General features: G+C 42.3%; 3 protein-coding genes across 3 annotated transcripts; 1 reads left to right on the top strand and 2 right to left on the bottom strand.

The window, feature by feature from the left end:
- Positions 1 to 123,826: 123,826 nt before the first annotated feature.
- On the bottom strand, positions 123,827 to 145,245 carry CDCA8 (cell division cycle associated 8). Its single transcript, XM_063444498.1, has 11 exons — positions 145,150 to 145,245; positions 141,389 to 141,502; positions 140,123 to 140,251; positions 139,648 to 139,688; positions 135,472 to 135,538; positions 132,438 to 132,517; positions 132,081 to 132,160; positions 131,744 to 131,842; positions 127,268 to 127,394; positions 125,251 to 125,337; positions 123,827 to 124,074 (listed from the first exon to the last, which is right to left on the bottom strand). The coding sequence occupies exons 2-11, from the start codon at positions 141,483 to 141,485 to the stop codon at positions 124,039 to 124,041; spliced, it is 843 nt and encodes a 280-aa protein (XP_063300568.1). The 5' UTR covers positions 141,486 to 141,502; positions 145,150 to 145,245; the 3' UTR covers positions 123,827 to 124,038.
- Positions 145,246 to 145,552: 307 nt separating this feature from the next.
- DNALI1 (dynein axonemal light intermediate chain 1) lies at positions 145,553 to 195,923 on the top strand. Its single transcript, XM_063444497.1, has 6 exons — positions 145,553 to 145,963; positions 152,434 to 152,555; positions 153,314 to 153,483; positions 154,027 to 154,205; positions 182,118 to 182,282; positions 195,582 to 195,923. The coding sequence occupies exons 1-6, from the start codon at positions 145,880 to 145,882 to the stop codon at positions 195,615 to 195,617; spliced, it is 756 nt and encodes a 251-aa protein (XP_063300567.1). The 5' UTR covers positions 145,553 to 145,879; the 3' UTR covers positions 195,618 to 195,923.
- Positions 195,924 to 203,589: 7,666 nt separating this feature from the next.
- GNL2 (G protein nucleolar 2) lies at positions 203,590 to 240,275 on the bottom strand. Its single transcript, XM_063454931.1, has 16 exons — positions 240,091 to 240,275; positions 238,914 to 238,998; positions 237,546 to 237,640; positions 235,526 to 235,665; positions 231,582 to 231,766; positions 227,530 to 227,596; positions 224,749 to 224,907; positions 223,781 to 223,894; positions 222,952 to 223,080; positions 221,201 to 221,305; positions 220,195 to 220,353; positions 219,490 to 219,591; positions 217,308 to 217,738; positions 215,308 to 215,381; positions 206,982 to 207,064; positions 203,590 to 203,769 (listed from the first exon to the last, which is right to left on the bottom strand). Exons 1-16 carry the CDS (start codon positions 240,152 to 240,154, stop codon positions 203,623 to 203,625), a joined length of 2,139 nt encoding a protein of 712 aa, XP_063311001.1. The 5' UTR covers positions 240,155 to 240,275; the 3' UTR covers positions 203,590 to 203,622.
- Between the last annotated feature and the right edge of the window lie 48,083 nt (positions 240,276 to 288,358).

Raw genomic sequence — 288,358 nt, 5'->3', positions numbered from 1 at the left:
ATAAGCTTCGTTTTTATAAATTAACAGTACCATCCATTTAGTTTGGGGTATAGCTTCACCCTTATATTTTTAAAAGTCATTTCTATTTTTTTATGCAAATTTCTGAATCCATTTATTACTATCTCATTTTTTATAGTATTAAAGCTTCGTTTTTTGGTCTTACTGGCCTCATATGTTTGGCCTCTTGTAAAGCTTTAGCCTATTATGTCTAAAAATCACTTTTATCATATTTTGTGTTTTATGCTAATTATTGTAATGACGCCATTTTGGCGGGATATTCAAATTTTATTACTGCTATTTGTACCCTATATAAGTTCATGTATGTCAGGTTATGTTCTCTATTATCTACTTGAAGAAGCCTCTTTAGGCGAACCGCGTCTAGATACTATATATTTTATATTTGTAATAAAGGAATTTTCTTGTTTGCCATATTCCTCTCATTTTTATTTATTTACTTATTTTTTACTTTAACCTGACCAAACTTATATTTTAAAACCAACGCAAAAGCACAAAGAATCCATAGGTGGGGATTATACCACCCAAACGCTTACACCGAGCAGTTGAGCCTGCTCTATATACCGTGAGTATATTTCATTCTTTTACCTTTTTTATTTGCTATACAGAGAGCACTATATTTTATTTTCTTTTTAATTATCGGCTGAGCCGGATCATCGCTGGACTCCTTATCTGCACTACCTGCTGACCAGCGTTATCCTATATATCCTTGAGTGGGGATCACTCCACTTCACGCATTCAATATCAGAGCTGGATTTTAGCTCTGAAAATTGTGAGTAATATTCATTATCACCATTTTATTCTTTTTACCTTGCTGACATACTGTACCATTGGGATTTTGCCTTTCTGTTTTTATCTCCACATATCATCACCGAATCACAAGTACTAATGTGTAAAGACTGACATCATCCTCAAGCATCCTCCATACTTTGTGGAACTTACCACTTCGGACTCATTGTAGGACTTTGGACCTTTATGTTTACTTTTTATGTAAGTTAGGCGCACCCTTTCTTTCTGTTTTTGTGTTTATATGTCATTCCTTATCTGTTAACCTTCTGACCTGGTCCAATGACATTTTGGGGCAAGTCATTATATTAATGGCTGTTGATGTCATTTTGATGTATTTTTCTATATCTCCTAAACAGCAGGTGGAGCTGTTGGCTTACGTCAGGAGTATTACCAGCTATTTTCATATAGGGTTAAACTTTGTTCAGGACAATTTAGGAATGTTTAATTTCAAGATGCCTTTAGTCAGCAATTCTTCTTTCTATGTGGACTTTGGTTGTTCAACCAATGTGTTCTTGTACATCTAAGGGTTATGGCAATTGCAGGATATTTAAGCTGTCTAACTTAATTTATCTCTTTGCTAATTAAATTTTTATATGTATAGGGTTTCTATATATATGAATTGCTAACTTATCACACTATATTTCTATCTTTATATATAATTAAACTAAATTTATATACATCATAGCGATATATGTGTGTTTGCTGAACACGTAAATTTAATTAACACGTACATGTCTTATCTTTTATTAGCACATATGTATTTACTCACTGTCTGGCTCTTTTTGCTGACAGGGTCATACTTTGAGAACATCTTGTTTCTTCATTTTAGCACCTCATGTCATATTAGCTAAATTGCGTTTTTGCTATAATGCATGTATTATTTTAATCACACACTATTTCCTTCCTACAAAATATCTATGGCAGGATGCAGTCTGGCTCCACTGGTCTGGTGTTAAAACAGGCTCTCTGGAGGCAGTGCTCACAAAAATAAATGAACAGGAAGCAGCTCCATTTTTGGGGCCCCTTACACAGATCACAGTCTGGGTCCCCAGGCCCTGACCATGAGTATGCCTACAAGGCCCGCCCATAAGCCTTATGCCTACAAAACCACCCATGAGTTCGCTCATAGGGAGTGGAGTGTTGTAGGGGATGGGTTATGTGTTATTGTAGAGGATGTAATGTGTGTGTTCTTATGGAATGTAGTGTATAGGGATACCACTTATTGTAAGGGATGTAGTGTGTGTGTGTGTGTGTGTGTGTGTGTGTGTGTGTGTGTAAGGGATGCAAAGTGTGTTTCTGTGTATGTAATGTAATGCAGTGTGTGTGTCTGTCATGGGTGCATTAAGTGTGTGTAAGAGATGCATTAAGAGAAGTAGTGTGTGCTACTGTGTATGTGTGCAAGGGCTGCATTGTGTGTGTGTGTGTTTGTAAGGTATGCATTGTGTGTGTGTGTAAGGGATACATTGTGTGTGTGTAATAGATGCACGGTGTGTTTCTGTGTGCGTGTAGGATGCATTGTATGTTTTGGTGTGGCTGTATGTGAGAAGGGATGCATTGTATGTTTCTTTGCGTGGGTGTATAGGCATGCATTGTGTGTTTCTGTGTTTGTGTAAGGATGCATTGTGTTTGTGTGTAGTGTCTTAGTGTTGTCCCCTTCCTTCCTGTCCCTTAGTGCTATCCCCTCCCCTCCTGCCCCTTAGTGCTCTCCCATCCCCTCCTGCCCCTAGGACGTTATTTGCCGCCCGCCGTCGTTTAGGACCGGGGCCCCGAGGACGGCATAGAACGCCCGCCGTCCTTAAGGGGTTAAAAACATGAGACATGCGAAATTACATACATGAGTAGAGGAACTCTGAATCTACAACATGGTAGCATTTAAAATAGTCTCCTCTAATGGCATGCATTTGTGCCACTGTTGAACTCACATGTGAAAGACATTTTGGAAAAAGTGTTTGGGGCACTCCATGGCATCTGAGTCTTTGTGAGTGTCTTTCACTTCACATATATTATTAAAGTGCCATCTCCAAAGACTTTCCTTCCTATGACAGAACAAGTGGAAGTCTGACAATGTAATTGCATCTGTAAGGTGGGTGTGGCATCACTGTTTATCACATTTTTGCAAGAACCTTCAATGTTGTCAAATACATGTGAGATTGTAAATTATAATGGTGAAACTGGATTTAATTCAACTGTTTCTGTGGTCTTTTCTTACAGATGGCTTTTCAAAGTTTCCAGAGTGATGCAATGTAGCTGTCTCTGTTTATTGTTGTCCCATGTTTGAGGAAATCAAGCCAGTCTGTGAGAATCAATGCATCCAACTTATTTCTGTTTTCATGTGTGATGACCTTCTTCTGTGTTTTTTCCTTTTTTAAACTTTTCACCTATCTACGCACATTGTTCACACCAATAGTTTCCTCACTGTACACATTTCTGAGACTCTGGTAAATGCAGGCAGCAGTACATCCTTCTTTGTGCAAAATCCCAATGACAGCTCTTTCTTTGTTTCTGCTTAGCATCCATGCTTGTGATAAACCTGGAATTACATAAAGTATGTCAGTCATGCAAGAGGAGTTCCTCTATCTGTAAAGACATCGCATTTGAGTAAAGGGACACTCCAGGCACCCAAACCACTCCTGCCCATTGGAGTGGTCTGAGTGCCAACTCCCATCACCCTTATCCCTGCAAGTGTAATTATTGCAGTTTTTATAAACTGCTAAATTTACCTTGCAGGGTTAAGTCCTCCCCTAGTGGATGTCTATCAGACAGCCACTAGAGGAACTTCCGGGTTCTTAAATTACTTTTTGATCGCTTAAACGATGCCGGACATCCTCATGCTATGCATGAGGACCTCCAACGTCACCGAAATCCCTATAGGATTCGCATTAGGTCTCCCCCGCTGGCGGACATCAGCGGAGGTGGAGCGTGGGTGGAGCCTGACTAGGGCCGAGGGACATCAGCACTGGAATCAGGTAAGTGTCTGAAGGTGTTTTAAACCCTTCTGCAACATGGGATGGGGGGCAGGAGGGAGGGGAGTACTACAGGATTCTCTAGTGCCAGGAAAATAGCAAACAGACCTGGCTTTAAGAACAACCCTCGTATGTGTGTGTGAAGTTTGCCTTTTTGTATGCAAGGTCCCTTTTTTCATGAGTTTCTATTCTAATGATGATTGTAGTAGTTCAAAGTTGATAGGATTGAAATATACAGGTTGCAGCTTTTCAGGGTAAGACAAAATGTAAAGCTTCCAAGAGTGACAAATATAGACAGTTACAATGGAACTAATAGGTGCTCAATTAAAAACATACGAAATAGAAAGCACAAATATTTTTGCCACTCTTAATAAAAGGTTGACACATGCATTGTTTATTGTAACTTTTTAATTAACTAGCACCATTGTATTTTTTACAGTATACTGTAGTATGCTAGGATTAATTATGTTTTTCATTTTTGATCAGTGGAATATTGTTACACAATTATAAATGCACATGAATGGAGAGTTTATTATTTAGTAGTTCGCTCTTCTTACTCCAGGATATCAAGATATTCCCCCACATGACTACCTCTATATTGCTTTTTATATTAGTATATTCTTAATGCAATTCAGCGTACAATACAGCTCTGATTTGCTCGTCCTAGCTGTGAAAGAAATCCTGTTTCAGAAATCAGAACATCTATGAATAAATTTGATATGCTTATTTGGACTCCAGACCCGATATAAATAATTGTATTGTTAGAGAACGGTTGAAGTGGAAAAGTTCATGCCTGCACCATGCATGTCAGATAACCTTAGTGATTAAAAATTTTAGGAAACAATGTTAAGAGCTTTCAATACACAGGAATTGTGTATGCAGGACAGCAAGGGGATACATAAATAAGCATTTCTTAAACAGGAAAAAGGTAGTTCAGTTCTATAAAACAGGGCATGGGTATAACAAGTTATTCATTATTTAATAATCTGCTGTAACATAAATGCCGCTATAAATAATTAGGTGGAACTGGTTGAACCGAAATATATTCTAAGTATACCTGTAGGTATTCTTAAAGGGACATAGCAGCAATCTTGATTATTTTTGCACACACCCTAAAATTCATGATTAAAAGCATGCCGAGCATTTACAAAATTGTCCATTTTATTTTTGTGAAGGAGAGACCTTACATCCTAGCTCCAACCCTAATATCTCACTTCCAAAACTAAATGAGAAACCTTCACTGATCGTTATCCTTCCCACTTCCTTAAACAGCCATAGGTATCCCTGTGTTGCCATTCGTCAATTTACAATTTCCACACAAAAAAAGTCGAGTGGTTGTTGTCTTACAATATGGATTTAATTAAGATTTTTACCATTTGATTTTTTGCTTAATACTGTGATGGTTTATAATATGTTTATACAGAGGCACAATCAGAAATTATGAGGCCACTAACACAGCTTAACACACAATGTGTGTTTGAATGTGAGCATGTTTTTTTATGGAGTATGTGTCTGAATGTTGGTGTTTGAATGCAGGCGTGCATTTGTATTTAGTGTATACACTACCACACATACACATACAGATATACATATACACATAGACACACACCCTGCCAAATACACAGATACATACATTGACACACTTACATAGTTGCACACACTGATACACAGATACAAACACAGCCACACAGATACAGACACTCAAACTTGTTACACACATAGACACACACAATGACATAGTTACACACACAGATACAAAGACACTCAGATACAGATTGACACAAAATTACACTTGTGTAATGCAATTGTCCTGCTAGAAGCTTGTCCTCCACCCTTGTCAAATTGTATTACAATCCAGACTGTATATACATCCAGATTGTCTTGACCAGCACCTCAGTCTGTGTCAATGAACAACATTCAGATAGCATGATGCTACAAACAGAAATCCATTTGGTATACCACCCATTGATTACAACCCCAGACTTTGCTGCAGAGATGTGTTATTAAAGGCACACTATAGACACAGTTTGTATATAAAGTGTAGCTTTTTTGCACTTCCAGGTGATAGCTGTCTAATCCTCATATTATCTGATCTTAGCTGTAGATCTATTCATCTTTCTCAAAGTAAGCATTGGTCTCATTTTTTCTAGTGTGTTCCTCACTTCAATCACTGAGATTTGGAAAATTCCTTTCAAAAGACATAGATTTGCCATTTTATTGCAACTTTTAATAATATGAGGGAGATTTAGCAAGGCCAAAACAGGTGCTATTTTGAGGGCAAACAGCTAAATAAGGGGCAGTCACCACATAAACCAACATAATGCCTCTCAACATTTAGGATTTGCACCAAAAAGGGTACCTGTTTTGTCTTTATAAATCACCCCCTTATTTAAGTTGTAAAATGTTCGCATATTCATATGTATATATCATCGATCCCCCGTTATCTACTATCTAAGTAGGAGTGCACCAGGCTGCCATACCAAACAATGACAACTGCACCTGCACATAAATTAATGTTAAAACAATAACGGTATGAATAGACCTGAATACCTAATAATATGATTCTGCACCATGTACCCACTTTTACTTATTCAGTTATTCGTTCAGTTTTTACAATAATATTGGGGGGGGGGAGCATTAGAGTTTCTCTGGTAAACCTTACTATTTCAGACCCTGAAATTTTCATATTCTGAAAAATTTGCATATAAGCTAGAATACCATTTTGACATATAGTAGGTGTGATAAAAAATAAATCAATAAAAAGATACACTTTAAAACATTTAGATGTTAAAAATGTCAGCTTAAAAATGTCACCTCATTACAGCAACTCTATAGTATCACCTTTAAAATAATGGTTATTATGCATTGTACAGTTCCTTGGATGACTAAAATCATATCCACTCTCTGATCACCACCTCTTATCATTTGCTCTTGCGTACCCCCTCACCCAACAACCTCAGCCTAACCCCCCTCAACTCAGGAGGGACCTTAATTCTCTGGATCTCCAACAGTTGTCAGCTGACATTGATTCACAACTGCTGTCCATCCCTTCCCTCTCCTGTCCTTCACTGGCCATCTCCATATATAACTCTACTCTTACATCTGCCTTGAACACTGCAGCGCCACTCCAAACAAGCACCTCAAGGAGGACCCGCCCCCAACCATGTCATACTAAATCAACGCGCTACCTGCAAAGATGCTCCCGTTGTGCTGAACGCTCCTGGAGGAAGTCTCGTACCCAATCAGACTTTCTCCATTATAGATTCATATTGTGTTCATACAGTGCAGCCCTTGCCCTTGCCAAACAGTCCTATTTTTCCTCTCTCATTAGTTCATGTTCCCGCAACCCCAGGCGTCTCTTTGACACCTTTAATTCTCTTCTTCGCCCTGCTGTGGCCACCCCCAAAACTAACCTTACTTCTGATAACTTTGCATGTTACTTCACTGACAAGATTGAACAGCTAAGGAAAGAATTCTCCCCTCCTTGCCTTTCTGTTTCTCAATCACACATAGATCATGCATTTCCTACCCTTCAGACATTCTCCCCAGCTACTGACCAAGAGGTGGCTGCTCTTCTTTGCTCCTCTCGCCCCACCACTTGCCCGCTCGATCCTGTCCCATCTCACCTTATCAGATCTCTCTCCACTTGTCTCGTGCCTTCTCTAACACACATCTTCAACTGCTCACTCTCTTCTGGCATCGTCCCTGCTGACCTTAAACATGCCACTGTAGTACCTATACTAAAAAAACCATCCCTCGACTCATCCACCCTCTCTAATTACCGTCCCATATCCCTGCTCCCTTTTTCCTCAAAGCTTCTGGAAAGGCTTGTCTTTACCCGTGTGTCTCATTTCCTCAATTCCAACTCTCTCCTTGACCCCCTTCAATCTGGCTTCCGCCCTCTCCACTCTACAGAGACTGCCCTTATCAAAGTCACTAATGACCTAATCGCAGCTAAATCCAAAGGCCACTACTCCATACTAATTCTTCTTGACCTCTCAGCGGCCTTTGACACCGTTGATCATGCTCTCCTTCTTCAAACTCTTCAATCACTTGGTCTCTGTGACTCTGTCCTCTCGTGGTTTTCCTCTTATCTCTCCCAACGCTCATTCAGTGTCTCCTTTTCTAATGATACCTCCTCCCCTCGCCCTGTCTCGGTTGGAGTTCCCCAAGGCTCCGTCCTTGGTCCACTTCTATTTTCTCTTTATACTGCCTCTCTTGGCAAACTTATTACCTCTTTTGGATTCCACTACCACCTGTATGCTGATGACACCCAGCTATATCTCTCCTCCCCGGACCTCTCCCCTGCCATCCTGCAACGTGTCACTGCTTGCCTTTCTTCCATCTCTGACTGGATGTCCTCCCGCTTTCTGAAACTCAATCTCTCAAAAACTGAGCTCCTTGTCTTTCCTCCTCCTAATACTGATCCTCCTCTTTCACTCTCCCTTCAAGTTTGTGGTACCAACATCAGTCCATCCTTGCAAGCGCGCTGTCTTGGCGTCATACTTGACTCTGGTCTCACCTTTGAGCCTCACATCCAGCATGTTGCCAAATCCTGTAGATTCCATCTTAAAAACATAGCCCGCATCCGCCCCTTTCTTGCACCAGATACTACCAAGGAGCTTGTCCATGCTCTGGTAATCTCCCGCATGGATTACTGTAACCCTCTCCTGATTGGTCTTCCCAAAAGCCGTACTGCACCCCTACAGTCCGTAATGAACGCTGCTGCTAGACTGATTTTCCTCTCTAGTCGTTTCTCTCACACCTCACCCCTCTGCCAGTCCTTACATTGGCTTCCTGTATGCTATAGGAGTCAATTCAAGGTACTAACTCACACCTATAAAGCACTGAACAACTCTAGCCCCTCTTATATCTCCTCACAGATCCATAGGTATGTCCCACTCGGTCTCTCCGTTCTGCCCGTGACCACCTCCTGTCCGTTGTCCGCACTCGTACGGCCAACTCGCGCTTGCAGGACTTCTCGCAGGCGGCTCCCTTCCTATGGAATAGCCTGCCTACCGCCATCAGACTCTCCCCTAGTCTTGCATCTTTTAAGAAGTGCCTTAAAACTCATCTCTTTAGGAAAGCATATGGCCTCCAAGACTAACCCTTACCTCACATACCTGTCTCTTGCCCTCTCCTAAAGGGCAGCCCACCTTATTTGATCGCAAATTCCTGTCCTAATGTGTTTTACACCCCACCTCCTATAGAATGTAAGCTCGATTGAGCAGGGTCCTCTTCAACCTATTGTTCCTGTAAGTTTATTTGTAATTGTCCTATCTATAGTTAAATCCCTTCTCATAATATTGTAAAGCGCTACGGAATCTGTTGGCGCTATATAAATTGCAATAATAATAATAATAATAATAAATAATAGGAGGTAAAGTTCACAGCATCCTGAAGGCAATCTCCCCTTCCAACAAAGTCCCCCATATCAATTCTACAAACACACCTCTAATACTAACATCCTTCAAGCCAACCTTAACCGTATGTTACTTATTAATACATCGTGGGTTTCCCTGTCTGCTTGCACCTAGACGCCAATATTCTGCATTGCATCAGTTCAGATACTGGATGACGTCAATTTACAGATACTTGTTCTTGCGTCATCTGCACACATCTCTTCAGCATTCATGCACGTTGATGTTTTGGAGATGGAGAACTTATGCCTAATTTCTATATAAACCACTAGCATGGTGACCATTCTCATTACACAAGTGATCTGTACATTCCTTCATGGTCTGTGTACATATACTTCAGATCTGACTAGTTTATTGTGTGTCTTTGCTCTGACATATCTCGCTTAGTTTGATTACTCATTCTGGATTTCTCTGTTCTCTCTTGACTACTGGCTTTCTCTTGACCTTCTGTTTTGTTCACCTACCTGGAGTATCTCAGGTTAAGCTCATCCACTATGACGATCGGTGAAACATCTCTGTCTATGTCTCTACTTTGTAGGGATATCTTTGCATGTAGGATCAACCACTTTCTTGACATCCTAACATTTACCCTAACTTCATCATAATCTCTTCCTTTGCATCATCATTCTTAACCTAAAGGGACATTATTGCTTGACAATTTTTTTTTTTAAAACCATAAAGCAAACACTTAAACAAATACACAAACCAAAATAAAGTATGAAAAACTTTGAAAATTACATAGTAAGCATTTATGAACTTACTATAAACGTGGTCAGATTGCATTGTCGGTCACACTTCTCAGTTAGGGAAGTTTCTCTCTACCCTTAGCAGTTACAGACCAGTCGACTAATGAAATAAACTGTATAATTGTGAAGTTTTTGTAGCCTCCCCACCCTTCCCAGTTTTAGACCAGTCAACTAATGAAAGAAACTGTATCATTGTGCAGCAAGAGAGAGAAACCCGACACGGATCAAACTCCCTTTATTCTCTCTCATGTCAAATGTTGCAAGGTAAAGACACTGATTGGTAGACATGTGCAATATGTTTCGTTCCGAATGTACATTCAGACAAATTTTATGAAATTTGGACATTCGGATGCTTACGAATGTCCAAAAATGCCGAAGTGCCAAAGTTCAGTAGTTCCAAAGTTCCGAACCGAATGACATTGGTGCAAATTGCTGAAGTGCTTCGGATTTCTGAAAAGTGGCATAAAGGGAGGGAAAAATATGTGAATGATTACGGGAATCTTGACCAATAAGCTATTTCCTGGCACTGGGAGCCCTATAGATGTGTAAGTGGTTGTGGTGGCAATCCTGGCACTGGGAGCCCTACAGATGTGCAAGTGGTTGTGGTGGCAGTCCTGGCACTGAGAGCCCTATAGATGTGTAAGTGGTTGTGGTGGCAATCTGGGCACTGGGAGCCCTACAGATGGGTAAGTTGTTGTGGTGGCCTCATTCTGAAGCCTCATTCTGTTGAGTGCGACAATTAGCCCAAAGTGATGAATGTCCCTTTAACAAAGTTGTCAATTGTTAGCAGAGGTGTAATAGTGCACCATTCTTATAAAAACATTCCTATGTTAGGGAGGTTGAGTTATTATATTCAGAGGCTTAGTGACATTAACCTCTTAATACCACACTCTCCACTATGTCACATGTTGCAAACAGCCCTTTTCATTAAAATGTCTACTATGACCCCTGATCTGTATGGTTACACAGGCCCTCATATATTTGTCATAGTTTGACATGATATGGTTGATGTGTTTTTTTCCTGCTGAGCAATCACTGTTTCAAATGTGTTATTCTATTATGTCTCTTAACAATCCCTGAAATAACTTTTTTAATCTCACTTATATTAAGATCCAGTGCAACCGCTAGGCAGATGAGGTCGCTACCTAGGGCACCTGCCTGGGGTGGTGCAAAGCCCGGGTAGTCAGGATGAGGGGAGTGCACAGCGGTACCAACATTCAGCCAAGTCAAACAGCAGCATTAATTAAATTATGTTGTCGTCCCCCAAAAAATCTACCTCCCTCTAAATATGTTGGCATTATAAAATAAATAATTTGTATGTGTTCCATTTGTAAGAGTTTTTGTGCATACCTGCATATGTGTGTACCTTCCGAAATCTATATGTAGACATTTATATAATTATTGACATTGAAAAATTGTTTCAAATAGTTCTTTTCTCAGCAAATATTCATGGGTAAACACAGCCAGTAGAAAAAATGATTAAATAAACAACAAACTACTCCGTATTAAATTTCTTAAGCAATGTGTGAGTATCAGCAGAAAAAAAATCTTGCTGGAAATTACAGAAAATGAAGTTGCTACATGTACAGTAGCATCTGGGATAACAGTGTTTAAACATTCATTTGCTTGTCAAGCAATGCATCGCTACTCCCCGGAGAGCTACAAGGGACAGGCTTCGGAGCATCCTCTGGACTCTCTAATCCATCAGATTCCACTGAGTATCTTTATTGATAAGCCTGATTCCCTGCGCTTCACAGATATCATTTCTACAATCTCCACTTATTGAAGGGGGAGATAATGAAGTGTCTTGTTCTGCCTTTCTGCTGGGATATGAAACATTTCCTTCCAAAAGCAAGGGACATCATTTAAGGCTCGGAGATCAAAAGCACAGATGTCTTATATCAATGACATTTACAACCCAGGGACAAAATAAGGACAGATTGGATCTCTTTTATTCTCTTACCTTTCAAGGCACTAACCCCCTGAAGGCCTGAGTGAACCTGAGACAAGCTGTCCTTGTCAGATAGGGATTCAGGTAAACACTTCTGCCTTTGAGAGAGGGGAAGGGGGGGGGGGGTTACAAATATGTCTTCTAGATCTTTCCTATCTAAGAGCGGTATTGTTGTTTTTGTGTACCAAAGAGCTAGTTAATAAGTTCTTGCTCTTTTAATATAGCAGCTCTGGGTCTACTAATATATGATGACAATGGCATATGAAATTAAAAAGAACAATATTGAGAAGGTGTGACCGACCTGCCACTCCACATAGTGTAAAATAAAATCAGTAAAAGTAGCAGTGAAGCAAATAGATGTTTATTGCTAGATGCTACATTATTGCAATGATCACAAGTGTTATCCATTTCGGTACAAAACAAAGAGCAATGCATTGCTTTACAGCAAGCATGTCAAACTCAAAGGCTAACACGGGCCAAATAAACAAGGTTTAAAGGATCACTATAGGGTCAGGAACACAAACATGTATTCCTGACCCTATAGTGTTAAAACCACCATCTAGCCTCCCTGGGCCTCCATAAATATAGCGACATCTCACTGTATTCAAGCCTGAAGCTGTAGAAATGCATGCTGTTTGCCTAAAAAAAAAAAAAACAAGCAGTCTGCTGACATTATCAGAAGTTGTAGCCTGATCCAATCACAGTGCTTCCCCATAGGATTGGCTGAGACTGACAAAGATGCAGATCAGGGGCAGAGCCAGCATGATTCAAACACAGCCCTGGCCAATCAGCATCTCCTCATAGAGATGAATTGAATCAGTGAATCTCTATGAGGAAAGTTCAGTGTCTGCATGCAGAGGAAGGAGATACTGAATGTTTGGATGCATTTTAGGCAGCCATGACCAAGGAAGGATCTCTAACAGCTATCTGAGGAGTGGCCAGTGAAGGTATTACTAGGCTGTAATGTAAACACTGCATTTTCTCTGAAAAGACTGTGTTTACAGAAAAAAGCCTGAAGGTAATGATTCTACTCACCAGAACAAATTCAATAGGCTGTAGTTGTTCTGGTGACTATAGTGTCCCTTTAAGCAAAAAAAAAAAAAGTTCGACCTAGACCAACACAAACTAAAGTTACTTGCAAATGATATGTAATCATGGGTACATATATATGATTTACTCAAAATCTTCACTTACTATGCGCCCCCGCCCACCCCCCACCCCCCACCTTTTTACCGTGTAATACACACAGAGCCTCCCATGGCCCCACACACTAATACACTGCCCCCTCCCCAGGGGCGTACCTAGAGCATTTGGTGGGTCCTAATTTCGGCACCCCCGCCCCCCAACACACACACACACACTTTTTAAATGTATTTAGCACTGAACAGTGTTTGTGTGTTTGAATGTTAGCATGTTTTTGTATGGAATACGTTTGAGTGAATGTAGGGGTGTGTGCTTTTGCATGTAGTGTTGATGTTGAAATGCAGGGGTGTATTTGTGTGTAGTGTTGTTGAGATTCTGAGATGTATGCACATATACACACTGACACACATGCAGATACATATACACATTAAGGCAGATACATAGATACAGAGATACACAGACACACATTGACACACATGCAGACACAGTGGCGACTCAGTGGGTGGGAGGGGGCACATAAGATACCACAGTCAAAACTGGGGGGGCACTAAAACTTTTCACCAGGGGATGGGGTAATATGCTGCCATTTACTGTCTGGGGCAACCAATTTGCATAGAATTCACATTAGCCACCCAGATTTCTTGTTGTGGGCTGGATGACACCTTTTAACTTTGATCTTTGTTTATCAGATAACTGAAAAAAGAATTGTTGCTCTACATAAAGATGGCCTAGGCTATAAGAAGATTGCCAAGACCCTGAAACTGAGCTGCAGCACGGTGGTCAAGACCATACAGCAGTTTCACAGGACATGTTCCACTCAGAACAGGCCTCCCCACGGTCGACCAAAGAAGTTGAGTGCATGTGCTCAGCGTCATATCCAGAGGTTGTCTTTGGAAATGCCAGCATTACTACAGAGGTTGAAGGGGTGGGAGGTCAGTCTGTTAGTGCTCAGACCATACACCACACAGTGCATTAAAATTGGTCTTCATGGCTGTCGTCCCAGAAGGAAGCCTCTTCTCAAGACCATACACCACACACTGCATTAAAATTGGTCTTCATGGCTGTCGTCCCAGAAGGAAGCCTCTTCTCAAGACCATATACCACACACTGCATTAAAATTGGTCTTCATGGCTGTCGTCCCAGAAGGAAGCCTCTTCTTCACGAAAGCCCGCAAACAATTTGTTGAAGACAAGCAGACTAAGGACATGGTTTACTGAAACCATGTCCTGTGGTCCGATGAGACCAAGATAAACTTATTTGGTTCAGATGGTGTCAAGCGTGTGTGGCGGCAACCAGGTGAGGAATACAAAGACAAGTATGTCTTGCCTCCAGTCAAGCATGGTGGTGGGAGTTTCACGGTCTGGGCCTGCGATGCTATATACATCGGAACCAAGAATGCCAACATGTACTGTGACATATTAAAGCAGAGTACGATCCCCTCCCTTTGGAGACTGGCCCACAAGGTAGTATTCCAACATGATAGCGACCCCAAACACACCTCCAAGACGACCACTGCCTTGCTAAAGAAGCTGAAGGTAAAAGTGGTGGATTGGCCAAGCATGTCTCCAGACCTAAACCCTATTGAGCATCTGTGGGGCATCCTCAAACAGAAGGTGGGGGAGCGCAAGGTCTCTAACATCCACCAGCTCCGTGATGTCGTCATGAAGGAGTGGAAGAGGACTCCAGTGGCAACCTGTGAAGCTCTGGTGAACTTCATGCCCATGAGGGTTAAGGTAGGGCTGGAAAATAATGGTGGCCACACAAAAAAATTTACACTTTGGGCCCAATTCGGACATTTACACTTAGGGGTGTACTCACTTTTGTTGCCAACTATTTAGACATTAATGGCTGTGTGTTGAGTTATTTTGAGGGGACAGCAAATTTAAACTGCTATACAGGCTGTACACTTACTACTTTACATTGTAGCAGAGTGTAATTTCATCAGTGTTGTCACATGAAAAGTAATAATAAAATATTTAGAAAAATGTGAGGGGTGTGCTCACTTTTGTGAGATACTGTATACTGTCATATACAGCCACATGCACACAGCCAAACACAGTTACAGACAGACAGTCACACACACACAGATACACTCAGCTACAGGCAGACATTCAAACACACCCAGTTACAGGCAGTAGCATGCACAATTACAGGCAGGCTGTAACACAGTTACAGGCAGCATTACACAGTCACAGGCAGACAGTCACACACACTCAGTGACATGCAGACAGTCACACACAATCACACACACAGTCACAGGTAGACAGTCACACACACAGCCATAGACAGTCACACACAGTCACAGGCAAACAGTCACACATGCAGGCACAGGCAGGCAGTCATACATGCAGTCATAGGCAGACAGTCACAAACACATTCACAGATAGCCACAGGCAGACAGACACACACACAGTCACAGCCAGACATTCACACACACAGTTACAGGCAGACAGTCACACACACCATAACAGGTAGACAGTTACACACACAGTCAATAGCAGTCACACACAGTCACAGGCAGACAGTCATACACGCAGTCACAGGCAGGTAGTCAAACACACTGTCACGGTCACAGGCAGACAGTTACACACACAGTCACAGCAAGACAGTCGCACACACAGTCACAGACACAGTCACAGGCGGACACATACACACACAGTCACAGGCAGACACTCACACACACAGTCACACATACAGTCACAGGCAGACAGTTACACATACAGTCACAAGAAGACAGTCTCACACACACACACACACAGTCACAGGGAGTCACACACACTTTCACACACACACACAATCACAGGCAGACAGACACAATCATAGTTACACACACACACAGCACACTCTCTCACTTACTGGAGGTGGAGTGGAATCACTGAAGTGAAGTCCCTGGTGTGTAGTTGTTGGGGAAGCAGGTAATTCTTCCTGCTTCCCATCTGTGTGCAGCAGAAGCAGCAGTGGGTGGAGACTGCCTTTAGCTCTGCCCCCGCTGCCGATTTGGCCCTGCCCCCAACTCTCAGAGAAGTTCTCCTGCTTTCGACCCCTGCGTGTGTGAGCTGGGGGTCACTACTGCCATGGCGCCCCACAGGTCACACCTCCCCAAGGCCAGGCCTTGTGGCACCCCCTACATTGTGGTACCTGGGGTGGACTGCCCCATTCTGCCTCCCCCCCTTAGTACACCACTGACCCTCGCTCCAATCTAATACACTGCTTCCCCTCCCTCCCCAAATGTAATGCACTGCCCCCACCCACTACACTTCTCCCTCCCTCCACCAATTTAATACACTGCCCTCGCCCTCCCTCTCCCCAAAATAAAACACTGCCCCCCTCCAACCACTCTATTACACTGCCCCATCCTTACCTCAATTTAATACACTGCCCCTCACTCTAATGCACTGCCCCACCCCCTCACCACCAATTTAATACACTGACATCACTGCCCTCAATTTAATACATTGTCCCACTCCTACCACTCTAATACACTGCATCCCCCTCCTTCCTCCTAATTAAATAAACTGCACCCTTTCCTTCCTCCCAATTGAATACACTTCCCCCCCCCCCCCCACACCCCTCCTCAATTTAATACACTACATACTACAGGAAGGTTCCCCCAAGCCCCTCTTCCTCTACCTTACATCGTCTTCCAGTCCAGTCCTGCACGACCTTCTCTGCTCAAGCAGGCCACACGCTCCTCTGGTATGCTCTGCATGCAGCTGCACACAGCCAGCCACTCTTCACACTGTAGTGCCACCACGAAGCCACTGGATATGACTCCATAAGCTGTATGCGCATATCCGGCGACAGGCGTGGAAGAATGTTTTGCGCTCTTGCGGCAGCCGTGCCCATTGCAGAGATACGCAAAGATACTCATTTTGGGCCGCATGTTTGACATGCTTGCTTTACAGTCTGTAGCACACAATTCTTTAGCCAATAGTTCAAAAGAGGATGTTCTCTTCTCCCAATTTCTCAAGATTGTAAATTCATAGGACTTATTGTGTAGAACGTTGCAGGGGGTTGACCCCCACAGACAGAGCTCACATCTCCTTTTGTATTAGTGTGCATAATTATGTATCGCCATTTGTATAATTACTAATGTTATCTCTGTGTAAATTGTAAAGCACTCTTATTAAGAATGCTATATAAGAACTGTTACATAAATAAATTAATATACATAATTTGAGCAGGAGGGATAGGTAGGAATTTATTTAACTCCTTTCCTACCAAGAAATTTTGTTTGTGAACACATCAACATAACACATGAATGTAGATGTTTAAGCATAAATAGGGAATATGAGAACAGGCAAAAGGTCAGAAAACTCAACAGTTTGCCCTTTAGTTCGCGCTCAAGTCTCAACAAAGGTTTTGCCTACTGGTGCCGTTATGAGACTGATCCTGCCCACAAGGGCATTCCAAATCCACAATGCCAGCAAGTTTCCCTGCACTAGAGATACAGCAAGTGGTGCTGATATTCCAGTAGGCACAGTGGGCACAGGGTATCATCAGCGAGGTGTAGCTGATATTCCACTAGGCATAGTGAGCACAGGATCCACATGTGGATTACTTTTTTTTTTTTTTTTTTTTTGTGAATGTGGATTACCCTTTTATCTAATGAGCAAAAAAAAAAATTGAGACCTGAGCGGGAATAAATAAAAGGGCAAGATATTGAGTTTTCTGAGTTTTTCTGCCCATTCTCATAGTTCTCATATTCATTGTTTTTGCTATATATTGCTATTTAGGCAAACATACACATTTTATTTTTCATTTTTTCATTCATCCTTTTTAGAAATGTATTCAGTTCTTTAGACAGTGTACAATATCCCTTATCTTGCAATAGTTTACACACTAAAATATTAGTATAAAAAGAAAACATAACAAATAGATAAATAAAAGTGGGCAAATATCAACCTTGCAAGTATTTGTCAAAACCCTGAAAGAATTGCTGGTAGTACAGTTCACTTAAAATGGCAGTAGAATATAAAAATGGTTATAGCATTTCAGCATAATGCCCACATACTTTAAGCACAGTTAAATCAGCAGTACTGGTGTAACCACAAGGCAGCAGAGGCTGCCACCTTAGGGTGTACGGGCAAGGTTTGTGCAAATCCGGGTTACCAGCACCACCTCCTGCCAGTCTCTCCATGTAGCATGGCTACACAGACTGCAGTAGAGGATCTAATTTATCCTCTACACTGTCTGACAGGAAGCTGTTTGGTGCTGCCAGGGAGCAGCTTCCTGTCAGACTGGGTAGATGATACAGAAGATCGTCTACCATGGTCTGCACAGCCACGCTACATGGAGGTAAGCAAGCACATGAGGGACGAGTGGAGAGAAAAGGCACACAAAATTGGCTGAGTGGTGAAATAGACACACAGGGGGGCCAGGGAATGACAAAAAGAGAAAATGTACTTTGGGGGAAGAGACACAGAAAGGGGCTGGGGAAGCAAAATAGAGACACAGAAAAGGGCTGGTATTGTGGTTGTGGTTTTGGATGTATTAGTTTGCGCAATTCAAAAGGTTTCACAATAACTACTGTGTTAAACTGTCAGGAGCACCAAGATGGCTGCCGATTATGTGCTTCAAAGAGCATCAAAATGGCCACCAGTCATGTATCCTGGTGTAACCTAGTTACACTAACAATAGACATCACCTAGTTGCACTAACAATAGAGTAAATGGAAGCCGACATATATTTGCAAGCATTCAAAATCAACCCTTTTTTTTCATACAGCTATAAATTTAGATTATTAGCTGCTTAAGGTATTTCGGCAGAATTATATCCTAACATATAAAAACCAAATGACAATCACTCAGAGTGCAGCAAAAGATAATGTTTAATACAAATATGTTAAAGAAAATATAACAAATATTAATAAACATGTTCTAGCTAAACACTTGTAATACTAACTAGACAATTATCCTTTGCATTACTAATCATATATTTCCCACGATTGCAGTTTTATACGTAATGTCCCAAAATCTTAGATGCAATGGAGATAAAGGTTTCTGCTGCTCTGGATAGATGAAACTTTATGTCCCAGGATAAAAAAGATGGGCCTAGAGAACATACTTGCAGCCTTTGAAAAAAAATAGTAAAGCTGGCTGTGCCCCTGTACTGCTACATTGCTGCTATCCCCAACGAACTCGATAAACCAACTACTAAACATCCACAAAACAGCTTCACAATAACCATAGTAACATGTACCTTCTTCCAGCCTATTCCCTACTCATCACACTGCCTCCTGACTCTGAACTCGTTAAACTGGTTTGTTAATTAACCTTTTCAGTGCTTAAAATTGGCATTTATGCAGGGAATATCAGTTAAATGTCGAACTAATAACTCCATAACAGCTTGTAAAGGGGTCAAAGAGACAAAGTGCTTGGGTGGGAGAGACATAGAGTGGAGATGGGAAAGGGGAAAAGAGACATATAAAGAGCTACTGGGGAGAAAAAGACACACAAAGGGACTGGGAGAAGAAAGAGCTACACAACGTTGTAATTTTTTGTTTTTTTGGTGGGGCACAAGTAGTTGGTCTTGCATAAGTCATAAAATAATCTTGTGAGTGAACACACGAAGGGGCTTGGAGGAGTAAGACACACAAAGACGCTGTGGGGAGTAAGGCACACACAAAGTGCCTGTAGGAAGAAAGAGGCACACAAATGGACGGGGGGGGGGAAGAAACACAAAGGGGGAGGTAAGAGACACACAGAGGGGTGTAAGACACACAAATGGGAAAAATTAGGTATAAGATACACTAAAGGAGGCTGCACTCCTATTGACGGAAGATGCCTTTGATGTAGAATTATTAAAAATCTTTATTGAACTTGTATTGAATTAATGCACTAACTCCGTTTTAACCTGATACTGTGACAAATCCTCCATTTTGTCCTCATAACCTGACTTCTCCATTTCAAAACTACATTACATGACAGAATTTCCCAGCACAACTAACACAATAGACAAAGACTGTATTTTCCATAAAGACATGACTACCCAGGAACTGCTGAATTTCCCCTAACTCGCAACATAGTATAAAGACAAGGCCATGAGAACACTGTAGTAATGAAATGTTCTATTCATAAGAGACCTTGCACCTGACCACAAGACCTGACATCACTGATCGTGTAAAATGACGCTCAAGCCACCCTTTCCACCGAGTAAACCTCATGCTAAGGGAGATGGCACTTGAGCCCCTTGTCCCCACCCGTGTCCAAAACAATACCACCTCTCGGTGGGTGGACACGAAGCTAACCACTTAGTTTTTGAGCCAATTAATTATACTGATAGGTGGACACTAATCCAGACACTTAACAATTAATCCAATTAATGATGTTTATTCACTGATATCTTGATAATCAATGATGACGAAAAATGCCTCTTAAAAAGGGCCTGCGAGCCCGCTCTTGTTTCACTTGCCAATAAATTTCCTCGAAGTTATTTTAACCTGAACTCCGTGTGTCAGACTGAATTACTTCAGCATATATACGCAATTCAATTTTCTTTAATTTGGACAGGAACAGATAGACATTTAAACATTTTGGTTTACTGAAAAAGTACCATAACAACTTTGGCGCCCAAACAGGGACCCCGGGCAATGTCTGGCCGGTGAGCCGTCCTAAGGAAGACGCAGTTGGACGGAGGAATCCGGGGGGAAGGAAAGGAGATTGATCACCTCCAGGTACACGGTAGAGACTTCTGCAGAGCCACCGGTATGTTCCGGCCCCTTTGATTGACCCGTCCACGTGTCTGTGACTGCTTCCCGGGAGGACATCAAAGACAGGTAATATCTTGCCCGGGGTCTCATTACCCATTTATTTACCTGCATTTAGTCTATCTGTTGCCTGGGTGTGTCTGTATTGGCATGGTCTAGTTTGAGTGCCCGGGCTGAGTGTTTATTTGTCTCCCCCTTTTGGGATAAAAGGGGGGTGGACCCGTGGTAGTTTGCCTGGGGGTTCTGTGTTTGTCTGTTGCCCCTTTTGGGATGAAGGGGGGTGGACCCGGGGGATTTGCCTGGAGTCCTGTTGCCTGTTTCACTCCTTTTAGGAGCCACGTGGCTGTGGCTGTAGGGAAAAAGGGGGGTTGACCTGTGGAAGTTTTCCTGGGGGTCTTCTTTGCCTGTTTACTTCTTTTAGGAGCCTCGTGGCTGTGGCTGTATGGAAAAAGAGGTTTGTTGGAACTGTGGGAACTGTGTAGACCCATAGTTTCCTGTGATCCTTCTTGTGTCACTTTGATAGCCTAGCTAGCTTCACTGTGCGCTTCGGACCCTCCAGCTCTAAGTGTTGAGTTGGGGGCTTCCTGACCCGGACCCTCCAGCTCTAAGTGTTGAGTTGGGGGCTTCCTGACCCGGACCCTCCAGCTCTAAGTGTTGAGTTGGGGGCTTCCTGACCCCGGACCCTCCAGCTTTAAGCGCTGAGTTGGGGGCTTTCCTGATTATTTAATTTGTGGTAGGGGACTCAGTGTCCTGGGGGGATTCAAGTAGGCATTGCTTGTTTTCCGCATCACGTGGTAGTGAGACTTATAAGTGGGTTTTATAGGGGCACTATGGGAGTGAGGATAGAGGTGGCCACACTTTGTGGACTGCTGTAACGAGGGAGGCTAGACAGGATTCGGGTCGGAGATGATTGCTGTTTCCTGTGGCCGCTGGTAGTGAGACTTGAGGAAGTCGTTCTCCGAGCGGGGACACTACGAGGTTGAGGGAGGTGACTTGAGTCACATGAGTAAAAGAAAGGAATTACTGTTGATTTTATTTGAACTGTGATGCATGCACTGTATTTCAACTGTATTGTTGTCTTGTTTGTTTAATTAGGAGTCATTCAAACTCCTGTGTCTGTCTCTAAGGATTTTTCCTTACCTTTTTACCTTTTCTACACTTCCTGTAATATTACACTATCCACTCCCATTCCTCTTACTAGAGAAGTGATTGGTCACACACTTCTCACCTCGCTCCAATCCGTGTCTACCACCCCGGGTAGGCGGATTCAGTGACTAGTCTACGTTTTGGGAAGACGCACTTGAGTAGGACCCACCTTCCTCAAGTGGCAGTCGAGCATTGTAGACGTTCTTGTTCAATTTTCCTTATCTTTCCCTATATCTAGGACGCTGGTGTAGGGGAAGGGGGAATATGGGGCAGGAATTGAGTAAGCCCAGTAAGGGCTGGCTAGCATGTGATTTAGTTGAAGACAGAGAGGGTGAGGAGATGGTTAAAGGTGTTGAAAAGATTGCTAAAGTATGTAAACTTGCTGTGCCGACATGTGGTAGATTGCAGCCAGAAAGTTGGCATAGATTACTGATGGAGAAGAAAGGCAAGCTTGCAAATAATGATTTATTAAAGACAGCTGAAGCATGGTACAGAGTAGCGAAGGCTATTCAGCAAGAAGGTTGGGTTGAGGAAGAAATAATTCACAAGGGTGTGAAATTGTTTGTGTATCATAATAACTGTGTTGCTGGGGCTTTTCCTCAGCCAGCGCCCCAAAATGGCGCCCAGGGGATGTCTATCCCCAAGGTTCAGTCAGCAATAGGTGATAGCCAACTGACTATGTTCCCCACTCCCAATCATCCCAACGCCCATCCCACCACCTCCCCCGTTTGCCCGGTCCTGAATTCTGATGGATCTTTCTTTTCCCCTTCTCCTTCCCTAACACTCCCATCATCCTCATCCATCCCTAAAACACCTTCTGTGTCTATTCCTAACATTTCATCTGCCATTCCTTCCCCGCACTTTCTCTCCGTTGATGATCCTACCCTCCCATCTGCATCTGCCCAGTTAGCTAACCCCTCCTCCCCCGCCACTGTCAATCTTGCTGATCCCACTCCGGCTCCTCCTTCTTCACCCGCCTCTACTGATTCTTCTCCATCCTCTCCCTTGCCCGCCCCTACCACGGCCCAGGTTCCCACCCCCTTTGCTAATCCCTACCCAACTTTCCTGCCCTCTCCAGGTTCCGCCCCAGCCCCCGCCCAGATGGCTTGGCCATACCCCTTCCCTTACCCCATGTCCATGCCCTATCCAAATTATCCATACCCCTTTCCCCAAGCCACTCCCCAAGTTCCGGTCATGCCCAGTCCGGTACAGTCTGCCCCGGATGTGCCCACATCCAACATGGCCGCCGCTTCTTCCCTTAACCCCAATGCAACTTTCTTCCCCGCCTCCAATATGGCGGCGCCCAGTCATTCAGCACCCCTGATGCCGGTGCTTCCCGGTGATTACCGATCCCAAGATTATGACCCAATGGCGACTCCCACCTCCGGGACTCCCTCTCATCCCCCGGCTCTGTCACTTCAGGTGATCCCCTCACGCAGAAGGGCCCAGATCATAGAGTTAGATGAGGAAGAGGATGACAGGCTGTCTCAGGATTCATTGGAGGCTGCGAGAGTCTCGGCCCACCGCTCTATTGAAGATCCCTTCGGCCATAAGGGTCGGGGAGAACGGGCCCCTCCTAAATATGTAGCCTTTAACCCCACACAAGCTAGTGCTTTAATGAAATCTCTCCCTGACCCAGAAAAACAGCCTATGCCTTTTTACCGAGGGATAGTTCAGATTCAAAAGACTTATTCTGCCGCTTGGCGTGACCTACTGAGCATTTGTGCTATTAAAGCAGGGGATGCATATTGGCCCAGCATGGCCCGCCACCTCAGCACAGATCTGCTCACGAGTGATGTTGATTACCCCTCCGGAGTAACTTTTTGCAACCAATTGAAAGACTGGGCTAAAGATAAGCTTGCAGATCAGGCTGCTGGCCTTACTGATGTTGTGCAGGACAAAGGTGAATCTGTAGAAAGATTTCATGCAAGACTGTATCAAATGTTTACAGATTTAGGATTTGATCTTACTGACAAAATTCATTCACAAATGCTGTCAGGTGCGTTTGTCCAAGGTGTTAAAGACTCCATACGCAAGGGAATCATTGCTGCACGCCCTGAATATAAGGTTGTTCCTCTGGATACTTTACTCCTAGTTGCTAGAGGTCTGGAATCTGCCCAGACCCCCAGAAGACCCAATCCAGCTCCCATCATGGTGGCCCGCTCCTCCCCTGCCACCAAGGGTGCTAAACTGGAGGATGTAACTTGTTTTAATTGCAAAGCTACAGGACATTATAGAAGTGATTGCCCAGAACCTAGAAGGGAACCAGGGGAGCCCAGAAAGCCTTCCAAACCTGCCCCGGCCCCTAAGGCCGAGAAAACGGTTCCAATTGTTGAGGAACCAGATGATTAGGAAATTGGCAAACCTGTGTCACTAACCCCTGTCATGGCAGTGTCTACAGGGGATAAAGGGGGGGGCACTTGCCACAGTGACTTTACCCATTGAAGGCCAACCTACCACATTTCTTGTTGACACAGGTGCAGCCCGAAGTGTTCTAAGAGAACAAGACCTGCCAGACCCATCTTTCTTGTCAAATATTGATGTCTCTTGTGTTGGAGTGGATGGCCAGTCAAGACACAGTCCTTTAACAACTCCACTACGAGTTGGCACAAGCCTGCTTGCTCGTTTTGTAGTATCCTCCACATGCCCAATTAACCTGTTAGGCGCTGATGTCCTCTCACGCCTGCAGGCATCTATAACCTTCACTCCAGATGGACAAGTAGAAATGTCTACACCTCTATCTGTTTCAGACACCTCAGCCTTGTGCTCCCTACCTCTGATGCTGCAATTAGAAGAACCCCGTAGGGAAGCAGCAGAACCAAGGTCCAATTTCCCAGATGTGCTGAAAACACAGGTGCCTGCTAAATTATGGTCCTCAGGCCCAGAGGACATAGGTCATCTAAATGTCCCACCTGTGGTGGTAAAGCTTATTCCAGGAGCTAAGTTACCAAGAAAACCACAATATCCTCTAAAACCAGCACAGGCTGCAGCCATTTCTATCCAAATCAAAGCACTCTTGGAGAAGGGTGCTCTAGTGAAATGCAAATCAGAATGTAATACTCCATTGTTTCCTGTGAAGAAGAAAACTCCAAAAGGTGAGCCAGAGAAGTACAGGATGGTTCAGGACCTCCGTGCTGTCAATGAAGCAACTGTTCTGGACACCCCTCTTGTACCAAACCCTCACACTCTGCTCTCAGGAGTCCCTCCATCTGCAAAGTACTTCACAGTCATTGACCTAGCTAATGCCTTTTTCAGTGTTCCACTGGATCCTTCCTGTCAATACTTGTTTGCTTTCACCCATGAAATGCAACAGTATACATGGACTGTCATGCCCCAAGGAGCACAAAATTCTCCAAGCCAATTTGCAAAGGCCATGTGTACCATACTTGACCCATGGCAAGCTGAACACCCAGAAGTTGTTCTGCTCCAGTATGTGGATGATTTACTGCTCTGTGGAGATGATATACCCACTACTGAAAAGTGTTCACTTAGTCTACCTTGCTATTTGGCAGAACAAGGATGCAAAGCTTCACTTCTCAAGCTGCAGTTCTGCCAACCTTCAGTTATTTTCCTTGGACATTGCTTATCTCAAGGTACCAGACATCTCACTCGGGACCGAGTCAGAGCAGTTCTGGACATTCCACCCCCAAGGACTTCAAAATCTCTTCATGCCTTCTTAGGCCTCATTTCCTACTGCAGAGCATGGATCCCAGAAGCCTCTCTGTTTATGCAACCTCTCTATGATGCACTCAAGACAGACCCATTCTGCCTGACCAATGAAGCTCTGGACAATTTCAAATCTCTTAAACGCGCCATTGCTTCTGCTCCTGCCTTGGGCCTACCAGACTATACCAAACCTTTCAAATTATTTGTTTCTGAAAGACAAGGCCATGCTACAGGAGTTCTTACCCAAACTAATGACTTAAGAGGCCGCCAGAGGCCTATTGGTTACTTCTCATGCCAACTGGACATTGTGGCCAGAGGGACCCCTTCCTGCCTTAGGGCCGTTTTTGCTGCAAGAGAACTCATTGAGAGAACTTCAGACCTGGTCCTTGGCCACCCTCTGGTTGTTCTGGCCCCTCATGACATCTCTGCCATTATCAACCAAGTCCAGCTCAAGCACGTGTCTCCTGCTAGACACTTGCGTCTGCAATGTCATCTTCTTCTACCTGACAAAATTTCTATACAAAGATGTCAAGTTCTTAACCCATCCACTCTTCTTCCACTCCCTGAGGGGGGTATCTACTATGGGTTTGTCACGGATGAAACCTACATCTACCTTCTCTGTGGATGTATCAAGAAAATAATGCATCCACATTTAACATTTTATAAAGACAAGACACCTCTCTGTGAAGGCCCGGATTATGCCTTCTGTACCATGTGGTACAAGCCAAACATTACTCCTGAACCTTGCTACGAAGATGAGCTTTACCACTGGATTGAAGTGAAGCTCACTGCTCAAGATTTCTATTGTGACTCTGAAGGCAATAGCATGGTCCTGATCCAACTGCCCCCAGAACTCAATTACCTGTACCGCCATTGGGATACTGCTATTCCACATATCCCTGTTACCAAGTTGAAAACAAAATCATGGAATGATCTTGGGCCTATGGCAAAATTATGGGCCGCCATGGATGAATCACAACTACAAGAAAATGGCGTAGTCAAATACACAACAACTGACCTTCTTGAAGCATGGCCACGCCATTTCCTGGAAAAAGAATTTCAAGACCTGGTCATAGTGAATGACTATGACCCAGAAACTCCTCATGACTGTTTTGAACAGATGAAAATGGAAACAGTGCACTTACCAACTGTGCATGAGAATCCATTACCAAATCCGGATTTTACCCTGTTTGTGGATGGCTCAAGGTATGCTGATGAAGAAGGAAGATACCACACAGGATATGCCGTAACCACAACAGAGGAAGTTCTCAAGTCATCATCTTTACCGCCAGCAATGTCTGCGCAAGAAGCTGAATTACAAGCCCTGACCTCAGCATGCAAAATTGCAGAAGGAAAGCGTGCCAACATCTATACAGATTCAAGATATGCTCTGGGTGTGGCACATGACTTCGGCCTCATTTGGAAGACAAGGGGATTTCTTACCACTGCCGGTACACCAGTCAAACACAGCTCTGCAATCAAGGAACTAATGGATGCCCTCCTACTCCCTGAAGAAGTGGCCGTTTTGAAAGTTAAGGCACATGGGAAGTTGGATACAGATGAAGCAAAGGGCAACCATTTGGCTGACCAGGCTGCTAAGCAAGCGGCCAGAGATTTGCAGGGAGTGGATGAAGAAGTGTCCGGTCAAGAAGAAGAAGTTCCTATCTTTACCTTGCAAACTCTTCCTACTGACCTAAGAACAGCAAGCTGCAATTACCCCTGAAGAAATCCAGAAATGGAAGAAGAAAGGAGCCGTCCTAAAGGACGGAATTTATTACAACAACTCTAAATTTTGCCTTCCAAAGAATTTATATCCAGCAGTTGTCCAATGGGCACATGGACCTGCACATCTGTCAAAAGACCTAATGGCTGCCCTCATTCAAAAGTATTATGAAGCACCTGGAATCACAACATTGATTAACAGCTTCTGTAGGGCCTGTGTCATTTGTGCAAAATGCAATCCAGGAAGACCAATCAAGGTGCCTGCAAAGCACCTAGCAAAACCCATGTACCCATTCCAGAGAATTCAAATTGATCACATCCAAATGCCCAAGAGTGGGCCTCATGAATATGCACTAGTAATAGTGGACATGTTCTCAGGCTGGCCAGAAGCCTACCCTGTGGCCAATATCACTGCAAAAACAACCGCAAGACGCCTACTTACAGACATTGTATGTAGATTCGGACTTCCAGAAGTCATTGAAAGTGATCAGGGTCCAGCCTTTACAGCAACAGTGACTAAAGAAATTTGGACTGCTCTGGGGGTGACCCTAGCCTTTCACACCCCTTACCACCCACAAAGTAGTGGTAAAGTAGAGCGCATGAACGGCACTCTAAAAGCCAGAATGTTAAAAATGTCACAAGAAACAAAGATGCCCTGGCCAGAAAGCCTGCCAATAGCTTTATTCAGCGTTAGGCACACACCTAGAGGGAAGCATTCGTTATCCCCATATGAGATTCTATTTGGGACAGCACCCAGACTAGGTTGTTATTATCCGCAGCATTTACAGCTTCAATCTGATGTTTTAGTAGACTATGTAACTGAACTTGCAAGTGCCTTGAACAAAATACATGCCCAAGTTTTCTCTTCAATTCCAGATCCTGATTTGGACACAGGTACCCACAACCTGCTTCCCGGAGATTGGGTTCTGGTCAAGAAGTTTGTGCGGAAAAACATCCTGGAACCAAGATTTGACGGGCCATTCCAAGTTCTCCTGATTACCGCAACCTCCGTCAAATTGGCCGGCAGGCCACATTGGATCCACGCTTCCCACTGCAAGAAGTCTCCTGCCCCAGAGGAAGCAGATACCGCACAACCATGTACCTCTGGTACATTGTCTCCTTAATTAGTTTAATTAAGGCCCAGCAAGTAGCCATCACTAAAGATGTTAGTGGGTACACCTTCTGGTATAATTCATCATGTACCCGCGTGGCTACCTATACCTTTGATTATTGTGACATCGTAGAATGCCCATTCACTACATCACAAATCCAGAATATCTATAGAGATATCCCTCATGCAAAAGACCCATATGTTTGTGTAGTTGACAGACAATGGGGGCACAATTGTGACCATTGGGGGGCGGTGGGATGGAATGCCGGGCCTTCCTGGGGTTACAAGCCAAAAAGTGCCTTATCTAAAGTAGATGATCATGGTAGGTCCCTCCTTCAAAGAATGACTCTGAGAAAGCCTGGAGGAGGCACACCAATGAAATTAATTCTGAATGTTGAGCATCCAAGTCCAACAGATGCAGACCGATATGTACTGGGAATGTATTGGAAAAAGGGTTCCTACTATAAATTAGGGCATTTCTACCTTAAAGATATGTGTAATTCTTCTGAGTGGCAAGGAGCTACTCATATGGTCACAAACCCATTAAAACCGCACATCCAGTCCTTCAAGGACATGATGGCCATTGCTAACCCCACCTTTGAAGATACTATGGCCGCTGAAACAGGTTTTAATGATGTTAACCTATGGTTAGAATGGATGAAATATAATGCCAACAAACATAACAGAACCGCATGCTATGTGTGTGGTGGTGCCCGGCCCCATCTGGGCACTGTGCCTTTGACCCTACCAGTAGATGTAGAAAATTGTGTTTTGAGTCTTTTTTCCTATCACTACAATTTTAACAGGTCCATATGTCAAGCATGGACAGCAGAGTATCCTCTTCTAGCCAAAGATGTCAAACCCCCTGATGGTATTACCGTATATAAAGGTAATTACACTTGCTATGCCATGTACGATGGGATTGGTAAATTTGTGGGTAACTTTTCCAAAGGTTATTGTGCTACATACAGAACTGTTCCTGTACGCTTGCTGCAACATCACACTAGGTCATTAGGAGACATTTACTGGTTGTGTGGGGATTTACGGCTAAGATCCAGAATGGACACGGAATGGTGGGGGGAGTGTACTTTGACTAAGGCCATTATGCCCATACACATTATCTCTGACACACACCTCAACACCCATGAGTCCAGCCACACTAAGGTTAAGCGTGAAGCCCCAGTAAAAGGAAGTTTTGATCCTCACATTTACATTGATGCCATTGGGGTGCCTAGGGGGGTACCCAATGAGTTTAAAGCAAGAGATGAAGTTGCTGCAGGGTTCGAATCACTTTTTACCATAGTTACCGCAAACAAGAATTTAAATTGGATAAATTACATTTATTACAACCAACAACGTTTTGTTAATTACACCAGAGATGCCCTCCAGGGATTAGCCGAACAGTTGCAGGCCACATCCCAAATGGCCTTCCAGAATAGAATGGCCCTAGATATGATCCTAGCCGAAAAAGGAGGGGTATGTAAAATTTTGCCCGACACCATGACATGTTGTACTTACATCCCAGAAAACACAGGCCCTAATGGTAAAGTTACGTTAGCCATAGCAAAATTAAATGACCTCTCTGAAGAGTTGAAAAGGAATTCTGGGGTAAAAGATCCCTGGGACAGATGGTTTGGTTGGATGACGGGTTGGCAAAAGGCTTTAATGCATATTGGTATGGCAATACTAATTTTTCTTTTTATCTTTGCTCTTCTCTTTTGTTGTGTCTTCCCTTGTCTGAGAAAATCCCTCACGAAGACTGTTGACCAAGCGGCACCTACTTTCACACATCTTGAAGTTGATGACCAAGATTTCCAGGATCTCAACTCACCCTGTTTGCCGCTGCAATCTATCCCTTTTGATGATAAAGTGCGAGAGTTCTAGGAAGGGACCATCTTAGGGACAGCATCTGTCAGTGAATGGTAAAGGCCCCGTGTGGAGAAGTGGTGGGCAAGCCGCCATGGGCCACCCATGGGTGTGAAGTGTTCGAGAGCCATGCTGATGGATGAGTTAGCCTATTAGGGTCAGAATTAGGGACAGACTTGCACTTTGCATTAACACCTAGCTAGCGGCCACGGGGTTTCTGTGCCTTTGGGCTAACACGTCTTCTGGTATTAACAAATAAAGTTTTATCTCTTAGAATCTAACATTTCATAGGGGGGACTGATGTAGAATTATTAAAAATCTTTATTGAACTTGTATTGAATTAATGCACTAACTCCGTTTTAACCTGATACTGTGACAAATCCTCCATTTTGTCCTCATAACCTGACTTCTCCATTTCAAAACTACATTACATGACAGAATTTCCCAGCACAACTAACACAATAGACAAAGACTGTATTTTCCATAAAGACATGACTACCCAGGAACTGCAGAATTTCCCCTAACTCGCAACATAGTATAAAGACAAGGCCATGAGAACACTGTAGTAATGAAATGTTCTATTCATAAGAGACCTTGCACCTGACCACAAGACCTGACAGCACTGATCGTGTAAAATGACGCTCAAGCCCCCCTTTCCACCGAGTAAACCTCATGCTAAGGGAGATGGCGCTTGAGCCCCTTGTCCCCACCCGTGTCCAAAACAATACCACCTCTCGGTGGGTGGACACGAAGCTAACCACTTAGTTTTTGAGCCAATTAATTATACTGATAGGTGGACACTAATCCAGACACTTAACAATTAATCCAATTAATGATGTTTATTCACTGATATCTTGATAATCAATGATGACGAAAAATGCCTCTTAAAAAGGGCCTGCGAGCCCGCTCTTGTTTCACTTGCCAATAAATTTCCTCGAAGTTATTTTAACCTGAACTCCGTGTGTCAGACTGAATTACTTATATACGCAATTCAATTTTCTTTTATTTGGACAGGAACAGATAGACATTTAAACATTTTGGTTTACTGAAAAAGTACCATAACACCTTTAATCTTGTCCAGGGGACGTCAAAGTATCTGAGGATACTTTACTAGACCTTCCCCGGCAACAAATTGTTTGACTCAAGGCTTGCAGCCTACACGAATCTGAGCAGAGGAGAGATGGCTACTCTCATGGCTGGTGGAGTAACTCCTGCTGTGGCAAAAGTAACCTCACCACTGGTTCTTGGAGCGGCCTGTTTGCCATCCTCCTGCCTCAGGACTATGGGCCATACAAAAATGTATGTGATTTATGTACTTTTGTACTCCAGAAAGAGAGACAGACCGTTAGCACTAATTCCCTGGAACTGTTTTGGGCATAGGACCATGTGCACAATCGGTCAAAACTATGAATTCCATGGAAATCCCAAACCCCTGAACCGATCTGGGTAATTTTTGGATATGTTGGTCACCCAGATCAGGACTATCAGGGGATGTAACTGATAACTTTGTGGGGTTTAATGTGTTTTTAGGGTACTTTTGGGGTGTTTGGGAAAAAGTCTACTTGGAGATAATTGGATTAGATTAGTAAAGTTCCTGATTTAATTATCTCCCAGGCCCAGAGGAGGGATTATCAATGTATGTATGGGAGTGTCATGTATAGTAAAACTGTTGTCATTGGTCTGTGACTTTGTAATTCAGTCTTCCATCAGGTTGAGGTGGGAGTACCCCTTGCATGGGGATTGTCATAAAAGGCTAAGTGTGGTCCCATTAAAATCAGTTCACTTCACCCTTAACACGCAGCCTCGTCTAGTGATTGTAGAGAACAGCTATACTTGCTATAACCACTAGCTCTTATAGGAGCTGTACAGCTATACTGGATTCATGGTCTGCTAGGATATCGACTTGGGAATAAGGCAGCGCTACACACACTAGGGGGAAAGGACATCTCTGGTGGTGGACACCCCCTCCTCTCTTGGGGTGACCGACATACCTGCATATCGTTATCCTGTTCCCTTCGGAATGGTTGGGGTCCCCACTGATCAGCTGCACTTACCTTTGCTGACTACCAGCGGCTCTTATTACATGGGATCTGACTACAATGCACTCCTTTAATATGATGGATGCGCCTTCAGATCAAGAGTATCTATCACTGCCACCTGTGAAAGCTACACATAGTGTACTGGAGTCCATTTGGAGGCTTGTGCTGTGTTAGCCCTGACTCAGAGTCAGGAGGTAGATAAGAGAGGAGAAGGGCACGGAGAGTGTTAGCCCCCTTCGGGCACAACTCTCTCACAAGCACTTGTTTACACTACTACTCTGTGCACAATGCAAACAAAGATTGACAAAAGAAAAAGAAAAAGAAACACAAAATGGAGTAATAGATTCAAAATGGAGGTTAAAAGATGCACTGGTAAAGATGCATTTTTTTGGGGGGAGGAAGGAGGCAAAATGCAACTTCACCTGTGTAGCTAAAAACCTTGCACCAGTAACCTTCTGCAAGCTGGTTATCAATCCTGGAGTATAAATAAAAGTAAGTGAGGCTTTTCTAACTAAATTCAAGTTTGCAAAGCAAATAAAAGTAAAAGAAAGTGCATTCATGATTTTGGTAGCAAATGGGTTAATACATAATAATGATTAATAATAATACATTATTATTATTAAATAATTATTCATACCGGCACTTAGGTAATTATATCAGGGACTTATAATATTAGTAGTATTTATTTGACACCAACATGTTTCACAGTACTTTTTAAGTGAAAAAAAGCCTACAATCTATGAGTAATTTTGATAGTGCTTACAGTATTCTTGGGCAAAACACATATTTTGAACCAACGGAGTTTAAGCAACTGTGATTTATACAAGGAAAATAAAATCCAGTTAGATGGAAACCACCACCTCCCACTTTCCGTTTTCTATGTTTTTCATTGTTGTATTGAAAACAGTCAATATTATAGTTTATTGATTTGTTTTAATACTTAATCTTAAGTGGATGTTTAGGTTTTGAAGATCGTTATCACACTAGTAATAACCTGCTAGGTTTTTCTTTTGTGTTGCTCCAATGTAAGAACAGACAATACACCTCTTAGAAAGTGTGAAGCAATGGCAAACAATTTGGTAGATGTGTTTTCACAGACTTCAATAACACAAACCTGTATTAGTGACATTTTAGAATTGCCTAGAGTGGTAAAAATCACTAGCTAAGTAAACTGTAGGGCAGTTCAGAGAGACCTTTAATTGATTTATTTTACTATTTCTAGTGTGGTGTTGAAACCATAGAGGTCAACTGGTATATTTACTATCCGTAAATTGTGATAAAGGAACTATGAAATTCCTACATCTTTTCCATTAACCTTTTAGCTCTATAGCCCCACCTCCTGGTAAATGGTAAACTCACAACGACAATATTACACTGTAATTGCAGCTTGTCTCTTACTGTGTTAAATTGTACACTGCAACTGCATTTACGAGTGCGATAAAAAAAAAAAAATTGATGAAAACCGTATATGTTGCTGATATTTTACAATTGGCTGTTCAGTGAATAGGGGATTGAATGCATATCCAACTTTCATTCAACTGTATACGGAACCTTACAGACTCATAGTTTGTATTATGATCCAGATACTTGCCATTGCTCTCTTTCAATTCTGTTGTTAAGGGACAGATTTTCTTACAGTGATTTAATAATTGACTTATAGCCGCAACAGATCCAGGTTATATGTTCCCCAAGTAGCATGAGCCTTATACGGATAACAAGGGGATTTGGTGAGCCGACCTACAGTAAAGAGTATTGTAGTTGCCTATTTTTTCTCTTCAAAATGCATTATGTTAAGGATCAAGGAAAATGTTATAAGGTTTATATCTTTAATACAGTATTTTAAGTTTTAGATACATTACAATATTGTTAAAATTATATATTTTTCATACTTTTCTTTCAGAGAGCATAGTTGAAAAAGAAAACCGAAGCCTTCATCCCTAGTGAAACGACATTACATAAATGTTAATGTAAATTCCCTATATTAATAGAATTCTGTTCTTTAGTTGCAAGAACTTTTACACGCTGTTGTTGCTTAGCTTGTAAATCGAGTTACACAGTTTCATCTTTCCAGTGATAAATATAGGGCAATCATTTTGCTACAGATATACCATTATTCTACCTTAAAAGAGCTTTCCAAAACACTAAAAACTAGGAACGTAAAATCAGAGAATGCTGAAATAATTTTGTATGTTTCAAGATGTGCTTAATACTAAAATGTTTCTACCTTTTCTCTACCTCTCTGATATGGTTTTATTTTGACAAGAAGGCTCTGGTGAACAAATTAATGGGCACAATTAACTTTGAAAATGTCACCATCGTTAAAGGACCACTATAGGCATGCAGACCACTTCAGCTTAATGAAGTGGTCTGGGTGCCAGGTCCAGCTAGGTTTAACCCTTTTTTGCAGTAAACATAGTAGTTTCAGAGAAACTGCTATGTTTACCTATGGGTTTATCCAGCCTCTAGTAGCTGTCTCATTGACAGCCGCTAGAGGGGCTTCCGCGCTTCTCACTGTGATGTTCACAGTGAGAAGACACCAGTGTCCATAGGAAAGCATTGATGATTTCCTATGAGACTGGATGAATGCGCGCGCGGTTCTTGCCGCGCATGCGCATTCAGCCGATGATGGAAGAAGAGGGAGAAGAGTCCCAGCGCCGAGGGAAAAAAGGTAAGGGATTAACCCCTTCATCCCCCTTCAGGGCCACGGGAGTGGGACCCTGAGGGTGGGGGCATAGTGCTATATTATTGCCACTTTTAAAAGACGGCGGCAATATTTTAGTGATGTTTATAATTACAGATGGCCCTGGGTATACTGTTTTACTCAACTCTATTAAGATGCCTTGTACAGAAGTGTACCCTGTGATAAAGGTTAAGGGGGCTAATGGTTATGGAGTGTTTAGGGCTAAGGATAATTTTGGGTCAGGGATACCAGTCTTCAAGTTTTTGTGGATTTAACTCCTATGATACGAAGCCATCCTAAACTCCAGGCCTCATCAAACTTTACCGGCCTAAAAACTAACCTTACTTAAGTCCACCAAAACGATATTTGCAGACCAAGTACCAAAGCCTGAAATATCACCATTCTGGAAGATAAAGCACCAGACTGAAGACATATAGAAACCAAATGAATCATTTTGTGATCCTGACATATTATTATTTATGATTATTATTATTTATATAGCGCCAACAAATTCTGCTGCGCTTTACAATGGGTGAACTAACACTAACATGTAATTGTAACCAGACAAGTTGGATGCACAGAAACAGAGGGGTTGAGGGCCCTGCTCAATGAGCTTACATGCTAGAGGGAGTGGGGTAAAGTTACACAAAAGTGACGCCACTAACGTGTAGGGATACAGACACGGGAGTAGCAACACTTGAGGGAGGAAAGATCAGAAGTTCTGTTTTGGACAGGTTGAGTTTAACAAAGTGAGCAGTCATCCAGTTAAAAATAGCAGGGAGGCAGAGACACAATCAAGAGGGGCGGGGAGAGATCAGGAGAGGACATATAGATTTCATCTATGTGTCATCCACATAGAAATGATATTGGAAGCGTACCAAGGGATTCAATATAAATCAAGAACAGTAAGGGACCAAGGAGTGAAATTTGGGGAACACCAACAGAGAGGGGTTGGGGAGAAGAGGTAGAGCCAGAGAAAGAAACACTGAAACAGCATTGGGAGAGGTAGGAGGAGCACAAGGAGAGAGCAATATCTTGTAGACCGAGATTACGGAGGATGATCAACAGTGTCAAAAGCAGCGAAAGGTCAAGCAAGATTAGGATCACACATTTAAAACAATATAAATATATATTGTATATGTATATTTGGATTTTTGTCTGAAAAAGGAGAGAAATAAGTTCATATCTGAGAAGGAGAAGCAGGAAGAAAACAAGAGAGGGGAAATTAATTCCCTAAACACATATAAATCACATGTAATAAAAATATAATATTCCATTGCGTTTATTTTACCTTCTTTTCTCTCTATCTGATATAGTTTTCCGTAAAACATAAGACAAAGTAGGGACTTTTTCTTATGTATTTTTCCTATGCTTGACCAGCTCTGATCCACTTCCTGTGGGTCAAAGAAATTTTCCCACAATACTCACCCTTTCCTCCGTGATCTTGCAATGCTTCCTGTCAGTATTCCTGAACATCCTGTCATCCATCATATAGACAGAATGCCAGCGAAACTACCGAATTTCCTTCTTACAGAATGAGAACTATGCCGCGAGTAGGGGCACGTCTACTAAACAGTGAACAGCCTGTGCTCCCCCACCACAATAAATGACCCCATGGTGGATTGGGGGCTATTCAACTAAAGGGGGGACATAGGGCCCCCTCCTGGCCCCCACTCATAAGTGGCAGGTGGGGCCCTAAATGACAATAGGTGAGGCCTATTGTCCCTCAACCTGGCCTCCAGGCCCTAAATGACAATGGGGGATCTATTGTCTTCCCCCCCGACCCCGGTCCCCACCCATGAGTGGTGGGTGGGGCCCTAAATGACAATGGGGGGGCTATTGTCCCTCCCATTGGCCTCCAGGCCCTAATGACAATGGGGGGGACCTATTGTCTTCCCCATGGCCCCCACCCATGAACAGTGGGTGGGGACCCCAAAAGACAATAAGGGGACCTTTTGTCTCATCTTTAACATGATCACCCCTTTGTAGACTTGGCAAATGACTACAACTTTTTCGTCTTCATTATGGGTTGTTGCAAAGTGTGCTGAGACAGTGTGCTGCATGTATTTCCTTGTGATATTGTTCATATGTTCTCAGGTAGATGTGACTTTGTTTATTCCCTTCTTTTTTTCTTTTTATACTTATTCTGCGCACTATGCACCGGTTACATGCATAGAAACCTTTCTTTAAATTTTTTACATTTCCCTTCGATGGTTCCCTGTGACATGATACTAGTTTTCTTCTGATACTGGGTGCTCGTATCCTTACCTTCTCCTCTTGTCTCCTCCTTACTCCCTAAACCACATCCTCTCTTTGCAAATTTTAGCAGTTACTGTCAGCTGTTTGTTAGCCATTGTTGTTTCTTGTAAACTTTCTCTGTTCATTATCATTTCTGCACCTTTTGTTTCGAGGGACTGCTTTGCTAATTTAGATTGTTTTCCTCCTTTATAATATTTATGTGGGCTTTTGTAGTACTATCTTGGTATTAGTGGCTTGAGTATATTTTTCTTTTTCTTTAACTTGTGTGGTTCTGGTGTTATGAATCCACTTATTTACCTAAGCTTGTTGAAATTCTTGCATTTGGGATCCAACATAAATTCACAATTCTTCCTTACCAGAGTAAAATATGGGTTTCCCAATTTGGACTTGTTGGATTTTCTATGCTCAGTCGATTGTATCCCATTTCTGTATAGTGCTCTTTGTTTAGTAAAGGTTCTTACCCTATTGTTTTTATTGCAATCTAGATTTCTTATGATTTTATTTATTTTATTCATTTTCATTTCCACTTCTAAGCCATTTTCATTTTCAAATATTTTTTACATTTTTTTATGAATTTGTTCTTCTAAATAGGGTTTCAGAGTATCTTCTAGTTGATTTATTTCCTTGTCCAGGTTTTCAAAGGGACACTATACAGGGAGTGCAGAATTATTAGGCAAATGAGTATTTTGACCACATCATCCTCTTTATGCATGTTGTCTTACTCCAAGCTGTATAGGCTCGAAAGCCTACTACCAATTAAGCATATTAGGTGATGTGCATCTCTGTAATGAGAAGGGGTGTGGTCTAATGACATCAACACCCTATATCAGGTGTGCATAATTATTAGGCAACTTCCTTTGCTTTGGCAAAATGGGTCAAAAGAAGGACTTGACAGGCTCAGAAAAGTCAAAAATAGTGAGATATCTTGCAGAGGGATGCAGCACTCTTAAAATTGCAAAGCTTCTGAAGCGTGATCATCGAACAATCAAGCGTTTCATTCAAAATAGTCAACAGGGTCGCAAGAAGCGTGTGGAAAAACCAAGGCGCAAAATAACTGCCCATGAACTGAGAAAAGTCAAGCGTGCAGCTGCCAAGATGCCACTTGCCACCAGTTTGGCCATATTTCAGAGCTGCAACATCACTGGAGTGCCCAAAAGCACAAGGTGTGCAATACTCAGAGACATGGCCAAGGTAAGAAAGGCTGAAAGACGACCACCACTGAACAAGACACACAAGCTGAAACGTCAAGACTGGGCCGAGAAATATCTCAAGACTGATTTTTCTAAGGTTTTATGGACTGATGAAATGAGAGTGAGTCTTGATGGGCCAGATGGATGGGCCCGTGGCTGGATTGGTAAAGGGCAGAGAGCTCCAGTCCGACTCAGACGCCAGCAAGGTGGAGGTGGAGTACTGGTTTGGGCTGGTATCATCAAAGATGAGCTTGTGGGGCCTTTTCGGGTTGAGGATGGAGTCAAGCTCAACTCCCAGTCCTACTGCCAGTTTCTGGAAGACACCTTCTTCAAGCAGTGGTACAGGAAGAAGTCTGCATCCTTCAAGAAAAACATGATTTTCATGCAGGACAATGCTCCATCACACGCGTCCAAGTACTCCACAGCATGGCTGGCAAGAAAGGGTATAAAAGAAGAAAATCTAATGACATGGCCTCCTTGTTCACCTGATCTGAACCCCATTGAGAACCTGTGGTCCATCATCAAATGTGAGATTTACAAGGAGAGCCACTAGAGGTGCTTCCTGATTCAGTGCTGCAAAGTGTGCAGCCCTGACGTTCAGTGTCTCCACGCTCTGCATGGAGACTCTAAATTTTCACTATAGAGATCCATTGATTGATTTACCAGGGAGGCATTTGGCTCCTACCCCTCCCTCCCCTCCCCCTCCCCCCTCTGCCCCCCCTGACCTGCCTCCTTGGCTGATATAATCAGAATTGACAATTTCAGCCAATGAAATGCTTTCCTATGAGAAAGTTTTGTGATTGACTGAGATCATCAATTCTGATGTCTGCCAAGGAAGCAAATTGAGGGCAGAGCCAGTGCCGGCTGACCTGCAAAAGCTTTTACTATCTTTATGGGGGACAAGGGGGGCTAAATAGTTAGTTTAACAAGGTTAAGGAATATACGTTTGTGTTCCTGACCCTATAATGTTCCTTTAAGTAATATAGTCATGTATTCTATAATAAGATTCATAAAAGTGAAGGAACCATCCTCCATGGCCTCATTACCATGTGCCCTTTAGTTCTAGGTCATTTATTGGGAAAGAATGATCTTTAAATAACATCAAACCCCTGGGGGGAATGCCATCAAGAATATATTGTTGTAATGTTGCTACTTTCCAGTTCATTTTAATCTCTATTTTTTTCTTCACATATAGATAAATATTGTTATGTTTTGTAGTGTAATTCATCAGAATATCCATGCCGAAACAACTAGCTGCATTGATGGACACCTGAGTTTCTTTATATTCATTGTGATTATTCAGACCCTGAGGAGTCAGGCAAGGCCTAGGCAGAACAGAGACATGAAAGTGTGAGGGGGAGTGTATATAGAGAAATTTAATAAGGAGGTCTGTTCATCGTGGGGGGAGTATCAAGGGGCAAAGGGGTGTGTTAGTATAAATAAGAAGGCAGTTTACTGGATAGTAGCCATCTTAATTATCAGTTGGTAACAGCTTCCCGTCCTCCCCCCCTTTATTTGTTTTCTTTATGTTTGTTTGTCTGTGTTTTCTTGTCACAGCATGGTGGTATATGGCCCTTGTCAACCGTGGGTTGGACTAGTGGCCTGTGGAAATTGGATAGGTAGGGCTGTCCCTCCCCTAACCTCAGATACAGTTATGCTAAAACGTAATCGACTAGTGATTAGCATTACATGGATGGAAGGCCCAGAAAAAGGCCTTGTGCTGGTTGAAATGAGGGGGGAGGACAGCTGCCCCAAGTTATGTTTTGGTTGGCAAGGTGGTACTCAGTGACGGATATTTATTGACTGAGTAAATTATTTATATAGAATGTTTTATGTTATAAAGTTGAATTGTTAAAGATATATATTTAGATTTCAATAAAGCTGCCTGTGGCCTATTTTCTCCAAAAGCAAGTCTGTTGTTATTTCAGGGAATATGTGGTTGGGGTGTTATTGATGGGTTAAGTGTTATGCCTATATACATTTACCCAGGGCCATCTATAATATGAATAGGACCCTGGGCAAAGCATGTTCTTTGGCCCCCTAGGCCCTGCCCCTCCCCCCACCCCAAATTACGCCCAACCCCCAATCACACTGACAGACCTTCTGACACATACACATACAGACAGATATATTAAAACATTTGCAGATACATACTGACACACATACACTGACACACAAATATATACTTATATACATTCAGACATACTGACACACACACATACATACATACAAACACACACAGACACATACACTGACAGATATACTGAAACACACACAGACACATACACTGACAGATGTATTGACACACACAGACATTTTGACACACACACAGAGATACTGACACACACAGACATACTGACACACACAGGCATACTAACATACACACCGAGAGGCATGCTGACAAACACACACACACACACACAGACATACTGACATACACACACACACACACACACACTGACATACACACACACATACATACTGACATACACACACACACACACACACACACACACACTGACACACACAAACACAGACATACTGACACACACACACACTGACATTCACACACACAGACATACTGGCATACACACGCAAACATACTGACACACACACAAACATAATAACACACACACACACAGACATACTGACATACACACACACAGACATACTGACACACACACACAAACACTGACATACACACACAGACATACTGACACACACACAGACATACTGACATACACACACTAACACACTGACACACACACAAACATACTGACATACACACACACACAAACATACTGACACACACAGACATACTACTGACACACACACACTCATTTAGCCACCCTCCAGGTTCTTACCATTTTATGGAGGGTGGTTTCCCTGGGGTCCAGTGGCAGGCTGAGGCAGGTGGGAGTTCTCCTCTGGAACTCCCCTCCTCCTGCCTTTGTCCTCCCGCGCGGCTATTATCTCCGGTGGGAGGAAGTGACGCGCGGCACTCACTTACTCCCAGCCGGTACAGGAAGGGGCCCGGTCGCGCTGTTTAAGCGTCACAGCGCCCGACCGGGCCCCTGCTCACACATGCTTACCGGGTGGCCCTTAGTGCATGGGCAACCCGGGGGGCCTCCTTAGTTGGCGGGCCGGTGCGGCTCTGTGCAGCCGCACCGCCAGGTACATGGGGGCTGCTCAAATCGCGGGGCCCATGGGGCAGCTGCCCCGTTTGCCCCACGCTAAAGACGGCCCTGCATTGACCCTCTACCTACACACGTTTCACTCTCTCTATGGGGTTATCTGTCTTAACATTCATTTTTTTCTTTATTCCTATTTTTCCTATTCCCTCATCCTTATAACTACTTCAACACAACAAGAGGTTTAAAGAAGTTATATAAGTTTCTATAATGTGAGGAGCGCAATTTGGCAGAGAGAAATAAAAGCACACTGTCTAATGGAAAATCCAGCCCTGGCTCCAAGAGCTCCGGAGCCAGCTCTGTTTCTCACATTCATACAATTATAATTTACTGGCCTCGAACTTCATTTACCATGTTACAAAGAGAGCGATGTGCATCTTAACTCAAAATCTCTACAGAGTGCTCTGTATATAAAATATTTACTGAATTTATACCTAGTTAGTGGCTCCCTCCTATCTCCTCAAAAGTTTACCTCACAAGCTAGGGTATAGTGTGGTGACTTGAAAAGCAAACTGCAAAACGTAGGCTCAAATAATTTAGTTGTAAAAAAAAAAAAACAAGTTCTTGAACCAGCATGTCTGGTCTCCAATTCAGTTCTATTTTGGCTATCGTGACCTAGTTTCCACAAATATTTTTCAGCTCATCAAATTACTGTTTAGTTGAAACAACCCAGTAGAGTTGAATTCAATGCTTATGAAAACAGATAGGAATTGTAAGACTCACACCTCAAAATCATCAAATTACAGAGTTTATTGAAAAAAATCTCAGGTGTAGAATTGTAGAATTGTAGAATTGTAGAATTCTTTTTTTTTTTTTTTTAAAGCAAATCTCAATTGTTACATCAAAGATTTTCCTTCAAAGATAAAACAAAAAAAGAGAAGAAAGTCATCACAACAGTACCCCATTGAGCCTAATTATCAATTCCAGCGTACAATGTAACATCTAAACAATTGTTATTCATTTTTTAAATATAATACTAAAAGTGTTCACACAGAAACATACACCAAACAAAACAAAACAAAAATATATATATAATACCCTAGGGTGTCTGCTTTATCAAATTAAAGCCCTTTGTGGGGTTATTTGAACAGTGAAACTGCTATAATACCCCCAAAATTAAACATAGGCCCATCATATCCATCTATGAAAATTCTAACTATGGAAACTGAAATAGCCTTGTCTCTTATATGGCGTTGTAGCTTCACAGAATAGTGCCAAAGGCATACAAAGGAGGTATCGTTATACTCAACAGATGTAGCTGAACACAATATGGGGTAGGAATAGCACACTCCAGCTTTACAAAATACACATTACAAAAACCTTGTTATTTGTGTAAAAGCCAAAATAGAGAAAAAACACAATTTTACTCCAATATTTAGCAGAGATTGGCGATGAAATGGCTACATAAAAAGTGTCAAAATAACCTTAGACAAATAGCCTGTGATATCTATTTTATATAAATATATACTTTTGTGAGGCAATTTTTTTTCTGTGATGGCTACTAAACCTACAAGACAAACACACCAACTTCTAAAATAGTTTCACATTGAAATTTTATTTTAGTCATTTAATTTTGTGATCTGTAACTTTCAAAATAAGCTGAAACCTATACATATTATGGACTCTATAAATCAAGACACATAAATTAATTTATTTTGAATTATTTTTTTCTAAGCTGGACATATTATGCACATGCTATTATTGCCAAAACTGTGAAAAAAAATGTTTTGTTTGTGTTTTTTTTTCTTTTATTATAATTATTGAGAATTTATCTATGTATATGTGACATCAAATTAAAGCCCCTTTTGCCCTCTAAAAAATGGTATATAATATGTGTTGGTGCAATAAATGACAGAGATGCAAATTGCGGTTTGAACACAAACAGCAAAAAATGCAAAAATGGTTTGTGTCCTTATGGGTAAGACAGGCTTTTGAAGCTGTGTGCTTAAGGGGTTAATGTGGTAGCTAGCCAGCAAGTGCTGGCCAGCTGACAACAAATAACCCATACACTTCGGAGGAATTTGAACTATCCGCAAATAGTACTTAAAACTATAATTCACCTGCAAAAAAAAAAGATAATCTGCGAATGTGCATTCTGTTCTGAATTTTATTAACCCAGGCACACCGAATGTATCCATATGATTGTTATAGATTTGCTTGGGCTGACCAAATTCTGACCATATTTGGCATTAGTAAATATAAAAATTGTCATTGCGTCTGGAATATGGTCATTTTCACCAGATTTTGTCTAGTGAATAGTCCTGAATGTTTTTGAATTATACCAGTTTATACCAAGCGAAAAATTAAAATATAAACATAAACTGCACAACACTGCCTTTATTTAACATATTAGTGCAGATTTGTTAATCAATTGATACACAGTTAGTTCATTGCAAATGTAACACAGACTAAATAAAATCTAGCGTTATTGTTACACACACATTTTTCCACGTGCAGTGCATTTTAATCGTGCAATGGCAGGAATCAGGTTTATTTTAATAGTGAATAAACAGTGCGGGTGAGCAAAGCACGCTTTAAGTTTTTGCTAAAAATGCATAGAAACCTTGATGAGAAATATGTACTCTCAGATACATGATCTGCATGCTTGAGAGGGACACTTTTTTTTTTTTTTTTGCTGTGTTTTTTTTTTTTTTATTATATAATGCAGCGATAATGAGAGAAAAAAAAAGAAAGAAGACAGTAGTATCAGTTTGTCAGTATGTAATACTACACCCTTTCCGTGGATCTCGGCATAGCTTGGAATCGTCACTTGACAGCTCCAAAGTGATAGTTCACTTAGCGGGTGCCACCTTCTGCCAGTCCCCTGTGATTCTGGTAGTCGCCGGCTCCGGATCCTTGGCCACTAGTGCCTCTGCTTGAAGAGGAATATTCCACTGAGACATTAGTTTTCTTCCTTCTTCTGGTGAAGTAACAATCTTGTCTGAGCCGTTCTTGTGAATGATGAGACAAGTAGGGAAGCCCCATTTATAAGGGACCTGCGCCTCTCTTAGTGCTTTAGTGATGGTACCAAAGGATCTCCTTTTCGCGAGCGTAGCTGGCGATAGGTCTGTGAAGAGTTGAAGGCCTGCATATTTCCCTGTCAGGCGCGCTGGATCTCTGGCCACTTGCATCAGCCTCTCCTTAGTAGCGAAGAAATGGACTCGGACTATAGCGTCCCTGGGTACCGCCGCCGGTATATTTCGTGGCTTCATGAGCCTATGAGCTCTATCTATCTCCAATTCTTGATGGGAAGCCTCTGGCAGCAGGGTTTGAAATAGCTGTATCAAATACGGCTTTAAATCCTGGGCCCTGATCTCCTCTGGGATACCGCGCATGCGGATATTATTCCTGCGGGCTCTATCTTCCATATCTGTGATCTTAGTGTCCAGTGCATGTAATTTTGCAGAGAAGTTGTCATAGGCATCAGCCAGATTATTGTGAGCCTCTATAATCTCCTCTGTCTTATCTTCTAAATGGGCTGTTCTTTCCCCAATAGCTTGGACATCTTTCCTTATGTCTGCAGCTAATTTCTGGAAATCTGACATGATGGTGGTTTTTAGGTCTTCCAGCAGCTTAGGGATATTTGTTTCCTCAGCTTGCAGTGCCGTGGTCCTCGATATGGAGGTGATATCACTCCAGCCAGACTCACTGCGTTCCGATTCAGAGTGTGGGGAGCGCTCTCTTCTGGCGCCATCTTGGAAGCGCTTATTTGGAGAGAAGGCCGCGATTTGCAGAGAGGGCGTTTTACCCTTAGATTTGCGAGCGATTTTGCTCGCCATGTGGGCTCGAGGGTGCAGACAGTCGGTAAGTGCTTTTTGGTGTTTGTAGCCGTTGCTACCTATGTGGATTCAGGCTGAGTTGCCGTTTGGCCAGCGGAGCTCTGCACTTATGCGTCCGTTTTCATCCCGGTCGTAGCCACGCCCCCGAGAGGGACACTTTTAATAAACAGTGAGGTGTAACAGTCTGAAAACTGACGTGTGCCATATTACTGCATATATATTTTTATGTGACTCTGTTGCCATTTCCATGAAAAGTAGTTTAACATTTTTTATGATTCAAAGTAGTCTCAGAATCATCATATTTACAAAGATTTCCATGAAAAAATTCAGACAGCAGATTCCAATTCTTGGTGTAAGACAATCACACTGTGCCTCGATTTAATAGAAATCCATTTCATAATGGTATGATATAAACGGGGGTCTTCCCAGCACCCAGAAACTGCCCACATTTCAGCTGCATTGATAACGTGGAAAATGTACATTAATAATATGGAAGTGTTAATTCTATATTAGCAATGCGGCTGAAATGGGGAACTCTCCCTGAGCACTGGGAAGATATTCAGTTTATATCATTCCATTAAATCAAGGGACATCTGTAACATAGCGTATTCAGTTTTTTATTATTATTACTTCTGAAATGAATTGTGCCCAAAATAGTATTTTTCAGTTCAGTGCAGTGCTTTAGTAGGAGCAAGTACAGACACTTAAAAACTGCACCTTTAAACAGACCCTGCATACTGCGGTAAACAATGCAATATTCCTACTTTTTTTATTTTACAGGAACATTCCTAATAATAACAGTGTAAGTGCCAAAATACCAATGAAAGGGGCTGAGATAGCTAAACTTGCTAGTGCATCAAAAATTGAAACTGTTCAATCCTCAAAGCTAAAGTTCTGGTCCCCAGTAGCAGCAAAAAAAAGTAAGCTGCAAAAAATGAGGACTAGAAGTGTGTGCTTTAGTTGTTAATTATCTATCCCTGTAGCTTTACTTTATAAAAGTACCAATTTCAACAGAAATTAGCTCATTAATAAATCACCTTAGTAACATCTCTTTTCTAAAGACCCCAGAGGCCTAATCCACGTATCCAGGGTGTCCCCGTGGCATCTCCACATGCTGTTTTTCCAGAGTATACATAGTTCCTTCTGTTCTGCTTAATTGTCCTAATATTATTATTTATTATATGGTGTTATTTGCCTGTTATCATTTCTTTATTGTGTAGTTATGCTACCAATAACTGATTTTGCATCACAACAAACGGTTTTTGGCACTAATTACGATTAGCAACTTCAATCATCCTGGCTCTGCACCATACCAGCTCTAGCCCTCACAATATGTTTGGGAACAGTTTTAAAAACCAAATACAGGGCTTTCCTTGGCACACAGACACTGCTCAATCTTTGGCTACTTTGATAATAATAATTAACGTCTAACACTTTGTGTTTTTCCATTCTCCTGTATCTTGTGTCTTTTTGTCTTTCTGTTACTCTTGTGACATATTTTTGCTTCTTTTGCCTGTCATGTTGACAGTTTTCCACTATGTTTATTTACTGGTAACTTGTGTCATATTTCTCATGTCTTTCCAATGTGTGCCACCTCCTCCCACCTCTTATCTGTTCAGTGACTCTTTTGTCCTATTTTCTTGTCACTTGTGTTGATCTTGTATCAAAATTTTAATTTATGCGCCTAGTCATTCTCCTGTGTTTTATGTACCCTTATTACCCAGCTGCCTCTTCTTTTACATTAAGTTTTCCCTGTTTTGCCCTATTCTTCATCTTCACATCCCATGATATTCTTATGTACCCATCACATCCCTACTGTCTTTCACAAACTAAATTGTCTTTTTTGTAATGTTAAGGTCTACTTTGACCTTTGTGCCTAGGAAGGATGGGGCTGGTATGGGGGTCTACCATGATACTCCTCATGACTCCGATGTCTTTAAAGGGCCAGTAATGGCACCCAAGACCACTTAATGTCAATGAAGTAGTCTGGGTGCATAGACCCTGTAGTTCTAACCCTGCATATTTTATAGTAGCATGGCATTTTGCTGCACATGCGCACACGCCTCCCAATGTATGGGAAAACATTGAATTGTCTGAGATCATTAATTCTGATGATCTCAGCCAAGGAGGCTGTACAACAGGATGGAGACCGCCATAGGGAGGGCAAAAAGGTGAGTTAAACTCCCCTTTCAATCTCTCACAGATAGGGGGATCTAGATAGGTAGCCTTAAGAATACATGTAAATAAATAATTATTTATAATCATACATAATGATTAAATTTAACCTTGTTTCATGTTAGTACTGTAATATTTAGCCTTAAAAAGGAGTTAGCATAAAACATGTATAATTTTTTTTTTTTTTTAAAAACAGTCAAATCGATTTTAAAATGATTTTCAAGCCAATATTGTAATATTTTATTTTTAAAATGCATTGGCTTAATACTCATTAAAGGGGCATTCTAAGCGCCATTATTACCACAAGGTAGTTTACAGGCTATTATTATTGTTATTTATAAAGTGCCAGCAAATTCTGCAACACTGTATAATAAGTGCACTAACAAACAAATATTTGCAACAAGACATGTTCGACATACAGGAACAAAAGATGCTGAGGGCCTTTCTCAAGCTAACTTACATTCAAGGATGCAAAGACTATGTGTGTCCGTCCCTCAATTTTATACCAGCCCCAGCATTACATAGTGGAGCGTGAAGATATCAAGATGGAAAGATAAACGTAAAACTGTTTCTGCAACATGAAGGATTGCATTCACAGGACTTCAAAATTGAAAGTACTTCAGTTTGGTGCATATGCAGAAATTCTGTCCTGAGAGAGAGGGAAGACATAATAGTCATCGACAGTCTTCCTGAAGTACAGCAACCACAACAGAGGACTCTCCTCTGTAGAACAGGGTAAGTAAAAGTTATTTTTAGATTTTAAATCCGGAGTGTTCCTTTAAGAAGAAGTGCAACAGAATAAATCAATATTTCAATATTTTTGCCACATTACTTATCAAATGTCTGGTAATAGGACTCAAACATTGGTTGTATGCATTTCTGCCAAGTGACTATAGCTGAGTTTTAATCAAATATTATATAGATATATATTCATAAATACAATACAATATGTAAAACGAATGATTTTTTTTTAAAATAAAACTTTGTCCTTCACACTGAATTTCCACATACCCTGTTCATACATACATCCACAAACAGACACTCACTAACCCATGTACACGCTGACACATAAAGACCGGCACACATACACTGACACACATACATTCATACATACAGAAACACACTTACCCATAAATATACTGACATGCGTACACTGACACACACACACACACACACACACACACACACACAACAGACACACAATCTGACCCAAAAACACACCAATCACACAATTAAACCCTCGTGTGAATATTGGGAGGTGATGCATACTTGAAGATTTGGTGAGCTGTAATTTTCCTACTCCTAGTGTAAACATGTTTTTGAGATTTTTAATACATTTATAAAGATTGAATATAAGAGAATACACTCAAAAGTAAGTGTACCTGAATAGAAGGTGGACGGTTCTTTGACACTCTCTTTTCTCTATAGTAAATGTAATCCTTTCTTTTATTTAGCTTTCTAGATAGAATTTGTATCTTTATTATGTATCTGGCCTCAAATCTAGCACAAACATCTCTAAATCTCTTTATAGAAAATTAAAAGAAAAAGACTGCTAGTGGCACAGCAGCAAAGATACCCTGAATGCCACAAGTGGTACAACTTGCTGTCTATAGAGTGTGTTGAGCAAATGAGAATGCTTTTAGATATAAAGCTCCATTTCATTACAATGAGTATGCTCCTGCCAGGATAACCGCTGTGACTACTTTATCCACAAATGGTGCCTTTGGTTATTATTACATGCTAGGTCAACAATAACTATTTTCTTGTTAAATTCAGAAGCAAGTTTGATACACAATAAATAGGACTCATTTTAAAGATAATGTTTGCCAACAGCTCCACCTAGAGGGCAGATATAGAAGCCATCTTTAGATTGTCTAACAAAAAGTCCTACTGCACAGGGATTGTGAAGAACGTTTCATTAGCATAGTGTCAAGAGAAAGCGACAAGATATGTGATGACACTGCTTAGCTGTTAGTGAATTTAATTATTAACAATGGGGCTTTTGTTTTAAGGAATGGCTCTTTCTGTGACTGAACAGATAGCTGGTACGCAGCAATAAATCCTTTAATAGCCGAAAGATTCAATTTAAAAATGTTGACTAACGAAATTTAGACTTTAGAAACAGTATAATGTTTCCACATTGAAAAGACCCTAGCATTATTAAGCTACCATTTATAATGCCTGGTGTAATTATAGCATATGGTACACTGGTTAACTTGGTGATATAATCATGCAGGGTAGAGATACAGTATCTAGTGTTATGGTTAGGGAGGGTTAAGTGGTGTATCTAATTCTAGGCATCCATTGACCAACTAATTCTATAGTTAATATAGCCTACCCCTTACATTAACCAATACCCTCCCTCCCCCAGCCCAACAATTACTGTAGCATTAGTGTCGACAGCATCAATGTTAATGTTTCTGCAATGGCATTGCTTGTCATGGACACTATTAATTCAGCATTGCTACAACAATGCTGACATTTAAAACTGTCCATTTAAATTTAAATGTAAAAAGGGTTATACAACCCCTGGTTAATTCCTTGATACCTTAAACGTATCTTTGTTGAAAAATATAGTAATAAAGTTGTGTGTAAGGCATGCCATAAATTGATAGTTAGATTTGGTGATCACAGTCTCAAGTCTTTGCAGAGTTACATGAAGCACAGTGGCAGAATAGCTGTCAATAGCTGTCAACAAACCCCAACATGCAAAGTATAATCCCCCTTGGACAGACAAGGATATGGTAGGATGTATTACAGGTCCTTAGTTAGCTAAACGTTATGTAACATAGAGTAATAAAATAACCATAAACAAGCTAACATCAAGGGAAACCAGAGATCAGACAAGAGAGGAACCAACTGTCAAACGTAAAGACAAATAAATTGATGGGGCCTGAATACACCCAAAGTTATAAAAAGAGCTTAGTGCTGTACTAGCAAAACCATTAACGGATTTATTTAACCAATCAATGTTAACAAGAGTAGTCCCAGAAAACTGGAAACTAGCAAATGTGGTACCCATTCACAAGAAAGGTAGTAGGGAGGAGTCAGGCAACTATAAGCCAGTAAGACCTCCTTCAGTAGTGGGAAACGTGATGGAAACCATGTTAATGGATAGGATTGTTGAGGTTCTAAAATCACATGGATTTCAAGATCAGAGAGACAACATGGGTTTACTTCAGGGAGGTCATGCCAAACTAATCTTATTTTTTTGATTGGGTAACTAAAATTACCTGTCAGGATTACTAGTTGATCCAGCACATAGGATTGTGTCACACAGAGGACTGATAGGTAACGTATTACCGGGCCTTAGAATGGCTGGACTTAACAAACCAAAGAATAGTCAGGATACTTGTCGAAGTCAGGGAACACAGAAGGAGACACAACGATAAGGGAAAGCCAGACGTCAGGGATACCAGAATACAGGGAAGTCAAACAAAGCCAAAGTCAAAAACCAGAAAATAAACGCTCAAGAACACACTCTCGGACAACCACTAGGGAAACCATGACAGAGCAATGAGAGAGTAATTTGGGGCTTAAATAAGTGCTTTACATTTCTGATTGGCCTTTGATCCCAAAACATGCGCACGCATCTCCCGCGTGACATCCCGCGCAACGTCCCGCGCACGCTGACGTCATCACCAATGCAGGCGGACGTGAGTTGGCGTGGATCAGCAGCAGCCGGCGTCCATTAACATGTTGCAAGAGTCATTAGTACAGACGAATGGCCGCTGGGTGCAAATACCGCAAGGTGAGGAGGGATATGTTCCATTACCCCCCACCTGAAGGGCCAGGCTTGAGAGGAAATTTGGCATGAATAGCACAAATTTTGCAACCAGCATGTATGTAAGATGCTGGAGCCCAAGAACGTTCAACAGGTCCTTACCCCTTCCAATCAACCAAATACTGTAAGGTGCCACGAGAAAGCCTGGAATCAATTATTCAGGAGACCTCATACTCCTCCTGTCCAGAAAAAAACAACGGAGGAGGGGGAACACTAGGGACCATATATCTATTGCAAACAAGAGGTTTAAACTAGGAGACATGAAAGGTGTTGGGAATATGCAAAGAGGCAGGAAGTGCCAGAAAATAAGAAACCGGAATAATTTTCCTAATGATACAGAACGGGCCAAGGAATATGGGGGCAAGCTTCATACTAGGAACTTTCAGCTTAACGTTGCGCAATGATAACCACACCCTCTCACGCACTTGGTAAACAGGGTTGGCACCCCGCAGTTTATCAGCTTAATACTTGAAACTATCAGCCGAAGTTTCCATAGCGGAGTGAACCTTGGTACGTGTATTATGGATAGAAGCAAGGTGATCATCCAAAGCAGGTATAGCCGTGTCAGAGAAAACAGCTGGTAGTACAGTAGGATGACGACCGTTATTAATGAAAAAAGGACTATGACCAGAAGAGTCATGATTAGCATTGTTTCTAGCAAACTATGCCCAGGGAAGTAATTGGGATAAGTATAATTCCAGAGTCTGGTTAGCCCTCTCAGCCATACCATTGGTCTGGGGATGGTAAGAGGAAGAAAATGACAATTCAATGCCCAACTGTTTATTGAAGGCCCTCCAAAATCGAGACACAAACTGAAAACCTCTGTCAGAGACAATATTGTGAGGGATGCCATGTAATCGGACAATTTCACGTATGAAAATAAGCACTAGGTCTTGGGAGGAAGGCAATTTTTTGAGTGGGACAAAATTAGCTATCTTGGAAAATCGTTTTCCTGGCACTATAGTGCCCTGATGGTGCCCCCACCCTCAGGGACTCCCTCCCGCCAGGCTGGATGGAGAGGTAGGGGTTAAACTTACCTCTTTTTACAGCGCCGGACGGGGAGCTCTCCTCCTGCTCTCCGCCTCCTCGGCTGAATGCGCATGCGCGGCAGGAGCCGTGCGCGCATTCAGCCGGTCTCATAGGAAAGCATTTACCCTGGCGTCTTCTCACTGGGATTTTCACAGTGAGAAACACGCAAGCGCCTCTAGCGGCTTTCAATGAGACAGCCACTAGAGGCTGGCTTAACCCTAATATAAACATAGCAGTTTCTCTGAAACTGCTATGTTTATATAAAAAGGGTTAAACCTAGCTGGACCAGGCATCCAGACCACTTCATTAAGCCAAAGTGGTCTGGGTGCCTATAGTGGTCCTTTAAATAAGTGCTTTACATTTCTGATTGGCCGAGAACGGCCTTTGACCCCAAAATGTGCGCAGCATCTCCCGCGTGATGTCCCAGAGTGATGTCAAGAGTCATTAGTAGAGACTCAAGGCCGCTGGGCGTAAATACTGCAAGGTGAGGAGAAATATGTTATATTACCTTACCTAGATTTCAGTAAGGCTTTCGACACTGTTGTACATAGAAGGCTTATCAGTAAACTGCAATCTTTAAGTTTGGATTCCAGTATTGTTAAATGGGTTAGGCAGTGGCTGAATGACAGGAAAAAAGAGTTGTAGTCAATGTATATTCGAAGCAAGGTCCTGTTACCAGTGGAGTAATTTAGGGATCTGTACTTGGACCCATTCTCTTTAATATTTTTATTAGTGATGTTCCAGAAGGTCTTGATGAGGTATGTCTTCATCAGGTATGTCTTTGTGCTGATGATACAAATATATGTAACAGGGTTGATGTTCCAGGAGGGATAAGCCAAATGGCAAATGATTTAGGTATACTAGAAAACTGGTCAGAGTTGTAGCAACTGACATTTAATGTGGATACGTGCAAGATAATGCATCTTTGAAATAAAAACCTGAGGGCAGTGTATAGAACATTTGATATCACATTTGAGTCCAAACCTCAACATCTGAGGAAAGGGATTTAGGGGTAGTTATTTCAGATAGGTTAAAGGTAGGCAGAAAGTGTTATAGAGCAGCAGGAAATGCTAGCAGAATGCTTGGTTGTATAGGGAGATGTATTAGCAGTAGAAAGAGGGAAGTGCTCATGCCATTGTGCAGAACACTGGTGAGACCTCACTTGGAGTATTGTACTCAGTACTAGAGACCGTATCTCCAGAAGGATATTGATACCTTCGAGAGTTCAGAGAAGGGCTACTAAACTGGTTAATGGATTACCAGCAAAGGTTAAAAGATCTTAACATGTATAGCTTGGAGGAAAGACGAGACTGGGGGGAAATGATAGAAACATTTAAATACATAAAGGGGATCAACACAGTAAAGGAGTAGACTGTATTTGAAAGAAGAAAAACTACCACAACAAGAGGACAACATTTAAAAAATATCAGGAAGTATTATATTACTTAGAGGGTAGTGGATGCATGGAATAGTCTTCTAGCTGAAGTGGTAGAGGTTAACACAGTCAACATGGACACAACAAGGACCACTGCATCAAAGAAGCATCAGAATGGCTGAAAGAATGATGCACAGCATCAACATTGGTCTAAGAGTGGCACCATAGACAGGTAACCTCACAATATCCTGATCCAGATCCACCCATCAGGCCACAGAAGGTTGGCTGATCAGGACATTTTAAATGTGATTTAATCAATCTTGGAGCATGAACATCCCTAGCATCAACCCAGGAATTTTCCTTGGGTGCATACCCCTTCCAGTGAATCAGATTTTGTAGTGTACACCTGGAAAACTGGTCATTCAGGATAGCCTGGATTTTGTACTGATCCTATCCTTGCACTATGAGAGAAACAGAATGTTTGGTATGCCTGTTACCGGTGATCTTCTCCTGTCCGCTGCCTGCACCCTTACTGCTAAATTATGCTTGCAGGACTTCTTGCGGATGGTACCTACCCCCATCATTTAAGAAGTCCCTCAAAACCGATCTTTTCAGAAATGCTTATGGCCTCCCAAAGTAACTTCTATTTCACAAATCTATCTGTCTGTCTGGCTCTCTCCTAAGAGGCCACACTCCACATTCACCTCAAGTTCTCCTACTTTCCCACATTCATGCCCTTGCTATTCTGTCTTTATACTCCACTCCTCTAGGCTGTGAGCTTGTCTGCACAGGGTCATCATTTACCTTTTGCTCCTGTAGCATTTTATAATTGTCTAATTTATTATTATATGTTCTCCTCTCATAATATTGTAAAGCGCTGCGGAATAAGATGGTGCTATATAAATACCAAATAATAATAGAGAATCCTGGAAAACATTTATGTCCAGGTGTATTTTGTTGCCAGTTTCATAGAGGATTCATTTAATCTGATGTTTTGGATGCTTATCCAAACACAGCTTTCTATGTGATATGTAGGAATGGCCCTTCTGCCCTGTCAGTAAGCACTTTTTGAGGAGATGTTTTTCTGACCAAGATGTGGTCTGACCAGGTTATTTGTAAGTTGATCCAAGACAGGAATTTCCCATGGGGAAAATGCTGTTGGTAAAACAGTAGGGTGGAAGCCATAATTTATGAAAATAGCTATGCTCTGTGCAGTCGTGACTAGTCTTGTTTCGAGCAGACTCAGCCTATGGTAGCAGATCCACTTAAATGTCCTGGGGTTCAGCTATAAAACATCCATGACATTGCATTAGTGCCTGGTTGAACCGTTTAGCCACTCCATTTGTTTGTGAATGATAGGAGGTTAAAAAATTCAGTAGGATACCTAATCAAGAACAGAATTATCTCTAAAACCTGGAGATAAATTAATTACACCTATCTGATACTTTATCTGTTGGAATACAATGAAGGCTAAATACTTCTTTGGCAAAGACACTGACTAGCTCCTGGGTTATGGAAAGCCTTTTTAAGGGAATAAAATGGGACACTTTTGAGAATCTATTTATGGCTATCAGTATTTTTGTGTAGCCATTGGAAGGAGGGAGGTCAATAATAAAATCAATGGAGAGGCTAGGCAATGGCTGCTTGGGTATAGGTAATGGCAGCAGTAGTCCACAAGGCAAGGTTCAATGTGTTTTACTTGAACACAAATGTTACAAGCTTGAACAAAATATTTTATATCTTTCTGATTGAAAGGCAACCAGAATTGTATTCCTGTTAGGTGAATTATCTTAATACCAGGATACCCAGTTATCAGGTTAGTGTGAAAAAAAAAGATATGAACTTCTCTTATTACCGGGGAGGAACAAAAAACCTGTTAGAGGGCATCTGGATATGAGATTGATTTGGGGCCTCTATCATTTCTCGATTGAGATCAGAGAAAATGATAACTATAGTAGATGCTATAATCCTTTTTTGCGGATTATTGGAGTTTGGTTGAGAATAATGAATTCAAGTAATTTATACTGATAGGACAAGACATTAGTTTTGATATTTCTAGTTCCAGGTTTGTGTGTAAGAATGATTTTAAGCAGGAAAAGAACAGCAATCATCTAGCCTGTCTGAAGCCTTTTAGCTTCCCCTATATTTGAAAGGTTTTCATGGTCTGTTAAAATTGTAAACAGTAACACAAACTAAGACAGTAGCAAGTAATTCTCTATGTCCTATTTTATATTTCCTTTTTGTGTCTGACAGTTTTTAAAACCTACACCAATGGAGAGGCTGATGAGGAGCATTTAGTTGGTACAAGATTGTGCCAACACCTGTTTCAGAAGCATGAACCTCTACAAGGAATGGGAGTGAAGGGTCAGGATGGACATGAATGGTTGCTGGTGCAAAAGTAGACTCCAATAACTCCAGAGTCAATTTTTGCAAGTGTTTACCCTTTTTTTGTCATACATGATATTGGTGTTATAAATGTGCATCTCTTCAGTTGAATTCCCAAGTCTAGCTGATAGCAAAATAGTGGTCAGAATGCAAATCAATTGGTCTTCTGTTGCTGGACTTCTCGTGACTAAACCAGTCCTGATGGATAAATTGTTGGAAAGAAAGGAAAGAAAAGAGCTGATGGAGCCTAAAGTTGCATAACCTCCTATTGGGGGGTTAACCCTGGTGTAATTGTACAGACAGAGAAAGAGGAAATGGAGGTTGCAACTGAGAACAGAAAGGAATAAGGAGCTGGACAAATCCAGATGTAAAATCCTGATGTAATATATAAAACGTTTAATCGATAAGATAAAAAAGGTCCCACAATGGACTAAAAGACAAGACTGACTACAAGAACAATGATAAAAGTAAAAAAATGTGTGCAAAAACAAAACAATATTAAAGAAAAAATAAAAATTATATATATATATATATATATATATATATATAATAAACAATACACAAGATCCAGCGCACTCTCCTATCTACTAAACAGCAACTTCAATGTTGACAGATTATTAGTTTGTAAAAGTTTTTTTTAAAAACACCTAATCTAGGCAAAAAAATGGTGATTTAGTTACATTATATGATCATACATTGCATAAGCCTGCCACAACGTCAATGTACCCCATCTTTGGCAGGTCCTACTCTCACAGTCTAATGTCTGCTCTTATGAGATTAACCACTTACTTGGGAAAAAAATTCCATCCGAGGCTCTCTGCAGTACAAGGCTAAATAGGGACCTGAGATGAGGCACCTGTAACAGGGAGGGGTGCAAAACCAAGGAGTTGGCTAGACTCCCAAATATATATAGGAAACATGGGGGGATGGTTGCACTCACCTAAACATGCTTAAATGGGGTGCTGCTGGGGGCCATATTATACAATAAACAATACACAAGATCCAGCGCACTCTCCTATCTACTAAACAGCAACTTCAATGTTGACAGATTATTAGTTTGTAAAAGTTTTTTTAAAAACACCTAATCTAGGCAAAAAAAATGGGGATTTAGTTACATTATATGATCATATATTGCATAAGCCTGCCACAACGTCAATGTACCCCATCTTTGGCAGGTCCTACTCTCACAGTCTAATGTCTGCTCTTATGAGATTAACCACTTACTTGGGGAAAAAATTCCATCCGAGGCTCTCTGCAGTACAAGGTTAAATAGGGACCTGAGATGAGGCACATGTAACAGGGAGGGGTGCAAAACCAAGGAGTTGGCTAGACTCCCAAATATATATAGGAAACATGGGGGGATGGTTGCACTCACCTAAACATGCTTAAATGGCGTTGTGGCAGGCTTATGCAATGTATGATCATATAATGTAACTAAATCCCCATTTTTTTGCCTAGATTAGGTGTTTTTAAAAAAACTTTTACAAACTAATAATCTGTCAACATTGAAGTTGCTGTTTAGTAGATAGGAGAGTGCGCTGGATCTTGTGTATTGTTTATTGTATAATATGGCCCCCAGCAGCACCCCATTTAAGCATGTTTAGGTGAGTGCAACCATCCCCCCCATGTTTCCTATATATATTTGGGAGTCTAGCCAACTCCTTGGTTTTGCACCCCTCCCTGTTACAGGTGCCTCATCTCAGGTCCCTATTTAGCCTTGTACTGCAGAGAGCCTCGGATGGAATTTTTTTCCCAAGTAAGTGGTTAATCTCATAAGAGCAGACATTAGACTGTGAGAGTAGGACCTGCCAAAGATGGGGTACATTGACGTTGTGGCAGGCTTATGCAATGTATGATCATATAATGTAACTAAATCCCCATTTTTTTGCCTAGATTAGGTGTTTTTAAAAAAAACTTTTACAAACTAATAATCTGTCAACATTGAAGTTGCTGTTTAGTAGATAGGAGAGTGCGCTGGATCTTGTGTATTGTTTATTGTATAATATGGCCCCCAGCAGCACCCCATTTAAGCATGTTTAGGTGAGTGCAACCATCCCCCCATGTTTCCTATATATATTTGGGAGTCTAGCCAACTCCTTGGTTTTGCACCCCTCCCTGCCACAGGTGCCTCATCTCAGGTCCCTATTTAGTCTTGTACTGCAGAGAGCCTCAGATGGAATTTTTTTCCCCAAGTAAGTGGGTTAATCTCATAAGAGCAGACATTAGACTGTGCGAGTAGGACCTGCCAAAGATGGGGTACATTGACGTTGTGGCAGGCTTATGCAATGTATGATCATATAATGTAACTAAATCCCCATTATTTTTTGCCTAGATAAGGTGTTTTTAAACAAAACCTTTTTAAAAACTAATAAAATCTGTCAACATTGAAGTTGCTGTTTAGTAGATAGGAGAGTGCGCTGGATCTTGTGTATTGTTTATTGTATAATATGGCCCCCAGCAGCACCCCATTTAAGCATGTTCAGGTGAGAGCAACCACCCCCCATGTCCCATATATATATATATATATATATATATATATATATATATATTGGCTAAAATAGCCTATCAGAAGAGGTGGAAGCTGTCACCTTCATGTGCTATGTAAAGGCACAAAACACCTGGTACCTGGGTGGAGGTGTCAGATATCAGTAATAATTAGATTCCAAAATATATACCAAGTGCACTCTAATACCTAACAAAAATATGGACTACTATTCTAATAGTCCTACAGGGAGTAAGCACAGTGTTTGTGATATCACTGCCCTTATATCTAGACAGGTATACTAAATTCACAGCTGCCGTTATGTCTAGACAGGTATACTGAATTCACAGCTGACGTTCAGTATTAAGGATACCCTCTACTATCACTGACCAATCTACAGCAATGCTGCATTTCATGAGAAATCTCAAGTGAAGTAGCAGTACTTGTGGTAAAGTGGAATAAAGTGTCTATGCAACTTTAGGCTCCATCTGCTATTTTCTTTTCTTTCTTTCCAACAATATATTCACATGTAGGGTTTAAATTCCCACTTTTTTCTTCCTTTGAGCCAATTGACTGTATTCTCCACCGTGAATACTCACATGTCGTCCCTACTAACAGACCTAATTAATCCTATCATAAACCCTGGGGACCTGAATAATGTATTTTCAGCAGAACCACACACCAACCCTGATACTAATGAGAATAACAATCCCAAATTAAAGGTCATTGGGAAATATAAAGTCTGCATCAATACACTGAGAAAAAACTAGTCCCCAGAGGATTAAGACCTGCTATTTCTACACCAGTCAAAGTAGACACTGACGACACATTACAGAAATGGAACACCATTCTATTAGACTGCTCATACAAATGAATGCAGTACTTAATAGAATTGGAACAAGAAGACTTCAATAGAGTTAATCAGAATTTACGAGAGGAGATAAAACAAAGTGAAAACGTTTCACAATAATTCAGATTATCCCCTTATGGAGATTAAGTTACAAAGCACAGATCACGCTTTGGCAGTAGACCAAGTTCAACAATTAGATACACAGATGGGTCTGATCCTAGCTATACCAGCAATATAAGAAGGAGTTCTTGGTCCTCATCATGTTCACAACAAGGCAGTAGAAGCATCCTAAGAGGACAGGATAAATCTGTGTCCTTCCTGGAAGCCCCACTCACCTCCGCCCCTTCCACTTATACTACCCCGTCAGCTTTTTTAGAACAAGAATGGCCGGTCCCACAAAGGGGCAGATTAAGGGACAGGGGAAAGTGGGGATACAAACCAGAATGGATCAACAAAAGGCAATAGTTATTGCCAACGAGAATGATGAGGATAATAAAATAATATATTTATCAGATTTTGTATTTTCTAAAGATCATATTTCCCCTCTGAAGAAAGATCTACCGTTTATCCCCACCCCAGGAGCCAATAGATTCAACTGGCTAAAAGATACCAATCTATTTGGCAGGAAATTGGCACTATGCTCTCTGCATAAACGAAAAGAACATAAAGTATGCAAAGAAATAGGCATCTCCCCCACAGACCATCCCCATTTGCAATCTCTAGTGCAACTATTAGAGGCACAGGTCAACATTCCACCTCTTACAGATCTGAAACCTCCCAGCTGGTACACTCCAAACTTTAAAGAATGTTGATCTCTTCGCACAGATGACTACCAATAAGATTGAAAAATTGAAAATACCTGAGTCACCGAAACACAATCTATCCTTTAATGAAGAAATAGCTCTACGGGAACTAAGTAACAACAATAATCTTATCATCAAGCCATCCGATAAAGGAGGAAACACGGTCCTCCTTAATCGGGATATGTACATCTCTATGTGCCTGGATCACCTTACCGACTCTTCGTGCTATGAGAAACTTCCCAAAGATCCCACCATAAGATATTTGGAAGAACTTAAACAGATTCTAAATCAAGCTTTAGAGGGCAAGGTAATCACCAATGAGGAATTTAAATACATTCTGCCAAGTTACACTCCAACTATTAAAAACTTCTATTGCCTCCCCAAAGTGCACAAAAAACAGACAAAACCCTCCACAGAGACCTATTGTGTCAGGCAATAGTTCTCTAACTGAAAATGCTAGCAGGTTCATTGTCATTAAGTTAGCATCTTATGTTCAAGATACTAAACAGGCACTGTTGATTTTGGAAGATCTTATAGTCCCACCATACACTTTGCTGGCAAGCTTAGATGTGGTGTCCCTCTATAACAACATTCACCATAATATGGGTTTAAAAGCAACATTATACTTCTTAACCCCTTAAGGACCAAACTTCTGGAATAAAAGGGAATCATGACATGTCACACACGTCATGTGTCCATAAGGGGTTAAACAAATCTGATCAACTTGTACCCTCCCATAAGAAATTAATTTTGGAGTTACTTAATTTCAAACTAACACAGAACTATTTTGTGTTCAATGGGACTTATTATCTTCAAAAGAGGGGCAATGCCACGGGCACGGCCTGTGCTCCGATCTATACCAACCTTTATCTGGGGTGCTGGGAGGAGATCATCTTAAATCAGATCATTGCCAGAAATTATGGGGATTTTATCCTCCAATGGCACAGATACATCGATGATGTCCTTCTATTCTGGACAGGCCCTGTTGGCACATTTAAGGAACTGGTACAGATCTTGAACAACAATAGGGCTTCATATAATCGATGATAAAGAACTAGAATTTTTGGACTTACAAATTTCTTTGGGCCTAGATGGCAGAAAAACCACCTCTGAACTACTGTTCAGAAAAACCACCTCTACTAACAATTTACTTCACTGGCAAAGTCACCACCCTACTAATTTCAAAGCTTAGCTCACTACCACCATTTTAGTATATAGGTGTGGACAGATCATATACAGTAGCCACCCTTACACATTAGCTTATTTTTTCTCCCATATATCTTTGTTATCAATTTCTCTTTATTATTCTTTGTTTAGTCTGCACCTATTATTATGCGTCTTGATTGTCTTAGACATAGCTTAGCTATAATTTACAGATTCCATCACAGGAATGAAATGTATAAAGCATTACGGATATCATCCTAAAAATATTATAAATTACATTCAAGCTGTTTGCATTTATTGTATCTTAGCGGCTGCTTTAGTTATCAAGATTTCCAGCACATTTGATCTATCTATTAATAAACTATATCGAAAGATCCCAGCTTATTCACTAAATTTTATGGTGTAACCTACACACCTTTTTTGGTTTTTATCTATCTCCTCCATAGTTTTACGATCACTTTTGAATTTATCATCAAAACCACTCCTCTCAATACACAGCCAGCCAATTGGTGCATTCAAATACACAGGATCCAATGAGATCATTGCATTCCCTTTTTAACACCGGCAATTTCGTATCCCAGTTCCCCTCTGATGAGCTGAATAGGCAAAACGCGTGTCAGGGGCAGGGGCTGTTTCTCTCTAACTAGCAACTCGTTTCTCCACTGACACCAGACAGTCAAATGATAGAGATATTTTCCCTCTGTTTCCTTTAGGGACGGAACTTAGAACAGATATATGTCAGTTTTAGCAATGTTATCTGCAGCACTTATCCAGCATAGGGAATAGTCTTGCATTCCGTGTACACTTACTACTGTGCGTTTATTCTAGATTATTTATGCACTTGGTCTCTTGGTGGGGTATAGTGGGGATTTACCAGAAATACTTGGCCAACATAGGGCTAGTCTTTTCTGGGATAAGGGGTGCCCTGTGAATTCAGTATACCTGTCTAGACATAACGGCAGCTGTGAATTTAGTATACCTGTCTAGATATAAGGGCAGTGATATCACGAACACTGCGCTTACTCCCTGTAGGACTATTAGAATAGTAGTCCATATTTTTGATAATTATTAGAGTGCACTTGGTATATATTTCGACACCTAATTATTACTGAGATCTGAAACCTCCACCCAGGTACCGGGTGTTTTGTGCCTTTACATAGCACATGAAGATGTCAGCTTACATCTCTTCTGATAGGCTATTTTAGCCAATATATATATATATATATATATATATATATATATATATATATATATGTATATCTATTATTTTTATTTTTTCTTTAACATTGTTTTGTCCTTGCACACATTTTTTTTTATTTTTATCATTGTACTTGTAGTCAGTCTTGTCTTTTAGTCCATTTTGGGTCTTTTTTATCTTATTGATTAAACGTTAAGTTTTATATATTACATCAGGATTTTACATCTGGATTTGTCCATGTCCTTATTCCTTTATGTTGGCAGTTGCACCCTCCATTTCCTCTTTCTGTCAGTCCTGATGGATATCACAGCCAAACCCAACATTACATGGATAGCCTTCAGCACCTTTAACAAAGCCCCCTAAGGACAATAGTAGATGAAGCCTGTTATATTAAGGACAACAACCAACTGTGAATCAAAGACTGGTAAATGGATTTTTTGAGAAATAGCCACCACTACAATATGCAAGAGATAATATCTCAACCGGAGCAGAATTTTAGAGATTGACCCAATTGCTGCCCTGAATACCTTGGATCTTTTTAGTTTCTCAAATAGTTCTGTGATCAAGGGGATATAATACACATTATGTATGGTAATTCTAACCAATCACCGGTAGTCAATGCAAGGTATTAGAGAGGTAAGCATCGCCAAGGGAGCCATGATGCTGGAAAAAGGTAAGTTCAACTTTATTTTTCTAAAATGTTTATTATACACAGGGGGACCTACAGTTGTATTCAAAATCATTCAACCCTCATTGAAAATCAGGTTTATTGTCAAAATCTACAGACTTTCATGTGTCTGAAATGAACAAATCACACAAAAGCAATCGAAATAGCTCAATGCAACAAATGTTTTAAGGGGTTTCATCAAATTCAACTGAAAATGCAACTTGTATTGACTTCTCTAGTCTCAAAATTATTCTGAATTTCTAATTTGGGATAGGGCCACTATAGCATTAAGAATATAGGATCAAAACTGAGTATGATTCTCTGTTGGGACAAACAGGAACCACAACAGGGAAAAGCACATGGGATTGACAGGAGAATAAATAGTTAATTGAAGCCCAACATCATTTCTATATGACCAGCATATGTTGCAGGAATGATGCAGGGTGCTTGGCATCATTAAAATGATGCATGACTGGACCCCTATAACATGATGCGCATCATGAACGTCCAGCATCAGAAATAACACTAGTAGTGATGTCGCGAACATAAAATTTTCCATTCGCGAACACGAACTTCCGCAAATGTTCGCGAACGGGCGAACAGCCATAGACTTCAATAGGCAGGCAAATTTTAAAACCCACAGGGACTCTTTCTGGCCACAAAAGTGATGGAAAAGTTGTTTCAAGGGGACTAACACCTGGACTGTGGCATGCCGGAGGGGGATCCATGGCCAAACTCCCATGGAAAATTACATAGTTGATGCAGAGTCTGGTTTTAATCCATAAAGGGCATAAATCACCTAACATTCCTAAATTGTTTGGAATAACGTGCTTTAAAACATCAGGTATGATGTTGTATCGATCAGGTAGTGTAAGGGTTACGCCCGCTTCACAGTGACAGACCAAACTCCCCGTTTAACGCACCGCAAACAACCGCAAACAGTCCATTTGCACAACCGCAAACTCCCCATTTGCACAAGGTTGGATACCAAGCTAGCCATGTCCCGTTCCTTGTCCTCACTGATGTCATTGAAGGTCTCTTCCTTCACCCAGCCACGTACACCACCAAGGGTTCCCGAAAGGTGACAACAAGCCCCCTGTATTTTTTTTTTTTTTTTTAAATGTACACTACTGTTACACCAGAACACTACTCCTAAGATTGGGTTGTATCCATGTCTCGGGTCTTTCATTTAGAATAGGGGCAGCTTCGGTCTCCTTCAACACTGACACTCCAGTGCATATTATTAAAAGATTGGGCACAAGGGGGCGTGGCTAACCGCCGAGCAAGATGGACGTCTGAAAATCTGCTCCGGCACGAGGGCTCCACTGAATTGCAATAATCACTGAGCTGAAACCCATATATCAACTAAAACATAATGGCTACATCTAAGGCAAAGAAAGCTGCAATCAAGGCAGAAAAAATGAACTTTTTCGGCCACAAAACCTCCTCTACGGCAGAGACAACGCGGACGGTGGAGCACGAGCGCGCGGAGGATACCACCCCCAGCCCGGTGCCGACAATGCCAGAGGACTCTCGGCCTATAGACTATTTAACACAGAGCCATTTCGAGCAGGCAATGGAAGCAATGGCAACAAAATTGATCTCCACATGGCAGACAATGGCTGACCAAATAAAGAGGGAGGTGAGGGACCTAACAACTAGAACCTCCGCGGTTGAAAATCAATGTCAAGAACTAGCCTCCACGCAATCCACAGTATCAGAGCATCTACAGGCATTAAGTTGTAAAATGGAAATCATGGAAATGCGCATGGCGGACCACGAGGACAGGGCCCGAAGAAACAATCTACGGCTCCGAGGAGTACCAGAGTCAGTCCTCCAAGACGATCTGCAAGCATACGCACGAGGCCTCATGAGGGCCTACGCCCCGGACATACCTGCGGACATGCTCCTGATAGACAGGATCCACAGGGTAGCGAAACTAAAAAACCTACCTGACTCAATTCCACGCGACATCCTTCGCTCACACCGCAGCAGAGATGGCCCGCACGAAGATTTTCCATCGGTGCGCCTCATGGCGGATATTTCATCGGCCACTCTCCGCCGAAGGAAAGATTACACCCAGATCACCACTACACTCCGCAACAAAGGCATACGCTACAGGTGGGGCTTCCCCACGAAGCTGATTCTATCCAGACAAGGGAAAACAATTGTCATATCATCCCCAGAGGAAGGTCAGCAGTTCCTGGAAAAATGGGGTCTACTGAGGGAGTCTCCCGAGGAAGCTCATTCCACCAACCGTAGCTTTAACCGACCAACGAACATGAACTGACATGTCTCTCTGGAAGTACTAAACGCGCTTACCGCAAGTATCACTGCCTATCCACATGTGTTCCTTTGTAAATAAGTTACTACATAAATGTATATGCATACTGTTTATATGCCACTTATATAGCATGTCTTCCTTACTGATGTCTATTTACCAACACCCTAACGCCCCTGCGGGCATCTGGGACCCATCCGAAGCACTGCCCTAGGTTGGGACTAGTGCTGCAGGGGAGTTGACTGGACAGCATACCAGCGTTAGATTGGGCTGCCCGCTCTAGCTTATTTCCTAGGCCCGATGTAACAGTAATGAATAACACCATTGTACGCGGTGTATGCGGACGCATGTAACAAGGGAAACGCCAAGCCTGGGAACCCCAGGACAGACACATATCTGCCTTTATAAGCACTATGAAATGCACACTCTCATCACCGAGGCACCCAATTTATTAACAACGATAGCAGGAGCCTGGTGATTAGTAATGGAATCCAAAATGGGGGTTATCCATGCACCGCCTACTCCACCTCACTGACATGCATGAACCCCACCCTAAGCTCCTATGCTAGACCCTTGGGTGCTGAAAGTTCAATGTACCCTGAGTTCAATGTACCCTATGCTGATCCGGGGTGCCCGCAGGCCAGCAAGCTAGCACTAGAATTTAGGAATTTGGGAATAGCCACGATACTCAAAGGAGTAAGACATACAAGATTTAAATTGACCTATAACGTTAAAGGACATACTGTTGCTTACTTGCCTCTTTGCAATGATACTTACTGTTCTATTCTAATGTTATGTTGTACTATTATGTTAATTTTACCACTTTACCACATATGGTTTCAGCTCCACATCAAAACACAAATTGGAGCCCGCTAGCCACGTACTTAGAAGCTCTAGCTCCTCAACCCCACGGCGCGACTAGCGTGCCAGACCATACGGTCTTTGTACATAGCACCCGTGCTACTATAACACCCTAACCCCGCTCACACCAACACCACCACTCCCCCGACAACACCGACACACGAAAAAGCCAGTTAACACTGCTAAATTACCAGACAAAACCCTTACACACCGCAGCAAGCACTAACGAACATGATAATCTACTCACATAATACCAAGGGCCTTAACACGCCACATAAACAACGTATGCTACTAGACGATATAAAACGAATCAAAGCAGACGTAGTCTGCGTCCAAGAAACACACTTTGTAACCAATAGGGTCCCTAACTTCGCCCGCAGAGAATATCCAACGCAATACCATGCAACACACACCTCCAAATCTAGAGGAGTCTCTATACTACTCCACAACTCCTTAACGGTAGAAACCTTACGGGTCAAAAAGGACACCCAAGGAAGATACATTATCTTACACTGTAGAATCAATGACCATCCATACATCCTAGCGTGCCTATATAGCCCAAACGACCATCAACGCAACTTCCTACATAAGGTCCTCAATAAACTACCAGACGACACAAACGACCCCAAGATCCTGTGTGGAGACTACAATCACACGATGGATACCCGTATAGACTCGACAACCCCGAGCACTTCAGATAAACATCTCAAATTAGGCCCGAACAATAAGGCATTTGCGAAACTTATCCACGAAAATAGCCTGTATGACGTCTGGAGAACAAAACACCCCTCGGACAGAAACTACACATTCTTCTCACAAGTGCACAAAACATACTCAAGAATAGATCATATATTAACCTCTGGTAACATGCTCCCCCGTGTAGAAGATTGCTCTATAGGCAACATAGTGTGGTCTGATCACGCCCCACTAACAATGACACTAAACACCAATTACTTGCACCGAGGTAAACCACCATGGCGCCTCAACGAATCCCTCCTCCTCGACAAAGCATTCACAGCATCAATGGCGTCCAAATTAGAAAACTTCTTCGAGACGAATGACAATTCGGAGGCCTCAATCTTCTCCATATGGCAAGCCCACAAAACGGTCATAAGGGGTCACCTCATTAGTCGAGCATCATATCTTAAACGCAAACGTAAAAAGGAGCACTTGGACCTCCTACGAAAATTAAGAGACACCACTTCTGCCCACATGTTGAACCCAACTGAGGCTCAAGCAAAAGAAATTGAAGACATCACCAATCAAATTAACACATTGACATTCCAAAAAACATCCCACATCCTAGCAAAACTGAAATTGAGAAAGTATACCCAAGGCCACAGGGCAGGGAAACTTTTGGCCACTCTGCTTAAAAAACAACAGACTAACTCTAAAATCCCACATCTGTTTACAGCTGCAGGTGACAAAATACACAACCCACAAGACATTAATGACAGTATGGCCGATTACTACCACTCCCTCTACAACCTCAACACGTACCCTAACTTGCACCAACCGACCTCTAGGGAAATAGATGACTTTCTCAAAACGGTAGAGCTCCCAACACTTTCCACCACCCAAAGGGATGCCATACAACACCAGATCACTGTACAAGAAATCATAGATACTATCAATTCCCTCCCACCAGGAAAATCCCCTGGCCCAGACGGAATGACCAATGCTTATTACAAGCAATTCGCACCAATCTTAACACCCTACCTGCAAAGGGTATATCACCACGCCATACAAACAGGACAACTACCACAAGAGATGCTGATGGCCCACGTTGCCACTCTTCCCAAACCAGGGAAACCCCCGAATAGGTGCCAAAATCTCCGCCCTATCTCCCTACTAAATACGGACATAAAAATTATAGCAAAAATCTTCTCTAATAGGCTAGCGCAAATAATACCCTCCCTAATTCAGGAGGACCAGGTGGGGTTCGTCGGGGGCAGACAGGGAGCAGACGGCACTAGGAAAACCCTAGACTTGCTTTATGTGATACAGGAGAGCAGAAACCCTAGTGTCCTACTGTCCCTAGACGCTGAAAAAGCCTTCGATAGGCTCCACTGGCCCTTCCTGAGAGCGGTACTTAAAAAATTCGACTTTCCACCACAGTTCCTAGCTATCATTCAAGCGCTATATTCCTCACCGACAGCCAGGGTGGTCAATGGCGGATTTATCTCAAAACCGTTTCACATAACCAATGGATCTAGACAAGGTTGCCCACTCTCCCCACTACTATATATACTGGCACTTGAACCCCTCACACAACTAATACGAAATGACCCGAATATACATGGGATAAAATCCAAAGGCCAAGAATACAAATTGACACTTTTTGCGGATGATATCTTGCTTACATTGGAGCAACCGCACATATCCCTGCCCAACTTTCACAACATCCTATCCCACTTTAGTGCATACTACATACTACAAGCTAAATGTCTCCAAAACCCTAGCCCTAGGCATTCATATCCCGAAACTAGCCTTGACAGCTCTCCAGGGGAACTTTAAGTATGACTGGAGACAGGATGATATCAAATTCCTTGGAATTCACTTTACCCCTTCGACCAACACCCTATTCAAAGCAAACTATACCAAACTACACACAGAAATTAAAGTTCTGCTGCACAGTTGGAAGGGGAAATACATATCATGGACTGGAAGGATAGCCTCAGTGAAAATGGTGATCCTGCCAAAAATCCAATACTTATTCCGCTCACTTCCACTCAAACTTACCAAAACCTACTTAATGGAACTGCAACGTAGTATAAATGGATATATATGGGACTACAAAAAAACAAGAGTAGCTATGACCACGATGTACAAACCCCATGACCAGGGCGGAATGGGACTACCGGAAATAGAGAAATACTACAGAGCAGCCAACATCACTCCAATTATTGCAGCATCACACCGACAGACCCCTTTGACTTGGGTCGAACTGGAGAAGAATCACGCCAAGGGGATCTCCCTTCCAGCGCTAGCATGGCTACCGAATAACCTCCGACCTAAAACATCAGAATTATTGCCTACCACCAAACTAACCCTCTCCGTGTGGGATGACTACTGCCGAAAGAGAGGCATAACAATGCCCTTCTCGCCAGCGACCCCGATGGAAACAATACGACAGCTTATCCCAGACTTTAATTACAAACTCTGGCAGAGACATGGAATATACACACTATCACAAGTACTACAGGGAGACCACCCCAAGTCCCTTACAGATCTCTGCGAAGAATACAAGTTAACCAACACAGCGACCTTCTCCTATATCCAGTTGCAATCATGGATTTATCTCAATAGACCGCAACAAACCACAACACCGCCTGACCCACAATGGTCCAGATTAATACAAATATGCACCAAAGTTAAGCCGGCAACAAAACTCTTCTCACAGATCTATGCCTCTGCAAACTCAGAAGCTCAAGCATCACCACCCTCCTTTCAAACGGCATGGGAACGGGACATAGGACACAAGCTCACACACGACCAATGGCGAACCATATTTCAAGCCAACAAAAAACTCACCCTCTGCACAACACACATGGAACTCTCCCGCAAAATACTATATAGATGGTACCTAGTCCCAACAACACTCAAACACAGTTACCCGAAGGCAACAGATGTATGCTGGCGATGTCAAAGAGACCGAGGTACCTTACTGCATATATGGTGGCAATGCCCGTCATTGCAACAATATTGGATGCAAGTTCTAGAATTAATAACAAGTTGCACCAAACTGTGCATCTCCCTCCTGCCAGAAATATTTCTACTATTACTATTACCTCCAACACAGCACATACACACTAAATATCTGCTATACCACATCTGTATAGCGGCCCTCGCTACTATTAGCAGAAATTAGAAACAATCTAAAGCTCCAACGATCACCCAATGCATCACAGCTGTAGAAACGTCCAAGGTGTATGAAACAATGGCAAGGAAATCCAGCCGGACTAATCCTTATTGGACCGAAGCATGGAATCTCTGGGACCGAAACAAGCCAATTGACCCACACTGAACCAATGACAACAGAAACCCTTTCAAAAGATGAAAGACCTCCACGATAGGAGGCAACCTAGCAATATACATGCTGGCTCACACGCACACACCACACACACGCACCACACACACATAGCACCTACACTACGCCTACACCACATTAACATGATACAACAGTACACCGTAACTATACAGAACTACTCGACCCCACGTACACCACACAATTCAATTCCCCCATAACCCGACCCTATAAATCCCTACATGTCCAACACCGACAATGAGGACTGCATTAAACCCTAAAACCACATTAAGCTCGAACCACTCAGGAAAGACACCACCTACGGAAACACGTGTAGGCTCACTTCTACTGAGAATTAAGATTACAACCAATGGTATCTCCCGAACGAACTCCTAGAAAGTATTAGTATTAACCTGTGCAGAGGTTTCACATTGTTGGAAAATATTGGCTGTGGATATATGCATAACCCCCTTGTCTCCCTCTTGCCTTCTGTACCCCCCTACCCTCGATTGCAGCATTATTGAAAATTTTGCGTATGGATATATACTTAACCCCTTGTCCCCATCTTGCCTTCTGTACCCCTTACCTTTGACTGCAAAATAAAAATTGTCAAACTCAAAAAAAAGATTGGGCACATGGAAATCCTCAGTCTACAACCGATATATTCCTCATCCTGAGAAAGAAATGAGGAAAGCTTTTAAAAGTTTGGCTTTGTAAATTTGATGCAATAAGTGTGTTTTTCTTTAATACCTTTTCACCCTCTTTGCATGAACCCGATTTACATATATTACTAATATGTTTCTGAACATATATATTATATTATTCACTCACTCACTCTCTGGGCCGGCCTAGGACATCATGCTGCCTAGGTCCAACGATAAATGACTATGGGGGATAATGTATAATAAACACAGGTTACTGGCTATGGGGGGGATAATGTATAATAAACACAGGTTACTGGCTATGGGGGGGATAATGTATAATAAACACAGGTTACTGGCTATGGGAGGATAATGTATAATAAACACAGGTTACTGGCTATGGAGGGATAATGTATAATAAACACAGGTTACTGGCTATGGGAGGATAATGTATAATAAACATAGGTTACTGGCTATGGGGGATGGTGTATAATAAACACAGGTTACTGGCTATGGAGGATAATGTATAATAAATACAAACACACAAAAAATAAATAATAAAAAAAAAAAAAGAATGCAGCTTCAGAATTAATCTAAATTGTATGCTGTCTAGGAGGTGTGAGGGTCTGGGAGGGAGGGTCTGCTGCTGATTGGCTGGAATGTGTCTGCTGACTGTGAGGTACAGGGTCAAAGTTTACTCAACGATGACGAATAGGGGGCGGACCGAAAATCGCATATGTTCGCCATCCATGGTGAACGCGAACAAGCTATGTTTGCCAGGAACTTTCGCCAGCGAACCGTTCGGGACATCACTAAACACTAGAGAACGTGCGGCTACAGAATGTGCGCAAGAATAATGCACATTCATCAATATGTTGCAGCCATAGACCTCACAATAGCTATCTTGGAAAATTATCAACCATGAGCCCTTTATTAGCTAGGGGCCCAGACAGTTAAACCATAATTGCCTACATAATTGGATAGTGGTGTCTTCAAAAGTAAACACATGTGACTTCAATGGACAAATAGCTTTTGTACCATATTTATGTATTTCAAATTTAATCTATGGGATTCCTATTCAGTTTAGCTTCTTACCTGTTAAATGCATTCTTGTCATTTACCAGCAGATATCTGTCTGTCCTGTTATTAAACCCAGACTAATGATTCCCTCAGTTTTCCTTTGTTTTGTTTGTATTACTGGTGTCCTAATTTTTTAAAATCAATTATTCATATTAGATTTGAGTTGTTTTAATATTGGAGCCTGGATATTAAACTGTGTGTCCCTGTAGTATTTCTGACATTCTGTTGCATACAACTTGGGGTTCATACCTCAAAGGAGTGAGGTATGAACCCCACCATCGTAAATTTTAAATTAAGGCAATCGTGATTATGGATGCACTTTACTATGTCACTGCATTTTCTGTGTGTGTGTGTGTGTGTGTGTGTGTACGTACCAAGGAATAGATAGCCAGCACTCGATGGCTTGTCTAGTATGAAAAGTTTTATAATATGAAGATCCCATAATCAATCAACATTTCAGTTTATTTCATCGTATTTTATTCAGGACATAGTATCAAAGGAGCTAACTAAACAACTATAAGTAGGAAGAAACAACTTAGCAAACCCCAGTCACCTGTGTGTGAGTGTCAAGCATTCCTCCATGCGCCTGCGTGCCATGTAGAAAATCCCCCCATGATGTCATAACGTGCCGTGCTTGCGGACCTGTTAGCATAGTGATGTACACACAATTACAACGTGATCCACCATAGAACCCACAAGAAAATGATGTTGCTATGAGTACACAACATTCACACCACAGTTACATCCAGAATAGTGAAACTTAAAATGTGAAACACTAATAAGATATCATGCTATGATCGGTGCTAGATCAGTGAGCGATCGCTGTAAAAGTAAATAGACTCTGATTGTCAGTCAGAGATAAAGTGCTGTGTGTGATGGAAATATACTGGATGATACTAATCAACAATTTGATTTAAAGTGCAACAGTGTATGATTTTATTTTTTGTAGTTTTCTATATCCATGTAGCTACAAAATATACATGGATATAAAGTGAAACAAGTGTTAGTGCAAGCCACCACATATAAAAATAAAGTGAAAATGCTAAGCATGCATTGATAATAAATATGTATCAGACAATGGAAAAATTTCATATTTTTCAGTTGCCAAATAACCACAAAGTATGTGGTGCAAAGTGCAGGGACAAAGTGCATATTGTGTATATCAGAATGAATATTGCTACTACAATATGAGGTACATCCCCAATGTAGTTAACTTCATATGCATCATTAAACTAAATTATGATTTGCATATTGAAGGGGGTTAAACGATGGCTAAAAGAAGGAATAAAAATAACAATAATATATATTAAAAAAGTATAAGCTGGGGGCGGAGCCTAGCATCCAGGCTGAGTGGATGTGCTGAGCCTCAGCTCCCGCTTACACATGTACATTTCGGGGTTAATCCCCCTAAAAAACGGCGCACCTACTCGCTGGAGTGGAGCCATGATGAAAGGGACACCGGGAGGATCACTTAGATACCCAGAACGAGCATGTAACCCCCGGGGAACCCCACATCACACCCTGAGGCCTAACGGGAGTCGAGTGATGGGGAGACGGCCGCTCCCCGCGCTAACGGCCCTGAACATGGATTCCTCGGAGCTCTCATCTCCTACCCCCCCCCCCCTATGGACCGATGGGGGTCATCTCGGTCCAACACAAGCTACTGGGGTAACAGATACGAGCAGCACTTACAGCCGGGTGACTGGCAAAGCCAATGCAGCAGAGCACATGGAGCGTCTAAAATGGCGGCTACAGATGCAACAAGCAACGTAAGACTCCTGCCTGAGCTGGAGGGTTCCTGCAACATCCAGCAACGTCTAGAAGCCACTTTTGCCCGATTCTGGCGCAAGCTATGGAGAAGGTTGCAGGTGCCTACGGCAGAACTGCGGACCCTGCCATATCGGGGCAGGCCGACCGGAGAACAAAGTAAGCTAAATGGGACTCCACCGCTAGCACACAAGTCTGGGGCTGCGGTCGGGGGGAAGAGGCACCCTAATCCGGGCAGAACGACAAACCCCAAGCTGACCACACTCACACGTTGCCCGCCCAGGCTGAGGGCCGCACGGAGAGAGCCTCCGAAGCATCCGCCACCCTGCGGGAAGACTGCCCGCCGCTGGCGGCGACGGAACACCGGCAGCATCCGCTACACCCACAAAGGGTCTGCCTCGAACTCACCGAGCTCTCGAGCCAGTGGTAAGAAGATGCCACCCTCTATACAGGCCTGGGGCTGGAGGGGATCCTCACCCCAAGATCGCCGCTCCGACGCCTTGAGCCATCCCGCCCAGGACGTCAACCTGCCACGAACCGGCATGGGCTGACAGAGACTGGTTTGTAGGCCCACAGCCTCCGATCCTCTTAGGTCGTATCGAAACTTCTCACTAAAAGGACTCTGTGCTTCTTAAACTATACTTTAATCGCATAGTCAGCCGAGCTCGTCAGTTATGTTTGACCTATGCCAAAGCTCATAAGTTAATGCATTTCTTTATATTTGAATGGTACCGTTTACCCAATGTATAGTCATTGCAGATGCCATACTGCCGCTACGCTCCTGCAGCAATTTCATATTGCATTGTGTTTTTACGATGACATTATAAGTTTTTCTGTTCCAATTACCAGCCTACCTCCAGCGGAGAACACCTCACATCACTCTGAGGCATTTCCACGATTACTCTCACTGGCAGCATTAAGCCGCCTCACCCACACACTCTCCCCCAGAACACATCACTAGGCACAAACACTTCGCCTATAACCCAGCACGTTAACTGTGATGTAGCCTGTATACACCACAGGTGGGCCTCATATCCTACACCATAAGCACACCCTATATGATAACGATACATAGCTTAAAACACGACGGCAATGCTCTCCAAATATGGTTAGTCTGAGTTATATGTTCTCACTTCACCACAACGTTGGTTGTACTGAGTTTTCATCTCTTCCTAATACTTACCAAGTTGCTTACTCAGTGGATTCCCATTTAAAATAATATAAAGAGCACAGTAAAAAAGAAAATGCAACGCGAGCCCCAGCATAACATGCAGCTTAAACCTGTAGACACAAACTGACGGGTTTATCTTTATCTCGCATACATCGAGTCGTTACATTTAGTGAGCAATGGGCAGTTTCCTCAGGCTATATTGAGTTGTAGATTTACGTCTATGCTAGCTTCTCGAACTGTAGCAGCATGTTAATATTATACCAATAGCTATGGGAGTACCCTATCTAATCTGTAAATAGTTTGTTTTTGCTAATTGATGTGTGATATGTTAACACTAGACGTTTCTGATTCCATTATGCATCTATATATGCAAAAATAAGCACTACTTAAAAGACGCACCCAACCCATAACCCAATATGTGTCACTTCTTATGGACTTCATCTTGTAATAACCTATGACAAATACCATAGCAACTAGAAAATTGTACCTAGCTTGTAGTAACTTTACTAAACCTATCTTTAAGCGTTTGACAAATCATCTACTCACGAAAAAAAAAAAAATGTGCAGATTTAATAATGCTACTTCACTGTATCACCCTGTAACGAATATTGCCTGTTTATGCTGTTGTGGCATACCTGAGCAGCTTGTATTTTATGTATGCTCTACAAAAATAAAGAATTTAAAAAAAAAAAAAAGTATAAGCTAAAGTGACAGAAAGACACTGCATCAACATATAAAAATGTGAAAAAATAGTGTAAATAGCTATATACATATCCATATCAGTAAGTTCAACAGTAACATCACTCAATCTTAAGAGTTGTAGGTAGGTATTGTGAAAAGATATAAATGTAATTTTAAAATAAAAAACATTTTTCTAAAACTAAAAAAAAAATGAAAGACCCAAAGTGTCCAGAATATAGAGCAGCAGAATTTTCTTGAGGAATGGAGACATCTTTCCAACCATATTTCCTTTTACATAAAATGCCAAAAATTAGGGTGTGTCTGCACAAAGAATAATTTGGTCAGCCTGCTGTGAATGCACATCAGGCTGCCTGCCAATCATGCAGGATGACCAACCAAGGGCATACTGTGCAGACAGCGCCCTGAGCTTGGCATAAATGCTACTAATAATGTGCTAGCTCTACACTTTCTAAGGACTGTCCCCCCTTGCTGGTCCACTCCTCTCCTAACCTTTTTACTAGCAGGTAGAAGCTCCTGTTATACAGTCTGGGACGGAGAAAAAGTGGGTGTAGTAAGTGGCTCATTATCTTCAAAGGGAACCGTCTATTAAGCGCTCTCTGGGCGGCTGCCGTTCATATAGTGGAATGCCACGTGAAAGAGAAAATGGCGGCAATCTTGTTTGCACAAAGGAGGCAGCTGGACTTGGTCGTTGAGTGTCTGGAACTAACGCCTGCGTCTTTTTGTTGAGAACAGCCAGGAGAGTGCTGTTCGGTAATTTGGTTCCCACGAACACGGGGATCAATCACTCCTATGAGCCAGGAGGCTCTGTTCGTGGGTTTATTCGTTTATTTGGCTTTTTCAAAATTGACTGACCGCACACACTGAACTCATGGAACTATTTTGGGCAGGAGCCTCGTGTCTATAAACTAAGACTTCCATACTTTTTGAGAACCCCTGAACCGATCTGGGTGAAATTTGAATATGTTGGTCTCCCAGATCGGGGATATCAGGGGACATGTCATGTGTGGGGATATCATGTGTATTAAGGGATGTTCTAAGTTTTGGGGAAATTGTGTGCCCTTTGCCTGGAGATAATTGGGATATTCCTTAACTTATCTCATTATCTCCCAGGCAGAGGAAGGGAGGGTTTTACTGTAAATCTGTACTAATCTGTTGTCACTTTTGTTAACTGTGGGAGGTCCTCTTGCAGGAGGATTTCCATAAAAGCCAGTGTGGCATCAATAAAACATTATTCCTGTTGTACCCTTGATGAAGTCTAGGCTCATGCTTGGGTAACCTTTTAATTGCTGGCAAGATTTGTCTTGGAAGCTGCATTCAACTCTACTATTCTTCTACACCCTAACTGTAGCTATAATCACTTATGCTCAGCTATTGGGAAAGGAATAGAAGAACTCAGTACCATAACCACTGAGGTTCTTAACAGGGAACAGTGTTAGAGAGACTGAACCAGCAAGAGTATTTGCATAGTGCGCATAGTCAGCTTTACCTTAACTAATTTTATTGTCAGCCAGTCCATACCACTTTTGTTTCTATTTATTTTTATTTATTTTTTTACATCATTGGGCCGATTCCATTGGCATGGGCCTGGAACTGCAGCTTTATCAGCCCCTATGTTAAACCAGCCCTGCATAGCAGAAGTGATGGACAGTCTGAAAAGAAATGCAATTCCCAGCCAGGGCCGCCATGAGGGAGTGACAACTTTGACAATTGTGACACCTGATCTGTATTGGCTTACTTGCCACCAGTGCAGCTGCATCCAAGCCTGCATGCTGATGAGGCCCATAGGCTAGTCTCTGCACTTAGGGCCACCTGATAGGCATATGTCTTTAGGCAGGTCTGCCATCACAGGGTGACAACTATGACAGTTTTCACTGGCCCGGCGGTCCTGGAGGCCTGGCCACAAGGTCCCCACATTCCCGATCTGTTGCAGAGGAACTTCCGCAAGTGAAGAAGCACCAAGGCCAGCATGCTGATGGGGCCCATGCACTTAGGCCCATGTCTTCAGGGGCCCAATCAGCACTTTAATAATGCGACTGGGAACCTGTAAAAATGGCAGCCACAGCCAGTGCTGGAAGGATGTGACAACCGGTCACTTCCTTCCAGCTTACTCCATGCAGGATAGAGGAGACAGAGCGGAAGCTGTGATGAGGGCAGAGCCAGCTGTCAGACTGACTCCCAACAGTCCCAGCCACCCTCCTGCAACCAATAGTCAAGAAAGAGGAGACTGGCTAAACCAAGACTTGCATGTGTGTGTGTATCAGTATGTATGTCAGTTGGTATATTTGTCTGTCAGTGTTCATGTCTGTGTGTCAGTACATGTATCTGTGTGTCAGTATGTCTGTATGTATTTGTGTATTAGTGTGTGTGTGTCAGTATATATGTCTGTGTCAGTATGTGTTTATCTGTATCACCATGTGTGTCTGTGTGTGTGTATCTCTGTCAGTATGTATGTTTGTGTGTCAATATGTATGTGTGTATCTGTGTGTCATTGTGTGTGTGTGTGTCTATTTGTCCTTTTGTGTCAATATGTGTGTATCTGAGTGTCTGTGTACATGAGTGTATTTTTATCTGTGTGCATGTCAGTGTTAGTGTGTGTGTGTGTGTGTGTATATGTGTGTGTAATTGTGTATCATTGTGTGTGTCTCTGTGTGTAACATGTGTCAGTGTGGCTTAGTATCTGAGTATCTGTGTGTCCATGTGTATATCTGTGTATCAGTATGTGTGTATGTGTATACATGCACTGCATCCACTACACATGCACTAACAAATGCTGTGTCCACTTTACACACACACTGCATCCTTGTGGGCTGGCTTGGAGGAGGACCCCCAGTGGCCCAGGCCTTGACCTGTGAAGGGTCTGGCAGCCCTGTTCTAAGGCTTCAGTGCTGAAACTTTACAGCCATCTATAATAACAATTCATGTTCTTATCACCGTTACTGTCAATCATGACATAGTACTTCTGCCATGCTGAGTGCGCCATGCTCTGTTTCGTCTAGTTCTTGGGAGGGAAGGATTCTTACTACGCTACCTGGAATATTGTATGCTGTACCTGCCTATGCTGATTATTGCCTGTGTTCCTGTCTACCAACGGAGATCTGTGGATTATACTGCCTCTCCGCTACAATGGTATTCTTTGATTTGGTAACAGAGAGTTTAAGATACATTTGGGAGACAGATGCATATGTTCTGCAGTATATGTTTTAGACAATGAATGGGTCAACATTGATAATTACAGGTGTTGTGACTCCTTTGGGTTTGTCAAGCCCTAGGTTAAAGTAACTGAGAACAATTTACAAAGAGACATTGCTATTTTTCAGTATTAATTGTGCTCCAAACACTAACAGCTTGATGAATAACCACATTAACAACATTTATGTATTTCCACAGCATTCAACCTTGTAATAACATTGTGTTCAAATATGAAACTTGTGTTTTTATTAGTGCAACCTTTTGTCATAATTATTTGAAGCAAAACATTCCATGTAGCTTCTAAAGCAAGTTAACTAAATATCAGTACATTTTTCAACTGTATCAAAAATCTAGTGTTAACCAAGAAATGTAATTAAAATGAAGCCTGATAACTTAATTTATTGGAAAAGGAACACCAAAAAAATACTGGGCACTTAGCCTTTTACAAAGAAAACCACATGTTTTTCTACAAATGTTACACTGGGGAGATTGTAAATATTCTAAATACCAGAGGAACACAGAAATATGTTTGTGTGTGTGTACTGAGTATGAAATAAAGGTATGTGGGGTTTTTTTTTCAGACTTTTAGAATCTTTGAAACAAAAGTATGTGATATATAGCACATAATCTGGCCACATTCTTGTAACATATACAGAGTTGGTCAAAATTCAGAGTAGGGTTTTAAGAGTCAATTACTTTTTTTGTTGTTATTAATAAACCAATTTCAATGATATTACTTACAGTGAATACTTAACTTAAGGAGATTTTTGTGGACTTGGTACAGAAGATGACATCTTTTAAATGAGCTCCATTTGCTGCCTCGCAAAGTTGTTTTCTTTCAATTGCATTGTTCATAAAATTAGTTTGTTTGATGCTCTAGCGCACAAATTTCTGCCTGGATATTCACCTTGAGCTGCTCAAGTGTACGAGGTACGTTTCCTCAAAAGGTTGCATTAGTTTCAGAATCATTGTCACTGAGGGTCCATTTCTTATATTGAAGTTGCGGCTGTAAGCTCTTTGCTTCAAAATAATGGACCTGTCATTTGAAAATAAAATTCCATTATTTTTAGTTGTTGTTCCTTCATGAAATTACACATGATTAATCTTCCAATATGAACCTGCAACAACAAAAATTTAACTACTAACAAATTAGTTATTTACCTCAAATACCTCAAATCAATTCCTACTCTGAATATTGGCCCACCCTGTATAAATATGCAATTCTTTAGAAGAAGAAGAAGAGAAAAACAGGAACAGTTCTAAATGCAGAAGGAACAATATGTGGCTCTAGTTTCTAAAGAGTGTTATCACTGTGAGTATTCAACAACACTATGACTTTATTTTGAAGCCACCACTTTTGTATTCATTTTGTAATTGTGTGTCTGTCAATGAGTGTGTGTGGCTGTCATTGTGTGTGTGGCTGTCAGTGTGTGTCTATGAGTGTGTGTGTATGTCACTGTGTGTCTGTCAGTGAGTGTATGTCAATGTATAGGTATCTGAGAGTGTGTGCCTGTCAATGAAAGCATGTGTTGGTTAAACATTGTGTGTGCCAATTTATTTATTTATAAAACATTTTACCAGGATGGATACATTGAGATTTTTTCTCATTTTCAATTATGTCCTGGGTCTTTGTCCACAAAACATTACATTGTTACAATAGGATACAATTTTACAAAAAATACAATATACAAACTATATATATATATATATATATACATTTAATACATAACAGGTAATAATATTCAACCATGACAGATATATTCTGTGCTGTGGTATATTACCATAGATCTCTTAAAAGATTTTAGATTGAAGATTTGACTGTGTCACTAAGGTTATTCCATAATTGTGGTGCTCTGTAGGAAAAGGAGGATCGAGCCACTTTATTTTTGTATTCTGCTATGCTAAATATCGTGCTAGTACTGGATCGGAGGTTGTAGGAGGTGGAACAGCTGGGAAGAACATTCTACTCTGGTAGGGTGGGAACTTCACAGAAATGCTCTTATGCACAAGGCTGGAAAGATGAACAGTGTGTCGGGATTCTAGCGACAGCCAGTTTAGCTCTTTTAACATGTCACAGTGGTGGGTAAAGTAATTACATTCTAGTACAAAGCGGCAGAACGAATTATATACCGTATTAAGTTTATTAAGGTGGGTTTGCGGTGCGGGTGCATACACTATATCCCCATAATCAATGACCGGCATTTGCATTTGTTTCACTATCTGTACAGGGAACCTAGTTTTCGGTAACGTTTTGAAGAAATGTAAAGGCCAAAAGATAGATTGGTGTCTAGCAACATACCTAGATATTTAACCCCTTAAGGACCAAACTTCTGGAATAAAAGGGAATCATGACATGTCACACATGTCATGTGTCCTTAAGGGGTTAAAAGAGTAGACTGCTGTCAGCTATTTGAATTTGTTCTCATACACAATTGTTGATTTACTAGTTTACGTAGTTTAGATACAGTTCCAAAGATCATTGTAACGGTTTTGTCAATGTTTAGGAAGAGTTTGTTATCCGCTGTGGCGAAAGTAACCTTGCCACTGGTACTTGGAGGGGCCTGCTTGCCAACCTCTTGCCCCAGGATTATGGGCCCTGCAAAAAGACATGTTAAAAACTGACCATGGAAAAAACAAACCACTGAACCGATCTGGGTGATTTCCGGATATGTTGGTCACCCAGATCAGGGCTATCTGAGGATGTGACTCTTGTGGGGTTTCCATGGATCTTGGGGGCACTTTTGGGGTGTTTGTAAATTGTGTGTTTTTCTGTACCTGGAGATAATTATTTATCTCTCAGACACAGAGGAGGAGTATGTTGAATGTATTGCTTGTCTGTGCCTCTCCCCCTCCCCCTTTTTCCTGTCCTATTGTTTCCCCAGCAGGATGATGTCCCAGGGACACTGCCAGGCCAGTTTAAACTGGCTGCTTTGTCCCTTTCTCAATCTCCCATCAGCCCTTGCTATTGTCTGATCCCACCCTTCCTTGTACTATAGTGCTTTATGCAACCTATTGTATGTAAATGAGGCTGTTGGGGGTTTAAATGTATGTATCAATTGTAAGTGCTGGCTTCCACTAAACACACCCGCTTTACCCCTTCATGAAGTCTTAGCTCATGTTTGGGGGATTGGATAGCTACACTCTTGGCGATTGCTATAATCACAATACTCCCCTGAGTATAATCATTCAGCTCTTGTAAGAGCTTGTTCCTGCTACGCTCTCTGGAGTAGGAGAGGTCTGCCCACTGGAAGCTGGATCCTGGTCTTGGGTCCAGGGTGGGTGGAGGACGGCGAGACCCCAGCGCAGCTGCATTACTGGTAGTGGGGTCTGCAGTGCTTATGGTGTCTGGTGGAGTGCTTGGAGCCCTCGGAAAGCACTAGGACAGGGATAGGCAACCTTCGGCTCTCCAGATGTTGTGGACTACTGTAACGGACCGTTTCAGCATAAAAGGGAAAAATCCGTTTAGGCGATAATCCCCTTTTCCATAGACAGGCACAGCTACTGCAGAACACCAAACTCCCGATCTGGATACGAAATAACACTCCGAACTGGAACAGCTGAACAAGAAAAGCATACAATCGGCTTACACTCTTGGCAGTCAGCTTACAATCCAATTCCCCCCAAGAACGAGACGACACTTCATTTTGAGGGTTAAACAGGAACTCTAGACTGGGACACCCAGTCTGGCTTTTATTTCCAACTCACACATACAGGCCACACCCAGGGGGAGGCATAAAAGAACCAATGACATAGATGTTACCTCCCACACATCCCCTCCCCTTAGTGTGACACATAATCCCATTATGCATACAGAGTAAAATATACTTTTACACAACTTTCATAACTTTAAAACCATACATCACATTCACATAAAAATACATATCCACAATCAATCCATTCAGGGGAACAACATATTAAAAAATGGCATGAATCCGACCAGGGGTTTAAAAGTTACTAAAAGTATCTTTTGGGCCCTGGCTTGCAGCATGGCACAATCTGGCTCAAACAGAAGTAAAACATCCCCCACAATGCATCCCGGCTTCCTCCCTTCTGCCCTGGAGATAATTGGAGAAGTAATCCAATTATCTAGGACTAGAGTCAGACTCCATTAACCACATGGTTGCAAAAAGACAGTAAAAGACATAAAATTACATACTGATACATTTAACACATAAAACACACCTTTCTACATATCCCCAGTTTAACTGAACACATAAATACCTACATAATATTTAGCAGGGTTAAAGTACCATGTTCTACAGTCTTAAAGGTACAGTATCACAAAAGTCCCAATAAGTTCACGGAGGACCCTTAAAGGCCCAGTAGCAGTAATATAAATCATTACATGCCCACATATAGTTTTTATAGAGCAATATGTCCAGGGGCCGTAGTCGCAGGGCAGGAGGCTAGCAACCAGGCTTCTCCAGTTCACAGTGGCGAAGTTGGTTTCGCCACAATTCTCCCCTTTACCAATTAGACTAACAGGGTATCTGACCTCCTGCCGGTCAGTGCCCTGGTTAGTCCAGCAACCCACCCACAAAACAGAAATAGTAGAGCAGCCCACCCACAATAAATAGTTACTACACCTGGGTGAGGGAGGATCTTGTCCGGGTTCAGGTGCCTCACCACGGCTGTGTGGGGGGCTGGTAGGCTGCCTTGGTGGGTTGCTGAGGGGGCAGAGACCAGCGGTACTCTGTCCTGTTGCCAGCACTACCACAGGAGTAGTCTGGTGGGAGCCTGGTTGCTGGAGACCGACTGTCTCCCCTTTAGATATATCGCTCTGTGGCTGGGGGACAGGACCGACCGTCCCTACCCCTGATGCTGTAAGTGCAGAGACTACGGTCCCATCTGCACCGATGTGGGGCTTAACATCTCCCCTTGGTGGGTTAGGCTGCCGCTGGAGAGAGGGTGTAACAAGCTCCTCTCTCTGGACGGTAAACTGCCGCTGGGGAGGGGGGTTAGCAGGCTCCTCTCCCTGCCACTCTCTCAGCTGGTGGAAAGGGGGACCAGCTGTCTCCCCTTTCATTCTCTTGTCCGGCTGCTGGGGTGCGAGACGGACTGTCTCTGCTCCCTGCAGGACACACTGCCGCTGGGGAGGATGGACGACACCATCAGCTCCCTGGGGTACACACTGCCGCTGGGGAGGAAGGACGGCACCTTCTGCTCCCTGGGACACACACTGCCGCTGGGGAAGAAGGACGGCACCTTCAGCTCCCTGGGGTACACACTGCCGCTGGGGAGGGAGGACGCTGCTCTCCTCTCCCTTCACTTCACACTGCCTTCTTGGCATATCACTTTGCTGCTGGGGGGCAGGAACAACAACCTCTGCCCCCTGTAACTCAGCCTGCCGCTGTGGAGGAAGGACTGCACCTTCGGCTCCCTGGGACACACACGGCTGCTGGGGAGGATGGACGACACCATCAGCTCCCTGGGGCACACACTGCCGCTGGGGAGGGAGGACGCTGCTCTCCTCTCCCTTCACTTCACACTGCCTTCTTGGCATCTCACTTTGCTGCTGGGGGGCAGGAACAACAACCTCTGCCCCCTGTAACTCAGCCTGCCGCTGGGGAGGAAGGACTGCAACTTCGGCTCCCTGGGACACACACGGCTGCTGGGGAGGATGGACGACACCATCAGCTCCCTGGGGCACACACTGCCGCTGGGGAGGGAGGACGCTGCTCTCCTCTCCCTTCGCTTCACACTGCCTTCTTGGCATATCACTTTGCTGCTGGGGGGCAGGAACAACAACCTCTGCCCCCTGTAACTCAGCCTGCCGCTGGGGAGGAAGGACTGCACCTTCGGCTCCCTGGGACACACACGGCTGCTGGGGAGGATGGACGACACCATCATCTCCCTGGGGTACACCTTTGAGTCCCCGAAACGCACTCTGCCGCCGGATAGGGCGACCGATACCCTTGGCTGGATCTGCCATGAACCGCAGGTACTCATCTACCTGTCTACTCACAAGCTGCACGTATTTCTCCGGGGGGTTGGGTCCGAAGAAAATCAGTCATGATCTCAGCTCTTTGTCAAACTCCTCCTGCGTGTAGCTGGGTGCCATGCTTGCTCTGCTGCAGTTGGTTCCTTGAAGATAGGGGCGCTGTACGGGTACTGGCGTTGCCCTCACTTTGTAATCCAGGAATGGTGTTGTCTGTAGTTTCAGCATAAAAGGGAAAAATCCGTTTAGGCGATAATCCCCTTTTCCATAGACAGGCACAGCTACTGCAGAACACCAAACTCCCGATCTGGATACGAAATAACACTCCGAACTGGAACAGCTGAACAAGAAAAGCATACAATCGGCTTACACTCTTGGCAGTCAGCTTACAATCCAATTCCCCCCAAGAACGAGACGACACTTCATTTTGAGGGTTAAACAGGAACTCTAGACTGGGACACCCAGTCTGGCTTTTATTTCCAACTCACACATACAGGCCACACCCAGGGGGAGGCATAAAAGAACCAATGACATAGATGTTACCTCCCACACATCCCCTCCCCTTAGTGTGACACATAATCCCATTATGCATACAGAGTAAAATATACTTTTACACAACTTTCATAACTTTAAAACCATACATCACATTCACATAAAAATACATATCCACAATCAATCCATTCAGGGGAACAACATATTAAAAAATGGCATGAATCCGACCAGGGGTTTAAAAGTTACTAAAAGTATCTTTTGGGCCCTGGCTTGCAGCATGGCACAATCTGGCTCAAACAGAAGTAAAACATCCCCCACAAGGCATCCCGGCTTCCTCCCTTCTGCCCTGGAGATAATTGGAGAAGTAATCCAATTATCTAGGACTAGAGTCAGACTCCATTAACCACATGGTTGCAAAAAGACAGTAAAAGACATAAAATTACATACTGATACATTTAACACATAAAACACACATTTCTACATATCCCCAGTTTAACTGAACACATAAATACCTACATAATATTTAGCAGGGTTAAAGTACCATGTTCTACAGTCTTAAAGGTACAGTATCACAAAAGTCCCAATAAGTTCACGGAGGACCCTTAAAGGCCCAGTAGCAGTAATATAAATCATTACATGCCCACATATAGTTTTTATAGAGCAATATGTCCAGGGGCCGTAGTCGCAGGGCAGGAGGCTAGCAACCAGGCTTCTCCAGTTCACAGTGGCGAAGTTGGTTTCGCCACAACTACATCCCCCATAATGCTCTTACACACATAATGTTGGCAAAGCATCATGGGAGGTGTAGTCCAAAACATCTGGAGAGCCAAAGGTTCCCCACCCCTGCACTAGGAGCATCGATTGACGGAGGTATCCGATCGGGGTGCCAGGCGGTCCGTCACATCTGCTATCCACTTTTCTACCTCTGGTGTTGGTGCACAGCCTCAAGCTGCGGTAGCTTGGGTTTACTAGCGTAGATTACAGTGTCATCTGCATACATGTGTACAGTTGAGGATTTGTAGATGTTAGGCAGATCATTTATAAATAATGTGAATAGCAGGGGGCCGAGTATGGAGCCTTGAGGAACACCACACGTGACTGGAAGAGAGAGGGAAGCGCTATCAGAAATGGCCACATGTTGCATTCGGTCTCAAACATACGATCGTAAACCAGATTAGCGGACAATCACCAATGCCTGAGTTTTTAAGTTTTTGCTAAAGAATTCCATGGTCTACTGTGTCAAAGGCCTTGGCAAAAACAAGGAAAATAGCTCCAGTTAAGTCTCCATGTTCCATGTCAATTTGGATGTCATTGCAAACTTTTAAGAGGGCAGTCAAAGTTGAATGATTTGGACGAAAGCTTGATTGATCAGATGTCAGATAATTTGAACATGGATAATATTCACATAGTTGCGTGTGGACGCATTTTATCAATATTTTTGACTATACAGGGAGCAATGATATCGGGCGATAGTTATATACCAAATTATTAACACCACTTTTATGGGTAGGTACAACTTTTGAAGTCTTCAAAAGTTTGGGTATGTATCCTGACACCAGGGATTCATTGATAAGGGTAGTGACAGGTTTAGCAATTGCTGGCTCACTGAGCTTCAGCAACATTGCTGGGATTTGATCTGGTCCACACTGGTTTTTAATGTATAAATTATTAAGATGTTTATTAATGACACTAACAGGCACAGGTCTTAAATTTAATTTTTCTAAATGAGGATTTTGTTGATTTGGCAGGGCCTGATGTTTATTTGCGGTCTGAAAATTAGTGTCATTTGTTATCTAAGCAACCAGGGTGGTAGCACATCCAACAAAATAATTATTAAAGGCATTAGCTAAATCAAGGGGGTGTTGCAGTGTTTGGTTGTCGATATTTGACAGTGGAGGGTTGGGAGTGGATTGTGGAGGTTTGTATGCTATTTATGATTTTCCAGAAGTTTCTTGGGTTTGATAGGTTGTTGTTCAAATTTTCAGTGAAATATTGGGCCTTTTCCATTTTTGTTTATTTTGTGCATGCATTTCGCCAATGTCTGTAAGTACAGTGATCGTTCATGGAGCCAGTACGCTTGAACTTTGAGCACAGTGAATCTCTAAACTGGTACATTTGAATGAGGTCAGCTGTAACCCAAGGCAGGTGTGTCCCTTTTAATCGCACTTTTCGCAGAGGGGCATGCAAATTCCAAACAAGCAAGAGCTTGGACTGAAAAGATGCAATTGCAGAGTCTAGATCTGGTGTTATGCCTAATCTGTGCCATGGTATGTTCTTGAGATCATTTAAAAAGGATTCAAGATTAATTTTTTGAAAGACCTGGTGATAATCTTGGGAGGGGATTTAGTGGCCTTTATTTTGCATATGCAGTACACTAGACAGTGGTCACTGAAACTGTTAGGGAGAACGCCCGCCTGATGTATCTGTCAGTGATTGTATGTCAGTGGAAGTATCAGTGAGACATGTGTCTGTCAGCTAAAGTGTGTTGACTTAAACAGGAAGAGGTGTGGCCTTGACAGAAAAGGTTGGGGAAAATTTAGGCTAGGGGGGTACCCGTGTTTAATCATGCTTAGGGCAGCACAAAACCTGTGACGGACACCTCCGCCGACAGATGCTCCTAGCGCCTCTGAAAGACCAGCAGCACTGCACTCGACACCATAGGCACTGCAGACTCCACGAACCGCCATAGCTTGGTTTATCTCGCCGTGCCCTTCCCACCCTGGGACTCCAACCTCTTGATTAACCCCTTAAGGACATATGACATGTCTGACATGTCATGATTCCCTTTTATTCCAGAAGCTTGGTCCTTAAGGGGTTAAGGAGCGTGTGGGCAGGACCTCTCCTCCAGGAGAGTATAGCTGGGGCTCTCCTCCAGGAGAGTATAGCTGGGGCTCTCCTCCAAGAGAGTATAGCTGGGTCTCTCCTCCAAGAGAGTATAGCTGAAGAGAGAGAGAGCTCTCACAAGAGCTATAGATGGTATAGCTGTTCACTACAACAAGAGACAAGGCTACAAGTTGAGGGCAAGAAGATCTCGTTTATTGAGTGCAAGGGGCATTTCTTTTATACAGTTTTCCCCACAAGGTTACCACCCACGTGGACCTTGTTTGGCGCCGAAAACACAAACTCAGCAGCCAATCATTTACAGACACACAGTTAAACACTCCCATTCATTACTGTAATTCCTCCCCTCTGCTTGGGAGATAATTGAGTTAACCCCTTAAGGACCAAACTTCTGGAATAAAAGGGAATCATGACGTGTCACACACGTCATGTGTCCTTAAGGGGTTAATTGCTGTATCAACTCAATTATCTCCAAGCAAAATATATACTTTTTTACACAATTTTTATAACATCAAAATTATACATTCAATTCCAAAAAAAAATAAAAAATTCCAAAAAAATATATACTTTTTTACACAATTTTTATAACATCAAAATTACACATTCAATTACAGTTACATTTTCAGAACCAGCATACTTAAGGGGACAAACATATCCAAATATCATGCATATTGGTCCAGTGGTTCGGGTGATAGCTGGAAGTCACATTTTGACCGACCGCACGCACGCACGCACGCACGCACATTTTCATATTAACATTGCAAATAGCAATGTTAATGTGGTGTTCGTATTGTTGAACACCGTTCGACTCCATTCAAAGTGTTGAAGTTCCAGAGAAGGTAGAAGTTCAGCGGTGTTCGTGCCGTCGCGTATCCGATTTTAGTTCCATGAACTCTACTTTAGTTCCATGAACAAACACCGCTGAACGCGTTCGACTGAATTAAAATGGCAAAAGGCCAGTTCAAAAGTGCAGATCCTTTCCCATAGGAGTTAAATGGCCAAACACAGTGTTTTAGACTTCAATCTGCACAAATTGAGTTTTTAAAAGGCAATACACCCCAGGGGCCATAGTCACAAGGCAAAAGGCTAGCCATTAGCCTTCTCCAAGCACAAGTGGCGAAGAGCACTTTGTCACAAACAAAATATGCCACTGACTTAGAGTGTTCCTTTAAGGAAAAGGGGAGTATTTATATTTAAAATTAATAGAGCTTTCACAGTCTAGAAGCCCTGGTAGGAGATGTGTAGGACTATATACACATCACCTTTACCACTCAGAGAATAAATGCTTGGCTTTGAGATTGGACTTTGTGTCATGGCCTGAGTACTCCAAACAGGTCAAACAAGCCTGAACCATGCTAAAAGACCAAAGAAAGTATAATGTACATATATCTACTAAATTACGTAAAAAAAATATTTTAAAAAAATAAAATAAAAAAACTACACATTTAAAAAAAGACATGTAAACTTTATAATTATCAAGAAAACTTGATGGTATTTCAAATCAAAAAGTCATGATTTTATAACAGACAGACATGGGCGTGCGCAGTCTATTGCATAAGGGTGTGCACCCTAAAGCACAAACACACACGCCGCATGTATGTATGTATGTATATATATATATGTATATATATATATATATATATACACATATATATATATATATATATATATATATACACATGCACACACTGCTGTGTATGGGTGCTGTGTGTGTTTGTCAGGGTGATGTGTGTGGGTGCTGTTAGTGTGTGTGGGTGCTGTTTGTGTGTATTTGTTTGGAGGGACTGTGGGGGTGGGGGGACCATTTAGGAAATAGCCCCCCTCCCGTCTTACCTTTTGTAGGGAGGGGTAGGTCGTGCTGTTGCCATCCCTGGTGGTCCAGTGGTGAGTGAACTCTAGCCTGTGGGGCTAGAGTTCTCCTGCCTCCCTCCCTGCGGGCCGGTGAGGGAGATCTTTGATCTCCCTCACCGGCCCATGGAGGCAGATAGCGCGGGCCGCTGGGATTAGGGTGTGCCCAGGCACACCCAGCACACGCCTATGGAAACAGAATATTGTCCCACCCTTGGGTTATGTTTGGTTTCTTCTGTGATCTACAGTACGATAGGTGCTGTTTTTCATTGGTTTGCTTCATGGCTGTTTTTTCTTTTACACCATGTATTGATTGGTGATTGTATTATGTGTCATTGGTGTTGTATTTATGGTTGGATTGCTGATATGTTGATATTTGTATTGCTGTTCTCACCGTTGGGCTTCTGTTCTTTTGTGTTTTCGCAGTGTGACTCCAGTGTGATTGGACCTGTATTTGTCTTCGTTTGGTGCGTGAATCTTGATTTGAGCATTTCTAAGGTGTCCTGGAAGTTTTGTTTCCTGTTTATCTCCTATTGGTTGGACTTGGTTTCTGTTTGATTAACCTGTACCAAATTATGGTTTATGAAATGTTCCTGTTCTCTGTTTTTTTGGGATCGTGTGTTCTTCAGTTTTGTTTGCATCACCAATGAAAGAGCGTGGTTTTGGGGTGGTGCTTATGGTTATACTGGGATCTGGATAGGGATTTGCTGGGGTCACTGTATGTTCTGGTTTTTTTTTTTTTCTATTTTGTGTATTATTTACGGCTATTGGTGGACGGTATGGGTAAAGCAATACTCCCCTCCATGTCTTTTATAAAACCATGACTTTTCAACATGAAATAGCAAAATCATGTAATTATTTTGATAATTCTGATCTGGACAGTTGGACTTTACTGTGTCACCTAACCAGTTACATTTATTTTTTTATCATATTGTATCCAAAAAGTTGTGTTATAAAGTATGTATTTCATTAATTGCTTATTGCAGCTGGAATTTGCACAATTATTACATAAGTGCTGCAAAGCAAGCATTCATTATTTGAAATGAGTCAGACTTTCATCATACAGTTATGCATTTAAATAATTCAGCAGGTAATATATTTTAAGAACACATGTGTGCTTATATTTCCTGTCTCCTGTTCTATGAAAATAATATATCCCAGAATGCATCTTACCTCACCTTCCTGATTGGCTTCTTATTTTACCATCTCTATAAATCTTTGTAACTGGGCTTTTACTGGTACACAGAAACAGAAAATGTGCCCTTGACTTTATTAGCTCTCATATATAGTTTCAAAACAGGCTGAAATAAATAATACGATGTGAGTATATATTTCACAAGGCTTTAAAGCTCTATTGAGAACATGGAACCTCGAGTCATATTAGTATAGAAGCAGCATGGCTAAAGTGAGATCATTCAAAACATGGGACTCCTCTCTGTCAGTGACAATTTTATAACATGACAGGAGGCTTCGTATTTGCTTAAGTCTCTCTTTACTAGAACTCCACAGCAGCACAGAAAAACAACCAATCAGAAAAAAGTTAGGTACTATAAAACTCCCCTCCCCATGCATCATTTCCTCTTTCTTTGCTGCTCTGCAGACAGTACAGGTCAGAGTACCACTGCCTCCTGCTTCTAGTGGGTGGCTTTGGGATTTATTTTGACTTATTTATGATTTATATTTATATTATTCAGTTATCATATTGTGTATTTATTTTTATATATTTTATATGTATATACTGTATTTAGTTATATATTATTATTTTCCTTTTATATATTTTATGTTTATTTCTGTATTTAGTTATTTATTATTTATTTTTATAATTATTTTCCTTTTATATATTTAAGGTTTTTAGATTTAGTCATATGTTTCTTGTTTATATATGTATATATACTGTATTTTTATATTTATTATGTATATATTTTACAGTTTGTTTTTTAGTGGCTTTGGGCTTCTGCCCGTTTTTTTCCTCATTGCTCCCCCTGTTTTTGGGGATGTTTCCTTTAGGGGGGTTTCCTGGGGATCCTTTTGGTTTTGCCCCTCTTCCCTTCCCCCCCCCCACTCCCTAGCGCCCTCCTATCAGCCCCCGTGGGCTACGGGCGCTCTGCCCGGGGAGGAATGAGACTAGCCGTTTGGCTGCCTTTTCTGTCTCCCCGAGCTCCAGTGTGAGCATGCCGGCGCCCGGGGTTACTTGCGGTCAGATGCGAGTACCCGGCGGCCGGGTCAGCTCACACACGTGGCCGCCTCGCCGCGGCCGGCTTCTTTGGAGCCACGTGCAGCCGACCGGCGAGAGGGGGGTGCACCTACTCACATCCCCCCCTCCAGCCGGACCGCAGTGTTCTCCTCTCTGGCATTCTGGCTCTGTAACATTATGCATACAGAGCCAGTCTGCCAGTGAGCTCAAGGATAAGCAGAATTAGTTTTTCTGCTAACCAGTTGGTTTTTGTTTCTATTACAAATAGGGGATACCTGCTTATTGCCGAGTAACAAGTGTTATTTGGTGAATAGGCTTATAGTCAGTAGATAAGTGCCTATCCATCTCTGGAGTCAGAGAGGAGACTCCTCTAGCATGCTATGCTCTGTACATGGCATATCTACAAAGCTAAGCAGACCTGGCTATGGCTCAAACTGGTATGGGAGACCAGTCTATGCTGACACTGATTCAATTCCATCAGATTCTGTGACTTGTAGAATTGGTCTATTATTTTTGCCCTATTCCTGATGTTATACCATGGGTAATATAACCTTCTGGCAGCATGCTGATGATGCATACTATGGATGTAGAAATCTGACTGGTCTGCATGCCCATGCGCATACCCTATTCCCAGTTACGTATTGCTCACTACGTCACGTTTCTATGGACGCAGTTTTCACTGGAACATTTTCAGTTTATACCTATTACAATTGTGATACCGCTATTGCCTGCTGGGCATTTAGGGACTACTAGTCCCAGTTATATGTTATTAACACAGTATTATGCTGTCTAAAGGGTTGGAGTCTGGGGGCCCTATGTCACAGGATGCTCTGAGGATCTACGATTTGTTGGGAACTCTACCCAACTCAGAGGTCCCCATTACTCATTCAATACCCATTGTAAAGCGCTGCGGAATTGGATTGCGCTATATAAATAACATATTAATAATAATGTCATAATAATAATACACAACCCAGGATTGGCCTGCTATGTCTGTGCCCCATTGATTGGCCTGCTATGTCTGTGCCCTTTAGAACGGCCTGCTATGTCTGTGCCCATTAGAACGGCCTGCTGTGTCTGTGCCCATAAGAACGGCCTGCTATGTCTGTGCCCATAAGAACGGCCTGCTATGTCTGTGCCCATAAGAACGGCCTGCTATGTCTGTGCCCATAAGAACGGCCTGCTATGTCTATGCCCATAAGAACGGCCTGCTGTGTCTGTGCCCATAAGAACGGCCTGCTGTGTCTGTGCCCATAAGAACGGCCTGCTATGTCTGTGCCCATAAGAACGGCCTGCTATGTCTGTGCCCATAAGAACGGCCTGCTATGTCTGTGCCCATAAGAACGGCCTGCTATGTCTGTGCCCATAAGAACGGCCTGCTATGTCTGTGCCCATAAGAACGGCCTGCTATGTCTGTGCCCATAAGAACGGCCTGCTATGTCTGTGCCCATAAGAACGGCCTGCTATGTCTGTGCTCATAAGAACAGCCTGCTATGTCTGTGCCCATAAGAACGGCCTGCTATGTCTGTGCCCATTTAAAGGCCTGCTGTGTCTGTGCCCATTTAAACGGCTTGCTATGTCGGTGCCTATCTGCATGGCCTGCTATGTCGGTGCCTATCTGCATGGCCTGCTATGTCGGTGCCTATCTGCATGGCCTGGTATGTCGGTGCCTATCTGCATGGCCTGCTATGTCGGTGCCTATCCGTATGGCCTGCTATGTCGGTGCCTATCCGTATGGCCTGCTATGTCGGTGCCTATCCGTATGGCCTGCTATGTCGGTGCCTATCCGTATGGCCTGCTATGTCGGTGCCTATCCGTATGGCCTGCTATGTCGGTGCCTATCTGTACGGCCTGCTATGTCGGTGCTTATCTGTATGGCCTGCTATGTCGGTGCCTATCTGTATGGCCTGCTATGTCCGTGCCAATTTGCTTGGCCAACTATCCCGTGTCCATTTGTTTGGCCTGCTGGGCCTGTGCCCTTCTGACGGGCCTACTCTATTGGTGCCGAACCCCTTTTAGGCCGCAGACCTGGGGGAATGTCACTGAGGAAATGCCAGTGCCCACCAGTGACAGGGATATTGGCAGGTGTCCAGACAAGCACCTTCGCCATACTACCCAAGAGGACACCTGTGTACGGCCATCTGAATATGGTGGGTAGGGTGAAGGCCCTAAACCTCATGCCTGAAGGACAGGGTTTCTTATCAGGACCCGGTCATACATCTCCAAGGAGGACTTCGCACAGGCAAGGATCGATGCTCAGACACCTACAGGAGAACGCAGTGTTTTCCTTGTCTTTTACATCTACCTCCGTATCTGCTTCCCGGTATCCTTAGAGGTATCGGTAGTTTTTTCCTGCGTTAGGTTAGCTCCTGGCTCTGTTCAGTGGGGCTTACCTGTCTTACCTTCCGGCCTGCTATTTACCTTCTATCTGAGATAGAATTTACGTATTTTTCTCTTATCTACGTTATTTTTTTCGTTTTTCGGGACTTCTTTTTCCTTTCGCTCGGGTCGTCGAGAGGCCTGACTTGACCTCTTCCGACCTCCCGGGCGCTTGTGGATTGCGGAGAACGTCTCCAGCTTTCCTCAGGCTACCAACGGTCATCCTGGACCCCGCGCGCGCGCACGGGATCCGGGCGGTCAGTTGGTAGTTTTCTTTCTCATTGTTGTTTTTCCCCTAGATTGCCATCAGCCTTATGCTGATATTAGTATTTTGGTGTACCCTACAATTGGTCACCCTGAGTCTCTTGGGACTCTAGTTTGGACCACAGGAGGGTGCGGCCCTCCGTCATCTCGATCCAGGGATACTTTATTTTCAGGTACAGAGAGCGAACCACTCTCAGATACAGGACCGGACACTGATTTGTTATTAGAGGGCGCAGCCCTCCCTCAACCTCGGCCAGATATTGTGCTGGATACAGAGGACATGTTTGGAGGACACATTCTCATAGTGAGAACCGGTCACGGAGGTAGACTGGACCGTTTGGTTATTAATGGGCGCGGCCCGCTCAGGCTATCAGCCGGACGCTATCACGTTAATCGATCACATATGTAGAGAGCGCGGCTCTCTCATACACTCGACACTCTACAGTGCCGACCATTTGCTCATCACACAAGACATCGATGACTACATAGAGGGGCGTCCCTCCTGCATTCAATTAGATCTGACGTAGGTGCTACTGATTTCGTTATGGAGGACGGCCTGGTCATGCAAGATATACATATTTAGACTGGATCCCTCTATTTTATCTCCGGTAATGGATCGACTAGATCCGGACCTCTGTACCACACGCGAGAAATACCCACAGAGGTATACAGGGGGAGACTCCCACTTATTTACACACACTCCTGGAGATGGTATGGCTAATGGATGAGCCTCAGGTAGTACGAGAGTACAGGGTTTGGTATATTCTGTACCACATAAGACTGAGAAGTGCTTTCAGTTTTGGATACCCAGACCATTACGAACAAACTGCGCAGACAGTTTCTCTCATATCAAGATGACAGATACGGACACCTTCATGGAGCAGACGGGCACTGCCTTGCTCAGGTAACAAGACTAGAGAAGGCCTACTACCCGGTCTGAAGGTAAACCGTATGCATGGTTCGCATGGCATGACCGGAAACCCCGGTTGTCTTGAGTTCCCCGGTCATTACGATCTTGGGATAAGATGGCAGTACTGCCCCATCTCCTCGGAGCACATACCTGGTGAACAGGGTTCGCAGATGGTGGGCCTTCCATCTATACTCTATATATTCCTCACGGGAGCCGTCTTGTTTTGGATTCGCACTAACCCACTTTTTCAACTACCGTCAAGGAGACCTACGAGTCTCTATGGAGGTACCTGGTGTGCCCCAACTCCTACACAGACACCAAAGTCGGGTCACGTCCTACCGCTGGAGTACGGCTCAGGATGGTAGCAGACTCAGACAGAGCTGCCGACATTCTCTAACAGGACGACACATGTTTCGGACGGCTGAAGCTGGACCCTTCTTCTTTTTTCACTATATCTGCTCTCTGGAGTCGCCTGTCATGAGCGAAGGGACTTTACGCCTTGCCTGCGCAGTGGAGAACGCGGGAATCCAAGCAAAGAAGGGAGGTACCCCTCTATAGGGAGACTTTGACTTCAATTTCAAACTCACATTCCTTGTCCTAGGGTCTACTCCATCCCTTTGAATATCTCTGGGATTCTCTATTCCCAGAATAGTCGACCACCGTTCATCCACACAAGTTCTGTTCGGAACCCTGAATGGACATTCTTTGGGAGTCTTTTCTCTACCGCAGCCGAGGATTACACAGTCCATTTGGAATATTGGAATCACTTAGGATACGGCTGGTTTGACCACACCCTTGCCTGCATACTAACTTATTCTCGGTTGAAACATCTCACCGGGTAGGTCAGGAGGGAATGAAAGATCCTACTCGGTTCTATTGTGATATTGGTGGTGGACTTAGGCGCATTCCTTGAGATTGGAGATCTACCTGCAAGGCCACATTGCCGGATGACCCTGGCACGATCGGAGGAGCCACCTTACAGATCAAGAGTTGAGACGTGGTGGCAGTTTTGCTTCTTGCGACCCTAAGTCCGCAAATGACCTTTGACTTTTTACAACTACAGGAAAATGGCTGATAGGTCAGATTGCCAGCCCTTGGACCGACTGCTAGGAAACAGGTCGCAACACCACTTACAATGGATCTATCGGCGTAGGGTGTTTTTTTCCGCGTTTGAGATACTTCGTCGGCTGGCATCTTCATTGATCCGTCTTCTGTCGTTTATCGCAGTTGTTAAGTCCAATTGGGATTGCTCTGATATCTCCTGGAATAGGTACCAGCGACACAAACAGCGTTGGATTGGTGAATTGAGCGTTGAAACAGCAAATACGAAGCCTCCTGTCATGTTATAAAATTGTAGATTATGCTAGCTTTAGTGTACCTATAATCTTAATTTTATTAATGACAGGAGGCGAGTATTTCCCACCCATTCTTATCCCTCCCTTGTTCAATGTTAATAGTTTAGATTATCAGGTACGTATGCAACTCTGCTTGTTGTCTCTGCTACCTGTCACTTGTTTCTTATGTCTGTTTTTCATATGTAGGGTTGGGATATCTCATATTAAGGTAAATTTGGTTGTTACACTGGGTGCCTACATGTTTGGTTCGGAGTACATTTCATTGGCTAACCAACCCTTTCGATTCTGTTTTTCTCTCGTTTCAGTTTACAGTCCATCAATACTATCTGGTTTGACAGCTCTTCTCGGATGGCGGACATTGTCATATTCATTGTATCTAGGACTTCGTTTCTTCCCCATTATTTTTTCTGTTTTTTGTTCTGTTTTATCGCAGCTTGAAAGAGGAAATGATGCATGGGGAGGGGAGTTTTATAGTACCTAACTTTTTTCTGATTGGTTGTTTTTCTGTGCTGCTGTGGAGTTCTAGTAAAGAGAGACTTAAGCAAATACTCGCCTCCTGTCATTAATAAAATTAAGATTATAGGTACACTAAAGCTAGCATAATCTACAATTATTATTACTTGCATTTATAAAGTGCCAACAAATTGTGCAGTGCAATGCAATCCAATACAAAAGGTAAAGAGGACTATGCCAGTGAGCGTAAAATTGAATACTGAACAAGTGAAAAATAGACTAACTTGTCTGTGTGTACTGAAATTATGTGCACATTTTTTATTCCTTTCAAGCCATATATGTCATGTTCCAACCATATATGTAGGTGGAGCAAAGGAGAAAAAGACAAAATGATAGATTAATTAATTACAGAAAAACACCAAAAATGCATTGGTACCGAATATAGAGCAGCACTTAAAAGAACATTCCAGGCATCATAACAACTTCATCTCAATTATGTTGTTATGGTGCTAAACAGTTTAAACCTTAACTTTTTAAGATAAGACAGAGCCTAATACCTTCTAGCACTATAACAACTTAATTGAAATTACATTGTTATGGTGTCTGGAGTGTTCCTTTAACCCCTTAAGGACACATGACATGTGTGACATGTCATGATTCCCTTTTATTCCAGAAGTTTGGTCCTTAAGGGGTTAAAGGCCCTACGTCTTAAGGGGTTATTGAAAAATGCAGTGCTACTATCCTATTTCTCTAGAAAAACAAGGTTAACGGAAAAAAAAAAGAATGACAACAAAGTGTTTCTGTGCCAAATAAACAAGACTATTATTAACAATATCATTAGCATGTTCCCTTATACGATCTTGGAAACAAGGAAAACGCTGTTCACATATTACTTTGAGAGATTTTTTGCATGATAACAAATAATGGAAATCGCATTGTAAGTGTTGCAATTAATATAACAAATAACAAGAAAGTTTCTCTTAGTTACTGAGGGAAATAAAGGAATGTGAAAGAGAGTTGTGCTTCAAACGCGTCTATCTTGTCTAGGATGAAATATGTCTTTGGTAGAAATATTTGTCTTTTTTTTGTTTTATGAACATACACAAAAAGCCTCGGTGAAAAAACAAATAAAATAGGACCTATTTGGGGAAAATATTTACAGCTTGTGAGCAATGCAAGCATTCAAGCATTTTCATTTTCTTCATATGTTCACTTATCTTCTTAAAATAAAAGCGGCAGTGCATAACATAATAAACATTTCCTGGTTAATCATGGCAGCATCACTTATGGGCTAGTTCTGCCCCCAACAGGACAGGAAACAATTAACTCATTTTACCACATGACAGGAGGTTTCATATTTTGCATTAACTTTCTAACTCCATAACAGCAAAGAAAAAACAGGTGAAATAAAGAACCAATCAAAACACAGTCAGTGTATATAAGGGAAAGCATATTCGCATCACTTCCTCTTTCTTTGCTGCTCCATCACAAGTCAGGTCAGAGTACTTGTCCTATGCCTCTGTTTTAAAACTGTACTTATTGTATGAGATTACTATTTTGCATTCCTATGGGGGTATCTTTTATCTCCACCTCTCTAGTGGGGCTGTTTTTCTCTGATTGGGGTTCTGTCACCTCTGTCCGCAGGCCCTCTGTTATCTGATGCGGCCATTCCCTGCCCCCACCCCCCGAGGTGGCTACATTCACCACTCTCCTCGTTTTTTTCCCAGCGCCGTTTGCACTGATTTCAGTGCGTTCGGGCTGGGAACTCTATTGATTTGTGCATTTAGGCACGAACGTGCTGTTCGCTCCCTATACTGTGCATGGCATTCGGTGGCTTGCGCACGAACTGGCCGTTCACAGCTGTCTGTTCACGGTGTTTCCCGTTCACATACAGCGTTCTGTAGTTTTACGCGAATGGACCGTTCGCGGAATTCTCTGTTCGCGTCTATTGACATCCCCTTTTCCATTTGTATGTTTTCCTGCGAACAAATTTTGCGGGCTTTTTACACCATTTTAGCCCCAGTTCTCGTGAAACCCACAGCAGCCATCTTGCTGGTGTTGTTAGTTGTGGATTTTACTCCCATCACGAAGAGGCTCTCTGTGTTTTTGAGTTTTGCAGTCCAGCTGTGCTGTGCATACTGTCAGGTTTGGGGTCAGGTTGGTGTAATACCCCTGAGGAGTGGGACTGCCAGTTAGATATACCTTAGTATTCTGGCAAGGGGTGAGCCCCCGTTTGGGTAATACCCAGAGTGCTGCTGAACGGAATCTGTATTTGCAGTTCTGATTTTCCTGGGTGAGCCCCGGTGATCATAACAAGAGTCTGTTTATTACTACACGCCATTAGTCTGTGAGTGAGTGAAGGCTCACGGCCTGTTTACGCCCCTCCCGACCAGTCCCTATAACTCTCATACCTGTGCCTGTTAAAAGCAGTATTCGTATCCATATAAGCCTATCATTGAAGATGCCCAGAACCCCATGGATCTCCAGGCTATGATCAACGTGGCGGTGGCCGCCTCTATGGAAAAACCTTTAGAGGCAACCCCACCAGGGGTGTTTTTTCCAGGGCTGTCGGCAAAGGTGCCACCAGCCAATACTGGCCATCGAGCCCCCGTACAGGACACCCACAACCATTCTACCCAGAAGTGTGTGCACGGCAACAATACCCCCACTACTGGGGAGTGGACAGAGGTTGTGGAGGAAGCAGACGTGCCAGTGCAAGGATTTCCCACAGGTAAGAGACCATCTTTTACATGTGCCTACTTTAACCATAACCACAGGCGTATCTCTTTTTTTCCAGAATTGGGAAAAACTGTCCACAGATGCATGGGTGTTGCAGACCATCAAGGGTTATCACATCAAACTGCAGATGTGCCCTACACAAAACCACCCCCCTCGTCCCCCAAGCCTCTCAGCCACGGATGCTCCTCTCATAGAATTGGAGCTCCGCGAATTGCACACGAAAGGCGCAATCCAGCCCTCATTCGGACGAGAGGGTTTCTTCAGCAACATGTTCCTCGTTTGCAAGAAAACCAGCGAATTCAGACCAGTGATCAATCTAAGGGATCTAAACATACACGTTATATACCGTCACTTTAAGATGGAGGGAATCCATCTCCTCTGGGACCTCCTACAAAAAGGGGACTGGTTTACACGTCTGGACCTCAAAGACGCATACCTGTCAATCCCAAAGATGCATACCTGTCAAACCCTTTGGCACAGGCATCCCGGGAGGCAGTTCACTTGCCTCCCTTTTGATCTCAGCTCTGCACTGTGCTGTTTCACCAAAATGCTAAAACCAGTAGTTGCCCATCTCAGAGCATGAGGGATCTGGTGCATTATATACTTGGACGACATAATCCTGTTCTGCAGGACGAACAACCTCCAATTACAAAATGCCGGATATACGGCACACTTGTTGGAATCTCTCGGATTCATAGTGAACAAGGCCAAGTCTGCACTGATTTCTACTCAGACTATTTAATTCCTGGGCTTCAAAATAAACTCTTGGTACTGCAAGCTTCACCTGCCGTCTTCAAAAGCATTGGCCATTCAGAAGGAGATCTGCAATGTCCTCAAGCGCTACTCCATCCCACTCAGACAACTTGCCTGGATCATTGGCCTTCTATCCAGGCCATATTCCCAGGCCCGCTGCACTATCGGGCCATGCAATGGCTGAAAGCCAGCTTCCTCAGACGAGACCCCACATACAACCAACCGATTCCGCTGACAAACAAAATTCATCAAGAACTCGCATGGTGGCTCAATTGCATGCAAGCATGGAATGGTCGAGCTATCTTTGGCAGCCACCGGACTTCATACTGGAGTCAGACGCTAGCAGGTGGGGATGAGGAGCTACAGAGACATGGACAACCCAGGAGCTCAAGATGCACATCAACTGCTTGGAATCATTGGCCGGAATCTTTGCCATCCACAGCCTGGCAAACGGGCAATCCAACTGCTGTATTCTCCTCCGGATGGTCTCTGCTGTATGTTACATCAATCACCTGGGAGGTACTCGCTCCCGGACACTGACGAACCTACCGAAGGAAATCTTTTCCTGCCTCTCTCGCAACATCACGATCAAGACAGAATACTTACCGGGGGAATCGAACCTTACAGTGGACTGGTACTCCCGCCACTGGAGAGATGCCAGCGACTGGTAACTAAACCCTCAGATATTTGCAATCCTGCACGACCGAAGGGGTCCACTCCTGTTAGACCTGTTTGCATCACGCAACAACCATCAGCTACCAGAGTTTTACAGCTGGCTCATGGACCCGGAATGCACAAGAGACAAGGGGCTTACGCGTAGTGTGCCTCTACCCTTTTTGTATTTTAAACATATATTTTATATATACCTTTTTATTTGTTAAATAAAGTTTTTCCCTGTAAATTTTATTATTTATATGGTATTTACTTTACACTCCTTCTTTGGTATCCTGGATTTTACTGCAATTCTAGACCTGCATATCCCAAGTGGGGATATTACCACTAAAGCTCCATCATACTAGAGCAGGTTCATGTTTTGAAAAATATGAGTGAGATACTTTTTACTTTTTTTTGAAGACACATATAGTCAGTGGTGTATCCTGGTTTTGTGCTGCCCTAGGCAGGACAAAACTCAGGCGCCCCCCTCCCGCCCGCGCCACCCCCATCCAACCCTTCCCCCAGCCCGCACCACCCCCACCGTTCCCCCGCCTTCTAAATACACACACACATTCACTTACAGATACGCATACACTAGCTAACAGAAACACACACTCGCTAACAGAAACACACACACACTTACAGACACACTCACACTCTCTAACAGACACACATTCACTAGCAGATACACACACACTCACACTAACAGACACACACGCACTAACAGACACACACTAACAGACATACACACACACTAACAGACATACACACACACACTAACAGACAGACACACTAACAGACATTCACACACACACACTAACAGACATACACAGACACACTAACAGACATTCACTCACACACACTAACAGACATTCACTCTCACACACACACACACACTAACAGACATACACACACACTAACAGACAGACACACACGCACTAACAGACAGACACACACGCACTAACAGACAGACACACACACACACTAACAGACAGACACACACACACACTAACAGACAGACACACACACACACTAACAGACAGACACACACACTAACACACACACTAACACACACACACACACACACTAACAGACATTCTCTCACACACACACACACTAACAGACATACACACATACTCACTCACTCACTCACATATTTAACACATTTTTTATTTTATTTTTTTAATTTACCCCCCCCCCCCCCAGCCTCCTTACCTTTGGGAATGCTGGGGGGGGGTCCTATTTCTCCCTGGTGGTCCAGTGGCTGCTGGGCGGCGCTGGCTGCCGGCCGTCGAGGGAGCTCTTCCTCTGAGCTGTCTGCTCAGCTCCCTCGCGCGCCGCACAGTGAGGCTGGGAGGCGGAGCCGGAATATGACGTCATATTCCGGCTCCCAGCCTCACTGTGCGGCGCGCAAGGGAGCTGAGCAGACAGCTCAGAGGAAGAGCTCCCTCGCCGGCCGCCCGCCAGCACTGCCCAGGAGACCGACCGACCGCCCGCCCAGACGGCATGTCAGTTAGCCGCAAGGCTAACAAGGCATTTGCCCTGGGCGTTTGGGGGCGGCTTTTTTTGCCGCCCCCTGGAAAATGCCGCCCAAGGCAAATGCCTTGTTTGCCTCGCGGCTAATACGCCCCTGCATATAGTACTTAGACAAGAACGTCGCCTCTTTTTTGTATGTTGTTCGTCCCACCCTGATATAAGGTAAGTTATGGGTCACACGATATTTGAGGTTTCTAGTACATTATGTGTATACATTATAGGTTTGTGAGAAATTAGCGCATAGAAAAATTTAATTCTGTTATGGGTATATTATTCTAGTATGTTAACTTTGGATAATTTTAGATCTATGTCAGGTACATTGACATCTAATTACTTAAGCTCACTGTACTACATTCATACTGTCGATTCCGTATCACTGAAGCTAGTTTTTTTTTTTCTTTCAGCATAACCCATCTACGAGAGGAATTTGTTTCCATTATCGTATTCAAGGTTTTGTACAAAGTTTCTCGTTTGGTTCTGGACTTGTGATGTCGCATGTGATGCAAGTAATGCGGATTTGCTTTCCCTTATATACACTCTGACTGTGTTCTGATATGGAGTTAGTAAAGAAAGTAAATGCAAAATACTCGCCTCCTGTCATTACTAAAATTAAGATTATTAATACACTATGCTAGTATAATCTTCAATTAGAACCAGACTGTAGGCATAAGAGGTCCCTCTATCCCCCAAACTTTTTTTCTGTCCAGGACAAACAGGAATTTGCCTCCTAAGACAATTATTTTTTTTGGGCCACCTTCCCATGTGTACCATGGGCTTTCCAGATAAAATTCAACCTCTCTTCATCTGAAGAACTCAGTAACCAGCCTGCAGAAGCAGGACTAACTGAGTTAGGTACATATTAGTATATGTACCACATCATGGGAATCCTTTAATATGGGCTGCAAATACTTGCAATTGATGTGGGGTTTGAGATACCTTATGTATCTCCATGCACTTGTATGCATGAAATAACCCCCTTTGGTCCTGGGGCACAGAATTAGGAGAAGCCTAGGTAAGTGTTTTATTTACTTAGTCTGCTATGTATCTGATTAATTAGGCTTTCCATGTGTATCAAACTGCATGTTGCTTCTGGCTGTCTCTGAGCCAAAATTAATGTTTTCTCAGACTTACTCTGGATCTTTCTGAACTTGGAATGAGGAGCATGCGCAGTAGCGTCGGCGTCCTGGAGATCCGTTTGCGCATGAGCGAGCCGCCGAGTCCTGAAAGAGACATCGCGCCAAAATAAAAAAAATACCGGGAACTTTAAAGGCACAGTTCCTTTTCGGTATACAGTGACACTACAGTGATTGTAACCTGTATAGCTTGCTGGAAGGCTGCCCTAGAAGCCCAAACAAACCACAAGACAATTCTCCAAGAAAATACAGAGATAAATCCTAGTGGAAGAAATCTTTGTAAAGAATGTCTGACAGAAGCTGCTGAGATAATGGATAAAAGACAATCACTTCAAACAGATTTGAAGAGGTTAATTACAGAGACAATAACAGAAAGGTTCAAGTCCACAACAAGTAAGATGACCTCATCCAAATGCCTAAGAAGAGAAGATAATTCCACAGATTCAAGTGAAAATTTGGATATAATGGAAGATGTGTCAGACAAAGAAGAAGGTGAAGTAAGCTTCAAGAACGTTGGATTCTAAGGCAGTTGATAAATTAATCAACATCATAAGGGATACTCTGAGATTCCCGGAGGAGAAATCAGAGATGAAAGAATCAGACAGATATTTTCATGACCTGAAAGCGAATAGGCCAATGTTTACTGTCCACTACCATAAAGGAAATAATTTCCCAGGAATGGCAAAAATCTGAGAGAAAAGTAACTCTTAAGAATAAAGCATTCAGATTATATCCCTATTCTAAAGATGATTGCAAATCATGGAACTCCATCCCTAAGATTGACAAAGCAGTCATCCATATTACTCCATGGCTTATCTGAGGGAGTCTATGGAAAAAAAGACTGGATGCAAATCTTATCAAGTCATGCCTAGCATTAGGATCTGCACTACATCCAGCAGTAGCTTTAACCATTTTGTCGAGAGCATTTAAAGTTTGGTTAGAAAACTTAGAAGACATCACTAAAGGAGTCCCTAGGAAACATCTTTTGGACAGACTAAAAGAATTGAAGTTTGCTACTGAATTTTGTTCACTAGAATGGTAGCTAAAAGCATGGGCCTGGCAGTTGCAGCAAGGAGAGCATTATGGTTACATTTCTGTGCCTGTGTCCAGACTGTGCCTCTAAAGCCTCCCTGTGTGGCGCAATTCACAAGGCAGCTGATGGAGAAAAAAAGCTTTTCTTCCAGATGAAAGAAGAAAATTTGGTTCTACCACCTGGAAAGATAAGAGATACAGGAACCGTTCCTTTCGAGAGAACAGAATATATAAACCAGGAAAGGAATATTCGAGACCTAACTGGAGGAACTATCAGACACTATCAGACAGAGGAACGTGTATTCCAAGTAAAAACTTCTGAACCTTTGCCGGCCCAGCCAGGAGTAACAGGAGGAAGACTTCATCTCTTCTATCCTGTCTGGGTCAGACTCCTGGGTACTATCTATTTTGCAAGAAGGATATTGGAGAAAATTTTAAGCTTTCCCAACTTAATGCAATCTCATGTAGCAAACGGAGAAAAAAAGCTGCATATCAAAACTTCTGGAGAATTAGGCTATACAAGAAGTCCCAAATGAAGAAATATCAAAGGGCCACTAGTCTACGGTTTTCCTGGCCCCCAAACCACAGAAGAAGTAGAGACTTATTTTGGATCTAAAAAATAAAAATTTCAGAATAAAAACCAAGGACGTTCAAGATGGAATCCATTTCCACTATCATACCAAACATAAAAATTGGAGATTGGATGACTTCAATCGACTTGAATGATGCATATCATCAGATTCTGATCTGATACCACCGCAAGTTCCCTCAGGTTTAAGTTGGAAGGCATTGCCAGTTCAAAGGGCTTTCATTTGTTTAAGCCTGGTACAGAGGATGTTCTCAAAGGTCCTCATCTCTTTGGTTGCAGTTATCCAAAAGAAAGGGATAGAGATCTATCTAGACGACTTCTTGATTATAGGTCCATCCCGCCAGATAGTAGCTCTTCACACTCTTCACAGCTCTTCACAGGTGACAGTAGAATGTCTACTAGAACACGGGTGGAAGTTGAATATGGAAAAGAGTATGATGATACCTTCTCAGAGGATGATATTCCTAGGTGCAGCTATAGACACAACCATCAGGACAGTGAAATTAACACCAGAAAGAATAGAGAGGATTCAAGTAAAGATCCAGAATCTTCACTACAAAATAAACATAACAACAAGGGGTTTATGAACCTATTGGGCTCGCTCACATCCACCATAGGATTATCAAATGGGCACAGTGGAATATGCGTCTAATTCAAATGAAGTTCTTACAAAACTTCAAGAAACAAGAGTGCAACTGGGATCAGAGAATTGTTCTCACTCAGAAAATATTAGACGACCTATCTTGGTGGACAAAAAATGAAACACCTATCTCTGGGTTTTTCATTGGAGGAACCACCATGGAAGACAGATACCACAGATGCAAGTCTCCAAGGATGGGGTGCACATTCAGAAGAGAAATGGATAGAGGGTACATGGACTTCAGAAGAGCGAAAGATGCATTCAAATCTAAGAACTAAAAGCAATTACTATGCCCTTTTGGGTAAGAATTCAAACGGACAACAGAGCTGTGGCGTCCTATATAAATCGACAAGATGGAACCCGAAGCAAAGCTCTTTTATTAGAAATAGTTCCACTTATGGAATTTGCTCAAGACAAGATACAGGGTCTGAAAGCAGTCCACCTCCCAGGACCGGAGAATGTTTCGGCAGACTATCTGAGCAGAACTAGTATCCTAGATGGAGTATGGAAATTGCATCCAGAAGTATTTCAAATGATATCGTTAAGGTGGGGAATGCCTCAGATTGACTTGGTGGCTTTGAACAGGAATGCAAAGGTCCCAAAGTATTTTTCCCTACATGCAGACTATCGATCAGCAGGACAAGATGCCTTTTCCTGTCCCTGGGACTTCGATCTGGGGTATGCATTCCCTCCCAAACCAATGATTCCCAAATTATTGAGGAACTTTTGGAAAGATGATTATTGCAATAATTCCAATTTGGCCTAGGAGACCTTGGTACTCGATCCTGAACAGAATGAGTCCTCCATGGCCACTTCCTCAGAGACCAGATTTGTTGATCCAAGGTCTAGCAGTACATCACAATCCCAACCAGTTGAAATTGGGGGCTTGGCTCTTGAGAAGCAGAGACTCTTAGAGTAAGGATTACCTAACTCTGTGACTGAAACGCTTTTGAAATCCAGAAAAGGATCCACTTCAGCGTGTTAGCACAGAATATGGGATATTTTTCGGTTATGGTCAGAACAGAACTCCATGAACTTCCTGCATTCTACTACTATTGATGTTCTGAAATTCCTACATGCAGGTCTGGAGAAGGGTTTAAGCCTAAGCACATTAAAAGTGCAGTCATTGGCTTTAACTGCATTGTGTAACACCTCATGGGCATCAGATCCTCTGATAGCGAGTTTCTTCAAGGCAGCTATACATATAGGACCTCCATCCAGAAATTATGCTTCTCCTTGGGATCTACCTATGGTGCTTGATGTTCTGTCACACACACACACCCTTTGCTCCTTTGGGCGAGTTGGGTATTAATCTTCTTACATATAAGACATTGTTCTTAGTGGCAATTACCACGTCTAAAAGAATGTCTGAGATTCAAGCCTTTTCCAGTGATGAGAATCATATCCAGGTCTTCCACGATAGAATTATCTTAAGACCTAGAATGGAACTCCTACCTAAGGTGGTTTTGCGATTCCACATTTCACAGGAAGTTGTCCTGCCTTCTTTTTACCCAAACCCTTCCTCTTCGGAAGAATTTAAGCTTCTTCAATAGGATTTTAAGGAATGTCTGATGAAATATCTGGAAGTCACTAATCAGTTTCAGAAGACACAACATTTATGCATTCTTCCAACTGGCTACAGATAAGGTGAATCTGCTTCTACTGCTACTTTAAGGCGTTGGATCTCAAACACCATAAAGGGCTTTTGTTAAAAACCTCTCTCTGAGAAAATAAAGAAAATAAAGGTAGAGCACTGGCTACCTCCTGGGCTACTTGGGCAGAGGTTTCATCTGATGACATATGCAGGGCAGCCACCTGGTCTTCTCCTATGACCTTCATCAAACACTACAAGCTGGATGTAGCTTCTGCGTCTACTTTATTTGGGAGAGGAGTTTTATCCTCAGTTACTTCTCATGAATAAAATATTGTTGCAGCAAACTAAAAGTATCTGTTTTTTTCTCCCTCCCATTGGTTTTAGCTTGGGTATTACCCATAAGTGATGCTGCCATGATTAGCGAGGGATACAGAAAAAGGTTTCCATACTTACCGTTATTTTCTTTTCCTGGCTATTATTCATGGCAGCATCAGGAACTCTCCCTTGTTTTTGTTTTACAGCTTTTAAATGTGGGGTAGAGGAAGGAGGGACCCTTTTATGTCTACAGTCTGGTTTTAAATAGTTAATTGTTTCCTGTCCTGTTCCTGTTAAGGGTGGAGCTGCCATGAATAATAGCCAGGGAAATAAAATTACGGTAAGTATGGAGAAAAATTCTGTATTTCTTGCAATGATACAAATCTCAGGGTCACAGTTTCCATTTCCAAACTACATTTTCTTCTTATATTAACTATTTCAATCAGTAAATAAACTGAAAATTCACCAATTTGAATGCATGTATCTGTTTAAACATTTCTATTCAAATTGATGTATTCATATTAAAGTTTAATCATTATAAAGGAACTCTAAGCAATTTTAAAACTTTTTGTTCTAACAAAAGTTATGATCCAATGAGGTCCCCTAACCCGCTCTCACTGCACAAAGCTCTCACTGCACCTTCAAAATCAACATTTTTGCATTGAATGCATATTCTGAATATAAAACTTCACACTGAGAAATGTATAGTATCAGGCAGTAGTTGTGATTAAACAAATAATAATGTATAAAAAATACGAACAGGGGCTAAGCCTAAATAAATATTGATTCCTGGCTAATCATGGCAGCATCACTTATGGGATAGCTCCACCCTCAGCCGGATCAGGACAGAAAACAATTAAACAATTAACGAGGCTGTAGGCATAAAGGGTTCCTCCTCCCTCCATACCTCAGTCTTTTTTCTGTCCTCAGTCGGACAACAGGAATTTTCTGCAGTCAGATTTTATTTTTTGGCCACCTCCCACGTTTACCGTGGGCTTACCAGATGAAGTTCAGCCTCTCTTCATCTGAAGAACTCAGTAATCAGGCTGCACGGGCAGAACTAACTGAGTTCGGTGTGTGCAGTTTAGAGATTGTCATACATGAAGATTATGTATCTGGATTTCAGGAAGGCACAATTCAGGGGTTTGTGTTTCTTTAATTCCCTAAACTGAATTTGGTGCTGTATATATACAAATGAGTATATCTGTTTTATAGGGGTCGGTTACCTTAAAAATCCCCTGATGCATGTTCCCCATCTATAATGTGGAGTGGGCTTATTCTCCACAAGGGGCAAGAGCTTTTGGAGAAGCTTAGCTGAGTAATCTTCTCTTGTGCTGCTATCAGGCTGCTGACTTCTATAAATCTGGATTACATCTTACCTGTTATCCTTGTTCTGTAAGCAGGTGCTGTATAAGTTTATGCTTTTTTTTTTCTGGCAGCTCAGTTACTTAGCAACTACATGGCGCAAAATTCAAACGCTGCTGTACCTTGTTGCTTTGGCGTTTTCTGTGCGAATTGTGCTGCCAGCAGGGCCGGATTAACATAGGGGCGGATGGAGCTGCAGCTCCAGGCCCAGGCCCATGGAATAGGCCCATTGGTTTAAAAAAAAAAAAATTTTTTTTTTTTTTTTTACACACTACTCTTAGAGTTGCCAGGTATTTCTCATGTATTTCTTAGGGTTGCCAGGTATTTCTCAGAAGTATTACTCAGGTATTTGAGGCTGCTTAGCCGGTGCCGGTATTGCAGTAATATCGGCAATACAAATGTCTGTCTCAGTATAAACATAGATTATTCTGCAATACCAGCGCCGGCCAGTAGGGGTCGCTGTTTGTGTGGAGAGAGGCAGTGATAAGAAGTTACGGCATCTCCCTCCCTGCCTCTCTCTACTCACTGATCCGCGGGGGAGCAGCTCTGCACAGAGAGTCCAGACAGCAGCTCCGAGACATGGGGACGCTGAGACATTGGGACACTGGGGAACATGGGGACCCTGAGCATGGACGTCCGCAGGAATTTTTCCGTGGGGGGGCATAATTGTAATGACATCCATGCTTGGCCCCTTTTTGACAGTGTCATGAAAGGGAAGGAGCATAGTCATTTTCACATAAAGCAAGGATGAATAGCGTTTTCACAACTATGGTGTCAGGAATATATGTTTGTATTCCTGACACTATAGTGTTCCTTTCATCAAATTACAGGAACATTCTGGTCACCATAACAACTTTATCTAAATGAAAATGCTGTGATGCAAGGAGGCCCCTGGGTGCTCTTTCTTTGAAGGGGTGAAACCGCTCTCAAATGGTTTACCCCCAAAGGCTTCCTTCAGCTCCAGATCTCCAGGTCGCTCAGTGGTATTCGACTTCTGAAACAGAGTGTCAGGAAGTGCAGATTGACGTTGGGCATGGGTGCCGCTGATTGGCTAGAGTGGTCAGCTGACACTCTAAGCCAATCGCTAGTTCCCGATTCATAAAAATGTTTTACGTTTTTATGAATGGGGAGCTACTGATTGGCTTAGAGTGCTAGCTGACCCAGCTAGCCAATCAGCGGCACCCCTACCCCTACTCTGTGTTTCCTGACACTCAGTAAATAAAAGTGAACACATTAACACTGATATTGTTTGTTTTTACCTGGGGAGATGAGAAGGTACAAAGTTTCCTTGCCAGGCCCAGGTACCAACGCCTTATGATGTGGTGTCCAGAATTAAGTGCTCCAATCTCATTTTCTTCTCCTTCATTTGACACAGTCTTCTTTTTTTTCTGAGGCTCCTTCTGCTCCTTTACCTTTCTGCTACTTTCTGCTTATTTTGCGCCCTTCTGCTCCTTTCTCTTTCTGATCCCTTTCTGCTCATTGATGGCTCTTCCTGCTCCTTGATGGCCCTTCCTGCTTCTTACTGCCCTTCCTGCTTCTTTCTGCCCCTTCCAGCTTCTTGCAGCCCCTTGCTGGTCCTTTCTGTTCCTTCTGATTCTTCCTGCCCCTTCCTGCTCCTTGCTGCCCCTTCCTGCTCCTTGCTGCCCCTTCCTGCTCCTTGCAGACCCTTCCTGCTCCTTGCAGACTGTTCCTCCTTTTTGCAGACCCTTCCTACTCCTTTCTGCCCCTTCCTACTCCTAGCAGACCCTTACTACTCCTTGCTGACCCCTCCTGCCCCTTGCAGACCCTTTCTAATCCTTGCTGACCCCGCCTGCTCCTTGCTGCCTCTTCCTACTCCATGCTGCCCCTTCCTACTCCATGCTGCCCCTTCCTGCTCCTTGCAGACCCTTCCTGCTCCCTCTTCCTACTCCTTGCTGCCTCTTCCTACTCCTTGCTGCCCCTTCCTACTCCTTGCTGCCCCTTCCTACTCCTTGCTGCCCCTTCCTGCTCCTTGCTGCCTCTTCCTACTCCTTGCTGCCTCTTCCTACTCCTTGCTGACCCCATTTGCTCCTTGCAGACCCTTCCTACTCCTTGGTGACCCCTCCTGCTCCTTGCAGACCGTCCCTACCCCTTCCTGCTGCCCCTTCCTATTCCTTGCTGAACCCTCCTGCCTCTTGCAGACCCTTTCTACTCCTTGCTGACCCCTCCTGCTCCTTGCTGCTCCTTCTACTTTACCCTCCTGCTCCTTGAAAACCTTTTGACCCCTTCCTGCTTCTTGCTGCCCTTTTCTATTCCTTGCTGACCCCTCCTGCCCCTTGCAGAACCTTTCTGCTCCTTCTACTTTACCTTCCTCTATGCGGTCTCCCCCACCCCCCATCCCTCACCTTCCTGCTCTGTAGGCTGTCTCTGTGCAGCTCCCCTGCGGTTTCAGTCATGAGAGAGAGGCAGGGATAAGCTGTAGCTTCCTGCCTTTCTCCACCTACTGGCCAGCGCTGGTATTGCACTGTATTCTCACACTAAAACGAAAAATAGCAGCACAAGCTGAAAAATCGTGGGGGGGGGGCAAGTACCCCCCTTTACCCCCCCCCATTCGGATGCCCATGACCCTGAGACACTAGGGACACAGTGGCCCCATGTCTCCCAGTGGCCCCTAGTCTGTGTCCCCATGTCTCCCAGCCACTGTCCCTAGTGGCTCAGTGGCCCCATGTCTCCCAGTGTCCCCATGTCTCTAAGTGTCCCCTAGTGTCCTAGTGACATCAGGACACTGGGAGACATGAGGACACAGACTCTAAGGGACACTGGGAGACATGGGGATACAAACACTAGGGGACACTGGGCGACATGGGGACACTGAGAGGCATGGAGACACAGGGAGACATGGGGACACTGGGCGACTTTGAGACATAGGAGACATGGCAGTGTCCCCATGTCTCCCAGCCAGTGTCCCTAGTATCTCAGTATCCCCATGTGTCCCTGGTGTCTCTCAGTGTCTGTAGTGTGCCAGTGTCCCTAGTGTCTCAGTGATCCCTAGACTCCCAAAGTCCCCTAGTCTCCCAATGTCTCTGTGTCCCCATGTCTCCTAGTGTCTCAGTGTCCCCTAGTATAAAAGAAAAAATCTCAGGCACTCACTGTGATAGATTTAGGCAGGTTTATTGGACACCCCATGTCTCTCAGTGCCCCATGTCTCTCTGTGCCCGTAGTGTCTCTGTGCCCGTAGTGTCTCTGTGCCCGTAGTGTCTGTGTCCCCTAGTATAAAAGAAAAAAATCTCAGGCACTCACTGTGATAGCTTTAAGCAGGTTTATTGGACACTGCAACATTTTGACCTGTACCCAGGTTTTTATCAAGTCTCCAGTGTCCCCTATATATCACAGTGTCCCAGTGCCCCATGTCTCCCCGTGTCCCCTCGTGTCTGTCACCCAGTGTCCCCAAGAGTCTCAGATTTCCCAGGTCTCCCAGTGTTCCCTAGTATCTGTGTCCCCATGTCTCCCAGTGTCCCAATGTCTCTCAATGTCCCCTAGTGACATGGGGACACTGGGAGACATGAGGACACAAACACTAAGGGACTGGAAGACATAGGGACACAGACATTCCCCCTTTTTGTGTATGTTCGCCCTTTCGGCCGTTCTGGTTATGTGATTTGTGTCAGTAGCCCACCCTTTTACCGCATCCATAGACTTCCTGCTTTACTGGACACTGCTGTTAGGGGGTATGGGTTTACTTTAAAGATGAAAGCATGAGATTAGCAAAGGCTATGTGTTTTCTCATAGTTGCATCCTATGAGTTTCCCTACAGCATCATCTCCATCAGATACATGATGCTTAGGAGGTAGGACTGTTTTAGTGTTTTTGGTCAATAAGATTTTGTAATTAGGCCCATCATAATTATCAGCACCAGGCCCACTGGGCTCTTAATCCGGCCCTGGCTGCCAGGATCATATTACTTCTGAGAAGGTAAAAGGATTTCTAATATTCTTTTTCTTAGCAGTCTCGTTTTTTATCTTCTTTTAAAAATTCTTCCTTCTTTTCTTATAGCTATGGCTTCTCCCTCTGCCTCCAGACATTCTGATAGAAGAAATAGGTAAGCCAAGATTAGATTTTTTTTTCTGTTAAGGGGAACAAAAAGAGCTCCAACTGTTGCATCCTCCTACGCATGGACAATGTATCCGCAGTCCAGTACATCAACCGCCTGGGAGGCGCTCGCTCACGCCTGCTGTCGGATATCACGAGGGACATATTCGACTACTGCCTTCCTCGCAACATCACTCTACAGGCGGAATACTTACCGGGAGAGACCAATCTCACAGCCGACTGGTTCTCTCGCCACTGGAGAGACGTCAGCGACTGGAAGCTAAACACGAGAATTTTCAGGGCCCTGGCAGCCCGGAGGGGTCCCTTTCACCTGGATCTGTTCGCTTCTCGCAACAATCACCAGACTCTGGAATTCTTCAGCTGGCTCCCGACCCCAGAGAGCAAGGCGACGGACGCCTTTTTCCAACAATGGCCAACGACAGGAGCCTACGCCTTTCCCCCATTCTCCATGATTGCGAGAACACTACACCAGATGCGGACGTAACAGATCAAACTAGTTGTCATAACACCCTTGTGGCAGAGCCAACCATGGTTCCCGGACCTCCTGGCCTCCTCCTACAGGGACCCTCTCCTCCTACCATCCTTCCCGGACCTTCTCACGGATCCCAAAGGGTATCTCCACCCTCTCCTCCTGGAAGACCGGCTACCCCTGGTGGCTTGGTCTCTTTCCGGGGTTCCTGGCGAGTCAGCGGACTATCGCAGGCTGCTAGGGACCTCTTATGGGACTCATGGGCCCCGGGAACTAGACGCTGTTAACTTTCAGCTTGGGCCTCCTGGTCTACTTGGTGCATGGAACGGGACTCCGATCCATTTACAGCACCTATTCCCATGATTCTTAATTTTCTCTCCTCCTTGTTCTTAGCTGGCCGCTCCTACCGTTCGGTCAACGTCGTTCGTTCCGCGATTTCGGCGGCTCACACCCCCGTCGGGGATCTCCCGGTCGGCAAAGACCCTCTGGTCTGCCGCCTACTCCGCGGTATGCGGCTCCGCCGCCCCCCGGCCCCCAAATACCCTCACCTATGGGATGTGAGTTTAGTCCTTCGTTTTCTCAGGGATTGGCTTCCGAATGACCGCCTCTCCCTACGCTAACTATCCGCTAAGTTCGCTTTTCTCCTTTGTCTATTGTCTTTTCGACGGGTTTCCGATGTTCGGGCCTTCGATGTTGACGCCTTCGAGGTGGCCCCTGAAGGGGTCACTTTCCGCATTTCTCGTCGCACTAAGTCGGGATCGACTTCGTTTTTTTACCCCTTCTTCCCCGACGACCCGCAGCTCTGCGTCGTGTCCACCCTCCGCAGGTATGTTTCGGTCACCTCCTCACTCCGCCCCTCTACGTCGGGTCAACTCCTAGTCTCCTACGTACGCCCCCAAGCACCGGTCTCGGTCACCACTCTGGCCCGATGGATCCACTGGATCCTTTCCCTCGCAGGTATAGACCCCGTTTTCGGCGCCCACGCCGTCCGCGGAGCGGCGGCATCATCAGCCTTCCTGGCAGGGGTGTCCCTTTCGGATATTCTCCGAACAGCAGACTGGTCTCGGGAATCCACCTTCCGTACATTTTATTTTCGCACTCCCCCTTCTGCTGGGATGTCTCTTCTTCAGCGTTAAAATTGCAAAATAGGAAGCCTCCTGTCATGTTATAAAATTTAAGATTATGCTAGCTTTGGTGTACTAATAATCTTAATTTTAATAAGGACAGGAGGCGAGTATTTTCCCTCCCTTCTGTTCCCTACCCTGACTCTTCGGGGGAGTGGATCTGAAGGTGACGGATATTGGGATTTATTTAGTGATTTCTCTTCCAACTGGACACATCCAGAATCTCTTCCACCTCCATGCCCGTACGGCCACCTAGACAGACACTCTAGTCGTACAACATACTTACATGTCACACCTTTTTTACTCTATAATCAGTTTACAATCAGTCTGTATTGAGTTAATTTACTCCATTCTGTTAAAGCACACAGGCGTGAACAGTTACGGTTCAGTACCTAACCGATTTATACTCTCCTTTCAGTGTAACCCTCTTCAGGACCTCCACTGATCGCTGGTTGATTAACCTCACGACTCCGTAAGATGGGATGACGACTTCGTTTTGGTCTTATCTCCTACCTCGTTACCTGGAGTCTACTCAAGTTCCGCTCGCCAGAGACCACAGTTACAGTTTCGTTGAGTTTCTGGACGTTCGAGCATCTATCTGGACTTGGATGTCGCTTCAAGAAAGAGGAAGTTATGCAGGCAGCATGACCCTTATATACTGTGCTGCTCAGTGATTTACTTGTTACTTTACGTTTTTTTCTTTACTGCTGTGGAGTTTAGTAAAGAGAGTTAATGCAAAATACTCGCCTCCAGTCCTTATTAAAATTAAGATTATTAGTACACTAAAGCTAGCATAATCTTAAATTTTGGCAGCAAATTTCAATTCAGTTTTAGTCATAGTCTTTTGACTAAAATGCCATTCTAGTTTTAGTTGTATTTTAGTCATCTGAATTGTTTTCGTTTCAGTCGACTAAATCTCAAAAATTTTAGTTGACTAAAATTGTTAAGGACAAAATTAACACTGCTCAGAGCTAATGTTTGATATAATCAGTTAAGTAGTGTACCGTTATCAGCTATAATACTTACAGGGTGTTCAAAAGACTTGTGGACCTTTGGCAGTTGTTGCAATGGGGATGCATTAGTATATTCTTCAATGAGATCCTCCATTTCTTCTTATTTTATATATACTCTCTTTGAAACCGCACAAAAATTATGTATGTTAGAGGAAAAAGGATTGGTCATACAGGATTAAAGTACAATGTTAAATAAGCTTTTGTTTTGGAATAGCCTCTACCTGCTAAATGTTTTTGTTTTGCTAACAGCCAGCTTCTAATTATTTTAAATACCCTCTGTATTGTGAAAGACCAAGTCCATTGTTATACATAAACTATATTAAGATGTTTTTTAATTCTATCATAGATAACACTTGATACTTGTATTCATGTTTTTTTTACGGCAATTTTACTTTTGTTAGTACTTTATTGGGGTGCTCTTTTATAAAGTGCTTGCAGCTTTAACTTCCTGGTTGGGCAAAAATAAGCAGATAAGATTGAAATTACTGCTGATTTATGAAAAACAATCTTCTTTGCCAGGAAATTAAAGATCACAGCAATACTGGAAGCCCTATGCAGACACAGATCGCTTTCTGGAGGATCATCTCATATTTACCTTTATGTTTTCAATGTGTTTGTTTTACTCTTGTGCAGCTGCCTTATTAAACCTGTATTCTTAATGCTATAGTGTTTTCCCCAGTGTCCTCACAGCGGAAGCGCCTCTAGTGGCGGTCAGGAAGATAGCCAGTAGAAGTGTGACCTCTGCAGCCACTAAACTACTTTCAATGACTTCCTCCCTCAGGCTATCGCAGTGGGCAAATTCTCCCACGCATGTAGCTGGCAATACCCTTGACCTAATCCTCACTTATGCATGTACAGTAACTAATATCTGCAACACTCCATATCCACTCTCTGATCACCACCTCTTATCATTTGCTCTTGCGTACCCCCTCACCCAACAACCTCAGCCTCACCCCCCTCAACTCAGGAGGGACCTTAATTCTCTTGATCTCCAACAGTTGTCAGCTGACATTGATTCACAACTGCTGTCCATCCCTTCCCTCTCCTGTCCTTCACTGGCCATCTCCATATATAACTCTACTCTTACATCTGCCTTGAACACTGCAGCGCCACTCCAAACAAGCACCTCAAGGAGGACCCGCCCCCAACCATGGCATACTAAATCAACGCGCTACCTGCAAAGATGCTCCCATTGTGCTGAACGCTCCTGGAGGAAGTCTCGTACCCAATCAGACTTTCTCCATTATAGATTCATATTGTGTTCATACAGTGCAGCCCTTGCCCTTGCCAAACAGTCCTATTTTTCCTCTCTCATTAGTTCATGTTCCCGCAACCCCAGGCGTCTCTTTGACACCTTTAATTCTCTTCTTCGCCCTGCTGTGGCCACCCCCAAAACTAACCTTACTTCTGATAACTTTGCATGTTACTTCACTGACAAGATTGAACAGCTAAGGAAAGAATTCTCCCCTCCTTGCCTTTCTGTTTCTCAATCACACATAGATCATGCCTTTCCTACCCTTCAGACATTCTCCCCAGCTACTGACCAAGAGGTGGCTGCTCTTCTTTGCTCCTCTCGCCCCACCACTTGCCCGCTTGATCCTGTCCCATCTCACCTTATCAGACCACTTGTCTCGTGCCTTCTCTAACACACATCTTCAACTGCTCGCTCTCTTCTGGCATCTTCTCTTAAACATGCCACTGTAGTACCTATACTAAAAAAAACATCCCTCGACCCATCCACCCTCTCTAACTACCGTCCCATATCCCTGCTCCCTTTTTCCTCAAAGCTTCTGGAAAGACTTGTCTTTACCCGTGTGTCTCACTTCCTCAATTCCAACTCTCTCCTTGACCCCCTTCAATCTGGCTTCCGCCCTCTCCACTCTACAGAGACTGCCCTTATCAAAGTCACTAACGACCTAATCGCAGCTAAATCCAAAGGCCACTACTCCATACTAATTCTTCTTGACCTCTCAGCGGCCTTTGACACCGTTGATCATGCTCTCCTTCTTCAAACTCTTCAATCGCTTGGTCTCTGTGACTCTGTCCTCTCGTGGTTTTCCTCTTATCTCTCCCAACGCTCATTCAGTGTCTCCTTTTCTAATGATACCTCCTCCCCTCGCCCTGTCTCGGTTGGAGTCCCCCAAGGCTCCGTCCTTGGTCCCCTTCTATTTTCTCTTTATACTGCCTCTCTTGGCAAACTTATTACCTCTTTTGGATTCCACTACCACCTGTACGCTGATGACACCCAGCTATATCTCTCCTCCCCGGACCTCTCCCCTGCCGTCCTGCAACGTGTCACTGCTTGCCTTTCTTCCATCTCTGACTGGATGTCCTCCCGCTTTCTGAAACTCAATCTCTCTAAAACTGAGCTCCTTGTCTTTCCTCCTCCTAATACTGATCCTCCTCTTTCGCTCTCCCTTCAAGTTTGTGGTACCAACATCAGTCCATCCTTGCAAGCGCGCTGTCTTGGCGTCATACTTGACTCTGGTCTCACCTTTGAGCCTCACATCCAGCATGTTGCCAAATCCTGTAGATTCCATCGTCAAACTTCCCATATGGGTCAAACTTCCCACAAAAGGAGCAGCAACGTTTCAACCTGCTATGAGGTCTTTGTCAAGTTAGGTCAAGCAGGTTGAAACGTTGCTGCTCCTTTTGTTCTATTAAAACTGCCTGCGGCTTTAACACCTTGAGCGCCTGGAGAATTTCTTGTGCTGCCTTATAAAACCGAAAGAGGCAAATATCGGTTGTGTGGTAAGGACAAAAATGGGGATAACCCAAATAATAAGTAACCAATACCCCCAAAGGGGAACAACAGATAAAGATTCCTTACTCAAATTAACATTAAAAATTCACTTTACGGGGGCGGGGCCAGAGCGCCGAGCTGGACGGTCGCAGGTCTGTGCAGCTCCTGCAACCAACTAAAATATATTCTCTAACAACCATGTCTTACCACCCGAAAATTGACCAACAGCACAGACACCCAGAGCTGAGAGACTGCGGGACCCGGGGAGAGGCTGGCTCATCGAGCTTCAGTCCCCTGGGGGAGAAAAACACGCTGACCTAAATGGGGCCTTCTCCTGCGGTGAGTGGGGCGGACGGCCGCTGCCCCACTCTCCTGCACCACGGAGCCCAGCTGAGTGTGCGGACCGGCGCAGGCCCGGCCCCGTTCCCCCTCCTTTGGACCGGTGGGGGTGATCCCGGTCCTCACCCTGAGGCCCTACACATGACACTGCAATCGAGGCCAGAGAGCCCAGCCGCTGCACCTAAAATGGCGGGCGCCACGTGCGCAGCCGGCAAAAGGAAGACCAGCTCTCAGCTCACACTCATAGCCACCAAGGCGGATTGTGCCTCCCACTCAAGCTGCACGGAGAGTCGGCGAAACCAGCGCGGCTCAAGTATGCGGGAGACAACAGCCGCACTGGGCACATGTCACATAATCGCCTGAAGAGACCGACACCTCTGCTGGAAGACCGATCCGGCATTCACCTACAACCCAGCCTGCACTAAGACGGACCGGTAAGCGGCAGCACTCTGAGGAACCCACCCAGCTCCCGCTCAGGGCAGACACCAGCCTACGGATGACCAAGAGAGGCAAGCCCACTAAAATACAGCGGCAACACTGGGAAGCAAGCAGCGGAGGGGAGAGACAGTGCCCCGGCGACGAAACCCTGCACACTATGACTCTCAAAGCACCGCAAAGATGCTGACTCACAAGACCAGACGTCCTGCAGATGCGAAGTATGTTCGGACACAGCACGGCGGCGGGGCTCCAGCCCCTACCAGAGGCAGACACCGGACTATACCGCAAGTGAACCACGAGGGGTCTGTTGATCCGCCACTGGCCTGGACAGTACCTAACAGGACAGTACCAAAGCTTTGGTCCCTATGCTGCCTCCATACTCCGCTACACTACACAAACCAGCTTCATGACACATAACTACTGACTTCCATATAGCTGGTGAGGGGTTAAACGGGGGTGAAAAATCAGCGCATGTTTAAAGCTTTTCTCTATAGGCTACATCTATCCTGTTAAACATATAGACATGAACACATAACCAGACAAGGGCTGCATGTATACTTCATTAAGCATTAACGTGTTCATAGCTCATATAGTACCAGCGAATAATATGCTCTCTTTTATTGCGTTTTGTGTTTTATTTGTTTGTTTTTTTAGTATATTTTTTTCTCTTTTCTTATCTCTACAGTGTGTCTCAGAGAAACGCCAGTTCACACACCGATTTATCTTCTGTCACACGTAGTATTATCTTGTATATCTATAAAAATGTGCATTTGTTCAGTTATGTCACTTAACCAAAAATTGTGCAAGTACCAATGAATATCCCATTGTAACTAATGCCTGAATAGCACGAGGATTGCCTTTGGGGTACCCCGTGCCAGTCTAACGCCATATGCACAGCAAAAATAAAGAATAACAAAAAAAAAACAAAATTCACTTTACAGTGTATAGGGACACTATAAGTACCAAAACACCATTTAGGGGTTAAATCACTTTGTTTATACAGCCCTAGCCACAACTCCCTTATATGTGACTCACAGCCTCCCTAAGAAACTTCTCTAAACATTTTGTGTCCCTTATTGCAGTGTATTTAATTTAGAATACTGCAAAAGTCTCATGTATATGATTAAATTTCAATTAACAGAGCAGGAGACATTCTTCTAAAGCAGACACACTGACTGAAAATGGAACCTTCCTCCGCCACCCAGGCTGAGTAAATCAGAAAGGTGAGGAGTGATTTAATTCTGAAACTGCAAAGAATTGAGCAATGAGACTGCAGGAGCATAATCTACACACACAAAAAAAGCTAAAACATATACCGGGTGATTCAGTAAAGGGAGAATCCAAAGTGTGTTTCAAACATAAGGTCAAAATAGCTGAACTGGAAAAAGCTCTAATTCAGCCATGCTTCCAGCTCTTCTTCTTTGGCCTTAAATGTAACATTACCTTCGAATATAGCACAAGTTATACCAGGGGTGCCTAAAAGGTAGATTCCCAGATGTTTTAAAACCACAACTTCCATGATGCTTTGCCATTCTAAATGCCTTCTACAGGCATGCAAAGCATCATGGAAGTTGCAGTTCTACATCTGTGGGGGGGACGACGACTTAGGGGCTCTGTGCCCCGGGAAGTGGTCACACATGTAAAACATATATCCCTGGATAGCACCGGGTCCCAACTAAGATCCCTGCAAATAGCGGGGACATCAGACGTACAGAGCCCGAGAAATCATTGTATAAAGTCTGGTGCTCTAGGCTTTGTGCATAGCTGCAATTAGTTCCACAGCGTTGCTTAGTTTAGTCCGGCGAAGTCAAACTTCGCGCCTAAACCAAGCAACAACCAATCTGGAAAAAAAGGCGCAAACCAAATCACACCAATCAGCGCTCAGGGAGGAGAGCGGTTTCGGCTCCCAATCAGGAGAAAGGGCGCAAAACCCCATTTGAATGGGGGCTCCTTCACTGATTGGTCACCTGCGAGTATCCCAACAGTGTCCCCACCAACCTCAGGACCCCGTTCATGGAGTCCCAATGCGAAGACCCCGCAACAGAAGCATCTCTTCAGGATACAAATGCTCACCCAGGGGAGTGCTTATTAATTGCTTCACTTGCGGTTTCACACCTAAGTTGCAGGTGTGAACGTTCTGATTAATTATTGTGAACGTTCTAATGGGGTACCGGGGTGGTCCTCTTATGAGAGCCGCACGGGTTCCGTGCGTATGAGCGCCCGTGCGGTAAACAGACATATTACACAAAATATATAAAGATACATGGGAAAACACAGTGGGAACACACAATGCAAGGGAAAGTCACATGAATAAGCAGTGGGTATGGTACTCCGTGACGGCGGTTCGTCACATACCTTTTGGGCACCCCAGAGCTATACTAATGCTTTTCTGGAAGCCAGCTAGGGGAGTATTGTGGGGTTTGACAAGGGAGGAAGTGAGTATTTATAAAAAAAAGAAAGGAATTATTCGAAATATAGGGAGGCAGGAAGAGAGAGGCTCAAATGAGAGAGGAGGAAAAGGGATGCGGCAAGGAGGGCTCAAATGAGAGATTTAGGTAAAGGTTCCCCCTTGTAGGAACACTAGAAGCAGATAACATCTGTCACCAGAACATTGAAGACAGACGTCTTTTGTGCACCGATATGAATATTAGGCAACCCGGAACAGAGGCTGTCTAAGTCACGTGTGCCGGGGGGAGGGTGTAACTTGTTCACAGCACAAAAGTGAATATATCTCTGTATGTGCAGCATTGAAATTTCTTTGAAATCCCATGGTTGCAATCAAAAGTCATAGTAGTAGGGACTACTATGTCTCATGTAATTGATCACTTTTGGAAATTGGCCGTTTCTTCCTCCATTTCTCCTCATTCGGCCACTGTAATGGGAACAAACATCTTTCAAATTGAGCAAGAGGTGCCTATGGCACCTTTTAGTGCAAGACTATCTATGGAAGATCCCATGGTGTCATCCAAAGCCTCCTATTATACACTCACACAGGTGAAGTTGCCAGAAGCTGTACAAGCACAAATACTGTGAAATAGTGGTGCTAATGATGAAAAAATTAATAAAAGACTACTTGCAGTGGTTATGGTACATGGGGTGCCCTATCGTACTCCCAGAACAAGTAATCAAGCCGTTTGCAAATGGTTTGACAACATACCTGGGGTCAGCTGGGCACCAGCGCGGCCTAATATGGCGCCAAAAGCTCCTTCAAGAATCCTTCATTGAGCTAATCCCTGCAGTCAGAAAAGCACTCTCAGCCAATGAGAAAAGCCTTGCTCCGTCTGGTGTAGCTCACTGCGACACCAGATGCAAATAGGAAGCGCCTAGCTTAACCAGATACAACATTGTTAAACCATTCGCAGCAGGCTGTAGTAGTTATGGTGCTTGGAGTGTTTTTCAAGGTAATTAAACCTTCCTAACGGCTCCTCTCTCCAGCAACCTCCAAACAAGTAGAGATGTCACCTAAACTAAGCCCAAGCAAGCAACACCACCACATTTATCTTAGAAATACTATGGAGGTTGAAGTGGGGAAAAATACTTAAAACTGTTTAGAACAAACATATTCAATATGCAATAATTTACAAATAATCACATTTAGCCTGGTAGAAAAAGACTTTATTAATTGGTGAAATAACAATATGGATATCAAGATAAAGCAGTTACAGATCAGCAACACAAGTCACATCTGAATTGCAAAACCTGGTATATTATTTCACTAAAGGAGAAAAACTATATACAGCTCCTATAAAAAAAAATGAAAAAGGAAACAATGCAATATAGGGTTAAAAAAATAAAATCAAAATATTCACTTTAGTCTTCTGCAAATTTTTTCCAGTTGACTCTGAAAGGACAAGAGTGTGAGACAAACACACGTTAGGTAGAAATACAAATATATACAAGAACATTTGCACCTTGCAGTAGATGCTGTGCATTTACCAGGTACAGCCGGAGAGAGGTACCAACAAGAATTTAACTTTCCAGAAGCAGTGGAAAAACATGTTTGGAAGGACACAACCAGTGAACAAAAGTGTCTTTATTGAGTCACTTTGCTTAAGTACTGGGAGACCAATAATAAACTGATCTCCATGTGGTACTGGATACCAGAGGCCTTACCTAAAATATACCCTTATTTTTTGTGAGACTGCACAATATTACAAATCAATTAAAGGGACACTCCACTGCCCTTCAATACAAAATATTTTTTTTAGAAATGCGGTTTAGTAGATATACCATAAATAAAAACTTGCATGCATCTAATTATGTATTTATTCATTGGGGATGTATCTAAAATCAGCTTGCAAAACCTGCATCTCTCTTTTCTAGGGCCTTTGCAAGCTCTCCCCTTCTAACCCTGCCCAGACTTTACGTGGCTGTTCAATCACAGACTGCCCAATACAGCTCAATGAGAATTCTTTGTAAGTCAGAAACTCTTGGCAATTACTGCCTCTTGAGATCAGCTGCATTGAGTTAACCAAACTAGGAAATTACATTATCTGTTCTCTGCTTGACAGCTAAGGAGGTGTAACCAGGTTAATTATAAAAGTGTTAATTTCTATTGAACTCTGCACTTTTTGCCAAATTTAAAAAAAAAAAAAAAAAAAAAAAAGGATGCACTCTTCACACAAAGGTTTTCAGCAAGCTTAAATTGTTCAGGGGTCTGGAGTGACCCTTTAAGGACATTTTCTCCGAAGTCTATGGGAGTGAACCTCCTTTTCAGTGGAGACTTTTCTGTAATTTCATGTTGTGGTTAAGGTTTTTTTTTGTCACTTTTTGCTATATGTTTGTTCCACTGTACTTTCTTGCTTTAAAAATAGCTCCAGACCCATAACAACCTCATCTCACCTGGCTGGAGTCAGGGTGTTTTCAAACAGAATCATGGATGGATAAAATATATGTGGCACACTAGTTGAATATTATGTGAGTAGAGTCTACAAACTTCTGCAGTGCCACGGTTAGACAGCACAATGACTAATAGCACAAAATGATATTTTTAAAATGCAATTAGGAGTAAACTTACCGAGAGCAGTTTAATATTTTCAATTGCTTGTGGGTCTACGCTGTTGAAATTAACACTATTTACATCACTTGCCATAAGACGAATATTCTGCCAAGAAAAGAAAATTTAATAAAAATGTTTGTGGAAGTTTAAATGTTAGAAGTCTGCTTATGAATTACACCTATTTTACAACGTTATTAATTTAATCACTCTCCAAACTATAGGCAGAGTGAAACAAAATGTTCACCACAATTTTTAGATGTAATAAAAATGTAGCAGTATATTTTGTAAACTTGATCAGTACATATCACATCATGTGTACCATTGTAATAAAATCTCAGTAACATATGAGTACAATAATACCACATTTGTATACCTTTGTAACAATCTTAATCTTAGTCTAAATCCTTAAACTTTAAAGTACCACTATAGGAACCCAGACCACTTCAGCTCAATGAAGTGGTCTGGGTGCCAGGTCCCTCTAGTTTTAACCCTATAGCTGAAAACATAGCAGTTTTAGATAAATTGCTATGTTTACACTGAGGATTAATCCAGGTTCTGGTGGCTGTCTCACGGATAGCCACTAGAGGCCGCTTCCGTGATTCTCTTGCCGCGCATGCACAATCGGCGCTCACGTCGGCAGGAGGAGGAGAGGTCACCAGCGCCAAGGGAGCCTGACGCTGGAGAAAAGTAAGTGGCTGAAGGTGTTTTAACCCCTTCAGCCCAGCAGGAGAGGGGCCATGAGGGGGGGGGGGGGACCGAATGACCCTATAGTGCCAGGAAAACAAGTTTGTTTTCCTGGCACTATAGTGGTCCTTTAATTCTCATCTAAATCCTAATCCCAAATCTAATAATAAACGGTACCTTTTTATTCTAACTCATATCCTAATTCTATATGTGACCCTAATCTTAAGGGGACACTATAGTCACCAGAACAACTACAGTTGATTGAATTTGTTCTGATGAGTAGAATCATTACCTTCAGGCTTTTTGCTGTAAACACTGTCTTTTCAGAGCCACTCCTCAGATGGCTGTTAGAGATCCTTCCTGGGTCATGGCTGCCTAACATGCATCCAAACATTCAGTGTCTCCTCCCTCTGCTTGCAGACACTGAACTTTCCTCATAGAGATTCATTGATCCAATTCATCTCTATGAGGAGATGCTGATTGGCCAGGGCTGTGTTTGAATCCTGCTGGCTCTGCCCCTGATCTGCCTCTTTGTCAGTCTCAGCCAATCCTATGGGGAAGCACTGTGATTGGATCATGCTATCACTTCTGATGATGACTAAAGGCAGACAGGGTCAGAACCAGCAACTGCAGGCTTGAATACAAGTAAGATTTATATATTTAGGGAGGCACGAGGGGACCAGGGTGGCTAGATGGTGGTTTTAACCCTATAGGATCAGGAATACAGGTTTGTGTTGCTGACACTAGAGTGCTCCTTTAAACTCCATCCTAACCCTAGGAATAATGTTGGCAAGATTCCCTCTGCTAATTTCAGAAGAGGGATTGATTCCCCTTGCTAGCCCAAATTCTAATCCAAACCCTATGAATATATGAAACCTAATCCTAATAATATTAATTCTAAACCCATTTTAAATTTAAATATTAACAAAGGGATATCCAAGCTAAAACAGAGTGGTATGTTGCTGCCATCTATCGGCTATTTTCAGTATGTTAGCTTTCTATCTCTTCCATTAAATATTGTATTGAAAGCAGTGCTGCGAAACGGACAAAGCCTGGCACTGATCAAAATGTCATTGGGGAATGGAGGGAGACCCTCCAGGAACAGTTCACTACTAGATGCAGTGATAAAATCATTGTAGCTGAACTTGATCGCTCAGCTGCAGTGTTCTCTATGAATTTAAATGGATATATGTAGTGCTGAATTTCAGCACTGCATGCAGATCATCAGAATATCTGGAGCGACTAAAAACTGCAGACTGGCACTTCCAAGCAAATGGATTTGTTTTTTCAAGAAATTTGGAGACGCGGTCTTATATTCCTAATGACAAAAGGCAAAAAGAGATACGCTTACCTTTCCCTCCAGTGTTGGTAGAGTAATAAAGACATCATTTGCAGGTGCCAAAGGACTGCCATTTTCAGATAGACTATACACATTTTCCTGCACACTCTCTGGTCGAAGCCCTGGTGTTTTAAACACCCTAAAAGAAAATTTTAATACTGAAATTTGAGTGTGGCTTTTCTGCCTTGATGAACAGTTACAAGGAAACAGAAGAAAATACATGCTTACTTATTTTCCTTTCCTGATGGACCATGGCAGCACTGTACTACAGTTAGATCCTCCCAAAGCACAAGAATGAACCTAACACGATGAGTACCACTTCTAATCTAAGCCACATAAAAAAGGCAGGAATGCCCATCACCAAGAAAGGAAAATAAATAAGTACAAACTTTATTATACATACAATTTTAATAAAAAGGAGAAGACAAACAAGATTTTAAACAGATGCTCGCTGTTTCAACAATATAGACCACCAAAAAATACATATTTACAAAAGACAATATCAGTTGCTAATCCTATAAAGTCACTGTCAATCTATCACAAAGTCACTGTACACAGATTATATTTCTCAAACCAATAAACCTATATACAATCACATGAAATAATGTGGGTTAAGCCACCTGCTCTCTGAGACTGAATCTAACATGAGGCTGTGAGTCAAACAAAATTTCACAAATAAACTTCATGATACAACATACTACTGTCAGAAAGTGTGGAACAGTAAATAACTGTAGGGTTTAACTACTGGTTTTTTTTTTTATAGTTTTGTTTATTCCTGTCCAATGGGAGTTATAGGAGAAGCTAATCCTAGTATATTGCGATTGTGACCATGGCTGAGAACTTGGTTGGCTATAATTCTACAAAAATAAATTTAAAAAACAAATCATTAAGTAGCAAATATAGAGGAATGTAGCATATGTGTAGGGGATGCAGGGTGTGCTTAAGAAATGTACTGTATGTGTATAGGGGAGGCAATGTGGGTTTGTGTGCATTGGTGGAGTGGGGTAGGGGCTGTGTTCTATAGAGGAGAAAACATATTTAGAAATGTATTTTGCTTTATTTATGGTTTGTAAATATGTGGTATGTGGTGTTACAATTTCCCTTTCTACAATTTTGACCCTAAAGAGGACAAAATTAATCTACATATCATTGTCATTGCAACATCTCTAATCTCGCTATGGTTTAATTCACTGCACTTAAAAATATACCATCTCCTGCATTTATTAAAAGATATGGGGGGGAAAAAGCCATATATCAACTAGTCATTTCTGTTTGGCAGCTGTATAAATTAGATTTTATTGCCTGTGTGACTGAACTCATGCAAATGTAAACATTTTTCAATAAGTCAATTAAAAAATTATAATTAAAAAGAGACCGGGTTACTTAAGTATTTTACTTGCCAATATTGGTAATCAACCAGAATTTTTTTATTTTGCATTACCTTAACAGCAGACCAATTGCAATGAGTTTGTTGATAGAATTTGAAGATGCTTTTAATGGGATACTCAAACAGAATTAACACACAGTGCAAATGGTTTAACACTTTGCTTTCTGTGTCAGGCTCTCCACTATTTCTGGTCTGAAAAAGCAGGTTACTTATCATATTGTAACAAACGCTGGTATTCAATTCCCAGTTTGTTTGGTTCCTCTTGAATTGCTAGGTGTTTAGTGATTATAACTTGCAGTTTGGGCACTGATTTCTACGTTCCCAAGAATCAAAAATACAGCATAGAAGTAAATTCAGTGGTTCAGCAATCCCTTCTCCTAAACATCAGTCTAGACTAGATGAAGGGTACAACTCTGACAATCTTTATTGGTGCACACAGCTTTTATGCATAGCCCCCTTGCAAGGGGTCTTCGTCCCAAACAGACACCGGTCATATTCCAAGATCCTCCGCACCTGGGAGCCAAAGGCGGGAAAAAGAGGTTGCTTCCCTTTGTCTCCCAAGCAGGGAAAGCCCTCCCCCCAGGCGAGGGGCATCTCCCACAAAACAACAGGGGGCTTCTTCATCCCAGGAGCCTCTGTGTCTGGGAGCAAAAGTGCAGGAAAAGAGGTTGCCCCTTTGTCTCCCAGGCACAGAAAAGCCTGCGTCCCCAGAAGTGTCCCCACAAACAGCAGAAGTCCCCACCGCAGCATGTACCCTGACCCGTCCTCGTTTGCGCAGTTCAGGTGCTTAAACCTGCAAGGGAAGCGGCTTCTTTCGGGCCACGAATGCTTTCCCTGGTTGGCGTTCATTTATACAAAATAGCGGCCACCCAGGGAAGCACTCAATTACTTCCCTTGCTGTTTCACACTATGTTGCCAGTGCGAACGTTCTAATGGGGCACTGGGGTGGTCCCTGTTCGAGAGACGAATGGGGGTCCGTTCGTATGAACGCTCCCGAACAGGAAAACAGTCAGAACACACAAAAAGCTAGGGACCCCAAAGTAACAAGCCAGGGGAAACACAGTAATTCAAAGGGAAACACACGAATGAACAGGGCTCTGCTGCAGGCCCCAAGTAGTTTTGTCACACATACCAACTTCTGCTAGGTTTAAACAGTGTTCATTGGCTAAGAGCCGTTAGACGTATAAACCTTTTTCTTTGACAGATTGAGTGTCAGGGACACCTGTTACCATAACCACTACAGAATAATAAAACACACCAATGTATTTTAACTAGAAATTTAACCCCTTAAGGACACATGACATGTGTGACATGTCATGATTCCCTTTTATTCCAGAAGTTTGGTCCTTAAGGGGTTAAAGGGGGTGGAGGGAGAAGAACAAGGTGAACCATAATGACAGTAAATTTCAGCTTATGTGTATAGGGGATGCAGCGTGTGGGTATATGGGGTTCTAGCAAATGTGTGTTTAAGGAATTTGTGGGGTGGGATACGTGCTCTGTGGGAGCACGACATGGACAATTTTATATATTTTGTCATTATTATGGTTTCCCCCCCATTTCACGTTTCCTAATTCTGGCCAGGGAGAGGAAAAAAGGGCATTACCTAGTGGTCTAGTATTACTTGGCAACAATCTGTCTGCATCCCTGCTGGGAGCAGACACTTCTCACTTTACACACCTGCAATGCACAGTGATGGTACATATACATATATATATATATACACTCGGTGAGAGAGATCAAAAATCTCCATCACTGTGCATTGCAGGTGTGTAAAGTGAGAAGTGTCTGCCCCCAGACACACACACATATATATATATAGGGATACTCACTATAGATAAATATAGCATACATTCAGCAGATTTTATTTTTTATCCACATTTTGAGCTAACCCCTCTTCCCAAAATACACATCTAAAAAGTACCATGAATAAACTATATATTCAATCATAATTTGAATGCAATTAGCTTGAAAGGAACAAGTTAGACAATTACATAAAATAGTAATTTACCCCCTTAAGGATGGAGGCAATTGTTCCCCTTTTTAATCAAAACGAAATGTAAACAAATCTTTTAATTTGCACTATATGTCTGTGGCGTTAAAGCCTGGCTTTTGCAGGACGGCATACAACTCCCGGTGGCGTTAAGGTGTTATAAGGATATTCTAAGCACCGAAACAACTTTATCTTAATGAACAAATTGTAGTGTATAAAATATGAGGTTGGTGGTGGTGGGGGGGGGGGGGGGGGAGAGTTGAGGCTTAATTTTCATTCAGATGTGACAGCACAATCATTTTATGATACACGTTTTTATCTTCTATTCTGTTAATTGAACTTTACAGAAGGCTGGCTCTTAACATACTCTTAACAGATCAGGAGTCAAGGAATTCTAAATTAAACAGACTGTGCAATGAGGAAGTTTACACATTAGAACTTTCTTTACAGGAAATGTGTAGGAAGACTTTGCAGGTCACATGTAGGGGAGATGTGGTTAGGGCTGCATAAATAAAGTGATTGAACTCCTAAATGACCAAGAAACTAGAAGTTAGGATGAAGGGTATGATGCATATATTAAAACCACTCTATTAAGTTAAAGTTGTTTTGGTGCTTAAACAGGGTTATTTACTAAAGTGAGAATTCAAAGTAAATTTCAAATTTAAAGCCAAAATAGCCAACATGAAAAAATTGTTGAATTAGAGAATGTTTCCAGTTTGGCTATTTTGACCTTAAACTTGATATTCACTTAGAATTCTCAGTTTAGTGACTTATCCTGATAGTGTCCATTTAAGTAAAGGGTTGAGAACAGGTGGAGAAATACAGAAAGATCTTGAAACCACATCTATGAAAGACATGTAGTTTGAATAAATCCCTTTTCAAGGAGACCTTAACTATTTTATTTTTCTTTTAAATGATACTTCTCATCCAGCCTTTAACTATTAAGAATAGTAGTTTGACTTTACTATGCTATCTAGATTGAAAAAGGTCCTCAACTCTTACTGTTAAATGTACTGTTGTACCCACGGACAGTGCTGTGGAATCTGTTGGCGCTTTATAAATTATAATAATAAACAACTATCATACCATTCAACACAAATATATATGTTACCTGGTATCAATTCTGGGTGTGACCATCGGGGTGTATCCAAGTAGTGTGTTATCTGCTATTCTGTTGGTGGAGGGTGTTGCACGAGTCCTTTTACTAGTTCTGAAAAAAAAAGAAAGAAAAAAAAAAGGTTTACATTCAGGCACTACTTATCTAATGCCTATCAAAGCCTATGCATATTACTAAGTAGCAAGATCAAGACATGCAAAGGTATCTTAAAAGAAAAAGAGAAACCATAGTGTAAAACCGTGCACCCTATCCCTTATCCCTCATAAAAGGATCCCAAAGTTAGATCTATTGATTGAACAGACAATTATTGACTGTGTTTTTGAACACCTACCTTTTACTGGTGTTCGTCACACTAGTTGCAGAAGCTCTGGTTTTTCTTGCAGCAGCAGGCTTCTTAGCAGAGATTTTTGCCTGAGGAAAAGCAGTAGTTTGGTCATAAAAATAAAACAGATCTTACCAACAATATATAGGCATGATAATGAACTTTGTAATATAAGAATGCAATAAAATGCCAAGATACAGCACAATCATTCTACAGAATACTAAATTTTGTGAGACATTCTATGGACTTGCCATAATGACGGCTGCTTATTTAACACTTTGCCCCCAAATAGTACTGGTTTTTACCATGATAAATTACTCTCATTGAGTCCATGTGCATGCAAAGAAGAATTAGACAATTAAGTACCTTGGATTTTGTTCTCAATACACTTTTAAGAAGATTGTTTTCCACTTCATCTTCGTTTAAAACGTTCTTGCCTTTTTTCACTACTGGAAAAAAAAAATTGACAATAAATAACTACCATATTAAGCGCATAAAATGCTGCTTTTTTAAATTACTGACCATTTTGCTTTAGTGAAATTCTTGAATGAAAATAATTTAAAGAGGTGCCATTGTATCGGTTATTGTGCTAGCAATCCACGGATTCCTTCTGTCTGTGTCAAACCACTTTTGAGTTAAATGAGAGGGTCTCCTGTGCCCTGGCTTCTTGCTCTGCATATTGCTATTGTGCAAGTTACACTTACACATTAGCAAAATCAATTCTGTTATCTGGATGGCATTAGTTGTCTGAACAACTCAGCTGGCAAGCCCAGCCAATGAAAACCATCCAAACTCAGAGAAACTTTATATATTGGAAGTCTAAATTTCTGTAACCACAATATGCTCAGCGAGGGGCTGGCTACATGGGAAAAACAATTTACAATGTTTTGACACAGGAACAGTCGACAGCACCAAAAGCAGGTTATGACCAATAAAAAAGAAGGTTGTAGTTATGGTACTTAAGAGTGTCCTATTAATATTTAGATCGATTATTCATAATGTATAGGTTTATAAAAAAAAAGAATACTCATAAAATGTATAAATATTGTAGAGTTGTGACTTTTTTTTTTTTAAATGGATGAGAATTACATTGGCTTATGTAAAGTCAATATAAGCAAAAAAAAATGAGAGGGGATCCACTGACAATCAATGGGTGGAAACCACTCCCATTCACAAATACCTCCAAATTAGTGTCACATATACATGAACAAAATAGGAAACTTTATTAGCATGAATCACAGAGAAAAAAAATACTAAATACCCGTCCCCTACACATCCTAAATGTGTATAAAACGTGATAAGGTGAAAACACAGGGTCCCCTTAAAAAAGTCTGATTCAAACATAATCAAATACCACAAATAAGTGTCTCAGGGCTCTAAAGGCGAATAGTATTTGTTCCTTACACTAGGGATCAAATTTCCACCAGAATAGGTGTCCTGGAACAATGGTACAAAATCTAAAGGTAACTAAGTATATTCAAGTCCAAACAAGACTAATAACCCAAAAAGATAGTCAGTGAGAAAAAATAGCTCACTAGGGCCAGCAAATGTATCGTAGTGACTGTAATACCAGTACTTACTGGGATTGCTATAGACACCTCAATACAGGGGATTGGAAAAAAATATATAAAACCCCATAAGTAATAGATGTGTAGAGATTATAGGGGTTATCTGGTAACACAATGATAGGTGTAACAGGCGCCAACTAGTGGCTAGGTGTGCTCACTACAGTCACTGGAAAGAAAACGTACAAAGTCAAAAGTAATAGCGCTCCCCATAAAGCCCCTCTGGCAGTGAGGACAGTCCCACCAAAAGGATATACACCCCCCCCCTCCCCCTCTGCCCCCTCCCCCCGATTAGAAAATAGGAGCGGTGGGTAAGGGTATTAGGAAAATATTCCAAGAAAAATAAAAGGGGGGAGGGGAAGGGGGCCCAAACACACAGGAAAAAACGAAGTATAGGGGATGAGGGAGAAGGGGAGAGCAAAACTTCCAAGGTACTTGAGTAGATGAGTAACACCCTAATATGCCCTAGACTGGCTAGCTAGGCCAGAGGTAAACCGGAAAAACTGACTGCTGCTTTAAGGCAGCCTATCGCTGTCCCTATAGATCAAAGATCCATTAAGTATAAGCTGTAATCACAGACATCGTGGGAACCCAGGAGAGTGGATTAAAAACAAACAAACAAAAAAAATAATCTCTGAATCAAAGTAAGTGCATCTGCATCATCAAGCTCTTCCCACGATGTCTGTTATGCTATTAAAAGGTTCCTATTTTGTTCATGTTTATGTGACACTCATTTGGAGGTATTTGTGAATGGGAGTGGTTTCCACCCATTGATTACGAGTGTATCCCCTCTCATGTTTTTTGTTTTTCTTTTGCTTATTCTTATTGGGGTTAAGCCCCCCCTTTATACCTCCGGTAACCATATCCGAGAGTTTGATGTTGGCTAGTCCAGCACCTTAATCTCTGTTTCTAAAGTCAATATTAGTTTACTTACTAAAGTAAGGTCAGGTATTCAAAATTAATTTCAAATTTAAAGAGACAACTGTCTCATCCAAATATTTAGCTTTGAAAGAGATAGAAGCCTCACTCTGCAGATGGAAAAAAAATAGCTCCTTCTTCTAATGCTTTTCACACCCACTCCAAATGGTGTCCTATCCCTGTGTTTACATTTTGTGTCAAAGTTTATATGAGTTTACATATATTGTTTTTATATTTACTGTCATTCTCTATATAGATGGCCGGACAACCATACCAGCAATGAACTAAAGCATATATCTGGCACCCCTCTGATGTATGTATATTTTACAGCTTAATGTAGTTCTGGTGTCTACTGCCTGCCCCTGCAAGCTTTCTAATGTAAACACTACCTTTTCAGAGAAACATTACTGCCCAGGAAAACCTCTACTGGCAGTCACTTAGACAGAAACTAGAAATGCTTCATGGGTCAGTGTGCACAATATGAAGCACTGACATTCAGTGTCTCCACGTTCTGCACGGTGGCGCTGAACATTCCTCATAGAGATGTTGATTGGCGCAACGCAGCATTTTGCGACACACGCTCAATAACCTTTTCTATGGGAAAGCATTGGATTGCCTGAGATCATCAAGTTTGATGATCTCAGCCAAGAAGGCGGAGCCAGCCGTGACATACCTGCACATTTCTGGAAAAAAGGTGAGAAAATCACCTTTATAACAAGGGCAAGGGGGGCTTGGGACCTGAATGGCAATTTTAGTGCTATAGTATGTTTGTATTCCTGACACCATAGCGCTCCTGTAAGTTTGAAACTCACTGTTAATTCCCAACATTTCTCGTTTTAGTGAACAACCTTGTCAGTCTCTTATATGCAAGAGTACTGAAGCATTCTCAATGTTGCATTAAAGAATTGTGTACTGACCTTTCTTTGCAGATTTGAAAGGTGTTTTGGAAACACTTGAGGTTATTTCATCCATGTCTACATTTACCTAATGCAAGGAGACCAAAAGAAAAACAATCCAGTGTTTTTTTAAACTGTCTTGCAAGCTATTTAAAGCAATATTCCATCATGAACACAAACAGAGACAAGGGATGCAGTCTAAACAGTTCCTTTGACAAGATTGGAACCAATATATATATATATATATATATATATATATATATATATATATATATATATATATATATATATATATATATATATATACACACAAACACACACACACACACACACACACAGGTATAGATATATAAAAACAGAATACAAAGACAGTCTAACTTCAACACAGAATTAAGAATAAGAAACTCAATTTTCCAGTATCACAATTTGCAGAGTTCAGTCAATAGATGTTTAATAGGCTTTGCCTGGCAAAGGTAACATTTTACAATGTAACGATAAGAGTTTTATCTGAAGAACGCTAATTACTTCAGACAAGTAATGCATGATTGTAATAGCTTTTAGGACATCTTCAGTAAAGCTTAAGAACTGGCATGAGTGAGCCAGAGAACATTATCTTTATAATAAATAAGTGCTAAAATTAGCCACCCACATCATATTAGTTCATAATTGGCTGCATCAACCTTAATCACTGTCACATTTTATTTCTAGTAGGTGAACACAGTACTTCATGATAGGCTTGTTAAATAAAATCAAATAAAAAAGGAGCTGCAGCATAGCATTGTTCATGCTACAGAAGTTACTCAATTTAAAGAGACATTTTAGTAATATTGAACACATCCCATTAACAACAATTACTCAAGGGGGATTTACAACACATTTTATTAACATAATGATGAAAAAAACAAAACAGCAAATGTTCTCTTTTATAGGTTTTCCCAGCATAATTTTGAGTCATCATGGTTTTCAGTGGGACAATTAGTATAAACGCACCTATTACATGTGTTTATGCTTGCCGAATTCTCAATGCAACAATGCTCACACAGGAGCAATGCAGTTCTGAGCTACAGGAACACTCCATGCACCATAACCACTGCACAATACATTGTAGTGGTTATGGTGCCAATAATGCATAGACGCTGTCCCACAATAGGTAGTCACACCATTTTAGTAGTCTGATCAGTCCCTGGTCAACTGCGCAACAAATGGTCCTCTTCTGCCACAAAAGCCAGGTGGTTTCTAATAAAGAAGACCAGATGCAAGATATGTAGCTTCCCCAGGTAAATTGAAACAGTTCTAAAACAATTTAATTACACTGGGGTGGGACACGATGTCTGTGGGCTCCCGATCCTAGACCCAAACACCAGCATAAATCGAGGGGAACCCGCTTCATATTGAACCCCAACCTACCTTTACCTTGTGCTACAGAGGTTCGGGAACAAGGGGATACCTTACATGACCTGATTGCCCGCTGGGACCCCAGGCTGGAGGATCGAGGCCTACACCTCGCAGAGCAAAGGAGAGGTGGCCGATCTCTTGGCTCACTTAAGCTCTCATGGCTGGCGAATGACGATGACAGCCCAAACTACGTGCCAAACCAGCAGGCCGCAAGTAGCACTAAAATGGCGGATGCTCAGCCCAACGACGGCCATGCGCTACCAGAGTGCCGATCTAGCCCAGACGAATCCTTGGACACACGTCTGAAAAAGCTATTTGAGGACTTCTGGGTGAAGGTGGAAGCTCGACATGCTACAGCACAGTTGCAAGCACAAGTGAGCAGGAGGGCAAAGGAGACACGAGAGAGCGACAGCCGGATGGGGACCGGGAGACCTTTGGGCATGAACCCGACACAGCAGACAACCACTGCCCACACAAGCCCAGCCGGGCTGAAGGCCCCGAAGGGCAATGCCCCAACGCATCTCCCACACAGGTGGAGGCCCACACGCCGCCGGCGGCGAACCATCACCACGGCCCCCAGACCTGACCAAACGGGGAAGGGCCCGGGCTTTACAAGCCTCAGGCCCGTGGAAAAACGATGCTGGCCTCACACCGAGCAAGGAGGTGAAACCGACCCATCCTTGGCTGCCCGCCATCCTCAACGAGACTGACAGGCACGTAACCGCAGCCTCCAGATCGGGCCTAGGCTGACCTCACAGGGACTGATTCACAATATCTCCCATAGCCGATACCTGGGTACAAAAGGGTCAGCTCTCCTAAACTAAGCGTCCCACTAATTACTTTTAATGTCTCTTGAATCTCAGTTGATCTGGTCTGTTTGCCCCATGTTTAGAGAAGACACCCATTTTGCAGTATGATAGTTGCCTCAAGCATTTAGAAAAAACGTTGTAGGCAGAGTGCATAAATAGCCAGCAGCACCAGTATATAAGCAGACAACATAATTACTTACACACCACTTGACCTGGCATGCTGCACACTCAAATAGCCTTTATATGTCTCACTATTCAATATAATTGTTACTGTGCAAGCAGATGTAAAGTCCACTAAGCTAGAACACTCAACATACTAGAACTAAGCGCAGAAGCATGAATCCAGACAGCCTAAGTAAATTTACTATTAAGCGTGTTTAGTCAGTTTAGCCTAAATGTTTTTTCTCACCTTGCTTCCCTCTCCTAACAAACGTGCACCGCTCACTTAACAGTTACATGATCCTCGCTCGCAGTGATATTTATGTTCAGGTGAATGTATATAGCTTGCCTTAATCACTTGTGAACCGTAATACCTGACATATGTACTGCTTTTTGCTACCTACCACTTATTACCTATATACTTTAAACATTTTACATTTCTCAACTGCCATAATTGTACTGCATTGTATTACCGAGCTTATCACTGCTATTGTGGCAAAATAAGCTGATATGTTCACTCATGCATCCAAAAATAAAGAAAAAAAAAAAAAACAATTACACTGGGGTGATGTCTGGACACTCCTAACAGCATGGTCACTACAAAAGCTTGCAGTGTTCCTTTATTTGGAGACATGGGGGGAAAGATATGCTGGGGTTTATGGATTTAAATGGAAGGTCCCCATATGCGTCCATTTAATTTACTTTTGCAAGAAATTTGCATGTCCAGAGCGTCAGGGATTTTAATTCAGGTACAAGTCTAATGTTATATGCAAGGATAATTCCTGAGTGTAAAATAGGTCAATAAAAACTATATTAAACTATTAAAATACAATTTATAATACAATCAAGCCTCCTTGACCAGAGGCAATACGCGCATCACCCCCCGCCCCCTACGCTAACACCAGCCACTAATGAAAGCCAATCCCCAAACGACCAAGTCAGCCGTAGCCTTCTCAGCCGTCACCAACTGTTACCGCTGCCTTTCTCCCCCCCCAAGCCCCCTCCCCTCCCCCCCCCCCCCCCATCCCCACCCTACAACGGCCCACTGAACTACGGCCCATTGAACACAAAAACATGCACGACCACTCAGAATGCGCAACCCTAACAACTCCCACCTCTGGGACAAGACGGCACGAGAGCAAAGGCACTGCGCTATGTGAGCCACATTGACGCACTAAGGGACACACTAACACAACCACTAAAAGGCATGTAATACAAGGTGTACCACCTCGCAAGGTGGTTCGAATGTTTAAATCAATGTTTATATATATGAATAAACAATGTTGCAAACTGAACAGCTCATTCTCATACCATAACAGGGCTCCCCTATCCCCTTCCCCCCCAATTGTTTTTTGTACCCTTGCCCAAATCACAAGCATACTGAAATTATGAAAAATGTTTTCTTCCCCCCCCCCCCAATCTTTTTTCTGTACCCCTTTGACGATACGAAAAACCAATAAAAATTGTCAAATTCAAAAAAAAAAAAAAATACAATTCATAATACTAGTGCAGTTTCCAGAGATTTTTAAAAATAACTTTGTACTTTTGATATCCTAGGACAAAATGCAATGGGAGAAATAATTGCAGTGAGTAACTTTTATGTCAATTATGGACAGCATTAAAAGCTTAAGTTTTAAAGCAGCCAAATGTAGTTCCCATAGGCCAACCATCCTATTATTCAGATTATTTGTATCTCACATATGGCAGTTAGAATATTCATGTGTTTGACCAGCAAACTATCAGAGAGGTTTATGAAACTTCCGCCCTTATGTAATCCTTATGTAAGCAAAGCTCTGTTGGCTCCACTAAAAGAGGTTCATTTGATTGACCTTACCATTGCTGCTGCTTCCAAAGCTTTTTGACTTCCACCTTTTGCTGTACAATAAAAAAAATATAGAGTTGTTGATGTTTAAATAGTTAAAAAACAAAACAACAAAAAAACACAAAACATTTATGGCTAAAAAAATAACCTATTCAAACACTTGCCCTTCCAGGACATTTTAGTGTCTGGTTCATACTAGTATTTTTGATACAATAGATTTTTTGCATGAAGCTTTTCAGCTGTAGTCCTGTAGCCTTCTTAGCAAAATACCATCATCATATGGGTGTCATCAGCCAGCCCAGAACTAGAGTTCCGAGCTGGCTAATATAAATTTTGTTATCTGAGAGCAGTCAGCTGTTACTCTAATCCAATAGATGTTGGCCACTGCTGCTTCAGCCTTCTGCAGAAGCTAGAAGTGAATCATTGCACCACCAGGGAGCATCGGAGCGCAGCAAGTACCCAGGAAAGGGATCAAAAATATACTTACCAAAAAAATCCAGCCAGCACATCTCTCGTAAGGCCATAGGTAATTTGATTATTTCAAAATTGTACAGGCTATCCACTTCTTTCAGTGTGTTCACCACAGTACCTTTTAATTCTTCAACTCTGATCTTGACTGAAAGAAAAAAGGGATTAAACTATATAGCATGTTCAAAATTGCATAGATCTGAAGATTATTAATCTTTTAAACAACGGTAATAAGAGTAGAGTATAAAAACTACCCAATGAGCTGCCCTACAATTCAATGGTGCTTTAGAATCGAGGGACAATTTCACACAATTCAAAAGGATTGCCTTAAAGGAAAACAAAGTTGTATTCCTGGCATTATAGCTCCCAATAGAGCCCCCTGCACCAACTTCCCCATGCTGCAGAAGGGGTTAAAAACCCCTTCTTGCCACTTCCCTGATTTCAGCACCGATGTCGCTCGGTGCAGGTTAAGGCTCCGCCTTTGCTCTTCCTCCTCCAACGTCAGCCGACTGGGGAACCTAATGCACATGCACAGCGAGTGCTCCACTCACTTTAGGACTTTCCCCATAGGAAAGCATTGTATTGGGTGACGCTGGATGTCCTCATGCATAGCGTGAGAAAGTCAATTGTCATTTAGGCAACCAAAAGCTGCCTAACTACTCAGCATTCCATCTAGTGAATGTCTGGTAGATAACCCTGGCAGGGAATTATTACTGTTTTTCAAAAACAGGGGCACTGCACCCAGACCAAAGTGGTCTGATTGCCTAAAGTAACACTTTGAGCATCACAACCAATACAGCCAACTGTAGCGGTTATGGTGCCAGGGGTGCCTTGGCGCCACCCCAGTGTAACTTGTCAAACTGTTTTAGTACTGTTTAACAACATATTTGGGTCCCACAGTATAAGAACTAAATCAGACCTAAAACCAACATCAAAACACAAAGCCCTCAATGAACACTATCCTAGCAACCTACTCTTCTACCCCACTCCCTCTAGCATGAAGCTCATTGAGCAGTGCCCTCAAGGCCCTCTGTTCCTGTGTGTCCAACTCGTCTGGTCACAAATACTTATCTGTTAGTCCACCCATTGTACAGAGCTACGGAACTTGCTGGCACTTTATAAATAATAAAAGAAAATGAGTAACATAATAGGTGTCACAAAGAGCATGTTATCTTTCACTAACATTTAAAACACTAACAGTGGCAGATTAGTAAGGAGAATAATTTTTCCCTTTTGCACCATGTTTTAACCCACATGCTATGGTGAAAAACAAAAACGCAAGTACCTTCACTGTCGAAATCCTTGATGAATGAAGCCAGTTTTTCATTCTTTACAGAACGATTTTTTTGTCCTCTATTGTTTTTTTTCTTAGGTGGTGCCATGATCACAGCTAAAAATCCTAAAAATGATATCAACAACTGAATGTGTGTGTGTAAATAAACATACCATGTGCAAAATGAATATAAGCATATAATTTTAACAACAATATTATTTTGCCTGTAAAGAAACTGTCACCCTACACTTACTCTGATTTGATCTGTTCCATATTCCTAATCTGTTCTTTTTTGATCTTTTTCTCCTAAAATTCATAAGGCCATAAACATCAGTGTTATGCTCAAGCACAAGAGAACACCACTGATTGGGAGGCTTGTGGCAGATTAAGTACACAAAGCAGAAGAGGATCCACCAGAAGCAGATGGAGACAGCCACGAGGGACAGCTTCAGGCAACTAAAACTTACCTTCCCCTGCATTCTGGAGTTATTAAGCATCAAGGTCAGCATCAGGTTTAAGAGGATCGTTTGCAAATTCTTGAAGTGTATATTTAAATGGATAGGATTTCAGAACTTGGTTTAAAGGAGCACTATAGGGTCAGGAACACAAACGTATTCCTGACCCTATAGGGTTTAAACCAGGAGACACTGAATGTTTGGATGCATTTTAGGCAGCCATGACCCAGGAAGGATCTCTAACAGCCATCCGAGGAGAGGCCAGTGAAGTTATCACTAGGCTGTAATGTAAACACTGCATCTGCCTTTACTTGGGCCCCCTAGTCCCCTTTGCCCATTAATAACGATCACAGTCACTGTGTCTGAGTGTGAGTCTGACAGTGAGTGTCCCTGTGTTCAAATGTACATCTCTGTGACCATGTGTATGTTTGTGTCTGGGGCCATGTGTGTGTGCGTTAACTGTTTGCAATCTGTTGTGTGTGTGTGTATGGGGGGCTGCCTGTGGTCTTTGTGCACTGTGTTTGTGGCGCAGCTATGTTTCATGACTGTGTGCGTATGATGACTGTCTTCAGGGGGTGACTGACTGGGAGAGAAAAGGGGTAACTGTGGAAAGGTGAGTACGACAGTAAAAGGGGCCTGGTCCGGGGGATTTTTAAAGGGCCACGGGTCCCTGATTAAATTGTTGCATGCTCAAGGGGTAGCTGCCCCTTTTGCCCCTTGTTAAAGATGGCCCTGCTCACAGTAAGTGTGTGTGTTTAGGTTACCTGACCCCCTCCGATCGCATGGGAAAGAAGTACTCACCTTTTTTCCCCAAGCCATGACTGTTTTTTTCATGCCTGGCCTCGCCTCCACTGCTGAGATGATCAATCTTGATTGCAGCCAAGCCAATGATTTCCCATAAGAAAGCATTGGGATGCTAGTGCTCATGCTCAACAAAACACTGCGCCAATCAGCATCTCCTCATAGAGATGCACTGAATCAATGCACCTCTAAGGGGAACTTTCAGCACCTCCATGCAGAGTGTGGAGATGCTGAATGTAGGTGCTGCACACTGTGCAACACTGGATTAGGAGTCATGTCTAGTGGCCGTCTGAGTGACTGTCACTAGAGCTGTTACTAGGCAGCAATGTAAACAAAACTGAAAAGGCAGTGTTTACTTTGAAATGCCTACAGGGACAGGATAAAGAAGCAAGATCCACAACATTAGGCTGCAGTTGTTTTGGTGATGATAGTGTCCTTTTAAGAATTATATTTGTATCACTAAAAATTACTTTTTAGTTTAAAAAAAAAAAAAAATAGATAGAAAGAAAGAAACAAACAAACACCTGGCTACTAGAATCCAAGCCCTATAATAATGCATGGTGTTTGTGTGTTTAATGCCACGTAAAACATGTATGATCACATTAAGAGTTCTACTTAAAAGGATCACTAAAGTCACTCAAACCACTTCATCTCAATGAAGTGTTCTGGGTGCAGTGGTCCAGTTACTTTAAATATCTCACATTACAAGTACAATAGTCCACACACAAGGTTGTGAAAGCACCAGGGGGGTGCAAAACGCGTCAAGGGTACTTATATCCCATGTTTTTCGGGTAGTGGTGTGGGTGGTCTCTCCTTTGTCTGGCAGTAGCAGGTTTTGCAACAATTTGTTATTCCTTTTATTTTTTTGGCCTATTTTTGCAAAGTTTGTTTCTTTTTCCTGGAAATCTATGCTATTTTTGGACAAAACAAGTCATCTGTATGATGCCTGCTCAAACCTTCAATTACCTATGAGGGCTGCCATGACAGTTTAATGCCATTTATTTATGTCTTGTTTAATATCAATAAATGTGCACTTTTTTCATACTTTCCACATCCTCTATTCATTTTTTTTTATGGATTATAGGAGTTCAACCTTGTGTGCGGATTATTGTACCTGTAATGTGAGATATTTTCTATGATTGAGAAGTCCAGCACCAGGATTTAAACACCAATCACATGACTTCTGGATATACATTAAGAATCTACTTGAAACCAACGATATCACAAAACGTGCTGTTGCGGCATCGTCTGTTATTGTGATTTTGCATCTCATCCACATTTTTTCATTTCAACGTATTGTCCTGTCATTTTAACCCTTTAATGTTAAAACATTACTGTGAAACTCTGGAATATGTGGCTTATTTTAAGGCGACACTGAACAATATAATCACAAAATGATCAGCCAATTAATGGCAAATAGCAAATATACTGCATGAGGGACCAGCAGACAGCAGGGTGATCCACAGTTCCTGTACAGATGCTTGAAAACTTTGACAGAGAACTGTTGGATGGCATCAGTGGCATACAGGCACCATAACCACTACAATGGGCTGATGTGGTTATGGAGCTACAAGTTCCCTTTATGTGAAATCATTTGGTATAAACCTGGATTCTTCCCAGTGCCTGTACTTTCCCAGCTCCATTGATAACATGGAATATTTATGCATTACTATTGTCAATTTTGGGTCACCAGGTGATGGGTCAGCCATGCACACCCAGCCAAAGCGGTTGAATAGGGGTAAGCATGTGGGCGCTGAGAAGAGACCCAATTCACATTATTCTAGATTATAGTGCCTAAAAGGTAGATCCCCAGTGGTTTTAAAACTACAGCTTCCATGATGCTTTGTCATTTTCAAAGCATTTTAAAGGCACGCTTCAAGGGAGTTCTAGTTCTACAACATTTGGGCGGGGGTCCTACCTTATGGACAACCCCGTTGTTGAACTACAACTCCCTTGATGCTTAGCAAGCCTTTATAATGACAAAGCATCATGGAAGCTGGAGTTTAACACATCTGTGGACCTACCTTTTGGGCAGCCTTGTTCTAGATTGTAAATTGGTTTGAGCGGGCCATCTTCACCCACTGTCCCCGTGTGTCAACCTGTTGTTTTTATAGACTTGTTTTACTATTGGGCAGCACTATGGACTATAACGTTGGCACTGTATAAATTATTGTAATTATAAACAGATTGACATTGATGGGGTCCAGACACTCCAGTGCTTATGGTGTCCCTTTTACCATAGTGCAAGCCCCATCTCTCTGTTCACCAGCATGTATAGCAGCGATATCAATAACATTTCCCTGAGAGCTGCAGTAGTTATTGCATTGCCATGTTGTCGCCCTTCCAGTGTTACTGTCAATGACGGACAATATATCTTCCATGTCTGTCCTGTGTACACTGGCGGTTCTCCGGGTGTTGTGTAGGTTTCCCACCCTCGGTGTACACGGACAGACTGGGAGGATTAGCTCGGCATGTCTCCCGCCCGGTCCCTCCTCGCACGCTCTCGCTATGATTTACCTGCACGGCCGGCCTCACCCCGGATTATCAGCGGCTCGCGGCGCCCTTCACCAAGCACCAGATTCAAAACTAACCGCCAGCAAAGGATTGCGCGCAACCAGAATCACGTGACTGCGTCGCACCGCTAGAGGCCAACCAATAGCTAGCGAGTCTGCAAAACGGCGGCCATGTTGTGGATGTCAGGCCACTGCCAACCACTGTCTGGTCGGAAAGTATACGTTTCAAACCCTGTAATAAAACTATTCTTGTGGCGCATTTTTCCAAGGCTTTCTCTTAAAACTACACCGTGAAAGGGTTTACATATATACATATATATATATATATATATATATATATGTATCCGCTTTACACGTATAGGATACAAGAAATGGCGAAAGAAGACTTGTAAAGAGACACATTTAATGGGAAATTGAAATGGCTGCTCATTGCTCTGACATTGGGAGGGTTAACAAGTAAACCCAAGATATCACAACTGCACAATCGCAGTGAGTCAGACCAAAGCTATCCCTTACAAACTCATCCCCCCACCTCTCCTCTACCAAGATGGCGGCACGTTGACGTCCCAAGTTAACCGTAAAGTGAGACAGGGACTCACGCATTCACGGCGGCTGCAAAAAATAATTGCGCATGCGTAGCTTTCTGGCGTCCGGTTGTCCTAGCAACAGCTCCTAGCGACCGCATTGACAAACAAGAGTTAGCTGCTGACTTGATTGCCCCAGACACGGTCACCATGATCCCTCCGCCAGACTCGCTGCTGTGCTACGATAACCCGGTGCTAATTACAAAGAACACCGCAGAGAGAAAGTCCCCCAAAGTAAGGAGTAAACTGTGCATATTATTACTTTGATATAAACTGACACTGATTTTTATTTCTAGCCTGAGATTCAATAGCCAGTAACTGGCTGCCCCAGCTGATTACAATTTCATCTTTCTTTTTCTGTTGAATGTGTGTAGCAAGCTGTATAAATGGATTATTAATTGCTCTTGTCATGGTATTTAAAGAAACACTTTTGAAGCGCCACTGTAGTGGTTATAGTGCCATGGTGGTGTCCAATGGTAAGTAGTCAATCAATGCAATGTTTTGTGGGCACAAGACATACTTGAAAACAAGAGAAATCTCAATGTATCCATCCTGGTAAAATATTTTATAAATAAATACATTTAAGTACAGTTTACAACTTGCTACGTCCAGTTATCTCCTGCAGTAGAAGCCAGATGTCTCTATAGAATAAAGCACCATCGATCCAGGACTGCGCTCGCTGTCAGAGAGTGCTCTGCTGATGCTTTCAGCCAGTGAACGCAGTTATGTGGCTCAGCATAGCTCAATAAAGCTCCAGTAGTAGAGCGAAAGACGGGCTGCGCAATGCATGCTTTGCAGGACCCAGGTGAATCCCAATACTACATTCCCTTATATCCACAATAAATTTAGATGGGATGACTATAGTTTTTGTTTTGTTTTTTCATACATGTTTAATAGACATGCATTCAAACGATTTATTCCTTTATTAGTAAAATGTATACTTTTCCACTGTGTTGCTTTTTTTGCAGTTTTAATATTTGCTAAAAAATTCCAGGGACACATTCCAGCAAATTCAAGTGAAATTAAAATGTAAACCACACCCACCAATGCTTTCCACTGTTCAGCCCACTTTGCTTTACTCAAAATACCCATGTATGGTTCTCATTTTGACAGTCCTGTTTTTGGAATCCTGTCCTGCCGTTCCAATTTTGTTCGTTTGTATCCCACATTACTGCATAGGAACAACTCAATTGATAGTCAAGAAAACTCCAGACGTGGGACACCAAGGAAATAAATCGCAGCAGTGGTACAGGACCCCTAAATTAGAACTGTTAGGGAGGGGGGGGGGGGGGGGGGGTCTGTTATGGGTGCCACCAGTGAGGTAAGTCACATCAATGGCAATTTCCTTAGGGCTCAGCCACTAAGTCCCGATCTCACACCTCCCAATGTTGTGAGGTATTTCCAGGTAGCCAGAGAGTTTCCTCAATCTTCCAGACATGTCAATACCAGGCTACAAAATGGTTCTCCTCAGCCTTTCTTCCGGTTGCACAAATCCTGGGCAGTCCCAATGATAATGTGCATGTGTTTTATTATCCTTTTTTTTTTTTTTTTTTTTTTTTTTTTTTTAATGTATATCTAAAAACAGCTTGCAAAAACTGCAGTCATTGCAAGTCTTCTTCATCTTCCCCAGATCAGACTTTCTCTGGCTGTCCAATCACATACTTCTTAATACAGCCCATTGAGTAGTCTTTGCAAGGCAGATTCTTCTCTATGCAATTGCCTGCCTCTTGAATTTAGCTCCACTGAGCTAAACAATGAGGAACCAATAGGATTGACTATCTGATTGACAGCCAGGGAGTGTAACAAAATTAATTTTTAAATGGGAAAATTTCTATTGAAATCTGTTCACTTTATAAGTGAAAGAAAGAGGAATCACTCTTGACACATACAGCACTTCAGTAAGATAAAGTACTTTAGGTGTTTGGAGTGTTCCTTTAAGTAGATAGATAGTTTTGAAAAAATCTGTTGGTGGACTGAAACGTCGACTTAAAGGGCCACTATAGTGCCAGGAAAACAAACTCGTTTTCCTGGCACCATAGGGTCATTAGGTCCCTCCACCATCATGGTCCTCCTCCCACTGGGCTGCAGGGGTTAAAACCCCTTCAGCCACTTACCTTTATCCAGCGCCGTGCTCCCTCTGCGCTGGTGACCTCTCCTCCCCCTCCGATATTGGTTCCCGAGTGAAGTCAAATGTGCATGCGCGGCCAGAGCCGCGCACGCATTAAAAACGCCCATAGGAAAGCATTACGTCCATGATTTTCACAGTGAGAATCGCGGAAGCGGCCTCTAGTGGCTGTCAGTGAGATTGGATTAACCCTACAGTGTAAACGTAGCAGTTTCTTTGAAACTGCTATGTTTTCAGCTGCAGGGTTAAAACTAGAGGGGCCTGGCACCCAGACCACGTCATTGAGCTGAAATGGTCTGGGTGCCTATAGTGGTCCTTTAATTTATGGGTGTTTTACACTGAACTAATGAAAGCAAATATTTTACTTATAAAGTCCTTTTGAATTCACTTTTTCTGGGATATTATATTTAGTAAAATAGCACTTTAACCCCTTAAGGACCAAACTTCTGGAATAAAAGGGAGTCATGACATGTCACACTTCTCATGTGTCCTTAAGGGGTTAAATTAATATTTCATGGGACAGACAAAAAATAAACAAAAAAAAATATATATGCATTTAGAAATGCATTTTTTTTAAAATCTAAAACAGTTTGTCAAAGCTGCAGGTCTCAACACAATAACGGGCATACATTAAGTTTCTGCCCTTCTACAGACACTATAGTCACCAGAAGTACTGCAGCTTAATGTAGTTGTTCTGGTGCCTACTGCCTGTTGCTGCAGGCTTTTTAATGTGAACACTGCCTTATGATAGCATTTTCAGACTTGAAAATGAATAAAAATAAAAATCAGTGTTTACATTACTGCCTAATCACTGCCTATATCAGCTGGTATTAATCCACAGTTATTTGATAAGTAAATGGTTGATTAATAAAATAAAACACGTTTTAGGCCACAGGTTTAGCTAAGTGTGACATTTTATTTTAGCTTTACATATTATTTGGTTCTGCAACATCAAAGCAAATTTCCTTTTTTTTTTTTCTATTTTGGTTCAGTCTACAGTGACATCTGGAAAACACTTGAGTTACATGTTATGATGGCGCTTTAAAAAAAAACCAAAACCTGAAAGTCCATAAAACAAAACAGAATCAGCTTTGTGGAACATTAGACAATCTTTTGGCAAAGCCCCACACATGAAACACATACAGAATCCCATATGGCTGGGGCACTGGCAACTAGGGCAGTTTTTTAACATTCTTTTCCAATAGACTATAAAGCATGCATTTCACAAAGCACCCAATGACTACTCCTTGAGGTTTATTTTTATTCATTTTCAAGTCTAAAAATGCTATCATAAGATCAAAGCCGGTGTATTTACATTACTTTATTAACCCCTTTGTGACCACACAATTCTGAGATTTTGTGCGTTTGTGACCAAGACGTTTTGGCACTATTGTTATGTGAACCCTACACTGTAATTTAAGACGTTCTCTTTACATGCACCCAACGAATGTGTACAAGGTCTTCTGGAAAAAGTCCAGCCATTGTTAATATAACGAGAACAGTTTGTGCGACATCTGTGTAACCTCCCACCCAAGGAGAGTGGACTGGAATGCGCATGCATGAACAATGACGACTTCACTGTACTAGTCAGTGGGTCATTAGATGCTGTTGAGTGAGCATGAGTACTGTGTGGTGACACATTTGAAATTACTGAGCAAAATTTGGTACCAAACCATTACACAAAAATATATGTTTATGTAAAGTAGACCTCCAGGGTATTTAATATTGACAGTTTTTCTTAGTTCCACTTTAACCAGTTGTGTGGATATATGCTCATGCTCATTTGCCCTCATTAGTATCTGGCCAAGGGGGCCATTAGGGGTGGAAATTGCAGGCAGGGCAGCAGGCAGCTTACTGCACTTAGTTTGCATGCCTGCTGCTACCCTACAAAGAGTTCAGTGCTGGCTCCACTCGTCAGCCAGATCCTTTGTGGTCCAGTGGTATAACTGACACTGTGCACCCCTTCTGGTAACCCGCTATGATATCCTCTCCCTCGCAGCTCCGGTGCTCAGTTAGTGAGTCTGAGCGCAGTCGAGGGGATTCCCATCCTGCCTTCTGACTCCATGCTGAGCGCCGAAACCATGAGGGAGAGGATATCACAGGAAGGGGTGCATAACATAGGTTATACCATCAAAACAACAGGTACCACATAACAGCAACTGCAGTGGTTCCACCGCACAAGGGATGGAGGCAGGGTGCAGGCAGGCTCATTTGGACTGATAGAGAGAGTAAGCATTTCTATGTGTGTCAGTGCTTGTGTGTCAGTGTATGCATGTGCACATGTCTGTCAATGTGCATGTGTGTTAGTATGCACATCTATGCATATATGTCAGTGTGTGTATTTGTGCATGTGTGTCAATGTTTATGCATGTCGGTGTATGTATCTGTGCATGTGTGTCAGTGTTTGTGTGTGTGTCAGTGTACATATCTGCACATGTGGATCTGTGTGTGTGGATTTTTCATGTATATTAACCCCTTAAGGACACATGACGTGTGACATGTCATGATTCCCTTTTATTCCAGAAGTTTGGTCCTTAAGGGGTTAATGTGTGTCAATGTAACTGTTTATGTGGATCAATCCGTGTGTGTATCTCTTGTAGTGGATCTCTGCCTACATGTCATGATTCCCTTTTATTCCAGAAGTTTGGTCCTTAAGGGGTTAAACAGGAGTAAAACACTGGGACACTCTAGGCCATGGTTCGTCAACCTGGTCCCTACCGCCCACTAGTGGGCGTTTCAGGATTCCAGGTGGGCGGTAGGGATTTCCAGGTTGATAGTGCGGGCGGACGGGCAGGTGCGAGCCGGCGGTATCCGTGCAACTGGGTACCGCTGTGACCATTTGCGGCTCCGGCCCGTGCGGTAAACCGCCGGGGCCGCCTTCCAAAGTGTCCATCGGGTGGCCCATGCTGTCAGGGCCACCCGATGGATGCGGATTGTAAGGGGGCCCGGTCAGCGCTGGGCGCTTTAACAGCGCGACCGGGCCCCCTGTGATGACATCAGAGCTGGGAGGAAGTGATTCCCCGGTCACTCCTCCCAGCTAAAACTGAGAGCCGCGCGGGAGGAAGCCGAGGGAGTCAGAGTGGGAACTCTGACTCCCATCCACCTGAGCCACCACTGGACCCCAGGGAAAGTCATCCTCCTGCACCTTAAAGGTAGGAAACAGGAGGGTGACTTAAATATAATGTGTGTGTTTGTTTGTGTGTGTGTGTCTTTGTAGGTGTGTGTGTGTGTGTGTGTGTGTCTTTGTATGTCTTGTGTGTGTGTCTGTCTGTATGTGTCTTTGTATGTATGTGGTGTGTGTGTGTGTGTGTGTGTGTGTGTGTGTATGTGTCTGTCTGTATATATGTGTGTCATGTCTTTGTATGTATGTGTGATTGTATGTGTGTCTTGAGTGTGCATGTGTGTGTGTCTATGTATGTCTTATATGTGTGTCTGCATGTGTGTGTGCATGTCTGTGTGTCTGTTTGTATGTGTGCCAGTCTGTTTGTATGAATGTGTCTTGTGTGTGTGTGTATATATGTGTGCCTGTCTGTGTCTTTGTGTGTGTGTATGTATGTGTGCCTGTCTGTGTCTGTATGTGTCCTATGTGTGTCTTGTGTGTGTGTGTCGTATGTGTGTCTTGTGTGTGTGTGTGCATGTCTGTGTGTGTCTGTTTGTATGTGTGCCTGTCTGTTTGTATGTATGTGTCTTGTGTGTGTATGTGTGCCTCTCTGTTTGTATGTATGTGTCTTGTGTGTGTATGTGTGCCTCTCTGTTTGTATGTATGTGTCTTGTGTGTGTGTGTGTGTGTGTCTGTATGTGTGTCTGTGTCTGTACGTGTGTCTTGTATGTGTGTGTGTGTCTTGTATGTGTGCCTGTCTGTTATAGTGGACTATAGTAAGTGGGCTACCTAGCTCAGCCTTCCTACTGGGCATTGCTATAAGGAAGGTTAAAAAATAGAAAAAAGGGGAAAAAAAGGTGGGGAGGGGAATTGAGAAGGGAGAGGAGATGAGCTGACGCACAAATGAGAAATCATATTATGCGCAAACAGAGAAGTCGTCTGAATATCACTGAAAGAGACCTTCGTTTGTTCCTTACGAAAATCGAACCAGATATCAAATATTTAGTCTCGCAGCACCAACCTCAAGGATCTCATTAATCACTAGTAAAGGTAATTTCCATTTACTTTATTGTTTTTTCATTAAACTTTATAAAGTTAAAAACCTTATAAACCTGCATTAAGTAGAAATAAAAAGATAAATGTACGTACATTTTTTTTTTTTTTTAAAACACCCTCCTTTCTTAAAAATATTCCGCATTTGCGCGAAAACTGGTGGGCGGTAAGGAAATGTTTTCAACCAAAAAGATGCATTAGTGGGCGGTAGGTAGAAAAAGGTTGACTACCACTGCTCTAGGCAAAGCAGCATATTTCATACACAGCAGTAAGGATTGTTATTTAAAATAAAGTAATAAAGTAGTGGAAAAATTTGGTTGATTATTATTGGTTCTGCATCAGGCATTGCATTCTTTTTAGGCTAACAATTAAATGTAATGTGCTTTTGATTCTAGTTTATTATATTTTCAAATGTTTATCTTTCAGTCTCGAATTCTGAAAACTAGTACACAGCAGGCGGTTCCAACAGCTCCAGTACCACCTCCTCCAAAGACCTTAGATGCTGCAAAACCCCCCGAAGAGATCCTAAATGCAATTCTACCTCCTCGGTAAGTGATATGTTACTGCAACAAACACATTTGTTTTTATGCTGTTTTTTTAATAGTGGCAATAAATACCAAAGTAGCATCAACATTTTTTATTTTACCCATTGTACCCTTTATAATTTTGCTCTCTTTAATTTTGATGCATAAATTACAAACAAGCATTTATTTTCTATTTAACAGCCTCGTGAGGTAATATATCAAATTGTTGGAATTATAGGCACATTGCAAGGCTTGTGCTAGTATACAAGAAAAATAATCAATATCTATAACTGCGCAAATACTTAACTTGTATTGCTTTACCTTTAACTTTGTGGCAGTTATCCCTGAGACTTCTCCTCTAAAGCCTCCTTTACATCAACGTGTATGTAAAATAGATATAGAGTTTCAACTTTTCCCTAAAATAATATAAAGCAGAGCAATAGCTTGTAACTGCTTGCACTGGTGCAACTAAAGGGAAAATTATGCACTCAGAGTATTTTAGAGATGATGCGCTTGACAGGTGCCTCCCCACAGTGCTACAGGGTCTTACTTTACACCTTGTTCTACTCTCCATCTATATCCTCAACGGTTCTCACCCAAAGCACACAGAACACGTGATGCTATTCAATAAAATAGCACAGGACAACATTGTTGTATGCTGGTTTTATGGAATACATCTGCATTACCGCATCCAGGTATAATTGGAATGTTTTTTTTCTGACTTATTTGATATTCTGAGCATTTGAATATGTCATATGTCTGCTCTGTACCTTTTTACACAGGGAATGGATGGAAAACAATCAGTTGTGGATTCAGCAGGTTTCTAGCACACCAAGCACTCGAATGGATGTACTACACTTACAAGAAAACCTGGATTTGAAACTACAGCAAAGACAGGCCAGGGAAACTGGAATCTGTCCTGTGCGCAGAGAGCTGTACTCACAATGCTTCGGTCTGTTCTTTGTAAATCTCTCACTGTCTCCTGCTGTCTCTCTGTCTTTTGATTAGCTTGAGTAGGGAGTTAAAGGGACACACAAGATCCTCTGTACGTAGCAGAAAAAAAAACTTGGGTGGTGAATTTTTCCAACTTGGTCTGTAGTTTGTAATCCCTGTCTCAGTTCTTAAATAATCCTTCCTTATCAGTGCAGTGGATAAATACTTATAAGTCTTTCTGATACTATGGGGATATCTTGGTAACAGCATAACCGCATATTTGTTCACAGCCTTTGCCCTTAGCTTAGCACTACCATCCAGGTTTTTTATAATGATATTTAAGGTAAAGTCCTGGATTTCTTTTGTGGGGTTTTTTTTCCGTTTTTTTTTCAGAATAGTCTCTTTGACACCAAAAGACTATTTGCACCATAATTACTACACTAAGTAAATGAAATATTTTAGTTGCATTAACTCATGTAGAAGTCGGTTGATTCTTATGAATATGATAGACCATGGGGAGATACCTGTAACTTACTTTATGAAAACTCTCTTTTTGATGCAGATGAGCTGATCAGACAGGTAACAATTAATTGTGCCGAGCGTGGGATCCTTCTGCTAAGAGTCCGTGATGAGATCCACATGACTATATCTGCATACCAGACATTGTATGAAAGCAGTGTGGCCTTTGGCATGAGGAAGGCCTTACAAGCTGAACAAGGCAAATCAGACATGGAAAAGAGGGTATGTATAAACTTATGTCAAAAGTAAATATGTATTTAATTTTTTAACATTTTGTACTTACATTTTATTTAAATTGTGCAGCACTGCTTATTTGCAACCATATTGGACAAATCAATCCAATTTTTTCCCCATAAATTTTATGTTGTTTTGGCGTCAAGGTAAAAACTCTGAATCACAAAACTGTTCGTCCATTGTCTGTTTTGGTTGCTTTATGAAATGTCCATATGGCACTTTGAAGTTATAGAATTCAGATGACCCGTCAATCGACCCAAATTCAGATGAATTGAAACCGAATGCACATGTCTATCAGCTTCTAAATTCAAGGGTAAACCTGTTGACATGTTGGAGTCGGAAATACATTTTTCCCATTTCATGTCAACACCTGGGGTTTTCCACTTCTTTTTGTATAAATTTCAGAAAAAGTGATATAAGATTGGAAAAACTATATTGACTCCAAATAAGTGTGAAATATATAAATGCATAACCAACCTCATTTCAGCTGTGGCACAATTTATCAAGTTAGCTGGTGAGGTAGCTCAGTTGGTAAATTCCCTGACTACAAAGCCTGTTCAAAAATGTAAGGCCAATCCTGGCAGGGTCAACTCAGCCCTTCATCCTTCTGAAAAAAGAGAGAATAGGAAGCAAAGGTATGCACTCATATAGGGGTTAACCCTTAAAGGAGTACAACAGTAGTGAAAAGGAAAAAGGAGAGTGTGAGTGCATTTTAATATAAAATGTAACTTTTACTAGTTTAGTTAAAAGTGATGTTTCCTGGCTACAAGTGTCAGGAAGATAAATGACAATAGTAATAAAATAATGTACAAATACTCTATGTGGTAATAGATAACCTTAAGGGTGAGTGAACACCTAACTTACTAGTAAATAAACTACACTCTAGATCTTAGAAAGGAGGTTCTGTTCAGAAGTTTTCAGGATCAATCTCCTAGTAATGTGCCCAAAAGAAACCTTTTGGTTTTAGGCAATAAATTGGTATATAATAGAGTAGTAGCAATGCAAATATATATAAGAAAGGTGGAGTCCTTTGAGTAAATATTCGCTACATATACAGAAAATATGATCTATAAACCATGCTTTACAATAAGCATCTAATATATATGTAACAGAAAAAAACCTGTAGGAAACACAAAGTTGCATGATTATCCTGTGTAGGTGCCAGCAGGAATAAATCAGTAGCTTGTGCAGACAGAGATGTGTCCGCAATGATAAATTATTTACATTCAAAGTGCTTAGGACCGTTTTTGGCACTTTGAATGTGTAACAAATAGTGCCTAAAAAGAGGTTAAACAGCACTAATAATGTAACTCCTTCTGTGGGGTCAATGAATAATGTGAAAGTGGATCATATTTGCATCCACAATTAACCTCCCACTGTTATGACCGGAGTTGGGCTCAGGATCCTTCAATCTGTGAAAAAGAAAGGAGAAGGTATATAGTCTAAGCACAGACTGGTACTGTTTCCGGTCGAGCATATAACTGAGAGCCCCTTGCCCCTAACGCGCGTTTCGCCCGCAGCTCATCAGAGGGGACCTCATCCTTCTGAGGTCGATAAAATGAGTACCATCAATTGGCTAATAATAACATCTATTATTATGCAGCTGCCGATTTGGTTAATTCCGAGAGTGTGCGCTGAAAGGCACTATATGAATATTAGTTATTATTATTAAGCTTACAAAAATCAGAGTTTAGAACTGGTTGAATTTGAAAACATTTGGCCTTAAGAACCTGTGAAAGGGAATGTGGTAACAAATAGAGCTAGGACCACTATTCACTTTAAAATGTATGTCAGTTAGGATAGTACCAGTGCCATGCAGGGCATGTACCCTTTTAAATACCGTATCTTTCCGTGTATAAGACGCCTCAGGTATAAGACGACTCCTATTTTTTGAGCCCAAAATTAAGAAATAAATATTTTAAACATCAAATATGACAACTTTGATATTTTAGAGATAACTTCTGAGGAGAACAACACACTTCTGATTCTCATGCCTCCCCTGTGCTACGGCACTCTGTGAAGTAAGTGGCTCCATAGTAGATGCTGGGAGACTATAGCTCCCACAATATGGCAGATGGTGTGAGGGCATGCTGGGACATCACAGCAGTATTCCCATATATCCCTGATCACCATTTCCTCCCTATAAATATAAATCAGAAATCAAGACCTACCTGAAGTGGAGCAAAACTTAATAAGGCTGCTCCTTTTATGGTGTGGCATGTCTCTTGAGTTCCGTTGGTGGTAAGTGCTGACGTCTGCTGCAGCTCCAACTCATATAGGGACCTCTTTCTCCTTGGTGCCATCTTAACTTAGGCCCTGCGCACAACTGTTTTTTTAACCCCTGCAGTGACGTTCCGATATAAGACTGCCCTAAAGTTTAGACTACAATTTTTTTTAAAAAAAGCCTTATACATGGAAAAATAAAGTATGTATAATCAAAAATGTTAAAGTCTCTTACTAGGGGATCCAAAATCTGGTAATGACACACATACTACAAGGTAACATAATTATTATTGTTAAAAAATGAGAGCTGGTGCTTTTGGATACAAATTAGCAGCAGCTTTTTGCAGGATAGACAATGTATCTAGAGTCTCAACAGGATTTATTGTCAAGATGCCAATTAGATCACTAAAGTAGCTGTCTGTTATCCAGCTGATGCTAAATAAACATTTCAATTGAATGGGAATAGGCAGCCTATTGATTGCTACTAAACAAAGAGTTCATTTGTATTCCTATTCTTGAAACAGAGTTTATGTATACATATTCACACACTTGTTGGTATATTAATGGTAAGAATGATAACTAAATCAATTAGGCGGCGAGAAGGTACTCTGCCACTAAAGATAATTATAAGATAGCCTTGCATATCTCAGAAAAGACAAATGGGAGGAGGCAGCCTACCCGTACTAATTTAGCTAACTCCAATAGTGTATCCAAGGGGAAAAAAAGTATTTTTTTTTGTGTTCCTTTCCTCAATAAATTGTACAATGCATCCTACCTGTTGTACCAATGGAGTTTGTATTGGGTTCCAATAGGGTATAATTGGTAATCAAAGATGGACCTTAAACTAAATTACAATCACCCAAACCACCCCTGGATTGGCATGTCAAAAGAGTGCTCATTGAATAGAAACAAAGTCCGGACTTGGGTTTCGGTGCAACACCTTCATCAGGAAGAGTGCCATTTTCGAAATGTCCATAATAGAAATTTCCTTTGTTTATAAACAGGCTGCTCACTGTTTAGTAGACATGCTCCTACTCACGACATAGTGAATAGGAGCAGGCAGGAGATTTTATACTCCCTTATTTACCAAGTTGTTTTTTTACTTTGTATTAGTAAAGTTGGTTGAAAGAAAAAAAAAACAGCTTTTTAGTAGATAGCTCCCTAACACTGTGGGAATTAGGGGAGTTATATAAGACGCAGCTGCGGCATGGATCAGAATTTCATTTTACGAATAAATTCTTGTGAATTCTTGTGAATTTTGTTGTAACAAGGCTGTCTATTTTCTTTCCTTAACTGTTGTGAAAAAGGAAAGTGGTTAGGCAATTATTGTTTTTGGGTTTTTTTTTCATTTGTTTTTTTTTATTGTTTATAGTAGTATGACTAACTAGAAAAGCTACAATTTCTGGGGAAATTGTGTGAAGTGTTCTTGCCTCCACCAGTAGTCTACAAATGGAGTGGGCGGAGTAACTGTTATTATTTATTTATATGGCACATTTAATTGCAACGTTGCTGCCCAAAGTGCTTCACAGTTACATTAAAACATACAGTTATAAAAACATTAGCAGGTGCAAAAGGCTTTGTCTATGACATCACTTGCTGCTGCTGCAGCCTGGCACAGATCAGAGTATTTTGGCTGTTGCCATCTTCAAACGGTCATATTTCTAAAACTATAAATCCTACAGTGAAGAGCTTTATATTGTGAGAATCACAAGACCCAGACCTACATTTTGATTTATATTATGTCTCTGAGATATTAACAATGAAGGCACAGTCGCAGTTTAGAAATTGCCCTTCAAATGTGAGCTTTGCAGAGTGGAGTTTCAATGAATGTCAATGGAAGGCGTGAGTTGCAAACAAATGGTCATATTGTGAAAACTATCAGGACTATGGCTTAGCCGTGGGCATTTCTAGTGGCAGCAGGGATAGCTGAACGTTTTGATATAAGATTTGTGTAGGTGGGCCTGAAAATGAGGGAGTGGTGGCAGTTTAGAAATCATGTCCTGATTTTTCAGCTTTTGCCAGCTCCCACTCTAGCTTTGCCATTCATTCCTATGGGACAAATTTCGCCACAAGAACGACGATATTCCGTGAACCATTCGGCGAAATGTTCTACAAAGTAATAGCAATCCGATCAGGAACAATCTGCACGTTTTGGTAAATTTTCGGCTATGTAGTGTAAAAACTGTGGGAGGAGTTAGGGTGGCAAATTTGGCTATAATAAGAATAATAATAATAATAATAATATATATGTGAGATAACATTAAGTGGTCTTGCTATGCAAGAACACTTAACTAGAAAAGCTACAATTTCTGGGGAAATTGTGAAGTGTTCTTGCCTCCACCAGTAGTCTACAACTGGAGTGGGCAGAGTAACTGTTATTATTTATTTATATAGCACATTTAATTGCAATGTTGTTGCCCAAAGTGCTTCACAGTTACATTAAAACATACAGTTATAAAAACATTAGCAGGTGTAAAAGGCTTTGTCTATGACATCACTTGCTGCTGCAGCCTTGCACAGGTCAGAGTATTTTTGCGGTTGCCATCTTCAAACGTCGTATTTTAAAAACTATAAATCCTACAGTGAAGAGCTTTATATTGTGAGAATCACAAGACCCAGACCTACATTTTGATGTATAGTATGTCTCTGAGATATTAACAATGAAGGCACAGTCGCAGTTTAGAAATTGCCCTTCAAATGTGAGCTTTGCAGAGTGGAGTTTCAATGAATGTCAATGGAAGGCGTGAGTTGCAAACAAATGGTCATATTGTGAAAACTATCAGGACTATGGCTTAGCCGTGGGCATTTCTAGTGGCAGCAGGGATAGCTGAACGTTTTGATATAAGATTTGTGTAGGTGGGCCTGAAAATGAGGGAGTTGTGGCAGTTTAGAAATCATGTCCTGATTTTTCAGCTTTTGCCAGCTCCCACTCTAGCTTTGCCATTCATTCCTATGGGACAAATTTCGCCACAAGAACGGCGATATTCCGAGAACCATTCGCCGAAACGTTCCACAAAGTAATAGCAATCCGATCGGGAACAATCTGCACGTTTTGGTATATTTTTGTCTATGTAGTGTAAAAACTGTGGGAGGAGTTAGGGTGGCAAATTTGGCTATAATAAGAATAATAATAACTAGAAAAGCTACAATTTCTGGGGAAATTGTGAAGTGTTCTTGCCTCCACCAGTAGTCTACAACTGGAGTGGGCGGAGTAACTGTTATTATTTATTTATATAGCACATTTAATATCAATGTTGTTGCCCAAAGTGCTTCACAGTTACATTAAAACATACAGTTATAAAAAAATTAGCAGGTGTAAAATGCTTTGTCTATGACATCACTTGTTGCTGCAGCCTGGCACAGGTCAGAGTATTTTTGCGGTTGCCATCTTCAAACGGTCATATTTCTAAAACTATAAATCCTACAGTGAAGAGCTTTATATTGTGAGAATCACAAGACCCAGACCTACATTTTGATGTATAGTATGTCTCTGAGATATTAACAATGAAGGCACAGTCGCAGTTTAGAAAATGCCCTTCAAATGTGAGCTTTGCAGAGTGGAGTTTGAATGAATGTCAATGGAAGGCGTGAGTTGCAAACAAATGGTCATATTGTGAAAACTATCAGGACTATGGCTTAGCCGTGGACATTTCTAGTGGCAGCAGGGATAGCTGAACGTTTTGATATAAGATTTGTGTAGGTGGGCCTGAAAATGAGGGAGTGGTGGCAGTTTAGAAATCATGTCCTGATTTTTCAGCTTTTGCCAGCTCCCACTCTAGCTTTGCCATTCATTCCTATGGGACAAATTTCGCCACAAGAACGACGATATTCCGAGAACCATTCGGCGAAACGTTCCACAAAGTAATAGCAATCCGATCGGGAACAATCTGCATGTTTTGGTATATTTTTTTCTATGTAGTGTAAAAACTGTGGGAGGAGTTAGGGTGGCAAATTTGGCTATAATAAGAATAAGAATAACTAGAAAAGCTACAATTTCTGGGGAAATTGTGTGAAGTGTTCTTGCTTCCACCAGTAGTCTACAACTGGAGTGGGCGGAGTAACTGTTATTATCTATTTATAGAGCACATTTAATTGCAACGTTGTTTCCCAAAGTGCTTCACAGTTACATTAAAACATTAGCAGGTGCAAAAGGCCCTGTCTATGACATCACTTGCTGCTCCAGCCTGGCACAGGTCAGAGTATTTTGGCGGTTGCCATCTTCAAACGGTCGTATTTTAAAAACTATAAATCCTACAGCGAAGATATTTATATTGTGAGAATCACTAGACCCAGACCTACATTTTGATGCATAGTATGTCTCTGAAGTATTAGAAATGAAGGCACAGTCAAGAAAGACAGGCCGCAGCCCGCAGGAGCCACGCCGACTCCCATCAGCCACAGCCTTCCACCTGCAAAAAAAGGTCGATTGGGGGGCGTGGCCTGGAAGCCGAGGAAGATGGCAGCGTGATTCCTGAGCTCCCTTCCAGGCTCGGCTATTTTCAGCGTTTATCCTCGCCAAAAGCACCTTTCTGCCCCGACAATGGGCAAATCTCATAAGGCAACACCGGCCACTAAGTCTGCCGACACTCCCAGAGGGAGCAGCCTTCATTCCCTGAGGCACTACCTGATCGCCCCGGCGGACCCGGACACGCAGGCCTCCAACGACTCTGCGGCCTCCGAAGGGCCTTTCCCGCCATCACCACACAGGGGGGAGACCCTCATCGGGACCCCCCTAGGGGATACCCCAGCCACCCACCCTGACTGGATGGATATCCTGCGTAACTTGCCTACCAAGGAAGACCTGCGAGCGGCGAACAGCGAGCTCCGCTCCTCCATCACGTCGGAGCTGCAGGCCATGAGGGAAGAATTTTGCGGCCTGCGCCAGAGGGTCTCTCAGCTTGAGGCGGACTGCGACCACATGTCATCGGCGCAGTCCGCAACCGCAGACTCCCTGCAACTCAGCACCCTTCAAATCCGACAAATGGCTTACCATCTAGAAGACCTCGATAACCGGGGCAGGCGGCAAAACCTAAGGATTCGTGGTGTGCCGGAAGAAGTAGACGACACAGCCCCAGTACAACACACCCTTACGGGCCTATTCAATAACCTACTGGACAGACCACCACAGGCCCCACTCGAGATGGTGAGAGCCCACAGAGCCCTCAGACCGAGGGGACCGCCTGGGGGCATCCCCCGAGACATAATATGCTGCTTAGCCAATTTCCAACAAAAAGAGGAGATCCTCCGCAAAGCAAGAGAACTGGGCAGGGTACTACTAGATGGCACAGAGATCCAGCTATACCCGGATGGCGTACCGCAGGGCTTTGCGCCCTTTCACCAGGCAGCTACAATCCAACAAAATTAAATACCGCTGGTGTTTCCCACACGGACTCCAAGTACAAACTCCGAAAGGCCCTTTCGAAATTCGAGAAAAGAACGACATGGAAGCTATTGCGAGAGAGCTGCAAATAACACCTGCTTCCTTAACCTGGCCTGACCCCCTGATGCTTTACACGCCCGCCCAGAGAACCGGGAGACAGGCCGCCGGATCCCAGATACCAAGGACCACACGCCAACAGGCAGCAGGCCCACGCGGCCTATAAACGGACACAACACCCGAACGGCACCTGTCCCGGGGACTTTGGGCCCGGCAACGGGACGCACACTTCATCGAGCTCCACGCAACCTCTACCGTGATGACTGCAGCCCAGACAGTCCATCTCAGACCTTACAACCCACACCTGGAACTATTGACACCACCACCCACCCCTACTCACAGACCCCCTCACCCAGCAGGGAACCACGACCCCGGGGCGCTGATCCAAGTAACGAAGAGCTCAAGGAGGCCCTAGAGACCGCCACGGAGCGGGACACACCAGCCACAGACTCTGTTGCACAACCACGGAACCGACCTGGGTCACCCCAGGCCTCAGGGCCGGCCAGGACTGCATGGAGCAAGTGCTCTGGGGGACTCTATCTCACTGCCTGAGAACCGCAAGTACAAATCTAACACCGGCCTCGCGGCCCAGGGGCCTACCCACTCCTGAAGGGGGACCGGGGGGAGGGATAGGCTGGGGATACAGCTAAACGGGAGCGGGATGGGGGGGATTCCCTATGTATGCTATGCAATTGTATCCGGAGATCGGGGGCTGCGGGGCGGGCTGGGTTACCGTCTCCTCCTTAATAGACCCGTGACGACCTTATCAGGAGCGGGCCGGGGGGACGGGGACCCGGCGCGCCCGGGCCTCCGAGAGGGTGGGTGGGGGAGGGAGAAAACCCGGAGATGGAACACTGTTTGAGGGGGAGACACAGAGCCTTAGGAATGGGGGCCGCAGACCGGACCGGGCAACCGCACCCCCCAAGTTGACCTGCGATGACCTACCCAGGAGCAGGCGGGGGTGCGGGGTCCCGGCCCGCTCGTGCCCTCGGATGGCGAAAGGATTACACTCATCGTGTCCCCGAGAGGGTAACACGGAGGGGGGGGGGGAACAATAAAGAGAGGCCCACTTAGGCCCCACGACACGGACCTCGAGAACACAACACTGGGCGGCCTGGGGGCTGGGCCATCACGACATGGGATAGGTGCCACCATATCCTAACGCCTGTATTCATATTTAAATGTAAATTTTAATACATGTTTACTGTTACTGTGTTTAACTGCTTTATATACTGTTGCTTGCTGTTGCCGAAATGCATCTGCCCCACACACCTCAGGCGAGGACACGCATACTTATGCTATAGCTACCGATAGAGCCACGAAGGGGACATAAGGGAAACCGACTGCGTAGGACGAACAGGGTTGACAAGAGATCACAAGGTGACTCGCCCACGACAGTCCGCACACAGCGGGACCACGGTTTACCCAGAGGCCTAGGCCTTCCTCCTACTCCCCCAAGAGACAGGCGCCACGCAAAGGCGGCCGAGACACTGGGCCCCCTACTAGGCTCAGGTCTTAGGGACCGCCTGGACGCCACACTCTAACGCCTCTGACGCGGCGGAATCCCACAAACCTAATCCCTAACCCCCTCACACAGACGCCACATAGACCCCTTACTAACAGACGACTGACGGACTGACGGGTCCTAGAGATGTCACTCACACCGGCCAACCTTACGATCCTATCCCTGAATGCGAGAGGCCTGAACAAGCCTGAACGCAGAGCAGCTGCTCTACGGGACTTTCACGCGGCCAGTGCGTCCATAGTGTACATACAGGAGACACATTTTAGAGAAGGGTCCAGACCCAAACTACGGGACCACCGATACACTGCAGGGTATTTTAGTGATTACCACGGTGGCAAGGCAAGAGGTGCAGCAATACTCATACACAAAAGGGTACCCCTCCAGGAGACAGGAGTCCAAACGGACAGGGAAGGTAGATATGTGTTTCTGAAGGGGACAATAGCGGGCCAGACGTACACGTTCGCCAATGTGTACGCCCCCAACCAGAGACACCATAGGTTTTTCTCGCAGACTCTCCGCAAACTGGCAGCATTCACTGAGGGCATACTAGTCTTGGGCGGGGACTTCAATCTGACGCTAGACCCGAGGTGGGACTCATCCACCGGCACCTCACAAGTCCCGACCCAACACCTATCCACAATCAAAACTCTCCTCGTTAAATACAAACTAGTAGATAGCTGGAGGGCCCTCCACCCGGACGAACGGGATTACACATTTTTCTCACACCCACACAACACATACACCAGGATAGATTACTTCTTCCTCCAACACTATCACCTACCACTGGTCCTACAAACTGAACATGGTACGGCGACGTGGTCAGACCACGCCCCGGTGACGCTCACACTGGCCTCACCACTATTCCGTCCCAGAGTAGCCAAGTGGAGACTCAATGAATACCTCCTGTCCGATCCCACTGTCAAAGCGGACATAGCATCGACCCTCAGGGAGTACTTCTCCATCAACACACCCGACCAAACGACCCCGACGATAGTATGGGAGGCACACAAAAGTGTAGTCAGGGGTCACTTCATCAGACAGGGCGCCACACAGAAAACATTGAGGGAGAAGAGAATGACCACACTCCTAGCAGACATTCAGGCCATAGACACCCTCAACAAAACCCAACAGACACAAGCACAACAGGAACAACTGCTTTCGTTACGAAGGGACCTGACCAAACTACTACAAACTAGATACCACAGAGACGCGCTGCGGCATAAGGCATTCTTCTCGTTACACGGCAACAAGAGTGGCAGACTCCTGGCACGGATGCTTGCTAAACGCAGACAACAGACATATATTGACCGCATCCGCGACAACAAGAACACACTACACAGACTCCCCGCCAGGATACAGGAAGTAATCAGGTCGTACTATGCCGACCTGTACGCACTCCCGAGCCCGACATCAACACAGGCATCCACGCGACTGTCGGAAGCAATCGATAATTACCTTGCCAACCACACTATACCCACACTAGACCGGGACACGGCAACCTTACTTGACGAAACAATCACACAAGAGGAGCTAGCCGCGGCTATCAAACGGACGGCACCAGGCAAAAGCCCGGGCCCTGACGGTCTCCCGCTGTGCTACTATAAGGCATATGCCGACATACTGTACGCCCCCCTGGTTGTGGCATTTAATGCCATAAGGGAGGGACACTGCTTCCCCAAGCAAACACTGGCGGCCCATATCACCATCCTCCCTAAGGAGGGCAAAGATGTAGAACACTGCGGGAGTTACCGACCCATATCCCTCATAAACTGCGACCTTAAATTGCTAGCTAAAATATTAGCCACGAGACTGCAGGCACACATACCCACACTGGTACACCCGGACCAGGTGGGATTCGTGACGGGGAGAGAGGCCAGGGATAACACTATACGCACCCTCACGCTGATACACGGTGACAAACGCAGAAGAAGCAACCTTCTCCTGCTGTCGACAGACGCGGAGAAGGCCTTCGACAGAGTCAACTGGAACTATCTGTTCCGGACACTGACACACGCCGGCCTAGGCCCGGGAATCATGGGGTGGATAACAGCTCTCTACTCACAACCCTCAGCCCAAGTGATAATCAACGGGGCGCTATCAGCGCCATTTGACATTCTCAATGGTACCCGACAGGGATGCCCTCTCTCCCCGTTACTCTTCGTCCTGGCTCTCGAACCACTCATGGTAGCGATTAGGGATAACCCCGACATAATGGGAGTCCAGGCAGGGATGAACCACCATAAAGTAGCAGCGTATGCAGATGATCTGCTTTTCTATGTAACAAACCCGGAAGTATCCCTTCCCAATATCCTGAAAGCCTTTCGGGACTTTGGGAAGATCTCCAACTTCAAAATAAACCTTGCGAAATCATACATACTGAACATCGACATCCCGGAACACAGGGCGACACAGATGCGCCACCAATACACATTCCAGTGGGCTACACATAAAATTAAATACTTGGGTATTTGGCTCACACGAAAAGCAGGGGACATACTCAGGGAAAATTTCTACGCGATGCACACACGGTTCCGCACTGAACTACAGGAATGGGCACACCCCCACATCTCGTGGCTAGGTAGGATACAGGTAGTTAAAATGAATTTCCTCCCCCGCCTCCTATACCTCCTCCAAACCATCCCCATCACGATCCCTCGCACGTTCTTTACCACACTCCGCACAGCCCTGGGCAGATACGTCTGGAACGGGAAGCGGCCGAGACTTAGACACACACTACTGACACAGCCGAAGGATAGAGGTGGCCTGGCCTTACCAGACTTCACCCTCTATTACAGAGCTTGCCACCTTCTTAGGATAATAGAATGGACCAAACCGGGGGTCCAGAAACAATGGAAACAGGCAGAGGAACACGACGCAGGTGCCCCAATCTCAATACTACCTTGGCTGTCCCCAGGGATAAGGAACGAGAACAAGAAATGCTCCCCATACATAAAAGCGACTCTGCAGGAGTGGCACAACTCTAAAGGGAAACACGACCTATCACCGTACCCATCGCCCCTGCTCCCCCTGATACACAACCCGAGCTTCCCCCCTGGACTGGACCCTAGAGCGTTCAAATCCCTCATACCTGACCCACTACCTAGACTCAAACACGTCTACAAGACGAGCGGACTAAAAACACTAAGGGAACTAGGAGGGGAAGGGGAACACAACCTCTTGACGCGCCTCAAGTATAAACAGATCCAGACATACACCGCGACGCTCCCGCAGGGGCCCGCACTGACAAGAGCCCCCTCATACTTCGAAGACCATTGTCTGACCTCAGACCCGCTGACACACGGAGTATCCCTCATGTACACCTCACTCCTGACACGAACGCAGACTGCACAGCCTAGCTTTATGGGAAAATGGGAGGCAGCACTGGGACGCACATTCAGTAACGCGGAATGGGAAAAAATATGCTACTTGACGCACCACTGCTCCACTTTTAGTAAGACCCAAGAAACAGCGTACAAGCTGCTCACTCACTGGTACTGCACGCCCGCCGCATTGAGCATGCGTATCCCTGACTGTCCCCCAGAGTGCTGGAGATGCGGCACGGAAAGGGGCACGCTCCTGCACATCTGGTGGGAATGTAACAAGATAACCCAGTATTGGAAGACCATACACAAAATCATTAGGCAATTTTCAGACGACCCACCACCTTTCGGCCCGGCCGAAATGCTACTACATCACACTAAAACCACTCGATCCGCATACAAACGATCAATGACAATTCGTATCCTTAACATAGCCAAAACAGTCATCCCACAACACTGGAAAAAGAGAACACACCCCCATTGGGGGCGTGGTTCACTCAAATGGAGGAACTAAGATCTCTGGAAGAACTCCACGCCACCGCAAACAACACATACCAGACTTATCTCAACACATGGACGCACTGGCTGCTGAGAGCGACAACTCCAAATTTCTGGGCGGAACGCGAACCCGGGGATGGGACTGTACCAGGACGATCTGATGACCCAGACGCTGACTGACCTAGCCCACCCGACACCCCCCACCATAACCCATAACCTTTGACTGGCCCACTGGTCACCCGCGGCCCACGACACCCGGGGGGGGGCATACCCTGCCTGGGTCTCGGGGATCGCGGAGGACCGGGGTAGCCCATATAACACCTCCCTGCCATGCCGTGGCGCACACGCAGGGGATCAGAACCGGAAATAGACTACCTACTAGGACACGGACTGGACGGACCACATGGACGGTCGAGACTGATACGACACTGACCACGCACGACCAGGGGGTAACGACCCCTAATAGTACCGCACAGGGTCAAGGAGGGACCGGCGGGTCCACGTAGCACACGGGACCTGAGAACCCACATCCACTAAAGACTACGCAAACGTTGTTGGCCACGACAACCGCTACTGACACCCTCTAGCACGGCCCAACCATCTAACGGAACCCACCACACGGGGGGCTTCGGACCTCAGTTGACGCTCTTTTACACAAGACCCACACCCCACATTCGTACAAACACAAATTACACCCAGGGATGCACATTTAACAGGCTAATTTGAGGTTATGTACATGTCTACGCAATGAATATGCCAATGGAGATCTGCGTATCTCACAGTTCAAAGCTAATCTGAAGTAGTACGCATGACTACACACTGTATTTGCAAATGGAGACCTGCGTGTCTCACAGTTCATAGTTAAATGGATGATATATACTTGTATTACGTTCAGTGAGTCAATGGAGACCTGCGAGTCTCACAATTTACAGTCATTGTGATGTGGAACGTATATTTTTTGCGAGTGAAACAATAAAAATATATTTACAAAAAAAAAAAGAAATGAAGGCACAGTTGCAGTTTAGAAATTGCCCTTCAAGTTTGACCTGGCAAGAGTGGAGGTTTAATGAATATCAATGGACGGCGTGAGTTGCAAACAAATGGTCATATTGTGAAAACTATCACGACTATGGCTTAGCCGTGGACATTTTTAGTGGCAGCAGTGATAGCTGAACGTTTTGATATAAGATTTGTGTAGGTGGGCCTGAAAATGAGGGAGTGGTGGCAGTTTAGAAATCATGACCTGATTTTTCAGCTTTTGCCAGCTCCCACTCTAGCTTTGCCATTCATTCCTATGGGACAAATTTTGCCACAAGAACGACGATATTCCGTGAACCATTCGGCAAAACGTTCCAAAAAGTAATAGCAATCCGATCGGGAACAATCTGCGCGGTTTGGTAAATTTTTGTCTATGTAGTGTAAAAACTGTGGGAGGAGTTAGGGTGGCAAATTTGGCTATAATAATAATAATATATATGTGAGATAACATTAAGTGGTCTTGCTATGCAAGAACACTTAATACTAGAAAAGCTACAATTTCTGGGGAAATTGTGTGAAGTGTTCTTGCCTCCACCAGTAGTCTACAACTGGAGTGGGCGGAGTAACTGTTATTATTTATATAGCACATTTAATTGCAACGTTGTTGCCCAAAGTGCTTCACAGTTACATTAAAACATACAGTTATACACACCATTAGCAGGTGCAAAAGGCTTTGTCTATGACATCACTTGCTGCTGCAGCCTGGCACAGGTCAGAGTATTTTTGCGGTTGCCATCTTCAAACGGTCATATTTTTAAAACTATAAATCCTACAGTGAAGAGCTTTATATTGTGAGAATCACAAGACCCAGACCTACATTTTGATGTATAGTATGTTTCTGAGATATTAACAATGAAGGCACAGTCGCAGTTTAGAAATTGCCCTTCAAATGTGAGCTTTGCAGAGTGGAGTTTCAATGAATGGCAATGGAAGGCGTGAGTTGCAAACAAATGGTCATATTGTGAAAACTATCAGGACTATGGCTTAGCCATGGACATTTCTAGTGGCAGCAGGGATAGCTGAACGTTTTGATATAAGATTTGTGTAGGTGGGCCTGAAAATGAGGGAGTGGTGGCAGTTTAGAAATCATGTCCTGATTTTTCAGCTTTCGCCAGCTCCCACTCTAGCTTTGCCATTCATTCCTATGGGACAAATTTCGCCACAAGAACGACGATATTCCGAGAACCATTCGGCGAAACGTTCCACAAAGTAATAGCAATCCGATCGGGAACAATCTGCACGTTTTGGTATATTTTTGTCTATGTAGTGTAAAAACTGTGGGAGGAGTTAGGGTGGCAAATTTGGCTATAATAAGAATAAGAATAATAATAATAACTAGAAAAGCTACAATTTCTGGGGAAATTGTGAAGTGTTCTTGCCTCCACCAGTAGTATACAACTGGAGTGGGCGGAGTAACTGTTATTATTTATTTATATAGCACATTTAATTGCAACGTTGTTGCACAGTTACATGAAAACATACAGTTATAAAAACATTAGCAGGTGCAAATGGCCCTGTCTATGACATCACTTGCTGCTGCAGCCTTGCACAGGTCGGAGTATTTTTGCGGTTGCCATCTTCAAACGGTCGTATTTTAAAAACTATCAATCCTACAGTGAAGAGCTTTATATTGTGAGAATCACAAGACCCAGACCTACATTTTGATGTATAGTATGTCTCTGAGATATTAACAAGGAAGGCACAGTCGCAGTTTAGAAATTGCCCTTCAAATGTGAGCTTTGCAGAGTGGCGTTTCAATGAATGTCAATGGACTGCGTGAGTTGCAAACAAATGGTCATATTGCGAAAACAATCAGGACTATGGCTTAGCCGTGGACATTTTTAGTGGCAGCAGGGATAGCTGAACGTTTTGATATAAAATTTGTGTAGGTGGGCTTGAAAATGAGGGAGTAGTGGCAGTTTAGAAATCATGTCCTGATTTTTCAGCTTTTGCCAGCTCCCACTCTAGCTTTGCCATTCATTCCTATGGGACAAATTTCGCCACAAGAACGACGATATTCCGAGAACCATTCAGCGAAACGTTCCACAAAGTAATAGCAATCCGATCGGGAACAATCTGCACGTTTTGGTATATTTCTGTCTATGTAGTGTAAAAACTGTGGGAGGAGTTAGGGTGGCAAATTTGGCTATAATAAGAATAATTATAATATATATGTGAGATAACATTAAGTGGTCTTGCTATGCAAGAACACTTAACTAGAAAAGCTACAATTTCTGGGGAAATTGTGAAGTGTTCTTGCCTCCACCAGTAGTCTACAACTGGAGTGGGCAGAGTAACTGTTATTATTTATTTATATAGCACATTTAATTGCAATGTTGTTGCCCAAAGTGCTTCACAGTTACATTAAAACATACAGTTATAAAAACATTAGCAGGTGTAAAAGGCTTTGTCTATGACATCACTTGCTGCTGCAGCCTTGCACAGGTCAGAGTATTTTTGCGGTTGCCATCTTCAAACGTCGTATTTTAAAAACTATAAATCCTACAGTGAAGAGCTTTATATTGTGAGAATCACAAGACCCAGACCTACATTTTGATGTATAGTATGTCTCTGAGATATTAACAATGAAGGCACAGTCGCAGTTTCGAAATTGCCCTTCAAATGTGAGCTTTGCAGAGTGGAGTTTCAATGAATGTCAATGGAAGGCGTGAGTTGCAAACAAATGGTCATATTGTGAAAACTATAAGGACTATGGCTTAGCCGTGGACATTTCTAGTGGCAGCAGGGATAGCTGAACGTTTTGATATAAGATTTGTGTAGGTGGGCCTGAAAATGAGGGAGTGGTGGCAGTTTAGAAATCATGTCCTGATTTTTCAGCTTTTGCCAGCTCCCACTCTAGCTTTGCCATTCATTCCTATGGGACAAATTTCGCCACAAGAACGACGATATTCCGTGAACCATTCGGCGAAATGTTCTACAAAGTAATAGCAATCCGATCAGGAACAATCTGCACGTTTTGGTAAATTTTCGGCTATGTAGTGTAAAAACTGTGGGAGGAGTTAGGGTGGCAAATTTGGCTATAATAAGAATAATAATAATAATAATAATAATATATATGTGAGATAACATTAAGTGGTCTTGCTATGCAAGAACACTTAACTAGAAAAGCTACAATTTCTGGGGAAATTGTGAAGTGTTCTTGCCTCCACCAGTAGTCTACAACTGGAGTGGGCAGAGTAACTGTTATTATTTATTTATATAGCACATTTAATTGCAATGTTGTTGCCCAAAGTGCTTCACAGTTACATTAAAACATACAGTTATAAAAACATTAGCAGGTGTAAAAGGCTTTGTCTATGACATCACTTGCTGCTGCAGCCTTGCACAGGTCAGAGTATTTTTGCGGTTGCCATCTTCAAACGTCGTATTTTAAAAACTATAAATCCTACAGTGAAGAGCTTTATATTGTGAGAATCACAAGACCCAGACCTACATTTTGATGTATAGTATGTCTCTGAGATATTAACAATGAAGGCACAGTCGCAGTTTCGAAATTGCCCTTCAAATGTGAGCTTTGCAGAGTGGAGTTTCAATGAATGTCAATGGAAGGCGTGAGTTGCAAACAAATGGTCATATTGTGAAAACTATAAGGACTATGGCTTAGCCGTGGACATTTCTAGTGGCAGCAGGGATAGCTGAACGTTTTGATATAAGATTTGTGTAGGTGGGCCTGAAAATGAGGGAGTGGTGGCAGTTTAGAAATCATGTCCTGATTTTTCAGCTTTTGCCAGCTCCCACTCTAGCTTTGCCATTCATTCCTATGGGACAAATTTCGCCACAAGAACGACGATATTCCGTGAACCATTAGGCGAAACGTTCCACAAAGTAATAGCAATCCGATCGGGAACAATCTGCACGTTTTGGTAAATTTTTGTCTATGTAGTGTAAAAACTGTGGGAGGAGTTAGGGTGGCAAATTTGGCTATAATAAGAATAAGAATAATAACTAGAAAAGCTACAATTTCTGGGGAAATTGTGTGAAGTGTTCTTGCCTCCATCAGTAGTCTACTACTAGAGTGGGCGGAGTAACTGTTAGTATTTATTTATATAGCACATTTAATTGCAATGTTGTTGCCCAAAGTGCTTCACAGTTACATTAAAACATACAGTTATAAAAAATTAGCAGGTGTAAAAGGCTTTGTCTATGACATCACTTGCTGCTGCAGCCTTGCACAGGTCAGAGTATTTTGGCGGTTGCCATCTTCAAACGGTCGTATTTTAAAAACTATAAATCCTACAACGAAGAGCTTTATATTGTGAGAATCACAAGACCCAGACCTACATTATGATGCATAGTATGTCTCTGCAATATTGACAATGAAGGCACAGTCGCAGTTTAGAAATTGCCCTTCAAATGTGAGCTTTGTAGAGTGGAGTTTCAATGAATGTCAATGGATGGTGTGAGTTGCAAACAAATGGTCATATTGTGAAAACTTTAAGGACTATGGCTTAGCCGTGGACATTTTTAGTGGCAGCAGGGATAGCTGAACGTTTTGATATAAGATTTGTGTAGGTGGGCCTGAAAATGAGGGAGTGGTGGCAGTTTCGAAATCATGTCCTGATTTTTCAGCTTTTGCCAGCTCCCACTCTAGCTTTGCCATTCATTCCTATGGGACAAATTTCGCCACAAGAACGACGATATTCCGAGAACCATTCGGCGAAACGTTCCACAAAGTAATAGCAATCCGATCGGGAACAATCTGCACGTTTTGGTATATTTCTGTCTATGTAGTGTAAAAACTGTGGGAGGAGTTAGGGTGGCAAATTTGGCTATAATAAGAATAATAAGAACTAGAAAAGCTACAATTTCTGGGGAAATTGTGTGAAGTGTTCTTGCCTCCATCAGTAGTCTACAACTAAGTGGGCGGAGTAACTGTTAGTATTTATTTATATAGCACATTTAATTGCAATGTTGTTGCCCAAAGTGCTTCACAGTTACATTAAAACATACAGTTATAAAAAATTAGCAGGTGTAAAAGGCTTTGTCTATGACATCACTTGCTGCTGCAGCCTTGCACAGGTCAGAGTATTTTGGCGGTTGCCATCTTCAAACGGTCGTATTTAAAAAACTATAAATCCTACAGTGAAGAGCTTTATATTGTGAGAATCACAAGACCCAGACCTACATTTTGATGTATAGTATGTCTCTGAGATATTAACAATGAAGGCACAGTCGCAGTTTAGAAATTGCCCTTCAAATGTGAGCTTTGCAGAGTGGAGTTTCAATGAATGTCAATGGAAGGCGTGAGTTGCAAACAAATGGTCATATTGTGAAAACTATCAGGACTATGGCTTAGCCGTGGACATTTCTAGTGGCAGCAGGGATAGCTGAACGTTTTGATATAAGATTTGTGTAGGTGGGCCTGAAAATGAGGGAGTGGTGGCAGTTTAGAAATCATGTCCTGATTTTTCAGCTTTTGCCAGCTCCCACTCTAGCTTTGCCATTCATTCCTATGGGACAAATTTCGCCACAAGAACGACGATATTCCGTGAACCATTCGGCGAAACGTTCCACAAAGTAATAGCAATCCGATCGGGAACAATCTGCACGTTTTGGTATATTTCTGTCTATGTAGTGTAAAAACTGTGGGAGGAGTTAGGGTGGCAAATTTGGCTATAATAAGAATAAGAATAATAATAATAACTAGAAAAGCTACAATTTCTGGGGAAATTGTGAAGTGTTCTTGCCTCCACCAGTAGTCTACAACTAAGTGGGCGGAGTAACTGTTAGTATTTATTTATATAGCACATTTAATTGCAATGTTGTTGCCCAAAGTGCTTCACAGTTACATTAAAACATACAGTTATACAAACCATTAGCAGGTGCAAAAGGCCCTGTCTATGACATCACTTGCTGCTGCAGCCTTGCACAGGTCAGAGTATTTTGGCGGTTGCCATCTTCAAACGGTCGTATTTTAAAAACTATAAATCCTACAGTGAAGAGCGTTATATTGTGAGAATCACAAGACCCAGACCTACATTTTGATGTATAGTATGTCTCTGGAATATTAACAATGAAGGCACAGTCGCAGTTTAGAAATTGCCCTTCAAATGTGAGCTTTGCAGAGTGGAGTTTCAATGAATGTCAATGGAAGGCGTGAGTTGCAAACAAATGGTCATATTGTGAAAACTATAAGGACTATGGCTTAGCCGTGGACATTTCTAGTGGCAGCAGGGATAGCTGAACGTTTTGATATAAGATTTGTGTAGGTGGGCCTGAAAATGAGGGAGTGGTGGCAGTTTAGAAATCATGTCCTGATTTTTCAGCTTTTGCCAGCTCCCACTCTAGCTTTGCCATTCATTCCTATGGGACAAATTTCGCCACAAGAACGACGATATTCCGTGAACCATTCGGCGAAACGTTCCACAAAGTAATAGCAATCCGATCGGGAACAATCTGCACGTTTTGGTATATTTTTGTCTATGTAGTGTAAAAACTGTGGGAGGAGTTAGGGTGGCAAATTTGGCTATAATAAGAATAATAATAACTAGAAAAGCTACAATTTCTGGGGAAATTGTGTGAAGTGTTCTTGCATCCACCAGTAGTCTACAACTAGAGTGGGCGGAGTAACTGTTATTATTTATTTATATATCAAATTTAATTGCAATGTTGTTGCCCAAAGTGCTTCACAGTTACATTAAAACATACAGTTATAAAAACATTAGCAGGTGCAAAAGTCCCTGTCTATGACATCACGTGCTGCTGCAGCCTTGCACAGGTCAGAGTATTTTTGCGGTTGCCATCTTCAAACGGTCATATTTTTAAAACTATAAATCCTACAGTGAAGAGCTTTATATTGTGAGAATCACAAGACCCAGACCTACATTTTGATGTATAGTATGTCTCTGAGATATTAACAATGAAGGCACAGTCGCAGTTTAGAAATTGCCCTTCAAATGTGAGCTTTGCAGAGTGGAGTTTCAATGAATGTCAATGGAAGGTGTGAGTTGCAAACAAATGGTCATATTGTGAAAACTATCAGGACTATGGCTTAGCCGTGGACATTTCTAGTGGCAGCAGGGATAGCTGAACGTTTTGATATAAGATTTGTGTAGGTGGGCCTGAAAATGAGGGAGTGGTGGCAGTTTAGAAATCATGTCCTGATTTTTCAGATTTTGCCAGCTCCCACTCTAGCTTTGCCATTCATTCCTATGGAACAAATTTCGCCACAAGAACTACGATATTCCGTGAACCATTTGGCGAAACGTTCCACAAAGTAATAGCAATCCGATCGGGAACAATCTGCACGTTTTGGTATATTTTTGTCTATGTAGTGTAAAAACTGTGGGAGGAGTTAGGGTGGCAAATTTGGCTATAATAAGAATAATAAGAACTAGAAAAGCTACAATTTCTGGGGAAATTGTGTGAAGTGTTCTTGCCTCCATCAGTAGTCTACAACTAGAGTGGGCGGAGTAACTGTTAGTATTTATTTATATAGCACATTTAATTGCAATGTTGTTGCCCAAAGTGCTTCACAGTTACATTAAAACATACAGTTATAAAAAATTAGCAGGTGTAAAAGGCTTTGTCTATGACATCACTTGCTGCTGCAGCCTTGCACAGGTCAGAGTATTTTGGCGGTTGCCATATTCAAACGGTCGTATTTTAAAAACTATAAATCCTACAGTGAAGAGCTTTATATTGTGAGAATCACAAGACCCGGACCTACATTTTGACGTATAGTATGTCTCTGAGATATTAACAATGAAGGCACAGTCGCAGTTTCGAAATTGCCCTTCAAATGTGAGCTTTGCAGAGTGGAGTTTCAATGAATGTCAATGGAAGGCGTGAGTTGCAAACAAATGGTCATATTGTGAAAACTATCAGGACTATGGCTTAGCCGTGGACATTTCTAGTGGCAGCAGGGATAGCTGAACGTTTTGATATAAGATTTGTGTAGGTGGGCCTGAAAATGAGGGAGTGGTGGCAGTTTAGAAATCATGTCCTGATTTTTCAGCTTTTGCCAGCTCCCACTCTAGCTTTGCCATTCATTCCTATGGGACAAATTTCGCCACAAGAACGACGATATTCCGTGAACCATTCGGCGAAACGTTCCACAAAGTAATAGCAATCCGATCGGGAACAATCTGCACGTTTTGGTATATTTTTGTCTATGTAGTGTAAAAACTGTGGGAGGAGTTAGGGTGGCAAATTTGGCTATAATAAGAATAATAAGAATAATAATAATAATATATATGTGAGATAACATTAAGTGGTCTTGCTATGCAAGAACACTTAATAACTAGAAAAGCTACAATTTCTGGGGAAATTGTGTGAAGTGTTCTTGCCTCCATCAGTAGTCTACAACTAAGTGGGCGGAGTAACTGTTAGTATTTATTTATATAGCACATTTAATTGCAATGTTGTTGCCCAAAGTGCTTCACAGTTACATTAAAACATACAGTTATAAAAAATTAGCAGGTGTAAAAGGCTTTGTCTATGACATCACTTGCTGCTGCAGCCTTGCACAGGTCAGAGTATTTTGGCGGTTGCCATCTTCAAACGGTCGTATTTTAAAAACTATAAATCCTACAGTGAAGAGCTTTATATTGTGAGAATCACAAGACCCAGACCTACATTTTGATGTATAGTATGTCTCTGGAATATTAACAATGAAGGCACAGTCGCAGTTTAGAAATTGCCCTTCAAATGTGAGCTTTGCAGAGTGGAGTTTCAATGAATGTCAATGGAAGGCGTGAGTTGCAAACAAATGGTCATATTGTGAAAACTATCAGGACTATGGCTTAGCCGTGGACATTTCTAGTGGCAGCAGGGATAGCTGAACGTTTTGATATAAGATTTGTGTAGGTGGGCCTGAAAATGAGGGAGTGGTGGCAGTTTAGAAATCATGTCCTGATTTTTCAGCTTTTGCCAGCTCCCACTCTAGCTTTGCCATTCATTCCTATGGGATAAATTTCGCCACAAGAACGACGATATTCCGTGAACCATTCGGCGAAACGTTCCACAAAGTAATAGCAATCCGATCGGGAACAATCTGCACGTTTTGGTATATTTCTGTCTATGTAGTGTAAAAACTGTGGGAGGAGTTAGGGTGGCAAATTTGGCTATAATAAGAATAAGAATAATAACTAGAAAAGCTACAATTTCTGGGGAAATTGTGAAGTGTTCTTGCCTCCACCAGTAGTCTACAACTGGAGTGGGCGGAGTAACTGTTATTATTTATTTATATAGCACATTTAATTGCAATGTTGTTGCCCAAAGTGCTTCACAGTTACATTAAAACATACAGTTATACAAACCATTAGCAGGTGCAAAAGGCCCTGTCTATGACATCACTTGCTGCTGCAGCCTTGCACAGGTCAGAGTATTTTTGCGGTTGCCATCTTCAAACGGTCGTATTTTAAAAACTATAAATCCTACAGTGAAGAGCGTTATATTGTGAGAATCACAAGACCCAGACCTACATTTTGATGTATAGTATGTCTCTGAGATATTAACAATGAAGGCACAGTCGCAGTTTAGAAATTGCCCTTCAAATGTGAGCTTTGCAGAGTGGAGTTTCAATGAATGTCAATGGAAGGCGTGAGTTGCAAACAAATGGTCATATTGTGAAAACTATCAGGACTATGGCTTAGCCGTGGACATTTTTAGTGGCAGCAGGGATAGCTGAACGTTTTGATATAAGATTTGTGCAGGTGGGCTTGAAAATGAAGGAGTGGTGGCAGTTTAGAAATCATGTCCTGATTTTTCAGCTTTTGCCACCTCCCACTCTAGCTTTGCCATTCATTCCTATGGGACAAATTTCGCCACAAGAACGACGATATTCCGAGAACCATTCGCCAAAACGTTCCACAAAGTAATAGCAATCCGATCGGGAACAATCTGCATGTTTTGGTACATTTTCGTCTATGTAGTGTAAAAACTGTGGGAGGAGTTAGGGTGGCAAATTTGGCTATAATAAGAATAATAATAATAATATATATGTGAGATAATATTAAGTGGTCTTGCTATGCAAGAACACTTAATAATAATATATATGTGAGATAACATTAAGTGGTCTTGCTATGCAAGAACACTTAATAATAATAATAATATATATGTGAGATAACATTAAGTGGTCTTGCTATGCAAGAACACTTAATAATATATATGTGAGATAACATTAAGTGGTCTTGCTATGCAAGAACACTTAAATATATATGTGAGATAACATTAAGTGGTCTTGCTATGCAAGAACACTTAATAATATATATGTGAGATAACATTAAGTGGTCTTGCTATGCAAGAACACTTAATAATATATATGTGAGATAACATTAAGTGGTCTTGCTATGCAAGAACACTTAAATATATATGTGAGATAACATTAAGTGGTCTTGCTATGCAAGAACACTTAATAATATATATGTGAGATAACATTAAGTGGTCTTGCTATGCAAGAACACTTAATAATATATATGTGAGATAACATTAAGTGGTCTTGCTATGCAAGAACACTTAAATATATATGTGAGATAACATTAAGTGGTCTTGCTATGCAAGAACACTTAATAATATATATGTGAGATAACATTAAGTGGTCTTGCTATGCAAGAACACTTAAATATATATGTGAGATAACATTAAGTGGTCTTGCTATGCAAGAACACTTAAATATATATGTGAGATAACATTAAGTGGTCTTGCTATGCAAGAACACTTAATAATATATATGTGAGATAACATTAAGTGGTCTTGCTATGCAAGAACACTTAATAATATATATGTGAGATAACATTAAGTGGTCTTGCTATGCAAGAACACTTAATAATATATATGTGAGATAACATTAAGTGGTCTTGCTATGCAAGAACACTTAATAATATATATGTGAGATAACATTAAGTGGTCTTGCTATGCAAGAACACTTAATAATATATATGTGAGATAACATTAAGTGGTCTTGCTATGCAAGAACACTTAAATATATATGTGAGATAACATTAAGTGGTCTTGCTATGCAAGAACACTTAATAATATATATGTGAGATAACATTAAGTGGTCTTGCTATGCAAGAACACTTAATAATATATATGTGAGATAACATTAAGTGGTCTTGCTATGCAAGAACACTTAATAATATATATGTGAGATAACATTAAGTGGTCTTGCTATGCAAGAACACTTAATAATATATATGTGAGATAACATTAAGTGGTCTTGCTATGCAAGAACACTTAAATATATATGTGAGATAACATTAAGTGGTCTTGCTATGCAAGAACACTTAATAATATATATGTGAGATAACATTAAGTGGTCTTGCTATGCAAGAACACTTAATAATATATATGTGAGATAACATTAAGTGGTCTTGCTATGCAAGAACACTTAATAATATATATGTGAGATAACATTAAGTGGTCTTGCTATGCAAGAACACTTAAATATATATGTGAGATAACATTAAGTGGTCTTGCTATGCAAGAACACTTAATAATATATATGTGAGATAACATTAAGTGGTCTTGCTATGCAAGAACACTTAATAATATATATGTGAGATAACATTAAGTGGTCTTGCTATGCAAGAACACTTAATAATATATATGTGAGATAACATTAAGTGGTCTTGCTATGCAAGAACACTTAAATATATATGTGAGATAACATTAAGTGGTCTTGCTATGCAAGAACACTTAATAATATATATGTGAGATAATATTAAGTGGTCTTGCTATGCAAGAACACTTAAATATATATGTGAGATAACATTAAGTGGTCTTGCTATGCAAGAACACTTAATAATATATATGTGAGATAACATTAAGTGGTCTTGCTATGCAAGAACACTTAATAATATATATGTGAGATAACATTAAGTGGTCTTGCTATGCAAGAACACTTAATAATATATATGTGAGATAACATTAAGTGGTCTTGCTATGCAAGAACACTTAATAATATATATGTGAGATAACATTAAGTGGTCTTGCTATGCAAGAACACTTAAATATATATGTGAGATAACATTAAGTGGTCTTGCTATGCAAGAACACTTAATAATATATATGTGAGATAACATTAAGTGGTCTTGCTATGCAAGAACACTTAATAATATATATGTGAGATAACATTAAGTGGTCTTGCTATGCAAGAACACTTAATAATATATATGTGAGATAACATTAAGTGGTCTTGCTATGCAAGAACACTTAATAATATATATGTGAGATAACATTAAGTGGTCTTGCTATGCAAGAACACTTAAATATATATGTGAGATAACATTAAGTGGTCTTGCTATGCAAGAACACTTAATAATATATATGTGAGATAACATTAAGTGGTCTTGCTATGCAAGAACACTTAATAATATATATGTGAGATAACATTAAGTGGTCTTGCTATGCAAGAACACTTAATAATATATATGTGAGATAACATTAAGTGGTCTTGCTATGCAAGAACACTTAAATATATATGTGAGATAACATTAAGTGGTCTTGCTATGCAAGAACACTTAATAATATATATGTGAGATAACATTAAGTGGTCTTGCTATGCAAGAACACTTAATAATATATATGTGAGATAACATTAAGTGGTCTTGCTATGCAAGAACACTTAATAATATATATGTGAGATAACATTAAGTGGTCTTGCTATGCAAGAACACTTAAATATATATGTGAGATAACATTAAGTGGTCTTGCTATGCAAGAACACTTAATAATATATATGTGAGATAACATTAAGTGGTCTTGCTATGCAAGAACACTTAATAATATATATGTGAGATAACATTAAGTGGTCTTGCTATGCAAGAACACTTAATAATATATATGTGAGATAACATTAAGTGGTCTTGCTATGCAAGAACACTTAATAATATATATGTGAGATAACATTAAGTGGTCTTGCTATGCAAGAACACTTAATAATATATATGTGAGATAACATTAAGTGGTCTTGCTATGCAAGAACACTTAATAATATATATGTGAGATAACATTAAGTGGTCTTGCTATGCAAGAACACTTAAATATATATGTGAGATAACATTAAGTGGTCTTGCTATGCAAGAACACTTAATAATATATATGTGAGATAACATTAAGTGGTCTTGCTATGCAAGAACACTTAATTAAGAAGATGATTGTTTGACTCCTTTCATGTTATATGTCTACTGAATGACCATGCAATTTATCCATGGATTCTGCTATGTAAGTGCAGTGTGGTGTTTAGTACAGTTCCACAATATGTGGGTCAAAGACTTGAATGACCGGTACCAGGTGTGCCTTATGCTTTTTTGAGCGGGCACAATTTGTGAGATAATTTTCTTCATAAATAGATGCAAGTGTATCTAGGCCACACATAGGTCTCAATTTAACATTTTTGGATATGCTTGTCAAAAGCGTTAAATCGTATAGGAAAAACTATATATATATATATATATATATATATATATATATATATATATATATATATATATATATATATATGCTTTGGCAAGTTTTTTTTCTAACCGATTTGAATAATTAGAAAATCAATCTTTAAATGTTTTATCCACTAAATTACTACTCTTTCAATGAACACAAAAGGCTGGTTTTTAACATGTTATGTCATGTTACTACCACATTATTTTTTTTAACCATATGTAATATAGAGGTAGCATAAAATGGAAAAACACAATTCTTATAAGATTTATACCTCATTGCAAAGAAATAATGCTATACTAATAAAATGAACATGATGTCTAGCTGTATAGACATGTGTCATAGCGATTGAGTAATGCATTGGATTCTGCCCAAGTGGAAGGTTAGATGCGCCCCTCATCTTTGTGTAAAGTAATAGAGATTTTGACAAGATAATCTCATACCTTTTATGTCTGCAGATTGCTGATTTAGAGTCGGAGAAAAAGGATCTAGAGAAACAAGTTAATGAACTAAAAGCAAAATGTGAGGCTACGGAGAAACGTGAAGCAGAGAGAAGGCAAGAGGAGGAGAAGAAGCATGCCGAGGAGATTCAGTTCCTTAAACGAACAAATCAACAGCTAAAGGTGACCGCTCCTAAAAAAAACCCCATGAAAGTCTTTACATTAAACCATTCTTGGATTAAAGGCACACTATAGTCACCAAAACAGCTTTAGCTGAATTAAGCAGTTTTAGTGTATAAACCATGCCCCTGCAGTCTCACTGCTTGATTATCTGCCATTTAGGAGTTTTATCACTTTGTTTATGCAGCACTAGTCACACCTCCCTCAATGTGACTTACACAGGCTACCTAAACACTTCCTGTAAAGAGACATCAAATGTTTACATTTCCTTTATTGCTAATTCTGTGTAATTTAGAATCCGCTGCTCTGTTAGTAGCTTACTAGACCATGCAGGAGCCTCCTTTATGAGCTTAAAGGGAAACTCCAGTGCCAGGAAAACGATCCGTTTTCCCGGCACTGGAGGGTCCCTCTCCCTCCCACCCCCCAATCCCCAGTTGCTGAAGGGGTGAAAACCCCTTCAGTGACTTACCAGAGGCAGCGACAGGTCCCACGTCGCTGCTTCCTCCTTCCCCGCCACTCCTCCTTCTGCTTACGTCGGCCGGTGGGCGAGACTGATCTCGCCCGCCGGCCGAGGAGACCTAATGCGCATGCGCGGCGTGCATTAGCGCACCCCATAGGAAAGCATTGAAAATGAATTTCAATGCTTCCCTATGGGGAATAGAGCGACGCTGGAGGTCCTCACACAGCGTGAGGATGTCCAGCGACGCTCTAGCACAGAAAACCTGTGCTATAGAGCAGGAAGTGTCCTCTAGTGGCTGTCTAATAGACAGCCACTAGGGGAGGACTTAACCCTGCAAGGTAATTATTGCAGTTTAAAAAGAACTGCAATAATTACACTTGCAGGGTTAAGGGTAGTGGGAGTTGGCACCCAGACCACTCCAATGAGCAGAAGTGGTCTGGGTGCCTGGAGTGTCCCTTTAAAGTTCAATATACAGAGCAGGAGATAAAAACTTTTAGAATAAGTTACATCTGATTCAAAATGAAATCATGTTGTTTTTATGCACGCTGTGTTGTCACAGCCAGGGGAGGTGTGGCTAGGGCTGCATAGACAGAAACAAAAGTTATGTAACTCCTAAATGGCAGAGAATTGAGCCGTGAAACTTCAGAGGCATGATCTATGTGCAAAAACTACTTCATTAAATGGACACTATAGACACCCAGACCACTTCAGCTCATTGAAGTGGTCTGGGTGCAGTTTCCCATGTCCGTTAGCCCTGCAAAGGTAACTATTGTAGTTTTTAATTAAACTGCAATAATTAAATTTGAGGGTTAATTCTACCTCTAGTGACCAGACAGCCGCTAGAGGGACTTCTGAGTTCATAAGCAGACTTTTGGTTCCTTGATTTAATATTTTTGCATAAATTATTTCATATTCTCAATATATATATATATATATTTTAAAAAAAATAATAATAATTTAAAAAGTTTAACCAGAATTATGAAATGATTAAAAATATTAAATCAAGGCCACAATGTGACATGTAGTGAATTGTAAACTGAGTTGCAAAATGTAGGCTAAAATTGTTGATTTGGGAAAAAAATATTCTGTAGCCAAAATGTAACTGTTTGGTTTTCATTCAATCAGTAAGCAGTTTCCCTTTTCAAGTTTCAGTACAGCAGGTTTGAATAATATCAATATTAATAAAACCGAATAGGCATTAGTACAACCTACAATCTCTATATTCATTTTGCACTAAGTAGCTTACTAGTTAATCTCACATAATGATTTCATCAACACTAACACACACACTAACACTAACACACATACATACACAAACGCATGTTTTTTTTAAAAATGTGATCCCCCAGCCTCCCTACCTTTTGGCAGTGCTGAGGGGATTCCCTGGGGTCCACTGGTGCTGCTGGGGGGCCGGTCCTGCGGGCGCGCGAGGGAGCACTGAGATCCTCCTGTTCAGCTCCCTCGCGCGCCGCTTACTGATGCCGGAGCCGGAATATGACATCATCAATGCGGTGCACGCAAGGGAGCTGGGCAGACAGCGCTTAAGGGAGTGTGCTCCCTCGCGCGCCTGCCAGCCCGGTGAAACCAGGGCCAGCCTCGTACATACCGGGTCGCAGTGCGGCCAGGCCCGGTCGCAGCCGCAACTCCTGCGACCCCAGTATGTACGCCACTGTGCTCAGCTGAAGACCATGCGGTAAACGTAATTTCCAGCAACACTATGATGCCGTTAGAAAATAGATCTAGAGAAGAACGGAGGCAGTAAAAAAAATGGTGAAATGAGAACCCAGAGGCATTTGTGGGTTATTTGGAGGACAATAAAGTGTATAGGAGTTGAAGGACTGGATAAAAAATAAAAACTGATGCAGCCATGACAGTGCCGCTTTAAAAAGAAACATACTCGTTTTCCTGGCACTATAGCTTCCCTCCCCCGTGGTGAAGAAGGGGCTAAAAAACCCTTTTGTCACTTACCTTGGTCCGGGGCCAATGTCACTCGGCCCTGTCTTGGGTCTGCCTTTTCTCCTTCTTCTATCTTCCTCTCTCGTCTGATGAGGGAGACTTAATGCACATGCGTGGAAATAGCTGTGCTCGCATTAGGATTTCCCCATAGAAAAGCCTTTTTCAATGCTTTTGATTGACACTGGATGTCTTCATGCATAGCGTGAGGACGTCCAACGTCAGTTAGGCAAAAAATAAGTGTATTATTACAGGAGTATAATGCACACACTAAAAATGGGAGGGCCAATCCCTGAATACATCAAATGGAAGAAGATAAATATCCAGGCACACCTGAGGTTTCTTCTAAAAGGCAGTCTTTTGATTTGAAACAAGGAAGAGGGGACAACTTTTCGGATAGTTTCTGAGCCTTTATCAAGCCATGATAAAGGCTCAGAGAGGAGCCAAAACATTGTCTCCACTTCCTTGTTTCAAATAAAAAATGCTGCCTTTTAGAAGAAACCTCAGGTGTGCCTGGATTTTTCTTTTCTTCCAGTGTCAGTTAGGCGACCAAAAGTGGACTAACTGCTGGAAGTCCCTCTAGTGGCTGTCTGGTAGACAACCAGTAGAAGTGGAATTAACCCTAGCAGGTAATTATTTTCGTTTCTTGCACATTTACCTGCGCTGGGTTAAGGGACCTAGGACGAAGTGGTGGAAACTGAAAGCCTATTATATTAGGGCATCGAGAACAGTCCTGCCTGAAGATATGGCAGTGTAGAAGCCATTTTTGGAAATGATTCTGCAGAAGACATTTGACTTAATTAGGCATTTCTGATGTAGACAAAAACTGCCACACCAGGTTCTGCCTTTATCTTGTTGGAGCGAGTGTATGTTTCTTTTGGAAAACAGGCTTTTTGAGAATATATTTATAATGTGGATGGGGCCATATTCATTTGGAAGACTGCTTTTCATTATTATAACTAATTTTCATTATTTATGTACAGTTATAATGCAGTAAAATAGCTAAAAAAAATAAATAAAATCTGGCACACTAAATAACATGTGCAAAATTGTTTATGCTAAACAAAACTTTCAAATAATCAAAAAATGTTTGTGCACCAAACACATAACAGGTGGAAATTTTTTTAGTAATACATATTTTTTTGTATACGTATTACAGTTTAGAGCTGATTTGAACATAGAATAGTGAAAAAAAAGTTCTTATAAAGCCAGTTGAGATTCAGTATAATGATATGAAAATAGCATTTTTTAAAGTACTTGATACCTGTCATTTAACTAGGTTTTTTTTTGATAATCTGTTTTATTGAATTGAGGCAATAAACACGTGGGGCACGCAGGCCCTTGCAATATAACATAATACAGACAAGAAGAATATGAGAGTTATCAAACTGTACGTACTAGAACATGAAACCGGTATTAATGCAAGAAGTAATGTGGTAGCGTTATGGGTATGGTAACATCCAGGCTATTCGTTATACATTAAAACATTTTGGAGGTGGATATCCCCTTGCGTCCCCCGCTATCATTGTTCCGATTCCGTGAAACATCTATTGCTAGTGCCGATCAGCAAGCTAGAAACGTTAGCCATATCTGTCTAGTTTGGGTATTGTGTCGTAGGGAGACAAAGTTAAAGATTAGAAGGATAAAGTGGGGGAAATAGGAGTGTAAGGGTGTAGAGGAGCCCCCTCCTCCACGTCGACCACCTCTCCATATAATTGTTGTGTGGGCAGGTAGTGTACCACCTATTCACTAATGGCTTCCCTCGGTCGGTAGTAGTCGCTTAATGGCTTGTGTCGGTGCATCAGGTTTGATGGTTACCAGTCTGGTCGCCCTGTTCTGTGGTTGCGTATTAGTTTGCAAGCTCCAGCACGCAATCACATGCGAAGTATCTCACGTCTGGGGCAAACGATCCGATGGTGAAGTCTATCTCGCCTGAGGGTGCGCCCCGAGTCCGGCTCCGAACTGGGTCAGCTGTGGGGCTGTTCCCACCGTCCCTACCCTCTAAGGAGTCCGCCACTATTTGCTGGTCAATCTCTGGATTTGTACAAGAACCACGGCCCCCAAATCTCCGTGTGGTCATTTAACTAGTTTATCATTTCTCTAAACCCATTTTTTCATCAAATTTTTTTATTTTTTTTTTTTACATTTTGTCTGGAAAATTAGCCGATTTGATATTTTTAAATATACCAACAACAAATCCGGTCCAAATGTGGTCATCTTGGGTAGAGAGATTGTTTTTTATATTAATGGGAATAAAATGGCAACAGAGAACAGTGCCAGCAGTTGGGACAAATTTGCCACTGGGCAGCTATCGCTACACAGCAACTTAAGACCACATTCCATTATCAATAGGATGAGGCTTGTAAATTAATGCATTAAGTGGGGGATATTAATTTAAAGAAGAAGTTCCCACAATAAACGCTACTCCCACTCTTAAAACGCAAAAAAACAGATCCGTATGAGTTTGGCTCCAACTGAGCATTCAACAGGGAAAGGCCTTCCCCCTAAAAAGTACCGTATTTAGAAAGGGGAGCTTAGAAGCCAATGAATCACAGTGCTCTGATGAGCAAACATTATCTCTTGCAAGACTTGCCTGTTTTTTTTTAGAATATACATTACCATGCAAAGGCTTGATGTCCAGAGCACTGTAGGCAAATGGCTTGAATTTTTAACATTTGAATCCAGATAACCCTTGGGATCTGAATTTTTTTGCATCCTGCCCAGTTTACAGACATCAGCTTCGGCATCCAGACAGGCCGAAATCAGCACAGGATTCTGGCTCATTTGGAACCTTTGTTACAAAATCCAGACATTGAGAAATAATGTGAACAATGTCTGGATGCCCCGGGAAGATCTAGATGAATTTTACAATTCAGTCAGGCTTCTCTAAATAAACCCCAATGTTCAAACATTATAGCACAGCACATTTGGAGAGATTTGCGGCATAGAGTTCTGTAATTACACAGATCAGTTTGGGGACAGGGCTGCCATCAGAAATCTTTAAAAGCCATTGATTTTTACTCTTGCTACATCAGCACTGCACTTGTTTTGTTGCATCGGAATTTATAAAAACAGGTGTACATCAATACAATAACCATTTGTGCAATAATATTTGTTGAATGCCCAATCACTTTATTTTTCTTATAAATGTTTTTTGTGTAAACATTACTGTGACAAACTCCCCTTTTCCTGTGAGTTTGCCATGAGTCCTTGGAGGGGCCTGCTTGCCAGCCTCCTGCCCACAGACTATGGAACATGTAAACTGTGATATATAGTAGTCTCAGTTTGTCTATTTGAATGATATGTTTCGGTAACTGAGCAGCCGCACGAACCGGAGACCACCCTGGAGCTTGTTAAGCTTAATTGATACATTGTTGCAATTTCCACCGCAGTTTTCGTCTGGGTGGCCGCAATTCCTATGGACGACCACTAGGTGGCGGCCATCTTGTTCGCATGAACCAAAACCACGAATAGACTTCAGGGGGACTTAGCCGTGAATGCCTTGGAACAATTTTCGGCATGAAAACTTTGCGGTTCCCGGTCTGTCCTCCAGCGGCACTTAGCCGCGATTCTATGGAACTATTTTCGGCTATGGGACCATGCCTGCGATCGGTAAAAACTATGAATTCCATAAAATTTCTGAACCCCTGAACTGATCTGGGTGATTTTTGGATATGTTGGTCACCCAGATCAGGGCTATCAGGGGATGTAATTTGTGGGGATATTATGTGTTTTGGGGTACTTTTGGGTCTTCTTAGAAATGTTTTATTTTTCTGACAGTAGATAATTGAATTGATACAGTATTTGACTCAATTATCTCCCAGGCAGAGAGGAGGGATTGTATGTTATTGGAGTGTCGTGCATTTAATCACTGTTCTTATTGGTCTGTGTCTTTGTGTTGGGCATACCCCTTGTATGGGGATTGTCATAAAAGGCCAGTGTGGCTACCATTAAACCAGTTCCTCTTCACCCTCAACATAGAGTCTCATCTCATGTGTGGAGGGGACAGCTATATTCACACTGGGGATGGCTATACTCATTATACTCCCCTGGGTTCTAATCACTAGCTCTTATAAAAGTTGTTCCTGCTACGCTCTCTGGAGTAGGAGAGGTTCACCCACTGGAACCTGGATCATGGTCTTGGGTCCAGGGTGGGTGGAGGACAGCGAGATCCCCAACCAAGTCTACAGTGCTGATGGTGTCTGGTGGAGTGCTTGTAGTTCTTGTTGAGCACTAGGAGCATCGATTGACAGAGGCACCCGATTGGGGTGCCAGGCGATCCGTCACAATTACGTGTTTTGGACTAGTGTTATTTGCAAGATTAACACACCTTTGAAACCCCTTAAAACCAAAATCTGTCTGTGTTGTAAGTTTTGTTAGAATACTTTTCTTTGATAGAATGGGGCATTCTCTTCACAAAATTAAAGGAATCCTATAGTGCCAGGAAAACAAACCCTTTTCCTGCCACTATAGGCTCCTGGAGTGCCCCCCTTCCGCTAAAGGGGTTAAATCCCTTCAGCCACTTACCTGAGGCCAGCGCCAATGTCCCTCGGTGCTGGATCAGGCCCCGCACACGCTCTTCCCCCGCCGACGTTAGCCAGAGAGGAAGACCTCCCCATAGTAGAGCATTGTTTAATGCTTTCCTATGGGGAAAATCTGATCCTGGAGGTCCTTAAGGACATTTAATGTCAGATAACGGACCAAAAGTCCCTTTGGATTCCGGAAGCCCTCTAGTGGCTGTCTTTTAGACAGCTACAGAGGGCAGACTTAGAGCTGCAATGTAAACATTGCAGTTCTCTGGAACTGCATTGTTTTACACTGCAGCACTAAGTGCAAAAGGGTCATAGGACCCAGACTACTTCAATTAGCTGATGTGATCTAGGTGCCAACAGTGTCCCTTTAAGGTTGCACAGATATTCTGTATCGTGGAAACCAGTTTTTTCGTTTTGTGTTTTGTTGCTTTTGCTGCTCTGTGTTGTTTCCTCTTTTTCTTGCTCTCTTGTGTACCTTAAAAACAGTGCAGGTAAGGGGCAGAATAGACCTTAATCTAAGTAATGAATAACTGTCATCATATAGAATGAAATTAACATATTGACAAATCTACCATTTTTATTTTAGCTTCCTACTCTAAGTTGCTGAATTAATATATCTGTGGACAAACTCACAACTGGTCACTTGTGTGTATGTTGTACATGTAATGTGCACAGACCTTTTTGGGCACAGAGGTCGTTCACATGACCTCTTGTATTGTTATCATAATACACCACCAGAGGGAGACATTCTTCTACATTAAATAAGTGCTTATCCATTGCTGCACTGAGGCTTTAAATTTCTTTTGAAGTCGACATTTATGAATTGGAAAAGAGGCACACTCTAAACACGTTTTATACGTGTTTGGAATGTTTCTTTGAATACATTAACATTTAACCTATACATTGTGCTAACTAAATTTCTATAGATCTTTATTAACCTTTAAACTACAACTGTGGACAACACAGTTGGACATTTAATCTAGGTATCAAACGTGTTCTAGCTTATGTTCCTGTAACCTTTATGTTCATGGGTTTCTAGTTTTTTACTATTAGCCATATATTAATGAAAGTAGTTCTTAGTAAAAAGAAAAGACTAAAGTGAAATGGTTGTTCCACTAGAGATGGAAAAATTGGACATCCATTCCACCAGATGATATCTCTTAAGTATTAGAATAATTATAATGTATAACCTTTATTAAGCCGCTTACGGACAAAACAAAACAAAGTGTAATAACAGTGAAACACTCGTGAAAATACAGGTGAATTAAAAACTGGGTAGATGCAATATGAATATTCTACACGGGTAATGGGAGTGGCAACTGTATCCGAGATAGAGTTTAAAGTGAAAAGTACAATATGTAGTACAGTATATACTAAATCGGATATCGCACAGACCCTATTCCTCAAGAGAGAGGTTCCCACAGTGTGCAGGACTTTGTAGATATCCCGGCTATAGAAGTGAGTCCACAGCTTATTCCCATAGACTCTAGTGTATTATAGTGAGGTATATCAATTTAGAATAAATACATAGTATCCATGTGTAGTAAGTCTGTCATGCAGTATTTATCTAAATTGTTACAAGTAGAGAAGAGTCTAGAATGAACTAAAGGAGAGTGTGTATCTATAATGCCACTCTGTATTTAGATAGAGTGGTGATACATAGGAAGCTGTTTAGTCAATGGAGAGCATAATACCAGCACCCATGTATCTATATACACCATATTAGATAGTAGATAAAATTTGTTTCTGCTATCCAAATATCTCCTTATAGGGTTAAAGTACCTTGGAGATAAACTTGATAACAGACATAAATAATCAATTCGTAGAGACAGCAGTGGAGAAAATGTCTCAATAAATCGGTTAGAGCGCAAATTTGTAGATGTAACTGAGAAAATGGTTTAGCAGAATGCACATGAGTAGTTCTTATTTGAGGTTTTCATGAGAGAGAGTTTACTATTTCACATATTAGAAAAAAATATATATTTTATTTATATGAAATGTACTTTTTAATAATTTCTACTTGCCTACAAAATAGTAAAAAGTAAAAATTCAGAGTGCTATGAACCCATTATTTAATGAGTAAATCCTCAGTTCGTTTAACCACAGCAGCATAATGTAATAGTGGCCACACATCTGATATCTACAGGGAGTGCAGAATTATTAGGCAAGTTGTATTTTTGAGGATTAATTTTATTATTGAACAACAACCATGTTCTCAATGAACCCAAAAAACTCATTAATATCAAAGCTGAATATTTTTGGAAGTAGTTTTTAGTTTGTTTTTAGTTATAGCTATTTTAGGGGGATATCTGTGTGTGCAGGTGACTATTACTGTGCATAATTATTGGCAACTTAACAAAAAACAAATATATACCCATTTCAATTATTTATTTTTACCAGTGAAACCAATATAACATCTCAACATTCACAAATATACATTTCTGACATTCAAAAACATAACAAAAACAAATCAGTGACCAATATAGCCACCTTTCTTTGCAAGGACACTCAAAAGCCTGCCATCCATGGATTCTGTCAGTGTTTTGATCTGTTCACCATCAACATTGCGTGCAGCAGCAACCACAGCCTCCCAGACACTGTTCAGAGAGGTGTACTGTTTTCCCTCCTTGTAAATCTCTCATTTGATGATGGACCACAGGTTCTCAATGGGGTTCAGATCAGGTGAACAAGGAGGCCATGTCATTAGATTTTCTTCTTTTATACCCTTTCTTGCCAGCCACGCTGTGGAGTACTTGGACACGTGTGATGGAGCATTGTCCTGCATGAAAATCATGTTTTTCTTGAAGGATGCAGACTTCTTCCTGTACCACTGCTTGAAGAAGGTGTCTTCCAGAAACTGGGAGTTGAGCTTGACTCCATCCTCAACCCGAAAAGGCCCCACAAGCTCATCTTTGATGATACCAGCCCAAACCAGTACTCCACCTCCACCTTGCTGGCGTCTGAGTCAGACTGGAGCTCTCTGCCCTTTACCAATCCATCCATCTGGCCCATCAAGACTCACTCTCATTTCATCAGTCCATAAAACATTAGAAAAATCAGTCTTGAGATATTTCTTGGCCCAGTCTTGACGTTTCAGCTTGTGTGTCTTGTTCAGTGGTGGTCGTCTTTCAGCCTTTCTTACCTTGACCATGTCTCTGAGTATTGCACACCTTGTGCTTTCGGGCACTCTAGTGATGTTGCAGCTCTGAAATATGGCCAGACTGGTGGCAAGTGGCATCTTGGCAGCTGCACGCTTGACTTTTCTCAGTTCATGGGCAGTTATTTTGCGCCTTGGTTTCTCCACACGCTTCTTGCGACCCTGTTGACTATTTTGAATGAAACGCTTGATTGTTCGATGATCACGCTTCAGAAGCTTTGCAATTTTAAGAGTGCTGCATCCCTCTGCAAGATATCTCACTATTTTTGACTTTTCTGAGCCTGTCAAGTCCTTCTTTTGACCCATTTTGCCAAAGGAAAGGAGGTTGCCTAATAATTATGCACACCTGATATAGGGTGTTGATGTCATTAGACCACACCCCTTCTCATTACAGAGATGCACATCACCTAATATGCTTAATTGGTAGTAGACGTTCGAGCCTATACAGCTTGGAGTAAGACAACATGCATAAAGAGGATGATGTGGTCAAAATACTCATTTGCCTAATAATTCTGCACGCAGTGTATGAGTGTAAGAAGTGGGGTTAAACTAGGGGATTGAGCAGCTGAATGCTTTCAGGATAGGGAAGTAACTCTGGTCCCTTAAGTCCCACTTATCTTGCTTCCTTTTTTCCATCCACTGGGCAGTTATTGTGACAGTGCTTGGTGGGAATTCTTTTCTATTCCAATGAATGCACAGGGGCTGCTTGACTTCCCAGCCCTGTGATGGCAAACAGTTTGATATTAGACTGGGGGATTGTGCCAGGGTACTTTAAAGGGACACTTTAATTACCAAAAAAACTAAAGCTTCATAAAGCAGTTTTGGTGTATAGATCATGCCCCTGCAGTCTTACTGTTCAACTCTCTGCCATTTACGAATTAAATCACTTTGTTTGTTTATGCATTCGATTTACACAGTCTTCCTAAACACTTCCCGTAAAGAGTCATCTAATGTTCACACTTCATTATTGCAAATTCTGTTTCATTTAAAATTTCTTATCTCCTGCTCTGTTAATAGATTGCTAGACCCTGCAGGAGCCTACTTGTGTGTGATTAAAGTTCAATTTACAGATCAGGAGATAACTTTTAAAATAACTGACTTTGGATTGAAAATGAAATCATTTTGTTTTCATGCAGGCTGTGTGAGTCACAGCCAGGGGAGGTGTGGCTAGGGCTGCATAAACAGAAACAAAAGTGATAGAACTCCTAAATGGCAGTGAAACTTCAGAGGCATTACCTGTACACCAAAATTGCTTTACTAAAGAGACACTCTACTGACCAAATAAATAAACATTTCTGTTTAGTAGATATACCCCAAATGGAAACTTGCATGCATTTAATTATGCTTTTTTCCATTACTGATGTATCTAAAATCAGCTTGCAAAACATGCAGTTCTCTTGTCTGCTGCCTTTGCAAGCACTCCCCTTCAAACCCCGCCCAGTCTTTCTGCGTCTGTCCAATCACAGACCTCCAAATGCAGCTCAATGAGAAGTCTTTGTAAGTCAGGTGCTCTGGGCAATTGCGGTCTCTTTAGGTCAGCTGCATTAAGTTTACTAAACCAGGAAATAACAGGACCTGTTGTCTACTTGAAGGCTAAGGGGGTATTAACTAGGTTAATTTATAAAAGTGTCCATTTATATTGAAACCTGCACTTTTTGCAAAATGAAAAAAATAAAAAACAGGACACACTCTTCAAACATAAAGTGTTTCAGCTAAAATTGTTTAGGGTTCTGTTTAGTGACCCTTTAAGCAATGCTGTTGACAGTGTCCCTTTAAATATGTATATGTGTATGTGTGTGTGTGTGTGTGTATATATATATATATATATATATATATATATGTGTAGATAAGATTGGGAGAATATAGATTTTGTGTGTCCAAATCCCAAAATGCTATACATTTGTTCCACACACACACACACACACACACACACACACACACAGACATATATACATACTGACATACAAACAGACATATATACATACATACTTGCAGACACATACGTATACACACACACCCTTATTTATCAACCCCCCTCCTCTTACCTTTAAGTTGCAGGAGGGTGGCTGGGGATGATGGGAGCGGATGCCTCTGGTGTCCTGTCCTCTCCCCGCGCGCAGTAAGCTGGGAGGAAGTTACCGGCCGTCACTTCCTCCCAGCAGCATTTGCAGTGTAGCCAATTTTTAAAATTTTTTTAAAGGGGCCCGGTCGCGCAATTACACGGTCACAGTGCTGACCGAGCCCCTGAAGATATAGGGCCCATCGGGTGGCCCTAAATGCGGCAGTTTCGCCGCTCCACGTGGGGCCCGGGCCGCCAGGCCCATAACAACCGTCATGGTTGTCACCCCCTGATGGCGGCCCTGCCTGGCAGTAAGCTAAGTGCACTATGGGAGTATAGTGATATACATGCAGCTAATCTTGTAAGAAATACAATAACAATACAATAATAAAAAAAAAGAGGCATGTCATAGCTCTGCTTGCCACTTAACAAGTCTGAAGTAGGCCTTGAGCACCATAACCACTAAACCCCACTATAGTGGTTATGGTGTCAGGAGTGTTTTGTCAACTTACCTTGTTCCTCTGTGTACATGTGCTGAATTCAGAGGTCTCTACTGAAATAAGCCTGCCCTACGAAAGTGGCCCTGCACTGCTCAGTGGAGCTAATTTGATTCTTCTTGCAGTTTTTAAAACATTCTTAAACAGTTCACTTTTTACTTTGGCACCATAACCAATACAGAATACATTTGTTTGTAGCATTATTATGAATTATATTGCAGATAATGATTACCATAAGTAAATCAACATATACAACATTCTCAACAATTTAAATGGAATTGGTGATAGCTTTACGGTGTAGAATATCTGAAAACATCTTATAGGTTAATTAAAGAGTGCCATTACAAAACTATCTGCAATTGGGCTCATTGACCTCTTGCGTGCCATTCTGCAAGGGAAAGTAAATATACATACATGCAAACAAAAGTCTTAGTAATATGGGTTTTGTTTTTATAAAAAAAGTACGGAGATCATCTAAAAATCATTGCCATATATTTCTGACAGTTTTCAAGGCAATGTTTAATGATACTGGTGCTGTTAAGTAAGTACAAACATTAGGAGCCACTACTTAAAACACTCTTATCAAGACTTTTATAACACATTGTTTTCAGTCTCTAATAATCCAAAACGGTTTTGCATTTCAGGCACAGCTAGAAGGCATTATTGCGCCCAAGAAGTAACGAAGCAGCAGTAACATCTGTGGACAGAATATCTGTCGTTCGTATTCTATCCCATGTGAAAATCCAAGATTCAAATAATTTTACCTTTAGGACATAGTTATAATTAATTTGGGCTGTTGTATATATTAAAATTGTGTGTTTGATTGCTGCTCGTTATTCTGTAATGAAACACCTCGATATTATTATTTAAATGTCCAAGTTCTTTTGATGATAAATTTGTTTCAACCCAAGTCCAAGTCTTTGCTTGAGTAGCAATTTGTTGGGAATCTTGCATGTCCTTTTTATTAAATGGCCATCTGTGTAAAACATCTCTCAGGAAACATGCTGCCAGCTGGAGATAACCTGTTCTATGTGAAGTTGGATCCAGGGGTACACAGCATCATCCCTTAGGGGTGATGAGAAAGCTTCATGTTATATATAATCTTGCTTATGGAGTTAATGTTTGTAACAGCAAATACCAGTTTAATAATAGCTTGGAAATACATGATTTCCATCTGATAAATGTAAAACAGGTAATTTTCTCCACAAAATTTTGGAAAAGACTGCACCATATTCAAGCCACCTCTAACATGGAGCTACCTGCCCATTTGTAATGAGTGGTTTTATTAAAGGGACACTATAGATACCCAGACTACATCAGCTCATTGAAATGGTCTAGGTAAAATGTCCCTATTGCTGCAATGTAAAACATTGCAGTTTTATGGAAACATGGTTTTAGGTTTACATTGCAGCACTAAGACATCCTCTAGTCTATTGTGTATACCAAACAGCCACTAGAGGCGCTTCTGGAATGTTACCAGACATTTGGTCCGCTAACTCAGTGTTTCCCAACCCAGTCCTCAAGGCACACCTACCAGTCCAGGATTTAAGGATTACCCAGTTTTGTCTAAGGTGTTTTTAGAAAAAAAAAAAAAGAAAACACCTTAGACAAAACTGGGTAATCCTTAAATCCTGGACTGGTAGGTGTGCCTTGATGACTGGGTTGGGAAAAACTGCGCTAACTGATGCTGAACAACCTCATGCTCGGCGCATTACCACCCCCTCGTCAAGTGACATTGGAGGAGGCTTTATTCACCGCAGCGCGGGGGGGGAGGGAGGGGGACAGGGAACAGGTGAGGGACAGGGGTGGGTGGGGGGTGGGGGGGGGTAGTCAGAGGGAGCTTAAGAATATAGTTGTATTCCTGGCAGAGCTCATTGGGCCTGGGATTGACAATTATAGGCCTAATTACAGAATCTTATCGACAGAAAACACTTAAACAGTCATAACTCCCAAGCATCATGTATCTGGTGGAGGTGGTGCTGGAGGGAAACTCACAGGTTATACCAATCAGAAAACACATACCCTATGCCAATCTCTTGTTTTCATCTTTCAAGTAAATCCATATCCCCTAACAGCAGGTCTGGTGAAGCAGGATATTGATTTGTGGGGTTAAAGGGTGGGCCAATGACATGAATCACGTAACCAGAACCGCCCAAAAAGGGGAGTGTCTGCCCGAAAAATTGGAAGACCAGCCAGGCATGAATTTATGTCAGGCAGCCTTCCAGACATGCAGGCTGGCCAACTAAGTGCATACTATGCAGACAGCAACCTGAGAGGCATAAACGCATCCAATGATGCGCTCACTCCACGCTTTCTAAGGATTGTCCCCTAGCATTTACTTGTCTACTCCTCTCCTAACCTTCTTTCTAGCAAGCAGAAACCCGTTATACAGTCTGGGACAGAGGAAAGGCATGTACGGAGTGTAGAAGAAACGGAACATGCCACAGTGTTAGAGACCGAATCAGCAAGAGCATTTGCATAGTGCGCAGTCAGCTTTACCTTAATCGATTTCATTGTCAGCCAGTCCACACAAGTTTTCTTCCCCTACATCCATTTTAAGTTCCCATACTTAAGCTAGAGCAAATGAAGAGTATTTAAAAAAAAAAATATATATATATTTATATATATATATATATATATATATAATATATATATATTTTTTTTAATCAATGGGTCTTTTCCATGGGAATGGGCCTGTAGCTGTAGCTCCATCAGCCCCTATATTAATCCAGCTACCTGCTCACATCAGAGGGACTCTGGTATTAATGGATACTGGGGCCTTCCCTCAGTCAGCTGGGGTTGTTATTTTTAGTGAGCCCCAGGCTGACTGAAGAGTTGTATACAGAGTTCAAAGTAAATGCTGCATACAACCCTTTTAAATCCATTGAGAAGTTCACATATACTTTTGTTAGTTTGAAGGCTGGGTATGTCCCCAAGCGAATTGTGATTTGTGCAGAGCTTTGCCCAATCACAGTGTAATTGGCTAGGAAAGCATTCTTGATTCATCTAGACAGGAAAATGTTCTTGAAATACTGACAAAAGCCAGTAGATGGTGCCAACATAACAGTCTATACTGTTTTAGCTAGGAAACCCATCTGTTAGGGTTAGTGGTAGGGTTAATGTGAGGTAAGTTTAAAAAAAAAAAAAAAAAAAACAAATTTTACTTACCGAAAATTTCTTTTTCCTGAAGATTAGAGGCAGTGCTTACACCATAGGGATATCCAATCTGGAGGGAAAAACAGGCAGGCAAATCTCCAAACATTTTAACCCCTCCCCTAATTACCTCCTTTCCAATAAGTAGCAGCTCCTCCTGATCATCCCCAGACAATACATAAGCCAAATAGCTGCAAAATTACTTAGTTTATTAAAAAAAGGGGCGGGAATTGTAGCACTGCCTCTAATCTTCAGGAAAAAGAAATTTTCGGTAAGTAAAATTTATGTTTTTCCTTTCAGATTAGAGGCAGTGCTTACACCATAGGGATATAATAAAGCAGATCCTGAGGGCGGGTTTCAGTTCACTACTGCTTGAAGCACCCTGCGCCCAAAAGCTGCATACTCCGAGGCCAGTATGTCCCACTTGTAGTGCCCTGAGAACGTATGGAGAGAGGACCGATTAGCAGCTGAACAAATTCGAGACGGAGAAGTAGCTGCACGCAGAGCCCCTGACGGCGAAACAGCTCTAGTAGAATGTTCCTTTATAGGGCCTGCAAATTCCGAGCCACTCTTAGAATAAGATAACAGAATACAAACCTTCAGTCATCTAGCCAGAGAACTCTGCGAAACCAACATACCTTTCTGTGTGCCTATGAACAAGACAAACATACCGATATCCTAACGGAAGGATTCCGTAGCTTTAGATAGTGCCAAAGACCTATCGTTACGTCTAAGCAGAGAAAATTACTTACCAAGGCATTAGACGGATTCCGACACAAGGTCGGCAAAACCACTTCTCGGTTGACATTGGCAACAGAAAAAACGTTAGAGATACCGGAAGGATCGAGCTTCAGAACCTCCTTGTCCTGATGAAAACCAAAAAGGGAAAATACTCCCGAAGCGCTCGGAGCTCACATACTCTTTTAGCTGACGAATAGCCATCAAAGGAAAACGGTATCCAAAGAAAACATCTTCAGGGAACTTCTTCCAATGGTTCAACAGGCGGTACTCAAAGCGCGGAAAGGACCAAATTCAGATCCCAGGGAGGACAGGTTTCCCTAACAAAGGGCACCAAACGTGTCCGAGCTCTGAAGAACCTTGAAATCAGAAAATTCGAGGTGAAACATCTGAGGGAGAAGAAACCGATAGCAGAAACATGTAAACTAAATGAAGCAGGTTTAAGACCTTTGCCAATCTCATCTGAAGGAAGCATAGAATCTTCTGGATGGACGCGGAAACAGGTTTGACTTCAAACCTACAACATCGCTGAAACTTCCAAATCCTAACGTAGAACCTTAAAGTAGATGCCAACCAAAAAATTTTTATAACTTCAGGATCCAGACCTTTACACTCTAAATCTGGAGTCCAGAAACCAGGCCGTCAATCGGAATCTCCGAAGGGCCGGAAGAGGCACCATGGCGTCCTCTAGAATAACTCCTGAAAAGAGGAAGCTTCCAAAAGGTGGCACCCGGAAAGTTCAGGAGAACCGAGAACCAACTACTTCTTGGCCACCCTGGACGGATTAGGATAATACTTACATTTCCCAGCCTTACTTTTTTGAAGTATTCTGGGAATAATCACTACTGGCGGGAAGATATATGCCAGGTTGAACTTCCATGGTAATGACAGGGCATCTAAGAAATCCGGCCTGTCTGCTGGAGTTAGGGATGCAAAACGTCTTGTCTTCCTGTTCACTCTGGGTGCCATTAGGTCTATCTCCGGAACACCGAAGCGGACTGTGCTGAACTTGAAAGTTCTGCACGACAGGGACCAAACTGCTTGTTTCAAATGATGCCTGCTCAGGGCATCTGCCACCACATTGAACTTTCCTAAAATGTGAACTGCAGAGATTGACATCAGGTGCACTTCTGCCCACAGCATGATTATTGAACAAAGGCTTTCTAATCTTGTTGATCTCGTACCTCCCTGTATGTTCAAATATGCCACTGTCGTTCGATTGTCTGAACGAATTCGAATATGTTGAACTTTGATGAGAAACTGAAACGCCAAGAGTGCCATCCATACGGCCTTTAATTCCCTGAAGTTCGAGGAACTTCTCATATCCTTCTCTTGCCAGGACCCCTGCTTCTATACGTCTTCCAGATGGGCCCCCCAGCCCAGCGCAGAGGCGTCTGTTGATATGATAGTAAAGGACTTCATCCGGAAAGACAGACCCTCGTGGAGGAATCGAGAAAATGTCCACCACTGCAGACTTTTCAAAATTAGATCGTTAAACCTCATCAGCCTATCTAGGCAGAGTTCCTGTCGATACCAGACCTGCAGAATGTAACTTTGTAGAGGTCTCATTCTGGCTACTGCCCGAGCGACTGCCGGGATTGAGGCTGTAAACAGACCCAGCAAGCACCTGGCATCTCTGATTGAAAACACACTTTTTTCTCAGAGATTCCGGATTAACCGCTTGATCTTTTAGTATCTTCCCCTCTGGCAGGAATAACTACATCGCGATAGAATCCAAAAATAGACCCAAGAACTGGATCCTATGAACTGGCACTAGTTCCGATATGTTGAAATCTATTAGCCAGCCATGCTTTTCCAGCGATTTGATGGCTGTCCCCAGGTCTAACTGTAGTTGAACTTGGGACTCTGCAAACAACAGCCAGTCGTCCAAATATGGACTGACAGCGATGCCCATACTTCTTAGAAAGCTTGAACTACTACTCGAAGCTATGTGAATACTCTGGGCGCTGATGCCAGGCCGAAAGGTAGTGCTCTGAATTGGTAATGTATGGTTACCAATTGGCAGCACACCGCATCCGTAGAAAACTTTTGCTGGATTCTGCTATGGGTACATGAAGATAGGCATTTTTCAAATCCAGGGAAGCAAACCAATTTTATGGGTGCATAAGCAGAGCAGCCGACTTTACTGTTTCCATGAGGAATTTCTTTATGATAATCCGCTTGTTTACGGCCTTTAGGTCTAGGATAGGTCCGAACGAACCATCTGGTTTTGGCACCAAGAAAAGTCTTGAATAGGTGCCTTGATGTCTTCCTTTAGAGGAACTTCTTCCACCACTCTTTTAGTAACAGAGTCGATACTTCTTCCTATAATCAAAGGCTCTTTCTGTTGACCCTTGAAATAGTTTCTAAGAGAGGAACTTCTAAATGAGGGAAGTGTCTCTGCGTTACGGCTTCTAACTGCTTCCTATACGATACTGGTAAAGCATTCCTTCCTTCCTTCACCTGTTTCAACAACTCATCCAGCTTTGAACCGAAAAATCTTCCAGGTTCAAAAGATAGTTCACACAGTGAATTATCAGGTGTCGCAACTGCTGACCAATTTCTAAGCCAAAGTGCTCTTCTGGCGACTGTTGAAATACCTATATTCTTGGCCGAAATTTCAGGCTTTCTGCAGAGGCATCCACTAAAAATCAGATGCCATACTGATATTTCATAATAGCTTTACGGGTCTTCCTTTTCTAGTTCTTCCAACCAAAGAAATATGGGCCTTGGCAACGGATGACCCCGTAATCAAAGCTTTAGCTTGAGCTGCCGAAGAGATGAACAACATCTTTAAGGAGGAGTCCATGCGTTCAACCATGACCTCCTTGAGGCCGCTCGAAACTCCAATTGGTAATGTAGTTTTCATACCTATTTGAGCAATAGGAACGCCCACTACAGGGACAGAATCCAGCATACAGTCTTGTACCGCTTCTATGGAAAGAGAGAAATAAAAACTGTCTAGCCAATAAACAGCATGTGACCTGGGAATTTTCCATTCTTTTAAATCAATACCCCAATCTGTGGGTGAAAAAGAAACCTATAGGACTTTTACCCTGTTTCTTCAAGTTCAAACGCAACTGCACTTCTTTAATCAATTCCCCAAATGGATTCTACTGGGAATGCAGATTCCTCATTTGATGAGGCACTGCTGAATTATCGCCATACTCAGAACCACTAGTTCCAAACTAGAATCGGAACTTCCCAAGATCTTAGGCTTTTTGTTAGCATGTATTACAAGCTGAGAATCCTGGGCAAGCGAAGCCTGGATTGTCTGTAATGCTGCTGACCACATATCCACTACTGTTCGCTGCATACTTTGTTGCAACCAGCTGATAAAGTGGACATTACTGTTCTTTGTGCTTCCTCTGAAGCTTCTTTGAACACACAGAGCAAAGTTATCTTTTTACAACCATCTGGCATAAGATGGCCACACACAGAGCACATTAAATGCTCGGCTAGATGTACATTTCCCCTTCTCAGCAACTTTATCCAAATTTTCAGGATTATATACTGGGAACAGAAAACAAACAAGGGAAAATAAACAAAATTTTTCCCTAAAGATTCAGGCTAGAACCATTTAAATAAAAACTTAATCAGTCTTACCTTAAATGGCCCGAGAGTGTGTTGGAGGGCAGGTGAGAAACACACATTGCAAAACCGTTCTGAGAGCTCCTGGCAAACAGAGGTTGCTGCTGGGGAAGCTCCTTTTAAGTCCTGTAACCAAACAAAAACGCCCAGTTCAAATTTGGCGCCTGAATCCAGGTTCGCATTGCGCATGTGCATAGCGCTCTGCGACTCCCTGGTGGAACGCAACGCAACCTGTGTGTGCGTTCCACCGACAGGACCTCCCAGCCGACGCACGCCTGCGTCCTTCGTCAGACCGGCACCTGGCACGGCAAGAGACGGAATAAATTCTGAGGGACCACGCCGTCCGGCGTGTTAAACGCTACTTACCCGAAACATCAAGGAAGCAGAGCCTCCCGAGCCTCAGCCCTTCTCACCTGCTTCCTGGAGAACCTTCCTGCATAACCTCCCCTGCCGAAGGCAGGCAAAGAACTGGGGATGATCAGGAGGAGCTGCTACTTATTGGAAAGGAGGTAATTAGGGGAGGGGTTAAAATGTTTGGAGATTTGCCTGCCTGTTTTTCCCTCCAGATTGGATATCCCTATGGTGTAAGCACTGCCTCTAATCTGAAAGGAAAAAAGGCTGTTTTGAGGATAGGGTAGGGTTAGCTATATGGGTACTGTAACCATAGAAAAGGGGGTATGGTTGGTATTGGGTTAGCAATAACTACCAAAAATTAATTAAGATCTTAGACTTATTGGCATTTAACAATAAGGACTGATATGCGAGTCTGTTTGGCGTTATTTTTATTTAATTTTACTAGAGGTGTAAAAAGTATTATAAGCAAAAAGTTTTCCCCGGTGCCCCACCTTCATTTTATTCACACTTAATTTTGTGTTCGGTATACATAAAATATATTAAAGGAAAGCCCTTTCTATTTGTTAAAAATCAGTAGGTATAGGGGCACATACACAATGCAAATTCTAGGTTTTGTTTTGGCTCAGAACTTTGACAATTACCTCTGTCCTGTGTTAAATTAAATTATTTAATACAAAATAACTTTACAGTTACATAAGGCTCATGCTAAGAGAACCCAAAACACAAAACTTATATTAGGCTTCAATCTTGGAGATGCAACACTTCATGTTATGCCTTTAACTATAAAAAAAAAAAAAAAAGAGAAGCACCACCAAATGAGTTCAGCTATTTTATTGGACAGTAAAAATATTATTGCTTCTGCTTTGATTTTTTCTGTCTGACATTTTGATCTTCTGTGTCTTTCTTTTTGTTGCGGTTTTTGTTTTTCACGTTGTGAGTGTCGTAGTACCGCACACCAACTTTCTTTGAACGCTGCTGCCTCTCTATTCTTCGCCTCTAAGGGGGGAAAAAACAATTCTCATCAGTGGAAGGCAACTGGAAATTACTTTATAGCTGAGTAATGCACAGTATTTTGTAATTGCTGGAAATGATCTGCAGTAAAAAAGAATCTCAATCCACAAAACACATGGTGATGCAGCTACCCTTTAGTGTAAACAGGTCAGTTTTCCCACAATCTACCCACCAAGGACAAAAAAAAAAAAAAAAAAGAAGATAACAAACAGAGCAAAGTTTGCAGCAGATAAAAAAAAAATGCATAAAAATTAACACAAATAAACCACTAAATTAAAAAAGAAAATAAAGAATACGTGAAATGACAATGGATTTACTGCACAATGTATGAAAAAAGTTAAGAAAACATTAATAAAAATAATGAAAGCTAAAAAAAAAATAAAAAAAAATACATAAAATTAAGATGAATACATAAAAAGCATAACTGATACAATAAAAAGTGTATCCATAAAAACTGTTGCTTAATAAACCCACAACAAATTGGTTTAAGAGTAAGTGGAGTCAGTTGACCAAGAAGCTATCCCCAATAGATGAAAAAAACAAACTGGAAATCAATGAGAGGAACCCAAGTTCAGAATTCCAAGATAATGAGAGAGAAGCAGACCTATAAGAAACAGTTCCTGTGATATGCAAAATTTAGTCAATAGAAAAATCACAGTTAAAGGAACACTCCGGTTGCAATAACAATTTCACCTAAATAAAGTTGATCTGCTGCCCAGAGACCCCCAGACGCACTCTTACAGTAAGGCGTTAAACCATTCTCAACGTGTTGCTGGGTAGGGGTCCGCTATATGGCTTTGAGCGTCAGCTGTCCACTTTAAGCCAATCAATGGCTCCCCAGCCCTGCGGCACCCCTTGCTTCCTGAAACAAAATCAGAAGACGGATGCTGCCTGCGGGACCAGCAGGTCGGCGCTGGAGGCAAACTTTGGGGTTAAACCATTTGGGGGTCTACTGGAACCATAACAACTTAATTTTATGAAGTTATGGTGACCAGAGTGTTCCTTTAAGCGGACATTCAATTGATGTTAATACAAAGTGATGGTTGTTTGGTTTTAGTTTGATAAGTGCTTTCATTGATCAATCAGTGGGCATTTATATAAGCAGCTTAAAGAGCTGACATTCTGGAAAAAAAAATGCTTGCCCCAGGGCAGTGGCACACTAAGAGGGATTAGGGGGGCAGTTAGCCCCAGGTAGAGGGGTGCCATGACCCTGTACCCAGGGCCAGCCTTAGGAGTCCCTGCTTCCCCACCAACTTTACTACAGGAGCTGCACTGCCTTCACTACCCCGTTCCAGCCATAATGAAAAGAGGTAATTGTGTGCCTGCACGACTGTCTGCCTGTAACTGCGTGTGTGTGTGTGTGACGGGATTTTGTATTTAATCTTGTATAAGGGGGGCTGAGCAGGGGTATTGGTGGATAAGGGTCAGTACAGGGATTTTTACAAAGTTTACAATTTTGTGCAATACATAAAAAAAAAAAAAAAAAGTTTTAAAATTTTTGCAGGTGTATTTTTTGTTTTAAATATGTTTATTAGAGTCGCCATAGAGCGTGGGCAGGCATTGTATGAATCAGTAAAAGTAACATAAGGGTGCCTGCGCAGAGGCATATAAGTCTGAGCAAACGAGTAATACAAAAAACTGAATATACATTGATTATCGAAATTTGGCACCTGGTCTCGTGGCTCCTGCCGTTGCCGTGTGCGTGTAGGCCTCATGGGCTCAACTTGCTCCGGTTAAGCAGGTTGCGTGGCGGTGGCTTAGCAGGTGTCCCTGCGTTTTGCTCCTGTGCCTCTCCCTTGCTCCAGGTGGGCTTTTGGTGCTTTATTTTAGTGTGTTTTGGCATGTTTAAGCAACCCAGAGCCGGAGCCGGCATGGATGGCTGCCGCTCAGCTCGGCGGCCCGACCCCGCCTCCCTGCAGGTGTATTTTTTTTTTGGAGGGGGGGGGGGGGGGGGAGATACGTGCCACACACATGATCTGGCCCTGGTGCCAAATGCTCTAGGTACACCCTGCCCCAGGGACACAGTAATGGTGGAGGACTGCAGCAGGTAAAAGCCAACAGATATTGGCCAAATGATTTCTTCAGGAAAAGTGAAGAGGTGGTCCCCAAGGTGGCTATTGGGGATTAGGGATAGTTTCTTGGTCATCTGTCATATTTTTCTTAGACTCCATTTGCACTGGAGGTCAACGTGTTTTCTACTCCCCTGGATACAAGTTATGGGTGTTTTTATTATGCAACAGTTTGGATGTATGCACTTTTCATTATATCAGTTGTTATTTAAAGGAACACTAGAGTCACCTAAATTACTTTAGCTAAATAAAGCAGTTTTAGTGTATAGATCATTCCCCTGCAATTTCACTGCTCAATTCACTGTCATTTAGGAGTTAAATCACTTTGTTTCTGTTTATGCAGCCCTAGCCACACCTCCCCTGGCTATGATTGACAGAGCCTGCATGGAAAAAAAACAGGTTTCACTTTCAAACAGATGTAATTTACCTTAAATAATTGTATCTCAATCTCTAAATTGAACTTTAATCACATACAGGAGGCTCTTGCAGGGTCTAGCAAGCTATTAACATAGCAGGGGATAAGAAAATCTTAATTAAACAGAACTTGCAATAAAGAAAGCCTAAATAGGGCTCTCTTTACAGGAAGTGTTTATGGAAGGCTGTGCAAGTCACATGCAGGGAGGTGTGACTAGGGTTCATAAACAAAGGGATTTAACTCCTAAATGGCTGAGGCATGTTCTATACACCAAAACTGCTTCATTTAGCTAAAGTTGTTCAGGTGACTATAGTGTCCCTTTAATGTATTAATCTTATTTTGATGACCCCCCCAATTAATTTCTTTTTTAATTTTAAATGAAATGGTGTTAAACAATAAAATGGTAGCAATCTGCATGCAAATCCACATCTTCCCATTTGGATTCCTAGTTTTTAGCCATGGTTATTCCCCACATATTTTTTTTTAGGAATATTATTGGATGGAGTTAACCTATTCACTTTTTTTATTTAACAGTCCCACGTCTAGCTGAACGGGGACATGGGGACACACACACGTTTTGTTTTTAGAAATTATTAATTGATTTTTATATATATATTTATCAATCTTATACACAGAAATATTGCAGACGTTTCTTATGAAAACTCCTTTACATCAGTGTCTTGTAAATACAGTACTAGACTCCTTTCTCTTACCTCTTTGGATTTTAATTTCTTCTTTGGTTTTTCATCATCTTCATCCTCAAACTGTTTTCTTTTCTTCCCTTTCTTTGTGGTCTCTGAGAATGAAGAAATGATCATGTACATACTTCCAACCATAAATTAAATTACAATACAATACACAACATCTACCAGTAATCTTACAAAAACTTAAGAACAAAAGGGTTAGGCAAGAGCAGCAGATTCGAACCATATTACATATATGTATATATAAAATGTGGAATTCCTATCACACGTGTTTCTTCTTCCAGGTTTTAGACAGAGTTATACTTTGTATCCTTCTCAGCAAAACATATTTCTCCTAAAAAAAAAATACTTTATTTGATCCTGGTACAATGTAACGAGCTGGGTTCTTTTAAAAGACAACTGAGCTATTTTGTCCCAGTTATAATTCACTACATAGGTTTAAAGTTACATTTGCAGTGGTTGCAGTCACGGAAGTTTAGATTTCAATACACCAAGGTTTTTTAATTTATAGAAACTAAAACCGCAACTTTTTTTTGTTCTGTTTAAATATATACATTTTTGCATTTTCTAGCTTTCAAGGAAACAGATGATGGTGTAATTCTTTTCACTTTTGACATGACAAGTCTGTACACCTCTATACACCATCTCCACAATCCACTTCTTAATGTGAAATTTCTGTACACCTCTACCCAACTCCCACCCTATTTGAATGCAGCCAAGACTGCCTATAAACCTTTGATTTATGCTGGGTCAATTCTGGCATTTCTGATTTTACTACTGTGACTGGTACTGGAGGATAATTATTTTTATTAATATCAGGACAGTTTTTATCTACATATAAGGGGGACTTCTATGGGATCCAATGTGATGGCCACAAACTCCAGCATATTTATGGCAGACCTTGAAGACAATGCCATCTGTCAAGATAGATAATTTCACCAAGATGCCATCACGTATATTGAGGCTATGCCAGCATTATGGTGGGGCACATTAGACTGCTTGATTACTTCTTTTGGTTTTGAACTCTAGGGACATTTTCATCCTCTTGATTTTAACTCTTTACCTAAAAGTCAATTTACTAGAGTGAAAAATAGGGATTTTAGTCCCTAAAGTTAGTGAAAAACCAATTTGCAAGATCAACTTAGAGATGTCAAACTCTTATTTAGTACACACACACACAAAATAAACACACACTATATATATATATATATATATATAACATAAATTTTACTTACCGAAAATTTCTTTTTCCTGAAGATTAGAGGCAGTGCTTACACCATAGGGATATCCAATCTGGAGGGAAAAAACAGGCAGGCAAATCTCCAAACATTTTAACCCCTCCCCTAATTACCTCCTTTCCAATAAGTAGCAGCTCCTCCTGATCATCCCCAGACAATACATAAGCCAAATAGCTGCAAATTACTGAGTTTATTAGAAAAAAAGGGGCGGAAATTGTAGCACTGCCTCTAATCTTCAGGAAAAAGAAATTTTCGGTAAGTAAAATTTATGTTTTTCCTATCAGATTAGAGGCAGTGCTTACACCATAGGGATATAATAAAGCAGATCCTGAGGGCGGGTTTCAGTTCACTACTGCTTGAAGCACCCTGCGCCCAAAAGCTGCATACTCCGAGGCCAGTATGTCCCACTTGTAGTGTCTTGAGAACGTATGGAGAGAGGACCGAATAGCAGCTGAACAAATTCGAGACGGAGAAGCAGCTGCACGCAGAGCCCATGACGGCGAAACAGCTCTAGTAGAATGTGCCTTTATAGGGCCTGCAAATTCCGTGCCACTCTTAGAATAAGATAACAGAATACAATCCTTCAGCCATCTAGCCAGAGAACTCTTCGAAACCAACATACCTTTTCTTTGTGCCTATGAACAAGACAAACATACTGATATCCTACCGGAAGGATTCCATAGCTTTTAGATATTGCCAAAGACATATCTTTACGTCTAAGCAGTGAAAATTACTTACCAAGGCATTAGACGGATTCCGACAAACGGTCGGCAAAACCACTTCTCGGTTGACATTGGCAACAGAAAAAACTTTAGTGATACCTGAAGGATCGAGCTTCAGAACCTCCTTGTCCTGATGAAAACCAAAAAGGGAAAATACTCCCGAAGCGCTCGGATCTCACATACTCTTTTAGCTGACGAATAGCCACCAAAAAAAAAACGGTATCCAACGAAAACATCTTCAGGGAAACTTCTTCCAATGGTTCAACAGACGGTACTCAAAGCGCGGAAAGGACCAAATTCAGATCCCAGGGAGGACAGGCTTCCCTAACAAAGGGCACCAAACGTGTCCGAGCTCTGAAGAACCTTGAAATCAGAAAATTCGAGGTGAAACATCTGAGGGAGAAGAAACTGATAGCAGAAACATGTAATCTAAATGAAGCAGGTTTAAGACCTTTGCAAATCCCATCTGACGGAAGCATAGAATCTTCTGGATGGACGCGGAAACAGGGTTGACTTCAAACCTACAACACCGCTGAAAAAACTTCCAAATCCTAACGTAGAACCTTGAAGTAGATTCCTTGTAAGATGCCAAAAAAATTTTTTTATAACTTCAGGATCCAGACCTTTACTCTCTAAAATCTGGAGTTCAGAAACCAGGCCGACAAACGGAATCTCCGAAGGGCCGGAAGAGGCACCATGGCGTCCTCTAGAATTACTCCTGAAAGAGGAAGCTTCCAAAAGGTGGCCCCCGGAAAGTTCAGGAGAACCGAGAACCAACTTCTTCTTGGCCACCATGGAAGGATTAGGCTAATACTTACATTTTCCAGCCTTACTTTTTGAAGTATTCTGGGAAGAAGCACTACTGGCGGGAAGATATATGCCAGGTTGAACTTCCATGGTACTGACAGGGAATCTATGAAATCCGGCCTGTCTGCTGGATTTAGGGATGCAAAACGTCTTGTCTTCCTGTTCACTCTGGATGCCATCAGGACTATCTCTGGAACACCGAAGCGGTCTGTGATGAACTTGAAAGTTCTGCATGACAGGGACCAATCTGCTTGTTTCAAATGATGCCTGCTCAGGGCATCTGCCACCACATTGAACTTTCCTAAAATGTGAACTGCAGAGATTGACATCAGGTGCACTTCTGCCCACAGCATGATTATTGAACAAAGGCTTTCTAATCTTGTTGATCTCGTACCTCCCTGTTTGTTCAAATATGCCACTGTCGTTCGATTGTCTGAACGAATTTGAATATGTTGATCTTTGATGAGAAACTGAAACGCCAAGAGTGCCATCCATACGGCCTTTGATTCCCTGAAGTTCGAGGAACTTCTCATATCCTTCTCTTGCCAGGACTCCTGCTTCTTTATGTCTCCCAGATGGGCCCCCCAGCCCAGCGCAGAGGCGTCTGTTGTTATGATAGTGAAGGAATTCATCCGGAATGATAGACCCTCGTGGAGGAATCGAGAAAATGTCCACCACTGCAGACTTTTGAAAGTTAGATCGTTAAACCTCATCAGCCCATCTAGGCCGAGATCCTGTCGATACCAGACTTGCAGAATGTTTCTTTGTAGAGGTCTCATTCTGGCTTTTGCCCAACCGACTGCCGGGATTGAGGCTGTAAACAGACCCAGCAAGCACCTGGCTTCTCTGATTGAAAACATACTTTATTCTCTGAGATTCCGGATTAACCGCTTGATCTTTAGTATCTTCTCTTCTGGCAGGAATAACTTCATCGCGATAGAATCCAAAATTAGACCCAAGAACTGGATCCTTTGAACTGGCACTAGTTCCGATTTGTTGAAATTTGTTAGCCAGCCATGCTTTTCCAGCGATTTGATGGCTGTCCCCAGGTCTAACTGTAGTTGAACTTGGGACTCTGCAATGAACAGCCAGTCGTCCAAATATGGAATGACAGCGATGCCCATACCTCTTAGAAAAGCTGAAACTACTACTAGAAGCTTTGTGAATACTCTGGGCGCTGATGACAGGCCGAAAGGCAGTGTTCTGAATTGGTAATGTTTGGTTACCGATTGGCAGCACACCGCAACCGTAGAAAACTTTTGCTGGATTCTGCTATGGGTACATGAAGATAGGCATCTTTCAAATCCAGGGACGCAAACCAACTTTATGGGTGAATAAGCAGAGCAGCTGACTTTACTGTTTCCATGAGGAATTTCTTTTTGATAATCCGCTTGTTTACGGCCTTTAGGTCTAGGATAGGTCTGAACGAACCATCTGGTTTTGGCACCAAGAAAAGTCTTGAATAGGTGCCTTGATGTCTTTCCTTTAGAGGAACTTCTTCCACCACTCTTTTTAGTAACAGAGTCGATACTTCCCGCATCAGAGGGAGTTCCATATCTAGAGAATGAATCTCGGAACATAGAAACATGTTCTTTGGGGCTTGTGATAATTCTAGAGCGTATCCGTGCTCCATCACTGTAAGGACCCAGCGATCCGATGTCTCTTTCCAGTGCTCTAGGAAGTGACTCAACCTTCCACCTACAGGCCTGGCGTCATCATTTTTTATTTCTCTTGGCAGTAAACCTTTCCTTCTTCCTATAATCAAAGGCTCTTTTCTGTTGACCCTTGAAATAGTTTCTACGAAAGGAACTTCTAAATGAGGGAAGTGTCTCTGCGTTACGGCTTCTAAACTGCTTCCTATATGATACTGGTAAAGCTTTCCTTCCTTCCTTCATCTGTTTCAACAACTCATCCAGTTTTGAACCGAAAAGTCTACCTGGTTCAAAAGACAGTTCACACAGTGAATTATTAGATGCCGCATCTGCTGACCAATTTCTAAGCCAAAGCGCTCTTCTGGCGACTGTTGAAATACCTATATTCTTGGCCGATAATTTCAGGCTTTCTGCAGAGGCATCCACTAAAAAAAAAAAATCAGATGCCATACTGATATTTTTTAATAGCTTTAACGGGTCTTCCTTAGCTTCTCCCGTATATACCTTTTCTAGTTCTTCCAACCAAGTTTATGGGCCTTGGTAACGGATGACCCCGTAATCAAAGCTTTAGCTTGGGCTGCAGAAGAGATGAACAACATCTTTAAGGAGGAGTCCATGCGTTTATCCATGACCTCCTTGAGCCCGCTTGAATCTCCAATTGGTAATGTAGTCTTCTTACCTATTTGAGCAATAGGAACGCCCACTACAGGGATAGTATCCAGCTTACAGTCTTGTTCCGCTTCTATGGAAAAGAGAGATTTAAAAACTGTCTAGCCAATAAACAGCATGTGACTTGGGAATTTTCCAATCTTTTAAATCAACTCCCCAATCTGTGGGTGAAAAATAAACCTATTGGACTTCTACCCTGTTTCCTCAAGTTCAAATGCCACTGCACTTCTTTAATCAATACCCCAAATGGATTCTACTGGGAATGCAGATTCCTCATTTGATGAGACACTGCTGAATTATCGCCATACTCAGAACCACTAGTTCCAAACTAGAATCGGAACTTCCCAAGATCTTAGGCTTTTGTTAGCATGTATAACAATCTGAGAATCCTGGGCAACCGAAGCCTGGATTGTCTGTAATGCTGCTGACCACATATCCACCACTGTATGCTGCATACTTTGTTGCAACCAGCTGATAAAGTGGACATTTCTGTTCTTTGTGCTTCCTCTGAAACTTCTTTGAACACACAGAGCAAAGTTTCCTTTTTACAACCATCTTTAAATGCTTGGCTAGATGTACATTTCCCCTTCTCAGCAACTTTATCCAAATTTTCAGGATTATATACTGGGAACAGAAAACAAACAAGGGTAAATAAACAAAATTTTTCCCTAAAGATTCAGGCTAGAACCATTTAAATAAAAACTTAATCAGTCTTACCTTAAATGTCCTAAGAGTCTGTTGGAGGGCAGGTGAGAAACACACTTTGCAACCGTTCTGAGAGCTCCTGGCAAACAGAGGTTGCTGCTGGTAATGCTCCTTTTAAGTCCTGTAACCAAACAAAAACGTCAAGTTCAAATTTGGCGCCTGAATCCAGGTTCGCATTGCGCATGTGCATAGCGCTCTGCGACTCCCTGGTGGAACGCAACGCAACCTGTGTGTGCGTTCCACCGACAGGACCTCCCAGCCGACGCACGCCTGCGTCCTTCGTCAGACCGGCACCTGGCACGGCAAGAGACGGAATAAATTCTGAGGGACCACGCCGTCCGGCGTGTTAAACGCTACTTACCCGAACATCAAGGAAGCAGAGCCTCCCGAGCCTCAGCCCTTCTCACCTGCTTCCTGGAGAACCTTCCTGCATAACCTCCCCTGCCGAAGGCAGGCAAAGAACTGGGGATGATCAGGAGGAGCTGCTACTTATTGGAAAGGAGGTAATTAGGGGAGGGGTTAAAATGTTTGGAGATTTGCCTGCCTGTTTTTTCCCTCCAGATTGGATATCCCTATGGTGTAAGCACTGCCTCTAATCTGATAGGAAAATATATATATATATATATACGCACACACACACACATATATATACACGCTGCTCAAAAAAATAAAGGGAACACTTAAACAACACAATGTAACTCCAAGTCAATCACACGTCTGTGAAATCAAACTGTCCACTTAGGAAGCAACACTGAGTGACAATCAATATCACATGCTGTTGTGCAAATGGGATAGACAACAGGTGAAAATTATAGGCAATTAGCAAGACACCCCCAAATAACGGAGTGGTTCTGCAGGTGGTGACCACAGGCCACTTCTCAGTTCCTATGCTTCCTGGCTGATGTTTTGGTCACTTTTGAATACTGGTGGTGCTTTCACTCTAGTGGTAGCATGAGACGGAGTCTACAACCCACACAAGTGGCTCAGGTAGTGCAGCTCATCCAGGATGGCACATCAATGTGAAATGTGGCAAGAAGGTTTGCTGTGTCTGTCAGCGTAGTGTCCAGAGCATGGAGGCGCTACCAGGAGACAGGCCAGTATATTGGGAGACGTGGAGGCCGTAGGAGGGCAACAACCCAGCAGCAGGACCGCTACCTCTGCCTTTGTGCAAGGATGTGCCAGAGCCCTGCAAAATGACCTCCAGCAGGCCACAAATGTTCATGTGTCTGCTCAAGCGGTTAGAAACAGACTCCAGGAGGGTGGTATGAGGGCCCGACGTCAACAGGTGGGGGTTGTGCTTACAGCCCAACACCGTGCAGGACGTTTGGCATTTGCCAGAGAACACCAAGATTGGCAAATTCGCCACTGGTGCCCTGTGCTCTTCACAGATAAAAGCAGGTTCACACTGAGCACATGTGACAGACGTGACAGTCTGGAGACGCCGTGGAGAACGTTCTGCTGCCTGCAACATCCTCCAGCATGACCGGTTTGGCAGTGGGTCAGTAATGGTGTGGGGTGGCATTTCTTTGGGGGGCCGCACAGCCCTGCATGTGCTCGCCAGAGGTTGCCTGACTGCCATTAGGTACCAAGATGAGATCCTCAGACCCCTTGTGAGATCATATGCTGGTGCGGGTGGACGCAGTCCACTCTTTCAAATACTTGGGGATGTAGTATATGCACCTGCACCGCAAACCCACCTTAATAAACGTAATACATTGTATAACTTGTTTTGCCGCTTTGTGCTACAATGTAATTACAGGACCCACCATTGTGACATGCTAAAATAACTAAACTGGCTGTCGCTGGAATCCAGACGTACCCTTCATCTTTCCAGCCTTATGTTTAAGAGCTTTTCTGGGAAGCTCCCACCCTAACTGAGCAGAATGCTCTCCCCGGCTGTTCCCATCTCATATAACCTCTGATCCAGTACCAGCACTTTCTTTAGTCTATCTCAATCCTTTTTTTTCCTACAGAGCACCCCAATTATGGAATGACCTCCCGCACACTTTTAAAGGACCACTATAGTGCCAGGAAAACACTCCTTTTCCTGGCACTATAGGGTCTCTAGAGGAGAGTTCCCCGCGCCGAGGGAGAACAGGTAAGATTTAACACCCGCCACCCTCAGGGCCCCCCTCCCGCCGGGCTCTAGGGGTTGAAGGGGTTAAATCTTACCTGTTCTCCATCGGCGCGGGGAACTCTCCTCTTCCTTTTTGCCGTCGTCGGTTGCATGCGCGGCAAGAGCCGCGTGCGCATTCAGCCAGTCCATAGGAAAGCATTCTCAATGCTTTCCTATGGACGCTGGCGTCTTCTCACTGTGAAAATCACAGTGAGAAGCGCGGAAGCGCCTCTAGCGGCTGTCAATGAGATTTTGTATTATATTGTACCCTATTGTATCAATGCAATGTTTTGTGGACCCAGGACATACTTGAAAACGAGAGAAATCTCAATTTTCCTGGTAAAATATTTTATAACTAAATAAATAATATATATAATAAGTTATATAGCGTCTAAGAAGCAGTCTTAGAGTATAACATTTAATTACCTTCATCATGCTCCTTTTCTTCAGCTATTTTTGTCGGTTTTGTGATTAGTTTTAATTCTAGATCCTTAGGAATCCTAAATGTACGAAGGAAAAAACACACAAAAAAAGTCAATGGAAGGAGTTAAACAAAACTAAAGAAATAGCAGACATGTAATATACACACATATGCTTGTTACTTGGTCTCCAACCATCAAATAACACACACATTATGTATATATAACATTATACACACAGTAGAGTAGTATACCTTGTAATGGATAGTCTGGAGATGTTATGATACAGGTCAATTAAGTGTCTCATTTGGTGTGTTTCTATAAGGAGTGATTAATGTGGTATGATTGTGAGTGAATCAATTCATTATTATGTACATCAATGGTTATTGTTCGGCATCACAATAAACTCCAAAAATAAACACTTAACCAAATGTGCAAAGTACAGATACACCCACTAGTGGACAAGACACATAGAAGGACTTTTTATGCCCCTGAGGAAGTTCAAGGACGTTTGAATGAAACGCGTAGGGCTGATGCATAGTGTTTTAGAGTTTTTTTATTGTTTGCTGAGTTTTTTATGTTCTGGCTCTATTGATCCTGTGATCCTGAGATCGGTTTATTTTATATGCCTGCTTGCCACTTCAATATTGTAAGTGTGCTCTATTATTAAAGTGTTTATTTTATCAAGATACTCTGCACTATTATGCCTTTTTGTTTCCTTCTATATATACCATGACGTTCCATCCATCCTGAGATATCCACCGTTTTAATGATATGCCTACAATCAATTTTGGTTTGTGATTGTGAATAACTATTTACATATCCACTCCCTTTTTTATTATAACAGTATCACGCTATGTCTTTTTCTGTTATTATTGTATTGTAGATTTATCTTTTTCAAAAATAAACACTTGAAATATTTATTTTGCACAAAAAGATAGTTTTGTTTTGTCTCGTTCTTTAAAAGTATGCAAAATATAGATATATTGACTTGTACTTTATATATAAAATATACTAAATAGGCCTAAATAAGCAGTATGTTCCATATTTTATAAAACCATAATAAAATCATCAGAAAAAATTGTCCTAATTAGGCATGGGTTAAAACATGCCAAGAAAATAATACTTCATTCGCCAATATCTCAAAACCAGATCCAATGGCGTACTTCCCAAAAATTCACATGTGGTGCAAATTTTATACCATTGCACAACAAGTGCTAACGAGAGAATGTTACTAATTTATACGAAATCTGGAAAGAGCTCAACCAAAAGGCAAGCAAAGAATAACTTGATTTAATTAATGAACAACTTTTAAACCCCTAAGAGATGTTTCAAACATCAACAAACATCTTCAGAATCCCAGTTCGTGCAATATCCGAGCCAGCACTCCATGTACAGAATAGCAGTAAATCTGTCTGGGGAGTGTTGAAGGATTAATTACTGTATTTAGGAAGGGTAAAGGAGTAGGTTTTCCTCAACAGCACTCATGGGATATTACAGGACCAACACTGTTTGCTGTCAATTGGCCAGGATGATATTGGGTGTGAAAAAGGTAGAAAACGTTCACAGTTCTCAGAAAATCAGAAGGAATAAAGCCATAAACGAAATGTATCAAGTCTTATCTCATGAATTGTGCTACATAAAATGGAAAAGGTTAAGCATACTCAATAATAACAATAAAATATATTTTTTGTTTCAGTCTCTGAGTCTATACATTGAGGAAATATGATGAACAAAGGTAAGTTATTAACTTTATGCCTTCAATATGCCACAAAAGCCTGGATTTTTATATACACCTGCTTAAACAAAGAAATAACCAGAAATATAACCAGAAATATAAACCTGTGGGTGGCTCTATAAAAACAGCACAGAGTATCCTTGTTATAGAATGATAGAAGATTTACTTTCATATTTATATGCAGCTATAGATTTTCCTTTTTAGAAATTGAAAAATCTAAAAGCATATAGATAGATGAAGTACTGATGTAACATCCTAATTTGTGTTACCTTAAAGCTGAAAATCTCTTGGCCTTTGCTTTGTCCAGGAACTTCTTGTACTTTTCAATCCGATCATCCAACTCTTTAAGCAGTACTTTAGAGGTTTGTTTTTTGTTAGTAGGTTGATCACTATTGAGGTTTTTGCTGCCGTCCTTATCCAATTCCTGTGATTCACCCTCTTCTTCCTCTTCAACAGAGTTCTCATCTTCTGAATTTAAGTCAGAGAGATCAGACAGTCCATCCATCTCTATAGGAAGTAAATCTTCCCCTGAGAACTCTGGGGCTACACTGATTTTACCAAAGTTCTGCCGAACATTTGCCATGATTTCTTTCATCTCGTTCTTTTCCGAACTTTCATTTTCCTGCACATCTGTGACAGTATCTTCTAAATCTTTTTGCTCCTCAGAGGTTTTGGTAGAATATTGTGATGACTGAATGGTCTAAGGGGAAAGGTAAATGATCACATACAATGCAAAAATACTTTACCAACTTGACAAGCAGTTTTAAAGTAACCCCTTTAGGAGTTATTCACAAACCTAACAACTTTAAAACTGAGGACATATGGATAGCAACAGTGGTTTTCAAACTCACTTTCATTTAAGATCAGTGTAATATCAATGGGGAAGAGGTCCATAAACAAAACCCAAGCAGGAAAGCAAAAGAGAGAGCTCACTGAAATATAGATCAGAGCTGAGCACCTCTATAAAAAAAAAAAAAAACATTCAATGCTCTTTGAATTAAAACCACCAAGGTTATTATATTATATACTAACTTTGACTGCATTTTACATTTAAAGCTCTTTAAAGCATTACCCCCCACCTGTTAATCAAGCCTTGCATAAGACCTGTATGTCTACATCATACAGGTCTAAGAAGAGGATCTGTTGACAGGGAGGGAAAAGAAAACTCCCAAAGGAGGTTCTGCTGATCCCCGTCAATGTACTACTCCTCCAGCAAGCATTTCTCAGGCTCTCATGAGGAGTATTGGATTTTCTGACTGGCTGGCAGTGAATCTGGAAGGACCAGTAGCAGCAGAGAGTGCAAAGCTATGGATGGTACAGCAGTGTAACACCCATGGTCCTCCAATAAATGCAGCATTGAAGTAAGAGGCAACAAGTCGGTACCAATAAAATGGCTCTTAGAGCAAAGAAATATACTATTTATCACCATTATGTTACTGCCTTGGGAGGGAGCTGTTAATGTGACAAGTACACTTTAAAAGGTTAATCCAAGTGCCATGCTTGCTGAAGTGGCTATGGTGCAAAGATTCAGATTTGAATTTTTTTCCCCTATTGTGTAGTTCGACCTCAAGCTCCTGTCAATCAGATAGCTGAAAACAGTGTCTGGGCTAGCTGACAAATTTACCCATGTTTGGTGTGTTGTTGCCACAAGCAGAACTTGAGCTGAACTTTCTCCCCTCTTAGAGATACTGTTGAGCTAGGAACTGCAGCTCTGCCAAGAAGTTTAAAACGTCTGGTTCACTAAACATTGATTCAGGTAAACTAAGGTGCCATAGTATGGCTGTGATCAGAATACAGAGTAGTTTCATTCATCCTAATTGACGAGGGAATATTTTCTCCTGGATAAACTACCTTTCCAATAAATTATTTTTTGGGCAAAGGTTAATGGTATGAGAAATTCTTCTTTGAATGGAGTAGTCTGCCTACAAAAGAGGTAGGCAACGCTCACAGCCACAATGTTGGAAAAACATTGGGTGGGTGGGTGGGTTAATGTTTTATTATAACTATATAGTCTGGGTGTTGATTAGGTGCTCACTTTCAGCATTTTGAATTGACTTGATCAATATTACATATACATTTTTTGCAAAGACCCCTTCCCCTTACCTAAAGGGACGTGTTCAATTACTTGGTGGTGACTGGTGGAAAGAGAAAGGAAAGTAGATAAACTTCTCTGAACCTTTCTCCATTTCACTTTATTCTTGGTCCCTTTGTTGGCTGATGAAAAATGCAGTGGTGTATTTTGCCCAAAATAGTTTTGTCTATGAGAAAAGGTGGTCCCCCCTTAGAATATAAATGTTTTCTGACATTTAAAATAAATTCCAATGTAATATTTTATCTTTTCCTCAAAAGTAATGGTGCCACTTTAAAATAGCTCATTATATACAAGCTATATGTTAAGCAGATATTTAGACCTGGTGTGAAGTAAAGTGCCTCTTGTACGGTTGGAAATACCTCTGGATCTGCATTAGGTGGTTTCACGAAATATGGTATCCTTCCCCTCTGCCAATCATTGAGAACCATCTTTGATACAGTCTGGCAATCTGGCTCTCCTCCCTGTAATCAATAAATTAATTGAAAATCTCAAACACAAACATGATACCAAAACAAAACACAAAAAACAAATACACACAAACAAAAATACCTGCAAAAGAAGCATATTTTAAGTTATAGTTAAACATATGCAAGCTTATAAGCACACATAAATTGGGATCTGTTTAGCATACATTTCTAAATTAAATATGTTTACTTGTATAACTAAGAAAATAATACATTCTGGATCAACACATGGCAGCACTAACTAGCTCCACCCACTCACAGCAGAAAGTGCAGGAAATGAAACACTTTAACCAAAAGAAGAAAAAATAAAACTGGATAGCCCATTCCCCAACAGTCTTTTTTTTCTGTCCTCAAAACATCTTTTTGAGAAGTATGTGATTGGACAGCCACAGAGCAGGTAGAAAGAGGGCTTGCTTTAGTTGTAGATACCAAATCTGCAGCTAGTGCAAGCCAAGATTTCATATCCACAAATTACATGCAATTTAGGTGGAATATCTTCTAATTTGTTTACTTTTTAATTGCACTTGAAGTTAAAATCAGTGCATTTGTGGCAAGAATCATTTGCAAAAGTGTATTTGCAGCAAATCTCAGTATACAAACCTTCAGCAATTTCCCTGTTCTGAAAGCAAGTTTTTCAAGGAAATCTTCTGCGTTTTCCCAAGCTTCTATCCGGTAGGTCTTGCGGATGTACTCTGGTTTGGCTCGCTCAAGAACAGCACTTATGTGATCCTCAGGGCTTTTAATCTTTTCAACTTGCACCTACAAAAAAAAAAAAAAAATATCAAGAGACTTTTACGACGTCATATTTTAATACCACTCTAATAAAGATACACATGGCTGCCAATCACACATTTTGGAGACTCTTACAAAACCACAGGTTGGGTCCATCCCCAGCCATTCTCTCCAAGACACATGTAAATATGCACCCACACAGATATATACTCACAGAAGCACGCACATTCCCACTTATGCAGACATGCATACAACAATATATGTCCTTGGGTTAAAACTACATTGGCATAGAAATTGCTTTCTGTGCATACCTCATCACAACTTCAGGATTCAAGGTGCACGGCTATGGACATTACATTCTCAGACTGAGTTTGGTTACAATTCTATGCCACCTTTTCTAGTTATTACCCATATAACAACACAAAGAGCAAAAAGAAAAAAGGATGGGGGGGTCATTTCAGGAAAAAAACGTTGCAAGTGTGTCCCTTATTTGACATATGTAAAACATAAAAAATGAGGGCAAAGCAATTATGCCACTTGTTTGAAATCCTACACTTACTTATCCACCATTCCCATACATCTACTCAGCAAATGCATGTGTATCTCGTTTAAATGGTTTATTTTAGGAAGAGTTTATTATCTTTTTATAGAGTGATGAGGGAGGGCTGCAGAGTTTAAAACATATGCAAGTTACAAGTCACATGATTTTTTCTTAAATGTAAAAGCATTCTTATATACTCACATCAGTTTTAGCATATGATTACGAGACACAGACATACCTACTTGTTGACTTGCAGCCAAATACAGGTCAGTACAAGATATTTTAATACATTAATGTAATTTAATACTACATAGAAATTAGCTCTAAACTCACCACGCCTTTCAAAACAACCTCTGTTTCAGAGTCACCTGATGGGTAAACCACACCAGGGCAGTCGATAAGAAATATTCTACGCATAAGAGTAATATATTGCCAAACCTAAAAAGAAAAAAATAAATCAATAAATGCAGAATAGGGCCCTGATCAAGACCCACTGGTACCCAGTAGACTTGTGGAAAACTTTGTTCCAGACAGTTCACCAGAATCAAATGCCTTTTAATCCACACTCTGACATATCAATTATCTGAGGTTTAATAATTTCAATCTTGTATTAAAGCATTAATTTTCAAATCCAGTAGTTTATAAAATATTTCCTATGATTAATTTGAATAGTTTTCAATACAATCACAGTCCGAAAATGATGGATTTGCAAAATACAAGTAAAACTAAATATTGGCAACTTCTGACCTGCATGTTGGACTCACTTTATGCCATAGTGGCATACACATGGCTTTAAACTGTTGCATTATGTCTGTCCTGATATCTGTCCATTTACTTAAGCTTGTTCAAGTAGAACATTTTGGATAAAGTGACATGTATATTTCTTCAATTTGTCTGAAATACATCAATGTAACAGTGTTTATTTGTACTTTAATTTTGTAACAGGGCATAGTTTGTAAAAGTTTGGCAACGCTGCTAACGTCTGCTCGTATGCAGAACAATTTTCTAATTTTGCAGGTATACATTCAATTGCTTACAGGTGTTTTCAGCAAGTTTGTTTTGTTTTTTAAATTCAATATGGGTATATATAGTATCTATATCTAAAATATATTGTCTTTTTTTCCCGCTAAACTGGTAATTGGAAATGTGCTAAATATTGTAATGGTGTACTCATTGTTGCATCGTCTCCGTTAACTCGTCAGCAGCCATACTGATAATTATCTACACAATAGATTACAATCGCCCCACCAATATGAAAAGCTTTTATCCTGTCAGATCATGGCTTTAAAGCTGGTCTACTAAAAATAAATAATATTTTATGTTTGCAATGGCAGTACAGAGTTTTAAAAACAGTACCAATATGCCTAATACCCCAGGTCAGAGAAAGAAGTAGCAAGGAAATTCAGATGAAGTTAGATTTAGTGACAGCAGTAAACTTTATGGATAGCATTAGGAGTCAACCCCTAAACCCTACTGAGTGACATCACAGCAACTACATACAATGTGTATATCTGTAAAGTCAAGATGAAGAGACGACACACTACATATATCCACACAAATATATACTATTTACATACAATATACATTTAAAACTCGACTTAAAAAGGTACACTCCACTACACAAAACAAAAAAGAGAACCACTATTTAGTAAATATATCACAAATAAAACATGCATTTAATTGTGCATTTTTAAAATTGGGGTTATATCTTAAAATAGCTTGGAAGAGTTTCAAATCTGTTGTCTGCCTTCTCTTTCCCCAGCACATACTTTCGGTGGCGGTCTAATTACAAACTACCCAGTGCAACTTAATGAGAATTCTTTGCTCTTAGCAATTGCCTCCTTTGAGGTAACTACTAGGAAGTAACAGACCGGGTGTCTGACTGAGAGGAGTGTAACATCGTTAATTTATAAAAGTGCCAATTTTTATTGAAACCCGTAAATTTTGTAAAATGAGTGTAACATCGTTAAACAAGGAGACACTCTTTACACATAACGCGCTTCTGAAAGATAAAGTGCATTAGGAGTTTGAAGTATTCTTGAAAGTAGAAGAGATCAGCATTCAATGTATCCCAATTAGCTTACCTTTGTTTCACCTGCAATTGGAGCTACGTTGCACACCTTCTTGGAACGTAATGTGTTTATCACCGAACTCTTGCCCACATTTGGATAACCTATAAATCCCACACTGATCTGTTTTTTGTCTGTGTGCAACTATAATGGAGGAAAACAAAATATTAAATAGCAACATTATTAAGACATTAAGGTGCATTTATGTGTAAAAAAGTTACCCCCTACACATGCAAAAAAAATTCTTAGCACACATCATCTGTGTTAGTGAACAATACCATGTTAGTCAATGAGATAACAGGTGAACTTGACACGTCCTCCCTCAATCCAAAAGGACTCCTAAAAAGATCAAGTTCAAAATCTGCAAAATAATCAGACAGGACTATATAGTCCATCACTGCTTAATATTGGAAGATTTACAAGGGATGTAAATACGTATTCTTCCATATATAATTAATGACACAAGAAATCTTAAATATACACTTAAATAAGCTCCCAGTTTATTCCTCACTGAATGATATACAAATGATTATCAGTGAAGTGATAAAACAATTATCTGTCTTCTAAGCTTTTTTTTTTTTTAATGCTATTGACACTTTCACTATTAGTTCTACTGACACTTGGAAGAATACACATAGAATACCCGACTGCCAGAGTAGGGGAGTGTACATACAGTAAATTTTAAGAAATAAAATGCTGTAGACATTTAGCATTTTACTGTTCTGTCGAGTATATTTTAAGATTGGCTAGTAGTGCAGGACCTGAAATCACTGTTGCAAATCATGCAATAGACATTAGCAATTCAGTGGCTACAGCTAAACTAATGGCCTTACAATCACCTTACCTTCCCAAACTGTCTCAATAGCTGGATAAATGCTCCTTTTCCAAATGAATTTGTAAGACTGGCATGAAAAGCTAATGTTGGATAATCCTGGGACAATCGTGCAACCCAGCGTTTCTACAGGGGAACAAAGAAACAGGTTAATATAATAACGATCAAGTAACACTCTCCATCAGTGCTATATTACAGACACACGCAATTTCATTTCATGTTGTCGGTGTATCAATGAAGAATTTATAAATGTGGCAATGAAATTAATGATTTCCATGACACCAATGTTGTAGAGTGTTTTACTCTGTTGTACAGACTTCCAAATTCAAATCAAGTCATAGTCACAATAAAAGGGACAAAATGTATAATTTTTGTGGTTCTTGGAATTTTTCCCTGAAAACTCTCCATTAAAACCTCACTGTCAGTGTCGGCTTCTCTGTTGAGCAATCAATATTTATGTACACCCTAGAATGTTCTGCTCTTTTGTAATTTGATTAATTTTTTTAATGCTTGTGCAGATGGTAAGAATATAAACAATGCGACCATTCATCACGAATGTAAATTTTACAATATTGCAACACCCACCCCATGTCAATCCTTCAACTTGCCTGCAGTGTAAATCCTCCTCCACAATGCTGACATGCTGGCTTTGCCAGTGCCCCAGCATCTGAACGGAGCGATATCAGTAAATTTGGGGCTATGTATAAAACTAAATGTTGTTCTGAAGTGGTGCACACATGGAAAAGAGAGAGCGTCACCAATAGAATGTGACTGCTGGTTTAACTGGTTTCCTTATTGTTTGCCCCATTTTCTGTACTTTAGACCACTTTCTAGAAGAAGACATTTAATACATAATCCATTTATACACTGAAGTGACGAAAGAAAATCTCAGTGGAATCTTAGCAGAATTGAAGAGAACAAAGCTGAATGGATATTGGTGAATTACCCCTGAGCATACAAACAAGTGGTGGTAGCCTTACCGTGGCCCATGTAGGAACCAGATCACACTTGTTCAAGACAAAGATGAGATGCTTCCAGGGCTTTTCTTTTTTGAGGTAAGCTTCAATGTGAGGGGAACGTGTTCCCATCGGATCTCTGGAATCCAGCACTTGTACTATGACGTCAGAAGAGTCGATCACCTGAAAAAATATCAAGGATTTTAGAAGTGCAAGGCTTAATATACTACGTTTCAGTAGCTGGAGGTGATCAAACAGTTGTTAGGCAAGTGCTCTCAGTCAATAAATAAACCTCTTTGTATGGAATATGCACATATTTAACATTATAAAACCCAGAACTATTGTTCTTGGCTGGCTAATGAAAGCTGCTGGAGGTGGAGATACTCCTCTGGCTGCAACACATAACAGTCATCCTTCTGGATTAGCATATGTGTAATAAATTTGTTCACTTCCATTCCTGGCTGTTTGTATTTCTGTGCATGATTTCAACAACGTGAACATAATAAAAATTCAATTTTGTGGTAAAAAACAAAGAAAACTAAAATATGTGCAGTGACATTGCACATTTATGGTTGGAGTAACCCTTTAACATTTTCATTTTAATATGCTGCTGGGAAATTATATATATATATATATATATATATATTTTTTTTTTTTTTTTTATTTTATTTTTTATTATTTTTTTTTTTTTTACCTCACCAATAAAAACCCTTAGAGACTATAGAAAAACAAATGCAATTTGCCAAAAAGGCTTTTCCAGAAGTGTTCTTCTGAAAAATCCTATGTGGCGAAACGCAGTAAGTGTTATGTTACTACTTTGTATTGCTTTTATTATTTTATGTACTAGTGTATTAAATAAAGCAGCTATTTGCTAACCTCTGTGGACTTCACACTGACCTTCCGTGGAGCTTGGGACTGCAGTGGATTGAGCAAAACCTACTTTTTGCTCTCTATTTGTGAGTACCTCTCAATTTTATTCTTTTATGTACAAAAACTTTGTTGACTAAGATTTTTGAGATTTAGTCGACTAAAACTATTCAGATGACTAAAATAGGACTAAAACTAAAATGGCGTTTTAGCCAAAAGACTAGGACGAAAACTAAATAGAAATTAGCCGCCCAAAAAATTACTAACTGTGAGCACAAGATATATATATTTCTTTAATTCTTGGTTTTATATATTAACTACCAACAAACCTGTGAGACCCCAAGGTGGGGTGAACACCATCCAGAGTCACCATACCTAGGTGGAGTTCCTTTGCATGAAAGCACTTTAAAGAAAATACAGAATATCCCTATGTGATGATTGTTCCGCCCAAGCGCATTCAGACAGAGCTACCTTTGCTCTACAAACTGTAAGTGCAATTCTATTTGTAAGATATACTACACTATATTCTGCTGCATTCTTCTGTTTTTACATATACCACTACCTCTGAGACTACACTTACCTCAAGACACCCTCCACTTATTTTATGTACTTTCTACTGAACCGGAATTGAAAGACTCTAGGTTGGGTGTTTTAGCTGCCCTTCTACCTTGAAGAATATGCACTAGAAACCTATAGTTTCTATACATTTGCATTTTATATACATGTCTATTCTTTTAAGACATGTGCACATATATTAATAAAGAAAACTCTCCCCGAGTAAATTCAAACAGCTGGGGATTCTCTTCATCTTCTGCTAGCTCGGCTCAGCCACTGCCTCCCTGAATGCACAGTGAGCCTGAGCGCACATGCCCATGTCCATAGGTTTTGTTATACCTTGGTGTCCTAAGCTACTGGTCCTCTATAGCTTCCCCTTCGAGGCAGATATTCAGACTCTATGAGTTGCCTGTGATTGATCATTTCAATCTGTGATGTGGAAATCATAGGCTGCAGGCAGTATGTCAGTTGTTTTTTTTAGATTTAACCCCAATGTTAACAAGCAAAAATAAATGCATGAATGTTTATTGGAGCTATATCTACTAAACAGGGATTTTAAGAAATCCCGTGGAATGTTCCTTTAATCAAAATGGACAGCATATGGCATGCTTAATGGAATATTTTAACACCAATATGAAATTAGCCCTCAACTTCCAGTACACTATTTGCTCTGGAAATAGTTTATGTTAATTATTTCCAGGTTTCCCTTATGCACTTAATGTGGTCTAAGGTGACAGACTAAACAATTCTAATACTCCAAGTATTGTTTTAATATTTCCCTTTGCAAAGTCAATGAGGGTTACATTTTTATTTTTCAAAGAAACACTCACACAGTATAAAGCAGAACGTAACAGTATATTTGTTTCAACTCATTTTGTGCAGTGTTTTGGGTTAAAATATATATGAAAAAGAAAAACTTAATTGTTAACATGCGATTTTCAGTGACATATTATGGCAAATATGACTAGTGCAGGACTGCTAAAGTTGTGTTTTTAATTTGGGTAGCGTAATTCCAAGGCTTTGATCTTCAGGAACAAAATGCATTTTTAACAGTTTTTTAAGGCAAAAAAAAGGTCAAAGCCAATTACGTTTCTCAAGCTAAAACTGGAAGTTTAATGGAGCTCTATGTGTGCTTGTTACTTTTGATAGAACGAGAGAAGACAATACTAGAATGGATGCTTCAAAAGTACAGTGTTACAATTACAAGGATAAGTTCCTGCAATTAAAATTCAGCCTTAAAATTTCAAACCACCAATAGCCAAGTTTGAGAACTGATAGGTCTGTTATTTTCAGTTATTATGACCAGAAAACATTACTCCACATGTAGTAACAATTTTAGAAGCCAATTATGTACAATAAAGAAATAAATGATCTTTATTTAACCTTATAAAGTTCTCCCCAGATTCTTTTGGACTGTCCTTTCTTATAGATTTCTTCACGGACTTCATCTCTAAACAAAGACAAAGATGTACACTGTAAAAACACATTTATAAAAAAAAAAAAATTAAAAAAAAGTGTGTATAAATAAAAACATTTTTTTTTTATTATTATTATTTTTTTTTTTTTTTAAAAGGCAACGTTTGTTGCAGTGCTACCAAACCCAGTCCCCATACCCCAGCAACAGTCCAGGTTATGTCCATTGGAATAGAAAAGTGGAATACATATATCACGGACTTTTGCTGGGCCATGCGGATTGGTTTGGGGACCACTACTTTATTGGCTCCATAGATTTAAAGTGCATGGTTTAAAAGAGACACTGTAGGGATAATAACTATTTAATTTCATTGAATTCGTTTTAATGCCCTTGCACTGTCTCCCTATCCAATGCTAAAGCAGTTTCAAGCTGTTCAACACTAAATGGTCTATGACCAATCACAGCCCAGACCCTTCTGGAAGAATGACTAGGGCAGAGAGACAGCACACTTCTTTGTATACATACAGATTCATATCAACAATGGGCACTGTAGTAAGGCTGAAAGCGGTCAGCTGACACTACCAGCCCATCACAGAAGCCCATGCTTAGACATACTTACTCATTGGTTAACCTAACAAATAAGCTTACTCAATAAAGTGCAGTAAAGTTTATTGAGTAACCTCCAAATAGCACCAAAGTGAAATCTGAATTACGTAATTTAGACCAAAATAGTCACAATGTGACTAGCTGGAAAAAATAAAATAAAAAATAATTATATATTATTTATCTTAAGAATTGAGGATTAACAAGATGCATACATTTAATCTCTTCTCCCAAATCTTTTTCTCCAAAAGCATTATGGTTCCACTTAGATATGCAGGCTTATTACCTAAAGTGTCGTTCGGAATTTAGAGTAAATTTTAGGCCAAAATAGTCAAACTGAAAACAAAGCTTGCTATTTTGCCTAAAATATTTCACATAAGTAAGTTAATAACCCTGAAACCCTTTAATAACACTCCAAGCACCATAACCACTATAGGCGGTATGGTGTCCAGAGTGCCACGACGCATCCACATTTAAAGTAGTCAAACCATTTCAGAAGGGACTCCTTCTACTTAGCTCATTGTAAGATCATGTGAAGCTCTCAGCCAGTGGGCTTAAAAAAAAAAAAAAAAAAAAAAAAAAAAAGCTCCTGCCTAGGAGTTTTTGACTATGCATGGGAAGCAGTGGACATGAGAAGCAGGTCATGGTGCACCCCAATTAAACAGCTTTAGAAATGTCTGACTACAGGGAGGCAGGGGGGACAGACATCAGGGCACTAATTGTAAATGAGCTGTGGTGGTTATACTGCTCTGAGTGTTCCTAAAATAATATAAAAGAACCCTTTAAGTCCAATCATTTATGCTCTATATTACGTTACAATAAAGTTTCATGTCCCTCACTTCTTGAGATTAAATATAATCTACCGTATATACTCGAGTATAAGCCGACCCGAATATAAGCCGAGGCCCCTAATTTTACCCCCAAAAATTGGGGAAACGTATTGACTCGAGTATAAGACTAGGGTGGGAAATGAAGCAGCTACTGGTAAATTTCTAAATAAAATTAGATCCTAAAAAAATTATATTAACTGAATATTTATTTACAGCGTGTGTATATAATGAATGCAGTGTGTATATGAATGCAGTGTGTGTATGCAGTGTGTATATAATGAATGGAGTGCAGTGTGTGTATAATGAATGCAGTGCAGTGTGTGTATGAGTGCAGTGTGTGTATGAGTGCAGTGTGTGTATGAGTGCAGTGTGTATATAATGAATGCAGTGCAGTGTGTGTATATGAGTGCAGTGTGTGTATATGAGTGCAGTGTGTGTATATGAGTGCAGTGTGTGTATATGAGTGCAGTGTGTGTATATGAGTGCAGTGTGTGTATATGAGTGCAGTGTGTGTATATGAGTGCAGTGTGTGTATATGAGTGCAGTGTGTGTATATGAGTGCAGTGTGTGTATATGAGTGCAGTGTGTGTATATGAGTGCAGTGTGTGTATATGAGTGCAGTGTGTGTATATGAGTGCAGTGTGTGTATATGAGTGCAGTGTGTGTATATGAGTGCAGTGTGTGTATATGAGTGCAGTGTGTGTATATGAGTGCAGTGTGTGTATATGAGTGCAGTGTGTGTATATGAGTGCAGTGTGTGTATATGAGTGCAGTGTGTGTATATGAGTGCAGTGTGTGTATATGAGTGCAGTGTGTGTATATGAGTGCAGTGTGTGTATATGAGTGCAGTGTGTGTATATGAGTGCAGTGTGTGTATATGAGTGCAGTGTGTGTATATGAGTGCAGTGTGTGTATATGAGTGCAGTGTGTATATGAGTGCAGTGTGTGTATATGAGTGCAGTGTGTGTATATGAGTGCAGTGTGTGTATATGAGTGCAGTGTGTGTATATGAGTGCAGTGTGTGTATATGAGTGCAGTGTGTGTATATGAGTGCAGTGTGTGTATATGAGTGCAGTGTGTGTATATGAGTGCAGTGTGTGTATATGAGTGCAGTGTGTGTATATGAGTGCAGTGTGTGTATATGAGTGCAGTGTGTGTATATGAGTGCAGTGTGTGTGTATATGAGTGCAGTGTGTGTGTATATGAGTGCAGTGTGTGTATATGAGTGCAGTGTGTGTGTATATGAGTGCAGTGTGTGTGTATATGAGTGCAGTGTGTGTGTATATGAGTGCAGTGTGTATATGAGTGCAGTGTGTATATGAGTGCAGTGTGTGTGTATATGAGTGCAGTGTGTATATGAGTGCAGTGTGTATATGAGTGTGTATAATGAATGCAGTGCAGTGTGTGTATGAGTGCAGTGTGTGTATGAGTGCAGTGTGTGTATGAGTGCAGTGTGTGTATGAGTGCAGTGTGTGTATGAGTGCAGTGTGTGTATGAGTGCAGTGTGTGTATGAGTGCAGTGTGTGTATGAGTGCAGTGTGTGTATGAGTGCAGTGTGTGTATGAGTGCAGTGTGTGTATGAGTGCAGTGTGTGTATGAGTGCAGTGTGTGTATGAGTGCAGTGTGTATATAATGAATGCAGTGTGTATATAATGAATGCAGTGTGTGTATGAGTGCAGTGTGTATATAATGAATGCAGTGCAGTGTGTGTGTGTGTGTGTGCAGTGTGTGTGCAGTGTGTGTGCAGTGTGTGTGCAGTGTGTGTGCAGTGTGTGTGCAGTGTGTGTGCAGTGTGTGTGCAGTGTGTGTGCAGTGTGTGTGCAGTGTGTGTGCAGTGTGTGTGCAGAGCATTGGTGGGGGTTGGGCATTATTAATTATTATTTAATTATTATCTTAATATTTTTTTTTGTTATTTTTTTATTAATTGTATTATTTTTTTTGTTATTATTATTTTAATATTTTTTTTTCTTATTATTTGTTTTATTAATATTTTTATTTTTTCGTCCCCCCTCCCTGCCTGTTAGCTGGCCAGGGAGGGGGGCTCTCACTCCCTGGTGGTCCAGTGGATGGGCTGTAGGAGGGGGGCTGGCAGGAAGCTGTAACTTACCTTCACCGCAGCTCCTGTCAGCTCCCTTCTCTCTCCTCCGTCCGTGCAGCTCCCAGGTCAGCTTCCTCTGCAACTCTCGCGGCCGCGCGGAGCGTTGCCACGGTAACCCGTGGCAACGCTCTGACCCCGCGGCTCTCGCGAGAGTTGCAGAGGAAGCCGACCTGGGAGCTGCACGGACGGAGGAGAGAGAAGGGAGCTGACAGGAGCTGCTGTGAAGGTAAGTTACAGCTCTGCCAGCCCCCCTCTCCCCCCAGTCTGTATTATGGCAATGAAAATTGCCATAATACAGACACTCACTCGAGTATAAGACGAGTGGGAGTTTTTCAGCACAAAAAATGTGCTGAAAAACTCGTCTTATACTCGAGTATATACGGTAATTCACAAGACTGAACAAAACCGGTCAGCGTGATAGCAGTCGTTCCCATTTGCTCCAACCCCCACGTTAATGTGGTACCCCTAAAAATGGTATCCAGTATTATACCTCACTCCAGTGTCTTCTGTTACCAAGTCCCGGTCCTTCTCCAGATCATAGCTATTGGCCAAGGACTCTGCTTTTTCTATTAGTTCATGCATATCGCCAGCAGCAATGTTCGGCCTCTTCCTTTGAGACTTTGGGCCAAATGTTGTCTCAAATGTTTCTGTGTCAAGAATGTGGACTTTAGAATTCTAGAAGTCAAAAAGAAGTAAAACAAACATCAAAAACATCTCAGCATTTTTAAAGGTGCATAAGAAATAAATGAGATCAGCTAAGCACAAGCACGCCATGATTGTTGTACCTTATTTTACTCTTTCCTTTGACTGTAAGATTCTAGTCAGGCACGTAAAATGTGCACAGCTATTTTTTTTATTTATTTTTAATAAATGCTCTTTACATTTGCTTGCACTGCTGAATTTTGGAAAGATACAAACATATTTGCCTCAGACTGTGCCTTAAGGGCTAGATTTTCTTTGAAGCTAATTTTCCAAGGAATACGATGAAACAAAAGCTCAAGTAGAGTAAAATGAGTTTAATTTCACACGCTCTCTGAGCCAGGATGGTAAAAGCCTTTTGCCAGGCTTTTCCCATCAAAACAAACGTGTCTGCAGTTGGAACTGCATCTCAAAACAAAAACAGCACATTTACTAAATACAGAACAATGCCTTGATTCCATAAGTTTGTCAAATCTAATTAAACTCAAAATTGAAGTGCAGATAAGAGTAAGATGCATGCAAAAGAACTAAAACTGCCAGTTTCTTTTTTTCTGCTTTTATCCTATGAAATGGTGCATATTTCAGCAGTTTTATACTGATGGCAAACTGAGCATTTAATAAAATTCATATGGATGAGACCAAGAAAGAGGAGAAAAGAAATATATATTAAAAGAAAGGGGAAACGTTTTGGGTGGGTATGCAGAATAGTACTTGGTGTTCTGAAGACAAACAAAAAAAAAAAAACACGGAGTGGGCCTATGATGAAGTAAGAGGACAAAGTAATTAAATGGAGATTAAAGGGACACCATAGTCACCAGAACAACTACAGCTTATTGAATTTGTTCTGGTGAGTATAATCATTACCTTCAGGCTTTTTGCTGTAAACACTGTCTTTTCGCAGAAAATGCAGTGTTTACATTACAGCCTAGTGATACCTCCACTGGCCACTCCTCAGATGGCTGTTAGAGATCCTTCCTGGGTTATGGCTGCCTAAAATGCATCCAAACATTCAGTGTCTCCTCCCTCCGCATGCAGACACTGAACTTTCCTCAGAGATTCATTGATTCAATTCATCTCTATGAGGAGATGCTGATTGGCCAGGGCTGTGTTTGAATCTTGCTGGCTCTGCCCCTGATCTGCCTCTTTGTCAGTCTCAGCCAATCCTATGGGGAAGCATTGTGATTGGATCAGGCTACCACTTTTGATGATGTCAGCAGACTGCTTGTTTTTCCGAGTCTAACAGCATGCAGAGTTACAGCTTCAGGCTTGAATACAGTAAGATTTTTACTATATTTATGGAGGCATGAGGGGCTAGATGGTGGTTTTAACACTATAGGGTCAGGAATACATGTTTGTGTCCCTGACCCTATAGTGATCCTTTAAAGACAAGACATGTTATTAAGGGGAAATATAGTTCTACTTTTACCAATTGTTTTGTTCAGAATTACACTTCTATATGAAAAAGTGACATAGAAATCTAAATAAACAAACCATTTCTAAAAATGTACAGTCTTTGCTTTGGATCAACAGCTACTGTGTTTGGGTTATTTATGTTTAAAGTAATAGGCAATATGGCCCACAATTTTAAATGTCAAGCAGTCAGTGGAACATTCCAACTTCTGGCTGGCATTAACCCTCTACAAGCCATTACTTTTCTCCTCAAAATAGACAAGAATGTAAGATGTCCTATAGAATGTCCTATAGAATGTCCTATAGAATGTAAGCTCGTTTGAGCAGGGTCCTCTTCAACCTATTGTTCCTGTAAGTTTATTTGTAATTGTCCTATTTATAGTTAAATCCCCCTCTCATAATATTGTAAAGCGCTACGGAATCTGTTGGCGCTATATAAATGGCAATAATAAATAAATAAATAAGAAATCCCTCCCACCCTTATCTGCCTTTCATATCCCATCTTTTAAAGGTATCAAAGTTGTTCAGATGCATTAACACATCAATATGAAAACATCTAACTTTATTAATGGAGTAAGATCACCTTAAATAAACAATTATTCATTTGAAGGGCTTATAAAAGCAATAAATATATAATACATATATATCATGCACTAATCAAGTATAATAGATGGAGTAGGTTAAATAAGTTTTTTTTATTGGTGCTTGTCAACCCCATTCAGGCTCACCCAATGAATGGGGTTAACAAGAGTGGCCTCACCATACCATTACATCTGACGTACTACTTTCCAAACATTTCTGTGGTACAAAAAAAACACATGTATTTCTGAATCCTTTTTTAAAACACAATTTAGGTGTCCACGACAAAGGGTTAAATTAATGATCTCAGCCAATCCAATGCTTTCACATAGGAAAACACTGAGGCTATTGCGCATGCGTTGCACCAATCAGCATCTCCTTATTGCATCAATGCATCTCTATGAGGAATGTTCAGCGGCTTCATGAAGAGTGTAGAAACACTGAACATCAGAAGCTGCACATTGTGCAGCACTGACACAGGATGCACCTCAAGTAGACGACCTAGTGACTTTCACTAGAGGTGTTAATAGGCAGTAATGTGAACACCGCCTTTACCCTGAAAAGGCAGCATTTACATTGAAAATCCTTCATGGACAGGCTATATAGACAGCAGAACCACTACATTAAGCTGTAGTTGTGCTTGTGACTAAAGTGCCCCTTTAAATATGCTGCTGTTATCAGCACTGAGCTACTGCTGATGTGCCAGATCCAAATGTTGGACAAATCTGATATTGCCAGCCAGGAAGAAAGTATTCTGCCTGGCCCATGTAGAGGAAAAGGGTTATTATTAAAAATCACAGGGACAGTGTTCTTTGCATCATAACCACAGTAAGATAAAGTGGTTATGATGCTTAGAGTGACCCTTTAACAGAGAACATTAGGCTTTAACTTATCAATGCTGCTAAAGCAAAAATATATTTTCCCCCTTTACTCTGCATGTACTGTTGTAGCTTTTTATTTTGCCTGTTCATTTCGAGTTGTATCTAGCGCGAGATATTTCATATCTGAATAAGAGACGTAGAACAAAATAAGCGATGCAAGAAAAGTGCAAACATTTCAAACTCACTTAAAATGACATTCAAATACATTAGATAGATAATGAGAAAAATTAAATCGAAGAAAAAAAAAAAAAAACCAAAAAAACATGCTCCTAATTTATTGGTGGTGGGTGAAGTCATTCTTGTCCATTATCATATGTAATATTCATTCAATTTATCAATGCCATCTCATGGTCTAAGATGTCTATATAATAAAATAAATGCTTATTATAACTTACCGTCTTTTGAAAGAGCATACATACTGTGCTAATGGATTTGATGGCAATGGTGTATATATTGAGTTAAAAGTCTATTTAAAAACAGGCCTTTCTCCCAACTGCCATAGACTCTATGCCAAGAATTGACTGACAAGGGAGAGCAGAAGACTTCCCACAGATAGTAACTCCCCAACTAACACTGCTAGCACTAGCTAGGGAGTATATCACCGGACTGGCATCAGTTTGTTCAGACGCTGGCAGTGAAGCCAGCAGGTTTGCTTGCTGAGACGCGCTTGATTGGAGGTACGGAGAGGACATATCACAATTTTACAATGAATACATGATGTTTATCTGATATATTCATATACTCTTCCAGCACTGCGGAATGTGAAAGAGCTTTAAAAAAAATAAAGTGCAATGATAATATTCAATGTTCAGGTTCAATTTAAATTCTAAGTTCAGTTACGTCAGCTACATATAAAAATACTAACATGAGCTTTGGCACGATCATGCAGAAGAGACATTGGTAAACGGCTTTGCTTCATAACCACTTTATAGGGATCCTTCATTACAACATCCATTTCGTCTTGGAACTTTTGCAAAGAGGACTGCTTGATTACACGGGTATTTCCTGAAAGAATGGCAAGGGTATGGAAAAGGCAATGATTAGGCAATGCAAGAAATATAAAAACAATGCTTAATTCTACAAGTTTAAAGAATGGCTTTTTCCCCTACATAGGAGATTAGGGGTGTTGCTTTCCCTTTTCTTTCAAATGTCACTTTCTTAAGAGAGAAAGGCAAAAAGACATAAGTATTATTATCATTTATATAGCGTCAACAGATTCCGTAGCGGTTTACAATATCATAAGAGGGGGATTTAAAAACCCTTGTGTAAACACTTACTGACACCACATACTTCTGACAAATATTATGGCAAGCAACATTTAAATCTGGCTAGAAGGTAATTACATGAAATTTTGAGTACAGATTTATACATCTGTCATAGAACAGGTGTCATTTGTATGGCCACTATCTTCTGTGAAATCAACAGTTTCTCATCTTCTCACACCGGTAAATATATAAAACACATGTTACACCACAACACGTCTGGCAGTGTGAGAATTAAAGTGGTTCTCTCATCTTTTTGTGTCTTTACATATTTTGTAATGACCCCATATGGTGAATGATACGATTGCAGTGTGGAGACCTTGGGGTGTAGGGGGAAGTAGCTTTTACTTCCCAGAACCAATCCCTCGTGGCTGCCACCATCTTCTTCTGTGGGCTCCTCATAAGCTCCTGGCACTTAATCAGGAGTCAAGATCAGTGCTTGCGCAAGCACGAGAATACAACACTGATGTCTATGAAGGATCCCGCAAGACCCTCCTTACACAGAGGCTTTTTTCCTCCTCAGCTTTAGAGCAATAGCTCCCCCCCTTTTTGCCAAGCACACAGAAAATACATAAGACAAAGTAGCCCATACTTTGTCTGATGATATCTTTTGAATGTGTTGGAATGTCAGTGAAATTCCAGGCCATTTTTTTTGAAGGTTTCTTCAAGATTTAGAGGAGGGGAGAGTGACAGAACTGCTTTAATTGATGCACTTGGACATCTACTCATGGTGTTGTAAAAGTACAAGCGGGTAACCCCATCTCCAGCAGCTTCATTAGGCATCATTAGCAAGCCTGGAGCAAGAGTTTAGTGTGTCTAATATCAAATTATGTGTCAAACTTTAAGTGCCATAAGTAAATAGAAGGAGCTATAAAACTTTCATTTAAATAATATAACCAACCATTAACTAAATAAAGTGAAGAAATACTCAAAACACACAAATAGAATAGTAAGGTGCACTGTCCCTCTAAAAATCATATACATTTTCACACATAAAAAGCACTTACAGCATATTAAATAAGTATCCACATCAGAAAAAATACATATACAGTATATCTACAATTAATTATAAAATACATGGATTGGGTTAAACAATACACTTACAATACACTTACAAGCAGGAAGCAGGTAAAGCACAGCTGAGGACATGAAAACCTCACTTTGTATTCATTATCCAGCAGCTTATTGGCAATGAGCAGACTGGATTATGAGCAGCAAGCAATAGACAACTCTTCCACAGGCAGTGAAACCCAACAAACCATGTGATCAAAATTACACGTGTGAAAATATATATAGTCTAACACACCTTATATTAGTACATTTTATTCTGAACAGATTGGACATCTGTGTGCACTAAATTTTCATTAAGACATTAGTGCACATCAGCGTAGACAGCACATATCACGGGGGTGTAAATTTTACAAAAAAATGCACTTGTCCAAGAACTAAAGTGATAGGCCGATTTTCTTGTATATGCATGTACATACATACACATATCAAAACTAAAGTGAAATCTAGTTATTACTAAACTTTCACAGTAAAAGAAATGAAAACTAACGCATGTACCATTCACTACATAAATCAAATACTTATTCATGAAGTATACAGTAATTTCTTGCTTACCAAACCATTTGATATTGGGTTCCACTCTGGCCACTGTGCCGGGTGTAACAGATGATTGGTGCTGTAATGTCTTAATCACTTTGCCACGGTTGTTCCTAGACCAATTAAGAAAAAAGAAAAATAAATGTCTTTTTTTTTTATATAATATATAGCAGCATGGAACCCAACTAATGAGTTTAAAGGAACACTCCACTGAATTATTTCCTTTAACTACTTAGTAAATATACCCCCCCAAGAAAAACAACATGTATGTATTTTTCCTTTTAATTGAGGATATATGAGAAAAACTACTTGCAAAAAAAATACAGACCTGCTATCTACAGCCTTTGCAAGCACTCCCCTTTAACCGAGGCACAGCATTCAAACTAACCAGTCAGACGTTGAGAAGCCACTTTGCTAAAGCCGTGTACACAACTTTCGAGGGGGAAGACAAGCACGGTCAAGCCCAGCTTACTTGTCACTTCTGTTAAATCAGTGGGACAATGGAAACGAACAAAAACCTTCCCAGCTGTCTGAGTGACAGCCAGGGAAGTGTTTCTGTCCCCTGTTGTAAAAGTGACCATTTCTATTGACACTGGCACTTTTATAAAACTGTCAAAAATGACAAGACTCCAGAGTCATAAAAAACTTCAGCAAGTTTAAATGTGTTTTGTGTCAAGAGTGTTCCATTAAAGGGACACTATAGTCACCAGAACCACTAAAACTTAATGAAGTGGTTTAGGTGTCTATAGCCTGTCCCTGCAGGATTTTCAACATACATTCTGCCTTTTCAGAGAAAATGCAGCCTGTACATTGGAGCCTAGTAACATCTCTAGTGAGAGTCAGTAGGTCAGCCCCTAGAGGTGCGTCCTGTGTCAGTGCTGAACAATGTGCAGCGTCTCCACACACTGCATGGAGGTGCTGAACATTCCCCATAGATTTAATGCATCTCTAGGAGGAAATGCTGACTGGCAAAGCGTTTACCGCACATGCACATTAGTGTCCCAATGCTTTCCTATGGAAAATCATTGGACTGATGGAGATTAGCAAGATTAATTATATCAGCCATGGAGGAGTGCTGCATGGAAGAAGAATGTGAGTAAAACCACCTTTTCAGCACAACTGGAGCGGGACTGTCACTTAAAATGACACATCAGGACGTTGCATCATGCATGTTTGTATTCCTGACACTATAGTGTTCACTTAAGAGTATATTCAGATACGTTATTGATCACTAGATTCAAACAAACATTCAAGAAGCACACTCAAAAATATCTTGATTCTGGTTCATCTCTCTTGGTCACAAAGGGACAATAGTTCGGTTAAGGAAAAACATGACAGAGGAAGTTAGTAAAGGGGTAAAAAGTTTTAAAAAAAAATTACACTTACCGCCGTTCTTTTTGGCGGTACATATTAAGTCGTTTGATTGTTGCACGGTCTCTCATGTTGTTTCCTCCTGCGCCTTTGACGCGGTCTAAAAGAACAATGTATTTAGCATTGGTTCATTGTAACATTTAAAAAAAAAAAAAAAAAAGTTATCTTTTCATGCAGAATTTAAATCATCAATACGGTTATAAAGTGGTATTTAAATTTTTTTTTTTTTTTTTTTTTAAATGGTATTTATATCTTGTAAGAGTTTCTACACAACTATGAAGGCAAAAGGGATTTCCACAATTTCTTATGAACAAATGCCAGGTTTAAACACTTTTTGTTGACTGAGAGCCGTCAGCTGACAGCTCTCAGCTGGTGAACACTATCTAAACCTAGCTGGAGATTGTATTTTGCAAAAGTAATAAACTTTTGCATTAACAGACCAACTTAGACTGGAAGGATTGCGGGTGGTGCCAAACTAAGGTAAGAAAACTGTTCTGAGAGATTACAGGTAGATTGGTCGTGGGGATTCCTGACAACATTGAAGCCTTAGACCTGCATAGGAAGTTAAGCTTCCACGAATGGGTAAAGCAGACTTTGGGGTTAAACCACCTTAAGGTAAGACGGAGCACAGAATCACCTTGCACCATAATAACTTCATTAAGATTAAGGGGTCATGGTACCCAGAGAGTCCCTTTAAGACATTCAACAATCTATGACCTTTACATTTGGCATCATCATACTGGGCTCCTAATGCTCCCCAAAGACAAGCAATATATTTAACCCCTTAAGGACACATGACATGTGTGACATGTCATGATTCCCTTTTATTCCAGAAGTTTGGTCCTTAAGGGGTTAAAGTGACTCTTCAATAAAAACAACCATCTATAAGTTGTTTTGAGGATTGGAGTCCCTAGGTGTCATCTTACTACTTGTTCAAGTAACCCTGTAAGTCAGCACACTGTAGTGGTTATGGTTTTTGTGGCTTGGAGTATGTCTTTAAATATGCATAAAGTTTATGCCATTTACATTGACAATCGTTTATTTTAGTCTCTTTGTTTAAGTTTGGTTTCAATTCGTGAACTTAATCCACGAATTGTTCTATTCAACTCTGAAATATTTCAATCTCCACAAGGCACCCACTAAGGGTCTTCTTCTGTGCCCCCTCTATCATTCCTCCCCCTTCCCCAAATACCTGGGTTACTGCTCGACGTGGACGGGTTTATAGTGCTCCGTCCCTTGAACTGGGGTTTCACCATTGTAGCTGTTTAGTAAAGCCCCACAATACGATGGAAAATGGGACCCGAGAGATCCAAGTGTATTCCTTAGTTAAGACACAGTAAAAAGGCCGAAACACAGGAAGCCTGATGGAATGAGGCACTATGGGTAAGCATGCTACAGACACGTGTTTAGCTGAACTTCGCGGCGGCCATATTTGTTGTGGGCAAAGTGCCCTGTTTCCGCTTTTATCTTCGTGCCTTAGTTACTTGACCTCATGTATACAGGATTGATGGTTTACTGGCACTAGTGCTCCTTACATTTGATAACTAGATAACTATAATAATTATATTTATTTTCCTTACTGAAAAAAGAAGTTAATTAGGGCTCCACTGAATACACCAATCCAGTATAACACCTATTATAATAACTCCTAAATAGTTTATTAACCCCTTAAGGACAGAGCTTCGGAAGCTTGTCTTTCACTTTATGACAACGGCATTTTTTGCTGTTTGCGTTCAACTGCAATTTGCATTTGACTAATTTATTGCACCAACGCATATTATATATCGTTTTTTAACCCCTTAAGGACACATGACATGTGTGACATGTCATGATTCCCTTATATTTCAGAAGTTTGGTCCTTAAGGGGTTAAAGGACAGAAAGGGCTTTAATTTGATGTAACATATATATACATAAATGCTTATTTATTATAAAAAAAAATGAAAATTTTGTGTGGTTTTTTTACAGTTTTTGCAATAATAATGTGTCCACAATTAGTGCAGGTTAAGGAAAGTAATTAAAAATAAGTTCATTTAGTTGTTCTGATTTACAGAATATATAATGTGTCTGGGATTTTAAGTTTTTTTTGGTAGTTACAGGTCACAAAGCACAATGAGTAAAATAAACTTTTAATGTGGAGCAAATTTAGAATTTGGTAAGTTTGTCTTGTAAGCTTAATAGCCATAAAAGAAAACAAAATTGCCGCACAAAAGTATATATTTATATAAAGTAGACACCACAGGCTATTTACCTAAGGTTGTTTTGACACTTTCTACGTAGCCATGTCACCGCCAATCTCTGCTAAATATTGGAGTAAAATTGTGTTTTTGGGGGTTTTGGCACACAAACTTATAACAAAGAACTTCTCATGTGTATTTTGTAAAGTTGGTGTGTGCTATTCCTGTACAAAGTTTTATTTTGTGTTCAGTTACATCTGCTGAGTAAAATGACACCCCATTGTATGTCTTTGGCACTATTTTGTGAAGCTACAGTGCCATATAGGAGACCTGTCCTTTTCAGTATTCACAGTAGAATTTTGAGAGACGGATTTAATTAGCCTATGCTTCCATTTGGGGTATTATAACCAGAGGCGGCTCTCTAATTAGGCGGTTTAGGCGGCCGCCTAAGGCCTCGCGCTAGAAGGGGCCTCGCGGCCGCCTAAACCGTGTAATTAGAGAGCTGCTGCAGGGCGTTCTTTCCCAGAAAAAAATAAAATAAATATTATTTAAATACTTTAATGTCGGCCGGCGGCCACATCAAGATTGTCGCGGCGCCGGCGATGTTAGAAGATGAAACCCTCTCACATTGGTTTCCCATGCAGGAGTGAGTCCCCTCCCCTCCTCCTGCACACTAGCTGGTAATCGGCCAATCCGCGATGCCGATGGTGATGACGTCACGACGTCGGACGTCACGACGTAACCCCTCCCTGCATCCCTCGCCTGCGGTACCAAGAAGAGTAGCTGCTGCTGAAGAAGAAAAGAGAGCAGAGGAGAAGAGAGAAAACGGAGATAACTGAACGGAAGGACTCAGGAGAGCAGAGGAAAAGAGAGAAAAAGGTAAGGAGAGCAAAGGAAAATATATTAAAGGAGAAGGGAAGAAGGAGAGCAAAGGAAAATATATTAAAGGAGAAGGGAAGAATGAGAGCAAAGGAAAATAAATTAAAGGGGAAGGGAAGAAGGAAAGAAAAGGAAAATAAATTAAAGGGGAAGGGAAGAAGGAGAGAAAAGGAAAATAAATTAAAGGAGAAGGGAAGAAGGAGAGAAAAGGAAAATAAATTAAAGGAGAAGGGAAGAAGGAGAGAAAAGGAAAATAAATTAAAGGAGAAGGGAAGAAGGAGAGCAAAGGAAAATAAATTAAAGGAGAAGGGAAGAAGGAGAGCAAAGGAAAATAAATTAAAGGGGAAGGGAAAAAGGAGAGCAAAGGAAAATAAATTAAAGGGGAAGGGAAAAAGGAGAGCAAAGGAAAATAAATTAAAGGGGAAGGGAAAGAGCACATGGAAAATAAATTAAAGGGGAAGGGAAAGAGCACATGGAAAATAAATTAAAGGGGAAGGGAAAGAGCAAATGGAAAATAAATTAAATGGGAAGGGAAAGAGCACATGGAAAATAAATTAAATGGGAAGGGAAAGAGCACATGGAAAATAAATTAAATGGGAAGGGAAAGAGCACATGGAAAATAAATTAAAGGGGAAGGGAAAGAGCACATGGAAAATAAATTAAAGGGGAAGGGAAAGAGCACATGGAAAATAAATTAAATGGGAAGGGAAAGAGCACATGGAAAATAAATTAAATGGGAAGGGAAAGAGCACATGGAAAATAAAGGAAAGGTCCCTTTATCCCTGCAGGCATTTTCATGTAAACACTGCCTTTTCAGAGAAATGGCAGTGTTTACATTATAACCGAGGAGCACCTCCAATGACTACTCCTTAGTCTGCCAGTACAGGTACTTTCTGGGTTAGTGCTCTATTAGGAGATGATAATTAACCATGGCAGTCGCCCCTGACTTGACTCCTTGGCTGACATCAAAATTGAAGATCTTAGCCAATCCAATGGGAAAGCATTGTGATTGACTGAGATCATCAGTTTAGATTATGTTAGCCAATTGAGCGGATCCGGCGCTGGCGGACTTGTGCAGCTCTAGAAATTAGGTAATTTTTTACTACATTGGGGGGGGGGGAGCTAAATAGTTAAACACAATAGGGTCAGGAAAACACATTTGTGTTCCTGATACTGTAGTGTTCTTTTAATACACTGTTGACAACTTTATTTCAGTTTTAGGAGACATCAACAAGAATAACTAAGTAGTCAGCCACAAACCTTTTATATATACCCAATGTTTGTGTATAGGTATTTTGTAGAATAATTTAATAACCAAAATAAGTTTGTGAATAGTGAGATTATGAGGTTTATTAATGTTTGCCTTAAAATATGCAATTTATACAGTTCATTTTAATATTGCCTGCTTATTATTTTTATTTTTAGCGCGCGTGGGGGGGGGGGGCCTCATATTTGATTTTCGCCTATGGCCTCCAAAAGTCTAGAGCCACCTCTGATTATAACAGTTTGACTGTTCAAAAAAACCCCCACAGAGGCCTACCATTTGTAAAAGTAGACACTCCAGGGTATCTCATAAGGTGCATATTGTGCCTTAACATGCCCCCATTTTTTTACCATTACATGCCAAAGTATGTGGTAAAAAATAATTTTGTGCATTTTTTACATACGGATTGCATTTTTGCTGGGCATTTTGTATATTTCATATGTGCCACTAAGTTCAAACCCCCCAAATTATGCTCAGCTAAGTCTTCTGAGTAAAAGGACACCCCCATTGTATGTCTATGGCACTATTTCATGAAGCTACAGTGCCATACAGGAGACCTGTCCTTTTCAGTATTCACAGTAGAATTTTGAGAGACGGATTTAATTAGCCTATGCTTCCATTTGGGGTATTATAACAGTTTAACTGTTCAAAAAAACACCACAAAGGCCTACCATTTGTAAAAGTAGACACTCCAGGGTATATCATAAGGTGCATATTGTGCCTTAGCATGCCCCAATTTTTTCACCAATATATGCCAAAGTATGTGGTAAAAAATAATTTGGGGCATTTTTTTACATACAGATTGCATTTTTGCTGGGCATTTTGTATATTTCATATGTGCCACTAAGTTCAAAACCCCCAAATTATGCTTAGCTAAGTCTTCTGAGTAAAAAGACACCCCCAATGAATGTCTTTGGCACTATTTCGTGAAGCTACAGTGCCATATAGGAGACCAAGCCATATCAGTTTTTACCGAACTTTGAATTTTGTTGCTTGGCCTATGTGCAATTTCCAAGCATCTTCGCAGGTTTTAAATTCAAACTACCCCACAAAGGCCTACCATTTCTTAAAGTAGACACCCCAGGGTATTTCAAAAGGCATATTTTGAACCTTAGCGTGGGATCATTTTTCCGCTTGCGTGTACCAAGTGTAGTGGTAATAAGCGTTTTTTTCTGCCTTTTTTTTGACACACAAAGTGAGTTTGCACAGTATATTTTGCAAACCATGTGTACTACCACTGTATAATACTTCATATGTTGCTCAGCTATGTCTGCTGAGTACAAAAATACCCCCGTATGTACCTTTGCCATGTATATGTGGACATCGGAGGGGCACATTTGGGACACAGCCATTCCATTTTTTTTCAAACTTTAAATTTTTACGCTGTGCCCATGTCCCATTTTAGAGTATTTTACCAGGCTATATAATCCAAATACCCCATAAAGCCATACCATTTCTTAAAGAAGACATCTCAGGGTATTTAAAAAGGCATATTTTGAACCTTAGCGTGGGATCATTTTTCCGCTAGCTTGTACCAGGTGTAGTGTTAATGAGCGTTATTAAATGTATTTTCTAACTTTTTAAAACTTTTTTTACTTTTTAAAACTATTTTTTAAACTTTTGTTTTGCTTATTAATTTTTTTAAAGTTTCCTAAAGCTTTTTTTTTACCGTTAACCCCTAACTAGCAGTAAGCAGCACTAACAGTAAATTCCCCATTTTCCCATAACTCCCACCCACCCCAGCTAGCAAAATATTTAATTATACAATATTTAAATTAGTTCATTAAATACATTTAACCCCTGAGGGTTAAAAAATAAATAAAAGTTAATCGTCAGGGGTTAAAAAAAAATTAGATCACAGTATAATACTGTGATCTGTATTTTGATCACTGTAGGCAGTGATCGACTGGCAGGGAAGGGGTTAATTTTTATTTGGACTGGGTAAAGGGTTTATTTTTTTTATTTTTTACTTAAACGTTATTAAAACTTTTTTTAACTTAATTTTTAAACTTTTTAAAGCTTATTTTAAAACTTTTTTAACGTTAACCCCTAGTTAGCCTAACACTAAATCCCCCAATTCCCCACTAACTTCCACCCTCCCCAGCTAGCTAAATGTATAATTTTAAAATATTTAAATTAATTAATAAAATAAATTTAACCCCTGAGGGTTAAAAAAAAAGAATTAACCCTCAGGGGTTAAAAAAAAAATCAGATCATAGTAAAATGTAATCCCTGCCAATTGATCACTGTAGTCAGTGATCAATTGGCAGGGAAGGGGTTAACTTTTTATTAAAATTGGTAAAGGGGGGGTAAAAGGGGGTGGGATTTTAATTTCACTATGTTTTCTTTCCACCAGGGGGCAGGATCACTGAAGATCCGTCTCCCTGCACTTCACACAGAACCAGGAAGTGCAGGGAGGCGGAGGTGAGTATACAGAGCACATGTGCACGCTCTGACATGCTGTCAGAGCGGGCACATGTACTGGGACAGCCCGATCCGGTGCTCCCGGTCTGCCTCTAATACAGAGGCAGACCGGAGCACCATTAACCCCACGATCGCCGCGATTGCGGGGATCTGGGGTTAATTTTAACGCGTGACGGACAAGGTCCGTCACTCCACATTAACGCATGCCCCTGAGTGACGGACCTCGTCCGTCACTCGTCCTTAAGGGGTTAAAGGTACAAACAGCAGGAGTAGGTGGCTGTGGTCATTGTTAACAAATGTAAACTATCTATTTACTATTGCAGGTTGAATCCACAGTCCACTATCAGAAATAATTGTTTCAACTGAGAGATGTGACTTGAAGGTCCAGTACCTGTCACAACTATTTTCCATCAAATGCCCACACGGTCACATACCTAGTGTCGTGCCTTTCAGCAAACCTATTGCGGAGCATTGGCTCTTTCAGTGAACATCTGAGTGACTTTATTAAGGTGGCCTTGGGTTTGTTTTCAACCCATCTGCAACTTTGAGTTATGGACTAAAATTTGGAAGATACTCCACCAGATTTATTTCACCTTTGTTACTACATTATTAATCTACTATACTTTTTCTACCTTTTTACCTATAGTTTACTACTGTAATATTTTGTACTTGAAGTTGCATGTAGTTATTAATATTTGGACTGATAGAATTTGCTTAGCAAATATTTTAATTGAAGACAACAACTGTCTACTCTTCTCTACCACTCCCCCCGCTTGCCACTCCTAGCTGTACGGGACTACCAGTGGAAAAACACTGCCAGACTCCCTCAGCATTGTTCACCAGTAATCTGGTATTTTTTCCAGAATTTCCTGCAACCAACTGTATCCATTTGGTTGCTATGCCAACCCCTCAGGGCAACAGTCAAGCTTCCCCCCTCCCTTTTCGCTCTGGGGATTGGCCTGGAAGAAGGCACAAATTCCACCGCACCCAGGTCCACCGGCGGTCAACCGTTGCACCATTAAAGAAGCTGATACTTAGGCAAAATGCATCTGGATGCTCTAACTTCCATTACTCGCATCCCTACACTAACTGGAGGGCAAGTATTCTGGAGAACTATGCTGAACCTTCACCACACTGAACGGGACGCAGGGCCGTGTAGTACCCTGAATTTATTACAGGGAAAGATTGCCTCCAGAGTGAGGAGATATAAAGTGAGATTTCATTTTAATCTTTTTTGTCAAAGGGACACTGTAGGTACCCAGACCACTTCAGCTCATTGAAGTGGTCTGGGTGCCAACTCCCATCACCCTTAACCCTGCAAGTGTAATTATTGCAGTTTTTATAAACTGCAATATTTACCTTGCAGGGTCAGTGGCGTCTCCAGGATTCATACTTAGGGGGGGCACATAAGGGGCCAGGGACAAAAGTAGGGGGGCAGTTATTAAACGTGTATATTTTTTTTTTATATATACACACATACACACACATGCATCACTACAGAGAGCGCGCAGGGGAGCAGAGAGAAACTGCAGTAAGATTGAGAGGAGACACACCGGACGCCAGGGAAAGATCCACTCAGCTCTCCCAAAGGTAGGAAGGCTGGCTGGATTCAAATAAAAATAAAAATAGCAATTTGTGAGTGTGTGAGAAAATGTGTGTGTCTCAGTCAGTGTGTGTCTCAGTCAGAGAGTGTGTGCCTGTCACTGTATGTCTGTCAGAATGTGTGTACATCTGTCAGTGTATGTCTCAGTCAGAGACTGGGAGCGGAGCTTGCGTATGGGGAGGCGATCTTCCATGCAGGGGCAGAGCTTGTGTGCCGGGGAAGCTGCTGCACAGTGGTGGAACTAACTTAGAGTGGGCCCTGGTGCAAAAACTGTTTTGGGCCCCTGAAGACACAAGCCCATCAGGTGGCCCTAATTGCACGGCCCACTCGACGGGCCCCGGTGTAACCGCAGCACCAGCACTCCCTGTAGTTCCACTGCTGCACCTTCCTTATTACAGGCAAGACACCTTTTCACGGAAACTGGAAAACCTTTTCAGGAGATGCAAGATAATTTTCCATGGTGTTTAGAAGGGACTGTGGTGAAGTGTTTGTGTAGAGGAGTCTGTTTATGGTGCGCAATGTGTAACTAGGGGCTGTAGTGTAACCACATGCTCATGTATAGAAGCTTTTGAGATTGTGTGTGCTAAAAGGGCCTGTAAAGTGTGTGCGTGTGCAGCTAGGGACTGCATTGAGAGTTGCATTGATACCGGAGAAACTGACGGAAGCCAAGCACAGAGAGATGGACACAGGTTTCTTCAGGAAGGAAGAGATTCTTTATTGGATCACCGATCGGGACTCAGAGGGACTAACGTCACCAAAATACAGCAAGTTCTGAGCCCCGGACAATAGTGCAGGCTCCTTATATAGGCACATAACTCCTCCCATATTAAGCTCCACCCGCACATTCTCTTAACCAATCAACACAAATAAGAATTAACTTCCTGTTTGACCGCATGGCTTGTCCAGCACAATGGAGGAGGGGGAATACTACATCCTGTATTCTTGCACATGCTCCGTACACTACTGATCGTATCTTGCCTCGTGCAACCAACTGATCGATACGTCAGCATATGCACGTACACATGCCACGTGGTAATCTCGGCCTACTAAATTTATTTTTACCGAGATTCCACCACATTCCCCCCTTTGATGCCTCTTGATATTTCACAATTACTTGAGGCATCATTTAACCTTGGTTTGCATACACCGCAAGTTACCTTGAACCAGACCAGACTTATCTTATGATGTGAATCTTCAACACTCATCTTCTTGCATTGGTTCTCCCTGATTTAGAGCCTTATACTTATAAATCGCCATTATCTGTGCAGCGGCCTTCCTCTCTGCTATATTTTCTATCAGGCTTTGCACAGACCTAACTACTAAGGGTATAAGACACGGCAGGAGTAGACACAACATTAAAATCAGTAGGACTCCACCTACCACTGCCTTAAGCCCTCCAAACCACTCATACCAGCTACCAAACCAACTACTTGGATTATACCCTTTCCATACCTGAGTAGGCACATGCGCTAGTTTAACCATATGGCTAGTAAGCTCAGCTATTGCTTGCCCTTCGTCATCTATTTGAAGACAGCAATTGCTCAGGTTAAACTTCCCACATACACCTCCCTCTACTGCCAAAAGGTAATCCAAGGCTAATCTATTTTGGTAGACTGCTGTCCTCATCCTGGTGTTATGCTTCGCTAGAAGATTGAGCGCTTGTGACGTCTCGTTGGTGATAATCTCAACCACCGCCTGTAATCTTATAATACGGTTGAGCATATAAATAGGGGTTCTGTAACCAAAGGTACCATCCTCAGCCCACGTGGCTGGCCCATAATAATCTATGATACGCTGGGGAGGCCATTCATCATCTTCCCAGGCGCCTATCTCTATGGGTCCCCTTTTCTTCCTATGATTCACATCATACACTTTAACACCTAAAGTCTCACCTGTTTCAATCGGTAACAAGAAGAAGGATGGTTTGAGCATACCCAACACACATGCCCCTTCCCAGTCCTGTGGCAACTCCGAATAGGCTTTCTTACCACAGATCCAGTACAAATTTGCTGGGGCTCTCCAGGTAGATGTGATGGATAAATCAAACCACACATCCTTTAAATTGGCGTATCTAGCAAACGGGTTAGATGGTTCTGAGACATTTGAAGCCGACCACCAAGTTGTATTCTTTGTATCATCATCATAAGCTTTTTGCCCTAGACAAGTTAATTCTCCTACAGAAGTATTATACATTATTCCTTTCCTTGCTATGCAAACATAACCTATGATGGAGGTCTTTAATCTCCACTCAGATTTACCTCTAACACTCATATGATAATCGGCTTGTGTAGATATCAGTTGGTCAACTGCCTCAGAACCGGACATTACCTCCTTTGCTTCCCAAGGCCATTGGTCTCCCATGTTAGTACCTCCACACACATAGCAGTTGGTAACATTAAGACTACCGGCAATACTTTCGGCTAAATCGATGAACAGGTTTTTAGCATTATGGGGGATCTTATTATCTATACTCATCTCTTCATAAAAGGAATGGTATACTTGATGAGTTTGGGAGGATACCGTATCAGTCTCTATCCCTATAAACAATAATGTCCCAGGATCTAAACCCGTCCCGTATATCTGAAACCCAAATAAATTGCCATATTTGTCTAAGAACTTATCAGGGTTATTTATAAGTATATGGATGGGATTACATTCCATAGACTTACAATATGGGCTAGTCGGCAACTTAGTCACTATCATGTCTTTGTCTACTGTCTGTCCCCAAGTCGCCCACCCCACACAAGACCAATATGGGCAAAAGTTATAGTCTTTATTTGGGCATCTAGGACTCACATATTTATTTTTACTACTGGGACAAATATATTTATCATTAGACCCATACGTCCTCTCCCATCTAAGATCCCCACATACATTCCACGGCTTTCTACCACTCGATATCGCTTTACACGCATCAAATAGCAGAACACCCGAAGAATGTACGGATTCTAACACCGTCTTGTTAATTAGGGTCCCCTGAGGATCTCCATTCCTGAGAGTTAACCAAATTGTACGAGGTTGATACTCTGGACTGAAGCACTTAGGTTCTCCTACTCCTAAATGGCACACACTATAGTCTATATTTAAGTATCTACATCTCGATACATCTCCTTTACACTCGTATTGTGAATGCCAAATTAGGGTTTGGGAAATATGGTTACCTGTTCTCGTAGTCTTAATGCATACCTCACAGCTAGGAGTGTCGGTACCTCTACCTTCCTGAATATAAAAACACATATAAATAAACACTATCAAAAGCACATCTTTCGCCGTCATCCTCAGTCTTCGTCCGTGCGAAGGCGCCTCAGCTTCCAGGATGTGAGGGCTGCAGGGAATGGAGTTCTGCTCGTCTTCACAGGTGTCCCTTCGAGACTTTCCTGGCTTATATACTATGTGTTGGTAAGCGGACAGGCTTTATTATGGCCTTCTCACTCACGCACCAAATCCCTGTAACAATAAAATTTTGTAATCCACACGATTCCTCGTTACTCCGACTGAGTAGTGCGTTTTAACCGGATCTTGCAGGGATTCTCTGGATCTGCTGTAACTTGCCAAGAATCGACTGCTGCTGGTTTAACCCTGGAGTGATGTATCCACGGAGTCACTTCGGCTACTTTTATCGCTGTAGGGGTAGACAAAAGAACAACATAAGGACCTCTCCACTTGGGCCCTAACGGTACATTATTCCACTCTTTAATCCACACTTGATCTCCTGGATGATAACTATGAACAGGGGGATAAATATTCACAGGTAATCTATCTTGTACCCATTTCTGTACCTCCTCCATAGTCTTACCCAACTCTACAACCTGCTGCCGGGTAATTCCTTCTCCCAACTGACTCAAGTCCCCCCTTAAGTTACCAAGTACGGGAGGTGGTCGTCCATACATGATTTCAAAAGGAGAGAGGCCCATCCTTCTGGTAGGGGTACTGCGGATTCGCAATAGAGCTATGGGTAAGAGAACGTTCCACTTAAGTTGGGTTTCCTGACACATTTTAGCCAACTGGTTCTTAATAGTTCTATTCATTCTCTCTACCTTACCAGAACTCTGGGGTCTATATGCAGTATGAAGCCTCCACTTTATACCAAGCATATGAGTCAGTTGTTGTAGGCACTGATGAACAAAAGCTGGACCATTGTCCGATCCTATAGAACAGGGTAGTCCATATCGGGGTATTATTTCTCGTAGCAGGAATCTTACAACTTCTCCTGCTTTCTCTGTACGAGTAGGACATGCTTCTACCCAGCCTGAATAGGTGCACACAATTACCAACAGGTAACGATATCCACCCGATTTAGGCATCACTGTAAAGTCTATTTGTAGATCGGACATGGGGAGTCCCCCCATAAACTGGACTCCTGGTGGCTTTACTGGTCCTTGTCTTGCATTATTTTTAGCACACGTTACACATCTTCGTACAATGGCCTGAGTCAAGTTGGACAATCTTGGTATGTAGAAATGTTTTCTGAGAGATTCTTCAGTACTGTCTCTCCCAGAATGTGTCCCGTTATGATAATTTTGGACAATTTCTACCGCTAGTGATGCTGGTATGACTATTCTTCCATCTTCTAGCTGATACCACTTGTTCTCCAAATACTTTCCTGGTTCAGTCTTTAACCACTCCTCTTCTTGAGCTGTATAAACTGGAGTCCATTGGGACAGTGGAGTTGGTATAAGAGCAGCTATATGCCCCACATACTCCTGTCTTCCTGATTCAGCAGCACGCTTAGCTGCACTATCTGCCATCCGATTTCCCTTGGTTACATCACCATCTCCTCTCAGATGAGCTCGACAATGTATGATACCGACTTCTTTCGGCTCCCACACTGCTTCCAATAGTTGTAGGATTTCAGCTGCGTATTTGATTTCTTTGCCTTCTGAATTCAGTAGTCCTCTTTCTTTATACAAAGCTCCGTGGGCATGAGTGGTTAAAAACGCATACTTAGAGTCCGTATAGATATTCACTCTTAAACCTTCAGCCAATTGTAACGCTCGTGTTAGTGCTATTAATTCTGCCTTTTGTGCTGATGTTCCTTTCGCCAGTGGCCGAGCTTCTATCACCTTGTCTATTGTTGTTACTGCATATCCTGCATAGCGGATCCCTTCTTTCACATAACTACTGCCGTCGGTATAATATTGAACATCGGGGTTCTGGATGGGAAAATCACGAAGATCTGGTCTACTTGAGAATACTTCATCCATTACTTCCAAACAATCATGTTGACTTTCAGTAGGTTGTGGCAAAAGGGTAGCTGGATTTAAGGTGTTTACAGTCTCTAAATGCACTATTGGGTTTTCACACAACATTGCTTGATACTTGGTCATACGGCTGTTACTAAACCAATGATTTCCTTTGTAATCCAACAACGTCTGTACTGCATGTGGGACTCGTACATAAAGTTCTTGACCCAGAGTGAGTTTATCGGCTTCAGCTACTAGCAGGGCGGCTGCAGCTACGGCTCTTAGACAAGGTGGAAGTCCGCTGGCCACTGCATCCAATTGCTTAGACATATAGGCAACAGGTCTTTGCCATGATCCCAAGTACTGTGTCAATACTCCCACAGCCATTCTTCTTTGCTCATGTACATATAAGTAGAATGGTCGTGTGTGATCAGGTAGACCTAATGCTGGGGCACTCATCAAAGCCTTCTTCACATCTTCAAATGCCGTTTGCTGTTCTTGGGTCCATAAGAAGGGGTCGTGCTCTGTACCTTTGATAGCTGCGTACAGAGGTTTTGCCAGTATCACATAGCTGGGAATCCATATCCTACAGAAGCCTGCTGCCCCCAAGAATTCTCGCACTTGTCTTCTATTCTTGGGTATTGGTATTTGGCAGACAGCTTATTTTCTCTCTGGCCCCATAATTCTTTGACCTTCAGAGATATGGAATCCCAGATATTTGACAGTTGGCAAACACAACTGAGCCTTCTTTCTAGACACCTTGTATCCTGCCTTCCAGAGAATGTGTAGTAGATCGTGCGTTGCTTGCTGACAGATCTCTTTTGTAACTGCTGCTATCAACAAGTCATCTACATATTGTAACAATACACACTCTCCTGGGATGGACTCGAAATCCAATAGATCTTGACTTAGGGCTGAACCAAATAGGGTAGGTGAATTTTTAAACCCTTGGGGCAGTCTTGTCCAAGTCATCTGGCGTTTTGAGCCCGTTACAGCGTTCTCCCATTGAAAAGCGAAAATACATTGACTTTCTGCGGCAATTCGGAGGCAAAAGAAGGCATCTTTGAGGTCTAAGACTGTAAAGTAAGTAGCCCCGCCCGGAATTAAAGCAAGCAGGTTATATGGATTGGGTACAACTGGATGTATACTAACAACCGCATCATTGACTGCTCTCAAGTCCTGCACAGGTCGATACTCATCTGTACCGGGCTTTTGAACAGGCAGCAATGGGGTGTTCCAGGGGGAAGTACAGAATTTTAGGATACCATACCGTATGAACTTATCCAGATAGGATTGGATGTTCTTCTTAGCCTTCTGCGGGATGTGGTATTGTCTTAGGCTCACTGGATAAACCCCAAGTTTTAGTTCAATTTTTATAGGTGGAATATTGCGGGCCAGTCCTGGTGGGTTGTTCTCTGCCCAAACTCCTGGTATGTTAAATAATGTCTCATCACTCCTAGGGTTTTGGCTAGTCAACACTGTATAAAGTCGCCACTCTTCTTCCTTTGGTACGGATAATGTCATGATACCTGAAGGTCCATTAAACTTTAAGGATGTTGTTCCGTTTGGTAGGAACGTAATCTGCGCTTGTAATTTTGATAGCATATCACGTCCCAGCAATTGGACTGGACATTCAGGCATATAAAGGAATTGATGTTTTACTACGTGGCCTCCCAATGTACAGAGTCGACTTTTAAGAACCGGTTTTTCAGCACTTCTTCCAGTTGCTCCTATCACAGTAATAGTCCTTCCAGATGGAGGAGCAACTAGATTAGTCACCACTGAATGTTCAGCACCAGTGTCGATCATGAACGCACTCCTTTTTCCCCCTATTGATACCTCGACCATAGGCTCCGCTCGACCAAGGGGGATGGAGCCCGGTCGGTATCAATAGTCCTCCATGACCGTGTCAGCCAATCCTACAAAGTCCCTACCTTCTCTATCGCGGGACCTTTGCGCTGCTGGAATATACCTGTCTTCCCTAACACTTCCTCTGTTCCCATTACTCCCTCTATTACCATTACTCCCTCCGGGGCCTCCTCTACCTCTCGCTCTGCCTCTAAAGTTTCCGTAGCCTGCCCTGGGTAGGTCTCTCTCGTACTGCTCTCTTTGCGGACATTCGTTCCTCCAATGCCCTTCTTCCTTGCAATACGCGCACTGATTCCTACTCAAAGGCTCCCTACTCCATCTACTATCGCCTCTATCTGGGCCCCGTCTATCTACGCCTGCGATCGCTACCGCTAGCATATCAGCCTTTTTACGCATCTTGCGCTCTTCCTCTTTCTTACTTTCTGTTTCCCTATTCATATAAACTTTATTCGCTACCTCCATTAGTTGGGTGATTGACATACCTACAAACCCTTCTAACTTTTGTAGCTTGCGTTTAATATCTCCGTAAGCTTGGCTGACAAAGGCGGAGTTCACCATTCGGGAATTATCTGCGTCTTCCGGATTAAAGGGGGTATACAAGCGGTATGCCTCCAATAATCGGTCATAAAAGACACTGGGCGCTTCATCGCTTTTCTGAATCACCTCAACTGTCTTCGACATGTTAATAGCTTTTTTCCCTCCGGCTTTCATGCCAGCAATTATAGCGTCTCTATAGGCTCTGAGTTGAACCATATCAGCACCATTTACATTCCAATCGGGATCGGTGTTGGGATAATGTGTTGCGGCCCATGCTGCTGGATTAGCTTGGTTCAAAGTACGGGCTTTATCCTCTAGTGCCTTAATGGCTGCTTGATTTATTCTTGTCCTTTCCTCATTGTTAAACAAAGTCATTAATAACTGCTGGCAATCAGCCCATGTCGGGTTATGTGTCTGTACTATTGAGGTGAACAGATCAGTCATAGCTTGTGGTTTCTCAGTATACGAGGAATTGTGGGTCTTCCAATTTAAAAGATCGGTTGTCGTGAATGGGACATATACAAAGACTGGGTCAGCATGTGCCATTTGGCCTGCGGCATCGATATAGGCTGACCCAGGATTCAGACGAAGAGGCATCTGATAGTGTCTTAATTGTTGGGCACCGGTCAACTGTCGGGTCTGTATGGGGCTACGTGGAGGGGCGTCAGTCATAGGTTCCAGTCGGGGAGAAATAGGGTATGGGGATATGGGAGCTTGGTTTTGGGAAAAGGTTGTAAATAAAACACTTCGAGCCGAGCTAGATGAAGCTTGACCGGAAGTCTGAAGTGGCGCCAAATCAGGATATTCGTTTTTAATGGGGGTTGGTTCTGATTCCGGAAGGGGAGATTTAGTACGAGGGGGGGTGGATCCTGTACTGGAGGAGGAAGCGGAAGTGGATGGGGGTAATGAGGGGAGGGTTGCAGGACTTCCTGCGTTTGCGTCACTTCCTCTTAACGGAAAGTAAGGGGGCGGCAAAGGGATCTCGGACTCAGGGGGCGTGTCCAAAATAGGCCTAGCACCAGTCCTAGTGGACGAACAAGTCCTAGCTACCATGAGGCGACACTGCTCCTCGTGGCATGTCCGGAGCCATTTTGGCGAGTCATTTACGGCCTGTCTCCAACAATCAATATAAGGAAACTGGCCGTAAAGTTCAGGCCTACCCGATACAGCCACGTGTAAGCGCTGTACCAGAGTTGGATCCAAACTGCCACGTGGCGGCCATGCCGCAACCAAAGTAGGCCACTCCCTAGTACACAAAGTGACCAAACGTACAGGAGACATTTTAACCCCAAAATCACAAGTTTTGAATCCCTTTTTAAAATTCTTCACCATACAACCTAAGGGATCCGGAATCGTTGACTGCGACGCACCCATACTTAACAATGGAACGTCGTCGACAACGAATACTATGCACGCGTACTATTCAACAGTCACACCCGTTTCCTCTGGCAACAGCACCACGTGGTACGGTTACCAAGTGAAACGTACACAATAACAATAAACACTCAGGGAATTCCCGTACACACACAGCTGCTACACCAGTCACTATATAATCAATATTATGCCCTTTGGCGTAACTATACAGTCACCCACGCTATAATTCTCTATATACGAATTACCCGTCTATAACACACCCCAGTAACATCGTCTTTTACAAATAGCGGTTACAGTACGGTTAGCATAGGTCAAAGCACAAGTTAAGGTCACAATACAATTATTAGTGGTTATGGTGTTAAACATGCAATAGACGACAATGATTAGTACTTATATACAGTGTCAGTAAATATACAGGGTTATGGTACCGTGCACTATAATACAGCAACACACTATTAACACTCTCGCTAGATGGCTGAGCTCGCGCTATCTAACAAGATATACACTTTACTAAACAATCGTTAACACATTTACAATTCCCAACTAAACTATTGGCCAGTACCTTGAATGGACTACCTAAAACTATATACACCCGTTTTGGTTAGCCACACTGCCCAATCACCACATATAGCGAGCTAGAGAACCGAATTTACACAGGCGCCTCTTAGTCGCACTATCAAAAGTCTAGTGGGTTCCAAATTTACACGCCTTCCCACTTAGCCCAGATAGGTTGAGAGCTAGCGAACCGAATTTACACAGGCGCCGCTTAGTCTCCCGGTCCCTCCGACCTAGCGAACGTAATATACACCCTAGAACGCTAGTCTAGACAAGACACCGGTGTCCGGCTAGGGCTATTTACACCAGGACCCCGCCTGACTAACAAAATCAAACGGTCTGACTAAAGAGCGTTCGATCGAGCGGTGCGCCTTCGCTCCCTCCCTCCGACAGAGGGGGCAGATACACAGATTCAAACCCCTTTGGGCCTACCGCACAATCGGTATACCCCTAGTGGGTCCTGCCGTCTAAAACAGCAGTTGTCTTACCTCCTCGTTCCTGAACCTGAGTTCACACTCATCGACGGGGACACCCCAGCACTTCTTACGTAGAGGCCGATGATCTCCTGGACAACAGACCAGTGGCGCCGAGACGAAGGGAGGTCCACGCAGAAGTTCAGGGGTGCAGCCGTAGAGAACGTGGGCAAAGATAGACCGTCTCACGCCTCTGCCTCTCAGCTACCGTTGAACGATGAGCTTCCCGGCCAATGCACCAAATGATACCGGAGAAACTGACGGAAGCCAAGCACAGAGAGATGGACACAGGTTTCTTCAGGAAGGAAGAGATTCTTTATTGGATCACCGATCGGGACTCAGAGGGACTAACGTCACCAAAATACAGCAAGTTCTGAGCCCCGGACAATAGTGCAGGCTCCTTATATAGGCACATAACTCCTCCCATATTAAGCTCCACCCGCACATTCTCTTAACCAATCAACACAAATAAGAATTAACTTCCTGTTTGACCGCATGGCTTGTCCAGCACAATGGAGGAGGGGGAATACTACATCCTGTATTCTTGCACATGCTCCGTACACTACTGATCGTATCTTGCCTCGTGCAACCAACTGATCGATACGTCAGCATATGCACGTACACATGCCACGTGGTAATCTCGGCCTACTAAATTTATTTTTACCGAGATTCCACCACAGCATGAAAAGTAAAAGAAAGCGCAAAAGGCTAGATGTAATATAAAATATAATAAATTTATTTGAATAGTTATGACAAAAAAATGTAACAAATCAAAATAAAAAATAAATATCCAGTTCGATGTCCTGAGTGAATGGTGAACTAAACTCTTTGTTCCAAAAGCTTGGTTGATACCACAAGCGGGAACGTAGCGGCTCTTAAAATTCACTTAATCGTTTCGATGTCTCGGGGTAAAATCCTGCACTCACTTCTTCAGGGATACAATGCAAGTACTGATAGAGACATGTGTAGTTTAAATAAAATAGAAGAATCACTGATATGCATCGTGTGTGTAGATTTGCAACTATGTATCCAATATCAAGGAGGAACAAATCAAGATAATAGCATGGATATATTTTAAAGTGCATGAAGTCCTGCTGTTAGAGTAATGAAATTGATTCCTCATATTCTAATATATTTTGAGAGAGACTTGAGGTAATTCATGACTGTTGTTAAAAATACAATAAAAATAAAATACGAGGACAAATAAAAAATATTAATCAATATAATGTACACAAGTTTGTAAAAAAATAATGAAAGTAAAATATGAAAATATATGATAAATTATAAAATGTATGCTTTTTAATTCACAGTCTAGCCCTGTGCAGTGTTGTAGGGCCCTGCTGCCTTGCCCTATGAAGAGGGGGCCCAGAGCTTATTTTCCATGTCCAACAGGATCATAAAAAAATTAGCTCTTGGTCCCCTCCTCATAGGACAATTTGCAGTGCCACTGGACCACTAGGGAATATCGTGTCCCTCCTCACTGCCCACAGGTAAGAGGCAGGGAGGGGTGGATAATTATATATAAAATAAACTGCTCCCCTCCCCACAAACACATACTGTATCCACTACAGACACTTCATCCAGTACACAAACACAGACACTGCATCCACTATTCAAACACACACTGCTTCCACTACACAAACACAGGCACTACAACCACTACACAAACACAGACTGCATCCACTACATAAACACAGACACTGCATCCACTAGAAAAACACACACTGTGTAACGGCACCCCCAGACATAAAAGGGTTAAACCGCCGTTTAGTAGATCTTCCCTTCCAGAGACACAGGCACAGCTACTGTAGACACCAATACAGCGAACCGGAGAAGCATATGAATGCCGTAAACAGCTGAACCGGAACCATACGAATGCTGTAAACAGCCGAATAGGAAAAACCATATGAATAGCAGTCGAACTGGAACAGCATACAATAAATCCCCCCAAGAACGAGACAAGTCTATGTTTTGAGGGTCAAGCCGTGACAGACAGAGCTGTGGGTTTCTTGTTCTTATATACACATTAGTACCACACACAGGGTTTTGGAAAACAACCAATAAACACGTACAATACACTCAGACACTCCCACACAAAATCCTCCCCTCTGCCTGTGATACAATTACCTTACACAATGGGTAATGTAATTATCACAAGCAGAGAAATACAGTTTTTCCACATTATTCATAACTTTAAAAGTATGCATCACATTCACAATGTAAAACTTACATTTTCAGAATCAGCATACTCCAAATACAAACATACGTCAAAATCATACAAATTGGTCCAGTGGTTCAAAAGATAGATCGTAGTCCTTTGTGACCAAATGAAGTATTGCTTTTCTGCCCAAAACCAGTTCCACAGAGTCTTCTATCCTGGAGATAATTGGGAAGTAATCCAATTATCTCCAAGGACAGAGGCAAAACTCCATTAAGCACATGGCAGTAAAAAGACAGTAAAATACAATCAAATACACAAGGTTACATTTATTACATAAAATACAGACATGCAACATATCCCTAGATAGCTTAGGTCTGAGCACACATTATTACTGAATGGCGCTCAGACCACACACATACCGTTCAATTGCCATGGAGGCAAAGTATTTCCCATAGTCTTTCATTATACGAATGGGCTCCATGGCATAGCTATCTGGGGTATCACCGCTCAAACAGGGCAAGCACCGAATGACCCGGCTTTCATGTCTTTGCAGGGGAAAATTAAGCGTTTCAACATGGGGCCATAGTCTAAAGGCAGCAGACGGGCAACCAGGCTCCTCCAATGCACAGTGGCGAGATTGGTCTCGTCACACACTGCTTCCACTACACAAACATAGACACTACAACCAATAGACAACCATAGACTGCATCCACTACATAAACACAGACACTGCATCCATTACACAACACAGACACTGCATCCACTATAGAAATGCACACTGCATCCACTACACAAACACACATTGTATCCACTACACAAACACACATTGCATCCACTACACAAACACAGGCACTGCACCCACTACACAAATATACACAATGCATTCACTACACACACTGCATACAATACACAAACACAGACACTGCATTCACTACACACACTGCATAAATTAATGAATGTGGGTGTGTTTTGGTGAGCATGGTTTTAGTGGGGCATTTCATCCTTGGATCCAGGCAGCACAATGTCTTAGGCCAGCCCTGACTGTGTGCCTGTATGATTGTGTTTGTTTGATTGTGTGCCTTTATATCTATGTGACTGTGTGCCTGAATAACTGTCTGTGTACCTGTATGATTGTGTGTCTGTATGTTTGTGTCTTTGTTTATATGGCTTGGGGAAAAGATACCCAAAGGGACCCGGGAAGGAGGAACACATAAGGAGGAGAGAGGCTGGGGATTGTAAGAGACATACAAGGGAGTGTAAGCAGTGGCAGACCAACTGCGGTCACAGGGGTCGCAGTTGCGACCGTGCTCGTCACTCCAGGGGGCCCGGGCCGCTCTGTGGACCCCTGCAACTGGGTTGCCCATCGACTATGTGGTGTGGCCCCGGCCAGGGCCGGACTGGGACTTCAAAGCAGCCCTGGAAAAAAATGTATGCCAGCCCCATAAGTTCTTGTGTCACGTAATGTGTATGTGTACACTGACGTACATATAGCGGTCGCAGCTGTGACCGGGCCTGTCACTCCAGGGGCCCCGGCCGCCCTGCAGACCCCTGCGACCAGGTGCCGCCATCATCATTTGCGGCCCCAGCCTGCGCGGCAAACCGCCGCGGCCGCATTTTAAGGTGCCCACCAGGTGGCCCTTATAGCATGGGTGACCTGATGGGCACCTTATGATGGGTATAGATTTTCAGGGGGCCCGGTCAGCGCTGCATCGTTTTGAGATCAAAAACTCCCCATCACTCATCCCAGCTATCACTGAGAGCCCGCACGGGAGGAAGCAGAGGGAGTCAGAGTAGGAACCTGAGCCACCACTAGATCCCAGGGAAAGTCACCCTCCTGCACTTAAAAGGTAGGAAACAGGAGGGTGACTTAAATATTATGTGTGTTGTTTGTTTGTATGTATGTATGTATGTGTCTGTCTGTATTTATGTATGTGTGCCTGTCTGTTTGTATGTATGTGTCTTTGTATGTATGTCTTGTGTGTCTGTCTGTTTGTATGTATGTGTGTGTGTGTGTGTGTGTGTGTCTGTATGTATGTGTATGTGTGTTTCTGTTTGTATGTTTGTCATGTGTGTGTGTGTGTCTGTTTTTAAGTATGTATCTTATGTATGTGTGTGCCTGTCTGTTTGTTTGTATGTACGGTATGTTTGTGTGTCTTGTCTGTAACTATCTGTCTGTCTAGCATCGCTATTTAGCAGGCAGATGGGCCTGAAGTTTTTACATTGGTCTTTAGATTTACCTGGTTTGGGTAAGGTGGAGACATGAGCCATCGACATCTCTTCTGGTAGTGCGCCCTCTGTCATGCAATGATTAAATAAGTCTCAAAGAGGCTGTGATAGGGTCTTGGAATATGTGCGGTAATATTTGTTGGGCAGGCCATCGGGTCCCGGAGATTTGTGTAGTGGGAGTGTGGAGATCACCAAGGCAATCTCCTCCATTGTGAAGGGTTTGCCAAGGTTTTCTATGTTGGATTCTGATAAGGTCAGGAGGTTACCCTCTGATAGGAAGGTGACTGTCTCGGTTTTTGTAGGGCTTATCGTCTGTGAGTCGTCTTTCAAGTTATATAACTTTTCATAGTATTGTGCAAACTCATCTACAATCCCTTGCGGGTCCATTATTTTGGTACCCCTAGGTCCCTTGAGGGAGGCAATTCTGGAGGTTGCTGTTCTCTGTAGTGATGTACCGAACATAGCGTGTTCGCGTTCGCCACGGCGGGAAAACACATGCGCGGTTCGATCCGCCCCCTATTCGTCATCATTGAGTAAACTTTGACCCTGTGCCTCACGGTCAGCAGACACATTCCAGCAAATTAGCAGCAGACCCTCCCTTCCAGACCCTCCCACCTTCTGTACAGCATCCATTTTAGATTCATTCTGAAGCTGCATTCTTAGATAGAGGAGGTAAAGTGTAGCTGCTGCTCATTTGATAGGGAAATTGATAGCTAGTGTTACAAATTGCTATTTTTAACTGGCCCTTTAAATGATAAATTGCCCTGCTTCCCTGGATTGTGGAGAAGCCTGTTTGCCAGCCTCCTTCCTCATGACTATGGCCCCTGGAAGATTGTGCCCCTGAAAACTTATGGACTTTTATTGGGTGTATATGGCCCTTTAAGAACCGTCTGGGAACATCTTGTGACTTTGGTGAACAATGCCCCTTTAAGACTATGTCCCCAGACCTGTAAAATAACTTGTTCCTGGCTTTCTCCCACTTGGTTCAGTAAATGGGGCTTACTGAACCAAGTACCACACAGGCAGACCTCCCAGAAGTTAAAGTTTGCAGGCAATTTACCTCCCAGGCTGTGAGGTTACTGCAGGTTAATTGCTGACCGCTGGGTGGCCGCCTTTCGACAGTGGCCACGTGGCGGCGGCCATCTTTGTTCATTCGAACGCGGTCAGCGGTGTATGCTAAAGATTCTGTGGAACTAAAATCGGATGCGCAAATACACGAACACCGCTGACCCTTACCTTCTTCCTTACTAAACTTTCAGCTCCAGAGACTAAGTCCCGTTCGAAGATTCGAACGCTCGTTCGAATGGGACTTAGTTGTTTTTCTGCATGAAATTGACCGACCGCACAGCCCAAATCTATGGAACTGTTTTGGGCAGGAAAATGTGCTTGCGGTCGGTCATAAAGGACTTCCGTGTAACTTTTGATCCACTGGAGGGATTTGTATGATTTTTGGAAGTGTTTATGTTTGAAGTATGCTGAGTTTAAATATGTAATTTTTAAATGGAGATTGAATGTATGGTTTTAAAGTTACAGTGTATGTGTAAAAACTGTATTTTTACTGTCTGTGATAATTATATTAAACCATAATTATATCACAGACAGAGGGCAGGATTTTGTGTGTAATTACTGGGAGTGTTTTCAATGATGTATGATTGGTTGTTTTGTCCCTCCCTGTGGGTGGTCCTGTATTTACAAAATGGTAATAAAAACCAGGCTGGGTGTTCCAGCACCTCAGACCTCTTCTTGACCCTCAATACATAGCCTTGTCTCGTTAATGGAGGGAACTGCTATATCACACTGGGGATTGCTATGTTCTACATACTCCCCTGAGCTTTAATCACTTAGCTCTTTTAAGAGCTTGTTCCGGATACGCTCTCCTGGAGGAGAAGTCTTCCCCACACGGTCCTGGAGGACAGAAGCCGATCCAGGGTGGAAGGAAGACGGCGAGGCTCCAGTTAAGCTTCGGAGGGTGTGGAGTCTGCGGAGGCTGTGGTGTCCGGTGCGGTGCTTGTGGTCCTCGGCGCAAGCTAGGAAGCGTCTATCAACGGAGGGTACTCGGTCGGAGTACACGGAGCTCCGTTACAGCTAGGCTAGGGTATTCAGTGTCCACTACAGTCCTGAAGGACTCATCTGACCTCTGCTGTAAGGATAGCACCCCAAAAAGCCCTTTTTAGGGCTAGAACATCAGTCTGTTTTTTTTTTTTTTCCTGTTTAATGTAATTGCAGTTGCCTGCCTGCCAGCTTCTGTGTCAGGCTCACAGTGGATACTGTGCTCACTTGCCCAGTGCCACCACTCATATCTGGTGTCACAATAGCTTAAGCTTGCATTTAAAAAAAAACATTTTTTTTCACTGTAATAGATTGAATAGCAGTTAGTTGTCTGCAAGCGTCTGGGTGTCAGGCCTTCAGCGTGTACTCTGCCAACCTCTGCAAGTGCACTTTGCCACTCATATCTGGTGTCACAATAGCGTGCCTTTAAAAAGAAAAAAAGTTTTTCACTGTAAGCTAATAGCAGTCAGTGTCCTTAAAGCGGGTGTCAGGCCTTCAGCGTGTACTCTGCCAACCTCTGCAAGTGCACTTTGCCACTCATATCTGGTGTCACTATAGCGTGCCTTTAAAAAGAAAAAAAGTTTTTCACTGTAAGCTAATAGCAGTCAGTGTCCTTAAAGCGGGTGTCAGGCCTTCAGCGTGTACTCTGCCAACCTCTGCAAGTGCACTTTGCCACTCATATCTGGTGTCACAATAGTGTGCCTTTAAAAAGAAAAAAAGTTTTTCACTGTAAGCTAATAGCAGTTAGTTGTCTGCAAGCGTCTGGGTGTCAGGCCTTCAGCGTGTACTCTGCCAACCTCTGCCAGTGTACTTTGCCACTCATATCTGGTGTCACAATAGCGTGCCTTTAAAAAGAAAAAAAGTTTTTCACTGTAAGCTAATAGCAGTCAGTGTCCTTAAAGCGGGTGTCAGGCCTTCAGCGTGTACTCTGCCAACCTCTGCAAGTGCACTTTGCCACTCATATCTGGTGTCACAATAGCGTGCCTTTAAAAAGAAAAAAAGTTTTTCACTGTAAGCTAATAGCAGTCAGTGTCCTTAAAGCGGGTGTCAGGCCTTCAGCGTGTACTCTGCCAACCTCTGCAAGTGCACATTGCCACTCATATCTGGTGTCACTATAGCGTGCATTTAAAACCAAAAAACTTTTCCCACTGTTATAGATTGAATAGCAGTTAGTTGTCTTCAAGCGGGAGTCAGGCCTACAGCGTGTACTCTGCCAACCTCTGCCAGTGCACATTGCCACTCATATCTGGTCTCACAGTAGCTTGCACGCATAGTACCACTAATCCAAAAAAGAATGACAGGCAGAGGCAGGCCACCCCGCAGGGGCCATCGTGGTCGTGGTGCTGTGATTCCCTTTTGCCCTAGAATAATGCCCAGTTTTCAGAGGCCACGTACCCTGAACTTGAAAAGTTCTGAGGACATAGTTGACTGGCTAACACAGGACACCCAATCTTCTACAGCTTCCGCTCGGAGCCTTGACGCACCATCCTCCTCCAGCTTAGCTTCGGGCACCTCTCAAGATACCACTCACCCGCCTGCCGCCACCACCAACACTAGCACCACAGCCGATTCACTTGGTATGTCAGAGGAGTTATTTACACATCCGTTTGAAGAAATGAGTGATGCGCAACCATTATTGCCAGAGGATGTAGATAACAGGGATATGTCTCAGGCAGGCAGCATTACACACATGGACGTATGGTGTGATGATGATGATGTTGTACCCGCTGCTGCTTCCTTTGCTGAGTTGTCAGATACAAGTGAAGCGGTTGATGATGACGATGCGTCCATGGATATCACGTGGGTGCCCGCTCGGCAAGAAGAAGAACAGGGCGAAAGTTCAGATGGGGAGACAGAGAGGAGGAGGAGGAGACGAGTTGGAAGCAGGGGGAGGTCGTCGCAAGGAGCTAGTGGCACAGTCAGACAGCATGCATCGGCACCCGGCGTCAGCCCGACAGCATGCCAATCAACGCATGCTGTGTCCACCACCAGAATGCCGTCATTGCAGAGCTCAGCAGTGTGGCATTTTTTTTGTGTGTCTGCCTCTGACAACAGAGATGCCATTTGCAACATGTGCCAAAAGAAACTGAGTCGTGGGAAGTCCAACACCCACCTATGTACAACTGCTTTGCGTAGGCACATGATCGCACTTCACAAACGCCTATGGGATCAACACATGAGTACAAGCAGCACACAAACTCAAAGCCGCCATCCTCCTCCTGGTTCAGCATCTTCAGCCACGTCAACCAATGCTGTCCTCCTTGCCCCCTCTCAACCATCCGCCACTCCGTCTCTCGCCTTGAGCAGTTCCCGCTCATCTGCCCACTGTCAGGTGTCTGTCAAGGACATGTTTGAGCGTAAGAAGCCAATGTCAGAAAGTCACCCCCTTGCCCAGCGTCTGACAGCTGGCTTGTCTGAACTATTAGCCCGCCAGCTTTTACCATACAAGCTGGTGGAGTCTGAGGCTATTGCAGTGGCGTACTAAGGGGGGGGGCAGGGGGTGCGGTCCACCCCGGGTGCCACCAGTTAGGGTGGTGCCACCAGGTAAGGGGGTGCCTCCAGGGCTTGTGACTCTGTGAGCTGTGTGGCTGCACAGGGCGCCGGGAGCCACACAGCTCACACACGCAGGGGCTGGGAATTCAGCAGTACAGTATACTGCACGGAGAAATGGGGGCGGAGCCAAACCGGATGCGGGGGTGGAGCTACAGCCAGCCTCCATTTGCTGCCTTTCACTGCAGCACACTGAAGGGAAGCAGGAAGGAGTTCCTGCTCCCCCAACTCCAACACACCAGGGACTCACTGACTCCACTCCTCCACCAGTAAGTAAGTAAGTAAGAGAGAGGGAGAGAGTGTGTGTGAGTGTGTGAAACTGCTTGTGACTGTCTATGTGTGTGTGAATCCCTGCCTTTGACTGTCTGTGTGTGTGTGAATCCCTGCCTTTGACTGTCTGTGACTGTGTGTGTGAATGTCTGCCTGTGACTGTGTCTGTGAATGTCTGCCTGTGACTATCTGTGACTGTGTGTGAATGTCTGCCTGTGACTGTGTCTGTGAATGTCTGCCTGTGACTGTGTCTGTGAATGTCTGCCTGTGACTATCTGTGTCTGTGTGTGAATGTCTGCCTGTGACTGTGTCTGTGAATGTCTGCCTGTGACTATCTGTGACTGTGTGTGAATGTCTGCCTGTGACTGTGTGTGAATGTCTGCCTGTGACTATCTGTGACTGTGTGTGAATGTCTGCCTGTGACTATCTGTGACTGTGTGTGTGAATGTCTGCCTGTGACTATCTGTGACTTTGTGTGAATGTCTGCCTGTGACTGTGTCTGTGAATGTCTGCCTGTGACTGTGTGTGTGAATGTCTGCCTGTGACTATCTGTGACTGTGTGTGTGAATGTCTGCCTGTGACTATCTGTGAGTGTGTGTGAATGTCTGCCTGTGACTATCTGTGACTGTGTGTGAATGTCTGCCTGTGACTGTGTGTGAATGTCTGCCTGTGACTATCTGTGACTGTGTGTGAATGTCTGCCTGTGACTGTGCATGAGACTGACTTTTGGTGACTGTGTGTGTGACTGTCTGCCTGTGCCTGTATGTATGAATGTCTGCATGTGATTGTCTACCTGGGACTGTCTGCATGTCACTGAGTGTGTGTGACTGTGTGCTGCCTGTAACTATGTTACAGTCTGCCTGTAATTGTGTGTGTGTGTGTGTGAGACTGTGTGTGTGTGTGTGTGTGACTGTCCGCCTTTAGCTGTGTGTGTGTGACTGTCGGTCTGTAACTGTGTGTGTTACTGTCTGCCTGCAGCTGTGCATTTGACAGTGTGCAAGTGACTATGTGTTTGGTACGGTGTGCATGTGGCTGTATTTGACAGTATATGCGTATAACTGTGTACATCTGACTGTATCTGACTGTCTTCGCCCTGCGGTGAGTCGGCACGTAACATCATCCAAGCATCAGCGTCATATTACAGGATGTGCAAGGGACGTGTGCATGAAGAGCACAGAGATCCCAGCAGCAACCACTGACTACCAGGGACTAAGGATCCACTCTAGCCCTCCCAGAGCAAGGTAGGGAGGCTGGGTGGACCTCTTAATTATTAAATGTGTGCATGTATGTGATGTTTGCGTGTGCATATCTAATTATGTGTGTTTGTAATTGTATGTGTGTGGGTCTGTGATTGTGTCATATCTGGTGTCACTATAGCGTGCCTTTAAAAAGAAAAAAAGTTTTTCACTGTAAGCTAATAGCAGTCAGTGTCCTTAAAGCGGGTGTCAGACCTTCAGCGTGTACTCTGCCAACCTCTGCAAGTGCACTTTGCCACTCATATCTGGTGTCACAATAGCGTGCCTTTAAAAAGAAAAAAAGTTTTTCACTGTAAGCTAATAGCAGTTAGTTGTCTGCAAGCGTCTGGGTGTCAGGCCTTCAGCGTGTACTCTGCCAACCTCTGCCAGTGTACTTTGCCACTCATATCTGGTGTCACAATAGCGTGCCTTTAAAAAGAAAAAAAGTTTTTCACTGTAAGCTAATAGCAGTCAGTGTCCTTAAAGCGGGTGTCAGGCCTTCAGCGTGTACTCTGCCAACCTCTGCAAGTGCACATTGCCACTCATATCTGGTGTCACTATAGCGTGCATTTAAAACCAAAAAACTTTTCCCACTGTTATAGATTGAATAGCAGTTAGTTGTCTTCAAGCGGGAGTCAGGCCTACAGCGTGTACTCTGCCAACCTCTGCCAGTGCACATTGCCACTCATATCTGGTCTCACAGTAGTTTGCACGCATAGTACCACTAATCCAAAAAAGAATGACAGGCAGAGGCAGGCCACCCCGCAGGGGCCATCGTGGTCGTGGTGCTGTGATTCCCTTTTGCCCTAGAATAATGCCCAGTTTTCAGAGGCCACGTACCCTGAACTTGAAAAGTTTTGAGGACATAGTTGACTGGCTAATACAGGACACCCAATCTTCTACAGCTTCCGCTCGGAGCCTTGACGCACCATCCTCCTCCAGCTTAGCTTCGGGCACCTCTCAAGATACCACTCACCCGCCTGCCGCCACCACCAACACTAGCACCACAGCCGATTCACTTGGTATGTCAGAGGAGTTATTTACACATCCGTTTGAAGAAATGAGTGATGCGCAACCATTATTGCCAGAGGATGTAGATAACAGGGATATGTCTCAGGCAGGCAGCATTACACACATGGACGTATGGTGTGATGATGATGATGTTGTACCCGCTGCTGCTTCCTTTGCTGAGTTGTCAGATACAAGTGAAGCGGTTGATGATGACGATGCGTCCATGGATATCACGTGGGTGCCCGCTCGGCAAGAAGAAGAACAGGGCGAAAGTTCAGATGGGGAGACAGAGATGAGGAGGAGGAGACGAGTTGGAAGCAGGGGGAGGTCGTCGCAAGGAGCTAGTGGCACAGTCAGACAGCATGCATCGGCACCCGGCGTCAGCCCGACAGCACGCCAATCAACGCATGCTGTGTCCACCACCAGAATGCCGTCATTGCAGAGCTCAGCAGTGTGGCATTTTTTTTGTGTGTCTGCCTCTGACAACAGAGATGCCATTTGCAACATGTGCCAAAAGAAACTGAGTCGTGGGAAGTCCAACACCCACCTATGTACAACTGCTTTGCGTAGGCACATGATCGCACTTCACAAACGCCTATGGGATCAACACATGAGTACAAGCAGCACACAAACTCAAAGCCGCCATCCTCCTCCTGGTTCAGCATCTTCAGCCACGTCAACCAATGCTGTCCTCCTTGCCCCCTCTCAACCATCCGCCACTCCGTCTCTCGCCTTGAGCAGTTCCCGCTCATCTGCCCACTGTCAGGTGTCTGTCAAGGACATGTTTGAGCGTAAGAAGCCAATGTCAGAAAGTCACCCCCTTGCCCAGCGTCTGACAGCTGGCTTGTCTGAACTATTAGCCCGCCAGCTTTTACCATACAAGCTGGTGGAGTCTGAGGCTATTGCAGTGGCGTACTAAGGGGGGGGGCGGGGGGTGCGGTCCACCCCGGGTGCCACCAGTTAGGGTGGTGCCACCAGGTAAGGGGGTGCCTCCAGGGCTTGTGACTCTGTGAGCTGTGTGGCTGCACAGGGCGCCGGGAGCCACACAGCTCACACACGCAGGGGCTGGGAATTCAGCAGTACAGTATACTGCACGGAGAAATGGGGGCGGAGCCAAACCGGATGCGGGGGTGGAGCTACAGCCAGCCTCCATTTGCTGCCTTTCACTGCAGCACACTGAAGGGAAGCAGGAAGGAGTTCCTGCTCCCCCAACTCCAACACACCAGGGACTCACTGACTCCACTCCTCCACCAGTAAGTAAGTAAGTAAGAGAGAGGGAGAGAGTGTGTGTGAGTGTGTGAAACTGCTTGTGACTGTCTATGTGTGTGTGAATCCCTGCCTTTGACTGTCTGTGTGTGTGTGAATCCCTGCCTTTGACTGTCTGTGACTGTGTGTGTGAATGTCTGCCTGTGACTGTGTCTGTGAATGTCTGCCTGTGACTATCTGTGACTGTGTGTGAATGTCTGCCTGTGACTGTGTCTGTGAATGTCTGCCTGTGACTGTGTCTGTGAATGTCTGCCTGTGACTATCTGTGTCTGTGTGTGAATGTCTGCCTGTGACTGTGTCTGTGAATGTCTGCCTGTGACTATCTGTGACTGTGTGTGAATGTCTGCCTGTGACTGTGTGTGAATGTCTGCCTGTGACTATCTGTGACTGTGTGTGAATGTCTGCCTGTGACTATCTGTGACTGTGTGTGTGAATGTCTGCCTGTGACTATCTGTGACTTTGTGTGAATGTCTGCCTGTGACTGTGTCTGTGAATGTCTGCCTGTGACTGTGTGTGTGAATGTCTGCCTGTGACTATCTGTGACTGTGTGTGTGAATGTCTGCCTGTGACTATCTGTGAGTGTGTGTGAATGTCTGCCTGTGACTATCTGTGACTGTGTGTGAATGTCTGCCTGTGACTGTGTGTGAATGTCTGCCTGTGACTATCTGTGACTGTGTGTGAATGTCTGCCTGTGACTGTGCATGAGACTGACTTTTGGTGACTGTGTGTGTGACTGTCTGCCTGTGCCTGTATGTATGAATGTCTGCATGTGATTGTCTACCTGGGACTGTCTGCATGTCACTGAGTGTGTGTGACTGTGTGCTGCCTGTAACTATGTTACAGTCTGCCTGTAATTGTGTGTGTGTGTGTGTGAGACTGTGTGTGTGTGTGTGTGTGACTGTCCGCCTTTAGCTGTGTGTGTGTGACTGTCGGTCTGTAACTGTGTGTGTTACTGTCTGCCTGCAGCTGTGCATTTGACAGTGTGCAAGTGACTATGTGTTTGGTACGGTGTGCATGTGGCTGTATTTGACAGTATATGCGTATAACTGTGTACATCTGACTGTATCTGACTGTCTTCGCCCTGCGGTGAGTCGGCACGTAACATCATCCAAGCATCAGCGTCATATTACAGGATGTGCAAGGGACGTGTGCATGAAGAGCACAGAGATCCCAGCAGCAACCACTGACTACCAGGGACTAAGGATCCACTCTAGCCCTCCCAGAGCAAGGTAGGGAGGCTGGGTGGACCTCTTAATTATTAAATGTGTGCATGTATGTGATGTTTGCGTGTGCATATCTAATTATGTGTGTTTGTAATTGTATGTGTGTGGGTCTGTGATTGTGTCATATCTGGTGTCACTATAGCGTGCCTTTAAAAAGAAAAAAAGTTTTTCACTGTAAGCTAATAGCAGTCAGTGTCCTTAAAGCGGGTGTCAGACCTTCAGCGTGTACTCTGCCAACCTCTGCAAGTGCACTTTGCCACTCATATCTGGTGTCACAATAGCGTGCCTTTAAAAAGAAAAAAAGTTTTTCACTGTAAGCTAATAGCAGTTAGTTGTCTGCAAGCGTCTGGGTGTCAGGCCTTCAGCGTGTACTCTGCCAACCTCTGCCAGTGTACTTTGCCACTCATATCTGGTGTCACAATAGCGTGCCTTTAAAAAGAAAAAAAGTTTTTCACTGTAAGCTAATAGCAGTCAGTGTCCTTAAAGCGGGTGTCAGGCCTTCAGCGTGTACTCTGCCAACCTCTGCAAGTGCACATTGCCACTCATATCTGGTGTCACTATAGCGTGCATTTAAAACCAAAAAACTTTTCCCACTGTTATAGATTGAATAGCAGTTAGTTGTCTTCAAGCGGGAGTCAGGCCTACAGCGTGTACTCTGCCAACCTCTGCCAGTGCACATTGCCACTCATATCTGGTCTCACAGTAGTTTGCACGCATAGTACCACTAATCCAAAAAAGAATGACAGGCAGAGGCAGGCCACCCCGCAGGGGCCATCGTGGTCGTGGTGCTGTGATTCCCTTTTGCCCTAGAATAATGCCCAGTTTTCAGAGGCCACGTACCCTGAACTTGAAAAGTTTTGAGGACATAGTTGACTGGCTAATACAGGACACCCAATCTTCTACAGCTTCCGCTCGGAGCCTTGACGCACCATCCTCCTCCAGCTTAGCTTCGGGCACCTCTCAAGATACCACTCACCCGCCTGCCGCCACCACCAACACTAGCACCACAGCCGATTCACTTGGTATGTCAGAGGAGTTATTTACACATCCGTTTGAAGAAATGAGTGATGCGCAACCATTATTGCCAGAGGATGTAGATAACAGGGATATGTCTCAGGCAGGCAGCATTACACACATGGACGTATGGTGTGATGATGATGATGTTGTACCCGCTGCTGCTTCCTTTGCTGAGTTGTCAGATACAAGTGAAGCGGTTGATGATGACGATGCGTCCATGGATATCACGTGGGTGCCCGCTCGGCAAGAAGAAGAACAGGGCGAAAGTTCAGATGGGGAGACAGAGATGAGGAGGAGGAGACGAGTTGGAAGCAGGGGGAGGTCGTCGCAAGGAGCTAGTGGCACAGTCAGACAGCATGCATCGGCACCCGGCGTCAGCCCGACAGCACGCCAATCAACGCATGCTGTGTCCACCACCAGAATGCCGTCATTGCAGAGCTCAGCAGTGTGGCATTTTTTTTGTGTGTCTGCCTCTGACAACAGAGATGCCATTTGCAACATGTGCCAAAAGAAACTGAGTCGTGGGAAGTCCAACACCCACCTATGTACAACTGCTTTGCGTAGGCACATGATCGCACTTCACAAACGCCTATGGGATCAACACATGAGTACAAGCAGCACACAAACTCAAAGCCGCCATCCTCCTCCTGGTTCAGCATCTTCAGCCACGTCAACCAATGCTGTCCTCCTTGCCCCCTCTCAACCATCCGCCACTCCGTCTCTCGCCTTGAGCAGTTCCCGCTCATCTGCCCACTGTCAGGTGTCTGTCAAGGACATGTTTGAGCGTAAGAAGCCAATGTCAGAAAGTCACCCCCTTGCCCAGCGTCTGACAGCTGGCTTGTCTGAACTATTAGCCCGCCAGCTTTTACCATACAAGCTGGTGGAGTCTGAGGCTATTGCAGTGGCGTACTAAGGGGGGGGGCGGGGGGTGCGGTCCACCCCGGGTGCCACCAGTTAGGGTGGTGCCACCCGGTAAGGGGGTGCCTCCAGGGCTTGTGACTCTGTGAGCTGTGTGGCTGCACAGGGCGCCGGGAGCCACACAGCTCACACACGCAGGGGCTGGGAATTCAGCAGTACAGTGTACTGCACGGAGAAATGGGGCGGAGCCAAACCGGATGCGGGGGTGGAGCTACAGCCAGCCTCCATTTGCTGCCTTTCACTGCAGCACACTGAAGGGAAGCAGGAAGGAGTTCCTGCTCCCCCAACTCCAACACACCAGGGACTCACTGACTCCACTCCTCCACCAGTAAGTAAGTAAGAGAGAGGGAGAGAGTGTGTGTGAGTGTGTGAAACTGCTTGTGACTGTCTGTGTGTGTGTGAATCCCTGCCTTTGACTGTCTGTGACTGTGTGTGTGAATGTCTGCCTGTGACTGTGTCTGTGAATGTCTGCCTGTGACTATCTGTGACTGTGTGTGAATGTCTGCCTGTGACTGTGTCTGTGAATGTCTGCCTGTGACTGTGTCTGTGAATGTCTGCCTGTGACTATCTGTGTCTGTGTGTGAATGTCTGCCTGTGACTGTGTCTGTGAATGTCTGCCTGTGACTATCTGTGACTGTGTGTGAATGTCTGCCTGTGACTGTGTGTGAATGTCTGCCTGTGACTATCTGTGACTGTGTGTGTGAATGTCTGCCTGTGACTATCTGTGACTTTGTGTGAATGTCTGCCTGTGACTGTGTCTGTGAATGTCTGCCTGTGACTGTGTGTGTGTATGTCTGCCTGTGACTATCTGTGACTGTGTGTGTGAATGTCTGCCTGTGACTATCTGTGAGTGTGTGTGAATGTCTGCCTGTGACTATCTGTGACTGTGTGTGAATGTCTGCCTGTGACTGTGTGTGAATGTCTGCCTGTGACTATCTGTGACTGTGTGTGAATGTCTGCCTGTGACTGTGCATGAGACTGACTTTTGGTGACTGTGTGTGTGACTGTCTGCCTGTGCCTGTATGTATGAATGTCTGCATGTGATTGTCTACCTGGGACTGTCTGCATGTCACTGAGTGTGTGTGACTGTGTGCTGCCTGTAACTATGTTACAGTCTGCCTGTAATTGTGTGTGTGTGTGTGTGAGACTGTGTGTGTGTGTGTGTGACTGTCCGCCTTTAGCTGTGTGTGTGTGACTGTCGGTCTGTAACTGTGTGTGTTACTGTCTGCCTGCAGCTGTGCATTTGACAGTGTGCAAGTGACTATGTGTTTGGTACGGTGTGCATGTGGCTGTATTTGACAGTATATGCGTATAACTGTGTACATCTGACTGTATCTGACTGTCTTCGCCCTGCGGTGAGTCGGCACGTAACATCATCCAAGCATCGGCGTCATATTACAGGATGTGCAAGGGACGTGTGCATGAAGAGCACAGAGATCCCAGCAGCAACCACTGACTACCAGGGACTAAGGATCCACTCTAGCCCTCCCAGAGCAAGGTAGGGAGGCTGGGTGGACCTCTTAATTATTAAATGTGTGCATGTATGTGATGTTTGCGTGTGCATATCTAATTATGTGTGTTTGTAATTGTATGTGTGTGGGTCTGTGATTGTGTATGTCTGTGTTTATGTGTGTGGTTGTGTGTGTATCTCTGTAGTTAAGTGTGTGTGTGTGTATATATATATATACACACACATATATATATACACACATACACACACACACACACACTTAACTACAGAGATACACACACAACCACACACATAAACACAGACATACACAATCACAGACCCACACACATACAATTACAAACACACATAATTAGTTATACACACGCAAACATCACATACATACACACGTGTATATATATACATACACACACACACACAATCACAGATATAGACACACCTATTGTGTTATTGTGTGTGTATATAAATGTGTATGTGTTTGGTACATAGCTCCCTTATTTGGTGTCCTTAAATATTGCAATCCCACATAAGGATAACAAATAAGGGCGTTATCTACTAAACAACTGAAATTAGGAAAAGGTGTTTTTTTTTTTTAAATTGATCTTTTAGTTGTTTAGTTGATAATTCTCTAAATTGGTGTCCTTATGTGAGATTTCCATATTTAAAGATACCAAATTAGGGTTCTGTTTAGCAGATAGCTCCCTTATCCTTATTTGGTGTCCCTAAATATGGCAATCCCACATAAGGATAGCAAATAAGGGAGTTATCTGATAAACAAAGATCGACGTTAAGAGGTGTCAGCTAGCCCACAAACAAGAAATCTGGGTGGCTAATGTGAATTATATGCAAATTTGTTGACTGATGCCAACGTGCACTGGATGCTGCCAATGGCAGCACATTACCCTATCCCTTAGTGAAAAGTTTTAGTGCCCCCCCCCCAGTTTGGATTGTGGTATCTTACCCCTATATATTGTTCCTGTGTGTCAGTGTGTATTTAGGTGTGTATATGTGCATACATCTCAGAATCTCACCAACACTACACACAAATACACCCCTGCATTTCAACGTCACCATTATATATAACCACACCACTGCCTTCAAAAACCACACTACATAAAAATGCATGCCTGCATTCAAACGCCAACACCACATACAGACACACATCCTACATTCACTCAAACATACTCCATACTAAAAACATGCTTACATTTAAAAGCATAAACACTGCTTAGCGCTAAATACATAAAAAAAAAAATTGTGGTTGCTTTTTACATTTTAAAGGTTGGGGGGTGGAGTGCCAAAAATAGGACCCGCCCCGGGTGCCAAATGCTCTAGGTACGCCCCTGGGCTATTGGGAAGATACCCGGACGAAATTTCTTTGCACAAAGGCAATCCCCAACCTGTACTCGATTGTGCAAAAGGAAGTAATGGAATGTCTGGCACACAGTGTTGGGGCAAGGGTCCATCTGACCACTGATACCTGGTCTGCAAAGCATGGTCATGGCAGGTATATCACCTACACTGCGCATTGGGTAAACCTGCTGATGGCTGCCAAGCATGGAATGCGTGGCTCTGCAGAGGAGTTGGTGACATCGCCACGACTTGCAGGCAGGCCTGCTGCCACCTCCTCTACTCCTCCTACTCCATCCTCTTCCATAACCTCCTCGGCTGAGTCCTCTTCTGCTGCTGCATCTTGCTCCACATCAACGGCACCCCCTAGCTCTCCAGGTACTATTCCACATCCCGGATACGGCAGTGTCACGCCGTCTTGGGTTTGACTTGCTTGAAAGCAGAGAGTCACACCGGGCAAGCACTCCTGTCCGCCCTGAACGCACAGGTGGAAAAGTGGCTGACTCCGCAGCAACTATATATCGGCAAAGTGGTTTGTGACAACAGAACAAATTTGTTGGTGGCATTGAAGTTGGGTAAGTTGACACATGTGCTGTGCATGGCACATGTGTGTAATCTGATCGTACAACGCTTTGTGCATAAGTACATAGGCTTACAGGATGTCCTGAAGCAGGCCAGGAAGGTGTGTGGCCATTTCAGGTGTTCCTACACGGCCATGGCACACTTTGCAGATATCCAGGCGCTTGATTTGCGACAGCCCGACACGTTGGAATTCAACACTCCTAATGTTCGACCGCCTGCTCCAACAAGAAAAAGCCGTTAATGAATATTTGAATGACCGGGGTGCTAGGACAGCCTCTGGGGAGCTGGGAATTTTTTTGCCACGTTACTGGACGCTCATGCACAATGCCTGTAGGCTCATGCGTCCTTTTGAGGAGGTGACAAACCTAGTCAGTCGCACCGAAGGCACCATCAGCGACATCATACCATTTGTTTTCTTCCTGGAGCGTGCCCTGCGAAGAGTGCTGGATCAGGCCATAGATGAGCGTGAAGAGGAAGAGTTGTGGTCACCATCACCACCAGAAACAGCCTTATCAGCATCGCTTGCTGGACCTGCGGCAACGCTGGAAGAGGATTGTGAGGAAGAGGAGTCAGAGGAGGAATGTGGCTTTGAGGAGGAGGAGGAAGACCAACCACAACAGGCATCCCAGGGCGCTCGTTGTCACCTATCTGGTACCCGTGGTGTAGTACGTGGCTGGGGGGAAGAACATACCTTCATTGAGATCACTGAGGAGGAGGGACGGGAAATGAGTAGCTCGGCATCCAACCTTGTGCAAATGGGGTCTTTCATGCTGTCGTGCCTGTTGAGGGACCCTCGTATAAAAAGGCTGAAGGAGAACGACCTGTACTGAGTGTCCACACTACTAGCCCCCGGTATAAGCAGAAAGTGGCTAAAATGTTACCAAATTACAACAAGTCGGAAAGGATGCAGCATTTGCAAAATAAATTAAAAAGTATGCTTTACAAAGCGTATAAGGGTGATGTCACAGCACAACGGGAATCTAACAGGGGAAGAGGTGAAAGTCATCCTCCTCCTCCCACGACCACGCCGGCAAGGACAGGACGCTTTAAAGACGTGTTGTTGATGGAGGACATGCAGAGCTTTTTAAGTCCTACGCATCGCCACAGCCCTTCGGGATCCACCCTCAGAGAACGACTCAACCGACAGGTAGCAGACTACCTCGCCTTAACTGCAGATATCGACACTCTGAGGAGCGATGAACCCCTTAACTACTGGGTGTGCAGGCTTGACCTGTGGCCTGAGCTATCCCAATTTGCGATAGAACTTCTGGCCTGCCCCGCTTCAAGTGTCCTGTCAGAAAGGACCTTCAGTGCGGCAGGAGGTATTGTCACTGAGAAGAGAAGTTGCCTAGGTCAAAAAAGTCTAGATTACCTCACCTTTATTAAGATGAATGAGGGATGGATCCCGAAGGGACTGACAGTGGGCGATACATTCGACTAAAAAAGGCCTGATAAGATGAGCTGCCTTGGGCTAAAAATGGTGACCCAATGTAGGAGGAACAGTCCCTATTCTGCTCTGTGTCAGTGTGTATCAGGGTCCCTTAGGACAGGTGTCAATCCATATCTGCCAAGTGACCCTATGTAGGGGGAACAGTCCCTATTCTGCTCTGTGTCAGTGTGTATCAGGGTCTCTGAGGACAGGTGTCAATCCATATCTGCCAAGTGACCCTATGTAGGGGGAACAGTCCCTATTCTGCTCTGTGTCGGTGTGTATCAGGGATCATTAGGATAGGTGTCAATCCATATCTGCCAAGTGACCCTATGTAGGGGGAACAGTCCCTATTCTGCTCTGTGTCAGTGTGTATCAGGGATCATTAGGATAGGTGTCAATCCATATCTGCCAAGTGACCCTATGTAGGGGGAACAGTCCCTATTCTGCTCTGTGTCAGTGTGTATCAGGGATCATTAGGATAGGTGTCAATCCATATCTGCCAAGTGACCCTATGTAGGGGGAACAGTCCCTATTCTGCTCTGTGTCAGTGTGTATCAGGGATCATTAGGATAGGTGTCAATCCATATATGCCAAGGGACCCTATGTAGGGGGAACAGTCCCTATTCTGCTCTGTGTCAGTGTGTATCAGGGTCCCTGAGGAGAGGTGTCAATCCATATCTGCCAAGTGACCCTATGTTTGAGGAAAAGCCCCTATTCTGCTCTGTGTCAGTGTGTATCAGGGTCTCTGAGGACAGGTGTCAATCCATATCTGCCAAGTGACCCTATGTAGGGGGAAAAGTCCCTATTCTGCTCTGTGTCAGTGTGTATCAGGGTCTCTGAGGACAGGTGTCAATCCATATCTGCCAAGTGACCCTATGTAGGGGGAACAGTCCCTATTCTGCTCTGTGTCAGTGTGTATCAGGGTCTCTGAGGACAGGTGTCAATCCATATCTGCCAAGTGACCCTATGTAGGGGGAACAGTCCCTATTCTGCTCTGTGTCAGTGTGTATCAGGGTCTCTGAGGACAGGTGTCAATCCATATCTGCCAAGTAACCCTATGTAGGGGGAACAGTCCCTATTCTGCTCTTTGTCAGTGTGTATCAGGGATCATTAGGATAGGTGTCAATCCATATCTGCCAAGTGACCCTATGTAGGGGGAACAGTCCCTATTCTGCTCTGTGTCAGTGTGTTTCAGGGATCATTAGGATAGGTGTCAATCCATATCTGCCAAGTGACCCTATGTAGGGGGAACAGTCCCTATTCTGCTCTGTGTCGGTGTGTATCAGGGATCATTAGGATAGGTGTCAATCCATATCTGCCAAGTGACCCTATGTAGGGGGAAAAGTCCCTATTCTGCTCTGTGTCAGTGTGTATTAGGGTCTCTGAGGACAGGTGTCAATCCATATGTCAAGGTGTCAATATGTCATATGTCAGGTGTCAATCCATATCCATTGTGATTTAGGAATGTTAGGTGATTTATGCCCTTTATGGATTAAAACCAGACTCTGCATCAACTATGTAATTTTCCATGGGAGTTTTGCCGTGGATCCCCCTCCGGCATGCCACAGTCCAGGTGTTAGTCCCCTTGAAACAACTTTTCCATCACTAATGTGGCCAGAAAGAGTCCCTGTGGGTTTTAAAATTTGCCTGCCCATTGAAGTCTTTGGCGGTTGCCCGTCTGCCGTTCGTGAACCGAAAATTATGTGTTTGCGACATCACTAGTTCTCTGTTTCAATTGAGCGGCCAATCGTGCCCCTGCTTTGTTACCCGCAGCAAAGTATCTATGTTTAAGCCTGCGTGTGAGGAATGTAGTTTTGGCTAGTTCCATGTCACGGAGCTGAGACTGTAGGAGCAGTAGTCTAGTGTGTGTGGAGGCTGTAGGGGATTGTTTGTTGGTGTGGGTTAACGAGGTTAGTTCAGAGAGTATTGATGTGTACGTCTCCAGTCGCTTCTTTGTTGCGTAACTGGCGTGTTTAATAAAGCATCCCCTTATGAAGGCTTTGTGTGCCAGCCAGATTTGTACTAGGGGCGAGTCTGGGGTTTTGTTCTCCCTAAAGTAGTGTTGCAGTTCCTGTTATATTTGGGTGACCACTTCGGGATCTGAGAGTAATTGTTCATTCAATTTCCAGTTGCCCCTTCCTGTGCTGGGGAATTGTTCTCTTAATGATAAGGTGATAGGGGCATGATCTGACCAGGAGATTAAACCAATGTCAGTGTGCTCGACCTTTGTGAGAGAGGAAGTGTGGATTAAAAATCTATCTATTCTAGAATAGCTGTTGTGGACTGCTGTGTGGCACGTACAGTCTCTCTCTGTGGGATGTGTATCACGCCACGGGTCTGCGAGATTGTGCGTATTCAGTTTGTTGCATATTCGCGGGGTCAGCTTAGATCTGCTCTTTACCATTTGGGCGGCCAATTTTGGACCCCTGGAGGAGTCTAAGTCACTATCTAATAGAAAATTTGTATCACCTCCAATGATTACCTCCCCCAATGCATGCGCAGATACCAATCCTAGCAGTACATCTACAAAATCTCATTGGCTAGTATTAGGTCCACATACATTAATCAGGGTATAAATATTGTTATTCAAAAAGCATTGCAATATAATGTACCTTCCCTTCTTATCCCCTATTTTACGTATTAAAGAGAATGCTACATCCTTGCTGAAAAGAATGGATAACCCTCTCTTTTTGGTTGAGTAGCATGAGTGGTAATCTGTAGGATATGCTGGGGAATTGAATTTAGGTTGGTTGCCCCATTTGAAATGTGTCTCTTGAAGGAACACTATATGAGCACCCAGGGATTTCGCCTCGCGTAGGGCTAATCAGCGTTTATGTGGGGAATTTAGCCCTTTGGCATTCAAGGAGCAGAATTTAAGTACCATTGTGAAAGTGGTATGGGTTGTGGGCTAATTGTGGAAGGTATAATTTACTTTTATCTATTGGTTTCTTAGGGTTTATCGGGCCTCCGCCAGAAGGTACCTGTGTACCTCTCATGATGGTGCTATAATAGAATTGGAGCATGAGACTTATGGTCTGTTGGGTCTGCTTGAGGAAAAAGAAAACATAATAAAACGTCTGAACCAATAAGTAACTATGTACAACATTCCGTTCGCCGCACCTTATCGGTGCAGTGCTAGGTGTAACGGTTTCTATTGTGGCTCTAATATGGAGGCCACTATGAGGGTGGGTATATGAATTAAGAACAACATTTTTTTTACAGTGTATCATTTCGAGAGCAATCAGTCAGGGCTCTAGTATCGCCTTGACAGTGTGCATTTATGCTTTAAGTCCGGCATTACACGGACAGAGCATACGACCTGTCCTTTTTGAGAGCTGGTCCACACACACATGAGTATAGATAGGTCTCTGCTAGGAGCGTCCTTGTGTAGTTGCGGAGTGTGGTTGCCTCTTCCATTTGCTCTGGAGCCTTTTGGGAAGTCCACCGTCTGCAGTTGACGTGGGAGCATCTTGTATTGGGATGTTCCATTCCTTTAGGAGCCGCTTTCCAGACTCAGGGTCTAGGATCGGGTTGTCCACTCCGTTTCTTTTGACCAGGAGTTTAGTTGGGAAGCCCCACTTGTAGTTGATATCCGCTGCCCTCAGTGCTGCTGTAATATGTGTAAACATGCGCCTCTTAAACATGGTCGATGATGATAAGTCTATAAATAACTTGACCTGATAAAACTGACCCGTGAGCTGGCCTTGGCTTCTAGAGGCCTGCATTATGCGGTCCTTTACAGTGAAGTAGTGTACTCGGGTGATAACGTCCCTCGGCACTATTGTTGGTAGGTGTTTGGGTTTCGGAAGGCGGTGCGTCCGATCCAGCAGCAGCTCGGTGTCTGTCAGAGCTGGGATGTAAGCTTTGAATATGTCCTGCACATGTTGGGTCAGGCCTTTTGGACCGACCGACTCCGAAATTCCCCGGATTCTAATATTGTTGCGCCGGTCCCTATCCTCATGGTCCGCCACTTTTGCCTCCAGATTTTGTATTCTTGTAAGCAGGGCCGAGTGTGCCTCTGCCATACTGTTGTGTGCTTCTGTGATTTCTTCTGTTCTCTCTTCCAATCGTGCAGTTCTCTCTCCCAATGATTGAATATCAGACCTGATGTCTGTGCCAATCTGCTTCAGCTCAGATTTGACGGTATTCTTAAGATCTAAGAGCATGCAGTGCAGTGTAGCATTGGTAACCGGTGTTTGCATGTCTTCTGTGGTGAGAGTAAGCTCACTAGCATCCGCACATGACACTGGGGATTCAGGTCTGTCGGCGCCATCTTGATCTCCAGCTCTGGTTCTCGGCGATGATGTTACATGCATTTGTAGCGTTTTTTGCTTAAATTTCTTGGCGATCTTGGTGGACATCTTGTCAGTGAGGTATAGTCCTGTTGTAGCCGTGTTTACCGGCAATGTTAAGCTGTATATCTCGCTGTGTGCACACGTTGGCAGGAGAGCTCCCTGCTCAGGCGACCACTCTCATTCGCCGCTAGGCCACGCCCCGCTATCTTACTCTTTTTTTTTTTTATTTAATAATTTTATTACTTAAATTATGGCTTAAATAATTAGTTTTTATAGTTTTTAGGAGATTACTATGTGGTATTTCTAATTTTGATATGAATTAATTATATATAAATAATATAATATCAAATCTTCACTTTAATTCTTCATCCTTCAAAATGTTCTTTATAAAGAGCTTTTCTTAGAAACATTCTTATAAAAAGTATTTAGTAATAAGACCAGATTGTGTAATAAATATATATTTGTATATTACTATTTATCATATATATTGTATTTTTACATTTAAATTTAATAATATAGGAACTCTATGCATATGCCCTTACCTAAAAGTATTAAGCAGTTCTTATTTTATTAAACTCCAGAAAATACATGCAGACGTGTGTTCACCTGCCCAATAATTGTGGAACTTCTGAAAAGTTTTCTAATACTCCAGGAGTATATAATCTGCGGTCCACACATTTGTGCCATGACAGGAGCTAAGCAGACTCCAAAATCCAAATGTGGTACAGCGTAAACAAAATCTTAAGAACCTTACCCTGGTCTTATCCTTCCCATCTTATATGTTTCTTGATTAAATGCACTTCTTCATAGGCACATTTTTTTTTCTATGCAATGGAATGTTTTTACCAAGTACGACTGAAGCAGGAGTTTTACTCTTTAAGAGTCTACATTTCTGTGCATTTGGATTTTACTAATTTTATTAGTTTTATACTTTTAGACCAGTTTTGTAAAATTTTGTTCCCTGGTGGTAAGAGTAGGTTTCGGGAGGAATGTGGGCACGGTGCTGCTGCTTCCAAATAGAATGGACAGCGGACACAGTTATTTCTGCACCATCGAATAGGTAAAATACATTTTTTACTAGTCACTCGCCATGTCTCTTCCAGATATTTCTTACTTAATGGCCTGTAGGGCCAAGGCACATTTTTCACAATTTATTTTGTACTTTTTTCTTTGTTTGTGATATTTATTTGTAAAAGTATATGATAACCATTGCTCTTTATGTACTTTTTTTTCTTATGTGAGACACTTTTGCTTTGCATTTTTGCACTTTTGGGGTTGATAGAATCCAGTTTATTGGGCAGAACTTTAATTCAGGTGCGTTACCGGTAGATATTTATGTATTTATTTTTACTTGTGTTATATGAATGCTGGGGTGTATTCATATATGAACACAAATATGCAAACAGGTACACACACACAGGTACACACATACCCTCTAAAGTAAACAAAGATAATACTTTTTAGCCATCATCCTGTTACTATACCTTTTGCGTGTATTATGATGGATTTCCAGTGAAAGTGGACTGCAGCAGTAGGCTGTGGTTTGCTGCGTCTGATAGGACTGGAATGCTGCTAGTCCGGGCTCTTGCTCTCACTTACATCTGCCCTGCTTCTCCACTTTTCCCTGCGTGGCTCTCTGTGCCTGGAAGGAAGTGAGGTGCGATCCCACTTCTTTACAGGGTAACAGCCATGTGGTGGAACAGCCAGGGTTCAAGGTACAGAATGTGGGACAGCTCCCAAAACCTGTTCTTACTGCTACAAGAGCCCAAAACATGGGACTGTTACGGCAAAAATATAACTGTTGGTAAGGTGGATTACCTTAGTATATTTTTTTCCTTCATTTGAAAGCAATTTTGCTAGCACAGTGTAGAGACAGAATATTATGTTCTTTTTTTTTTTTTTTAAAGGGACACTATAGTCACCCAGATCACTTCAGCTCAATGAAGTAGTCTGGGTGCCAGGTCCCTCAGGTTTAAACCCTTCAGATGCAAACATAGCAGTTTCAGCCATATTTTAAAAACAACTGCATGAGTCAGGCAACATACACGAAGAAACATTTTCAGTAGTTTAGTAGAAAAGCATTAAAATATGAAGGATGAAAGTGAAAGTTTCAAAACATGCAGTTTTTTGCATGTAAAATAAGCTCTCTACAAATACATTTAAGGGAAATCATCATTCATAGAAGTGTATTTATCTCCATTCGCCTCCTCCATCCTGTGTTTAGAAAACGTTCAAGCACTGGAAAGTACTAGCAGTTGAAGTAAGCTTTACCAAGGAACGCTAAGTTTCACTTTTAATCAAAGTTCATAACAAGTGGACACAAACTGTAGGTCACGCACTCCTTCCCAGATCTTGTTTAAAAGACAGTATAAGTTATAGTGTTATTCCAATTTCCTCTCATTCCAAGAGGTAAACAAAAAAAATATTATTCAGCATCAATAACATTTGCTTTTGGTGTTTCGTTTTACATATTGTATACCCCATCTTTCCCTCCTGTTTAAAAGTTAGTGAAGTTTCTGTATATCATCTAGTAAAATTGGAATGATAAAGGTAAATACTGATTACAGCATATCGACGAAAACATCTCTGGTATGCAATCACAGGGGAACATTTTTTCCTTTCAATTTTGTACAGTAGATTATTGTATTTCCCAGTGGGTATATGCACATAAACATGATAGCAGATTGTAGCATTGCGGTGACTTGAGTCAATGCCACCTGACATGAAAAACAAAACACCTGTGGTGTTCTACAGTGAGAGAGATAGAGAGAGACTTGCTAATCAAATTGCAGGAATAGCAAGCACTGATAGATAGACATAACTGTAGAAATCATTGTAATAGAGTAGAGAATCTGTTTGCAATTCAGTGACCTCCAGGAAGCTCAGTACCCATAATGTAGATAGAATTATTGTTGCAAACGTAACATCTGGCATCGACAACCCTCAATGTGGCTTTGTCACCTCAAACTCTCCTATTGTTTCTTCTTCTCTTCCTCTTTCAGAATCTGGTTTCATTTTCTTAAAGGGACAGTATAGTCACCAGAACAACTACAGCTTATTGTATTTGTTCTGGTGAGTAGAATCATTCCCTTCAGGCTTTTTGCTGTAAACACAGTTTTTTTCAGAGAACCTGTTATAATACAATAATACAATATAATAAAAACCTGTTATAATACAGTGATAGATAAGCAGATCTTGAAAGCTATGATACAATGCCGTCCTAATGTGATTAAGAGGCAATTCTAGTATAATATAGATATATGATGCTTATCTATCACTGTATTATAACAGGTTTTTATGTGTAGTAGCCATTCCTTATTTATTTATTTTTTATTTAAGTTTTTACCGATGTCCTAGAAAGGTATATACCTTTAAGAAATTTGAATCTGTTTGCCCAGCAAAGTATATAACTGCTAAGTTAGGCATGGAGTACCTATCTTGAAAAAGCCCTCGGAAGAAGGGCGAAACGCGTTGAGTATTATATTTTTATTCGTGTAAGAGTTTTTATGTTGGGGGGACCTTTTATACCTGGAGCAATAAATTTGTTATAGAGTTACACTATATACCTTTTTTTTGTCTCTTTCTACCCAAGGTGTCTCTACATACATTTGGACCCCCACCTTCCACTACATTATTGGACTCTTTTTTGCAGGACTTACATATTGATTTTACAGACTTTGGACTTTCTTTTGTGTGGTATTTTCTACAACTATTTTGAACTTTAGTTGTTTACATTTTTTATTTTTTCACCTTATTTACATATTTTTCATTATTTTCTGCATATAGGCACCCTTATTACTCATAAGGGGATTATCCACTAAGCGCTGAAACCTATATTTGCATCTCTACATAGGAATTGGGAAATTTCTTTTGTTTTAGCTGCTAACATTTTCAGAATACTTAGAATATCATTTCTATTTGCTTTATTTAGACTATATATTGGTTATTACATTAGTCTGTTATCTATTCAGTACATGCGCTCTCTTTCATATCTTGTATTTACAAGAATTATTGACAAAGTTTGTTTGTTTATGAAATAGTTATTAATATAAAAATGTTTGCCTTTTATAAAAAAAAAATATTGCCGTATGCACACTAACATGTTGTTTTGTGAATTCTTTTGATAATGGGCAAGAGGAAGGTGAATTCAAGCTGTTTCTATGCTTGTTAAGGTGTTGCTGTTATAATGAGGATTAAAATCTCAATAATTTCATGTGATACTAAAGCAGTGGTAGTCAACCTTTTTCTACCTACCGCCCACTAATGCATCTTTCTTGATGGAAGAATTTCCTTACCGCCCACCAGTTTTCGCGCAAGTGCAGAATATTTTTTTAGAAAGGAGGGTGTTTTAAAAAAAGTAAATGTACGTACAATTATCTTTTTATTTCTACTTTATGCATGTTTATAATGTTTTTAACTTTATGAAGTTTAATGAGAAAACAAAGTAAATTGAAATTACCTTTACTAGTGATTAATGAGATCCTTGAGGTTGATACTGCGAGACTAAATATTTGATATCTGGTTCGATTTTCGTAAGGAACAAACTAAGGTCTCCTCTTTCGGTGATATTCAGACGATTTCTCTGTTTGCTCATAATATGATTTCTCATCTGTGCATCAGCTCCCTTCCTCTCCCTCCTCAATTACCCTCCCCACCTTTTTTTTTACCCTATTTTCTATTTTTTAACCTTCCTTATAGCATGGCCCAGTAGGAAGACTGAGCTAGGTAGCCCACTTACTATTATTATTATTAGCCAACAACAATTCTCTCCTTTTCCTTCTTTCTCCTTTTTTACAAGTACTCTACTCCTTCTTTCTCCTTTTTACAAGTACTCTGCTCCTTCTTTCTCCTATTCTACAAATACTCTGCTCCTTCTTTCTCCTTTTTACAAGTACTCTACTCCTTCTTTCTCCTTTTTTACAAGTACTCTGCTCCTTCTTTCTCCTTTTTACAAGTACTCTGCTCTTTCTTTCTCCTATTCTACAAATACTCTGCTCCTTCTTTCTTCTATTCTACAAGTACTCTGCTCACAGACAAACACATACACACACTCACACATACATTTATAGACACACACACTCACAAACACACACACATACGCTTACAGACACACACACTCATAGACAAACACACTCACACATACACTTACAGACACACACACACTCACAGAGAAACACATACTCACAGACAAACATACACACACTCACACATACACTTACAGACACACACACATATACTTACACACTCACACATACACTCACACATACACTTACAGACACACACACTCACAGACAAACACACTCACACATACACTTACAGACACACACACACTCACAGAAAATCACATACACACAGACAAACATACACACACTCACACATACACTTAAAGACACACACACACACACATATACTTACAGACACACACACATACACACTCACACATACACTTACAGACACACAAATTATTAATATTAAATGTCCACCCAGCCTCCCTACCTAGAGAGCTGGTGTGGATCTGTCCCTGGGGTCCAGTGGGGCTTCACTTCAGCGGGCGGCAGAGTTCTAATCCGAGGCGGTGAGGGAGCTCTAACCTCTCTGCTCTGCTCCCTCGCGTGCTGTCTACTAATTCCAGGAGCCGGAATATGACGTCATATTCCGGCTCCCGCGGCATCAGCAAACATCGTGCGAGGGAGCAGAGCAGAGAGGTTAGAGCTCCCTCGACGCCTCGGATTAGAACTCTGCCGCGCCGGGGGGTCCAGAAGGTGGCCTGGCAGGAGGGAGCGCTTCCCTTCTGCCGGTCACTGAAATATTGTGCCCCCAAGCCGCTCGCGCCCGCCCGCCCACTCTGAAAAGGAGAAATCCTCTCAAAAGGAGGATTTAGCCACCAAAATCCCTACCGCCCACCTGGAATCCTGAAACGCCTACTAATGGGCAGTAGGGACCAGGTTGACGACCCATGTACTAAAGAATCATTCTGTGGGGATATATTTTTCTTTATCCAATTTTTTTTTTTTTAACTTGAAGGAGGACAATGACATCAGTAAAGTTACAGCAATAACTACATATGACCC

This window comes from Pelobates fuscus, chromosome 1 (genome assembly GCF_036172605.1).
Source record: "Pelobates fuscus isolate aPelFus1 chromosome 1, aPelFus1.pri, whole genome shotgun sequence".
In the NCBI taxonomy this organism is placed as follows: domain Eukaryota; kingdom Metazoa; phylum Chordata; class Amphibia; order Anura; family Pelobatidae; genus Pelobates; species Pelobates fuscus.
This window is presented reverse-complemented; position numbering and strand designations above follow the sequence as displayed.

Coding starts and splice junctions, on each gene's coding strand:
- CDCA8 (XM_063444498.1), bottom strand. CDS start 141,485: ATGGCACCACCTAAGAAAAAAAACAATAGAGGACAAAAAAATCGTTCT. Junction 135,539..139,647: donor CTTTGGAAGCAGCAGCAATG/GTAAGGTCAATC, acceptor TCCTTGCATTAG/GTAAATGTAGACATGGATGA. Junction 131,843..132,080: donor GTGACGAACACCAGTAAAAG/GTAGGTGTTCAA, acceptor TTTTTTTTTCAG/AACTAGTAAAAGGACTCGTG.
- DNALI1 (XM_063444497.1), top strand. CDS start 145,880: ATGATCCCTCCGCCAGACTCGCTGCTGTGCTACGATAACCCGGTGCTA. Junction 145,964..152,433: donor CAGAGAGAAAGTCCCCCAAA/GTAAGGAGTAAA, acceptor TTTATCTTTCAG/TCTCGAATTCTGAAAACTAG. Junction 153,484..154,026: donor GCTGTACTCACAATGCTTCG/GTCTGTTCTTTG, acceptor TTTTTGATGCAG/ATGAGCTGATCAGACAGGTA.
- GNL2 (XM_063454931.1), bottom strand. CDS start 240,154: ATGGTGAAACCCCAGTTCAAGGGACGGAGCACTATAAACCCGTCCACG. Junction 219,592..220,194: donor GAACAGGGAAATTGCTGAAG/GTTTGTATACTG, acceptor TATTGATTACAG/GGAGGAGAGCCAGATTGCCA. Junction 217,739..219,489: donor CACCTAATGCAGATCCAGAG/GTATTTCCAACC, acceptor CTTTCCCCTTAG/ACCATTCAGTCATCACAATA.